This window comes from Mirounga leonina, unplaced genomic scaffold, assembly GCF_011800145.1.
Source record: "Mirounga leonina isolate KUSES-001 unplaced genomic scaffold, KU_Mleo_1.0 Mir_150, whole genome shotgun sequence".
Taxonomy (NCBI): domain Eukaryota; kingdom Metazoa; phylum Chordata; class Mammalia; order Carnivora; family Phocidae; genus Mirounga; species Mirounga leonina.
Genome location: NW_023270374.1, coordinates 710918 through 999275, shown reverse-complemented (window position 1 = coordinate 999275; position 288358 = coordinate 710918). Strand labels below are relative to the sequence as shown.

The 288358-nt window shown below is 46.7% G+C and overlaps 4 protein-coding genes, 1 long non-coding RNA gene, 1 other non-coding gene and 2 pseudogenes across 10 annotated transcripts; 4 read left to right on the top strand and 4 right to left on the bottom strand.

Annotated features, from left to right (window-relative positions):
* Positions 1–16003: 16003 nt before the first annotated feature.
* Positions 16004–116565, bottom strand: LOC118011171. 4 transcript variants are annotated; one of them, XR_004679417.1, is made up of 3 exons: positions 115799–116565; positions 37631–37862; positions 16004–16085 (listed from the first exon to the last, which is right to left on the bottom strand). It is a non-coding gene; the product is annotated as an uncharacterized LOC118011171 (long non-coding RNA). The 4 variants fall into 4 exon arrangements; XR_004679416.1 differs by lacking the exon at positions 16004–16085 and having other exon boundaries at positions 37495–37862; XR_004679418.1 differs by lacking the exons at positions 16004–16085; positions 115799–116565 and adding an exon at positions 115357–115781 and having other exon boundaries at positions 37495–37862.
* On the top strand, positions 104299–104966 carry LOC118011170 (annotated as a pseudogene).
* Positions 116566–139771: 23206 nt separating the features above from the next.
* CST7 (cystatin F) lies at positions 139772–149680 on the top strand. Its single transcript, XM_035005730.1, has 4 exons — positions 139772–139895; positions 146767–146939; positions 148299–148415; positions 148983–149680. The coding sequence occupies exons 1-4, from the start codon at positions 139826–139828 to the stop codon at positions 149058–149060; spliced, it is 438 nt and encodes a 145-aa protein (XP_034861621.1). The 5' UTR covers positions 139772–139825; the 3' UTR covers positions 149061–149680.
* A 3277-nt stretch (positions 149681–152957) lies between these two features.
* On the bottom strand, positions 152958–187738 carry APMAP (adipocyte plasma membrane associated protein). 2 transcript variants are annotated; one of them, XM_035005729.1, is made up of 10 exons: positions 187586–187673; positions 184809–184913; positions 176181–176297; positions 172136–172251; positions 164902–164994; positions 163338–163454; positions 162070–162244; positions 161330–161464; positions 160689–160881; positions 154000–155194 (listed from the first exon to the last, which is right to left on the bottom strand). In XM_035005729.1, exons 3-10 carry the CDS (start codon positions 176258–176260, stop codon positions 154976–154978), a joined length of 1128 nt encoding a protein of 375 aa, XP_034861620.1. In that variant the 5' UTR covers positions 176261–176297; positions 184809–184913; positions 187586–187673; the 3' UTR covers positions 154000–154975. The 2 variants fall into 2 exon arrangements, with proteins under 2 accessions (XP_034861619.1, XP_034861620.1); XM_035005728.1 differs by lacking the exon at positions 184809–184913 and having other exon boundaries at positions 152958–155194; positions 187586–187738.
* On the top strand, positions 165438–165541 carry LOC118011624. Its single transcript, XR_004679505.1, has one exon. It is a non-coding gene; the product is annotated as a U6 spliceosomal RNA (small nuclear RNA).
* A 7051-nt stretch (positions 187739–194789) lies between the features above and the next one.
* Positions 194790–255961, bottom strand: ACSS1 (acyl-CoA synthetase short chain family member 1). The gene is made up of 14 exons (XM_035005727.1): positions 255606–255961; positions 245302–245398; positions 227550–227749; positions 220849–221024; positions 220313–220465; positions 216835–216982; positions 215466–215603; positions 209845–209937; positions 208542–208654; positions 208014–208140; positions 207140–207267; positions 206967–207030; positions 204117–204235; positions 194790–196474 (listed from the first exon to the last, which is right to left on the bottom strand). The coding sequence occupies exons 1-14, from the start codon at positions 255898–255900 to the stop codon at positions 196295–196297; spliced, it is 2031 nt and encodes a 676-aa protein (XP_034861618.1). The 5' UTR covers positions 255901–255961; the 3' UTR covers positions 194790–196294.
* On the top strand, positions 200939–204098 carry LOC118011378 (annotated as a pseudogene).
* Positions 255962–271188: 15227 nt separating the features above from the next.
* On the bottom strand, positions 271189–277031 carry VSX1 (visual system homeobox 1). The gene is made up of 5 exons (XM_035005635.1): positions 276400–277031; positions 274449–274527; positions 273898–274021; positions 272720–272900; positions 271189–271475 (listed from the first exon to the last, which is right to left on the bottom strand). Exons 1-5 carry the CDS (start codon positions 276821–276823, stop codon positions 271189–271191), a joined length of 1095 nt encoding a protein of 364 aa, XP_034861526.1. The 5' UTR covers positions 276824–277031.
* Positions 277032–288358: the final 11327 nt, after the last annotated feature.

The following is a 288358-nucleotide window of genomic DNA, read 5'->3' as shown; positions in this document are numbered from 1 at the left end:
GGTCAGTACCCTGAGTGCTATCTTTTCTTTTTCATGCACAAAGAGATTGAAGGGTTCCTCTACATCTGGTAGGCCCAGGGCTGGAGCCTGCCCCAGGGCAGTCTCTATCTCTGTGAAGGCGGCTTCTGCTTCCTCAGTCCAGGCAGGTGGTTCTCGATCTGGCCCCCCTAAGAGATCATAGAGGGGTCTTGCTATTGCCGAGAACCCAGGGATCCAGATGTGGCAGAATCCTGCAGCCCCCAGGAATTCTCGTAGGCCCCTTTTTGTCTGGGGCTGTGGCAGGGAGAAGATGACCCTCTTCCTCTCTGGCCCTCATTCTCTTTTCCCTTGGGTGAGGAGAAAACCAAGGTATCGGACCCATTGTTGGCAGATTTGTGCCTTCTTCCATGAGGCTCGGTATCCCGAGTCTGACAGGAGCTGTAGGAGGGCCTTTGTGCCTTTTGTGCAGTCCTCTTGTGTGTCACTGGCGAGGAGGAGGTCATCCACATACTGGAGGAGGATGCATCATGTGGCCTCTCTTGGGAAGCTGGCGAGATCTGCAGCCAGTGCTTCCCCAAAGAGGGTTGGTGAGTTTTTAAACCCCTGTGGGAGGTGTGTCCAAGTCACTTGCATCTGGCGCCCTGTATCATGTTCAGACCATTCAAAGGCAAACAGTGGCTGGCTCTGGGGAGCTAAGTGGAGGCAGAAGAAGGCATCCTTCAAATCTAGGAAGTGAACCATCTGGCTGACCCTGGGATTTGGCCGAGGAGGGTGTATGGATTCGGGACCACTGGGTGCAGAGAAATAGTCATCTTTTTGATGGCCCACAGGTCTTGAACTGGTCGGTATCCCCCTCCTGGCTTCTTGACTGGCAGGAGTGGGGTATTCCAGGCCGACTGGCACTTGACTAGAATACCTGCATCTTTGAGTTTGGCCAGATGTTCTTGGATGCCAATCTTAGCTTCTTGTTGAAGGGGATATTGCCTTCGCCTCTGAGGTTGGGCTCCTGGGATCAGTTCAACAATGATAGGGGCCCGATTCTGGGCTAGGCCAGGTGGGTTGTTTTCAGCCCATACTAAAGGGAAAGTGAGTCTGAACTCCAGTGGGCTGCTCAGTTGGGCCTGGGCACAGAATAGCCTCCATTCTTCTTCCCTCGGCGTGGTAATTGCTAGTACCAGTGACCCCGTCTCCTCTTGCCTTGGGTTCAATCAGAGGCTAGTGTGTCCAGTGGGCTCAAAGGTTATCTGAGCCCTAAGCTTGGAAAGTATGTCTCGGCCCAGGAGAGGGATGGGGCAGTCAGGCAGATAAAGGAATTCATGTGGGACCTTGTGGCCCCTGAGTTTGCACTGGTGAGCCTGGCAAAAGGGCTGTTGTATCGCCCACGTCCCGGTGGCCCCAAGGATGGTCGCAGTCCTTTTGCTAAAAGGGGCCACTGGGGAGGTGACAACAGAGTGCTCGGCCCCAGTATCAACCATAAAAGTCACTTCTTGGCCCCTACCTTCATTCTGACTGTGGGCTCATGGGGGCCAAGGAGAAAAGAGCCCAGTCCCCCTCAGTCTGAGTCCATTCCCGCAAGGTCTGTGAGGTCCTCCTCTCAGGGTTCTTCCTGGGCTTCTGAGCCTTTCCCCGGATGGGACATTCATTTTTCCAATACCCTTTCTTCTTACAGTAGGCACATTGATCCTTTGCCAAGGGGGTTCTGGGCTTTCCCCCTTTCGGTGGCCAGGGTCTCCCTGCCTTTGTGTGGTCCTTTTCTTTCAGGGTGGCGGCAAGGAGGCTGACTTTCTTTTTCAACTTTTTGTCGGCTTCGCATTCAGCTGTGACCTCCCTGTTCATGTAGACCTTATTGGCAATCTCTATTAGCTGGGTGATGTTCATCCCAGTGAAACCCTCTAGTTTCTGAAGTTTTTTTCTGATGTCTGAGGCAGCCTGAGCCATGAAGGAGGTGTTTACCATCTGTTGGCTTTCCTGTGCCTCAGGATCAAATGGAGTGTATATCCTGTAGGCTTCACATAGTCTTTCATAGTAGTCCCCGGGGGACTCCCCTGGTTGTTGAGTGACCGAGGATACCTTAGTCATGTTCATGGGTTTTTTAGCTCCTGCCCGGATTCCCCAGAGGAAGGCCTCCTGGTACCAGTGGATGTGGGCCTGTCCCTCAGTTGTGGTGAAGTCCCATGCTGGGTGCTCTTCAGGTGCAGCCGTATTAGTCCAGGCAGCAGGGTTGATGACTCCTGCTGGTGCGTGCTCTTCTAGGTACTGTCATGGACTTTTCATTATTCTCCTCCTTTCCTCTGTGTTAAACAGGGTGCGGCGTAACTGTTGGCAGTCTTGCCAGGTTGGCTGATGAGTCTGGAAGAGGGATTCTATGAGGTCTACCATAGCCTGTGGTTTCTTAGAGTAGGATGGGGTGTTATATTTCCACTTGAGGAGGTCGGTGGTGGAGAAGGGCTGATAATACATCATGGAACAGCCGGATTGGACCGTCCCGTCTTTATCCCACCTCTCGGGTTCCTGCATCTCTCGTACTGGCATTTGGAGGGTGCTTGCGCTTGGCCTGGGGCACAGCCTGGCTGCTAGTCCTGGAGAAAGTGGATCTGGGCCTCAGGGCGCCAGTGGATCCTCTGAGCCTGGAGGTGCCGGTGGATCCTCTGGGCCTGGGGGCGCCGGTGAAACCAACGGCGGCAGAGTGTCTGGAGCTGAAAGGCCAGGTGTAGACGGTCTTGGGGTTACGTACCGTGGGGGCAGGATCGGTTCATCCTCGGGATCTCCGGCTAGGATTTGTGGAGACTGGGGCTTTTGCTGATTTTCTTTAGGTTGCTTGGATGAGGCGATTAAGACCCTGGCCTATCCCTGCTTATTGCAAGCGAATCGCACCGGGTGGGGGGGAAGGGTCTGAGCACTTCCTAGCCAGGAGTCAATGTACAGAAACTGGCCAGGGTGTCCTGGTTCTCCTGTTATGACTTGCCATACTCGACAAATCATTGGGACATCCAACGTCCCTTCTGAAGGCCACCAGACATTAAAGGTGGGCCATTCCAATTCACATAGAGTTCTCAACTTGCCGGGGTTCATCCTGACTCCATAGCCTCCCAAAAACCCCTTTTTGAAATTTTTGATCACGGTCTCTAGAACTGTAGGTTTACTCTGACCTGACCCCACGGTAATGTTCACATGTGCGGTGATGCAGAGACAGACAAGGGGAGGGTGCTTCATATGGTGAGGAGACCAATCAGATGCCCATCTGGCTGTCCCGAAGAAGCTTAGGTGAGGCTTAGCCATAGCAGTCTCAGCATTATGACTTACGATCGGATGCCTCCATAGACCATATGCCGTTCACCACGGAATCGCAGACAGGCCCACTCAGACTCCATAGGCTTCTGGGGACCTTAAGGGTGCCGCCCGTGGAGTCATAGAATCAGTCCGACTGAGCAAGCCGGGTCGGACTGCACATTCACACTCCAGAAGTTATTACATTCCCTCCCTGGGAATCCCTTCCTGTGAGACCTCTAAGAGGTCTCTGGGAGGTGATCAGGCTCCCCTTCCACCCCCGATGGGTGGGCCTATCTATGTCCTGGGGCCCCAGGCCTTACCGGAATCCAACATCAGGACCAGGTCCTCACCTGCCAAGTCTCCTTGAGTCCAGCGGGAACAGCGGAGCGGGGCCGGCCTGAGGCAACCGGGGCGGGAGAGTGGCGAAAATTAGGTGGGCACGCCTTCTCCATTAGGATCCCTCCTTCTGTCACCACCCTGCCATTGCCCCCAAACCAGTGGCAACAATGGGCCTGCGTGGTTGGGTTTCTCGGTCAGGGAACCAAATGTTACGGAACCTGAACTGGATCACCCGACGGAAGAACCAAGTGGCACCCGGAGATCTTGGAGGATAGGAGGTTTATTTAATGCTGGCAGGCTCAGAGGAGAGTGGTCTCCAAATGTCTGAGCCCCGAGCACAAACAAAGGGGCAATTTATACACTTCTACTTCCCCATACTTGGCACTTTTGGCAAGTGCGCGAAGCGGGGCAGGGAGAAGAACCCAGATTGGTGCGCGTGGGAAGCAGAGCAGGGAGAAGAACCCGGAAGAGCCCCGGAGCAGGGGCTGGGACTCCCTTGCTGGCTCCATCGGCCATCTTAGGACACAGGTTTTTCCTTATCAAAAGGATTTGGAAAATGTGAGAAGGCAAGAGTAGATGGGGGCAGACAGCCACATCTCATGGTAGGAAATGGGCCCCACTCTTCCTTGATGTTGTGCCATGCTGCTCAAGAAACCTGCCCGTTTCCTCCTCTTGGATCTCCTCATGCCAGCCAGATGTTCTTTCACCCCTGGTGGAGCCACCAGGACCTCCCCTAAGTCTGGGACCAGCCCCCTGGGGGTCTCTCTGCCCATGGGTCTGAGCCATCTCCAGCAGACAGGAGCAAGTCAGAGGCCAGGTCAGGGACAGGCAGCCAGGTGAGGGGGGCAAGGGGCCCTTCCCCAGCCTCAGAGACACGGGCTGCTCTCTATTGGATCCCCAGGCCTGGTGACCTGGATCTGCCCACAAAATAGCTGCTCTCACACCTCCCAGCTGATCCTCCACCCGCACCCACAAGGGAGAAGTGGACCAAAGCCAATTCCACCCTCCATCTCTTACACATCCAGCTAGTGACTCAGCATGCAAGAGTCTGACTCATGCCAGCTCCTCTGCATCCTGTCAGCTGCCACTTTTCATGGGCATTCTGATTGCATGAGATCCCCAGAATTTCTCTGCTAACTCCAGGCAAGTGGGAGCATGTGTACTTCTTGTGGCAGAGGCAATTCCTGGGGCCCACACCCAGAGATCCCAACTCCACTGGTCTAGGGTAGGGCCAAGGAATCTGCATTTCTACAGGTGCCCTCAGACAGCACTACCATAAAACATAACACCCACGGGATCATCCACACACCCACTCCAACGATGTGACTCCCATGAACATCTTACCACAGATGAGTGCTGCCCGGCATTGGACTTGGGAGTCATAAAAGACTCCAGAAGGTCCTGTTCTTAGTAGCCATGAGCAACTTTCAGCCTCTGCTGGGCGAGTAACTGACCTGACCCTCATTAGTAATTTACAAAAGCCTGTAAAATGCTCTGAACATCCTCCACTTTCATGGTTGTGAAGCACTCCAAGAACATGTTTGTATATGCTCATCACTAGCATGGGGGTCCCCAGAAAATGTCAACATTTGGGTCAAAGAACATTGATAATTGCACATGACACCCAAATGTCACTTCATTAGCTAACCTGGTGCAAAGCAAGTCAGTCACAACAACAAATTAATGAGTGAGTCTAATTAAAAGGCTTGCTTACCAATATCCCCACAGTGCGCATGGCTCAGACTGTGTTTCCCGCACACACAGGCTGCCACCCAGCCCTCCAGGGTCACCTGGTGGGGAGACCTTCCATTTACTACCTGTCTTTCAAATTCCCCAAGGTTGGTCCTAATTGTAGAAGAGCTTTGATTTCCCCCCATCTCATGACATTTGACATTTTTAACTTTACAAGTGTTAGAACCATAAAACGTGAGGCAGAATATAATTGATGTGTCCTGACACGTTATTGTCATCCAGTGAAGATTTCAAGAAAAATCTCTCCCAAATCTTAGCCTTGAAGGGATCAGCAAGAATCATCCAGATCCTCTCTCCCACTCTTATTATATTTAGGCAGGACAAGAGACCCTATTCCCAGGACCAAGTGGACAGTGCATTTGCCCTTGGGGTTGACAATCCTCATCTTCCATGCTTCCAGTTCCTTTTATTTTAACTTCCTCCAGAAGGTACCATGGATGACTCACTCCTGTGCATCCACATCACTTTAGAAGACCTTGGTCCAGGTTTCTTCTGTTGGCTTAAGGCAGTTTGGTTTGGTTTTGGTTTGGTGTGGTCTGGTTTTTGTTGGGTTGGGTTGGGTTGGGTTGAGTTGGCTTTTTTGCATCCAGGAAGAAAAGTGAGAGGATTGGGTCAGTCTTTGAAATCTCTCTACCTTCTGTTTTCCTTCCTACTTTGGCCTTAGTCTTTTGAAATTAAATATTATAAAAATTAACTAAGAATCTACACCAGAAGAAGGAGGAGGTGGGAGAAGGAGAAGGAGATGGGAGGAGGAGGAGGGAGGTGGAGGAAGGAAGAGGAGAAGAAGAGGAGGAGGAGGAGGTGGGGGGAGGATGAGGAGAAGGACAGGAGGAGCACTTTGTCCCCTCCCCCCTGCCCTGGGGCCTTCCCTGAACCCCAGGACTGCTCCAAAGCCCCAGACCTCTGCCCTGAAGTCCCCATCCCCTGACCCAGACATGAAGCCACTCTTCCTGGCTAGAAGGGTCCCTACCTTGTTCCCTGTGGCACCCCTAGACCCAGCAAAATGCCAGCTCAGGGTGGGGGAAACTCATCAGGGTTTTGATCCCCTCTAACTACCATCAAGCCCACTGCCTTTGTAAGGACAGTGGGAAAACACAAGAATAAAAATTAGACAGGGAGAAGTTATTCATATTAAAATAAATATATTCAACTCTGTGTGTCAAAGACCCTTTCTTTCCACAGACATTTTAACCATATGTATGTATTTGAACATATGAACTAGCCAACACGGGTGCCCTTGACCCACAAACCAGCACATCGCTGATCGGGCATCACCAAATCACTGCTACATGGGGCTGAGGCCCACCCGGTGCTTATCTGGAGTCAAAGCAGACAGAGAGAAGTGGGGATACCACGAAGGGCTGGGGAAGAATGTGACCACCCCAATAGAGGGTCTGAGAACAGGGGCCACCATCTGCTCTCACACTCCCCCTCACTGCAGCTGCACACCCTGAGAGCACAGGACTCTGCCAGGTGACCCCAAGATGGAGAGGGTCCCAGGTCCCATCCAGCAGGAGCTTTGTTATCCACTGTCATCTCCACACCGCTCACTCCTGTCCACCCACTGGGGCCTCATCCGCCGCAGCAAGAGGAATGCTCACCCTCCCTTAGTTCTCTGGGCCTGAGCAGACCCAGAGGGCTCTCCATGTGGCCAAAAATAGTGCTTCTGTCTTCAGGCTACCCTTGACCAAGGGAGGGCTGGGGAGGACTCCAGAAGTGTGGAGGGAGCAGCCCCAACTCCTGGGAGGCACCCTCCCTTTCACCTCTTCTGTGAGTTTGATACTTCTCATAAAGCAATGTAACAAAGTTACAAGGAGCAAAAGAAGAATGAGTATGCATCTCTCTGCCCTAGTCCTTGACTAAGGTAGACAAACCATCCTTGGCCCCAGCCAAGGAGGCCTGGACTGCCCTGTGCTCTGTCCATGTGGTTTGCCAGCTGTAAGGGAATCCTACCGCAATAACAGTCCTGAAGCCTAGCACTGATCCACCAAAGGTGCTTTATGTTACTTGGGCATACAGAAGGCCACTTGGCTATGAAACACAGCCACCGAAATCCTGGCTCTCCTGAGTGTTCTCACAGTTTAGCAAGTGGCTTTTCAGTAGATTCCTTCCTTCTGTGAACTCTTCCACAGATGTCCACTGTATGGAACAGGAGGAGCGAGTGTCCCGTGTCACCGTGAGGAGGGGTCTGGAATTCTCCTCGTGCCTTCCTCCCTCCAGAAGCCCTTCCGGCGGCACCACGGTGAAAGCCACTGGCACACAGGGCCTCTGTCCCGCAAAGCCAGGGACATGTTGTCACCCATGTCACCTGACAGGCGCCTGTTTTCCGGAGGCTGGAGGTGGACAACCCACCTGTGTTTCCTAACCCTGGCGAGGGCAGCACTTACCTGGCATCTGGAGTGACTCCAGAGGACTCTGACAGGAAGGCTCCTAGACCTAAAGTCATTGAAGGGCACAGCTGGGCCCTGGTTCCTCCACCATGAGGCTGCCTGTGGGCCCCAAATCCCCCACAGCTGGGGTTCATCTTCGTAGACACCTGGCATCTCCCCTCCACCGGCCCCACATGTATGAGGCACAGCAAACTTTTTACATGACACTGGGACCAAAAGCCTTGGTCCTTATGGCTTCAGTACATTAGTCAGAATAAACAAAGTTCACCGCATTTGCACTTCTCATAAGGAAGCCTACCTCTAGAATGAGGGCTTTTGCTTTTTTGCCAACTATCAGGGAATTGAAACAAGCCTTAAGTCTACAGGCTCAGCAGCCCTGGACACCCAGTGGATGAGGTCTACAAGGGAAGGATTTTCTCTCCCCAAAATATAAAAGCACACATCCAGGGGCTCCTGGGTGGCTCAGTCATTGGGCATCTGCCTTCAGTTCAGGTCAGGATCCTAGGGTCCTGGGATCGAGCCTGAATCGGGCTCCAGGCTCAGCGGGAAACCTGCTTCTCCCTCTCCCACTCCTGCTTGTGTTCCCTCTCTCACTGTGTCTCTCTCCATCAAATACATAGATAAAATCTTTAATAAAAAACAAAGGACACGTCCATGCATCTATTTGCTGAAAGATGGTGTCCCACTAACAACTCCTGCATCTGAAGGCATTTGCTAATGTGCATCCAATGAAGAAAGATTTCCCTTTCCTCGCTGTGTTCAGACTTTCAATGCATTCAATACAGGAACCCTAATTATGTGCATTTGATGAATGCCTGGGCCAGTCAACTCCATGGGTGCAGACTTGTAATCAATGGTGGCATTGAGACCAGGACGTGCAGTGACACAGGGACTGAGTCCGGCCCCTTGGCAACACTGGTGATGGAAGAACAGAGGGAAGGCTTGGCCTGCCGCACCTGACAGACCCCAGAGAGCCCTGCCCAGGCCAACCCGCCCTGGGTCTCAATGTGGACTTGCCTGCAGCCACATCAAGCAGGGGAAGAGCCACAGATCAGAAAATGGGGGCCCACGTGAGGATTCCTCTCCTTGGCTTGCTCATCTGCAAAATGGGACCAAAGGAGGAAGTCACCCACTCTGTTTATGGAGCACCTGCATTGTTCTGCTGGCTGGGGAATCAGCAGTAAAGAAGACAGGATCATCTCTAAGCCTACACTTCAGTGCTCTGTCCCCCAGGGACAACTGACCAGCCCTACACTTTTGAAAGCTCTTGTAAAATGATCTGTGACCAGAGGGATGATATCATTTTTGAGACCAGGACACTTTTGTGCGAAAGAAAACATTGCTGTTACTAATAACCCCAGAAGAGTGGGCATGTACAGGGGTTGTCTCAAGCAAACCCAATGTCCATCTGCTTGTTTTTAGGATGTCAGAAAGCCCTCCACAGCCCCAAAAGCCCTCCACTCCTTTTCTGCCTGACTTATGATATGGTGCAAAAGTTTTAATCCCACAATCTGAAGTGAGGCTTACAAAGCAAATACCCCAGGGAGAGGTAGGAAGTGGATCTCAATTCAAGCTGCTGCATCACATTGTGATTGGCAGGGTCTGGGGTCACAGGATGGGAAAAGGGGAGGGGTGAGACCAGAGGGAGAAATGCTGCACAGAGTTGAACCCAGGTCTGTTGACAAACCCAGGTCAGCACCCTGCACCCATCCGTGTACCCATGTGTGCAAGGAGGCCCCTCTTACCTCCCAAAGGGTTTGGCTCTCAAGCTCAGAGCAGCGTGGCCAGCCATCAAGCATGAGGAATTGGGGTCAGTCCCTCCTCCCAAATACACTGACATCTGAGCTCAGCGAGCAAGGCCTTGCTTCCCACCATCCTCAGGCCCCTGGAACTCGCAGCTCTTGGGGTGGCCTTTGGACCAGAGGCGAGCAGGAGAAGCCGAGAGGTCACTGGTAGCAGACAATGCTTCCCCAGCTGCCAGGTAAGCTTTGATCCCTGTAAGCTTTGAAAAATAGAAGTACACAATGAAGAAATAAGTCACATTAACGTCATGAGCAGGTACTCGTGCTATGCATCAAGTGAGGTTGAGCAGCGTCTAACAACACTCTTTCTTAGGACTAAGAACTACCTGGCCACCCAGACTCTGTCCTGTTGGCTATGCTATGGACATCCTCAGTGAGACAGAGCCCAAGGAATTGAAGTAAAGTAAAAGAGCCTTTCAGGTGACCTCCAGAATCCTCTGGCTCAGGAAAGGAAACATTACTATTACTGTTGCCATCGTTGTTGCTGTCATTGCCCTTGTGATCCTACATGTGCCTCACCCACGGTCATGGCCTGTGCCGGACATCACACCTCCAGTGGTTCATTTGGGTGGGAATAGGAAAGCCTAGCCATTCTGACCCAACCCAGGGCAACTGTGAGGGGCCCTTCCAGCTCCAGAGCTCCTGTGGGATTGGCCGTCACTGGGCTCCATCCCGGCTCTAGGCCACCTCCCTGCATTCTGTGGGTGCTGATCCTAAGAGCACGGCTCAGTACCACCCCTGCATCCCAACTGCCATCCTAGAGCCGACTTCCTGGGAACTGAATGTGCATCGGGCAGCACTCCATAAATTATTTGTTGACTAATTATACTCTCCATTGGAAGGGGGCATGGGGTGTGTGTGTGTGTGTGCATGTGTGCATGCATGTGTCTCTGTGTGCATGCGAGTGAGTACATTGTGCATGCATGTGCACATATATGTGTGTAGGAGTGTGTGCACGCTTGCTTTCTAATCCCCTTGTCTGGCCAAGTCGTGGGCTCCATACAGTAGGAATTGGTAAACACCTCATAGCGCAAGAACTTTCTCGTCTCATTTTTCCTGGAAATCCCATGGCTTCAGGAATGAATGTAAAGATTTTGAGTATGAAGAAGGTACCCACCTCCTAGGAATCATCAGTTGCAATAAACCTGCAGCCTCTTACATCTTGTCTCAAAATGGCTAATTCCTGCTGCAGCCAGCCTGACCTGAGACAGGCAATTTCACAACACACTCTGGCTGGAAATTGATGTGCAGATTGATCAAGGAACATCATTTCTTGAATTAAGCTTTGTGGAAATAAAAGTGGCCTGTCAAAGCCCAACTTATTACAAATTCCAGAGAAGTTACAGACACTAAGTGGTAGATTCATCTTGGGGCTCCAGGCAGATCTTAGGAAAAAGGGGATTTTCTTGGGCAGACTTCTTCCCAGCAAAGACAAGCTCATAGGTTCTCTGGGGAAGGCTGTTAGGGTCCTGAAAGAGGAGCTGACCCTGGAGAAACGGCTACCCTGCTTTCGCAGACACCGGACGACTCCAGCTGGGGAGAGTGGGAGCCTCACCTCCCCACAGGATCACCCCATCTCTAGAGAAGCTTCCCTCAGGGGCAGCCGTGGACCTCTCACAAGCAGACAGAGTCTTGTCTCAGGCGGTGCCCATTGCCCCAGCCAACCAATGCCATCAGTGTGGCCAATCAGCCTAGAGTGTCCTCAGGAAGTACAGGGTCCATCTGGGGAAACACACAGTGGGAAGCAAGGCAGGCAAGTTGGCTTGGGAGCGGTGGGGCTGGAGAGGAACATGTCTCAGATAGGATTCCTGCAAATGATGCCATCCAGTGAAGGGTAGGAGCAATGCAGTGCAGCCACGCAAAGGCACATGGTGGCTGGGGGGGTCGGCGGTGGGGGGTGGGCATCAAGGATGCTGTTTGGAATTTAGAAGTCTAGGGAGCATTTGTGGAAGAATCAGCCTACAGAGGGGACAGGCAGCAGAGGACCTGGGCCCTGGGCAGGCTCGTGGTCCTTCACTGGGTACTCCTCCATCCAATGCCTGCTTATCCTCACGTCACTCAGCAGGTGGAACAATGCAAGCCTCTGTTCCTCCCAGCCAATGAGCATCAGTCTGCTGCCTGTAACATGCTGTTACCTGTTGGGTGGCTTACTCCAAGTGGTCTCTCTGTCTACCACCAACATTTTATTTTCCTTGGGGAATGCTTTTATTTGCAGCAGATAGCACAATTGTTTAAAAAAGAAGCAAACAAGATGAATTTCATGGTTAAAATACACTCTGGGTGTTAAGCACAAGTTTTACCAAGGTAAAAGATTAGCCCTCCAGGTTATTCCTGCTAAAACCAATGACATCTATTTATCATTCTCAGGAACCTGCCATTTGGTCAGGGCATGGTAGGGTAGCTCATCTCTGCTCCATGCAGTGTCAGCCAGAGAAACTCAGTATGGGGGAAGAGATTACTTTCAAGGTGCTGCACTCACCATCCTCTGGGAGCCCATGCAGGGCTGAGGGGCCTCAGCTCTCTTCAGGGTGCTGGTGCTGGGCTTCCTCACAGCATGGCAGCTGGGATCCACAAGCAAATGTCCATGGAGGAATGCATGCCAATTGTATGATTTATCCTTAACTCATTGTATCCCTTCCTCCAGAGTCTATTTGTTACAGCCATCACAAAGGCCTTCAGAGACCAAAGGAAGGGGATATATATTCAACCTCCTGATGGGGATGTACAAGATTCTAGAAAAGTGTATGTGGTAAAAGATATCACTGTGGCCATATATGGAAAATACAACCTGCCACATGAGCATCAAGAGAGTGTACAAAGTTCTATCCACCAATGGAGCCATTCTAAAGACCCCAATAATCCTCCACACTTCATTATCATTCATATCTGTCCTCCCCACCATCCTGTGCCATCTGTGACCCTAAAACACTTCAATGTTGAGCTTAAGAAATACATGACAGTGTCAGTGATGCATTTCCATAGGGATGATGCTAAATGCACCCTGGAGTGTTACTGGATTCACACATGTCCAGAAATAACACTCCCACCTTCTTTGCCATAGGGTGGACCAACTAAACAGGGTGGAGCTCGTGTCGGGCAGGAATGCTTTGGCAGTCAGCACTTGAAAACTAGTCTAATAGATTAAAAATAGGAATGTATTGGCTCATGTAATAAGACATCTGGACATGGGCAGTTGCTGGTGTTGGTTCAGCTGCACAAGGATGTCTATCTTTTTCCCACTCTTCATGTGCTGTTTTGTCATCCTCCTATTCATTGCCTCATAGCCCCAAAATGGCTCTCACCACTCCAGGCATCATGGCCACATGAGCTAGCCAGGGCAGCAAGATTCCTTCTCTCAGCTTCTCTTACCTTTTATCAGGAAGCAAAAACATTTCCCAGCAGCCATCAGTACCAACTGATGAATATCTTAAGACTCATTGGCCAAGAGGACATGTGATATAATGAGCACTGGGTGTTATATTCAACTAATGAATCACTGAACATTGTATCAAAAAAAAAAAAAAACTTCTTTCCTCCAAAAAAAATTAAAAATAAAAAAGACTCATTGGCCAGAAATGGATCTCCCCGAGCTTTGAGGGAAGCTGGTAAAGTGAGGATTCAGGAAGATGATGTGGTACTGCCTTGGAGGGTCAGACCAGCCATGGTCACCCTTTGGGGCTAGGCACTTAGCTTCATGGCTCAAAAGTGGGGTTTGCTCAGCAAGGAAGAAATGGGGGCATGACTCCTGCAAAACCAACCACTGAAGTATTTGAGCTGTACAAAGAAAGTCCATGGAATTTAAGGAAGAGGAGAACATATATACCACTTTTGAGATTACAGAAAAAAGCATTTACTAAAATTTTTTAAAGATCCAAAATAAGCTGTTATCAAAAAGACCAGAGATAACCAAGTGCTAGTGAGGATGTGAAGAAAAGGAAACCCTTATGTGCTATCAGTACGAATGCACACTGGTATAGCCACTATGGAAACAGCATGGAGGAGCCTCAAAAAATTAAGAATAGAACTACCATATGATCCAGCAATTCCATTTCTGGGTATATATCCAAAGAAATTGAAATTAGGATCCCAAATGGATATCAGTACCCCCATGTTCATTGCAGCATTATTTACAACAGCCAAGACATAGACACAACCTAAGTGTCCATCAGTGAGTGGATGAATAGATAAAGATATGAGATAGATAGATAGATAATATTATTCAGTCATGAGAGAGAAGAAAATCCTGCCATTTACATATTATCTTGAGGGCATTATGCTAAGTGAGGTAAGTCAGGTAAATACTGCATGAAATCACTTATACATGGAGTCTAAAAAAGCTGAACTTGTAGAAACAGTAGAATGGTGTTCACCTGGGGCTGGGGGATGAGGGAAATAGGGAGATGTTGGTTGAAGGGTATAAACTTACAGTAACAATGCAAATAAGTTCTGAGGATGCAATGTACAACATGGTAACTATAGCTAATAATACTGTATTATATACTTGAATGTAACTAAGAAAAGAGATCTTAAATGTTCTCATCATAAAAAAAGAAATGGTAATTATGTAACAGGATGGAGATGATAACTAATGCTATGGTAGTAATAATTTTGCAATATATAAGTGTATCAAATCAACACATTGTACTCTTCGGACTTACACAATGTTACATGTCAATCATATCAATAAAGCTGGAAAAAATTAAAATTAAAAATACTTAAAACCTTGGGGAACCTGGGTGGTTCAGTCAGTTGAGCATCTGAGTTGATTTCAGTTCAGGTCATGATCTGGGGGTCATGAGATCAAGCTCCATGTAGGTCACCACACTCAGCAAGAAGTCTGCTTGAGATTCTCTCTCTCCCTCCCCCTCTGTCCTTCCCCCCTCCAACTAAATAAATAAATCTTTTTTAAAAAAATACTTAAAAACAAAAATAAAATTAAAAAGCAAAATGAATGAACATTATGCTTATTATACCTTTGAATCTTAAGCCTTCCAGGCTGCCTTGTATGTCCAATTAGGATCTGTTTCTCTTTCTTTTGAGCATTAAGTTATTCCCTGTGTTATACTTGGTACCCAATCTAAAGAAATGGATGTAAATATGAGCCTTCTCTTTTCCCACAAATGATATTTTTATTCATGTGTCCCTGGTGTGTGCACTGAAGGAACCACCAACATCCCCATTCATGGTACACTGTGATACAGTGAGCTCATGATGCAGGCAGGAGGAAGTGCTGCAGACCCATTGCCACCCCACTTGAATGGCCAATCCAGCAGAGCCCCCTGCAAACACAGATGACAGAAGTCCTAGGCTTTGGGAAATCCAGATCATTTAATGCTGCTACACCCCACCAGGGGTCCAGATGGAAAAAGCCTGAGAGGCATTCAGTAGGAAAGAAGCCCCTGGGAAGTTTGTCATGGTGTAATTGGGAGGAAATCCCAGTTTTAAAAAAAGGAAAGGAAAGAGGATGTCAGTAACCAATATCAAGGAGGTGTTGTGAACTTCATTTTCATAGAAAGTCTGAAAGTTAAGCCCATCTCTGACTAGCAGGGTGGCAAAGGAAACCAAGCCCTCAGTAGAAGGCCAGTGTTTGGTCACAGCACAAAAGAGGCAGGAGGATCCTATGAAAAGCTGGTGATGTAACAAAGCACGTTCACAATGTCACAGGGGCTCCCTAGGACTTGGAGATGTTTTAGGCTAGAATGCGGAAAGGTTTTATTTCATCTTAAATATATATATATATATATATATATATATATATATATACACACACACACACACACACACACATACACAACACACATATATACACAACACACATATATACACACACACACATATATACATACGTATGCACACACATATATATACACACACATATATACAAATATATATATACATACTTTATTTTTTCTGAGCAGTTTTAGGTTCACAGCAAAATTGAGCAGAAGGTACAGACATTTCCCATCTCTCCCTGTCCCCATAAATATATAGCCTCCCCATCATCATCATTATGCATCAGAATGGTATTATTTGCTACAACTGATGAACGTACATTGAAACATCATTATCATCCAAAGTCCATAGTTTACATTAGGGTTCACTCTTGGTGTTATACATTCTGTGGGTTTGGACAAATGTATAATGATATGTATCAATCATTATAGTATCATACAGAGTAGTTTCACTGCTCTATAAATCCCCTGTGTTCTGCCTATTCATTCCCATGCTTCTCCCTAACCCCTGGCAGTTTTACCGTCTCTACAGTTTCTCCCTTTCTGAAATGTCATATAGTTGGAATCATCAAGTATGTCACATTTTCAGACTGGCTTTTTTCACTTAGTAATATACACTTAAGTTTCCTCCAAGTCTTTTCGTGGCTTATTAGATCATATATTTTTAGCATCTAATAGTATTCCATTGTCTGGATGACCACAGCTTATTTATCCTTTCACCTTCTGAAGGACATCTCGGTTGCTTCCAAGTTTTGGCAATTATGAAGAAAGCTGCTATAAACATCTGTGTGCAGGTTTTTCTGTAGACATGTTTTCAGCTCCTTTTGGGTAAATAACAAGTAGTGTGATTACTGGATCTTATGAATAAAAGTATATTTAGTTTTGTAAGAAACTGCTAAACTGTCTTCCAAAGTAGCTGTTACCATTTTGTATTCTCTCCAGCAGTGAATAAGGGTTCCTCTTGCTCCACATAATCACCAGAATCTGGTGGTGTCGGTTTTCTGGGTTTTGGCCATTCAAATGTGTGTGTCACGGTACCATTATTTTAACTTGCATTCCCCTGCTGACATATGATGTGGAGCGTCTTCTCATATGTTATTTGCTATCTGTCTACCTTCTTTGGTGAGGTGTCTGTTAAGGTCTGGCTCATTTTCTAATCAGGTTTTTTTGTTTTCCTGCTGTTGAGTTTTAAGAGGTCTTTGTATATTTTGGACAACAGATCTTTACCAGATGTGTCTTTTGTAAATATTTTCTCCCAATACACGGCTCATCTTCTCATTCTCTTGACAGCGTCTCTCACAGAACAGAAATGTTTAATTTTATCATTAATTTAATTTTATCAAGTCTCTTCTATTGATCATGCCTTTTGGTGTTGTATCTTAAATGTCATCACCAAATCCAAAGTCATCTAGATTTTCTCCTGTGTTATTTTCAAGGAGTCTTATAATTTCACACTTTATGTTCAGGTCTGTGATCCTTTGAGTTAATTTTCAGAAGGGTGTAAGCTGTGTTTAAATTCTCTTTTTTGTTGTTTTTTGTTTGCTTGTGAATGTCCAGTTATTCTAGCACCATTTGTCAAATACACTATCTTTGTTCCATTGTATTTCTTTAACTACTTCGTGAAAGATCACTTGACTATATATGTGGGTCTGTTTCTGGGTGCTCTATTCTGTTCCATTGATCTCTTTGTCTATTTTTCACCAATACCACACATCTTGATTACTGTAGCTTTATAGTAATTCTTGAAGGTAAGTAGTGTCTGTCCTCTAAGTTTGTTCTTCTCACAGAAGCTATTAAACTGTCATCTGAGGAAGGGACCAAAACTGGCAGAATTGTGAGACAGTGAAGTGAAGTGGCCCCAAGATTCCAGCTGCACCCCAAGTAAGGAAAGCCAAGCAGTGTGTTTGCTCAGGGCTTTCTGATATTCAAACACTCCTGCTCATATGTGTATCTCACACACCAGCCTGCAAAGTGGGGAGGACAGACTGTGTCATCTTCATTTTATGACAAAGGAATGAAGACTAGCACAGGGAAATGTGGGCCCAGAGTCACAGCAAGTGACAGCAAGTCAATAACAAAGTCATAAATGGAAGTCTGGAGCAAGTACTATGACTCTTCCGCCTCTGGGAATCAGGACCCCTCATCCCTGCCCTGTTCCCAAAAGTCCCTGGGAGCAAATCTCATTGGTCATGCTAGAATTCTCCACCTCCCTGCTCCTCCATGATGGGCATCTATAACCTTCCATGTAAATGACCCTCTGCTGGTGCTGCAGAGCCAGGATCAACATAATGAGTGTTTAGCCCATGGTGTCACCCTGAAGGATACCACGCAAGAACACAGCCTCACTTCTGTGATATACCTGCCCAAGATGCACAACCTGGTCCTAGTAGGAAGCAACAACAGGCAAAGATTCCTAATCTGTAATCTTCAGAAATGTCAAGGTCATGAGTCAGCAAAGACTGAAGAACTACTCCAGATTGAAGGACACATGACAACAGAATGCAACATGTTGATTCTGAACCGGTTCCTTTTGCTCTAAAGGACATTACTGGAACAAGTGGAAAAATTTAAATGGGGCCTGAGAACTAGAAGTTATTAATGTGTCCATGATAATTCCCTGATTTTGATGATAGTTGTTTTGTGGTTACAGATGAGAATGTCCTTATTTGTAGGAATTACACAATTACACACTAAGCTATTTGGGAATGGTGGATCATCATACAGGCAATTTAATCTTAAAGGGTTTGGGAGGGAAGGTCTTTCTTTGTACTGTTCTTGCAATTTTTGTTTAACTTTGCGATTGTTTCAAAACTAAAGTGTTTTGTTGTTGATGATGTAAGTATAGTCAAAGAGAGAAACCCCGATTTCCCCAGTGGGAATGTGAATCGTGCCCCTGTCTATCCCAGGACACTGAGGCATTACTGATGGAAGTGGCGAAAACCAGGCACAAATTCAAGGCTTGCTTTATGCATCCATCAGCACGCTGACCATGTTCACCCAACCTTCACCCACCTCAACAGAGGAGGAAATGGACAGGAACTACAGGCCGTGAGAGATCTGTCCTGACTTTGGGAACCTGCCTCCTTGCTGCACCTCTGGGCTGGGAAGCTTTGCAGTAGCTGAATCTAGGTGGGCTCCCAGGTGCGAAGAAACACTTTCCCACAACCAGGACGGGGGCAGGGGGTGGAGGCACCTCTCCCTGCAATTCCCGCGAGGTTCCAGGAACTTCCTATTGGCCCACGGCTGAACCAATCCCTGTGGCTGGGCGTGGGGAAGGAGAGGGGTAGAGACATCTGATTGGGCAGGCTGGGTCACGTGCAATGGGATCAACCTATCCCAGCCCAGGTGGGCCAAGCCCTGGACCTGACGGGAACTAGCTGGGAGAGCAAAAGGGACAGGTGTGCGGGAGTTCGGCGTCTTCAAGCCAGCGTGGCCCCAGGCCATTTCTGTTCCGGACAACCCAGAGTACAAGCGAGGGAGATGAGTGGGCCCTCTGCCTTTTGCCACCTTCTGCCCCCACCCACCCCCCGCCATTACAGTGACCTTTGCTTGGGGCAGAGATCAAGACTGGGGGGCTGGCAAGTCCCAAGGACAAGTACAGTTATAGTTTATAAACAAATAATAATTCTCTGTGTTTGTTTGGTAGACTTAAGTTTTTGTGCTTTGGTTTTGCATTAAGTGGGACATGCCTATAACCCAGTGTGCCCAAACCACATGGTTGTAAAACAGGATTTGCATTTTTTTTCTTTGAGTCATCAGCCCGTTTAGATGGATGCGGCATAGAAATGTGCCAACCCATGGACAATCAGAAACATCTCTAAAATGTTTAACCAGAGGTCTGTGTAATGTGTGACCCGTCTATATCAGAACTATCTGGTTGCTTACTAAAAATGCAAATTCTGGACTAGTTGATTGACTCAAAATCTCTAGAGCAGAATCCATGAATCTTTTTAATAACCTCTCCTCCTGGTGGCAAGGGACTAGGGGGACAGGAGTGACAGACCATCAGTGGGAAATTGTGATGAGGGCAGAAATAGAGAAGCTGTGTCTGTGTGTGTGAGAAAGAGAGAGACAAGGAGAGATAGATGGGTCCTGGAAGATCTGACTACAAAGAAGCAAGTGAGGTGGTGGCATTCTGGTGTCACAGACTATGCTTTATCTTTGATCTAATGACAAATCAGAAATGCAAACTCTCTGTTCTTCTTTTTAAAATATGTTCTCTCGGGGGCACCTGGGTGGCTCAGTTGGTTAAGCGACTGCCTTCGGCTCAGGTCATGATCCTGAAGTCCCGGGATCGAGTCCCGCATCGGGCTCCCTGCTCGGCAGGGAGTCTGCTTCTCCCTCTGATCCTCCTCCCTCTCATGCTCTCTGTCTCTCATTCTCTCTGTCTCAAATAAATAAATAAAATCTTTAAAATAAATAAATTAATTAATTAAATAAAATATGTTATCTCGGGGGTGCCTGGGTGGCTCAGTCGGTTAAGCGTCTGCCTTCGGCGCAGGTCATGATCCCAGGGTGCTGGGATCGAGCCCTGCATTGGGCTCCCTGCTCAGTGGGAAGCCTGCTTCTCCCTCTCCCCCTGCTTGTGTTCCCTCTCTCGCTGTGTCTCTGTCAAATAAATAAAATCTTTAAAAAAAAATTTTTTTTAAATATGTTCTCTGCTTCTCCAGCCAGAGGAGGATCTGTCAATACAGGGGCTAGCCAAGCTGTTTAGAGAAGGCTGCCCACTATCATCCTGCCAGACAGCCAGCACCAGCTGGACCTTGCAGGTTGACCCACATCCCGATGTCCACCACCACCGCCATGGAAGATGTGATCACAGCACGAGGATCCCTTCATTGGACAAGTATATGAATTCTTCTTCCAGAGCAATTCTTTTCAAAAAGCTCTCATCCATTTTAACACTAAGATAAACACAAAGAACTTCCAGTAAGATTGGTTCTCTCACCAACTTGACATATCATTTGTTTTTAATATTCCTTGTGCAAAACAGAGCAATGTTTGATCTGAAAAGACAAAATCAAACCAATGAAGATCTTTTAATCTCTCTCTTCACTCTCTGCTGTTTGTACTGGGACTGAGGGCACACACTGGGCTGTCAAAGCTGCTCCAGCTTTGTCGGAAAAGCTTGCCAGGATGGCAGGAGGAGCCCAGGTCTGTCCTTGCTTTCTTTGAAGCCTGCGAGTCTCCCTTGGTTTAGCAGAACCACTGTGGTTGCCAACCTGTAGGTTGTAAATTATTGCAGGGAGATTGTGGGTCGATAAGTCCCAGGAATAACCCAGAGCAATGCCTCACACACACAAATAGTGCTATTTTTCAAAAGGATGTCGATAGTGCAGTGACTCATTAATGCAAACTCATTCTAAAACATACCCGAATCCAGGATAGCTTTTGATCACTATTTTCTGGAACCTCAAAACACTATCATGTTATATCTGTGATATTTTCTTGATGTTTAAAAAGGAATCCTCAGGAGGCAAAAAATGATAGGGACCGAGAACAGATCCGTGGTTTCCAGGTGAGGACTAGGGAGAGTTTAACAGCACAAAGGAATTTGGTGGAAAGGGGACTGATCTGTAGCTCAGTTGTGGTGATGGTTTCATGACTCTATGTATCAGTCTTAGAACCATATGCCAGAAAGGGTTTTATTTTTATCATATTTAAAATAATATTTTATTGAATTAACACATTTTGATAAATTGAACAAATAAAATTTTAAAAAAGAAAACCTCAAACAACAAAATGCTGGTATAGTGAGAGAAAGATGATTTAGACAGGGCCGCCTGGGTGGCTCAGAGGGAACCTGGGCCCTGCAGTGTCCCCTGAGACCAACCACTGTCTGGCTGGACTTGACCTCTCAGGCCAAGTTCTGCCTGCCCAAGACCCAGATCCCTGCCCCATCTCTGGCCACAGTTACTTCAACTCTTGTCCACCAAGTGACACTCTTCAAACTTATCACTAAGAGAAGAATCCAGATTACCTTGCAGCGGGCCCACCATGTGTGGTGGCTGAACGACTGTAATGTTATCTTCTGGGTTCTCTCCCTTCTCCTTCCTCTCCTAAGGCAGGTAGTGCTTGTGGTACCTTAGAGGGGGCTTGTGGCAGGGCAGACAGTAGACGTGGTTGTGGACACCTCCTGGCTTTCATTTTCTAGTATTCCAAGTCCGGTCTAGAGGGAAGAGGTAGGGGGCTCAGGAGGTGCAAGAGGCAGGGGCTTCCTTCAGATAAAAGAGACCATCCCCTGGCCTTAAAGGAGAGGAGAGGCTGAGACCCAAAGGCAGAGCCACCTCAGCTCCCCTGCCTGGGGAGAAGGTAGCCTACACTGGGAGGAGATTCTGTGGAGTTCCCAGCCTCCTCAGAGCACAGTACAGAGGAACTAGGAGGCTGCAGGACCCAGTGTGGACCACCTATGGTCAGAGGTCTCCTCTGTGCCTTGGCTGTGCCCAAGTCCTTGAGATGACCCTGAAGAGGCCGTGAGGAGGGGACAGGAAACAGAGCCCCTCTTACATCAAAAACTAATGATGTGGGGGGCGGAGCAAGATGGCGGAGGAGCAGGAGACCTGGATTTCGTCTCCTCTAAGGAATTCAGCTGGATAGGGATCAAACCATTCTGAACACCTACAAACTCAACAGGAGATTGAAGAAAAGAAGAGCAACAACTCTCTCATCAGAAAAGCGACCACTTTCTGGAAGGTAGGACGTGCGGAGAAGTGAATCCGAGGCGATATTCGGGAGGATAGACGGTGGGGGAGGGGCCTCCGTCGGCCGCTTCTGGCAAGTGATAGAGCCACGGAGCACAAAATCGGAACTTTTAAAAGTCTGCTCCGCTGAGGGACATCACTCTGGTGGCTAAGTGGGGGGTGGAACCCTCCGGGACAGTGTGGTCTCAGGACCCTTGGGGTCACAGAAAGACCGGGAGTGCCTGAGTGTGGCAGAGCTCCCAGGTATCGGAGCAGGGAAGCTGGCTGCAGAGACGGAGCCGAGGCACGGGCTCTCAGCTCGGGGTTGCCATAAACCATGATCCGCGGCACAGTCGGGCCCCTGCTCCTCCAGCAGGGACCCAACAAGCGGCAGATCCGGGGAGACTCCCCTTCCTCCCCCGGGAGGAGCCAAGCGGGAGTGCACCGCAGGGATCTGCTGGGTTTGGAGACTCCACCCGGGGTCGGGTGCCAGAGATAGAGGCGCGCGGTCGCAGGCCGGGTGAGCACGGAGTGCGGCCGGAGACCGGGGATCTGGGAGTGACTGACAGCTTTTCTCTGGGGGCTCACTGAGAAGTGGGGCCCCGAGTTCTCGGCTCTTCCGGGGCGGAGATTGGGAGGCCGCCATTTTCACTCTCTGCCTCCAAAGCTGTATGGAAAGCTCGCAGGGAACAAAAGCCGCGGAGAGCAAACCCGAGCAGATTACTTAGCCGGGAGGGGGCAAGGGCGGGGCAATTCCGCCTCCGGCAAAGACATTTGGAAACCCCGGCAATAGGCCCCTCCCCAGAAGATCAGCGAGAACAGCCAGCCAAGACCAAGTTTACCGATCAAGGAAAACGGCAGAAATCCAGCGCTAGGGGAATACTGCACATAGAATTCATGGCTTTTTTACCATGATTCTTTAGTTTTTCAAAGTTAATTTATTTTAACTGTCTTTTTTCTTTTTTTCTTTTTTTTTTTGAATTTTTCTTTTTCCCTATTTCAGCCATCATCTTATCAATCACTTTTTTAAAAAAAATTTTTATTTTTGATTTTTAGAGTCATATTCTATCACTTCAGAGTAGTTACCCGTATTTTTGGCTTATATATATAAGTTGTTCTCTCTTTAAAATTTTGAGATAGATTTTTCTAACAGATTAAAATATACCCTAAATCTCTAGTATATGGTGTTTTCTATTCCCCTGCCTGATCACATTCTCTCCCTTTTTTTTTCTTTTTTTTTTTAATCCTCTTCTTTCTTTTTTCAAACAACTTCCTATCAATTCCTTTTATAAAATTTTTTAAAATTTCCATCTTTACAGTCATATTCCATCCCTTCATCATATCAACCCTTATTTTTGTACATATATAAGTTTTTCTTTCTTTAAAATTTTGGGAGGCACTTTCTTCTAAAAGACCAAAATACACCCCAAATCTAGTGTGCGGCACTGATCTATATACCAGCCTGATCATATTTGATCACATTCTGGTTTTTTGTTGTTGTTGTTGCTGTTTTGTTTTGTTTGTTTTTGTTTTTATCTTTATCTTTTTCTTTTTTTTTTTTTTTCTTTTTCTTTTTTCTCTCTTTCCATTTCTTGTTCCACTGCTTCAGGTCTTTTCTGATTTGTTTAGAGTATATTTTCTGGGGACGTGGTTACTCTGCTAGCATTTTGTTCTCTCATTAATCTATTCTCCTCTACACAAAATGACAAGACGGAAAAAATCACCTCAACAAAAAGAACTAGAGGTAGTACCGACTGCCAGGGACCTACTCAATACGGACATTAGTACAATGTCAGATCTAGAGTTCAGAATCATCACTTTAAAGATACTAGCTGGGCTTGAAAAAAATATGGAAGTTATTAGAGAAACGCTTTCTGGAGAAGTAAAAGAACTAAAATCCAACCAAGTAGAAATCAAAAAGGCTATTAATGAGGTGCAATCAAAAATGGGGGCGCTAAGTGCTAGAATAAATGAGGCAGAAGAGAGAATCAGTAATATAGAAGATGAAATGATGGAAAATAAAGAAGCTGAGAAAAAGAGAGATAAACAACTACTGGATCACGAGGGCAGAATTCGAGAGATAAGCGATACCATAAGATGAAACAACATTAGAATAATTGGGATCCCAGAAGAAGAAGAAAGAGAGAGAGGGGCAGAAGGTATACTGGAGCAAATTATAGCAGAGAACTTCCCTAATTTGGGAAAGGAAACAGGCATGAAAATCCAGGAAGCACAGAGAACCCCTCTCAAAATCAATAAAAATAGGTCAACTCCCCGACATCTAATAGTAAAACTTACGAGTCTCATAGACAAAGAGAAAATCCTGAAAACAGCTCGAGAGAAGAGATATGTAACCTACAAGGGTAGAAACATTAGATTGGCAACAGACCTATCCACAGAGACCTGGCAGGCCAGAAAGGACTGGCAGGATATATTCAGAGCACTACATGAGAAAAATATGCAGCCAAGAATACTCTATCCAGCTAGGCTGTTATTGTAAATTGAAGGAGAGATAAAAAGCTTCCAGGACAAACAAAAACTAAAGGAATTTGCAAACACAAAACCAGCCCTACAGGAAATCTTGAAAGGGGTCCTCTACGCAAAAGAGAGCCTAAAAGCAACATAGACCAGAAAGGAACACAGACAATATATGGTAACAGTCACCTTACATGCAATACAATGGCACTAAATTCCTATCTTTCAATAGTTACCCTGAATGTAAATGGGCTCAATGCCCCAATCAAAAGACACAGGCTATCAGACTGGATTAAAAAACAAGACCCATCGATATGCTGTCTGCAAGAGACTCATTTTAGACCCAAAGACACCCCCAGATTGAAAGTGAGCTGGTGGAAAACCATTTACCATGCTAATGGACACCAAAAGAAAGCTGGGGTGGCAATCCTTATATCAGACAAATTAGATTTTAAACCAAAGACTGTAATAAGAGATGAGGAAGGACACTATATCCTACTTAAAGGATCTATCCAACAAGAAGATCTAACAATTGTAAATATCTATGCCCCTAACATGGGAGCAGCCAATTATATAAGGCAATCAATAACAAAAGCAAAGAAACACATCGACAACAATACAATAATAGTGGGGGACTTTAACACCCCCGTCACTGAAATGGACAGATCGTCTAAGCAAAAGATCAACAAGGAAATAAAGACTTTAAATGACACACTGGACCAAATGGACTTTACAGACATATTCAGAACATTCCATCCCAAAGCAACGGAATACACATTCTTCTCTAGTGCCCATGGAACATTCTCCAGAATAGATCACATCCTAGGTCATAAATCAGGTCTCAACTGGTACCAAAAGATTGGGATCATTCCCTGCCTATTTTCAGACCACAATGCTTTGAAACTAGAACTCAATCACAAGAGGAAAGTCGAAAAGAACTCAAATACATGGAGGCTAAAGAGCATCCTACTGAAGAATGAATGGGTCAACCAGGAAATTAAAGGAGAATTAAAAAAATACATGGAAACCAATGAAAATGAAAACACAACTATTCAAAATCTTTCGGATGCAGCAAAGGCAGTCCTAAGAGGAAAGTATATAGCAATACAAGCGTTTCTCAAGAAACAAGAAAGGTCTCAAGTACACAACCTAACCCTACACCTAAAGGAGCTGGAGAAAGAACAGCAAATAAAGCCTAAACCCAGCAGGAGAAGAGAAATAATAAAGATCAGAGCAGAAATCAATGAAATAGAAACTAAAAGAACAGTAGAACAGATCAACAAAACTAGGAGCTGGTTCTTTGAAAGAATTAACAAGATTGATAAACCCCTGGCCAGACTTATCAAAAAGAAAAGAGAAATGACCCAAATCCACAAAATCATGAATGAAAGAGGAGAGATCACAACCAACACCAAAGAAATACAAATAATTATAAGAACATATTATGAGCAACTCTATGACAGCAAATTAGATAACCTGGAAGAGATGGATGCATTCCTAGAGAGGTATCAACTACCAAAACTGAACCAGGATGAAATAGAAAACCTGAACAGACCTATAACCACTAAGGAAATTGAAGCAGTCATCAAAAATCTCCCAAAAAACAAAAGCCCAGGGCCAGATGGCTTCCCAGGGGAATTCTACCAAACATTTCAAGGAGAATTAATACCTATTCTTCTGAAACTTTTCCAAAAAATAGACATGGAAGGAAAACTTCCAAACTCATTTTATGAGGCCAGCATTACCTTGATCCCAAAACCAGACAAAGACCCCATCAAAAAGGAGAATTACAGACCAATATCCCTGATGAACATGGATGCAAAAATTCTCACCAAAATACTAGCCAATAGGATCCAACAGTACGTTAAAAGGATTATTCACCACGACCAAGTGGGATTTATCCCTGGGCTGCCAGGTTGGTTCAACATCCACAAATCAATCAATGTGATACAATACATTAACAAAAGAAAGAACAAGAATCATATGATCCTTTCAATAGATGCAGAAAAAGCTTTTGACAAAGTACAGCATCCTTTCTTGATCAAAACTCTTCAGAGTAGAGGGATCGAGGGTACATACCTCAATATCATAAAAGCCATCTATGAAAAACCTACAGCAAATATCATTCTCAATGGGGAAAAACTGAGAGCTTTCCCCCTAAGGTCAGGAACACGGCAGGGATGTCCACTATCACCACTGCTATTCAACATAGTATTGGAAGTCCTAGCCACAGCAATCAGACAACAAAAAGAAATCAAAGGCATCCAAATTGGCAAAGAAGAAGTCATACTCTCACTCTTTGCAAATGATATGATACTTTATGTGGAAAACCCAAAAGACTCCACCCCGAAACTGCTAGAACTCATACAGGAATTCAGTCAAGTGTCAGGATATAAAATCAATGCACAGAAATCAGTGGCATTCCTATACACCAACAACAAGACAGAAGAAAGAGAAATTAAGGAGTCGATCCCATTTACAATTGCACCCAAAACCATAAGATACCTAGGAATAAATCTATCCAAAGAGACAAAGGATCTGTACTCAGAAAACTCTAAAATACTCATGAAAGAAATTGAGGAAGGCACAAAGAAATGGAAAAACGTGCCATGCTCATGGATTGGAAGAACAAATATTGTGAAGATGTCAATGCTACCTAGAGCAATCTACACATTCAATGCAATCCCCATCAAAATACCATCCACTTTTTTCAAAGAAATGGAACAAATCATCCTAAAATTTGTATGGAACCAGAAAAGACCCCGCATAGCCAGAGGAATGTTGAAAAAGAAAAGCAAAGCCGGCTTTGCTTCCAGACTTCCAGACTTCAAGCTCTATTACAGAGCTTCAAGCTCTATTACAAAGCTGTCATCATCAAGACAGCATGGCACTGGCACAAAAACAGACACATAGATCAATGGAACAGAATAGAGAGCCCAGAAATGGACCCTCAACTCTATGGTCAACTCATCTTTGACAAAGCAGGAAAAAATGTCCAATGGAACAAAGACGGTCTCTTCAAAAAATGGTGTTGGGAAAATTGGATAGCCACATGCAGAAGAATGAAACTGGACCATTTCCTTACACCACACACAAAAATAGACTCCAAATGGTTGAAAGACCTCAATGTGAGACAGGAGTGCATCAAAATCCAAATGGAGAACACAGGCAGCAACCTCTTTGACCTCAGCCGAAGCAACTTCTTCCTAGAAACATCGCCAAAGGCAAGGGAAGCAAGGGCAAAAATGAACTATTGGGACTTCATCAAGATAAAAAGCTTTTGCAAAGCCAAGGAAACAGTCAACAAAACCAAAAGACAACCAACAGAATGGGAGAAGATATTTGCAAATGACATATCACATAAAGGGCTAGTATCCAAAATCTATAAAGAACTCATCAAACTCAACACCCAAAGAACAAAGAATCCAACCAAGAAATGGGCAGAAGACATGAACAGACATTTTTCCAAAGAAGACATCCAAATGGCCACCAGACACATGAAAAAGTGCTCAATATCGCTCAGCATCAGGGAAATCCAAATCAAAACCTCAACGAGATACCACCTCACACCAGTCAGAATGGCTAAAATTAACAAGTCAGGAAACAACAGATGTTGGCGGGGATGCGGAGAAAGGGGAACCCTCCTACACTGTTGGTGGGAATGCAAGCTGGTGCAGCCACTCTGGAAAACTGTATGGAGGTTCCTCAAAAAGTTGAAAATAGAGCTACCATATGATCCAGCAATTGCACTACTGGGTATTTACCCCAAAGATACAAAAGTAGGGATCCGAAGGGGTACGTGCACCCCGATGTTTATAGCAGCAATGTCCACAATAGCCAAACTGTGGAAAGAGCCAAGATGTCCATCGACAGATGAATGGATAAAGAAGAGGTGGTATATATATACAATGGAATATTATGCAGCCATCAAAAGGAATGAGATCTTGCCATTTGCAATGACGTGGATGGAACTGGAGGGTATTATGTTGAGTGAAATAAGTCAAACAGAGAAAGACATGTATCATATGATCTCACTGATATGAGGAATTCTTTTTTTTTTTTTTTTTTTATTTGAGAGAGAGAGAATGAAAGACAGAGAGCATGAGAGGGAGGAGGGTCAGAGGGAGAAGCAGACTCCCTGCCGAGCAGGGAGCTTGATGCGGGACTCAATCCCGGGACTCCAGGATCATGATCTGAGCCGAAGGCCGTTGCTTAACCAACTGAGCCACCCAGGCGCCCCGATATGAGGAATTCTTAATCGCAGGAAACAAACTGAGTGTTGTTGGAGTGGGGGGTGGGGTGGGAGCTTTGGGGTGACTGGGTGATAGACACTGGGGAGGGTATGTGCTCTGGTAAGCGCTGTGAATTGTGCAAGACTGTTGAATCTCAGATCTGTACCTCTGAAACAAATAATGCAATATATGTTAAGAAAAAAAAAAGAAGAAGAAGAAGGTAGCGGGAGGGGAAGAATGAAGCGGGGGAACTCGGAGGGGTAGACGAACCATGAGAGACGATGGACTCTGAAAAACAAACAGGGTTCTAGAGGGGAGGGGGGTGGGAGGATGGGTTAGCCTGGTGGTGGGTATTGAGGAGGGCACATTCTTCATGGAGCACTGGGTGTTATGCACAAACAATGAATCATGGAACACTTCATCTAAAACTAATGATGTAATGTATGGGGATTAACATAAGAATAAAAAATAAAAAAAATTAAAAAATAAAAAAATAAAATAAACCCTAATGGTGTAATGTATGGTGATTAACATAATAAAAACAAACAAACAAACAAAAAGAACCCCTCTTACAAACCAGAATCCAGGGAGGTGGGTGTGAAACTTTAGTTCACTTACAAAAAATAAATGCAGTATTTCTCATGGACTCTTACTGTGACCTAAGGTTCTTACTTCTCCATCCTCTGCCTTTGTGTCTGTCTATCCTGTGCATTGAGAGGTGGCATGTTCACGTTGCCACCACCCTCATGCCCTGACAGCCACACGCCGGCTCTGCTCAGTGGAGGGCCGTCCTCCCAACAGGTTGTATCCTGACAGGAGCCTGCGATTCCTTCCCTCATCAGAGGTCACACGGCAAGGTTAAGGGGCAACTTCCACTTCTTTGTCCACCTCTGCTCTCAGGATAAAGGGCTCCAGGCCGACGTGTTTGTCTCACCAGACCCCAAAGAAGCACTTGTGCTCATCACAGACTGTCCCTGGGACAAGGGCAGCTAGCTTCTCCACTGTCCTGAAGTCCCACAAACCCCAAAGAGCTTGTCCCCAGATGGGCTGCTCAGGATCCACCCACATCATGCGTTACCACAGCAGAAGGCCACATGTTTAGTGGGAAATTCTTCAGTGCCTCTCAGGAAAAACAATCTCCCCTCTCCAATCTAAGGTGATTCTCAAAGTGGTTGTCATTGGTGCTGTCTTTCCCGGGCAGGAGGCAAGGACGAAAGCCTGAGACTGACTGTAAGTTCATCAGGATCATGCGGCGCACTCCCCCAGCCCCATGTGTGGCCTCAGAGGGACCCAGACTCGGACGCATGAGGTGGCCTCTGCCAGCACCCTCACCCAGGACTGGGGACACTACGCGGGCCCCATGGGGACAGAGCAGAATGGAGGAACTGCACAGCCAGCCCCAAGAGCAAAGCAGGACAGCACACTCCACAGCATCCCCCCAGGAGGACGTGTCACCCCCGGGCCCCATCCCTCTTCACGTCCTCCTCTGGCAGGGGTCGCAGGGTGCTGGGGCAAATGGCACTGACGTGAGGAGGAAGCCGTGAGGAATCCATCGGAACTGAGCCAAAGGGTGGGGGACTCTCCCTGAGGGTAGGACAAGAAAAGGACAGACCAGAGACCCTGTGCACATCCTGCAGCCAAGCTGAGAGCAGCAGAGCACGGGAGGAGGTCCTGGGCCGTGGGTTGGCTCGTCCACTGTCCCTGCACCTCAGGGACTTGGGTCCCAGGGACCACACGGGCCTGGTGGCTTTCAGAGCTCTTCCACTTGTTCCCCATCTACCTTCTGTGAGCCTGGAATGAAGTGAGCACACCCGGCCCGGGTTCAAGCAGGTCCTGCCTGACTCCACCTCATCTCACCATATGCCCACAAGGCCTTCCCTCCCAGGCAGCCAGGTGCTGGCAGATGAAGCGGTTCTAACTTGACCTAAGTCCCAAACTTGAACCTGGGGACAATTAATAAAAATGACTGGTAAAGTGACACCATAATGTCTCAGTGTTAAATACATCCAAACTGCCAAATCTATCCATGATTACATTTCAACACAGTCATCCAACCTCAGCCGTTCTTTTCCCTGTGGACATCTTTCTCCAATAAATAATCCAACTTATTGATCATTTACTCATCCAGAACAGCATGCAGCCCCTGAGAAGCAGGCTCTGTGACAGAGGTATGCTGTCTGATTGCTCCCCACCACCTTCCCAGAGCCCACCAAGCACCTGCCTCCACTGACAAACCAGAGAACCCGAGGGTCCCCAAACCTGGCTCTAGTCAGCACCCCTGCAGATCCGTAACCCCAGTGCCCAGGCTACACCCCAGGCCAGTTAAGTCCCCCACTGGGAGGGAGCACCTGGCCCCAGTGCTCCCTGCAGGTTCCAGTGATTCCAGTGAGTGGCCAAGCCTGAGAACTTCCATTCAGGCATTCAAGATGTGCACACGGTCAGACTTTATCCTGTGTACCCCACATTCTCCAATTAAGAATTAGGGCAGCCCCTGGGTGCATGATAAGATCATTAAAGTCATAATAACCCTCACCACATAGCCCAGATGTCACGGAGGCAAACAGAGAGACATGGGCAGAAGTTCATCTCTGCAGGAAGTGAGAGACAGAGAGACCCGAGGAAGACAGGATCACGGAAATGAGAATCACACAGGCAACCCCACCCATCCAGCAGACATCTGGAAGTTCCAAAGCCAGGCTCTAGAGTATACACCAAACAAGAAAACTAAGAACTTTCATACTGAATGGTGCATAGCAAACCTAAATTTTTATGTTTAAAATAAAACAAAGCCAATAATTTCCAGGTTCCAGTAATTAATCCAGAACCCTATAAACTACTCAGATGGATGCTCTCAACTCAAGTTACAAGAAGGAAAACTAACAAACGTTCAAAACCATGTTTACACAAAATAAAGAGGAGTCTGTCTTCTCTCTTTTGTTCTGAGAATTGCACTGGGTGGAGCAGCAAGAAGTCGTCTCTACTGGAGTCAGCATGGACCATCCCACCTTGTGACTGAGGGCTGAGGGCGAGGGTGAGGGTGACCCAGCAGTGGTCTGAGAAGTTAGTGGACTCCAAGTAACTCTGCCAGGAGTCATGGGTTCCAGGAGGGAGGAAAGTGGACTCAGGGCAAAGCCAGAGCTGGGGACAGCTACAAATTGACCAAGCACTTTGAGTGTCCATATTAAGACCCGCCCAACATAGACATGAACAGACATTTTTCCAAAGAAGACATCCAAATGGCCAACAGACACATGAAAAAGTGCTCAACATCACTTGGCATCAGGGAAATACAAATCAAAACCTCAACGAGATACCACCTCACACCAGTCAGAATGGCTAAAATTAACCAGTCAGGAAACGACAGATGTTGGCAGGGATGCGGAGAAAGGGGAACCCTCCTACACTGTTGGTGGGAATGCAAGCTGGTGCAGCCACTCTGGAAAACTGTATGGAGGTTCCTCAAAAAGTTGAAAATAGAGCTACCATATGATCCAGCAATTGCACTACTGGGTATTTACCCCAAAGATACAAATGTAGGGATCTGAAAGGGTACGTGCACCCGGATGTTTATAGCAGCAATGTCCACAATAGCCAAACTGTGGAAAGAGCCAAGATGTCCATCGACAGATGAATGGATAAAGAAGATGTGGTGTATATATATACAATGGAATATTATGCAGCCATCAAAAGGAATGAAATCTTGCCATTTGCAACAACATGGATGGAACTGGAGTGTATGATGCTGAGCAAAATAAGTTAATCAGAGAAAGACATGTGTCATATGATCTCACTGATATGAGGAATTCTTAATCTCAGGAAACAAACTGAGGGTTGCTGGAGTGGTGGGGGTGGGAAGGATGAGGTGGCTGGGTGATAGACACTGGGGAGGGTATGTGCTATGGTGAGTGCTGTGAACTGTGTAAGACTGATGAATCACAGGCTGTACCTCAAAACAAGTAATACATTATACATTAAAAAAAGAAGACAGTAGGAAGGGAAAAATGAAGGGGGTGAAATCAGAGGGGGAGACAAACCATGAAAGACTATGGACTCTGAAAAACAAACTGAGGGTTCTAGAGGGGAGGGGGGGTGGGGGGATGGGTTAGCCTGGTGATGGGTATTAAAGAGGGCATGTTCTGCATGGAGTACTTATATGCAAACAATGAATCATGGAACACTACATCAAAAACTAATGATGTAATATATGGTGATTAACATAACCTAATTAAAAATTTTTTTAAAAGACCTGCCCAAAAAATATTTCCATTCAAAATTAAGTTGCCGTTGGGAAGATATAGTTTTATTTTTATTATGAATGGATTTTACCTAAATATAGTAAGACTGAATGGATGTCATTGAGATTTTTTTCAGTGCTTAAAAGGGAAGTAAATCCTAGTCCGGTATAGGATGCAGCTCTCCTCTCCAACAGGTTTCTGAAATCAGCATGAAGTCAGTCTCTTTTCCCCTTCCCTCCCCCTTCCACGGCCCAGTTCTAGGCACTGAGGACACAGCAGGAAACATGACAGACTGAAATCTGGCACTCATGGAGCTCACATCCTGGTCTAAGAGAAGCAAGTAGCTATGAACAAAATGAAACAGGATGCCGTGGGGACAAGGACGGCTCCCATGGGGGACGGTCAGAGATGGCACTCTGAGATGGTGGGGTAAGCTGAGAAGACAGACCCAGCCGAAGACCCCAGAGGGAACAAGAGTCATGGGGGGCTGTGTCCCTGCAAACATCAAGGCCACGGAAGGAGCAAATACTGAGCTTGTGCCAATTGTGTTCTGTTCACCAAGTGCTACAGAAAATGCAAGGCAGAAGTGACTAAGATGCAGAGCTGTCCTGGCAGGACCTCTACCACATTGCAGGAGAAAACAGTCGTGGCCATTCATCAAGGAAGCACCTTGCACCAGGCTATGTTCTAAGTCTTTGCATGAATTTACTCTCTGGTCCTCAGGGATAGGAGCTACCTTTCTCTCTCTCTTTTTTTTTGAAGATTTTATTTATATATTTATTTTGTGAGAGAGAAAGAAGGAGAGACAGAGTGCGAGCAGGGTGGGGACAGAGGGAGAAGCAGACTCCCCACTGAGCAGGGAGCCCGATGCAGGACTCAATCCCAGGACCCAGGGATCATGACCTGAGCCGAAGGCAGACGCTTAACCGACTGAGGCACCCAGGTGCCTGGGGCTAATATTCTTATTGCATAAGGGAGAATATTTCGATCCAGCTCCTAAGTCCACAGTCCTAACCGGGACACTCCAGGACAAGTACACAGAAGACTACTAGAGGGCGAAATGTGGTCGTGGCCTTGAGGAACAGAGAAGAGGTAGGTAGGAGATCAAAGGATTCGGTGTGGCAGAGCTGGGCCACAGGTGATACCACCTGCTCGCCGCTGTCTGGGACACTCCTGCCTGGAGCCTAAAGCGGGCCACTCAGTGGGGTAGACATCGCCCTGCACTGAGGCAGCCATGCTGTGAGGAAGCCCGGCTATGCAGAGGCCACATGTGGTGATGCAGGTGCAGACACCAAACACATGAGAGAAGAAACCCTCCAGTGACTCCCCAGTCTTCCAGCAGAAGCTCTGCACTTTGTGCCTTTTCCAGATTCTTGGCCCACTCAATGACAAATAACAATAGTAAATAGGCGCTGCTATGTGGGGGTGGTCAGTTCTGCAACAGTAATTGAAAACTAAGGGTGTGCCAAACATTTACTCTAAAAAGTAAAAATATTAATGCCTCTGAAGCGCTACAGTAATTTCAAAGAGTGGGACGATAGAAACTGCCCCAGTTTCCCCTGAAGATCTGGCTCAAGGGCATGACTTTTTCGAAAGCCACCAGAGAGCCAGAACTACAAAGCTGCCCCCTCTCCCATTCCTTCTCACCCCAGTGCCCTCTGCTATGCCACATTGCCTGCAAATAAAAGCCCTATAAACATGAAACAAATGTACCGTGAACGCTGATGGAACATGGAGAATGCACCATGGAAAGGTATGTATGGACCATAAAATCTCAGCTCACCTGAGTGACACATTTAGCTGATCTCATATAATATGCTAACTATGACAAATGTAAAGCATTTAATTAACCACAGTTTCGCTTGCCTTCACATTTCAAAGGCTTTGCAGGACATGCACTAGGTTACTTGCATCTCTTTAAAAAGTTGTTGGAGAAAAGTGTGAGCTAATGCCTTCTTTATCTGTTAGGGACTTCCCTGTAACAAAAAGAAGCTCACAGAGAGTGGGGTCTCCTAGTTATACTTTTGATGTCAATCTCTTTGCCTTTCTCTTCCCTCTCCTTTTTCTACTATTTTCAGAGAAGTCTTGAAACAAATAAGGAAATAAGCAAACACACGTATACACATGCATGTATATATATGTGTGTGTGCATGTGTACTGATACAAAGAGAGGTTTGCAAAGGTCAGGATTGCTCCCCATCATGAGACTGTCCTGATTCCTGGGCCTCTTGGAGCTCAGCTAATGAAACCAACCAATGAGCAGGGAAAGGGGCTGAGAATTACAATGGTCTATGTGTCTGGATAAGCCAGCAGAGGGATGGCAGCAAAAACCTTGGGGTTGCCAAAATAGCAAGAGTCTCTGCTTCATGTCTCTGGAACTGCAGACGCTCTGAGGGATCAGGGCTCTGGACTACACTACCCCTCAGAGAGCTGGGAGATCCCATCCTAAGTACAGTTTACGCACCCAAGTTCAATGATTTGCATTGGTCAAAATTTTTAAAAAGTAGGACCCAGAAAAAATACCATGTCATAAGGGCAGTCATTGTCATCAAAATCTCTACCCAGCAAACTCATACCCCCAGAAAAGCCTGAGACACAAATTTTGTGGTTCCCTGGATCAGACACAGCAGTTCTGTGCTTTCGGTAGCGAGGTTGTTTTGCTGAGCTCTAATTGCCAAGCTGTAATTCCAGTGTTTGCAGATATGTGATTTGGGAGCAACTGGACACAGAGCCGGCCAGGGACGCCCTCCGCTGCTCAGGCTGTGTGGTGCGCTCCCCAGTGTGGAGCTTGGTACAGAGAGTCAAGCATGGGAGCCCTTGAGCAGAAGGGACTTTGTGAGAGGTGTGGAGCATTTGTCCCACACGTGGACTCCGTGCCTAACCTCCAGCTCTTAGTCTTCCTCAGACCCTCACACTTCCAGCAATGCAGCTCAAAAACCTCTCAGCCTAAATCCATCTTAGTGAGAGCAAATGCACCCCCAAATGGCTGGACTTACACTTCATGATATGACAGGAGGCCGTGGGGTTTGTTCCCGTGTTTTCTGGCATATCCCTCTCTCTCAGAAATCATGATTACTAAAGAGTTCTCAGCAAAGGGGCCTGACATCTTTAATTCAATCTCCAAGACATTAGATTTAATAAGACAGAGAACAGGGGATGGGTCTGGAGGAAATGAAGAGAGTAGTAGAATTCAGAAAATATCAGAGAATCCATACCCACATGGGAGGATTCTTGGCCAAGACAAAACATGGGAAGACTTTCAGGCAGTGTAGGGTGGGCATTGCGGTATTAGGCCCTTAAAGAACACCTTTTCAGTAATCCATTGCATTTAACAAAATACAGTCTTCTCTGAAGCAAAACAAAGCTCTGGGCAACCAATCAATGAATTAAAGTCTTACTAATAGGCACTCACCAAGGGAACAACACTATTTTCAAATGAGACCCAATCATTAGCTCATACCAAAAATTCTGCAGGGGCTTGCTTAAAGTAAAACTTATACACAGATATTCATAGCAGCATTACTCATCATAGCCCCAAAGTAGACAACCCAAACGTCCATCAACAGATGGATGGATACAGAAATGTGGTATATCCATAGGATGGAATATTATTCTACTATAAAAAAGAGTGAAGTGTTGATACCTGCTACAGCATGCATGAATCTTGAAAACATGCTAAGTGAAATAAGCCAGTCACAAAAGGCAAGGAAAAGGTTAAGGTCTAGGCAGGGAGAGGTAAGGGGCCCCCAGCTGGGCTCTGAGACTATTCCTGGCAGGCAGAAGCTAAGACAGAGTGAACAAGAGATAAGGAAACAGACCACCTGGCCTCGGAAGGAATGTCCAGAGTACTTTTTTCTGGTGGCTACAGTGTATCACAGAAAATGACCGAACCTCAAAGACCTGAGTCATTAAGGGGTTATCAGAAGTCCGCACTCAAACCAAGATGGCACAAGAAACTCAAGGCCACAAGCTTCCCAATCAGTTCTGAATAAAAGACTGCCACTAGAAGCCCTCAGTGGCAACCCATTCGGGTCCCCTCTCATTCTAGAGAGCTGCTTCTTTCCTTTCTGCTTTCACCTCCACTTAATAAACTTTCACTTCATTTCACCCTTTTGTGTCCGGGAGATTCATCCTTCGACTCCGTGAGACAAGAACCCTGCGATCCTATAACAGTATGATTCCATGTATATGAAATGTCCAGAAGAAGCAGATCCATATCCATCCAGAGAGTGATGCTTAATGGATACAGAGTTTGTTTTCTGGTGAAAATGCTCCAAATTTAGATAGTGGTGATGTTTGCAGAATATTGTAAATGTACTAAAAGCCACGAGATGGTACACTTGAAAACAGTTAACATGGTGAATTTTGTGTTGTATGAATTTTGCCTTAATTTTTTAAAAACTCTATTTGGTTAATTTTTTTAAAAGTTCTGCAGGGCCAGCATCTGGCCAGGGCTCCTTCGTCCAAACAAGACCGCTGAGGTTAGGGAAGTGAACTTACTGCCTCTGCACAGGTGGGAGGGAAAAGGTGTCGAATCGACTCTGGAAGCCAGTGGGATCCAGTGGGAATTCATATATAAATCTTTAGCTTGCTTTTTTTTTTTTTTTTAAAGTGAGTTAGTATTTATTGTTCCAGGTGATTTATATCTATCATCTATTAAACCCCAATCAACAACTCTGCAAAGAATATATTATTCTATTTTATAAATAAGGTAGCCAGGAATCAAAGGGACTAAGACACTTACCAAATAATTCTATCCATAAAGTCACCTGTCTCCATTATCTAGCTTGCTTTTTAAATATGTCACAGTAAGGATCTTAAATCCAAGGATACAGGAGAATCCTTCCAGGGACGGAGAGGACACGAGATGGGCTAATGCTTTGCTTGTTCTTCATTTTTAATCAACTTCAATCACTGTTGGCGAGCTCTGGGTGGCAGGACCCAACACTGTCCCATGGCCCTTGTTCTTGAGGCTTCTGTAAGGAAAAAGAGAAAGCAAATTCCATTCAATCGCCATAACATGTCCCTGCAAGAACATAAAAATAAGTGATTGCTTATTTTCAACACCTGAACTATCTCCTGCTGCAGCAACTCAGGAAATCTGATAAGATGATAATGGAAAATGTGTCATGCATGAATATCCATTTTAAAAACACACTTCTCTCACACTTTACGTAAAGGTCGAAATTAATGTTATGTTGAAAACATTTTTCAAAGTACAATTATCTTGATTCGTGAAGCGAACCAAATTCCTATTAGGTTTACAGTCTTGGGTTTAAGCTGCACACATTTCACCAGAAGGGCGTCACTGATCAAATTGAAAGCTGAATTAAAGCAATGCTATAAGGACCTTATATCCCTCCAGCTGGCTGTCTTTATCCAGGCTCATCTGTCACATCTCATCCTCCTGGGAGAAACCAGAGCACCTTCTCCCGGGGCATCCCACAGTCACATCTCCTTATGCTCTTGACCTCCCAGGCACAGACGTGTGCCTTCCCTGCGGGGTGGCATCTGCATCCAGGGCACCCATGGCATCGCTGGTTCACAGCACAGCCATGGACAGCGCTCCGGGCTGCGAAGACTGTCTCCCAGAGGTGGACAAGAAGCCATCTCGTGGTGCATCCCCCTGCCCAGCAGCAACTCTGGTGGTGGCTGTAAGGTAGACAGCTCCATGCGCAAGGGACCCAGTGTGGTAGATAACCTTTGCTGTGTAACAAACGCCGCAGGCTTGGCAGCCTTGCACAGTTCCCATTTATTATCGTACACTTCTGAAGCTCAGAAGTCTTGGAGGGTGTGACTGGGCTCTCACAGACCGAAATCAAGTGTCAGCCATACTGTGCTTTATCTGGAGGGCCTGGGGAAGGCCTGCTTCTAGGGTCAGTCTGGTTGTTGGCAGAATTCAGTTCCTTGCTGTCGTAGGACTGACAACCCCCGTTTCCTGGACAGCCATCAGTTAGAGACTGTGCTGAGCTCCTGGAGGGTGCTCTCAGTCCCTACCCATGACCCCTGTATGTGAAGGCTGGGAACGAGAGCCTTCCTAGAGTCAATCCCCCCTCACCTTTACATCTCTCAGACTTCCACCATCAGCAAGAGACTGTTCTCTGCTTAGGCCCACCTGGATCACCTCTTAATTTTAATGTCAAAGGATTAGTAACCCTAATCACATCTGCATATGTATGTCATCTAAAGCACCATCATTCAGGACTAATATCTGCCATAGTCACAGTCTTGGAATTAGGGTGGGAAATTTGGTTTGGGGACATCTTTGAATCTGCATCCCCCAACCCAGGGAATAAGCAACATTTACTGGAAGCTCAAAAGTCAAAAAATGAAGCACATCACTTTTCCAGCATTCCCCAACACACAATTTCTGGACCTTCTGATTGCAGTAATAATAATAATCATGACAGCTAGTCCCTAATGCCAGGCTCTCTGCTCAGCACCTGACAAACTGATCTCACTTCAGACTCACTATCTTTCATGAAGCTGACTCTGTTACTGATCCCATTCTGCAGAGAAGAAAACTGAGGCTCAGAGAGGTTAGGCAACGTGCCCCAGGGAGCAGAGCCAGTACATGAAACCAGCTGGGAAGAGGTGGGGTCAGAACCGGCAATTCATGCTCCTAACTCAGGAACTGAGCAGGCATGGTTAGTTTCACCTCTCTGTGGGCCCCCCCAAGTGCCTGGGTGCCTTTCCCAGGCTCCTGACCCCAAGCTGCAACCCTCCATCGCCCCATCTGTGCACAGCCCAGCCTCACCTTAGTACTCTATCCGTGTCCTCCTCCGGGTGGAGGGGGGTGTCTGCAGCCCACTGGCCTATTAGTAAATATCACAGGGTGGTTTTTGTTTTTGTTTTTGTTTTTAATGTTTATCATTTGCAGTTGACTTGTTCCACTAAGGATTTGATAGAGCTCACTAGCACACAAAAATGGGAAAAATGTAAATAAATGTTCTCAAACTCTAGATTAGCATAGAAAATCAAGTCTAAGGGAAGGTTAGAAGTCCATGCTCTACTGTCTAACCCAGTTCCTAAACTTGAACATAAATTTTACTCTCAGCTCCCGGCTGAACAAAGCAAAAAGAGAAACACAATCAGTTACACAGTTAACGCTGTGCAGAAGTAGAGCCGGCTCCTTAGAAAAATCAACTCTTCTCCCAACTCACACAGCCAGAAGCCAGAGAAAAATTTGTCTTGTGAGCCCTGATTGCTGTGATAAAACCCCCTCAGCGCCCCTGCAGCACAGGCGGACTCGGGGTGTCTCCGTTATTTCCTGCCCCGCCCCACCCTCAGTGTGAGTACAGCCAGCACCAAACACAGATCAGGGAATAGGGACCTGCAGGAGTCTAGGAACTGCACACTCAACCAACACACTCCCAGGAGTGGAGGCTCTGTGTCCCGCAAACACCTTCCAGAGACCCTTTCTCTCACCCACAGTGGATGACTGACAGTCCAGGCTCTCACCTCCAAGGATCTTGCAGACAGGTATTCTCTATAGCCCTCCCCTAAAATTTTTATTTTTTTATTTTTTTAAGATTTATTTATTTATTTGGGGGGTGCACAGGGAGATGGAGAGAATCTTAAGCAGACTTTCCGTTGAGCACGATGTAGGGCTCGATCTCACGATCCTGAGATCAGACCTGAGCCAAAACCAAGAGTCAGGCACTTAACCAACTGTGCCACCCAGGCACCCCCTCACCCCTAAACTTTCTAAATGAGCATGGTTCGATAGACAGACTATTATGAAAATTGACAAGACTACCCAAAGCCCTTACCAGGCCAACCACCCTTAACCGAGGTGGGACCTTTACCAGACCCTCAACCCCAGGTTCTTGAACCTCAATGTCATAGAAATGAACACTGAGCTGGAGAGAAGGAAAGCAGGTGGAGTTTGAGGTAGCTTGCACACAAGGAAGCCAACAAGAAAGGACTGTCTCTCTCAGGGTGTAGTGTGCAGGCTTATAAAGGCACTTCTCCCAAGGAGGAGGGGCTGGGAGTAGGGAAGCATCCTTCAGTCCTACCGTTGTTATCTTGTGGCTGTCACTTGCTAGTGGACACAGACATCACAGGATGCCTTTCTTCTTTTTAGGGCTCCCGGAAAACAGAAATATTTGTACAAGGAGGCTTTAAATTGTTACTTCTAATTTTCCCCAGACAACCAGTACTCCCTGACGGCTGTTACCTCTCATTTGTTCTTGTTCCCGGAAGGAGACACTTGTCCCCAAGCATACGGAAACTTTTAACCCCTGCCTCAGACCAGTGGCTTTATAGCAGTTAAGCTCCTCTCGCTTTCCCTAGACTGTCTCAGGACAAGGAAGAACATACAGATGGGACCAGGTTTACACACACGCATACACACACACATACATGCACACAGTCATACACACAAAAATATACACATATGTGCACACATTCACAGAGTACACACACAATTGTGATTTCAGCATAGGAACGCTCATGTTTATGATTTCTCCACTTCCTAACAGCCAAAAATATTTTAGCCCAGAAATTTTCCAAAGCAAAACAGGTAGTCCTGAATACAGGTATAGAAGAGTCTCAGGAATGAAGCCACATAAATCTCTAGTTTTGACCCAAATAGCTGCTTATGAAGCCAGCAGAAGTTGCTGGAAAAATCTGAAGCTCTCAATAAAATTCCAGGGAGCCCCAAAATCCTGAACAGTCCAAGTGAATTTAGGAGGAAAAGTTCATTATGTGGGAAAGACAGGAGCAGTTAGGATGGCCACAGGGCCCTGTTCAAGGCCTCACTCCGCATTCCTGCTTCTCCTGCTGCTCCCCAACTCCTTCTGTCTGTGGGGTTAGCCAAAGCTGGTCAAGGGAGTGCCTTCATGGCCTCCCCCAAAGTGCCGTGTCATGTCCATCCACAAAGATGACGTTCCCTGCACCTTGGAAACCAGTGGGCATCGTGCTCCACCTGCCTCGGGACAGTCGCTCAACTTGAATGCTCCCCATTGATTCACCTGAACGTTCCCCATCATTAAAGACATTTAATTTGCTTTCACAGTAAAGGATCCATCCCATTCTATAAACTTATAACACTTTTCGGCTGCATCTTGAGCGCGATGTAGGGCTCGATCTCACGATCCTCAGAACTTGTAGGAGATGCCCTGTGTGGTAAAGACAATAATCATCTGTACTTTACCCATAGGGAAACTGAGCCACAAAGCTGTTACTAGCTTGCCCACCATCACACAGCTAGAAATGCTACAGTGACTATTTCGAGGAATGGGTAAAATGTACACTATGGAATGGCTTTTGAGAGCCCTCACTTCCAACCCCAGATTCCACAGACATGTTCTAAGAGGATTCACAGTCTTCTGGAACCATCCTTTGAAACCATCCTTGTGTCCAAGAAACCACCTCTTAACCCCACAGCCCATCGGAGTCTTTTCCATATTCGGACATTTTCCTGCCTGCACCCTCCCCTGGGGCCAGCACAGGAAGTCTGTGCTTCTCTCTCAATTACCTGTACACCCCCCACACCTCCCAGCCAGGTGCTAAGCCTTGTGAAGGGGCAAGGTCCCAGTGCAGGGAACTGAGATGGGGTGCAGTAGAGGGGATGGGGTCTGGATATGCTGACAAGCCCCTGTGGAAGGCAGAATTCTGAGGTGGCTTCCAGGGACCCCTCCCTCACGCTTATGATGAGATACCACCCCTGTGATGATGTTAGTTTCAATGACAAAAGGGAGAATATCCACGTGGGCCTGACCCAGTCACATGAACGCTTTCAAAGCAGACAATTTTCTCCAGCTGGTGGAAGAAACAGAAGTCCAAGCATTAAACATCCACATGCTTTTACAAACCGTGACAATGGAGTGTTGCGGATGGTGTTCAGGAGCTGAGGACACCCCCTGCTGACAGCCAGCAAATAAAATGGGGACCTGAGTTGCCAGGAACTGAGTTCTGCCAACCTGCTTAAAGGAGCCCAGGAGCAGATTCTTTCTGCAGAACCCCCACCCAGCTGACACTCAATTTCAGCCTCATGAGACCTGGGTGGGGGAACCCCACTAAACCCAGATTCTGACCCACAGTGACAGGCTGTTGCTTCAGGTGCTAGGCTTGTGGTCATCTGTTATGCAGCATGGGCAACTGAGGAGTTGCAGCTGGCCCTGGGCAGTGAGGCACCCCAGAGGTGACAGGACAGAGGCTCAGCCTGAGAGGGGACCTTCTGGGAATGCTGGCTGGCCATGGGCTGCAGCATGGTTTTGGGGGTGGGGGGGTTGGCTAGAGCCTGTGGTTCAGAAAAGAAGCTCTTAAAACAGACCACAGGGTGTCTGATCTCCGACCTCACCCCTGCATGAAGCGGACCTCCCTAAGCCTCAACTCCTATATCAGCGTATTGGGAGTAAGAACATGCCCACCCTGTGGGACCCTTGTCAGGATTAAAGGATTAATGTGCAGCCCTGGACAGAGCCTGACACACAGCACCAACGGCTTGCCGTTGTGACAATGGCAGGACTGAACGGTAGGACTGAAGAGACACCACCGTGCCCCCTAAAGTTGTCCACGTCCTAACCCCCAGAACCTGTGACTCTGTAGCCTTACATGATGGCAAGAGGACTTCGCAGGCATTAACCTTAAAAATGAAACGGCCAGTTATTTTACCAGCAAAAAGTGGGTTTACTCAAGAATAGCAGAGAACAGCAATCCAGGACAAGCAAGAAAAACCACAGGCGAGTCCGACAAACAAAACACAGGAACATTATTTTATGGAGAAGGAGGAGGAAGCTGGGAGGGGTTATTTGAACCAAAGTCCCTGGGAGAAAAGCAGGAGCTCTGGGTGATGAGGGCTTCTCATTGGCTGAGTGGTAGGAGTGGTCAACAACTTGTAGGAGATGCCATGTCCATCTGACCCCATTGGGGCCTGTCATTGATGAGTCTTTCCTGTTGAGATTCTTCTGTTGGGGCCTATGACTGACAATTTTTCCCATAAAATTTCCTATAAAATTGACACTTTTTCTTCAGTGGCACAGCTCACCATACCAGTCCCCTTTGTAGCATCCCAAGTCCACTCTAGCGAGGTTTCCCTTCATGGACTTTGACACAGGTGGGGTTAAATTAAGGATTTGAGGATGAGGAGATTGTCCTGGGTTATATGGGTGGGCTCAATGTAACCACAAGGGTCTTTATACTTTAAAGGGAGGTGGGAGGGTCAGAGTGAGAGGAGCTACGACCATGGAGGCAGAGAAGAGAGCGAGGAAGGTAGCCTCCTCCTGGCTGTGACGGTGGGGAGGGGTCCATGAGCCAAGCAACACAGGCGGCCTTCAAAAGCTGAGAAAGACAACAAAGCAGATCCTTCTCTATAGCCTCCAGAAGGAGTCAGCCTTGCTTTTAGCCCCCTGAGACTGATTGTGAACTTCTGACCTCCAGAATTGTAAGATGATAAATTTGCATTGTTTTATTTATTTATTTTTTATTCTTATGTTAATCTCCATACATTACATCATTAGTTTTAGATGAAGTGTTCCATGATTCATTGTTTGTGCATAACACCCAGTGCTCCATGCAGAATGTGCCCTCCTCAACACCCACCACCAGGCTAACCCATCCTCCCACCCCCCTCCCCTCTAGAACCCTGTTTGTTTTTCAGAGTCCATCGTCTCTCATGGTTCGTCTACCCCTCCGAGTTCCCCTGCTTCATTCTTCCCCTCCCGCTACCTTCTTCTTCTTTTTTTTTTTTCTTAACATATATTGCATTATTTGTTTCAGAGGTACAGGTCTGAGATTCAACAGTCTTGCACAATTCACAGTGCTTACCAGAGCACATACCCTCCCCAGTGTCTATCACCCAGTCACCCCATCCCTCCCACCCCACACCTTACTCCAGACACCCTCAGTTTGTTTCCTGCGATTAAGAATTCCTCATATCGGGGCGCCTGGGTGGCTCAGTCGTTAAGTGGCTGCCTTCGGCTCGGGTCGTGATCCCAGAGTCCTGGGATCGAGTCCCACATCGGGCTCCCTGCTCAGCGGGAAGCCTGCTTCTCCCACTCCCCCTGCTGTGTTCCTGCTCTCGCTGTCTCTGTCTCTGTCAAATAAATAAATAAAATCTTTTAAAAAAGAATTCCTCATATCAGTGAGGTCGTATGATACATGTCTTTCTCTGTTTGACTTATTTCGCTCAACATAATACCCTCCAGTTCCATCCACGTCGTTGCAAATGGCAAGATCTCCTTCCTTTTGATGGCTGCATAATATTCCATTGTATATATATACCACCTCTTCTTTATCCATTCATCTGTCGATGGACATCTTGGCTCTTTCCACAGTTTGGCTATTGTGGACATTGCTGCTATAAACATCGGGGTGCACGTACCCCTTCGGATCCCTACTTTTGTATCTTTGGGGTAAATACCCAGTAGTGCAATTGCTGGATCATATGGTAGCTCTATTTTCAACTTTTTGAGGAACCTCCATACAGTCTTCCACAGTGGCTGCACCAGCTTGCATTCCCACCAACAGTGTAGGAGGGTTCCCCTTTCTCCACATCCCCGCCAACATCTGTCGTTTCCTGACTTGTTAATTTTAGCCATTCTGACTGGTGTGAGGTGGTATCTCGTTGAGGTTTTGATTTGGATTTCCCTGATGCCGAGCGATATTGAGCACTTTTTCATGTGTCTGTTGGCCATTTGGATGTCTTCTTTGGAAAAATGTCTGTTCATGACTTCTGCCCATTTCTTGATTGGATTCTTTGTTCTTTGGGTATTGAGTTTGATGAGTTCTTTATAGATTTTGGATACTAGCCCTTTATCTGATATGTCATTTGCAAATATCTTCTCCCATTCTGTCAGTTGTCTTTTGGTTTTGTGGACTGTTTCCTTTGCTTTGCAAAAGCTTTTTATCTTGATGAAGTCCCAATAGTTCATTTTTGCCCTTGCTTCCCTTGCCTTTGGCGATGTTTCTAGGAAGAAGTTGCTTCGACTGAGGTCAAAGAGGTTGCTGCCTGTGTTCTCCTTTAGGATGTTGATGCACTCCTGTCTCACATTGAGGTCTTTCAACCATTTGGAGTCTATTTTTGTGTGTGGTGTAAGGAAATGGTCCAGTTTCATTCTTCTGCATGTGGCTATCCAATTTTCCCAACACCATTTGTTGAAGAGACCGTCTTTGTTCCATTGGACATTCTTTCCTGCTTTGTCAAAGATGAGTTGACCATAGAGTTGAGGGTCCATTTCTGGGCTCTCTATTCTGTTCCATTGATCTATGTGTCTCTTTTTGTGCCAGTACCATGCTGTCTTGATGATGACAGCTTTGTAATAGAGCCGGAAGTCCGGAATTGTGATGCCGCCGACTTTGCTTTTCTTTTTCAACATTCCTCTGGCTATGCGGGGTCTTTTCTGGTTCTATACAAATTTTAGGATGATTTGTTCCATTTCTTTGAAAAAAGTGGATGGTATTTTGATGGGGATTGCATTGAATGTGTAGATTGCTCTAGGTAGCATTGACATCTTCACAATATTTGTTCTTCCAATCCATGAGCATGGCACGTTTTTCCATTTCTTTGTGCCTTCCTCAATTTCTTTCATGAGTATTTTAGAGTTTTCTGAGTACAGATCCTTTGTCTCTTTGGATAGATTTATTCCTAGGTATCTTATGGTTTTGGGTGCAATTGTAAATGGGATCGACTCCTTAATTTCTCTTTCTTCTGTCTTGTTGTTGGTGTATAGGAATGCCACTGATTTCTGTGCATTGATTTTATATCCTGACACTTGACTGAATTCCTGTATGAGTTCTAGCAGTTTCGGGGTGGAGTCTTTTGGGTTTTCCACATAAAGTATCATATCATTTGCAAAGAGTGAGAGTATGACTTCTTCTTTGCCAATTTGGATGCCTTTGATTTCTTTTTGTTGTCTGATTGCTGTGGCTAGGACTTCCAATACTATGTTGAATAGCAGTGGTGATAGTGGACATCCCTGCCGTGTTCCTGACCTTAGGGGGAAAGCTCTCAGTTTTTCCCCATTGAGAATGATATTTGCTGTAGGTTTTTCATAGATGGCTTTTATGATATTGAGGTATGTACCCTCGATCCCTCTACTCTGAAGAGTTTTGATCAAGAAAGGATGCTGTACTTTGTCAAAAGCTTTTTCTGCATCTATTGAAAGGATCATATGATTCTTGTTCTTTCTTTTGTTAATGTATTGTATCACATTGATTGATTTGTGGATGTTGAACCAACCTGGCAGCCCAGGGATAAATCCCACTTGGTCGTGGTGAATAATCCTTTTAATGTACTGTTGGATCCTATTGGCTAGTATTTTGGTGAGAATTTTTGCATCCATGTTCATCAGGGATATTGGTCTGTAATTCTCCTTTTTGATGGGGTCTTTGTCTGGTTTTGGGATCAAGGTAATGCTGGCCTCATAAAATGAGTTTGGAAGTTTTCCTTCCGTTTCTATTTTTTGGAACAGTTTCAGAGGAATCGGTATTAATTCTTCTTGAAATGTTTGGTAGAATTCCCCTGGGAAGCCATCTGGCCCTGGGCTTTTGTTTGTTGGGAGATTTTTGATGACTGCTTCAATTTCCTTAGTGGTTATAGGTCTGTTCAGGTTTTCTATTTCATCCTGGTTCAGTTTTGGTAGTGGATACATCTCTAGGAATGCATCCATCTCTTCCAGGTTATCTAATTTGCTGGCATAGAGTTGCTCATAATATGTTCTTAGAATTGTTTGTATTTCTTTGGTGTTGGTTGTGATCTCTCCTCTTTCATTCATGATTTTGTGGATTTGGGTCATTTCTCTTTTCTTTTTGATAAGTCTGGCCAGGGGTTTATGAATCTTGTTAATTCTTTCAAAGAACCAGCTCCTAGTTTTGTTGATCTGTTCTACTGTTCTTTTAGTTTCTATTTCATTGATTTCTGCTCTGATCTTTATTATTTCTCTTCTCCTGCTGGGTTTAGACTTTATTTGCTGTTCTTTCTCCAGCTCCTTTAGGTGTAGGGTTAGGTTGTGTACTTGAGACCTTTCTTGTTTCTTAAGAAACGCTTGTATTGCTATATACTTTCCTCTTAGGACTGCCTTTGCTGCATCCGAAAGATTTTGAATAGTTGTGTTTTCATTTTCATTGGTTTCCATGTATTTTTTTAATTCTCCTTTAATTTCCTGGTTGACCCATTCATTCTTCAGTAGGATGCTCTTTAGCCTCCATGTATTTGAGTTCTTTTCGACTTTCCTCTTGTGATTGAGTTCTAGTTTCAAAGCATTGTGGTCTGAAAATAGGCAGGGAATGATCCCAATCTTTTGGTACCAGTTGAGACCTGATTTATGACCTAGGATGTGATCTATTCTGGAGAATGTTCCATGGGCACTAGAGAAGAATGTGTATTCCGTTGCTTTGGGGTGGAATGTTCTGAATATGTCTGTGAAGTCCATTTGGTGCAGTGTGTCATTTAAAGTCTTTATTTCCTTGTTGATCTTTTGCTTAGACGATCTGTCCATTTCAGTGACGGGGGTGTTAAAGTCCCCCACTATTATTGTATTGTTGTCGATGTGTTTCTTTGCTTTTGTTATTGATTGCCTTATATAATTGGCTGCTCCCATGTTAGGGGCATAGATATTTACAATTGTTAGATCTTCTTGTTGGATAGATCCTTTAAGTAGGATATAGTGTCCTTCCTCATCTCTTATTACAGTCTTTGGTTTAAAATCTAATTTGTCTGATATAAGGATTGCCACCCCAGCTTTCTTTTGGTGTCCATTAGCATGGTAAATGGTTTTCCACCAGCTCACTTTCAATCTGGGGGTGTCTTTGGGTCTAAAATGAGTCTCTTGCAGACAGCATATCGATGGGTCTTGTTTTTTAATCCAGTCTGATAGCCTGTGTCTTTTGATTGGGGCATTGAGCCCATTTACATTCAGGGTAACTATTGAAAGATAGGAATTTAGTGCCATTGTATTGCCTGTAAGGTGACTGTTACCGTATATTGTCTGTGTTCCTTTCTGGTCTATGTTGCTTTTAGGCTCTCTTTTGCGTAGAGGACCCCTTTCAAGATTTCCTGTAGGGCTGGTTTTGTGTTTGCAAATTCCTTTAGTTTTTGTTTGTCCTGGAAGCTTTTTATCTCTCCTTCAATTTTCAATGACAGCCTAGCTGGATAGAGTATTCTTGGCTGCATATTTTTCTCATTTAGTGCTCTGAATATATCCTGCCAGTCCTTTCTGGCCTGCCAGGTCTCTGTGGATAGGTCTGTTGCCAATCTAATGTTTCTACCCTTGTAGGTTACAGATCTCTTGTCCCGAGCTGCTTTCAGGATTTTCTCTTTGTCTATGAGACTCGTAAGTTTTACTATTAGATGTCGGGGAGTTGACCTATTTTTATTGATTTTGAGAGGGGTTCTCTGTGCTTCCTGGATTTTCATGCCTGTTTCCTTTCCCAAATTAGGGAAGTTCTCTGCTATAATTTGCTCCAGTATACCTTCTGCCCCTCTCTCTCTTTCTTCTTCTTCTGGGATCCCAATTATTCTAATGTTGTTTCATCTTATGGTATCGCTTATCTCTCGAATTCTGCCCTCATGATCCAGTAGTTGTTTATCTCTCTTTTTCTCAGCTTCTTTATTTTCCATCATTTCATCTTCTATATTACTGATTCTCTCTTCTGCCTCATTTATTCTAGCACTTAGCACCCCCATTTTTGATTGCACCTCATTAATAGCCTTTTTGATTTCTACTTGGTTGGATTTTAGTTCTTTTACTTCTCCAGAAAGGGTTTCTCTAATAACTTCCATATTTTTTTCAAGCCCAGCTAGTATCTTTAAAGTGATGATTCTGAACTCTAGATCTGACATCATACTAATGTCCGTATTCAGTAGGTCCCTGGCAGTCAGTACTACCTCTTGTTCTTTTTGTTGAGGTGATTTTTTCCGTCTTGTCATTTTGTGCAGAGGAGAATAGATTAATGAGAGAACAACTGCTAGCAGAGTAACAACGTCCCCAGAAAATATACTCTAAAAAAATCAGAAAAGACCTGAAGCAGTGGGAAAAGAAAGGGAGAGAAAAAAGAAAAAGAAAAAAAGGAAAAAGATAAAGATGAAAACAAAAACAAACAAAACAAAACAACAACAACAAAAAAAAAAAACCCAGAATGTGATCAAATATGATCAGGCTGGTATATAGATCAGTGCCACATACTAGATTTGGGGTGTATTTGGTCTTTTAGAAGAAAGTGCCTCCCAAAATTTTAAAGAATGAAAAACTTATATATGTACAAAAATAAGGGTTGATATGATGAAGGGATGGAATATGACTGTAAAGATGGAAATTATAAAAAATTTTATAAAAGGAATTGATAAGAAGTTGTTTGAAAAAGGAAAGAAGAGGATTTCAAAAAAGAAAAAAAAAGGGAGAGGATGTGATCAGGCAGGGGAATAGAAAACACCATATACTAGAGATTTAGGGTATATTTTAATCTGTTAGAAGAAACTATCTCAAAATTTTAAAGGGAGAACAACATATATATAAGCCAAAAATATGGGTAACTACTATGAAGGGATAGAATATGACTCTAAAAATGAAAAATAAAAATGTTTTTTTTTTAAAAAGGGATTGATAAGATGTTGGTTGAAAAAGGGAAAAAGAAAAATTCAAAAAGAAAAAAAAAAGAAAAAAGTTAAAAAAAATTAACTTTGAAAGACTAAAGAATCATGGTAAAAAAGCCATGAATTCTATGTGCAGTATTCCCCTAGCGCTGGAGTTCTGCCGTTCTCTTTGATCGGTAAACTTGGTCTTGGCTGGCTGTTCTCGCTGATCTTCTGGGGAGGGGCCTGTTGCCATGGTTTCCAAATGTCTTTGCCGGAGGCAGAATTGCCCCGCCCTTGCCCCCTCCTGGCTAAGTAATCTGCTCGGGTTTGCTCTCCGGGGCTTTTGTTCCCTGTGAGCTTTCCCTACAGCTTTGGAGGCAGAGAGTGAAAATGGCGGCCTCCCAAGCTCCGCCCCGGAGGAGCCGAGAACTCGGGGCCCCACTCCTCAGTGAGCCCCCAGAGAAAAGCCGCCAGTCACTCCCGGCTCCCCGGTCTCCGGCCGCACTCCGTGCTCACCCGGCCTGTGACCGCGCGTTTCTATCTCTGGCACCCGACCCCAGGTGGAGTCTCCAAACCCAGCAGATCCCTGCGGTGCACTCCCGCACGGCTCCTCCCGGGGGAGGAAGGTGAGTCTCCCCGGATCTGCCGCTTGTTGGGTCCCTGCTGGAGGAGCAGGGGCCCGACTGTGCCGTGGATCATGGTTTATGGCAACCCCGAGCTGAGAGCCCGCGCCTGGGCTCTGCCTCTGCAGCCGGCTTCCCTGCTCCATTACCTGGGAGCTCTGCCACACTCAGGCACCCCCGGTCTTTCTGTGACCCCAAGGGTCCTGAGACCACACTGTCCCGGAGGGTTCCACCCCCCACTTAGCCACCAGAGTGATGTCCCTCAGCGGAGCAGACTTTTAAAAGTTCTGATTTTGTGCTCCGTGGCTCTATCACTTGCCAGAAGCGGCCGACGGAGGCCCCTCCCCCGCCGTCTATCCTCCCGGATATCGCCTCGGATTCACTTCTCCGCACGTCCTACCTTCCAGAAAGTGGTCGCTTTTCTGATGAGAGAGTTGTTGCTCTTCTTTTCTTCGATCCCCTGTTGAGTTAGTAGGTGTTCAGAATGGTTTGATCCCTATCCAGCTGAATTCCTGAGAGGAGACGAAATCCAGGTCTCCTACTCCTCTGCCATCTTGCTCCGCCCCCCAAATTTGCATTGTTTTAAGCCACTAAACTTGTGGTAATTTGTTGCAGAAGCCACGGGAATCTAATACACTGTTCCCTGAAAATCACACCCTCCTTAAGGCTTTCATGGGTATGAGCAGGGGGCAGGGGCTATCACAGTGACAAAGGGACCAGTAGGCATTGGTCCCAATTTATTCGAGGGAAGTCACCTACAGGACCATGTTCCCTGCAGTTCCTGTGATGCAAAAATTTGTGTAAAATATAGAACTATCAGAAGTAATAGGATGCCAGTTGTTGAGAAAATGCACACTGAGCATTGCAGGGAGGAGACTGTGGTGCTTAGTATCTTGGCCCTGAGGCTCAGGACCACCAGACCAGTGTTGGACACAGACGTGGGCATCACAGGTCAAATACCAGACAACCCACAGCCAAGAAGGTAAGGAGAGGGGAGCAGATCCAAGCATCAGGTAAACCTTTCCCTTGCCCCCCGCCCCAGGATGAGGCCTTCTCCAGCAGCCTGGCAGGTGGGGGCAAGGCCCACAGCATGGTTCCATGCAGGCTTATTTGGCGAGGTGTGTGTATAAGCAGGCGCGCACACACACACACACACAGATGTGTTTCACTGTTAACAAACTGTGCATCCTCCATGAAAAAAATAATAGGGCTTGACTTGCAGACAGGTCTTTATATTGCCAAGGTAAGAGCTGAGAGCGTCCTGTCCTGGCGCCCTGGCTTCTAGGCATGAAGGGTTACCAGTGCCAGAGTTCCTGCCTTCCTGAAGAAAGGAAGAAGATAAAGGCCAGGTTGGCTCAGAGCATCTTACGGAAGTTTATTGACTGTGAAAACCTATGTGAGTAAATGTTATGGTTTATCTAATAGAGCCTCATTTGGCATTTACTATTTATTTCAATGTAGGAAATTTTTTTACCGTCCTCACTTTACAGATGGGGAAACTAAGGCCTAGAGAGATTTAAAAATTTGTCGAGGGTCCTGCTGCATGCAAGGGACAGAGGCAGGATTTGAACCTCAGGCAGTCTGGCTCCAAAGGATGTAGACATTACATCCACACCACAGCATCATGACTACTACGGACTGAATGTTTGTGTCCCTCCAAAGTTCCTATGTTGAAGCCCTACCCCCTAGTTTTGGAGATGGAGCCTTCAGAGGGTGATTAGGGTTAAATGAGGGCATAATGGGAATCGGTGCCCTTGAAAGAAGTGACACAAAAGAGCCCCCCGCCCCTGCCATGCGAGAACACAGAGAGAAGGCAGCTGTCTACAAACCAGAAAGAGGGTCCTCTCCAGGAATCAAATCAGCCAGCATCATGACCTTGGACTTCCCAGCCTCCAGACCACGAGAAATAGACTTCTGTTGGTTAAGGTACCCACTGCAGCAGTGGAAATTCGTTACAGAGGCCCAAGCTAATGCAGATTTCAGGCTAACACAGCAACCTACTTTATAGAAGATAATGATAAAGGACATTTTCAGCTTTTAATGTTTGTGGGCCCTGCTCCTGGGCTCCCAGGGAAGCTAGACTTTAACTTTTACCAAGGTCAGAATGACTTCACCAAAGTTCAAAGCATGGGCTCTATTTCTGCCCCAAGCACACATTGTACATCTGCTTCATTAGCAAATAACCTGAAAGAAACATTTCAGACTAAAGATAAGAGTAAAAATCTCTCTAAATTCCATCCCATACCTCGGAAGCCCGCAAATTTGTACATTCTAAAAGCCTAAGATGAAGTTTGTAATTTTCTGAAATGTCCTTCATTATGATGATTTGTAGCTCTTGGTGTAACAATAACATATGTAACCCTGTATTAAACATCCTTCCCCAGAGCACTCTCTTCTGTGTGAAGATTATGTATCCTGGGCACCTGTCCTCACTTGGGCTCAAATAAAATTCTCTTCCTTTTTTCCTAAAATTTCTTTAACACATTTTGTGTCAAAAGTAATTTCCATGAAATGGCCCACTGTGACTTACCACCTCTGAACATCCACATCCTACAACAAGCAAGAAGATGCCCCAACTGGCTCATCATCTCCTCAGATCCCCCTGAGGACTCCTATTGTTCTCACAGGCAGCTGGGAGCTGTGACACCTAGCTGCCATGCATTTGCGCCTGGGAAGCCAAAATGCTCCCCAAAACTGAGCCCCAACCGCAGGAATCTTCGATCCTCCCATCCTGCCCAGCGTCCCACAACAGTGCACCCAGGACAACCTGGACAACCTGAACAACCTGCAACTGGAGCCGGCAAAATCCTTAGCTTTGCTTAGAAGGAGGAGGAGGACAAGGATGAAGAGGAGAAGGAAACGAGGTGGAGGAGGGGAGGAGGAAGAAAGGCAGCTAGCTGGTGGATGTCTGTCATCCGCACATGTATGACTCCCCAAGTCACTCACCCCCCTCCTTATTTGCATTGCTTCTCTCTGGGTAGATTTTTGCCTTTGAACATGGAATCCAAAGTCCAACATGTCCCTGCCTCGTCATAGACAAGGAAGCAGGGCGTTATGGGCCAGCCCTCTAAATGCACCAAAGCAGGACTGTGATTTGGGACTGTCATGTGGGAAGAGGCCCCATGGGGAAGCCATGGTGTTGTCATGGCAACTGGGCACCCTCAGCTGTGTGATCAATGCCCCAAGGACAGGAAGGGGGGCTGACCCAGGACCTGGGACTCTTAGAGTTTCCCAGGGATGGCTGCCTCCCCTGAGCATGAGGACCCCATAAACACATCCTAAAACCAAGCTTTTTGCAGCTCCAAGGATGTTCTTGAGAACAGGAGGTGCTCACTCACCTGACTCCATACTCTTCTTCAGGGTGTGTTGGAAACCCAATTAGTGCTGGTGGCATTATAGTGAGCCCACCTGAAAGCACAGAACCCAGGGTCAAAGAGCAGGTGTAAGCCAACCGAGCCAGAGGACAATGCAAAGGCCACTCAGCACCACAGACCAGGTGCCTTCAGATGCCAGTTCAACTCCCAGCTGTCCCCAACCCCATGATGCACACATGGAAGTCACTGGATACTCTGGGACTGTTTCTCCCTCTGTAGCAGGGAATCCACCTCCTTGCAGGGTGGCTTATAAGCTTCAATGAAAGAATTAAGTTCACTTCAGCAAACATCTCTTGAAGTACAAGGGAGCTCATAGTATAGTGAGGACAATCAGCAAACAGAAAAATAATGGCCAGACAATGTGATCAACCTCCCAAACAGGCAAAGGCATGGAAGTGTGAGGGCGAAGAGGCGGTGCTGGCCTCTACCCGGGTAGGCTGGAGGACAAATACAAATCCCACAGAAGGGAAGAAGGTGGAAGACATTCACAAATATATGTCAAGTAAATCTGATGTCTAAGTTAAGGACACAGGAAAGAAGAGTAGAGAACAAACTCTGTGAGCTGGGGAAGACTGGGAGGAGGCTGCCATGGGGACATCCCTAGAGAGGTACCATCAATTGTCAGGAGATGCCCCAGCCTCACCGGGGCCATGGCATGACCAGACTGACAGGGACATTTCTTCACTGCTTGTTCAAGTAAAACACCCTATTCTGCAAAGAAACCAAGTTACCCTGAAGACAAAAGGTAAATGAATTCAGACTATAACCTTGCCAATCCCTCTGCTACCCCAAGGCTCTTCCCGACTGTGACCAGTGCTTTCACTCCCATCAGAGACTAGACTGGACAGAGGGTCTGCAAAGGTGGAAGTGTCTGCTATGGTGGGATCAGAACCCGTACTTCAGCCCTGTGCTTGTGCAGCAAACAGGTGATGGTCCAGAATCCCGATGGTCCAGCGGGTGCACCATTGTCCTTTTATGATCTAAGCTGCAAAATACATTGAGTCTGCAACTTCTGTTCTGTTTAAGAATGTATAATGAAAAGTAAGGCCAAATGGTCTAGACACCCTTCACCATGGCCCTGGATTCCAATCTTCCTGGAAGTTTTCCCCAAATGCAACCAGGGAACTTGGCACTGATGTCCCAGATTCTGAAGTCACCATTTCAGAGAGCATCACCGTTAGGTGTCACCTGGGGCTCTACCAGGAAGCACAAGGTGGAAAGGATGCTCTTAGTTCATGTTAAGATTCAAATGGAGGCACTGAAACTGTCTCAGTGCACTGGTCTGCAACAGTGAAGCTGCTTAAGAAAGTAAAGTCTGTTTCACCCTCTGCAGTTTCTAAAATTCAAGTAAAATAAAAGGGTAATGAGCCAAAAAAGCATAATTGTGAGATTCCCAACTTGAGGGAAGACCAGCCAGAGATAAATCAGGGAGACAGAAAGTGGAACACAGTCCAGATATTTAGGCCCCAGGGATCTTACAACCAAGGTAAGTGGATTGGAAAAGATTGCACACAACCCCCTTTGGGGAGCTGTGGCAATCAGCGGTTAAACCTAGGGCTGGCTATCACAGTGCCCAGGGTTCAAATCCCAGATCTGACACTTGCTCGTATGTGACAACACTGTATGCCAGTTTCTTTGTCGTGTAATCATGGATAGGATGAGGTGAGGAAACTGGTGTAAACACTCGGTACAATACCTGTCACTTAAATGTTAGTGATTACTCTACAACAAACCACCACCAGTCAGCACATTTCTCCCTCCTGGGGCAATAATACATCCATTTATTTCAGTAAATATACCTGATGTAGGGAGTACTGCTTAGATTATAGAAAACCATCACATTTTATTTGAGCTCGTTAATGGAGGTAATCATGATGAGTCTCTTTTTGAAATTAAGAAGACTTTGGGGATGTGTTTCTATCACAACACTTTGGACATATTTTTATATCCTTTGGCATTTTCCAGCTTGTGCACCCGTTCTGTAGAAAATAGATGGAAATCTCTTCTTGTGATTTCACTGAAGTTTATGGGCTGTTAAATTCTTATCTAGATGAAAATTTTAGTCTATGGGACTTGTCTTAATTTTAGTTGTAGATGCATAGAAAAGAGACTCTTTTATGGTAGATTTTGCACTCTGCTTGTGTTTCGGTAAAACATGGCAGGTGAAGCTTGTCTTAAGAAAAGAGAAGGAGAGGGAGAATTCCTTCATTCTCCTGTTCTTGCTTGTTAAGATCAGGTGCACATATCAGAAACCTTCTTCAGGAGGGAGGGAAGGAGGGATGAGGGTGGAGAGGTCCAGGAGGTATGGTAAGGGCAAGGGATTGGTGTGGGAAGGACATTTTCCCTGGGAAAATGGGACTGGTGTTGGAAAGGAGCAATGTTTCTGGTTGGATTCCTTGTAATGCAAGGAACTTTAAAATACTCAGTACTCATTTCTGTTCATAGTGTTTTCCCTCTTTGGCCATTTCTTAACTAAATATTAGGTTGAACTCCACAAAATCGTCACTTTCGTAAGTCAAACAGGAGAGAACTATGGCAATTTCCTACAGTTTGTCTCCAATATCATTCCCTGCCCAGGGAAGGGAGGGATCCCAGTCCCACCGAGGCACCTGTGCCCTCTCCACCCTGCCCCCTCCCACGCTCCTTGATTCTTCTCCCTGAGATGCATCGTGAAGTCTCCTGTCCCTGCTGACAACTAGACCTCAAGCTTTATTTTCCAGAGAAGTCTGTTAAAGTGCTGTTTCCGGGGCGCCTGGGTGGCTCAGTCGTTAAGCGACTGCCTTCGGCTCAGGTCATGGTCCCAGGGTCCTGGGATCGAGCCCCGCACCGGGCTCCCTGCTCGGCGGGAAGCCTGCTTCTCTCTCTCCCACTCCCCCTGCTTGTGTTCCCTCTCTCACTGTGTCTCTCTCTGTCAAATAAATAAAATCTTTAAAAAAAAAAAAAAAAAAAAGCGCTGTTTCCTCCTGCTTTTCCTAATGCCTTAATTTAATCTCTTCTAAGTTTTCTTAAGAACAAAATGCCACCTGAATGACTTTCCAGTATGAAAAATGATGACATTAACCTTTGCTTGGCAGGTTGGCTTTATCTGTGCTTGTCCCTTTGCCACCGTCCAGTTGGGCTCAAATGGCCAAGGGGTCAGAACGTGCATCAGAACAGAGAGGCGTCCTCACCACATGCCTTACTCCAAGACTGCAAACTGACAGGTACATGTTACCTGTTAGGACCCCTTATGTCTGCAAGTGACCTTGAAAAGCCCCTGAGGTGGACACTGTTTAGAAAACAATCTTTCTCCTTTCTGGTAAAAGCCACAGTTTTACTTAGGTCCACACTTCATCCCCAGCTGCAACAGTAATGGCTGATGGACAACATCGATGTTCAGGCCCCAATTCCCTGGCTTTAGTCTGTTTCTGACCAATGAAATGCAAGAGGAAGTCTACAGGGAGTCCAGGAATGGTCCCTTCTCCTAAATTGTTAACAGTGGGAAAGAATATTCCTTTCCTTCCTCTGGGCATTTTCATGAGTGGACTGCAGCCCCCAGGAGCCCTGAGACAGTCTGCTCAGAGGTCAATACCAGGTCAGAGACTTGGGTCCTTGAATGGTCTGGTCAAGCCCCAGGGCAAGGAAGGGTTAACATAGTCACTTTCCTTTCTAATAAAAAGACACAGTAAATGCTTTTTGTCTTACCTGAGGAGAAATTAAGACAGTTTAATTAGAGCTAATCAAAAAAGCAAAAGGAAACTCAACAGATTGATGAGGATTTCTGGGATCCAACTACTGACTTCCCTTTATGTGAGATAATAAATTATCTTCCTCCTTAAGCCAATTTGAATTTGCATTTTCAGTGACTTGCAGCCAAAGTCAATACAACTGAAAGTCCACTAATCCACACTTCTGTTGTTAGGCAGATGTTCTTACAACCTCCCAGACCATGGAGAATCACCTCACTTTTAGAAGACACTTTAAAACAGAACTCCACAATCAATTTCTACACCTCATTTCAATATTTAGTAAAACAACACAAAGGGACTTTTTATGTGTAGCCCAAATCTGCCGTGCTCCAATTCCAGCCTAGCTCAGTTCCCAATATTAGGATCCTGGAGACAAGCTTATGTGCCCTCTGGCCAATTTTCCCATACTTCTGAAACCCATTTGCTTCAAGCCATGAAACCTATCCTGGCTGCCAGGCTAGTCTGTTCTACCATATTATTTGCTTTCTTTTTTTCAAAGAAATGTGCCTCTGCAACGTCCCATTTCAAAGAATTTAAAACACCACTGATGCGTAAGACCACTATTTTACGTACCGCTAAGTAAGAAATCCCCTACCAGGAAAGCTATGATATGCCATCAACTCTAAAGACTATCTTAATTCTGGAGATGCTAAAATATGTTTTTAAAACAAACTGAGGGTTGCTGGAGAGGAGAGGGTTGGGGGGGAAGGGGTAACTGGGTGATGGGCATTTGATGTAATGAGCACTGGGTGTTATAGGCAACTGATGAGTCATAGAATTCTACTTCTGAAACTAATAAAAATGAAATAAATAAAATAAGATAAAGTTAAAAATAGAACTACCCAGGGGCACCTGGGTGGCTCAGTTGTTAAGCATCTGCCTTCAGCTCAGGTCATGATCCCAGGGTCCTGGGATCGAGCCCCGCATCAGGCTCCCTGCTTGCAGGGAGCCTGCTTCTCCCTCTCCCTCTGCCTGCCGCTACCCCTGCTTGTGCTCTCTCACTTTCTCTGTCAAATAAATAAATAAAATCTTAAAAAAAAAAAAATAGAACTACCCTATGATCCAGCAATTGCACTACTAGGTATTTACTCACAGAACCCAAAAACACTAATTCAAAGGGGCACATGCACCCTGATGATTATAGTAGCATTATCTATAATAGCCAAATTATGGAAACAGCCCAAGTGTCCATCACCTGATGAGTGGATGAAGAAGATGTGGTATATATATATACAATGGAATATTACTCAGTCATAAAAAGAATGAAATCTTGCCATTTGCAATAACATGGATGGAGCTAGAGCATATTATGCTAAGTGAAATAAGTCAGTCACAAAAAGACAAATATCATATTTCACTCAGGTGGAATTTAAGAAACAAAGTAAACAAGCAAAGGGACAAAAAGAGAGAAAGAGAGAAGCAAACCAAGAAACAGACTCTTACCTACAGAGAACAAGCTGCTGGTTACCAGACGGGAGGTGGGTGGGGGATGGGTGAAATAGGTGATGGAGATGAAGGAGGGCACCTGTCACGATGAGCACTGGGTGTTGTATGTAAGTGTTGAATTACTATATTGTACACCTGAAGCTAGTATCACACTGTATATTTAACTGGACTTTAAATTAAAACTTTTAGGGCGCCTGGGTGGCTCAGTTGGTTAAGCGACTGCCTTCAGCTCAGGTCATGATCCCAGGGTCCTGGGATCGAGTCCCGCATCGGGCTCCCTGCTCTGCGGGGAGCCTGCTTCTCCCTCTCCCACTCCCCCTGCTTGTGTTCCCTCTCTCGCTGTGTCTCTCTCTGTCAAATAAATAAATAAATAAAATCTTTTTTTAAAAATTAATTAATTAAAACTTTTAAAAATTAAAAAAGTTAAAAAAATATGTGCATCTCAGAATCATGAGAAAAAATAGTATTTCATCTTTGCACAGTTCCCCCCCCCCAAAAAAAATCACAAAGGAGGTGGAGGAGTGATTGGCACCACATTGCTTCCTGCATCTTCCAGAGAAGCCCAATCCAGTAAAACAGCACTGTGTTGGGCGATGTGACATCTTTTTACCCAGGGTCACGGTCCTGAAGTTGAGCACCCACTGAGCCTTTGCCTGGGCCCACCGGGGCCTATGGCCACTGGATGCCTCTTTGGAGCATCATGATCCTGAGCATGAGGACATTCAAGAGCCAATGTGGAACATCCAGGATAAGCTTTATGAGGTAGCTAAGTAGTTTCATGTTCCCAGCACCTTCCCTCCTCTGAAACTTTGCCTGTGCCTCTAACCTACCCCCTTTATCCATGTGTGTACACGCGTGTGTGCACATGTGTTATAGGTGTGTGTGTTCATGGGGGAGGGGCATACAAGTCCAAAGCGGTCAGCAGCCCCTGCCCCCAAAATGGTTGGGCTCTCTGGGTGACTGAAGCCACAGGATGTAAAATGTGCAGCACTCAGTGTTCAGTTTTCTGGCCACGTGCAGAAAACCGGCTTCAGTAAGACAGAAGAAGGAAGCCAACATTCAAATAAAACAAGAAGATACATGGACACAAAGGACCGATGGAGTCTCTGTCTCCAGTTCCATTTCTGTTTCATTTAGTTTGAAGCCCAGCCACATTCCTATACTCGGGTCCTGTGATTCATTCCAGGATCCTTAAAATAAAACCTGTGCTTTATTTTTATTTCATTGGCTTCAGTGAGGATACACAAGTATCTAAAGAGCATATCAACCATGTCCCAGGCCAGTGACCTGATGGGACAGTGTTATATTAAGACTCATAGATCCAACCTTGCAGAATTAGTCTGTGAACTTAATGCACCACACTTGGAATTTTGAAGACCAACAGACTGGGTTACACCCTTGAGCTCAGGGACTCTGTTTCTGTGCTGTATCCTCAGTGTCTGGAACAGTGCCCAACACAGAGCAGACACTCCACAGCCATGGTGGAAGCAGCCACTCATCTGCCTGCTCTAAGTATGCAACATCGGGGAAGAAGCTGAGCATGCATCCCAGCTCTTCCACCCACCAGTGGAGAAAAGTAAGACAAGTCATCTCAGCCCCCACGTGAAGGAGCTGATGATAATGATACCAGCTCTAGGACCACATGGAAACGTCACAGCAGGTATTTCGAGAATTAGAAACCAAGAATAAATGCCCAAAAGACAGATATAGGACAGATTTTGGTTTTGGGAAAGTTTTGGGAAAAGGCATGATTCTGCCATTAAGAAGCATCTTGAAAGGCTGTGTTTTAATCAAATAATTGATCTAGGTAGAGTAAAGGCCTGATTGGTGTTGAGAAGGCCGTGGTGTCTGTCACCATCTCACTGGGTAACCTATGAGTACTTTACCAAGATTCTTTCTACCACTGCTTCCCCAATGTCAATGCAGAGGTTAAATGAGTTCAGTGGTTTTCTAAAGTTTTTAATAGCAGAACTATTCTTTCAAACAAATCCGTGAACATATAAATGTTGAAATAGCTGAGTACCTTTCCTATATGAACAGTCTACAGGAAATGCTCTTGTTGGGGCGAGGCTGGGGGCCCAGGACAAACTGTCCCCCCAACCCACCCTCAGCCCAGCCTCTTTGGGGTTTCCTTCAGCACTTCTGCAAAACATCAGACCCAGAGAACACATGTGAAGTGGCTGAGCAAAACCATCTCCCCAGGGGCGGCTTTCTGCTGCAGAAAAGCAGCAAGTCTGATCCTGACCAGCAGCTTCTCCATCTGCTCTTCTGTCCTGTACCCCAGACACAGTCCTCCATTTCTTCAAAAATGTGCCTTTTACTGCCCTTGTTTGAATGAAACAACTTGTATGTGTAAAATCAAAAGTTAATAATTAAATCCTCTCCAGAAACCATCCTGCTTAGTAGGCAACAAGCCTTGGCTCAATGACTACATAGATAATTGTTGGGTTTTCCTTTCTCAAATCACATATGGTGCAGCCACGGGAGCCCAAGGTGAGCCACTTCCCTATTCAGAAACTAGTCCAGCCATCTGCTAACAGCATCTGGCCATGAGGGCTTCCCAGAACACAAGGATGCTCCAGGCCATTATCAACGTGCAATAATGCACTTCTTTTGGACAAGCCACCCCGCCAGTTCTCAGAGCGTGTGTATTTGTCAGTGTGGGTTGGCTTCGGAGGGATGGAGGATCCCTGCTTCTTTATTATTATTATTAAAGCTGCATCCATCTAAATCTTCATGCCTACTATTGGTTTCTTTCCCAAGATTCAAAATGTAAGTGTTAATCAACTCAACCTTGGGGATCATTCTCATAGTTGGCCATTAACTTGTGTCACTGTGGCAGGGGAGGAGGATGGGCAGTAGTTAGAAAAGAGATGACCAGTCTCTTCCAGAAGAAGACTGAACCAGAGTCCATTTTTTTACTGTGTTTCTGTGGCCAGAGACAGATATGACCCAAGCATGATGGCATGGGACAAAACAGGTGACAGGCAGCTCAGTGGGCCAGGACCCCACTTTCCTGCACCAGCTTTTATCTCCCAGAATTGGTCAATTCAGAGCCAGAAGGAACCTGGAAGGATAGTTGGGAAACTGAGGCTCAGAGAGGAGGCTTCTTGCCCCAGGTCACACAGCCCAATCAGGCAGGACAGAAACAAGCCAGGACCCCTGGCCCCCAGGTTAGGTCTTCTATGGCCTTCTCTGTTCTCGGAAAACAAGCTACTATAGTAGGTTCAGAGCTTGACTCAGGCCAGTGGTGTGATCCTGAAGGTATTTCAACTGAAGATCCCTGGGATTTCCAGCACGGTAAGATCCTTGACCAAACATGGGACTCACTCTGCCCTCTACTGCCCGGCACCCTCCCCACCCCAGCCCACAGTTCAACACATTACGGCTGACTCTTATTTTCCCTGGATCTGCAGTCATGGATTTTGGAGTCCAAAGGTCCTAGTTCAGATGCACACTCCTTCACTAACTAGCTACCCAGGTAACTCTGGGCTCTTTATCTACCTTTGCTGAGTCTGTTTCTTCATCTGTGAATTGGAAACAACGCGACCATCTCACAGGCCAGGACTAGTTGAGGAGCACACGATGCAGCAGCCTGTTTCCATGCCTGATGGACTGGCCTAAGCTCTTCCCCAGGGCTCCCCGTGGGGTCAGCCACATGCTGGCCAGCCTCTCCCCTCCCCGCCGCCTCCTCCCCTCCCTGCTGGCTTCACCTGGCTGTTCTGCCTTAGAAATCACCTGTGTGTGACTCTTCATCTCAGGGTCCGTTCCCTAGGACTCCTCCATCATATCAACTACTGAGGGTCAGCTTCAGCGGGCTAAGCTTATGGAGAGTCCCTGACATTGTATCTGCCTTAGAGGGATTGTGCCCATGGGCAGCCACAGCTGTAATTCTCCTCCTGGCTCAGCCCTGTGGCCCTGCTGGCCGTGGGCATGAGCTCTGCTGTCCAGCAGCACCAGAGCTGTGGTGTCGTGTCATTGGCCCCATGAAATTCCCCCACTCTCCCTCCAGGGAGGGAGCTCCCCCATTCCCTCCAGGCCTCTGGAGAGAACAAAGGAGCACCCCCTGGCATTCAGAGGTGTGGGGAGCAAGGCCCTGCGTGCTGGGATGTTTTGGTTAAAAACACTGCAGAGAGAAGAAAACTGAATGTGGATGGGGATTTATGGGGCTCTCCCCCCACCTCACCCCACCCCTCTGTCCTCTGGGAGCTCCTTTTAGTGCCACTTTCATTGCTAAAGTGTAAAATTAGAAATGACTGTGCTGGAAAATTCTGCCCTGCCTCCCCCTGGCTTCCCGCAAGGCCCGCCAAGAGCCTCAGCCACATCTCTCTCCCCCCACAGGGTGCATCGTTCCTTATTTTAATCAGATGGCTCTGACTTTTGCATCATTTGTACACCTCCATGGGCCACCCAAGACTCTGTGAAGCGCAGACACATGAAAAGTCTGGTTCTGCAGGATGCAAACAGGAAACAGAACCAGAACAGATGCCTCCTTGGTAAGAGGAGTAGGTGGGAGAAGTCCCTCGTTCATACCACACAAGTTCATTCCTGGATGTGCTAGGCCTTGTGGTCACTCTGGTCTCAGAATGAAGACATGGGGCAGAGGCCTTAGAGAGCAGACAGAGTATCTAATACAGCTGAAGAGATATGAAAAGTCAACGGCCATCTCCAAGAGTGAGGGCAGAAATCAGGGTGCCTGCAGGGCAAGAAACTTGGTTTACCAAGCAAGTGATGCCTTACCTTATCTGGGTCTCTAGGGCAACCGTGCCACACCAGGAGGTCTCACTGTCATCAACCCCCCCTGGAGGGATGGTTACAAGTTTCCTGGACCTCAGCCCAGAGCCTAAGATCCAGCAGGTCTGGGATGGGCTCCCAAAATCTGTGTTTCTAACAAGTGTCTAGGTGTTGCTGATGCTGCTGTCCCAGGGCCCCCAGTTTGAGAACTGCTGGACTACAGTAGACATGCCCATAGACCACACCTGGCCCACCCACCAGTCTGTCAGGCTTATCACAGCTTGTGATTGCTACTGTTTGTTTAATCATCAGTCTTCCCGACCAGAGTGAAAACTCCATGCATGTTTACACAGGTCTTGATCCTTAGGAGGTGACTCCACACCCTGTTGCATGAATGACCTCAACATCTGGGCACTGGGAGTCGCATTCCAGCAGACAAACTCAGCACATAAAAAGAATGAATATTTACTGAGTGGTTATCAAGTGCCTAGCATGCCACATGAGCCAACTCTGTAAGTCCTCACAGCTATCCTATGCAGAACATATTACCAATACTCTGTTTTCACAGAGGAAGGAACTGTGGCTCAGAAAGATTAAGTAATTTGACTAAGGTCACGCAGTCATGAGGAAGCAGAACTAGAACTGAATCTCAGTCTGACATCCAAGCCGGTGTCCATAACTCCCACATCTCTGCAGACAAAAATCAAGAGACTCTCTAAGCATCCTATCCTCTCAATCCAAGTATCCTTCTCCTGAGAAGACTTCTCCAAGCTCCATGCCACACACAGCCCAGGTAGAATTCCCTGCCATCCCCTTTGATGGGAGTTTTGGACTCTGTAAAAGGAGCAGAGTGATGGTGGAGGGAGTGAGGGGTGATGATGGAAAGAGGCAGAGGTGATGATGGAGGGAGGGTGATAATGGAGGGAGGCAGAATGATGGTGGAGTGATTCAGGAGTCATGATGAAGGGAGGTAGAGATGATGATGGAGGGAAACGGGTGATGATGGGGGAGGGGTGATGGTGGGGGGGGTGAGAGTGGAGGGAGGGGTGATGGTTAGGCGAGGGCTGATAGTGGAGGGAGGGGAGATGGTGGAGGGAGTGGTGATAGTGGAGGGATGGGTGATGGTGGAGGGAGGGGTGATGGTGGAAGAGGCAGGAGGTGATGGAGGGAGGCAGTGGTGATGATGGAGGTAGGGGTGATGATGGAGGGAGGCAGAATGATGGTGGGGTGATTCAGGGGTCATGAGGAAGGGAGATATAGGTGCTGATGGAGGGAAACAGGGGTGATGATGGGGGGAGACAGCAGGGGTGATGGTGGAGAGAGGGTTTATGATAGAGCAAAGCATGGGTAATCATGGTGGAGGGGGCAGACATTGGCAATGTTGGAAGCAGACAAAGGCTGAAGATGGGCAGACAGGTAAGAGCAATGATGGAGAGAAGCAGGCAGTGGGTGGGCCTGAAAGAACTTGGTAGTTTATGTTATAATGCTGGCACATTGTTCTGAATATCAGGTCTGTCATTGTAAGGCTTTCAACATGGAAGCAGTTTCAGACACATGCTTTCAAGAGTGTCTGAGCCTGAATCCTCCAAACACAGAGTCTAAGTCAAGGCCATGTGGAGCTGTGACCCCAGGAGCAAGTGTGAGGGATGGGGAGTGAGACAGGGAAGGGAAATATCCACTCAAGGATGCCTTACTGAGGTGGTCTCAGCTAATGCCCACGGTCACTCAATCTGGGGGCACTGAGTGAGAAACACATGACACTCTTCAGGACACACTCAGGAGGAACAAAGGAAGTATTTACCCATTGGCTCCTTTGAAGGGTGACTCTCCTCTACATCCAGGTGGGATGTGTAGGTGCCACATGGGATCCAGTTGTCCCACACCAAGACATCAGAGAAGGACCAAGCAAGAAACAAGAGAGGCAAGGCCATTTCAGGTTTTGTAAGGCTGGTTGAAGCTGGGACTGGTCATCACAGCTACAGCTGTAGTAAAAGAGGGAACCTAGAGGATCTGAGGGGCACCCAAGACTGTCTGATACAGAAACCAGCAGGGACATGGAGAGTGGACACAAAGGAAGAAAGGAAGGAGAAAGCCCTGGCACCACCTCTCACCTGGAAGGACAATGAGTGGGTGGATGGATGGGTAGTGGATAGACTGATGCACTGGATGGATGGGTGGATGGATGGATGGATGGATGTCCCACAAGGCATTTTAGAAGCATCTAAGTACAGCCATAGGTCAAAGTGGAGAGAATAATGGTCCCAACTGCAAATAGGTCTTTAAAAAACAAAAATAACTGAAGAGAAGGTACAGAGAGCACTAAGACTAAAATTTCTCCAAATCCTGGTACTAACATATTTATCCAAACTTCTTGCTGTCCATACAAATTTGCCACTAATTTCTGTGCCCTATCTACTTCATTTGATTAGGAGTATAACCCAGACTAGGATTAAATGTGAAAAATGGCCAAGGAGCACCAGGGGAGCGTCAATGTCATTAGTGATCAGGAAATGCAAATTAAAACCACAGTGAAATACCACCACACACCACCAGAGCAGCAAAGAAAATGAAACCTGACATTGGCAAATGCTAGCAAAGGTACAGATCAAGGACTCTTGTGTGAGTGGGCGTGCATGATGACAGAACTGTGCTGGAAACTATTTGGCACTTTCTCATAAAGTCAAACCTATGTCTCAGCTATGACCTAATGATTCCACACTTGGAGAAGTAAAAACATGTCCACAAACAGACTGGAACAAAGGTTCAGAGTGCTCACCCACAACCATGAAAGTTGGAAATAACCCAACCATACAACAAGATGAGTAAACAGATGGTGATCTATTCAGACCTTGGAATATTACTCAGTCTCAGAAATAAGGGGATTCTGAGACAGGTCCAAGCATGGATGAGTCAACAAAACATTATATGGAGCAAAAGGGGCCAGACACACAGAAAAAGTACATGCTGTATGTGAAGTTAAACAGCAGGCAATAGAAATCTGTGCTGAAAGATCAGAACAGGTTACCTACGTAGAGAGCAGGTCTGGGGGATTGAGTGCGAAGGGTCACAAGGGAAACTCCTAGAATGATGACAATGTCCTAAATTTGTCTAGATGATGGTTACACAGAGGTATATAGAATTACCAGAATTCATCAAATGGAAACTTAAGATCTGTGTATTTTCTTCTGTGTAACTTATATCTAAATAAAAAACAATATAAATGTGGACATCTGATTATAAAAATCACTCCCCTCCAGAGGCACAGACATTCCCAAAGGTCTTTGAATGTGTCCTTCTGACAAGGGAGATGCAGGTAGGGAATTTTGCTTTGGTGTTCACTGAGCTATCCCAGATCCTAGAACAGCACCTTGATTTGTTGTGTGAATAAATGAAGTCATGATCAACTACATTGCGCAGATTCGGTCATGGAATATTTGCTGTGAGCTCAGATGAGAGATTTTCCCACATCCCAAAGCTCGAGGGTCGGGGACAAGCCTGACCCCACCACCCTGCCCTGAGCATCCTCCTTGCCAGGCTTCAGTTGCCAGAAGGCTGCAGACAGCAGAAAAATCTTGGTCCCCTTAGTGATGACTTTCCAAAAATCCTGGACCCTCTGCAATTGTTCTGGCAGTGTCCCCAGCAAATCTTCCTATCCCTGGTGATGAATTTCATCCAAATGCTAAACTGGGTTCCTAGGGACAACTGGCAGCTAAAATAGTCAAGCCTCTCCCCCATCCCAGGGCTGCATAAAATCCAGGGTCCTGGGACCTGGGAGTCAGTATCTCTGTTAGGAGAGAAGGGGCACAAACCAGGGGTTTAGGTGTCCCTGTTACCTCTGAGCTCCACCCACCTCCCAGCTTGCCTCCTCCAGCATCCATGGAAGGTAGAAGGCACAGGTGATGCAAGGAAACCACCCTGCAGATGCAAACCGACCAAGCCAGAGAGGACTGCACAGCCACCTCTCCTGTGTGTCCAACCAAGTCCCATGCCGGCCCACAGACACACTCTTGAAGCCCAGGTCTCTGCCGGATCCCAGGTGCCATGCTTTCTGGACCCTCCCGCCCAGCTGCTTGGAGCATCATGGGTGCTGTCAACCCCTCTCAGGTGCTTTGAGACCCCTCACCAACCAGATGGACCAGAACTAGCCACATTCCCTTCATCACACCCTTCTGAAGGCAGACATTGGCCAGGCCCAGACCCAATCAGACTTATGACCCTGGCTTCTGGTCTGGGGAGGCTTGGAAGTCCCACAGAGCCTCATTCACCTCCCCAAGTAGGTCACAGCAGAGCAGTGCTGAGCATCTTGCCCTATTAGATGACACTTGAAGACAGATTTTCAATAAGCCAACTGCATTTTACAGAATTCATAGACATGAGCACCATCATCTTTGTTTTGTTCTCCAGATCCTGAATGAGGCTGCTGCCCACAGGATTGCATCAGAAAATCAACCACACAGGCACAAGCACATCTATGAGTCTGGGAAGAACCCGTCATCAGTGCTTTGCCCCAAAGTTGCCCCTACACACCCTATTAGCAGTGACCTGTGTCCTGAATACTCCAGGGAGCTGGAGCTGCATCTGGGACACTGGGGTGGCATCTCCACTGTGCTGAAAAAGAACAAAAGGCAGCACTCACTCATCTGTTCATCTGTCCAAAGAACATTTGCTGAGCCCCTACTATGTGGTCTATTTAATCCATAGGCCCAGGCAGGGCACCCAGTGTCTGCTAAGAAGGCCTCTCCAAGGGGGTGGCATGGGAGTGGACACTGGAGTTAGAAAGAGGACTCAGCCATACAGAGAAAGAGGGAAGAAGCGGTGGGAGGAAGCAGTACTACTGCCCCCAGTGTGAACACGCTCAGCACGTGAAGAAACAGCCAGGCCTGTGTGGCTGAGATTGTAATCGGGATGGGAGGGAGATGGGATGGGGCTGCAGGTGGGCAGACACTGGATCATACAGGACTTGATGCTGTCAATGAAACTAGGGTTGATCTGAGTGTGATGGGAGGCCATAGGGGGTGGGAACATAACAGGATAGTGAATCAACAGATCGGTGGTTTTATTAACTCAGTCTTGGCTGCAGAGGGAGGATTGGGAGCAAGGACAGAAATGTGGGTGGTATTACAGCACCTTCAGGAGAGACTCAATGGCTTGGTGGCTGTGAAGGCACCGGCAGGAACCAGAGGAAGGTCAGGTGCATGAGGAATTCTGAAAGCAGCATTCAGGGAGATGCTTGTGGATTGAGGGAGTGGTGAGGACAACGTGAAAAAATCAAGGCTAACTCCCAGGCTTTTGATATGAAGTACTGGATAATCAGTAGTATCTCATATTGAGATGAGGAAGCCGATGGCAGGAGTGGGGCCGGGGGCTCTGGGGGAGGGGGTGAGGTGTGGCAAAGCAGAGGTTCTGTGTTGGCCAAGTTAGGTTCAAGAAGCTGGTCAGACATCAAGCAAGATGCTGAGCAAGCAGCAGATGCAGGCTGACTCCAGGAATGGGGCCAACATGATGTGAGATCCAACAACATTCCAAGAATGTTTACAACAATGAAGCAGTTAGACCACCTGGAGGGTGAAGGAGGGTAGGAGAGTTGAGGAATGAGTCTCAGGCAGGAGCCAGCAGAGGAGAGCAGCAAGAAGAGGCTGGGGAGGGAAGAGGGAACCCAACATTTCCAGAAAAGAGGGGAGGGACAACCACTGCCTTCAGGAATTGGGTAACGAATCTTGGAGTGAGGACTGCCTGGAAGATTTGGAAATGGAGGCAGTGGGTGACTTGACCTGAGTGGTTTCTGCAGGGTGGGGAGGGAAGCAAACCCTGATTGCATGGTTCTAGGTAGGTTGGGAAGAAGTGAGGAAGTGGACATGGGCAGAACAGACAAGTGGTTGATGGAATTTTCCTTGGAAAACAGAAAAATGGAGTCGTGGGGGACTCCATTTTTCTGTTTTCCAAGGAAAATTCCATCTACCTGCCACACTCACACCCACACCCATCCTGCCTGCAGCCCATTTTCTAGGTCTCCCAGTGGCCCCAGCATTAGACACTAGGACCTTGTCTTACACCCTTCCCGTGTCTCTCCCTCACCTTCTGCCAAAGGCACTTCCCAGAGAGCATCCTCTGCTGAAACAAGCCCGCCTCCTAACAAGCTGCTTCTGGAAGCTACAGCACCAGCTGCCAGAAGGAAAAGGGAGCTTTTCAGGATGGATAACTGAGCCACATACGAATTCCTGAAAGAAGTCCTCAGGCTCAGACAGAAGCCATCATATCATCATCTCTTACAGGAAAAAAATGCCTTGGGGGAAAATGGGAGAGGAGACTGCCATCCAGAAGAGGAGTGGCAAACAAACTTCTCTGAACTTTTCATAGCCTGTGACCGGCAAGTAACCACTGACATTTTAAACCATGCTGAATAATGAGGAGGTAGCAGTAACAGCTTGCAAATCCATTACAGTGAAAAATGGGAGGGAATTTTATTGACTTCTAATTAAAATCTTATCCCCTTTTAGAGAATCTAGCAATAGAAGCAAAGGCATCCACTACATGTACAGGACTCAAGATATATGGGCAATCAGTGTATTTTATCTTTTGAGGAACATTCAAAGGACATGACACTTCAGTCTTGGGAAGATTCCAGTGATCTGAAGACATTCTAGCAGTGTTTAAATGCCAACATTCAGAACACCTTCAAAGGGCTGCATTTGTGTGGGTTGTCATTTTGTGCCATGCTATTTACTTATCTCTCATAATGACTCAAAGGCAAGAGTTACTTGAATTCTGTTTGAAGATTTATTACATCAGCTATCAAGAGACATTTTTATGTTGAGGCTTTTTGTTTTGTTGTCTGCCCTCTTAGCAAATCAGACAGGTAATAAGACAACAGCAGACCAGATCAAAAGGTGAAATATTTTCAAAGAAACCATTATTATATTATAAGGAGATCTTTGATCTGATTTAATACATACTTCAAGATTTCCAATGGCCTTAGCATAATAGTCACTCTAAGTGAGGGGAAAATTGATATAAAAGAAGAGAGAAAGGGAGAGGCAAGACATATTTACTGACATTAGGGTACTGATATGTGACTATTTTACAGATGAGGAAACTGAGGTTTAAAGAACTTTTTAAAACTATATCTCAAGGTCACACAGGTATGGAGCCATGAAGCAAGAATGCAAGCCTGTACTTAGTGCATGTCAGAGAAGAGTTAAGTTGCAAGAGGAGAATCAGCTGCAAAGTCCCTGAGGTGAGAGGACAGGACTATGGGGTCTGGCTGAGGTGGAAGGCTATCCACAGGCAGTTGTGGGGAAGGCAAAGGGCCCATCTAATACCAGAACGTACCCAACAACAAGGTCAGAGGCTCCACCTCATAGCAGGTGGAACTGAGGCATCTCTGATGCTGGAGAGAGACCTTAGGGCTTTGAAAAATAAAGGAACCTCCCTTAAGAAGACAACATACTCAGTGATTTGGGGCCAGAAGTCACGTCTCTGTTATAGGAAAATAAAAGCTGAAAATCCAGGTAAAAGTAGACCTAGATTTGCAATTTCCAGGCCCCTGACAGAAGCAAACTTGTATCTTTTCTGGAGGTTATTTTAAACTCAGGTGACAAAGAATTCCCCACAGATAAACTTGAATCTTTAAAAAGCCACTAAATATATGAGAAAACAAGCCATTCCAGTCTAGAGTCAATGAAAACAAAACAATACAGTGAGGGGAGAAAGCAAGGGTGAGGTGGTGGAGAAGGAAGACCCTGAGCTCATTCACCTTCTTCCCTAGACACACCAAGTCTGCAGATACATATAGAGCAGCATTCTCTGAGTATACCCCGAAGATTAGTAGCACAGCCTTCCACAGCTATATATGTAAATAAAAGCCACATCAAGAAGGGTAGGAGGGGCAGAGGTGTAGTCTGTTCAGGAACCAAACCCCCAGTGCAGTGACCCATAAGCAGGAGGGATTGTCACAGACATGAAAGTCCTCCCTGAGGAGCAAGGGGATCAGGCTTCACATCAAGCACCCTGGTCCTGGGGAACTGCACCAGGAAGATGTGTCCCTGTAATGTCTGCTTTGACAATCAGAGGGGCACAACTCCAGGAGGGCCACACGCATCTGCTCTTAAAGGGCCAGCACATAGCATCACGCACTCTGAGACCCCACGCAGAGGCAGCGGTTCAAAAAGCACCTGGCCATACACGAAAAAGGCTTATTCACTAATTTTAGGGTGTGTGTTGGGGGGGTGGGCAGGGATCTGGAAGAACTTTTTTCCAGGAATGGAAGTGCTGGTGGACACCATCTTTCTTCCCTCCATTAGCCTAGGTGGGCTGACGCCAGTGGGCACCTATTCTGACAATCTCCATCTACTTTGCTAGCACTTCTTGTGCTGACATTGCCCTATGAACACACTCTGCACAATCTGCCTGCCCCATCAGGCACCCCCCAAATCAGTTCCTGCCCCATGACACCCAGTGAGCAGCCTCTTCCCAGACCAGCACTCCTCCAAAGCAACTCCTACTGTGGTGGGGGAGGGGAGTCAGCCCAGCCCACCAGGATGCCTGACATAGTACCACAACTGTCCAAAGCCTCACAACTAGCCCCAGCAGGGGCCACCCACCCACCAGTAGTTGTGACTGGGCATCACAGCCAACCAGGCTGGGGACCAACACTGTCCAGCAGCATGCCCAGAGCAGTCACAGCCCACTCACAGCAGGAGGGCGCATGCAGCCCACACAGAGAAAACCCCTGAAATATCTGGTTCGGGTGACCAGGCGAGATTGGGCTTTTGGGCCGCATGGGCACCTTCTACACAATACAACTACCTAACACATATAAACAAACACAGAGAGTCAACGAAATGAGGACCCAGAAGAATGTGTTTCAAATGAAAGACAAGATAAAACCTCAGAAAAAGAACTACATGAAATGGAAATAACCAATTTACCTGATAAGCAGTTCAAAGTAATAGTCATAAAGATGCTCACCAAACTTGGGAGAAGAGTGGATGAAATCAGGTGAAAACTTCAACAAAAGAATAGAAAACATATTGCATGGAGCACTGGGTGTTACACGCAAACAATGAATCATGGAACACTACATCAAAAACTAATGATATACTGTATGGTGACTAACATAACATAATAAAAAAAATTTTAAAAAGAATAGAAAACATAAAAAAGAAGAACTCAGAGCTAAAGAATACAATAACTGAAATAGGAAATATACCAAAGGGAATCAACAGCAGATTAGATGATAAAGAAAAATGGATCAGCAATCTGGAAGACAGTAATGGAAATCATCCATGCCTAACAGCAAAAATAAAAAAGAATTTTTTAAAATGAGTATAGGTCAAGGGACCTCTGGGACATCAAGTATACTAAATGTGCATTACAGGGGTCCCAGAAAAAGAGAAAAAGGCACAGAAAATGTATTTGAAGAAATAAGCTTCAACTGAAAACTACCCTAAGCTGGGAAAGGAAACAGACATCCAGGTCTAAGAAGCACAGAAAGCCCCAAACAAAATGAACCCAAAGAGTTTCACACCAAGCACATAATAATTAGAATGTCAAAAATTAAAAATAACATCATATTAAAATTAGCAAGAGAAAAGCCACTAGTTACATAAGAGAATACCCATAAGACTATGAGCTGATTTTTCAGCAGAAAATTTACAAGCCAGAAGGAGTAGCATGATACATTCAAAGTGCTGAAAAGAAAAAACCTACAATCAAAAACACTCTACCCAGAAAAGCAATCATTCAGAATTGAACGAAAGATAAAGAGTTTCCCAGACAAATAAAAGATAAATATGTTAAGGCCAGTTTAGTGGTGATGAACTTACAAGACATTGAAAGACTTTTTACAGACTTTGTAAGTTCACCACCACTAAAAAAGTTATGACTATTTCTTTTTTGCTTAGGCAAAAAAGAAGTAGTCATAACTAAAAGTAAGAAAATTTCATAGCTAGAAGTAAAAAAATTATGAAAAAAGATTTTACTGGTAAAAGCAAACACATAGAACACCTACAAACTCAACAGGAAATCGAAGAAAAGAATAGCAACAACTCTCTGAACAGAAAAGCGACCACTTTCTGGAAGGTAGGACATGCGGAGAAGTGAATCCGAGGCGATATTCAGGAGGATAGACGGCGGGGGAGGGAGCCTCCCATGGCTGCTTCTGGCAAATGATAGAGCCGCGGAGCACAAAATCGGAACTTTTAGAAGTCGGCTCCGCTGAGGGATGTCACTCCAGTGGCTAAGCGGGGGGTGGAACCCTCATGGGACGGTGTGGTCTCAGGACCCTCAGGGTCACAGAAAGACCGGGGGTGCCTGAGTGTGGCAGAGCTCCCAGGTATCAGAGCAGGGAAGCTGGATGCAGAGGCGGAGCCCAGGCGCAGGCTCTCAGCTCGGGGTTGCCATAAACTGTGATCCGTGGCACAGTCGGGCCCCTGCTCCTCCAGCAGGGACCCAACAAGCGGCAGATCCAGGGAGACTCACCTTCCTCCCCCGGGAGGAGCCGCGCGGGAGTGCACCGCAGGGATCTGCTGGGTTTGGAGACTCCACCCGCGGTCGGGTGCCAGAGATAGAGGCGCGCGGTCACAGGCCGGGCGAGCACGGAGTGTGGCCGGAGACCGGGGAGACGGGAGTGACTGACGGCTTTTCTCTGGGGGCTCACTGAGGAGCAAGGCCCTGAGTTCTCGGCTCCTCCCGGGCGGAGATTGGGAGGCCGCCATTTTCACTCTCCGCCTCCAAAGCTGCACGGAAAGCTCGCAGGGAACAAAAGCCCGGAGAGCAAACCCGAGCAGATTACTTAGCCGGGAGGGGGAAAGGGCGGGGCAATTCCGCCTCCGGCAGAGACATTTGGAAACCACGGCAACAGGCCCCTCCCCAGAAGATCAGCGAGAACAGCCAGCCAAGACCAAGTTTACCGATCAATGAGAACGGCAGAACTCCAGCGCTAGGGGAATACTGCACATAGAATTCACGGCTTTTTTACCATGATTCTTTAGTCTTTTAAAGTTAATTTTTTTTAACTGTCTTTTTTGTCTTTTTATTTATTTTTGAATTTTTCTTTTTCCCTTTTTCAACCAACATCTTATCAATCCCTTTTTTTAAAAAAAAAAACATTTTTATTTTTCATTTTTAGAGTCATATTCTATCCCTTCATAGTAGTTACCCATATTTTTGGCTTATATATATAAGTTCTTCTCTCTTTAAATTTTGAGATAGTTTCTTCTAACAGATTAAAATATACCCTAAATCTCTAGTATATGGTGTTTTCTATTCCCCTGCCTGATCACATCCTCTCCCTTTTTTTTTCTCTTTTTCTTTTTTCTTTTTTTAAATCCTCCTCTTTCTTTTTTCAAACAACTTCTTATCAATTCCTTTTATAAAATTTTTTATAATTTCCATTTTTACAGTCATATTCCATCCCTTCATCATATCAACCCTTATTTTTGTACATATATAAGTTTTTCTTTCTTTAAAATTTTGGGAGGCACTTTCTTCTGAAAGACCAAAATACACCCCAAATCTAGTGTGTGGAACTGATCTATATACCATATAGATCATATTTGATCACATTCTGGTTTTTCTTTTGTTGCTGTTGTTTTGTTTTGTTTGTTTTTGTTTTCATCTTTATCTTTTTCTTCTTCCTTTTTTTCTTTTTCTTTTTTCTCTCTTTCCCTTTCTTATCCCACTGCTTCAGGTCTTTTCTGATTTGTTTAAAGTATATTTTCTGGGGACGTGGTTACTCTGCTAGCATTTTGTTCTCTCATTAATCTATTCTCCTCTGCACAAAATGACGAGACGGAAAAAATCACCTCAACAAAAAGAACAAGAGGTAGTACCGACTGCCAGGGACCTACTCAATACGGACATTAGTACAATGTCAGATCTAGAGTTCAGAATCATCACTTTAAAGATACTAGCTGGGCTTGAAAAAAATATGGACGTTATTAGAGAAACCCTTTCTGGAGAAGTAAAAGAGCTAAAATCCAACCAAGTAGAAATCAAAAAGGCTATTAATGAGGTGCAATGAAAATGGGGGCGCTAAGTGCTAGAATAAATGAGGCAGAAGAGAGAATCAGTAATATAGAAGATGAAATGATAGAAAATAAAGAAGCTGAGAAAAAGAGAGATAAACAACTACTGGATCACGAGGGCAGAATTCGAGAGATAAGCGATACCATGAGACGAAACAACATTAGAATAATTGGGATCCCAGAAGAAGAAGAAAGAGAGAGAGGGCCAGAAGGTATAATGGAGCAAATTATAGCAGAGAACTTCCCTAATTTGGGGAAAGAAACAGGCATGAAAATCCAGGAAGCACAGAGAACCCCTCTCAAAATCAATAAAAATAGGTCAACTTCCCGACATCTAATAGTAAAACCTACGAGTCTCATAGACAAAGAGAAAATCCTGAAAGCAGCTCGGGAGAAGAGATATGTAACCTACAAGGGTAGAAACATTAGATTGGCAACAGACCTATCCACAGAGACCTGGCGGCCAGAAAGGACTGGCAGGATATATTCAGAGCACTAAATGAGAAAAATATGCAGCCAAGAATACTCTATCCAGCTAGGCTGTCATTGAAAATTGAAGGAGAGATAAAAAGTTCCAGGACAAACAAAAACTAAAGGAATTTGCAAACACAAAACCAGCCCTACAGGAAATCTTGAAAGGGGTCCTCTAAGCAAAGAGAGACCCTAAAAGCAACATAGACCAGAAAGGAACACAGACAATATACGGTAACAGTCACCTCACAGGCAATACAATGGCACTAAATTCCTATCTTTCAATAGTTACCCTGAATGTAAATGGGCTCAATGCCCCAATCAAAAGACACAGGCTATCAGACTGGATTAAAAAAACAAGACCCATCGATATGCTGTCTGCAAGACACTCATTTTAGAACCAAAGACACCCGCAGATTGAAAGTGAGGGGGTGGAAAACCATTTACCATGCTAATGGACACCAAAAGAAAGCTGGGGTGGCAATCCTTTTATCAGACAAATTACATTTTAAACCAAAGACTGTAATAAGAGATGAGGAAGGACACTATATCATACTTAAAGGGTCTATCCAACAAGAAGATTTAACAATTGTAAATATCTATGCCCCTAACATGGGAGCAGCCAATTATATAAGGCAATTAATAACAAAAGCAAAGAAAGACATCGACAACAAACAATAATAGTGGGCGACTTTAACATCCCCCTCACTGAAATGGACAGATCGTCTAAGCAAAAGATTAACAAGGAAATAAAGACTTTAAATGACACACTGGACCAAATGGACTTTACAGACATATTCAGAACATTCCACCCCAAAGCAACGGAATAGACATTCTTCTCTAGTGCCCATGGAACATTCTCCAGAATAGATCACATCCTAGGTCATAAATCAGGTCTCAACCGGTACCAAAAGATTGGGATCATTCCCTGCCTATTTTCAGACCACAATGCTTTAAAACTAGAACTCAATCACAAGAGGAAAGTCAGAAAGAACTCAAATACATGGAGGCTAAAGAGCATCCTACTGAAAAATGAATGGGTCAACCAGGAAATTAAAGAAGAATTAAAAAAATACATGGAAACCAATGAAAATGAAAACACAACTATTCAAAATCTTTGGGATGCAGCAAAGGCAGTCCTAAGAGGAAAGTATATAGCAATACAAGCCTTTCTCAAGAAGCAAGAAAGGTCTCAAGTACACAACCTAACCCTACACCTAAAGGAGCTGGAGAAAGAACAGCAAATAAAGCCTAAACCCAGCAGGAGAAGAGAAATCATAAAGATCAGAGCAGAAATCAATGAAATAGAAACTAAAAGAACAGTAGAACAGATCAACGAAACTAGGAGCTGGTTCTTTGAAAGAATTAACAAGATTGATAAACCCCTGGCCAGACTTATCAATAAGAGAAGAGAAATGACCCAAATCAACAAAATCATGAATGAAAGAGGAGAGATCACAACCAACACCAAAGAAATACAAACAATTATAAGAACATATTATGAGCAACTCTATGCCAGCAAATTAGATAACCTGGAAGAGATGGATGCATTCCTAGAGATGTATCCACTACCAAAACTGAACCAGGATGAAATAGAAAACCTGAACAGACCTATAACCACTAAGGAAATTGAAGCAGTCATCAAAAATCTCCCAACAAACAAAAGCCCAGGGCCAGATGGCTTCCCAGGGGAATTCTACCAAACATTTCAAGAAGAATTAATACCGATTCCTCTGAAACTGTTCCAAAAAATAGAAACGGAAGGAAAACTTCCAAACTCATTTTATGAGGCCAGCATTACCTTGATCCCAAAACCAGACAAAGACCCCATCAAAAAGGAGAATTACAGACCAATATCCCTGATGAACATGGATGCAAAAATTCTCACCAAAATACTAGCCAATAGGATCCAACAGTACGTTAAAAGGATTATTCACCACAACCAAGTGGGATTTATCCCTGGGCTGCAAGGTTGGTTCAACATCCGCAAATCAATCAATGTGGTACAATACATTAACAAAAGAAAGAACAAGAATCATATGATCCTCTCAATAGATGCAGAAAAAGCTTTTGACAAAGTACAGCATCCTTTCTTGATCAAAACTCTTCAGAGTATAGGGATAGAGGGCACATACCTCAATATCATAAAAGCCATCTATGAAAAAACTACAGCGAATATTATTCTCAATGGGGAAAAACTGAGAGCTTTCCCGCTAAGGTCAGGAACGCGGCAGGGATGTCCACTATCACCACTGCTATTCAACATAGTATTGGAAGTCCTAGCCACAGCAATCAGACAACAAAAAGAAATCAAAGGCATCCAAATTGGCAAAGAAGAAGTCAAACTGTCACTGTTTGCAGATGATATGATACTTTATGTGGAAAACTGAAAAGACTCCACCCCAAAACTGCTAGAACTCATACAGGAATTCAGTCAAGTGTCAGGATATAAAATCAATGCACAGAAGTCAGTGGCATTCCTATACACCAACAACAAGTGAGAAGAAAGAGAAATTAAGGAGTCAATCCCATTTACAGTGGCACCCAAAACCATAAGATACCTAGGAATAAATCTAACCAAAGAGACAAAGGATCTGTACTCAGAAAACTATAAAATACTCATGAAAGAAATTGAGGAAGACATAAAGAAATAGAAAAACGTTCCATGCTCATGGATTGGAAGAACAAATATTGTGAAGATGTCAATGTTACCTAGAGCAATCTACACATTCAATGCAATCCCCATCAAAATACCATCCACTTTTTTCAAAGAAATGGAACAAATCATCCTAAAATTTGTATAGAACCAGAAAAGACCCCACATAGCCAGAGGAATGTTGAAAAAGAAAAGCAAAGCCGGCGGCATCACAATTCTGGACTTCCGGCTCTATTACAAAGCTGTCATCATCAAGACAGCATGGTACTGGCACAAAAACAGACACATAGATCAATGGAACAGAATAGAGAGCCCAGAAATGGACCCTCAACTCTATGGTCAACTCATCTTTGACAAAGCAGGAAAGAATGTCCAATGGAACAAAGACGGTCTCTTCAACAAGTGGTGTTGGGATAATTGGATAGCCACATGCAGAAGAATGAAACTGGACCATTTCCTTACACCACACACAAAAATAGACTCCAAATGGTTGAAAGACCTCAATGTGAGACAGGAGTCCATTAAAATCCTAAAGGAGAACACAGTCAGCAACCTCTTTGACCTCAGTCGGAGCAACTTCTTCCTAGAAACATCACCAAAGGCAAGGGAAGCAAGGGCAAAAATGAACTATTGGGACTTCATCAAGATAAAAAGCTTTTGCAAAGGAAACAGTCAACAAAACCAAAAGACAACCGACAGAATGGGAGAAGATATTTGCAAATGACATATCAGATAAAGGGCTAGTATCCAAAATCTATAAAGAACTCATCAAACTCAACACCCAAAGAACAAAGAATCCAATCAAGAAATGGGCAGAAGTCATGAACAGACATTTTTACAAAGAAGACATCCAAATGGCCAACAGACACATGAAAAAGTGCTCAATATCGCTCAGCATCAGGGAAATCCAAATCAAAACCTCAACGAGATACCACCTCACACCAGTCAGAATGGCTAAAATTAACAAGTCAGGAAACAACAGATGTTGGCGGGGATGCGGAGAAAGGGGAACCCTCCTACACTGTTGGTGGGAATGCAAGCTGGTGCAGCCACTCTGGAAAACTGTATGGAGGTTCCTCAAAAAGTTGAAAATAGAGCTACCATATGATCCAGCAATTGCACTACTGGGTATTTACCCCAAAGATACAAAAGTAGGGATCCGAAGGGGTACGTGCACCCCGATGTTTATAGCAGCAATGTCCACAATAGCCAAACTGTGGAAAGAGCCAAGATGTCCATCGACAGATGAATGGATAAAGAAGAGGTGGTATATATATACAATGTAATATTATGCAGCCATCAAAAGGAATGAGATCTTGCCATTTGCAACGACGTGGATGGAACTGGAGGGTATTATGTTGAGTGAAATAAGTCAAACAGAGAAAGACATGTATCATATGATCTCACTGATATGAGGAATTCTTAATTGCAGGAAACAAACTGAGGGTTGCTGGAGTGGGAGGTGGGGTGGGAGGGATGGGGTGACTTGGTGATAGACACTGGGGAGGGTATGTGCTCTGGTAAGCGCTGTGAATTGTGCAAGACTGTTGAATCTCAGATCTGTACCTCTGAAACAACTAATGCAATATATGTTAAGAAAAAAAAAAGAAGAAGAAGAAGGTAGCGGGAGGGGAAGAATGAAGCGGGGGAAATCGGAGGGGTAGACGAACCATGAGAGACGATGGACTCTGAAAAACTAACAGGGTTCTAGAGGGGAGGGGGGTGGGAGGATGGGTTAGCCTGGTGGTGGGTATTGAGGAGGGCACATTCTGCATGGAGCACTGCGTGTTATGCACAATGAATCATGGAACACTTCATCTAAAACTAATGATGTAATGTATGGGGATTAACATAAGAATAAAAAAAAATTTTGTTCAAAGGATAAATGGATGGATAGATGGATGGGTGGGATGAATGGATAGATGTGTGGGTAGATCCAACACTAAACATTTCTGGAGATGTCAAGATCTCTTCACTTTGCCTCACAGTTCCAAGGAGGGAAGTAAGAAATGAGGGGCATAGGGCTGCTCCAGATCCAGCAGGGGCTGCTCCCTCCCCATGAGGTCATTGGTCATTTCCAGGGGATTTGTCCTATAGAGCTTTGCACAACACAATTAAAGTAATCATCATAATAAAATAATAATTTAAAAAAAATGGGCAGAAGACATGAACAGACATTTTTCCAAAGAAGACATCCAAATGGCCAACAGACACATGAAAAAGTGCTCAACATCACTCGGCATCGGGGAAATCCAAATCAAAACCTCAATGAGATACCACCTCACACTAGTCAGAATGGCTAAAATTAACAAGTCAGGAAATGACAGATGTTGGCGGGGATGCGGAGAAAGGGGAGCCCTCCTACACTGTTGGTGGGAATGCAAGCTGGTGCAGCCACTCTGGAAAACTGTATGGAGGTTCCTCAAAAAGTTGAAAATAGAGCTACCATATGATCCAGCAATTGCACTACTGGGTATTTACCCCAAAGATACAAATGTAGGGATCCAAAGGGGTACATGTACCCCGATGTTTATAGCAGCAATGTCCACAATAGCCAAACTGTGGAAAAAGCCAAGATGTCCATCAAAAGATGATGGATAAAGAAGATGTGGTATATATATACAATGGAATATTATGCAGCCTTCAAAAGGAATGAGGTCTTGCCATTTGCAATGACGTGGATGAATCTGGAGGGTATTATGCTGAGTGAAATAAGTGAAACAGAGAAAGACATGTATCATATGACCTCACTGATATGAGGAATTCTTAATCTCAGGAAACAAACTGAGGGTTGCTGGATTGGGGGTGGGTGGAGGGATGGGGTGACTGGGTGATAGATACTGTGGAGGGTATATGCTCTGGTAAGCGCTGTGTATTGTGCAAGACTGTTGAATCTCAGATCTGTACCTCTGAAACAAATAATGCAATATATGTTAAGAAAAAAAGAAGAAGAAGATAGCAGGAGGGGAAGAATGAAGGGGTGGAACCGGAGGGGGGACGAACCATGAGAGACGATGGACTCTGAAAAACAAACTGAGGGTTCTAGAGGGGAGGGGAGTGGGAGGATGGGTTAGCCTGGTGATGGGTATTAAGGAGGGCACGTTCTGCATGGAGCACTGGGTGTTACACACAAACAAGGAATCATGGAACACTACATCTAAAACTAATGATGTAATGTATGGTGATTAATATAACAAGAAAAAAATTTTAAAAAACCACACACACACACACACAAAAAAGATATCTATCACTAAAAAAAAAAAAAAAAAAGGCAAACACATAGTAAAAGTCACATAAAGCCAGTAGGAAAGTTAAAAAATAAAAATAGTAAAATAAACTGTATTTATAGAAATTAGTTAAGGATACACAAAATAAAAAGATGTAAAATATAACATCAAATACATAAAACATGGGTAAGGGAAGTAAAAATGTAGTACTTTTAAAATGTGTTCCAACCCTCAAATTAGAAGGACTACTATTTACATAACGTGTTATATATGAAATTCATGGTAACCACAAACCAAAACTTATAATAAATACACAAAAAAAAGAGAGAAAGGAATATGAGCACAACACTAAAGGAGATAATCAAATCACAAGAGAAGAGAGCAAGAGAAAAAAAAAGGAACAGAAAGAAACTACTAGAAATCAGAGAGGGAGACAAACCATGAGAGACTCTTGACTCCAGGAAACAATCTGAGGGTTGCAGGAAGGAAGGTGTGTGGGGGGATGGGATAACTGGGTGATGGGCATTAAGGAGGGCACGTGATTTGATGAGTACTGGGTCTTATACGCAACTAATGAATTATTGAACACTACATCAAAAACTAATGATGTACTATATGTTAGCTAATTGAATTTAAATTTAAAAAAACTACAAAAATAACCAGAAAACAAATAACGAATTGGGAATAAGTACATACCTATCAATAATTATTTTAAATATAAATGACCTGAATGCTCCACTCAAAAGACATAGGGTAACTGAATGGATAAAAAACACAAGAGCCATATATATGCTGACTACCAGAGATTCATCTCAGACACACACAGACTGAAAGTGAAGGGATAGAAAAAATACTCTATGTATATGTAAATGTAGAAAAAGGTAGCGATACTTATATCAGACAAAATAGACTTTAAAAAAAGACTGTAATGAGACAATGAAGGGCATTACATAATGATAAAGGGATCAATCCAACAAGAGACTATAAAAATTATAACTATCTATGCACCCAACATAGGAGCACCTAAATAAATGAAACAAATATTAATAGACATAAAGGGAGAAATTGACAGTAATACAATAATAGTAGGGGAATTTAATGCTCCACCACCATCAATGGATAAATCATCTCTACAGGGAAAAAAAAAAAAACAGTGGCTTTGAATGGCACATTAGACCAGATGGACTTAACAAATACATACAGAACAGTCCATCCAAAAACAGCAGAATACACATGCTTTTCAAATGCACATGAAATAGTCTCTAGGACAGATCACATGTTAGGCCACAAAATAAGTCTCAATAAATTCAAAAAGATTGAAATCATACCAAGCATGATCTTTTCTGGCTATGATGGTATGAATCTAGAAATCAATTACAAGCAGAAAAAATCTGGAAAAAAACAGAAACATTGGGAGGCTAAACAACAGGATACTAAACAACCAATAGGTAAATGAAGAAATCAAAGAGGAAACGAAAAAATACCTGGACACTAATGAAAATGAAGCACAACATCTCAAAATATGAGGATTCAGCAAAAGCAGTTCTAAGAGGGAACTTTATAATGATACAGGCCTACATCAAGAAAAACAAAACAAAACAAAAAAATCCAAAATAAACAATCTAACCTTATGCCTAAAGGAACTAGGAAAAAAAGAACAAACAAAACTCAAAGTTGGTAGAAGGAAGAAAATAATAAAGGCCAGTGTGGAAATAAATGAAACAAAGAGGAAGAAAAAAATGATAGAGACGATCAATGAAACTAAGAAGTGGTTCTTTAAAAAGATAAACACAATTGATAAACTTTTATCCAGATTGAACAAAGAAAAAAAAAAGATGACTCAAATAAATAAAATCAGAAATGAAAGAGAAGATACAACTGACACCACAGAAATACAAACAATTGTAAGAGACTATTAAGAAAAATTATACATTAAAAAATTGGACAACTTAGAAAAATAGATAAATTCCTAGAAACATAAACCTTCCAAAACCAAATTAGGAAGAAATAGAAAATCTGAACAGACTGATTACTAGTAATGAAATTAAATCAGTGATCAAAAAACTCCCAACAAACAAAGTCCAGGACCAGATGGCTTCACAGGTGAAATCTACCAAACATTTAAAGAATTAATACCTATTCTTGTAAAACTATTCCAAAAGAATTGAAAAGGAAGGAACACTTCCAAACTCATTTTATGAGGCCAGCATTACCCTGACACTAAAACCAGAAAAAGACACTACCAAAAAAAAAAAAAAATTATAGGCCAATATCCCCTAGTAACATACATGTAAAGATTCTCAACAAAATCTTAGCAAAATGAATTCATATATTAAAAGGATCATGCACCAGGGCACCTGGGTGGCTCAGTCAGCTGGGCATTTGCCTTTGGCTTGGGTCATGATCTCAGGGTCCTGGGATCAAACCCCACATCAGGCTCCCTGCTCAGTGGGGAGTCTGCTTCTCCCTCTGCCCCTCCCTTCACTCATGCTCTCTCTCTGTCTTAAATAAATAATAAAATAAAATCTTTTTTAAAAAAGGATCATGAACCACATCAAGTAGGATTTATTCTGGACAAATCAATCAACATGATATAGTACATTAACAAAATGAAAGATAAAAACCATATGATCCTCTCAATAGATGTAGAAAAAACATGTAACAAAATTCAACATTCATTAATGATAAAAACTCTCAAGAAAGTGGGTATAAAGGGAATATACCTCAACATAATAAGGGCCATATATGACAACTCCACAGCTAACATCATACTCAGTGGTGAAAAGGTGAAAGCATTTCCTCTAAGATCAGGAACAAGGCAAGGATGCCCACTTTTGCCACTTTTATTTAACATAGTACTAGAAGTTCTGGCCACAGTAATCAGATAAGAAAAAGAAATAAAAGGTATACAAATTGATAAGGAAAATTAAAACTGTCTCTATTTGCAGATGACATGATACTACATATAGAAAACCCTAAAGACTCCACACAAAAAAACCTATTAGAAGTAATTAATAAATTCAGTAAAGTTGCAGGATACAAAATTAATATACAGAAATCTATTACATTTCTATACATTAACAATGAATTATCAGAAAAAAAGAATTTAAGAAAACAATCTCACAATTGCATCAAGAAGAAAAAAACACATAGCAATAAATTTTACAAAGGTGAAAGATTTGTCCTCTGAAAACTGTAAGACATTGATGAAAGAAATTGAAGACAACACAAAGACATGGGAAGATATGCCATAGACTGGAAGAATTAATATTGTTAAAATGTCTATACTACCCAAAGCAATCTACAGATTCAATGCAATCCCTATCAAAATACCAACATTTTTCACAGAACTAGAACAAAAAATCCTAAAATTTGTATAATTGTACAAATGACCTCAAATAGCCAAAGCAATCTTGAAAAAAAAAAAAACAAAGCTGGAGGTATCACAATCCCAGATTTCAAACTGTACTGCAAAATATCAAAACAGTATTATACTGGCACAAAATAGACACATAGATCAATGGAAAAGAACAGACAGCCCAGAAATAAAACCATTCATATATGGTCAATTAATCTATGACAAAAGAGGCAAGAATATACAATGGATAAGATGCAGTGTCTTCAATATATGGTTAAGAGAACTGGACAGCTGCATGCAATAGAATGAAACTGGATTGTTTTCTTACACTGAATACAAAAATAAACTCAAAATGGATTAGAGACCTAAATATAAGACCTGAAACCATAAGACACCTAAAAGAAAACAGGCAATAAACTCTTGGATATCAGTCTTAGCAATATTTTTTGGATCTGTTTCCTCAGGCAAAAGCAACAAAAGCAAAAATAAACAATTGGAACTACATCAAACTAAAAAGCTTTTGCACAGTAAAGGAAATCATCAAAAAAAAAAAATGAAAAGGCAACCTACAGAATAGGAGAAATATATTTGCAAATGATATATTCAGTAAGGGGTTAATATCCAAAATATATAAAGAACTTACACAACTCAACACCAAAAAATAATATTATTATTATTATAATCCAATTTTAACATGGGCAGAAGACCTAAATAGACTTTTTTCCAAAGAAAACATACAGATGGCAAACAGACACATGAAAATATCCTCAACATCACTAAACACCAGAGAACTGCAAATCAAACTCATAATAAGCTACCACTTCACACCTGTCAGAGTGGCTAGTGTCAAAAAAGGTAAGAAATAACAAGTGTTGACAAGGATGTGCAGAAAAAGGAACCCTCATGCCCTCTTAATGGGAATGTAAATTGTTGTGGTCACTGTGGAAAACAGTACCAAGTTTCCTCAAAAAATTCAAAATGGAAATACCACATAACCCAGCAATTCCACCTTTGGGTATTTCCCTGAAGAAAACAAAAACACTAATTTAAAAGGATATATTCACCTCTATGCTCATTGCAGCATTATTTACAACAGCCAAGATATGAAAGCAACCTAAGTTTCCATCAGTAGATGAATAAAGAAGATGTGTATACCCACACGTGCACACACGCACACACTTAACTCAGCCATTTGCAACACCATGGATGAACCTCGAGGGTATTTTGCTAACTGAAATAAGTCAGCCTAAGAAAGACAAATACCATATGATTTCACTTATATGTGGAATCTTAACAACAAAACAATAAACAAAACAAAATAATAAAAGACTTGTAAATCCAGAGACTAAATGGTGGTTGCCAGAGAGGACAGTGGTGGAAGGATGGGCAAAATAGGTGATGGGAATTAAGAGATTCCAGCTTCCAGTTATAAAATAAATAAATCACAGTGATGTAAAGTACAGCATAGGGAATATAGTCAATAATATTGCAATAACTTTGTAAGGTGACAGATGGTAACTACTCTTGTGGTGAACATTTCATAATGTATATAAGTTTGGAATCACTTTGTTGTACACCTGAAACTAACTTACATTGTATGTCAACTATACTTCAGGTTTAAAAATAATAATATTAAGGAGGGCCCATGTTGTAATGAGCACTGGGTATTATATGCAAATAATGGATCATGGAACACTACATCAAAAACTAATGATGTACTCTATGGTGACTAACATAACATAATTAAAAAAAAACCCTAATGATATACTGTATGGTGACTAACATAACATAATAAAAAATTAAATAAAAATAAAATAAAATTAATAACAATAAAGTGAGGAGAGAGAATTGCACTGCACACACTGAAGAGGTAAGAATTATCAAATTCAAAAATATAAATATGCTTAATATGCTTACAAAAATAAAAAATGAAGGAATAGCAGATGATCAAACTTGACCATATAGTTTTATTAAAGTATTGAATGGAATTTCTGAAAATGAAACTAATAATATTGAAATTTAATACTCAATGGACAGGTTAAATAGCAGAATAGACTTCACTGAAGGAAAATTAGCCGGCTGGAAGGCAGAACTAGCAAAATTACACAGAGTTCACACCTGAAAGAAACAGAAATTCAAAATAAGAAAGCACTAAAAGTGGAAATTGATACATTAAGTAAAAAGATAAGGAAAAACATTCCTCTGGAATAGTAGTGCGAGGAGCCCTGCAGAACTGTTTCCCAGTGAAACAACCATAATTGATGAAAACAGTACCAAGTTTTAATTTTTTTAAATAATAACCATTTTGAAGTCTCTGGAAATTTCCCCTAAGGGCATAGAGCAACTGACGGAATATTTGCTCAAGAAAATTTACTAAATCTCAGTGAGAATTGCCATAACCTGTGGAACTGAAGCTACAACCAACTCTCTCCCTCCCCCACCCTGCCTCAGCTTGATGGAAGCTCCACTCCAGAGGGTGTGGCCATGGAGATGGGGTTCCCTATCACTTCATTTCCAATCAATGGATATGATAGCATATCAAAGAATATGGTATCACTGGGAGGGGCAGAAAACCAGCCTATCTCACCCCATCCAACTCTGAGTTGCGGAGGCTAAATTCCTGGTGAGTGTGGCTGAGAGTTCAAGAGCTCCCTTCCTCCACTTATCCTCCATTCATAAGGTAAAGATCCTAACTTCAGAGCGGGAGGGTTAGAATACTGGGACCTGACCACCCTCCCTGCAGCTAACTCATAGGATAGAGGTTTCCTGCTGGGAGAGGTAAGCCAAGACCAGACACTAAGGTTCTCACCCAACCTCCAGAATAGTGACTCAGAGACTATGCCCAGAAGGAGAGAGGAGCCACAAGGACAGAAAGCTTCACATCAATTCCCAAAGGAAGTGACTGAATGTGAAACAAGCACCAAGTCTAAAGGTGCTCTAGAAAACAATGGAGATTTTGGGTGCAAGTAATTAAGAGCAATTTGGTAGCACTCTGAAATCAATAAGCTAAACCGTAGGCCAGCTAGGTTACCAGACAGAGCTTGGAAAGAGATCACCAAAGAGAATCTGCTCAACCACTGTCATCCGAGGGTGATTTGCACGTGCCCAAAGCTGAGCCCTGTGAGAAACAGCACCAAAGGCTTCACACTGAAGGAGAAATAGACTTCCAGATAGACTGAAAGAGTCTAGCTGAATTACTAAACAAACAAACAACAATAACAAAACAAACTCCAGAGAGGTAGAGGGGTATCAGTGTTGAAGGTTGCTACATTTACCTAATGCCCAGTTTTCAACAACAACAAAAATATAATGTGCAAAGAAAAGGAAAGTGTGGTCCCTACATGGGGGCAAAATTAAGAAACAGGAACTGGCTAAGACAGAGCCCAGATACCAAATATAACAGACAAATACTTCCAAGCAGCTATTATAAATGTGTTTAAAGAACTGAAGAGGGGCGCCTGGGTGGTCCAGTCGGTTAAGCGTCTGCCTTCGGCTCAGGTCATGATCCCAGGGTCCTGGGATCGAGCCCCACATCGGGCTCCCTGCTCCGCAGGAAGCCTGCTTCTCCCTCTCCCACTCCCCCTGCTTGTGTTCCCCCTCTCTCTGTGTCTCTCTCTGTCAAATAAATAAATCTTAAAAAAAAAAGAACTGAAGAAAATCATGCTTTAAAAATGAAGGAAGATATGGTGACAGTGCTCATTAAATAGAGAATATGAATAGACAGAGATTTTTAAAAAAGAACCAAATAGTAATTCTAGAGTAGGAAAAATACACAAACCAAAATGAGAAATTACTCCAGGGGCTCAAGTGTAGATGGGAACTGTCAGAAGAAAGAATGAGTGAACTTACAAAATGATAGGAATTATGCAACCCAAAGATCAGAAAAGGAAAAAAATGAAGAGAGCCTTCAAGAAATGTGGAACACCATCAAGCACACCAACATGTGTTTAACAGGTGTACCTGAAGGAAAGGGAAGAGATGAAGGAGAAGAAAAAATATCCAAAGAAACAACGGCTAAAAACTTCTCTGATGAAAAACATTAATCTCAAGAAGCTCAATAACTCCATAGGATAAATACAAAGAGAGTCACACCAAAACACATCATATTAAACATGCTGAAAGAAAAACTTTAAAGCAGTGAGAGAAAAATGACTCATCATATACAAGGGCATCTCAGTAAGATTGAAGGCAGACTTCACATTGGAAAGAGTGGAGGCCGGAAGCACTGGAACAATATATTCAAGGTGCTGAAAGAAAGGGGAAAAAAATGACCCACTAAGACTATTATATCCAGCAAAATTATCTTTCAAAACTGCAGGTGAAATAAAGACATTTCCAGATAAGCAAAAACATATGTTGCTAGCAAAGTCACTTGCAAGAAATACAAAAGGAAGTTCTTCAGGATAAAAGCAAGTGACTACAGACAGTCATTTTGATACAAACACACAAATAAATAGACAAACAAGGAGCCTCAATAAAAACCCAATCAGCTTCAGCAGAGTGACCTTTAAGGCTGCTATGCAAGAAGAAAAGAATGAGGGATTGAAAGCAGCATGTACTGAAAGGTATGGTGAAGATGATGATGATGATGGTGATGATGATGCTGACACAGGTCACGTCACACAGCGCTTGTGGTCAGGCACAAACCCTTGACCTTCACAGCTCTGCCAGCATTCCATCTATCTGCAGGATCACTGGACCAATCCCAGCTCTAGGTTAACCAAACCATTTGCTCCCCAGAGCTGCCAACATAGCAAAGTATTATCAAAGTCAGTAACATTATACTTCTATTATTTGTAACAGTGGGTCTCAAATTCTCATGCCTCGGAACCACCCAGAGGGCTTTTTAAACTCAAATTGCCAGGCCCCACCCCCGGAGATTATAGTTCGGTAGGCCTGGGGTAGACCCAAGAATGTGCATCTATAACAGTTCCCAGGTGATGCTGATGCTACTGGTCAGGAACCACGCTTGGAAACCCACTGGCTGACAACAGGGACAGCTGTCATCCTTTCCTGACAGTCTATTGTCAGCCACTGTGCTGAATGATTTTCACAAAGGCTCTCACTTAATGCAGCCCTTACATAAACTTTGAGGTATATAATACTTTCCCCATTAAGAGGTGATGTGCTTAGAGACAGCAACACACTGTGTCATAGAAGTAGTGCAAGGAGCACCTGGGTGGCTCAGTCGGTTAAGTGTCTCTTGGTTTCAGCTCAGGTCGTGATCTCAGGGTTGTGAAATCGAGCCCTGCTCAGGGCAAAGTCCTCCTTCTCCCTCCCCCTCTGCCCCTCTTCCCCACTCCCAGCTCGCTGGTACACGCATGCTCTCTCTCTCTCTAAAACAAACAAATAAAATCTTTAAAAAAAAATTTTTTTTTTAAAGTTGTGCAAGCCTTGGCCAGAAGTCCCATGCCTGTGTGTCAGCCACACATCAAGCAAGGGAGCTGCATGCCTGCTTTCTCCAGTCTCCCAAGGACGTATTTGCCATGGCAGTCATCAGCAAATATTTAGTGATGGAAACTAGTCAAATAATTAATGCAAGAATAAAATACAACGGACACATTAAAATAGAAGACTGCAGAAAAGTTGAAACTGAGATTATAGAAGAAACTCATTAGGCAAATACTAACAGAAAGAAAGCTGGTACAGAAGTACTAATATCAGACCGGAAGCAGTAGTGCAGATGAGAGACATTCCAGAATGATCAAAGGTGCCAACCAAATGGAAAGTACAACAGTCCTAAACTTGCAGCACATAATAACATGGCCTCAAGACACACAAAGTAAAAATTGATGGTACTGAAGAATAGACAAATCCATAATCATAGAGAGAGATTTTAACTTATCTCACTCAATAACTGGTAGAACAAGCAGCACCCCCCCAAAAAAGTATTGACTTAGAAGACACTACACAATAAACAAACTTGACCTGACTCTCAATAACTGTGATGTATGCATTGTTTCCAACTGCACATAGAGCATTTATAAAAACAAACCATACAGGGGCAACAAAGTTCAAAGGACTGAAATCAAACAGGGTACATCTACTGTGAAAGTAAGCTAGAAAAAAATCATTTAAAAAAAAAATCATTTAAAAATAAATAGAAAGGGGAGCCTGAGTGGCTCAGTCGTTAAGCGTCTGCCTTTGGCTCAGGTCACGATCCCAGGGTCCTGGGATAGAGCCCCCCATCTGACTCTCTGCTTAGCAGGAAGCCTGCTTCTCCCTCTCCCACTCCCCCTGCTTGTGTTCCCTCTCTCGCTGTGTCTCTCTCTGTCAAATAAATAAATAAAATCTTTAAAAAAAAATAATTAGAAAATTTCCATATGTTTGGAAATTAATACACTTTTAAATAACACAAGTCAATGAGTTAGTTCAGATTGCCAAATTGCTCTTCTAAGCATTTGTACTAACCTCAACAAATCATGTGTAAGAACTTCCATTTGCCTACATCCCTATCAATACTTTGTATTAACTGCTTATTTCTGCAAATCAAATGGGATGAATGTGTTTCTTGAGAGTTTATTTGCATTACCTGATGACTCACAAAGTCAACTACCTGTCCACATGTGTACTGGCTTCCTCTTCCAGGAGTCATCACCTCAAACGCACTGTCCTTGTCTCTACTGGATTGCCAGTCTATTTCTTTTTAGCTTGTAGAAGATTTTTGTATGTTCAGAATGTACATCCTTATTGCTATATGAATTGAAAAAATATATATATCCAAAACAACACCATACGTTTGAAAATTTTAAAACATCTTCTAAATGACTCGTGGAAAAAGGAAGTAATAAATCAGTGCAAGAAGACATCACCACGGACCTAACAAATCACTTCGCATTGAATAATAACAAAAATACTGCACAGCAAGTCCTGCAGCATGCAGGCAAAGTGACACTTATGAAAAAGCTTATGCCTTCAATGTTTAGAGGAGTATTAGCTAAGCATCCTACTTAGGAAGTTGAGAACAAAGGATAAATTCAAAAAAAATGGAAGGAAATAATAAAAATGAAGGAATAAGTTAATAAAATAAGAATAAATGGACTAGATACAGTCAGTAATGCCAAAGTACTTACCCGTACACTTTTAAATGGTTGAGATTATTTTTAAAAAGGAGATCGTATATCTCAAATATGTACATCTTATTTTATGACAGTTATATTTCAGTAAAGCTGTTTTTTAAAAAAGGATGGGGTGGGTGCTTGGGTGGCTCAGAGGGTTAAACGTCTGACTCTCGATTTCGACTCAGGTCACGATCTCAGGGTCATGAGATCGAGCCCCACGTTGGGCTCTGCACCAGGCATGCGGCCTGCTTGAGATTCTCTCTGGTCTCCCTCTGCCCTTCCCTCCCCCCTTAAAAAAAAAAGACAGGATTGACCCTTATACAAACATGGAAAGATTTAGACAGTGTGTTGTGAAGTGGAAAAAGGCAAATTGCAGAACAGTATAATCTCATTTTTGTTTCTCAAAAAGGGGAGTTGGAGAGAAGGCAGGTTGAAAGTTGTCTTTTCAGACAGAGGTCACCTCTGGGAAGGGGACAGGCCATGTGGTTAGGACAGAGGAGGATGTGGAGACATGGGGCTGGGTGCAAAATCAGGAAGGAGAAAGACAGCCCTGACCTCTGTCACCTCTGTCTCCTTCTGCAGTGGTTCTGTCTTCCATCTTGGAAAGTGCAGTGACTTGTGCAAGGCCCCAGACTGCTCCATTCATCGGTGAAGTGGTGGTCCTCACTCACCTTTGGTCCCAGTAGGTTCTGTCCTTCCTTCTGGGGCAGATGCCCATAACTGCAGCAGCTGCTAGCCCTGTCGGACCAGGGCATTTGCGAAATGACCTCACCGGCTGGCTTCCCCATGCTTTCCTAGAGTACCCTTGGCCCCGTGTTGATGGGCAGCACAGAATATGTGGGATCAAGAGCTGTTCTTGAAATGGGGTAAAGGACAACTTGTTAACAGCAAAGGGGCCCTGATCATCTTTTCTGCTAAGTTTCTTAAAAGGTCTAAGACCCCACAAACCAAAGAATTGGGGTTTTGTTTCTGCAGGGACACCCTCGGGTGGAAAAGCTGCTCATTTCCTCTCCCTGGCAGCTTGCTGGCTCCAGGAGACACATTTGTGGCTTCATCAGAACAACTCCAAGAGACTTTCCTAGCAAATGAGAAAGCACTTGATCTGTTTCTCCCAGAGTCTTCTGCCCCCAAAGCTCTTTGATCCCATATCCTGAAAGACTCCAGGTGTGGAATGTCATCTCTCCCACCCATGGCACGGGCAACCTATAGCACCAACACTATGTACAGACTTGGATGAGCCCATGGAGGCCAGGTGTGGAAGCACATTCAGATGTGAGTGAGGATAAAACGACACCCTGCAGGGGACAAGTCAGCCATAGAATCACAAACACTCGAGTTGCTGACCCAGATCCTGCCCACGGGCGTCACAGAGCAGTAGGGAGGGCAAAATCACACATGAAAGCTGATACAGGGGGAAGAGGGATGTCTTTGAAAGGTATGCAGAGAGGGCTATACGGTTCAGATAAAGGAAAAATTCTTCCATCAAAGGGAATCAAGGGGCATTTTGTAGAGAAGCTGAGCCTTGAATGGCGGTTGAATTGGCACATGGAAATAGAAGGGAACGGGAAGCATAGATGGAGGGAACAGTGTGTGCAAAGGCTTAGAGGAGGGTATGCATTAAGTGTATGTATAGGTTATCGAGTGCTGTGTAACGAGTTTGCCCCAACATTGATGGCTTAAAACATCACACATGTAATATGTCACACAGTTTCTGGGAGGCAGGAATCGCAAGTGGCTTAGTTGGGTATTCCGTTTCTGGAGTTTCTTTGTTAATAGTGATGTATCAGTGGACATTATGGTCTTAGTTTGGACCAATGTACCATGGTAACTTAAGATATTAACATTAGAGATAACTGAGTGGGGGGCATAGATACTCTCTGAACTATCTTTGCAATTCTTCCATAATCTAAAATTGTTCCAAAATAAAAGTTGTTCATGCACACATGTGTGAAACAAGGGAAAAATAGGATGAGATATATGAAATAACTATTTTTAAAACTTGAGCATCAAGCAGCAAAGACACAGTGGCTGAGATAGGAAAGAAGCTCGGTGCCAGGGGAGCGTGGTGCAGCCGCAGTGCAGGGGAGCCTGCGGACCAAAGCTCAGTGAGGAGAGAGCAGTGCGGAGGCCAGTGGAGATCTGCAGAGTCCCCAGTCCTCACCTGAGAGAGGCTGAGTAAATGTGTGTGGGAAAACTACCCAAAGCCAGGTGGAGAGGGTGTCGCAGGTGCCCACACAGGGCCAGGAGTGGTGCGTGCTCCCACTAGCCACCCTGGCAACTTCATAATTCACAGGGCACTGGACGGAGTGCTCAGAAGAACCTGGCCTCATTCACAGGGAGCCCTAGCCCGAGAGTAAAGGCACTCTTGTTCCCTCCAACAATGTTTGAAAGTGAAACCCAAATGCATCAAACTCTTTCTGAATAACTTAATTGTATCCAGAGAAAAGCTCAAAAGCATTTACAGAAATACAAAAATAGGGGCGCCTGGGTGGCTCAGTCGTTAAGCGTCTGCCTTCGGCTCAGGTCATGATCCCAGGGTCCTGGGATCGAACCCCGCATCGGGCTCCCTGCTCCACGGGAAGCCTGCTTCTCCCTCTCCCACTCCTCCTGCTTGTGTTCCCTCTCTTGCTGTCTCTCTATCTGTCAGATAAATAAATAAAATCTTTAAAAAAAAAAAAAAGAAATACAAAAATATCTAGCACTCAATAAGGTAAAATTTGCAACCTACGACACCCAATCAAGAATACCAAGCATGTAAAGAAGCAGGAAAACAGACCCATACAGGTATCAAAAAATATGAAATATTGAGTGTTAAGTCTGGGGGTGGAAGGAAAGGTGGCAATGACCCAGACTCCACTCCTGGTATCCTTGAGTGGATACCAGGAGCCCTGAGACCAGATAGGTTCTCTTCCAACAATGGAGCAGGGAGGGAGGAGGAGAGGACTGTGTGGACAGATCAGTGATGACCTCGTGCCAGAAGAAGGGCTTTATGGGGTGTGGAGACCACACTGCCGAGTTCATTCTACTCCAAGTTCACAGCTTTTTGTCATCGGTGGTCCTTGACCTCCACCTGCTCTGCCTCCCCCTTCACTGTGAGAATCTAGCTTGAGAGCTGTGTTACCTTTTGCTTTCTTGAATAAAGGGCTTGGGTGAAAACTTTACTGGCTGACATTTGCTTGTTAGAGTTCTAAACGTTTTATTTTTCATCTCATAGAATCGATTTATGCATCAGCTGGGGGCCTGGCAAGGAGAAAAAGAAAATGCCTTGATACCCGGCCAAAAGTTCCCCTAGAACACCCCCGAACACCGTCTCAACAGCCCCACCACAGAGCTGCCCCCAAAGGTCCCACAGAGAATGAAGCAAGTTCCAAGACTCATTTACAAGGTAATCCGAGGTCTCATCCGCTGCTCCTGCACTGGGCACCACCCACACCTCCCAGTGTTCCCAGTGTTCTCCTCACTGCCCTCACACTGGCTCCTGCCTTCCTGTTCTGACACAGCTGGCCCTCTCTAGCTCTCCACGCTCCAAAATGCACTCTCAAGGACACTCTGAGCAGCACCATTCATGCTAGGATGTCATGACTGCTCAGCTTCCTGACTCCCATGTATATTTGCCTTCTAAAAGGGGACTACTCTGGCCCCAGGCTTACCACACAAGCTTGTTTCTCCTCCCTTCCAAGCCAGAAAATAAATTTAAAAGGGAATAAACCTGTTACCACAAAAAGAATTGGAAGCAGACCATCAGCAAGCAGGCACAAGATTTCAATCAATTTCTGGGAGACAGAAAGCAGATGGAAATGCGTTGGTAGATGCAACAGAGGGTGGGGAGCTGCATCCCAAAATACAGGCGGATGGGGGCGAGCGTGCCTGGAAGGACCCAGAGAGGCCTGGGCCCAACCATGTGGTGGGGGGGGTCAATCTGAGAAGAGGCAACTGGAAAGAACACCGCAGTCACACCCACAGGTGGTGGGGGGGGGGGGTCTGGCTCCCTGCCCCTTAACCAGGAAGACCCATAAGGAACAGCTCCTATCTGGCCAGAACACATTGTATTTTCTTTCCTTGGACAGAGAAGCCCCTGGAATAACAGAAAGCAGAGGGAAGTTTTTCCAAGTTGAGGTGACCACTCTCACCTCCTTTGCCTCGTTCTCTCTTCCTTGGGACCAATGACCAGCTAAAGAGGTTACACTATAAAGAAAGCAGCACTGACATCCAGAAACAGTCCCACCTAACTGGGGCCATGGGGCTGAGGCCCCCAAGGGCTGGGGGTCAGGGCTGAAGTCATCCGAGGCCACCTGCCACCACTGGGGCTCAGGAGGGACAGCCCAGCCCTGCCCAGCTGCTTCCTCAGGTCACGTGCCCAGGCCATGAGAGATGCCACGGGCGACACAGAGCATCCCACTCAAACATGGCTGTAGTACTACAGTGTGACGTGAACGAATAAAACCAAGTGACAACAGAGTACTTCACAAGGACCAGAAACTTTCACCCCATCAGCTTCTTCCCCCACCACCATGGACACACACACCCCCCTGGGGCCTGAAGATGCCTGTGATGATAGCGACCCCTTACATGGCACACCAACCTGTCCCACGAGGTCTGCATGGCCACATAAATTCAATCCTCATTCCGGCTCCATGCAATAATGACCACCACTCTCCTCTTACAGAAAGGGAGACCTAAACACTCCGTGGTTGCCAAAGTCACAAAGCTGGGAGGTGCGGGAGCCTGGACTTGAACCCAGACAGTCTGCCTCCAGAGGCTGTCCTCACCCTTGCTCTGCTGCCTCTCAAGAGCACATTGTTCACTCTTTAATGTCCATGTTTTATACTAACACAGTAAAAGTCATTGTTTTGGATTACAATTCTATGAGTTTGGGCAACTGTACACAGTCATGGAACCACCTCAACAGTCAAGACTTAGAATAGTCCCATCACCCAAAAAACTCCCTCATGCAGCCATTTTGGGGTCAGCCCCAACCCCAGCCCCCACCCCTGGAAGCCACTGATTAGTTCTCTCTGTTTCACCATCAATACATTTTTAAGGACAAGCATGTTGGTAGCTGGGACTCTATCCCTTCCCACAGCCATGAGCCCTGGAGTCTGGGAGGTAACTTGAGTAGAGACAGAGAACATGTGGGTGACAAAACCTTGGAATAGTTTTGGACATATGACCACACAATGGAGTCAAACAAGGTGCTAGCCAAGCCCTGACTGAATAGAAAAACTACACAAAGATTCACTAAGCCCCAGAGCATATGATTCCCCACATCTTCTTCCTTCCTTCCTGTCAAACGTGAACAGTGGTATCCACATGCAGAATGAAGTGGGACCCTCACACATCTACAGAAATTAACTCAAAATGGATTCTGGACCCAAATGCAAAGCTTAAAGCTATAAAATCCTTAGAAGAAAACATAAGGAAAAATCTTCATCACATGGATTTCATGACAATTTCTTAGATATGACATCAAAAACACAAGCAACGCTAAGAACAACAAATAGCTAGGTTGGACTTAATAAAAAATAAAAGCTTTTGTGCATCAAAAGGCCCAATCAACAAAATAAAAGGACAACTCACAGAATGGGAGAAATATTTGCAAATTATATGCCTGATAAGAGATTAATATCCAAAATATATAAAGAACTCCTATAACTCAACAAGAAAAATTTTTTTTTAAGATTTTACTTATTCATTTTAGAGAGAGAGCACAGGAGAGAGCATGAGTGGAGGAGGGGCAGAGGGAGAGGAAGAGAGAGAGAATCTCAAGCAGACTCTGCGCTGAGCACAGAGCCAGAGGCAGGGCTGGATCTCAGGACTCTGAGATCTATGACCTGAGCCAAGATCAAGAGTTAGATGCTCAACCTACTGAGCCACCCAGGCGCCCCAGGGGAAAAAAAAAAATTTAATGAACAAAGGACTTGAATAGACATTGTTCTGAAGAAATTACACAGAGTCAATAAACAGAAAAGATGAAACGATGCTCAACAATGCTAATCATTAGAGAAATGGAAATCAAAACCACAATGAGATATCACTTCATACCCATTGGGATGGCTATTATTAAACAATTAATTTAAAGAAACAGAAAATAACAAGTGTCAGTGAGAACATGGGGAAACTGAGACCTTTGTGCATTGCTGGTGGGAATGTAAGATGGTGCAGCTGCTGTGGAAAACAGTCTGGCAGTTCCTCAAAAAATCAAAAATACGTAATCCAGGAATTCCACTTGTAAATGCATGTGGATTCCATGTAATCTAGGAATTCCACTTGTAAGTGTATGTGGAAAAGAACTGAAAACCTGGATTCAAGCAGATATTTGTACCTTCATGTTTATAGCAGCATTATTTACAATAACTGAAAAATGGAAACACCCCATCAATAGAACAAAATGTGGTATTTACATGCAATGTAATATTATTAAGCCACAAAAAGGAACAAGGTTCTGATCCATCCTACAACATGTATGTACCTCAAAAACACTATGCTAAGTGAAATAAACCAGACACAAAGGGACTAATATCTTATAGACTCCACTTATACCATGGATCTGGAGTAGGCAGGTTTGTAGAGACAGAAAGCAGAGGACAAGTTGCCAGGGGCTGGGGGAGGAGAGTGGAGAGTCACTGCTGAGTGGTTACAGAGTTTCTGTTTGGGATGATGAAAGAATTGTAGCAATGGTGTAGAACTGTGAATGTGATTAATGCTGAATTGTACACTTAAAATGGTTAAAATGGCAAATTTTTAAAAAATATGTATTTATTTGACAGAGAAAGAAGAGAGCAGCAGGAGAGGGAGAAGCAGGCTTCCCACTGAGCAGGGAGCCCCACGTGGAACTCAATCCCAGGACCCTGGGATCATTACCCGAGCCGAAGGCAGACACTCAACTGACTGAGCCACCCCGGTGCCCCAAAATGGAAAATTTTATGTTATATATATTTTTAGTAACTTTTTAAAATAATGTAATATACCAAAAAATAATTGAATTGTAAATAAGTGAATTGTATGGTGTGTAAATTGTATCTCAATAAAGCTATTTTAAAGGAGAGGAGGGGAGGGGAAAGGAGAGGAGAGCAAAACCAGGTAACCACCACCTGACTTGAGACATGGAGAAGGCTGATGCCCTTGGCCTTTGGTGCTGGACACTTAGCATTTTGAAGCCATCAACATCTATTTTGTAACCAAATATAAAAATGGACAGTCCCCACCTTTCCGGCCCACAGCCTTGTTTACATGAGAACCAGGATCTGCACAAGTGTGAAGCCATGTTTGTGCAGCAGAGTCAAAGACCTAGGAAGGACAGGGGCTAAGGGAACTGCTCAGGCACCCGTAGGGTGCTGCAAAGCCTCACCTGTAGGAAGTGCTAAAAGGGTGGCAGCCAGTCTAAAGTTCTGTCCCACTCCTTGCCAGCTCTGTTTCATAATCAATCGCAATACATGTGGTCAACATTATAAATCAAAGTACATATGTAAACTATCAACTTCATTATATTGTTACCAATCTACTTAAGGCATTCTGTATGATGTATTGATTTTTTGAAGAACAAAAGGGCCTCATTTCTTTACATGCACATTCTCTTCTGGACATTATCAACATTGCTTATGCACAAAGTCAAACTGAATAAAAAATCTGGACCTGATATAATAAGCAATAAGGTCCATCGTGGGCTCTTGATTGGAATTGTCAGAGGAGAGAAGCAGAACCAGGAGATTATTCTGGTGGTCCTGTGCAACACTGGACAACAGAGGCTGACCCAGCCAGAGCCCGATGTGGAAGCAAAACTGTGCCCCATAGGATTAATGAAGTTCACTAGCAGAAATATTAAAGCTTATTTTTCAGACAACTGTGTCTCCCTAATCAGCTCTTGTTCTTTTTGGACCCCACTAACAAGCTCACTTGCTGTGTCTGCAGAAGCCTGGACTCAAGGTCAACTGATATGATTCCAGCCTAGGAATAAGCAAGAACCTGCATTCCTTACCCTTACCTGAGATAACAAGCCCAAGACCCTATCCAGTTTATACAGGCTCTCAGAGCTTGCCCATGGCCCCTTCTCCTCGTCCTAAAATAACCTGCTGACATCAAGCGCTGAATTTTGCCTCATTCTGATGTTGTCTCCTCCCCAAGTGAATACGGGATGTATGTTACATACATGTTTGCTCAATGTGTATGTTCCATCTTATGAATGTAAGTTCAATGCCAATGATCATAAAAAAAATGGACTCTCTCCCCCTTCAGGGAGGCAGACTCAAAGCTTGCCTCCTGTCTCCTCACTTAGCTGCCTCTCAAATAAACTCTTTCCTTGCTGCAAACCTGATGTCTCAGTGATTGGCACTGTTGCACATCGGGCAGATGGACTTGGTTTGGGTTACGGAATCGTTATTGCTGTATCCAGGGCTCATGTCCACCATAGGCCCTGGAGGTCTCCGGAGGGACCTCATGGAAGCAACAGTGGCTGTAAATCATTAACTGGACCATTTCTACATGCCACACCCAGCTCCCTCTCAGGTCAAACTGGGAAAACTGAGCCTTGGAGAAACTGAAACTCCTGAAGTCATCCAGTAGAGGCTGCAAAGCCCAGATGCTAAAACTAAGCCCCTCTGACCTGAAGCCAGCACCTTTAACCACTGAGCTGCACTACCTCCCCTGTGTACCCATTCCCTTACTCCCTTAGTGTCTGCCATTGGTGTCAAACATCTCCAAATAGAAGTGATGAGGAGCAACAGACGAGTGACTGGAACACAGAACCCCTAGAACTCCATTACAGCTCAACAATATTTGTTAACATCCTTCCCAACTTGTGTATAAACAGGTGACTATTCCTCTCTTCTGCTGACTAGCACTTCTGACATTGGAACTATCCAATCCATCATACTACCTCCCTCTCAGTAGCAAGAAGGTACAACCATGACCTCACCTACAACTTGAAGTTCCCCCACTAAAATGGTGGGGGGTATTTCCCTGCCCCTTGCCTCTAGTGTGGCCAAGAGAATAAGGCAGAAGTGATGATATTCCAACTCCCAGCCAGGTCCCAAGAGGCCTTATGTGTTTCCACCTGCCCTCCTGTGGTGCTGCCAGGGCCATGGGACCAAGGCATCGGGCTCCCTGCTTGGCAGGGAGTCTGCTTCTCCCTCTGACTCTCCCCCCTCTCATGCTCTCTCTCTCTCATTCTCTCTCTCTCAAATAAATAAATAAATAAAATCTTTAAAAAAAAATTGTACTCTCTGCATTAATAGGTCTTCATGGGCATCTAGTTACTTGTGGTCTCCAGCTTCCTGCCTAAGCCTTGTTAACAAATATGTGAAAAATAGAGCTAACCCTTTTAAGATTTAACACCAGCTGTGAACTCAATTCAAAACCCATGATGAAGACATGTAGGACATTCTAAAAAGAAATGTTGTTTGACAGCTTGCTTCAGCTTAGGGACAGAATCCTCTGTTATTTGTTTTTTTATACAGGACAGGTTTAACTTCTATACTGCTAATAGCACTAAACAGTATCATGTGCCTTCACTTCTGAGAACTCAGGTCATTTTTAGGAGCCCAGTTCACAGGCACAAATCAGGTCTTGAAACATGGGCCAGTTCTCCCCTATGGACAGTTACCAACCTACTAAATTTCTGGATACAAGTGTGGCAAATAATGTCAGTCAATAGACATTTCTCCTTTTCATGTCCAACAAATCTCACTGGTGTTTAGACAACAGTGGCCAACCCTAACGTGGAGCAGGGAGGGTTGGCAACAGAGGGTGGAGGGATCATAACTGTTCCAAGCAGACTTTGGAGCCCAATTCCTTTTGTAGTGCTTGGTTCATGTATGGACATATGACCTAGTCCTTCTGGCCATTAAGACAGTAGGAGAAATTTTCTCTGGATTTTAAGGGAAGACATTTTCCCTCTGTGATGGAAAGAGAAGAGAGGCCAAGATTATCTATCATCTATCTATCTATCATCTATCTATCTATCTATCTCTCTATCTCACCTCCCAGGTTTTCCACTTGCTCTTTGACTTTGAACGTGATAATGTGGGGAGATAGTATGGGAAAACAAAGCCTGGAGCTTTGACAGCCATCTTGCAACCATGAGGCAACAAGGCTGAAGACAAAAAGTCAACAGGATGTGGGTGGCAGAGAGGAAAGATGGAAAGAGCCTGAGTCCTAGATAACAATAACGACCCTCTGAATCAGCCCTGGAACCATCTCCCTCCCTATTCCTTCTAATGAGAAATAATTATGTCACATTATTAAGACACTACTAAACTGATGATCATCAATTCCTTGCAGTTGAAAGCAAACTGATACATAGATACAGCACCTTGTTTTATGAAGCTACCATAATCTTGATTCCCAAACCTGAAAAGGACATTTTGATAATGGAAAAAAAATTCAGCAATATATCTGAAGGGTAATAGAATGTCCAAATTGGGTTTATGAAATGCAAAGTTAACCAATCATTTTAAAATCACTTATAGTATTTCACCACATTAACAGGATAAAAGAGAAAATGGAACCATTTCAATAGGTGTAGACAAGCATTTGATAAAACACCCACATGAGTGTCTATGGTGGGACTGATCTGGATGAATGTTACATGGATGTGTTTACCACAAAAATTCATCAAGTTGTAACATGAACTAGACGTTTTTTATGTATGTTACACTCAATATGAAAAGCTTACCAAAGATTGATGGCCAAATTTTTCTCATAACAATCAAAGAAATTGAATAAGAAGTTAAAATCTTCCTACATATAAAGCACCAGGCCCAGATGGTTTTGCAGTCAGGTGACAGATCAGATGACAGAATCAGATGACAGATCTCTGCAATTACATTACCTCTCCAGAGCATGTAAGAAGAGCTTGCTTCATGAAGGTGGTAAAACTTTGATACCAAACCCAAAGGACTTATAAGATAAGTTCACTCACAAACATAAATTCAAAATCCTATGCAAATTTTAGGAACTTGAATATAGCACTTAAAAACTGATAGCTTGGCAGTACACACCACAGTCCCACAGATCTGTCTGTTGCTTCAACAGTGTTTGGACAGAACAGACCCAGGGATGCCCCTTCTACCAACCTCCAACCACCCTCCAACCTTGTTTCCAGTTGCAACCTTTGGATCCATTTTTTGGCCACCTTCTGCCTCCAGGACCAGCCAACACCCTATTTTGAGCTTAGCTCCTTATTACCAATCAACCATGAGCTCCCAGATTCATCAGAATTATTCCACCAAGGTAGAGGCTGCCATCAACTACCTGGTCAACATGCACAGGCAAGCCTCCTATATCTACCTCTCCCTGGGCTTCTATTTCGGCCATGACAATGTGGCTCTGGAGGGCATGGGCCACTTCTTCCATGAGTTGGCTGAGGAGAAGTGCTAGGGTGCTGAGTGTCTCTTAAAGATTCAAAACCAGCTCAGCAAGCTGCCCCACCCTCTTCCAGGGTGTGCAGAAGACATCCCAAGATGAATGGGGTAAAACCCTAGATGCCACAGAAGCTACCCTGGTTCAGGAGAAGAATCTGAACCAGGCTCTTTTGTATCTGCATGCCCTGGGTTCTGGCTGTGCAGACTCCCGTGTCTGTGACTTCCTGGAGAACGAATTCCTAGATGAGGAGGTAAAACTCATCAAGAAGATGGGCAACCACCTGACTAACCTCTGCAGGCTGACTGAGGAAGTATTTCTTCAAAAGGCTTACCCTCAAGCATGACTAGGAGCGTCTGAAGCCCAGCAGCCTTTGAGGGGCCCCTCTGGCATCCCCCTGGTGTCAGGTCTTGTGCCTGAGCCTCTCCCTACAGCCACTAGGCAGCTTTTTAACTACTCTGGAGCCCTCTCCCAAGCCATGGACCAAATGGAAACATAAAGCTTTTTGCAGAAAAAAAACAAAACTGATAACTTGATCAAGTAGGGTCTATCTCAGAGATGCAAAGTTGGCTTAAAATTGTAGAATGTGGTTTATCACATAATATATAAAAAAAAGACATATCAAGATCATCAATAGATGCAGAAAAGGCATTTGATAAAATTCAATACCTCATACAAGTTTAAACCTCTTAACAAACATTCGGGGAAGATGGCCGACTAGAAAGCACCAGGAATTTATATCCCCACAGAGACAGCAATTGCACTGGCAGAATCCTCCGATGTAGCTATTTTGGAACTCTGGAGTCTATTGAAGGCTTGAAACTTCCAGGGGAAGGCTTGAGCAGTAAACTATGGTTAATTTTAGTCAATTTCAGCTTTTAGCGCAGTAGCAGCTACCCATCCCCCACTCCCAGCCACATGGCAAACAAGATGTGCTCCTGGCACAGCTTGCACACACCTTGTGGGAGCAAGAGTGGGCAAAAAGAACCTTGTCCTCCAAATATTGGGGATTGTGCTCTGATCACTGCTGCTTCTGTTCTCAGAAGTGCAAAGAGGTAGGCCATCATTGCTGTACCTCCCCCACATTACTGCAAGTCCTCCCCCATCTGGCAGAAGTAACTTCTAGGAATTTTAAAGGGCCGACACCTTTTCCCTGCCTTCATCTTTCTCTTTTTCCATTTTTGGGAGTCACACATTAAAAACTAGGACGTTCAAAAGCAACTGCTTATACAGGGGAAATTAGAAAGTCACCGCACATGCCTAGGGAGAAGGGAAGGCTCAGAAAAGACCTGAGAATACCTTAAGTTTATACCTCAGTCTGATCTTAAGCACAGTCAGGTGACAGATTGGGCAACAGATCAAAACTAAATAAATAAACAAAAACAAAACCCAGCAAACTCTGGGGCAGGGAGAGAATCAGATTTCTGGAGTTGCCACGTTATTAGATTCAAATGTCCAGTTTTCAACAAAAAAAAATCACAAGGCATAGAAAGAAACAAAAAAGTATGGATCATTCAAAGGAAAAAAAGTAAACTAATTGTCCCTGAAGAAGACCCGCTGGCAGATATACTTGACAAAGACAACTATCTTAAAGATGCTCAAAGAACTAAAAAAAGATGTGGGCAAGGTCAAGAAAATAATGTCTTAACAAAGTGGAAATACCAATAAAGAAATAGAAAACCTAAAAAAATACCAAAAAAGAAATTCCAGTGCTGAAAAATACAAAACTTGAAACGAAAAATTTACTAGAGGAATTCGAAGGCAGATTTGAGCAGGCAGAAGAAAGAATCAGTGAATGGGACTTACTGAATCTGAGAAAAAGAAGAAAGGTGAACAGAGCCTAAAGGACTTGTGGGCACCAGCAAGCAGACCAGCATATGCAACTGTGGGAGTCCCAGAAGGAGAAGAGAGAAAGTGGCAGAGAGAATATTTGAAGAATTAATAGCCAAAAACTTAACAACTCTGATGAAAGACATAAATATAAACACCCAAGAAGTTCAACAAATTTTGATAGGATGAACTCAAAGAGACCCACACCTAGATATTATAGTCAAACTTTCAAAAGTCAACAAGAATATTTTGAAAGCAGGAAGAGAACTGTGACTCATCACAGAGTCTTCAGTAAGATTACCAGCAGATTTCTTGTCAAATCTTTGGAGACCAGAAGGTAGTGAACTGATATATTCAGAGTGCTAAAAGAAAAATGTGGTCAACCAAGGATCCTATATCTGGCAAAACTGTCTTAAACCTGCCCTGCGAGAAACATTAAAGAAATCCTGCAAATTAAAATGAAAACACACTGAACAGTAACTCAAAGTCATATGAAGAAACAAAGATCTGTGTAAAGGTATACCTGGGCAATATAAAAGCCCGTATTATTGTACAATGGTGTATAATTCCAGTTTTTGTTTACTACACAAAAAAATTCTTAATCTAAAAACTAATATCATTTTACCTTTGTAACTGCACATTTTGTTTACATAAGAAACTAATATATTAAAAATGTATAACTTTACATTTTGGAAATACAATGTATAAAGATGCAATTTGGGGAAATCAACAACTGAAAGAGTGAGGATGGAAATGTTAAAGGAACTGAGTTTTGTTGAAGTTTAGCTGGTGTAAATTCAAGTTAAATTGTTATAACTTTAGGATATTAGATATAATCCCCATGGAAACCCCCAAGAAAGTAGCTGAAGAATATACACAAAGGAAATTGAAAAAGATATTTCTATGTGTCCCTACAAAAAAATCAGTGAAACACAAAAGAAAATAGTAATACAGGAAATGAGAGATAAGCAAGCTATAAGGCATATAGAAGACAAATAACAAGGGGCAGAGCAAGATGGCAGAGGAGTAGGAGACCTGGATTTAGTCCGGTCTCAGGAATTCAGCTGGATAGGGATGAAACCATTCTGAACAGCTACAAACTCAACAGGAGATCAAAGAAAAGAATAGCAACAACTCTCTGAACAGAAAAGCGACCACTTCCTCGAAGGTAGGACGTGCAGAGAAGTGAATCTGAGGTGATATTCGGGAGGATAGACGGCAGGGGAGGGGCCTTCGTTGGCCACTTCTGGCAAGTGATAGAGCCGCGGAGCACAAAATCGGAACTTTTAGAAGTCGGCTCCGCTGAGGGACGTCGCTCCAGTGGCTAAGCGGGGGGTGGAACCCTTGTGGGACAGTGTGGTCTCAGGACCCTCTTTCTAGACCGGGGGTGCCTGAGTGCAGCAGAGCTCCCAGGTATCAGAGCGGGGAAGCCGGCTGCAGAGACGGAGCCCAGGCGCGGACTCTCAGTTCGGGGTTGCCATAAACCATGATCCACGGCACAGTCAGGCCACTGCTCCTCCAGCAGGGACCCAATAAGTGGCAGATCCGGGGAGACTCACCTTCCTCCCCCGGGAGGAGTGGCGCGGGAGTGCACCGCAGGGATCTGCTGGGTTTGGAGACTCCACACGGGGTCGGGTGCCAGCGATAGAAACACACGGTCACAGGCCGGGTGAGAACGGAGTGCGCCTGGAGACCGGGGAGACGGGAGTGACTGACTGCTTTTCTCTGGGGGTGCACTGAGGAGTGGGGTCCTGAGTTCTCGGCTCCTCGGGGGCGGAGATTGGGAGGCCGCTATTTTCACTCTCAGCCTCCAAAGCTGTACGGAAAGCTTGCAGGGAACAAAAGCTCCCAAGAGCAAACCCGAGCGGATTACTTAGCGCAGACCGGCAAGGGCGGGGCAATTCTGCCTCCAGCAAAGACATTTGGGAACCACGGCAACAGGCCGCTCCCCCAGATCAGCGAGAACAGCCAGCCAAGGCCAAGTTTACGATCAATGAGAACGGCAGAACTCCAGCGCTAGGGGAATATTGCACATAGAATCCATGGCTTTTTTGTCGTGATTCTTTAGTCTTTCAAACTTAATTTTTTTTAACTGTTTTTTTTTTTAATTTTTCTTTTTCCCTTTTTCAACCAACATCTTATCAATCCCTTTTTTTTTTTTTAGATTTTTTTTATTTATTTGCGAGAGAGAGAATGAGAGACAGAGAGCATGAGAGGGAGGAGGGTCAGAGGGAGAAGCAGACTCCCTGCTGAGCAGGGAGTCCGATGTAGGACTTGATCCCGGGACTCCAGGATCATGACCTGAGCCGACGGCAGTCGCCTAACCAACTGAGCCACCCAGGCGCCCTCAATCCCTTTTTTAAAAAACATTTTTATTTTTCATTTTTAGAGTCATATTCTGTCCCTTCACAGTAGTTACCCTTATTTTTGGCATATATATATAAGTTGTTCTCTCTTTAAAATTTTGAGATACAGTTTCTTCTAACAGATCAAAATATACCCTACGTCTCTAGTGTATGGCTTTGTTCTAGTCTCCTGCCTGATCACATTCTCTCCCTTTTTTTTTAAATCCTCTTTTTTCTTTTTTCAAACAACTTCTTATCAATTCCTTTTATAAAATTTTTTATAGTTTTCATCTTTACATTCATATTCCATCCCTTTATCGTATCAACCCTTATTTTTGTACATATATAAGTTTTTCTTTCTTTAAAATTTTGGGAGGCACTTTCTTCTAACAGACCAAAATACACCCAAAATCTAGTGTGTGGCACTGATCTATGCACCAGCCTGATTATATTTGATCATATTCTGTTTTTTTTCTTTTGTTCTGTTTTTGTTTGTTTTTATCTTTTTCTTTTTCTTTTTTCTTTCTTTCCCTTTCTTTTCCCCCAGCTTCAGGTCTTTTCTGATTTGTTTAGAGTATATTTTCTGGGGACGTTGTTACCCTGTTAGCATTTTGTTCTCTCATTCATCTATTCTCCTTTGGACAAAATGACAAGATGGAAAAAATCACCTCAACAAAAAGAACAAGAGGTAGCACCGACTGCCAGGGACCTACTCAATAGGGACATTAGTACAATGTCAGATCTAGAGTTCAGAATCATCCCTTTAAAGATACCAGCTGGGCTTGAAAAAAGCATGGAAGTTATTAGAGAAACCCTTTCTGAAGAAATAAAAGAACTAAAATCTAACCAAGTCAAAATCAAAAAGGCTATTAATGAGGTACAATCAAAAATAGGGGCGCTAACTGCTAGGATAAATGAGGCAGAAGAGTGAATCAGTGATATAGAAGACCAAATGATGGAAAAGAAAGAAGCTGAGAAAAAGAGAGATAAACAACTACTGGATCATGAGGGCGGAATTCGAGAGATAAGCGATACCATAAGATGAAACAACATTAGAATAATTGGGATCCCAGAAGAAGAAGAAAGAGAGAGGGGGGCAGAAGCTATATTGGAGCAAATTATAGCAGAGAACTTCCCTAATTTGGGGAAGGAAACAGGCATCAAAATCCAGGAGGCACAGAGAACCCCCCTCAAAATCAATAAAAATAGGTCAACACTCCAACATCTAATAGTAAAACTTACGAGTCTCAGAGAAAATCCTGAAAGCAGCTCGGGACGAGAGATCTGTAACCTACAATGGTAGAAACATTAGATTGGCAACAGACCTATCCACAGAGACCTGGCAGGCCAGAAAGTACTGGCATGATATATTCAGAGCACTAACTGAGAAAAATATGCAGCCAAGAATACTCTATCCAGCTAGGCTGTCATTGAAAATAGAAGGAGAGATAAAAAGCTTATATATATATATGTGTGTGTGTGTGTGTGTGTGTTTGTGTGTGTGTGTGTATATATATATCTACACACACACACATCACATCTTCTTTATATATATACACACACCACATCTTCTTTATTCATCAATCAGTGATCACTTGGGTAGCTTTCATACCTTGGCTATTGTAAATAATGCTGAAATAAACGTTGGGGTGCATATCTTTTCAAATTAGTATTTTAGTTTATTTTGAATAAATACCTAGTAGTGGAATTACTGAATCATATGGTAGTTCTATTTTTATTTTTTTGAGAAACCTCCATAGTGGCTGCACCAGTCTGCATTCCCACCAACAGTGCACCAGGGTTCCTTTTTCTCCACAGCCTCAGCAACACTTGTTACTTCTTGTCTTTTTTATTCTAGCCATTCTGACAAGTGTAAGGTGCTGGTTTTTGTGGTTAGCATCTTCATATGTCTGTTGGCCAACTGTATGTCTTCTTTGGAAAAAAAATGTTTGTGTCTTCTGCCCATTTTTTAATTGGCTTATTTGTTTTTTCATATTAAGTTGTAGAAGCTCATTCCATATTTTGGATATTAACCTCTTATTAACATATTATTTGCAAATATCTCCTACAATTCTTTAGGTTGACATTTAGTCTTGTTGATGGTTTCTTTGACTATGATATTTTCTTTCTTTAAAAAATAAGTAATCTGTGGGGCGCCTGGGTGGCTCAGCCATTAAGCGTCTGCCTTCAGCTCAGGTCATGATCCCAGGGTCCTGGGATCGAGCCCCACATCAGGCTCTCTGCTCAGCAGGAGGCCTGCTTCTCCCTCTCCCACTCCCCCTGCTTGTTTCTGCTCTCACTAACTCTCTCTCTCTGTCAAATAAATAAAAATCTTTTTAAAAAAAAAAAATAATAATAATAAATAAGTAATCTGAAACAAGTAAGGTAAATGATGTCCATTGGTTGAATCTGGGTAGCAGATACACAGATTCTACTTCTTTTCTATACATTTGAAGTATTTCATAATCTTAAAAATTTGTACCAGTTGTAAAGAATAAAATCTCGGGGGGCGCCTGGGTGGCTCAGTCGTTAAGCGTCTGCCTTCGGCTCAGGTCATGATCCCAGGGTCCTGGGATCGAGCCCCACATCGGGCTCTCTGCTCGACGGGAAGCCTGCTTCTCCCTCTCCCACTCCCCCTGCTTGCGTTCCCTCTCTCGCTGTCTCTCTGTCAGATAAATAAATAAAATCTTTAAAAAAAAAAAAAAGAATAAAATCTCGGTTAGTTTTGTAATCCCTCCAGAGTGGCTGATCCCTCTTCCCTAGAGCCAAAGACTGTCCTAAAAGTTATGAGCAAGAAACAAAATCCCCCAAAAGAAGGTGCCGTGTTAGGAGTAGGAAAAGCGGAAGTCAGCAGTGTAAAGCGGAATGACAGGAGGCAGGGGGGCACCTTCAGGCCCAACTCCCAGCAGACTTGCCAATTTTCACTCAGCTCTGAGAGTTTTAGGAACATGGTCAACCCTCCTAAATATAATGGTATAAAAGCAGAAAGGGCGTCCATGCAAGGAAAACCAGAGGGGTGCACTCATGAGTTTGTTTATTGAAAGCACTGATAAAATGATGAACATGGGGGGTGTATACCTGTTACAAACTGATGAGCAAAAACACAATAGGCTCCAGAAGGATCCCTGCACTATGCCATCCTCTGAGGATGAGGAAAACACGGGGCTTGGCTCAGTCAGACTCTGAAGTAAAGTAAATTGCTGCCCCCTCTTCCCTGGCCTCCCACACTATATTCACTCAAGTCCCTGTTCAGTGGCCCCAGCCGCAGCTCAGCAAGTCCTCACCTAGAGGGGTCACATAGGCTGTCCAAGGTCACCGGGTCAGAAAATGAAGAGTCCTGTGTTCAAATCCAGATACAGCTGATTCCAAAACCCATTTGTCTTCCACACTAAGCCTCTTTCTCCTGGCAGAGGCCCGGAGTCTGGACCGGCCAGGAGGACCCTCAGTGACACAGGGTCCTTGGGGAACAGAACCTGCCCCCCCAGATTGGGGAGCAACGTCTTGGGGGCAAATTCCCTCCGGGGGAAGCTGCTGCATAAACCCAGGCAGTCAGGAGTCACGCTCCCCCACACCAGGCTGAAAATGGTCACCATCGAGCTACAGGAGAGAAGGCAGCCAAACCTCACGGCTGCCGCCTGCAATGAGGAAGGGGGCTCAGCGCGCTGAAAGGAAATATTAACAACAAAACAGCTCTAACTTCCCAGATTTAGGAGCTGTTTAATAGCTGTGCAATTAGGCCATTTTGAATTCTCCAGATTTTTTTTTAAATAAAACCAACTGCCTCATTCCATTTTGTGGTGCTCTTATCCTCAAGCTGCCTGGAGTAGTTTTGGCAGCGTAATTATGTTTTCTGGGAAAATGTATTTTGCTGGAGGAAAAGACGTTTTCAGCCCTGTTTATGAAGCCGTCCTGCACTTCACCTCCCGAGCTCATTCTCCCACAGGGGCAACCAAAAGGGTCCCCCTCGCCTGCGACTGGAAGCTGCTGGGGGTGCTGCACAGTGAGTGCCCCTCGCTGGGGGTGAGGCCTTTTGCTCTGGCAGCCAACTCAGCCTGCCTATTCTCCCCTCCTGCTTGTTCAACTCTGAAAACCACAGCTTCTCTTTTGCAAGCTCATTCCTTGCTCCTCTTTCGAGATCAGGGGCTATGTGAAGGCCTCTGGGGAGCTAAAGCAGATCTGCCTGCCTAGCCAAGGGCACAGGTCTCCCCCCAACCCAGAAGTGGGAAAACAGGCATCCTAGAAGCTGAGAAGAGGCTTTAGAGTAAGCAGCCTGATATATTTATCCTTGACAAGGACAAGATTTTCCCAGAGAGCCAGTATTCTAGTTGAAAATAGTTAAATTCTTCCATGGAACATTTTTCCTAATAAAACATAGTTTTGCAAGTTCTAGAGCAGACATTTAAGTAGACATGAACTCCCTCCCCATCTCACACCTTAGCACCACGAGAGCCTGTAGCACAGTTCAGCTGGATTTTCTCGATTCTTCTCTAGTCCCTGGTACTCAAATGTGGTCAACAGACCAGCAGTGCGGGCCCCTTCCAGGAGCTGGTTAGAAATGTACATTCTCAGGCCCAGCCCAGAGGCCAGAATCTGCATGTTAGCAAGTCCCCAGGGCAGTTAGATCAAGATGAGTGATTTTTATATCTCCCAAAGTTGAACATCCACATAGCCACATAACCACCTACCTTCAATTTACCCTCAGGGCTGACTCTCCTCTTCCACCTGCTACATTGTCTACTCCCACCGACCTCATGGAGTTGTTGCAAAGTAACTGAATTTTGTACAGTGCTCAGTTTTGAAATGAGGACTAGGAGGATACATACCAACATCTTAACACGGATTTTCTCTGGGTGGTGAATGATTTCTCCTTTCTTATTTGATCTAAATTTTAGTTTTTAAATTTCGTGCACTGAACTCTTTTCTTCTGTCACCACAATAAGAAGGATAGTTTATTTTAAAAGCAAGTAAGTGTGAACATCAACTAACAGAGTATGAGAAATGGTAAATTCCTTGTGGATAACCTGTTGCATTCAGCACCTGTGTAAACAGCTGGGCCTGGAGCCGCCTGCCCAGTTTCCCCAGCTGGTAAATGGTGACCTGCTCCCAGCTCCAGGGCCTCCTGGCCTCTGGCGCACTGCTGTTCCCTGTGCACCGGAACCCTTGAGCAGAAGCACGTCCAGGTACCTGCTTCCATCAGCACCAGCGCTGCGGTCAAGCCAGCCCCTCCATCCCTTAGAAAGACACACTTGGCCCAAGCCACAGGCTGGCAGCTGCCGCGGTGGCCCTTCCCGCAGGAGAGCTACTCAGATGTCTTCACGAGTGCATCCTGCGGGGTGTGGAGCCCAAGAGCTCACCACATTTAAGCGCAGGAGCAACTCTGAGAAGGAAAGGAACCCCCGTCCCCCAGCCTGTGTCGGAAGAGCGAGCTGGCTGGGGATGGGATGTGAGCAAAGCTGGCTGAGAAAGACTGAGCAGATTGCAAACCTCGAAAACAAACGCTGGTCTAAAGCCATGGGTCTCACAAGCATAGCTGCACATTAAATCAGCTGGGAGCTGTTCAAAGTCCTAGCAGCCAGGGCACCCCCCCAAACCAATCAAACCAGGGTCTCTGGGCTGGGGCCCTGGCTTCAGTGGTTTTCTCACTGCCCAGGTGATCCGGTGTGCAGCTTAGGCTGAGAACCAGGGTTGGCCACGTTTTTTCTGTAAAGGACCAGATAGTAAAGATTTTAGTGTTTGTGAGCCACATGGGCTCTGTCACAACCAGTCTACAGTTGAAGAGTGAAAGTGGCAGCAGATGACCATGAATGAGCGGGTATGGCCATGACCCAATAAAACTTTATTTACAAAACAGCCTCAGCCTGGGCTCCTGTGGGGTGTCAGTCAGTTAAGCGTCTGACTCTTGATTTCAGCTCAGGTCATGATCTCACAGCTGTGAGGTAGAGCCCCACCCCATGTAGGGCTCCATGCTGGGCATGAGCCTGCTTAGGAGCCTCTTTCTCCCTCTCTCTATGCCCCTCCCCCTCCCCACTTTCTCTCTCCCTCTCTCTAAAAAAAAAAAAAAAAGGCAGCCTCAGCCAGATTTGGCCCCAAGGGCCCAGCCCACCACTGGTTTACAGCAGAGGTTTTCAAACTTGAGCAGGGATCATCAGCATCCCCAGGAGAGCTGGGCCCACTCTCATCCTGTCTGATTCAGTTGGCCTGGGGTAGGCCCAGAATTCACATTTCTGACCCATTCCCCCAAGCTGCTGATGCTGGTCTGAGAAGCACTGGTCAACGGCCACTGTAAAGTGTATTTGACCCCAGAACCCATTCTATGATGGCAGAATGCCGACCACTTCCATAATGCTTGCCTTCAGGGAGCCACTTGGCAGGTGCTGGAGGATGGGCTGCCCTACATGATCCATTCCAGCTACCCCTCCATCCAGCCGCCTGTCTCCACAAGTGCTCCACCGGGCCAGCGAGGGGCTTGGCAAAAGAAGGAAGCCCTGGCGGCTCCCCTCAGCTGATGCCCGTAGCCTGTCCTGGGCCAGCCCCAGAAAGAACTTGTTCCATCTGAAATGAGTCTGCTTTCCCCATTCAACTCAAACCAGCCCGTTTCCGTCCTGTCTGCTGGAAGGTCCACAGGGCAGCCCTCGCCAGCCGGCAGCTCCCCTTCCTGAACTGCCTGCCAACCGGACACCCCGAGACGCCCGTCCCCCCACCCTTCACTCTTCAATACCTCCAGACGTTTTCAGAAAACAGCTTCATCCTCACGGGCGAGAGTGAGAGGAAAGACCCCGTGACGAGCTCACACAACATCAGCAACAGCCAAATTCAACAGGAACGATACCCGGGGGCTAGTGAGCCAACAAAAGCTTTTAAAGACTCTATTTAAAGTTATTTAAAGACATTATTTCTTTAAAGCAACAAAATTGAAAGAAAGTACAGAGATTTTCCAAATACACCCTGCACCCACATGTACAAAGCCTCCCCCACAAAGGGTTTGCCTCATGGTTCACCTGCAGCATTGTCCATTCTCTAGTTTTGGACAAAGGGAAAATGACACACAGCCATCATTAGAGCATCATACGGAGAGTTACACTGCCTTAAAAGTCCTCCGTGCTCCTCCTATTCGTCCCTCCTTCCCCCACCCCACCCTTGGCAACCACTGATCCTCTTACCGTCTCTGTAGTTTTGCCTTTCCCAGAATGTCATATAGGTGGAGTCACACAGCATGTAGCCTTTCAGATTGATTTCTTTCACTGAATAATATGCATCTGAGCTTCCTCCATGTCTTTTCATGGCTTGATAGCTCATTTCTTTTTATTGCTGAATAATATTCCATCGTCTGAACGCACCACAGTTTATTTATCCATTCACCTACTGAAGGACATCCTGGCTCCTTCTAAGTTTTGACAATGATGAATAAAGTTGCTCTAAACATCCACATGCAAGTTTTTGTGCAGACATCAGTTTTTCACTTCTTTGGGTAAATACCAAGAAGCACAACTGATCATATGGTAGAAATATTTCTAGTTTTGTAAGAAACTGCCAAACTGTCTTCCAAGGTGGCTGCAGCATTTTGCATTCCCACCAGCAGTGAGTGAGAGTTCCTGTTGCTCCATGTCCTCACCAGCACTTGGTGCTGTCTGTCTATTGGGTTTTGACCATTCTAATAGGAGAGTAGTAGCATCCCATTGTTGTTTTCATTTGCATTTCCTTGATGAGTATAATGTGGTGCATTTTTTCATATGCTTGTTTGGCATCAGTACATCTTCTTCAGTGAGGTATCTGTTGGCCCATTTTTTAATTGGGCTATTTGTTGTCTTGAGTTGGAAGAGCTCTTTCAATATTTGGGATAACATCTTATTATCAGATGTGTTGTTTGCAAATATTTTCTCCTAGTCTGTGGCTTCTCTTCTCATTCTCTTGATGGGGTCTTCCACAGAGCAGAATTTTCTAATTTTAATGAAATCTACCTTATCAATTCTTTCTTTCATGGATCATGTCTTTGGTGTTGTATCTAGGAAGTCATCACCACACCCAAGGTCATCTGGGTTTTCTATGGTAACTTCTAGGATTTTTATAGTTTTTATTTTATATTTGGGTCTGTGATCCATTTTCAGTTAACTTTTGTGAAGGGCATAAGGTCTGTGTCTAGATTTATTTATTTGCATATTGATGTTCCGTTATTCCAACACTGGTTGCTAAAGAGACTGTCTTTGCCTCATTGCATTGCCTTTGCCCCTTTGTCAAAGACCTGCTGACTATATTTATGAGGGTCCATTTCTGGGGTCTCTATTCTGTTGCATTGATCTATTTGTCTTATCCTTCTCCAAGCCAGTGAATGTTTGTCCTCAGTAGTCCTACTTCTGAGCAGCCCTGATTCAAGGAGCCAGATCAGCCCCCTCCCACCCACTTCCACGACTGTGGCAGAGGCAGCCTCCCCTGCACAGTTGGTTCTCACAGGTGTAACATGGAGTCTGGGATGTCCAACGGGGGATGGCCCCGTTGCCATCTCAAATGGATACAGGAACATCTTCGCTCAAAATCTGGGAACATTTACGTGAACTCTGAGCTCTAAAAGCCCCCTCCTTTCAGTCAGTAACTCCTCTGATGTAGAGAAGCTCTTGCCTGTTAAAACAAGTTGGTCCCTCGGAAGGAAGGCATTCCCAGGGAGTCCAGCTATCAGAAACCGCATTCTGGCTGCTCTGAGGGCAGGGAGCTTCTGGCACATTCTCATCCACCTGCAGGTCAGCCACCCCCAGGTCCTGTGGGTTCCTTGAGAACAGACCCTTGCACAGATAAGCCCTAGAGGAGTTACTGATAGGATCTCAATGGCCTCCTACATTGTTACGACATAGGGGCTGGCTTTACAGACAAGGAAACTGAGGTTGAAGCACATCCTGAGTAGGTGGCAGGCCTGGGTTTCACCCATGCCTCCTGTGAGACTCTAGGCCCACAGATGCCCATCGCTTTTTGGAGCACTCGGTAGGTGCTCAGTAAACAGTGGTAGAGCAGACGGCCAAGGAATGGACGAAGCATGCTTGGCTTCACCGCAAAACCCATTTTTTGCCAGTGAACTTTGCTTCCAGCCAGCCCAACAGGAGAGCTTCAGATCCTTGGGAGAGTGGACTCCCTGCTCGCCTCCCTGCGTTGTGGTCTGTTTCTTCCTTGTGTGTGGGAGCCAGTCCTCCGTGCGCAGGCTGCCAGGCCCTGGACATGATGGCTCTCAGCAGACAGCTATGTGGCCCCAGTGCATCAACACGAGGCAGGTGCTGGGTCACACCAACCCCCACGTTCCCGAAGAGGCTCTGCAACAAGACAGAAGGGTCAGAACAATCTGAAATGCACAAGTCTCCAAGACTTGTGGCAGCAATTAGGAACACCTGTCCTCTCGCATGACTTCAGCTGATCCATAATGACTCCAGGGCAGCTGGTCCAGCAAGGTAATGAAGGGCCACCAAAGTGTCACCTCCCCTCCTTGCAGAAGTATTTTCCCTTCTGACAGCCAGGCCTTTGCTGTCTCAGGCCCAGCTCAGACCCTGGGGACATCTCCTGCCTTGCGTGGAAAAGACTCCCTTTTCCACTCTCATTAAGTTCTCAGTTTGCCAGGGCCTTGCCCTGAAAAGGGTCCCCTGGAAGACAGAGCAGTTCCTCATTTTATGGAGCCCTTCTCCAGATCCCTGATGCCCCCACGGCCCAGCAACAGCTTTCTGAGCTTGAGAAAAGCTGAGCTAGCTGGGGCAGAGGGCAGAGGGGGAGGGGAGTGAGCAGCCACACAGAGAACAAAAGGGAGAAAGGGCAGCAGCCCCAGACATGTGGCCCGCCCTGGCCCGTTCGTGGGATGTCCCACAGGTCAGAGTGGGGGCTGGGGCGACCTCAGGGGTCTCTGCACAGTTGGGATGGAGCACGCAGGAAGTAACACCCCCAAGCAGCCATTTTGGACAAAACACTGTGTTTTTTTTACCTAGAAGCATCAAAAGCAGGTGTCCTGCAGACTTCTTCCTCCTAGCAGTGGTTCTCGGCCTCGAGGCCAAGAAATTACACAGTGGGATCACCTGGCCAGCCCAGGCCCACCCAGGGAGCCTGCTGTGGCCGCTTGGGATGTAGCCCAGACTTGAAAGCCACTGGTGCAGGGCCCTCCCCCCATGCCTGTGGGAATGCGCACCCAAGTGTAAGGGGTGGTGAAGGTGCACTAGGGAAGGCTTTGTGGGGAGACGGTGAGGGGTGAGGTGAGGGAGTGAAGATGTGTGCTGGAAGGTGGGCCAGAAACAGGGACTGGAAAGGCCGGGGTGCTGGATGATACCCACTCGTGTGGAAAGTAACAGTGTATCTTAGGCTGTGTAGACAAGTCCTCTGCATCCAAGACCCCACGTGTGGAGATGGCCAGGCAAGCACCCACCAGCCGGACCTTCCCACGGATTTTACAATAACCTCAAGATAAAATGCAACATCAACCACCGGAGGCGCTAGGAAGCCACCCGGCGCAGGCAGAAGCCAGCCAGGCACTGACGCTTGGAGGAGGAGAGGTGCACGGCAACCTTCCATGCCCACAGCTCCCAACGGGCCAGGCCCCCCTGCCCGCCCCAGGAGTGACCACAACTCCACAGCACGTGCACAGAAGGCTGGCGGACAGCGTCAGTGCGTCCACAACCCCAGGAGACTCAGAAAGGAGAGGGCCAGAAGGCAGAGCCCGGTTCCATGCATGCCACCGGATCCCCCCGAGCCTAACCCTCAGCCCCCATCTCTGCTTCTTGGGTCTTCCTTGCAAAGCCCGCCATCTTTGTTCTCATTCACAGGCACCCACATTCACACTGTACACAAAACATGCACCGATGCAAACATGCTACCTGCATTCACACGCGCCGCGTGCACCGGACACGCCGCGCACAAGCAGATACAGATAGACCTACTCCCCGAGGCCCCCGTGTCTATAGCCGACTCTACTAAAGGTGTAGAGAAAAGGAGAGGACTTACATTTCAGAGCAAGGTGACTTGGCACCTCATGTCAGGAAAGCACTCGGTGCTTCATCCAGCTCTGCCTCCTGCCTCACTCAGTTGGCACCACCCTCTCTCAACCCCCCTGCCCCTTCCAAGGTCATGGCTGTTCCTTGTGCAGTGTGGTTTAGAACCTCTCCATCTTCCCTTTCCAACCCACATGTTGGAGGCTTCACTTCCACCTCAAAGTCCTCCCCACCCTCGCCCCCGGGAAAGGAACCGCATCGAGCCAGCGCTGGGAAGAGGCGCAGCACCTCTGCAAGCCCTTCTCAGAGTGCTCGGGGGCCATACTGGGTATGCTGCATGAGGGAGCCCACAGAGAGGCCACAGAGGGAAAGAGGCGGCTGCTGGCCAGCCCCGCTGCTCCCTCCAGCCCTGTCCCACTGGGTCGCAGAGTGGGTGGCAGACCCCCAGAGCCCACCCAGGGCCTGAGAGGGAAGCGCAGTGGGTGATGCTCGCTGTTTGGGCCACCACACTCAGGATGGTGGGTTACACTGCAATAGGCCATCTCAACACCTGAAGCCTGTTCCAGGTCTCCACAGCACCGCACGGATGTCTCTGGGAGCACAGGTAATGCTTCCTTTGACCTCATATTTCCAGGAAACAGTCAACAGATGAAAGAAAGGGAGAAAGGGAGGGCGGGAGGGACAAAGGCAACCAGGCAGTCGGGTAAAAAGAGAAGAGAAAGTTCACTGAACTGGAGAAACTCCCAGCCACTTGCATTTGGGAAGACCTTGTCCAAAAGCCAGCCACATCATAAGCCCATCTCTCCTTCAGGTACCCAAAGGCCTCGAGGGCCCAATGGAGTCCAGGTACCCCTCCTCCTCACCCATTTTGGAGCAGGACCATTCTGGGGAAGTGAAGGTCAGCTGGAGGTCAGGGTCCTGCTCAGGTCCCACACTCACCACCCCAGGCTGATGGTAATGTCCCCCTTGACCACCAGGGCAGGACATCACTGCCCAGATATCCATAGCAGACCTTCCCAGTCACCTGTAGCACCAGCCCCTGCATCTGCTGACCATCTCTGCTTCCTGGGTCTTCCCGCCCAAGGCCCACCATCTTTGTTCTCATTCACAAGCACACACAGCAGAGGGGTGGTTGCTGCCTGAGATACGGGTCACTGCTCCGGAGTCTTTATCCATGTGTCCCCTTCACAAATGATGTAAACCAAATCCTGCACAACTGGCACATGAACGTGGCCCCTTGTGTAAAGGTCCCAGGTCCCGAGTCCCCAGAGCAAAAGCACAGTGGTGCCTATTCTCATCTATAATGTATATTTGATTAAAACTCACTCACCCGGGATGCACCCAAAGATTTGTGCACAGAGATGTTCATCACAGAGCTATTTATCTGTATGAAAACTTATAAACAATGGGCTATACAAATGAGTTACATGCAAGAAATTACTCTGTAGTATAAAAATGACACTTTCACATGAAAACTCATTGAAGCTACATGTTTATGGTATGTGCATTCTTCTGTGTACATTATACTTCAATAAAAATTAAACTTTTAAAGAATATTTAATGACATGGATAAATAGAAACAATATAATGATAAATAAGAGACAATTGAATATACAATGTGAGCTACATTTTAAATATATATAAAATGCTTAAATATACATATAAACAAGGGTGTGTGTTTATTACTGAAAGAAAACCACAGAAATATTATGAGAGATCTGTGGATAGTGAGACTATACACAAGTTTTCTTATATTCATTATACTCTGTGGTATAACAATTCAGATTTTCTACATAAAATATTATCACTCACCTAGATGGATAGGTGATAGAGAGAGGGAGAGAGAGATAGCAGATAGATGATATACACAGGATGGAATACTATTCAACCTTAAAAGGAAGGGAATGCTGCCATTTGTAACAGAGTGGGTGATCTTGGGACACCTGGGTGGCTCAATCAGTTAAGCATCTGCCTTCGGCTCAGGTCATGATCCCAGGGTCCTGGGATCGAGTCCCGCATCGGGCTCGTTGCTCAGCGGGGAGCCTGCTTCTCCCTCTCCCTCTGCCTGCTGCTCCCCCCGCTTGTGCTCTCTCTCTCTGACAAATAAATAAAATCTTAAAAAAACAAAAGAGTGGGTGGATGTTGAGTGTTCTAAGCCAAATGAAATAAGTCAGAGAAAGACAAATACTGTATGATTTCACTTGCATATGGAGTTTAAAAAAAAAAAAAACAACTCTCATACAAAAAGAGATCAGACATGTGGTTGCCGGAGGTGGGGGCAGTGGGGAAACAGATGAAGGGGGTCAAAGGTACAAATTTCCAGTAATAAGATATGTAAGTAGTGTGGATGTAACGTACAACATGAAGACTATAGTTAACACTGCTGTTGGTGTATTTCAAAGTGACTAAGGTCGCAAATCCTAAAAGTTCTCATCACAAGGAAAATATATTTTTTTCTTGTTTTTTTTTTCTTTTTCTTTTCTTTCTTTCTTTCTTTCTTTTTTTTTTTTTTTTGCATCCGCATAAGGTGATAGGTGTTAACTGAACTTATCGTGGTCCTCACTCCACGACACACATAAGTTGGGTCACTTCATGATACACGTACACCTTACATTTACACAGTGCTGCGTGTCAACTACATCTCAGTAACACTGAAAGAAAAAAAAATTCTGTGGTTTGGTTTTCTCTGCAGTTCTTCAACAGTTCTCCAAAGTCGAGGAGGAGGAGAAAGGTGCTCAAAGAGCTGGGCCTCCTGCCCCCAGACCTCCACTTGCCTTTGGCCAGCCCATGCTAGCTCAGTCTGCTTGCTTCTCTCTCTGTGACCGGGGCGGCATGGCCCTGCCCTGCACACCTGCCCGCTGTCTTCTAAGGCCCGTCCCCTCCGCAGGGCTCGGACACCCTGCTGGTAGCTGGCTGGAATAGCCCGGCACTGGGGTGGGCCATGTGCTACCATAGAGGCCAGGAGCCCAGCTCTCCAGCAACTAATCCAGCGATGAGGACAAAGGCTCAGCAACCAGCTCAGCCTCCACACAGGGAGTTTCAGATTCAATCAAGACGCATTTGATCCCTGCCAGGATCAGTTCTCAAAAAAGAAAATGCATTCAGAACACTTGGACCCAATTCCTACAAAGCAGGCCGCGGTAACAATTTTATCTAGAAACTATGACACTGAATCCCCAGGGAGCTCGCCCTCGGGCATGCTGCACGGCAAGCAGGGCTCGAGGCCTGGAGGAAATCACACATGAAAAATAAGTAATCGAGAACCAAGGATCTCCTGGGAGTTGTTTGAAACACGTCTGAAACATATCATTTGAGAAATGACAAGATGAAGAGCAAGAGAGAACACTGGAGAGAAAAGGGGAAGAATTTAAAAAAACATTCCTGAACAGAAAAAAAAGTCATGCAGATAAATTTTAAAAATTAGTTTTTAAAATGAGTTAGTAGAAAAGCATGGTTGGGCTGAGGTGAGATAAGAGTTTTATTACACACGAGGCTGCAAAATGAGTTAAGCATCAGCACCCAGAGCTTTGCAGACACAGGGACACAGACCCTCACCTGCAGCTTGTGAATTCCTACAGCTTTTTGGGAAAGAAATCTGCAGTTGCTGTTAAGTTTCAAAATACACGCACTCCATGACCCAACGATCTCACTGTTGGAATTTATCCCACAGGAAACAGCAACAGGCTTTGCAGAGCTGTACCCTCGGCGTGTTCATTGGCTTGCTTGTGTGCTTGTTTCGAGCGTTGTTTGAGGCAGCCAGATGCTGAAACAACCCGAAGGTCCAGCGGAAGACAGAATCGAAACTCATTAAAAAGAGAAGTGGTTAAATCAGCAGTGGCATATTCATTCTCTGGAATATTAATTAAGTAGCAACCAAAGAGAATGGTTCAGATCTCTTCCTATGGCCTCCGTGGATCAACTCACGTACAGTTTTGTCTTTGTTGCAGCACTTTTTTTTGTCCTTAATTTCCATTTCCTATGTGTGTTGTAATATAAATATTTCTAAAGAGGCACAGTTTTGAATATAATTTAAAATGACATAACAAAATGGTCTGAGAAAAAAAAAGTGTTTTTGTTTTTGATGTTTTTGCATAGGGGCCATCCCTGGAGCGGATCCGACATGCAGAGGCCCACCGGGGTCCTGGCCGCGTCCATTCTCAGCCATTCTCAGTCAGTCTTGGTTGCGTAAGTGCTGACTGTGGTTTCACGCTTCATGCAGTGCACATGTTTTAGATGTGCTTCAGGGTGCATGTCAAATTTCACAATAAATGAATTTTAGCACTGCATGTGAAATCGGTTTCCGAAATCATAAATTGTAAGTCATAATTCGGTTTTTCCTGGCACAGTGTAAAAAAAATGGCAAAATCTTCATCAAAATAGGGAAAAATAAAACAAAGTGCATTATCTGGTGGAGAAATCTACCAAACATTTGGGCCCCCAGCAACCCTTTCAGTTCTGTGATACCTGTGCTAGCCTTAGCCTTTCTTTTTTTAATTTTTGACCCCTTTTACCCATTTCTCTCACCCATCCCTCACCTCTGGCAACCACCAATCTGTTCTCTGCATCTATGAGCTTGGTTTTCCTTTCTTTTTCCTTTTAGATTTTACATATAAGTGAAATCAGACAGCATTTGTTTCTCGGCCTTATTTCACTTAGCATTAGGGTCCATCTGTGTTGTTGCCAATGGCAAGATTTCCTTCTTCGTGGCTGAGTAATATTCCATTGTATATCTATGCCATATCTTCTTTATCCACTCATCTATCAATGCACACTTCGGTTGCTCCCATGTCTTGGCTATTGTGAATAATGCTACAGTGAGCATGGGAGGACCGATAGCTCTTTGAGTTAGTGTTTTCATTTTCTTCAGGTAAGTACCCAGAAGTGGAATTACGGGGTCATATGGTAGTTCTATTTTTAATCTTTTGAGGAACCTCAACAGTGGCACACCAATTTACAGTCCCACCAACAGTGCATGGGGGTCCCCTTTTCTCCACATCCTCGCCAACACTTGTTATATCTTGTCCTTTTTATAATAGCCATTCTGACAGGTCTTTTCATGTACCTCTTGGTACTGTTGTACTGTTAAATGAAAATAGTTTCCTGGGTCCATAGTGTGCTCCCATTTAAGTAAAAAAAAAAAATCTCATGCATATGTATATGTTTGTAGGAGCACGGGAAGATGCATAGGAAGCTGCCAACACAGGTTACTTGGGGTGAGGACTGTGTGTGTGTGTGTGTGTGCACATGCGCACACTAGTGATGAGAATAATTGAAAATCCTAAAGTTACAATCCCAGCTCCAAGAGTCTAATTACACCTCAATCACAAAAGTAGAATGCGCTCATCAAAATTAAAAATTTTAGCTTATGAAGACAGCATTTAGATAATGAAAAGACAAGCCACAGACTAGGAGAAACTATGTACTATGCATATGTGATAAATGATTTATATCCAGAATATATAAAGAAATACAAATCAATAATAAAAAGACAATCCAATTTTAAAATGAGCAAAAAACATGAACAAATGCTTCACAAAGTAAGATGCATGGAATAATAAGTATATGGAAAGATGCTCAACACCATTAGTTATCAGAAAAATGCAAATTATAACCACAGTGAGATGCTGTTCTGCACCCACCAAGATGGCTAAAATTAAAAAGACTGACAGTATCAAGTGCTAGCAAGGATGTGGAGCACCAGGAACCCATGCACCCTTCTTAGGAGTGAACAATGGTACAGCCACTTTGGAAAACGGTCTGGCAGTTTTTTATGAATCTAAACATATACCTACACAATGATTCAACAATGCTCCCTCCAAGGGAAATGAAAACATAAGCCCACATAATGAACAAATTATACAAGTACATCTATAGTAGCATTTTTCATGACAGCAAAACCTGGAAAAAATGTCTTCATACATCAACAAGTAAATGAACAAACAAAACGTGGTCTGCGGGCACCTGGGTAGCTCAGTTGGTTAAGCGTCTGCCTTTGGCTCAGGTCATGATCCCAGGGTCCTGGGTAGGGCTCCCCGCTCCTACCCCAGAGGCCAGGCCTGCACAAACTCCAGTCCACCAAACCAATGGAAGTCAGCTGCTCCACATCCACTGTGGCCACAAAGATGCCCCCCACACCTGGTCTTCTGAGGGGCAAGATTCCTGCCCACACTTTCAAATGGAGGAAAGGGGCCATCCTGAAGAAGGGGTGACTTATGCTGCACCCAGCTTCCAAGTGGTGGTTGGGACCTGAACTCAAGTCCTGGACACCACATCTGTGCTCTCAAAGGCCACCACCAAGGTCATATGTCCAAGCTCAGACCCTCACATTTCTGATGCAGCAAAACTGATTAAAACTTCAGGGGCCCCTCCTGTATGGAACATGCTGGATCACTATTTGGTGCGAACACACCCTGAATGCGCATGTTAATCACTATCTTGAGAACATAGAGGTCCTGTCCTCCTTCTATATTCCCATCAAGCAGAATGTGCAGAAAAATGGTTTTTTTCAGCATTCAAGGTTACGGGCTCCCAAGGATGGCCAACCCGGAGTGTCTCCCTTGTAACGAAGAGTGTCCAGGCGTCAGGCTTGGATCTCCTTGGAGGGCTGGCCCTGTAAGGAGGGAGGGGCTGCAGAGAGTCACTAGGCTCAGTTGCTGTACTATACAAGCTGGCTGTATATAGGTGCTTTGTCCAGCTGTCCACTCCCGGGCTCTCTGTATGTAAGCTCCCCCACTAGACCTATGTCTCAATTACTGTCTCCAGGACTTTTCTCTGGCCTCATGGAAGCATTACCCACCCACCCTAGTCTGCTAGGGTGCACACCCCCACCCAGAGAAGAACAACCCTCTATTATCACCTCTGATGGAGAAGCACTGCCCTCCAGCTGGAGCCCATAACGTGATTTAATCCACTCCAGCGTCTACACAGAGCTCCTGCCTTCATTACCTCGGCCCCAAACATCCGAGTAAATTAGTCACGGGGGAAGGCTGCAGGCTGCAGAAGGTAATAAAACATATTGACACTGGCAAGAGTTAATTAAAGCTTTCACAAGAGTTCGCTCAAGAAGGGCTTTTGAGTTCAAACCAAACCCCAAAAGCATGGGGAAATTAATGAAATTCACACCTATCCCCAGCCTGGCCATCTAGGTGGGTACTAATAAGCCATTGACAATTAACGCAAGTTTACTCCTTCTTAAATAACTAAATTTGCAAAAGTGTACTGTGAAAGACAGCATCCCCAGTCTGCAGACAGAGGCAAAGGCAATCTTAGAGATACACACTTGTTTTTTTTACAGAATATTTTAGCTTTGGGCAGAGAGGAAATAAATAAAAGCAAAGTAAGTTCATCGGGTGCACCGGTTCATTCAGGTCTAATGATGATGCCTCTCCCTGGGGACACGGCCAGACCCCATCTCAGACAGTCAGTGGAGCCAATGGACACCGAGGTAGAGAGGAGAGCCAGGGAAGCCACTAGGAGGACCTGAGCCAGCAGCTGCAGACACACAACCTTCCCTGGGGGACCACACACAGGACAGGAGCAAGTTGCCACAGGGAAGGCGCCTGCCCAACCCCCTGCAACCAGCTGTATTTGGGGCCACCAGGAGAGGGGTGGGGTGGCCTCCCTTGGGGTAAAGACTGGGGCACCCTCAGACCAGAAGCATGTTTCCAGACCCAAGACTTTCCCTAAAGGGACACCCAAGACTTTCTACACAGTTATTTTAGGATTAACTGTACCCCCAAGTGGCTGTGTAAGCTTAGACCAGCAATTCTCAAAGTGGGGGCCTAGGCGAGCTGTGTCAGGCATACTTGGGAGCTTGCTAGAAATGCACACGCACGGACCCTGCCAGCCACCTCCTGAACGGGAAGCCCTGAAGGAGTGCCCAGCCTCCGGGTTCTAACAACTCCAGGGAGTTCTGACTCTCTGTTCTCAGTGCCTTTCATTTGAATAGTCACACCTGGGAGGGCCTGCCATTGGGACCTGGGCACAGAAGGGGGCTTGGTGACAGCCAGAATAGTTGTAATGGGGAATTGTAACAGGTAGTGAGTTTCCCATCTCCAGGGGAATTTAAACAGAGGCCAAACAGTCATTGGGCAGAGTGGAGTCCCCAGGATTCAACATCCACTGAAGCATGGCTTACTTTGTGCTGCACAAAAACAGTAAGACAGACTGATGGATGGACAGATCATAAAGCAAATGTAGAAAAAGTTAATTGTGGAATGAATTAGGGGGTGGGCTTTCATTCAACATTTCTGAAAATTTTTATAATAAAATGTTGTGTGAAGAAATCAAGTGAAGGGCGCCTGGGTGGCTCAGATGGTTAAGCGTCTGCCTTCAGCTCAGGTCATGATCCCAGGGTCCTGGGATCAAGTCCCGCATCGGGCTTCCCGCTCCTTGGGAGCCTGCTTCTCCCTCTGTTTCTCTCTGTCTCTCATGAATAAATAAATAAAATCTTTAAAAAAAAAAAAAGAAATCAAGTGAAGAACTTCATGTAATAACCATCCTTTGATCCTGGCCTATGGTTCTCTGACACAGTGTCATGTGTGTGTGGTAGGACTCAGCCAGCCGGAGGGTCGGATCAGTACCAGAGGCAGATTCCCCTGCAAGAGCAGAGATCACTAAAGATGGGATGAAGGTGAGGGAAGGGGTAAAACCAACCCCTAAATTCTCCCACACGAAGGGGGCTTGTTCAAGAAGGACCAAATTAGAGTCCGGGAATTGCGATCTGGAGACTTTTTACAAGAACTACAGAAACTAATGGTAGGAGGAAAGCCACTGATATGTTATCCGTGGTTCCATGTCAGCATCAAGCCAAATGAATGACACCCAAGAGTTACAGACGCCCGAGGGAAGATACATCCAGAGCACATAATTAATGCAGTAATACATGAGTCACCAGACGCAGAGGGTGACTGAGGCAGAGATGCCATCTCCATCATTTAAGTCAACAAACATTCCATGAAAAATGCCGAGAGTAAACACGGAGGCCGACCAGGGCCATGGGGCAGGTGTGTCCAGGGAGTGGTCAGCCTGAGAACCATGTGGAGACACAGCTGTGCATGAGGGTCTACCTGGATCCCCAGGAGCTTTTAAAATGCTTATCCTCTTGGGACGCCTGGGTGGCTCAGTCGGTTAAGCGTCTGACTTTGGCTCAGGTCATGATCCGGGGTCCCGGGATCAAGCCCCGCAATAGGCTCCCTGCTTAGCAGGGAGCCTACTTCTCCCTCTCCCTCTGCTGCTCCCCCTGCTTGTTCTGTCTCTCATAAATAAATTTTAAAAATCTTAAAAAATAAAATAAAATAAAATGCTCATTCGCAGCTCCACACCCAGGTCCACAGAATGGGGGTTCACTGAGAAGCAAATAGGTTGCATTTTCACCAAGTTTGCAGGGCTACTCTGATGAGCAGCCACCATAAGAACGAAGACTCACCCTGAAAGTTACCTGTGCCAGAAGCAGGTGCTCTTGGGGTCCCACCCACATCCCAGTGCCTCAGTGGGGACAGAAGGGGACTGCAGGCACCAAATCTGCCTGAGTACTCTCTTACCAGTCCCAAGACAGCCCTCAGCCCATGACCCTGCAGCTTCCTGTCCCTCCAGAACACTGGCTCAGAGACCCCCAGATGCCCCACGAGAACCTGCTCATTAGCCCACCCTGAATGCTGTGTCCCCGCCCCACTCTTCCGGCCATGTCTCCTGCTGTGAAAATAGGACCACCCAAATGAGAACAAGCAAAATCTACTTTTTCAGAACTTGTGATGGCAAGGGAGGTGAGCCACCATCTCCTGCATGTGGCAGGGACATAAGCCAGGGAGTGGGAGAGCTTTATGACGGGAAAAAGGGAAGGTTTCAGGTTGGTCTGGGGACGCTGCAGGGCAGGCAGACGATTAGATAGGGCATCCCATGGGACTAGTTAGGGAAGCATATTTGCTTTCTTCTCTGGTTGATGGTAAGTCGGATACAGGGTAGCTGGCAGTTATTGACCAAGCCTGACCGTTGGGCCAATTGCTACAGAGGTTGTGGTCTGGCTTCCTGGGCTGGTGTTGCAAGCTGTGGGTCAGAATCCTATTGTCACTGACAGTCTGGCCGCTGTCTGTCCTGTGCACGTGTCTCTCCCTGCGATCGCCTCCCTGCTATGCTGGGTACACCCCAACCTCTGTCTTCGCGTCTGTTCCAGGGACTTAGCATGGGACCTTCCCTGAAAGAGAAGGATGAAGGCTGATTGGCTTGTGAGACAGCTGAGCTGGGGGCATGCCCCCGAGGCCTCCCCAGCTCGTGGCCACCTTGCAGGCTATGAGAGTGCTCATCTAGTCAGGGGTCAGCCCTAAGCTTGGCAGCAACGCACAGAGGTCTTGCTCTTCCTGACATACAGGGCTCACAGGTCAATGCCCCCAGAGATGCCCAGGCCCTGACCATGAGACCAGTTTGCAGATGTGATTAAGGACAGTGGGGTGGGGGTGCGGGGGTTGTCCTGGTCAGCCAGGTGATCCGTCAGTGTAATCACACGAATCCCTAAAGGGCAGAGAACCTGCCTTTGGTCAGAGAGATGTAAAGAGGGAAGACATGTCAGAGAGATGCCTTCCCCCGGCAGTCAGCAGTCCCCATGTCCCTGGGATGGCACTGGGCTCTGGACACCGAGGCATCCTGCCTTGTGCCTTTTCTTCTTCATCCTCTCTGGTGCCAGCCTCGTCCAGGCATCGCCCAGCATCCCAGCTCCAAACCCCTGGAGTGGGGAGGCTTCCCTGGCAGTCCTTGCACATTCAAGGGGCTGCAGGTCATGGGGGCATCTCAGCAGGGCAGGTGGGGGACGATTTAGGGTGAACACACCGTCAATTTCCACACGGCCCTTGGCTCTCCCAGTGCCAGGTCATAGGTCACACTGCTGTCACTGTTCTGCAGGGTGAGACTTAAAGGGCCTTGCCAGGGACTATAAAACAAGGTTCACTCTCAACGCCACCACTCGTTCCCCTGGGCTCAGGCAGCTCCAAGAATGACCCAAAGGTCCAAGACCGCATGATGATGCCTGGACCGGCCTGCACTGTCCCTAGCTGGAGCCACAGGGAAGCGGCATGACTGCCCTAACAAGGAGCACCCCAACACCTGCATGCCATGCCCTTGCTGGTGCTCCTCCTTTCCTTCCACGAGAGCTCCTACCTAATCATCAGAACCCGACTTCAATATCCCTTCTACGGAGACAGTGCATCCCACCTGTTATGGATGAGTTCCCTGGGGATCAAATGAGATGGCGCTGGGTGAGCAGGAGACTGGTGGGGAGTGAGGGCAGCTGGAACTCAGGAGCAGCGACGGGCGTGCAGAGATGTCCTGCCATGAACCAAGGGGATGCAGGCTGCCCCTGGGAAAGGGTGCGACTCCGGCAAGGTGGCTCTCTTCGGCCAAGGACGACCCTCCCAGGGCTGGGGAAGTAAGTACCCAGCAGTGGCCTGTGCCCATGGAGCAGCCCAAGCAGAGCGAGCATCCCCCTGCTTGCTGGGCAGCACCGCCTATCCCAGCGACACATTCTCCCCTGCAGGTGAGTTCCTTAGCACCAAGCCCGGGCCTCGGACACCTTTAGGACAGGCACGGATGGCGCGGCAGACAGAGCTCTGGTCTCCAGACCTCCACCTGGATCTGACTGAGGGCGTGCTGCCTGCTTCAGAATGCTCACACCTAGTCACCGTCAGAGCAACACAGCCCGGTGAAGAGTCCAGTCCCCACACGGTGAGCATGTAGCAGGGCTTCTGGGGACACTTAGCCATAAAACGTAAGGGTGAGAGGAGTGAAGGAAACACCTCCCGTCCTGTCAGTACCAGGTTCTGTTCCTGCTCTGGTGACCAAACCAGAGCCCTGCGGCTGGCCAGTGTGCACAGCTGATGAGGCTGACCCACCAGGGCTCTGAGCTCCGGAACCCCAAGCTGAGAGCACCCCCATTCCACACAGGAGAACCATGTGGAAAGAGCTAGCAACTCTGTCCGACGAAGTTCACCAGGCTACAGACAGGTAAGTAAAATACAAAACGCCCAGTTAAATTTGAATTTCAGATAATGAATAATTTTTAGTCCAAGCATGTCCCACGCCATATTTAGGATATACTTTTACAAATAATTCACTTGTTGTTCAAATTTAGCTTGGTGCCTCGTATTTTAACTGGCAACCTTAGGTGATGGGACACGCCAGGCCTTTAAGTCACCTCCATGCAGAGGCCACAGCACTGGCCACAGGGAAGACAGGGTTGTGTCCAGCCTCCAAGAACTAAGTCCACTTCAGTGTGCTAAAAACTGACCATGCTTGTGCACCTGAATTCAGTTTCCACCCTTTGATCTGGGCTTCCGTCCCCACTAGAAAGTTCCTCCGTTCTCCTGGTAAAAACCAGCTCTGCACACCCCCAGACTGGCTGGCCCCTGGCAAGCACATACCCTTGGTCCTGACCCAGACACAAACCCGCTTCCCATCTGTGTCAGCTGGGGCCCTTCCATGTTGAGGGGGGAAAAAAACTTGAAAATCCAACATGAATGGTCTTACATGGTAAGGGATTTTTATAAGAACTCATAACTGGAAGATCTAGCAGTATGTGATCTTCGGGGTGGGTTGATTCAGGGGTCGCCATGGCTGAATCTCTACAATCCTCCCCTCTTGAGGCTTCCTCCTCAGCCTGCCCTCTTGTACCAAGACACCTTCTAGCTCTGGGGGCTACATACTGCTTTATTCATCCCAGGGAGAAGGAGGGAAGGAAGGAGAGGGAGCAGGATGGAGGAATGAGAGATAGCTATTCCTCCCTCAATTATAAAGGGAGTCCTTCAGTGAACTCTAATTGAGGTACCTTCAGTCACTTGCCCACCTGAACCAACTGAGTTGACGACATGGGCCAATCAGAACCCACTCCGTGAGCTGGGGTGGTGTTAGTCCGAACCCCTTGTCTACAAGGCCAGCATGCTGACTTCCTCACTGCCCGGCCCTGGCCGCGTCTACCATGATGGCAACAGGCGGCACCTTCACTGGGTAGATAAAGTCAGGGAGACAGGGTCCCTTTCCAAGAGGTTTAGACCTGAATCTTTTCTGGACCCACCTGCGGCAGACAACTCGCCCACATCGATGCACCCCCTCCCACGTGCTTTTCTTATGAAGTGACAGTGACACTGTCCTGCTGAGACTCGGGTTTGTTTCCTATCCTCTGAACCTAGATGGTCTGTGGTGACGGCGGAAGGAACGCCGCGCTCATTTCTTGGATCACAGCGCCAGCATGTGGATAAAATGCTCCTCACACTCCCAACAGCCCTGGAGAAGAGGGTAAACTGCATTCTCTGTGAACGGAGAGATACAAAGACAAAAACCCGTCTGGTGGCCTCACCACTCAGATAACCACCAATGACTCTAAAGAAGGAAAGTACCAGCAGAACATGAGGGTATCAGAAACAAACAAACAAACAAAAAGAAAAAAACAACAAAAAAGAACTTAAAGGTACCGGAAGTCCATCAGCTAGCAACCCTCTCCAGGGGCACCCGGTTTTCGTTTCTGCCATACAAAACGGTCTCACACGTGCCCTACGCACCGAGACTCCTGAGGCCACCACTCCCTGCTCTTCGAGGCCTTGTGACTCTCCGGCTGACCGTCACCCGGAACGGTGTAGCAGCCCCAGCAGGCCCGCATCCTCAGTGCGCTGGGCCGCCATCAGACACCCGCACTGCCAAACTGGCGTCTGTAGGCTGGCCGGGGCTCAGGAGTCACCCCCGCCCCTCCCAGCGGGGCTGGTGCCACCGTGGCCGGCACAGGTGCCCCAGGGCCGGGCCCTGGGCCCAGCAGGGAAACGGTAGAGGACAGCAGCAAGGACCCAGAAGCCAGAGCCCCACTGCCAGGGCCTGGGCCGCGGCTCCGTAGAACTTCCGGCAACTTGCCACCCTCCCTGGGCCTCAGTTTCCTCTCTCCACAGTGACGGGACAGGGATGAAGGGAAGAAGCAGTCATAACATGCTGGGAAAGTACCTAGCACATAGTGAATGCTGGCAACACGCTCCCTCTCACTGTTACCATTTCTATCACTAACTAATGGAGCCCTGGGACCCGCTGTGCCCGAGACAGGCAGCGCGTAAGGCAAGGAAGCTCAGGATTTGGAAACAGCAGGGTGGTTCAAATGTCCCTTTGGCTTCTCAGCTGTGTGGCCAGGCAGCTGAGGACAGCACAGTGTTAGAACTGGATGGTTCCGGTCACCTGAGCCCCTGGGCACAAACGCAACCTGGGTCCAGGACAGGCAATCAGCCATGAAGCCAATGCCTCCCACCACCACCCCCCAGGGTCCCCTACCCAGCCCCTCAGGGCTCCACTCTGGAGCCAGGTCTGCCCTCCCAGGATCCTGGCCTGCACCGTGGGACTCTCCCTCTCCCACCTCGCTACTGACCCCCCAAGCTGCTGCATCCCCCTCACCTTCGGCCTCTCCTCCACGAGGCTGGGCCTCCCAGGATCCCAGCCCCCAGGGGAAGGCCGTGGACTGGCAGAGGGCACTGGGTGCAAGAACAGAAAGTTGTCTTTTCCAGGATTAAATGCACTTGCTCAGGTCACAGGGTGTAAAAATCTGAGCCCAGAATCCACCCAAACTGGCCTTCTGACCCCTCCGTGGAAACAAACAGATGTGCCAAGGAACATCAGATGTCAGATCTTGAAAGTACCCCAAAGGGGCCTGCCAGCTCTTCCTTCTGGACAAGGCTGTGGCCTTCATCTGTGTCCTCTAGAATGCCAGGACTCTGGAATGTTCCCAGAACCCAGTGTAGTGCCCCTGTGTTGCTGAGCAGGTGAATCTGCAAGTAGCCTCCTCTTCTGGGAAGGGCCTGCTAACCTTAAAAATAAAAGCCACTTACCTTAACAGCAAAACTAAGTTTATTCAGGAATAGCAGAGAATTACAACTTGGGACATGCAAGCTACTGCAAGACCATAGACAAGTCCAATGAAGCAGAGGAGCATTATTTTATGAAGAAGAAGGAGGAAGTCAGGAGTGGTTATTTGGAACCAAAGTCTCCTGGAGAGAAGCAAGAGTTCAGGGTGATGACAATTTCTCACTGGCTGACTTGTAGGGGTAGTAGATTTCTTGCAGGAGATGCAGTGAATATCTTTTCCCTACTGGGGCCTGTAACTGATGATTTTTTGCTGCTGAAGACTCTTCTGTTGGGGGTCTGTAACCGACAACTTTTCCTGTAATGGGTGTTGAGTGGTAGGGCTCCCCCTTCCAGACTCCCCACCCCACTTTAGTGAGGTTTCCTTTATTGATTTTCATAGTCCAGACCTCAGGTTGAGCCTCAGAGCTGGTGCCAAGCCCAGCACTGGAATAAGCATGCTGTGTGACCCTAGGGAAGTGACTTTCCCTCTCTGAACCTCAGTCTTCTCATCTGTAAAGTGGGGACACAGATACCCATCTTAAAGACAATACCCATCTTATGATGGCAATTCACAGAGCCAATTTGCTAATGTGCATGCAGGAAGTGATCAACAAACAGAAGCTCTTTTGATTATTTCCATCCACTCAACACACCAACCCCAGGCACTCTCAGACCTTTCCTGCCTCTGCCTGGCACCCCTGCTCTCCATAGCTCTGGATCAGCTGACCTCCCAGAGTGTAGGGAGAAGGCCACTCGGCTTCCGGTCTGGCAGCTATGGGCAAACAAACCTTTGCCATGTTTTTCAAGGGATGTGGCTTTTACGACCTTGTAAGTGCCAGGAGCCATTGTCTCCTTATCCTCCCACAGATTCTGCGAGGTGTGTGTTGCATTGCCGCTGGTCTATAGGTGAGACACAGGCCTCGGGGGCTCCCTTCACACCTGCTGAGGTTGGACCTTCACAAACCACAAAGAGCCCAGCTTGTGCCTTTTGTGCACATGAGATTCCCAAGCCTCAGAGAGCCTGAAGTCATTTTTTTTTAGGACATTCTCCCTCCCTTAAAGAGGCCAGCAGCCAGGCTGGGAAGCCCACATAGCTAGGAACTGAGGATGGCCAACAAGCACATGAGCTTACAAGGGGATCCTTCCCCAGTTGAGCCCTCAAATGGGACTCAGCCCCAGTTGGCACCTGCATTGTAGCCTGGGGATGCCCTGAAGCAGAGAACTCAGCTAAGCTGTGCCCAATCCTGACCCGCAATTATCGTGAGACAGTTGATGTGTGTTTCAAGCTGCAAAGTTTGTCGTTGTTTGTTTGTTTTTAAGATATTATTTATTTATTTGACAGAAAGATCGCAAACACAAGCAGGGGGAGTGGGAGAGGGTGCTAAGCAGGGAACCCAATGCGAGGCTCGATCCCAGGACCCTGGGATCATGACCTGAGCCGAAGGCAGACTCCTAACGACTGAGCCACCCAGGCGTCCCTGTTGTTTGTTTTAGATAACTAACCCAATAACTAGAGGCATGTCATAGGATTTTGCTTGCAAACTGCAAAGGGAGCCACAGTGGAGGTAACAAGCCACACACCCTGAGAGCAGGGTTCACACTGTCTGTGCCGAGATGTACCTTCTGCAGTAAATTCAATGTGTTTGAATTGGCCGTGAGGCTGCCAGCTGTGTCCCACATGGCAGGAAGGACGGACGTCAGAGAGTCAGGGAAACCCGGCCACCCAGGGGCCATGCCACCTAAGCTCCCCCTCCCTCTTTTTATCCCAATGGGAGGCAAGGAAGAGCTCCCAAGAGATCCTGGGAGAGAGGGACCCAAACCTAGGTCCTCCACCAATGTCTGTACTTCCTCACATTAGACAGACACACACTTCCTGCCCACCCAAAGATCCGAGGCTCCCCAGCTGTGCAGGCTGGGCCTGAGAAGTCCTGGCTCAGAGGTTCTAGCAAAACTAGATTCCACTTCTGCTTCATGCCCAGCAGAGGGATGGATCTGGGGCCGTGGCCACATCTGCTTGGGAGGAAGAGCACACGGCCTGGCTTTCACCAAGTCAGGCTTCCCTGGCCAGCCCCATGTCGCTCCCACATCCATTCACCCCAGGGAACTCATGTAGGAGCTCTGCTTATGAGCAGTTGGTGGGCAAAGCTGTGTTCTTCACATGGCGGGATGATGCGTGGCCAAGGCCAGCAGTGGATGTCATATGGAGGCCAGAGGACGTCATGTGTGCCACTGAGACAAGAAGACAGGAGAGGGGACAAAATGGGTTCAATCAGTGCTTTCCAGACTTTAGGGGCCAAAAATTCTCCTTGAGAGCTTGTAAAAACAGATTCCTGGGCCCCACTCACAGGGAATCTGATTCAGAAGGTCTGGGGTGGGGCCTGAGCATTCCCTCAGGTTCCCAGGGACTCCAGTTCCAGGGACCACACTTCCAGCAGCAAGGAGCGGAAGGATGGATGAATGATGAATCACCCCTGCATCAGCTCTGGCAGGCCTTGGATGGGACAGAAATAGTGCAGGTAACACACAAACGGCCACACACAAGCACGTGAGCACAGAGACACATCTGTACAAAAGCCTCTCATCCAGACTCACAGAAACACTCACAGACACACACATATGAACATACAGACACATAAGCACAGAGACACAGGCATACGAATGATATACACTTACACACACAAACAGACACCTGTAGGCACAGACGGGTACACAATGGATCAGTCAGGGTTCTCCAGAGAAAGAGAACCAATAGGGTGTGTGTGTGGGGCTGGGGGTCGTGTCCATGTGTGTAAAGAGATTTATTATAAGGAATTGGCCCATATGATTATGGAGGCTGGAAAATGCAGACCCAGAAAAGCTGGTGGTATAAGTTCCAGTCAAAATCTGAGTCCTAAGGCAGGAGAAGAAGACTAATGCCCCAGCTTGAAGACAGTCACACAAACAGAAAATTCTTTCTTCCTCAGCCTTCCTTCCTACTCAAGCCTTCAACTGTTTAGACAAGACCCACCACATTGTGGAGGGCAATCTGCTTTACTCAGTCTACCAGTTCAAAAGCTAATCACATCCAGAAACACCCTCACAGGCACACGCAGAAATAATGTTTAACTAAATATCTGGGCCAATATCTGTGACCCAGTCAACACATAAAATTAACCATCACAACATATACACACAAGCACACACTCAAACAGACTTATACACAAATGCACATAAGCACATGCATACTCTCCTTTTGTGCACAATCAGAACAACACACTTATGTGCATTCCTACTCCAACATATGCAAAAACTGAAACAAAGGCAGGCTCGTGGATGCACACACATACGTATACACAGTGAATAAATGCAGACATACACATTTACACACATGCACAAATACACAGGCACAATTTTCCCCCAGACAACCCTGAAACGATGCTGCTGTAAAACAGCTCCTTCCTGCTGTGGCACTTTGTGATTTAACAGGGCCCCCTTGTGCTTTGCCTGAGGCACCAGGCTGGTGACCATCACCCACATTCACAAACAACAGGTCCGAAGCCCAGAGAAGATGTAGTGAACGGAGCAAGTCTTCCAACCACTCTGAGCTTCCCCCCGTGCTTCTGAAAGGGAGAATAACCCACAACACTACCAATAAGCAGTTGTGGTAACCTGGCACTTGAGCTGAGCAAAGACACCGATGCCATGACACCCGCCTCTCCTCTAGCCCGGTCCCCTGCTGGGGGTGAACACTGAACAGGCACGTGTGGTCAGGGCACAGAGCCTGGCGAGGAGATGCCACCCTGGGGCCCTTGTGGTGTGGCCACTGACAATCAGAGGGTGAGTGTCCGGGACCAACACAGCAGGCCCAGCAGAACGTGGGGGCGCGTACAGCAGCCCCTACTTACTGAATGCTACCAGCTATGCACTGTACCAAACGTGCTTTGCTAATTTCAGTTCTCATGACAAATCTCTGAGTAGCCAGGAACCTGGGAGGTCCCAAGAGTTTACATGGCTTGTCCAAGTCACACAAACCCAGATCTCCCTACCTGAAAGCCGCTATGCCCCAGCAGGACCCATCTGGGTAAGGCTCAGGCGTCTCCTTCCTCCTGCCAGGGTAGTCCTGAAGTCTGCGGGGGTTGCCCCTGCAGCTAAGACCATACAATGTGCTTGAGCCTTTACACTGAGGAAGTCCCCAAACCCTCACCACAACCATCAGGGGGAAACTGAGGCACAGAGAGGCCGTCCCTCACCCAAGGTCACCAGGTGTTAAAAGGTAGAGCCAAATTCAAACAAATTCAAGCCATGAGCTCCAGAGACCCCACTCTAACTGCTGGCCTGCGCATGTAGAGGGAAGCAAACCTCTGGGTCACTGTCTGTTCTGGAACATCTCTGTTTTTTCTTCACCTTTGCCAGTGTGGAGCCAAAGCTGGGAAGTGATCACTTAGCCAGCAAACACTGCTGTCTGCCAATTTCCAGGTGCAGAAATCACCCAGAGGGAGCATGTGTCCTGGCGATGTCCATTCTCTGAAATTGCAGTGTGCACCCGATTTTCCTGCCCACTTCCTAAGGGGAGATGCCCACTTACACAAACAGAGGACAGTCTCCTTCAGGGGGCCCACTCAGAACGCTGGAATCATGGGCCTGAGAAGCGTGTCCTTTGGAGAAGGAAACCCAGATGATTCTGCTTTCGAAAATCCCTGCTGATTTTTTTTAAGATTTTATTTACTTATTTATTTACTTACTTATTTGAGAGAGAGTGAGCGAGACAGAGAGCACAAAAGGGGGGGAGGGGCAGAGGGAGAGGGAGAAACAGACTTCCGGCAGAGCAGGGAGCCCTATGCAAGCTCATCCCAGGATGGGGGATCATGACACCAGGCGAAGGCAGACTCTTTTTTGTTGTTGTTGTTCAGTTAGCCACTGTATAGTACATAATTAGTTTTTTTATGTAGTGTTCAATGATTCATTAGTTAAGTGTAACACCCAATGCTCATCGCAGCAGGAAGGCAGACTCTTATCTGATTGAGCCACACAGGCGCCTCCCTGCTAATTTTTTTAATGCACTGTCTCTTCATGTATATTTCGAGGGTAGAAAATCGCAAAGGTTTTGTTACAGCTCTCATTTCTGCCTCCTCCCCTTGCAAATAATCGCTGTTTGGAAACTTTTATAAAGGAAGCGGTTGACTTTGTAGCCCATAAGTACACAGGTGGGGAGCTTCTGGTCAAAATGATTCAGCAAGAAACCATCACGGCCCCCCGCCCCCCCCCACCCACCTCCCCACCCGAGGCAAGCAGCCCCCACCCCCGCCCCGGGGGTGGTTTGCGGGGCGGGGCCCCCTCTCAGCTCCGGAGCACTGCCCTCAGCCCGGCCGGCTCCCGCAGCGCACGCTGCCCTCCGCGCAGGCAGCCATGCGGCCCGTCGGGGTGCTGCTCGCCTTCTGCTGCCTGGTTCCGTGCACTACCGGGGGCCCTTCGCGAGGTAAGAGCAGGGTCTCCCTGGGGCCGCTTCATTCCGGGGCTCCGGAGCTCTGGCCGCTCCCCGAGGCGAGGTCCCCTGATAGCCCGTCGGCGGCGGGCGCGCCCTGAGCTTCCCGCCCGGGTCCCCAAGGCACACTGCTGGCTTGGCAGCCTGGGGGACCGCGCGGCGGCAGAGGCAGGCGACTCCCATCCCGGCTGCAGCGGCCTTTGCGGGGTTCGGGGGTAGGGGGTCTGGGGCCTGCCTGGGGGGCGAGAGAAGCGCCCTCTGTCGTCCGCCCCCTCCCTGTCCAGGGACTGAGAACTGTGGGCCCAAGGGAGGCTCCCCTGTGGCCCCTGCACGGGGACCAAGCTCCGGGATGCCCCGTGGTAGTTAAGCAGTTTCCATGTGATGCCTGCCCTTCCTGCCTGCCGCCTGCTGCCCTGTGACTTGGCCCCCGGGAGCCTAAGGATCAGACCCTTTCTGCCAGGCCAGCACTGGGGGAGAAGGGGAGGGAGGGTGCCGCTGCTGTCCAGAAACTAAGGCACAAGGATATTGGGTTACTTGCCCGTTACACAGCCAGTGAGCACCTGTCCCCGCCAGAGCACAGAGGAGCAGACCATGCCCTACCATCACTGGACTCACAGGCCATGGCTGCTGGGGGAGACTTAGAGGTGGGCCACTGCAAGCTTGGCTGGAGGCAGGGGAGGGGGCAGAGTGTGACATGGCAACCCCGTGGAGCTTCCCAGGAGAGATAACAGGTTGAGAAAGAAGGACTTTTGGGTTGCAACGGAACATAAAAGGGCTGAAGACACTGATGTGGCGATTTCCTAAGTCCTGAAGGGCTTAGGGAGGGAAGATGCCATGGGGCTCCGCATTTAGGTCAGTGCAGTTTAGTGTCTGGGCATGGGAAGGTCATGTGCCCAGAGGGCACCAGCATCAGGGGCCCTGCTGCCCCCCACTCCCTCCCAGGAAGGTACTGGAATCTGTTCTCAGGGGAGGGAAGGAAAAGGCTGTGGGAGCCATGGAGGCAGAGTCAGGGCTGGGCTGAGTTCCCGTCTCTGTTCAACCACCAGGGGTAGGGGGTCTGGGGCCTGCCTGGGGGGTGAGAGAAGCGCCCCTCCTCCTTTAACCCCTCAGCTGGTGGAGGGGTCCCCTGCCCTCACTTCTTGCCCCTGGACGGTCTCGGGTGGGGCTGCACATGGGGACCACAGGAATAGGACACCCTTCCTCCTCTCTCCCCCAACCCTCATTCTTAGCTCTCATGCTGAGGACACCCTTTCCCGGCCTCCTCTTGTCGGGATATCGCTGTCTTCCTGTGCCCCCCACTTAGTACCAATCCCAGGGGGACAAGTCAGGGGAAGAAGCTGCATGTTCAGAACAGAGACGCACACTCCTTCTCAAAACCTTAGTGAAGGGTCCCCTGGAAAGATGTGGAGCCTGCCGTCATAACTACCCTGGGATTTAATTACTGACACTCACTGTCAAATGTTTTGCCAAGTTCCTTCCGCTTGCCTCCATTTCCTCATGGAACAGAGCAGGGACAGGAACAGGACTGCATGGGGAGTTCAGAGACAGGTGGCACTGGACGACCGTTCATGTCCTCACGGGCCACGCCCACATGAGAGCCACGCGCCCCTCCCCTGTCGGACCTGGTCTCTGCCCCTGCGTGCCAGCCGGCAAGTCCAGAGCCCACACTTACGTGCAGAGAGTGGGGTACCACAGACTCCCCAAACCTACTAGCTGTGGAACCTGCAGCCTCCCTAAGCCTGGGCTCATCAGCCAGGAGATGCGTAAAGAACTTGAGCACCCTTGGGCCTTGAAGGGGCCTGACTGCGGCGGCGCATGGAAAGCATTCTCACTGGGCCCGGGGTGCTTGGCAGCCACCTGCCCACATACCCGCTCCGAGTCTCTGCCACGCCGGTAGCCTTCCCAGCCCACCCCACCACCCCTCCGAAGCAATCTCTTCTGGTGCTTCCTTCATTTGACAGATGAGGGCCCGAGCAAGGGCCTCAGAAAGAGGGGCTTGGAGGCGCCTCTGTCTGGCGGTTGAACAGAGACGGGAACTCAGCCCAGCCCTGACTCTGCCTCCATGGCTCCCACAGCCTTTTCCTTCCCTCCCCTGAGAACAGATTCCAGTGCCTTCCTGGGAGGGAGTGGGGGGCAGCAGGGCCCCTGATGCTGGTGCCCTCTGGGCACATGACTTCCCCATGCCCAGACACTAAACTGCACTGACCTAAATGCGGAGCCCCATGGCATCTTCCCTCCCTAAGCCTTCCAGGACTTAGGAAATTGCCACATCAGTGTCTTCAGCCCTTTTATGTTCCGTTGCAACCCAAAAGTCCTTTTTTCTCAACCTGTTATCTCTCCTGGGAAGCTCCACGGGGTTGCCATGTCACACTCTGCCCCCCTCCCCTGCCCCCAGCCAAGCTTGCAGTGGCCCATCTTCTCATTACAGGGCTTTACGATTAGTTGAACCTGGTTTAAATCCACCCTGCACTCCTCTGGGGCCTCAGTCTCTCCCCTGTAGAATGGGGACCCACACGCTGCCCGCAGAGTGGTAACAAGAAAGCAACAGCTCCAACTCTCTTGCTCCCCAGACTTTGGCTGCACAGCACACACCCCAGAACCCCCATCCCTGAGGACAGCCCAGACCCCCTTTAGTGGGGGAGGGACTGACCCCCTGGCCGGGGCCCCAGGCCACCCAGCCTGCACTGTCACCATCTGCTCAGCACCCACCTGGTGGCTTCCGTTCTTCCCTGAAGGAGAGCTCTTTGGAATGTTTATTCTCCATGAGAAGCCTTAGAATTCTCTTAAAGAATCCTAAAAATAGATTTGACTTTCAACCTTTTTTTTAATTAAAAATGGAGCTTTTATTGTTTGTTTAAACAACTGCATTGATGAAGCTTTACTGACTTGAAGCCTACATTTTAGGAAAACATGTAGTTAGATAAAAATAAACCAACTTCAGTATTTTTCCTAAACTTTTTGTAACATTACTGAAATTGCTTAGGAACTGACATCATGTGTTCCAAAAGGACAAGGCATCTGAGGTTCAGCCTCACCTACTTTCACTTCCTTTTTTTTTTTTTTTTTGAGAGAAAGAGAGCGGGGTGGGGGGGTGGTGGAGGTGAGGGAGAGGAAGAGAATCTCAAGCAGAATCCCCCCTCAGCGCAGAGCCCAATTCAGGGCTCGATCTCATGACCCTGAGATCATGGCCTGAGCTGAAACCAAGAGTCAGATGTTTAACCAACTAAGCCACGCAGACGCCCCTCTTTCACTTCATTTTTCATTCTGTTCAATTCAAGTTAAATTGTATTTAATACATTTTATTTAAAAAACCATTAACACTGGTTACTAAGAGTGATTTCTAATTTGAGGTACTAAGAGTGATAACTTTTTTTGTTATACTTCTCTGTATTTTTCAAATTTCCTACCCAAAATAGGTAGGCTTATAACCAGAAAAAGCATTAAATGTAATTTATGCAAAGCAAAGAATAGAAGCCATTATCGATCCACAGTGGGGAAGGGGGGACCCTCTCCTCTCCGACGGCAGGAGTACATTGAGCTTCGGTGCCTTCCTCTTCCTCTGCCGGCTAGACTACAGTGAGGAGCAGAAATCAAGCTGGCAGTTGTTTGCCCCACTGGTTTTTGGTTTAAACTACAAAGCACCCTTGACTTCGTGTGGCACACAGGTGCTGGGGGGGGCGGCCCTCGGCCCGGCCCCGCCCCCTCGTGTTAGGGTGTCTGTGTGCAGAGCCCACGAGGCCCCCCAGCACCACCACCTGAGTCACAGCCACGTGGGGAGCTTGGGGAAATGCGGGTTCCAGGGCCGACCCAGCCCCACCAGCCCAGCTGCTGGCACTCCAGGAACGCAAGCGGCTTCCCTTATTTCCATCTTTGGAGACTTTAAGCAAAGACCATCCTAGGAGGGCTGGATTCTTACAAAGGAGAATCCCAGTGCGGGTCGGGGACAGAGCTCGGAGGGAAACTCGGACCGGCAGATGGCCATAATCCTGTGCTGGGAAGGGTCCCAGCGGTATGCTGCTTTCATCGGAGCCAGGGAGCCAGGTCCGTGGGGCTGCTAAAGCTTAGGGGGCTTAGTCTTGACGCTTCAGCGTTGCGCCCAAGGAACCAGCTGGGGGAGACCCATTTGCCAGGTGGGCCCCTGCTTGGTCAGGCAGTGCTGGCCCTCCCCAGACTGCAAGATGCTGCCCCCGCCCCGCCCCAGGGTCACAGAACGCACAGAGACTCACGCCTTCTCTGTCCACTCTCAGGGCTCCTTCCGCTGCACCACACACAGGGGAGGGGAGACCACCCAGCCAGATGCCCCCCAACCCCGCCCTAGGTCTCGCATTCGGCAGGGGTCTCACGTACACAAGAGGCCATAGCAGACGCGCAGCACCCAAGGCACCAACCTGCCAGGCAGTTCCCAGCCTAGCCAGCCCACTGGCCCTATCTAACCCGACCCCTCGTACAAGGTAGTGGGTATTTCCCTCAGCCCCCTTCTGTCAGTCTCCATGCATGGGGGACTCCTTGTCCCCAGTGGGACATCCCAGTGCAGCTTCTATTAAAGCTCCCATGCTCTGTTGAATTCATACTGCCAGCTTCCTCCCCTAAAGTTGTGATTTCTTCACGGGGGAACCAGATGGTATCTTGCTCCCCACAAAGCCTGCGTGCCTTGTCGCCGTTATCTTCTACCACCCAAATATACTTGGGTGTCTCGGGTCTGAGCTGGAGTTTGTCGCTCAGGAGCAGACGGGCTGGGGTGGGGTGGGCACAGGTCAGCACCCATCTTCCCACCTTTCATGTGCTCAGCCCGGAAGCTTGGTTACCACTGCCGCTACCCACACACCCCGAGTCTCCACTTCCTGCTGCCTCGGCACCTCTGCCTCGTGCCAAACTCAGTCTCCCCAGACTGAACAGAGATGCCTGCGCCACAGGTGCTCCCCGAGGTCATGGCAGAGGGAAGCGAGTGAAGTCTCAGGGCAGTGCAGTCCCCTGGGGTCCTCTGCAAGGACACGGTGTCCCTATCGGCACCCACCGCCACGACCACGTGGGGCTACTGAGCACCTGAAACGGGGCCATGACACTGAGGAGCTGAACTTCACACTCTGTTTAATTTAGTTAATGAACTAAAACAGCTCAGCTCTGAATCGTCTTTAGCAGGCTAACATTTCAGGAAAATCTGGGAGAACGTTTTCCTAAAGAGAAGCAGTTTACAAATCTAAAAACCCTCTTCCCCTTCTCCCTCCCAGTTTAGATTTTTCCCCCAAAACTTTTTATTTTTTTAAGACTTTATTTATTTGAGAGAGAGAGACAGAGCACAAGCAGGGGAGGGGCAGAGGGAGCGAGAGAAGCAGACTCCCCACTGAGTGGGGAGCCCAATGCGGGACTCAGTCCCAGGACCCTGAGATCATGACCTGAGCTGAAGTCAGACACGTAACTGAGCCACCCAGGCACCCCAACTTTTTATTTTTAGACATCAGTTGTCCACTGTAGAAATGGACAGAAACCTAAATTCATCATGAGCCACCAACCAGGAAAGGCCACCATTCACTTGTTACCATACGGAGCCTGTGGGGCTTTTTATGTTCCTTTTTTCTTTATAATAAAATCCAAAGTTTGTGACCCAAATGAGCACACAGCTGTGCCGGGCCCGGCCTTGCCTCTCAACCCTTCCCCACATGCCCTCCTTGCTTCAGCCACGCTGGGGCCCTGAGCCATCAGACACTCTGCCCTCTGGCCCCCTCACTTGCTCTCGGCCCCTCCATCTAGATTTGTGCAGATGGCACAGCCTGGTGTTGCATCTGCTGTGGACAGACCCCCGCACAGCTCCTGCCTTGCTTCACCTGCTGCTCTGATGTTTGTCTTGCCTGTTTATTGACGGGACGTGAGCTGCAGTGAACATAAGCTTCTGTACCCCCAGAGCCTGCAGGATGAGGAGGGCTCCAGAGGGGCTATTGAGCTAGCCGGACGAAGGAATGAAGTCCAGTCCTTCTTCAGCGAGGGTCCTTGGGGTGTGGCCAGGCTCTGCTTCTGTGGCGCCTGGGAGCAGAGGACGCGGAGAGGAGAGGAGCAGCATGGGGGTCCCTGGTTCTGTCAGACACTGGGGGACCCAAGTGCCGGGGGAGAAGCCCCTCCTGTTGCTTACCCCATCTTTAATCCAAATATGGGCCTCCTCGGAATAGGAAGAGCATGGAAGGATGAAAGAAAGCCAGTCGTCCCTGCCTCCGCCACGTGCCAGCTCTGCGGGCCTGACCCCTGTCTTCGGACTTGTACCCAGAAGGGCATGGCAGGAGGCAGCACATGAGGGGCATCAGGTGCGGACGGGCCAACCCAGGGCCTGGAAGCTGGGTGGATTCTGACAAGAATCACTGAGAGAGAGGACAGCAGCTGCATCCGAGCAAGTGAGAAGGCAGGACACGCCTTTGGGCACTTCTCCGTGGTCTACTTGTTGGGGACACACTGAGGGGCAGGGTCCAGATGGCAGTGGCTTCCAAAGCCAACTGAGGCACCTTCTTCTAACCTCTGGGACTGCATCCTATCCAGAGGCTCCGCCCCCAGAAGACGCGGTCGGGTTTTCTTTAACACATGCTAGAAACCACCCTGGGTCCCGAGAAAGCCTGTGCGGGCAGGCGCCGCGGGCCAGGACTACCTTCCATTCCTCACGGTACCACCCACCGCGCCTGGTCCTCAGCTCTGAGGAGGGAGCAACCGCGAGAAGCACAACAAATGCTCTGTGGGGTGTGGGGTGGCTGGCTGAGGGGGTAGGTAGACGGCCAGGGGCCACACTGGGCGCAGACAGCAGAACCAAGGTGTGAGGTGCAACACTGGGCCCAAGGACCCTGCTCACAGCAATGTTCTTGTCTGGTTCTGTGCTTCTCTGTTTCAGATTTTTGTTCCCAGATCCTTAACCCAGATGTGAAGCCAGGATTTCCCAAAACAATAAACCCCCACGACCCAGGAGTCCTCCAAGCAGCCAGACACAGCGTTGAAAGGTTCAACAACTGTACAAATGACATCTTCTTGTTCAAGGAGTCCCACATCAGCAAAGCCCTGGTCCAGGTGAGGGTTGGGGACACCCCTACGCGGCCAGGCTGCAGTGGCTTCTGCCTTACCAGGGGCTGGCCGGCTAGTGCCCGTCCATGTAGAGTGTGGCCCCCGGCCAGGAGGCTGACAGCAGCGCCACAGGCAGCCCACGAGCAGCCACGGCCAGAGGCACCAGGGCACAGCAAGAAGGCCCTGCGCCACCTCCCGTGAAGGCAAGCTCCTCCTGGGGGGCCCACAGCATATCTGCAGCGGAACCCAGGAGGGCAGGGGTGGAACAGGCCACTGCAGCCGAGCATGAAGGCCGTCGCCGGGAGAAGCAGAAGGCCGGCCTGCAGGAACCACTATACTGCCCGTCAGAGCCCCCGCCCTGCCTCGCCCCACCCCGCCCCTCGCCCGCACCGCAGCCCCAAGGGACCTCTTGCCGTTCTCCATCTGGGCCATGTCACTCGGAGAGCTTTGCCCAAACCACTGCCCCTTCCCCACACACAAACCCCAGGGAAAGATGGTGAGGTGGTCCCACTCGGACACTAACAGTTTTTACGCATACTGGTAATGGTTACCCCTGTGTCATAGGATTGTTGGAAATTCTTATAATCCTTATTCTTTTCGAAAATTGCGAACTTTTTTAAGAGCAGGATATTTTTATGATTAGAAAGCATGTGGCAGAAAGGCAAGCTAGTGTGGGGTGGGCTTTAAAAGCCTACTTCCCATGGAAATAGCCCAAGTGTCATCTCTCTGGGGACTCCACCCCAGGGGCCGTGGGGTCTTCCCAAGCCAGGCTTTCGCCTCCTGCGGAACACGGCAAGTTCCTGGTGCTCCTGCCAGTGCTCGAGGGCCTGTGGGAGGGGACAGATGACACTGGGGATGACTTTACTTCACGTGGTACTTGGCGGGGCTGAGGCTTCATTGAGAGACCACAAGTGAGGAGGAACTGGTTGCTGCCGCATTCGTGCGGAAAAGGGTCTATTTTGAAACGGGGGGGGGGAAGCAACCACTGTTGGCATGCAGGGCGGGTCGGCACAGCCCGCAGGTGGGTGTTGGGCATGGAGGTGAGGCGCAGAGTTCTGGGCAGTAAGGAAATGTCCTCCGACAGACCCAGAGCCCCAGTCTCACCTGGGGACCGAGAACTGGCACCATGAGCAGGAATGACATGAGTGGGTAAGAAAGGGAGAGGCCTGGGTGCAAGCGGCAGCTTCCCCCCCCCCTCCCCCGCCACACCGGAGTTCTCTGATGGGTACCAGACACTCAGCCCCTTTCCGGGAGCGAATCTGGGCATCCTTCCCCCTGGTCTCCATGCCGCCTCCTGCTGGTGAAGGAGCAGCCACCCTTCTGTCCTGGACCGAGTAACACCGACCCAGCCCTTCTTCCCCGTAGATCGTGAAGGGCCTGAAGTACATGCTGCACATGAAGATTGGCAGAACTTCTTGCAAGAAGACCCAGCACCCTATTCTAGACAACTGTGACTTCCAGACCAACCATACCTTAAAAAGGGTAAAAACAAAGGGGTCTCACCTCCTCACACCTACTCACTGCCGTCCCAGCCCTCGCGCACTCCCCAGGGCTTTGGGAACCCATCCCCTTCATCACCTCTCTACCTGCAAGTTTCCAACTCTCACTCCCAGCATCCGTGCAGTACCCACAGACCTGGGAGAACACAGAGGGAGGACTCGCAAGAGAGCACCTCAAACCACCCCCGAGGGGCACAGCTCCAGGAAATAAACACCCTGGGCTTGGGGCAGGGGAGGTTAGAGCAAAAGGAGCTTTCAAACAGTTCAGAAATCATATACACACATACACATGCAGGAGAGAGCAAATGTGACAACATCTAATTAATTTGCAAAAAAAAATGAAAAGATTTTTTTTTCTTGAATCTCTCAACTTCTCTGTAGATGTGAAATTTTTCAAAATAAAAACTTGGGGCAGGGGAGAAACGTCCAAAGGAAGATGCGCACGCACTGCCCACCGCTGCAGGGAACCTAACCCCTGCAGAGCGTGTCGGGAGCACAGCCTCTGCAACGGGGGAGGGAGGGGGTCTCAGTGTGCCCTTCTTTGTTTCAGACTTTCAGTTGCTACACGGAAGTTTGGGTCATCCCCTGGCTCCAGAGGTTCAAGGTGCCCGTTCTCCGCTGTCGCTGACCTCCGCCTCTCAGCAACACTGCACTCCTGCTCTTTACTGCATGCGGTCACAGCCCCGCCCTGGCTGTCACAGGCCCTGGGACCTTCCGACGCAGTGGCTCACCAGTGAGCCGAAACGGAAGTGCCCATGGGCTCATCACAGAGTAGCCAGGGTGGAAGAATGATACTGCCCGTGGTTAGAGTATGTATTTCGCATTTTCTTCTAACCTAACTAATTTTACCGATGCTCTGATGGTAATTATTCAGGTTCTGGACCTCTGAGCGAGCCCCCTCCGTCCCCTCCCACCTGATTACCTGGTGGTCCCACATCCAGCAGTGAAAGCCCAGAGATCCGTCCCTTTGGCCAAATAAATAATGGTTACAGCCCTGGGCAGGGGGACAAGTCAGCTACTGTGCATCTTGACCTTTTGTGCATGAATAAAACTATGAATAAATATGAATAAAGAACTGGCCATCTCAAAGCAACACCTGTTGCTTTACCTGTTAAAGGGACAGTCAGGAAGGTGAGGTGAACGTTGTGAGAGGTCCCTCTCACTGAGTGGTCTGATGAGTCTAGTGACTTCCATAAAGCCCCTTGGAGGCTTCTCTGGCCTTTCACTGCCAGCTAAACTATACTGAAGACCAGAGGAGCTGGAAACAGGCCAGCCTGTGTCCACATCATGAACTGGCAGGGCAGACAGCACCCCACTTTGGAGGGCGCTCACCCTCCAGCTGGGCTTTCTTCTGACCAGGAGTCATACACCCAAGTTCTTGGTGGACTCGATAATTCATAGGAAACAAAATCTGCATTAAAAACGTATGACAATTTAGTATGCAGTTGTAAACTTGATCACTATGTACAACCAAAATGAATTACCCTTTGGCTTCCTTCAGTGAGGGGAGAGCTTTAATTTCCAAATCCTCATTCATTTTTGCTGGCTCGCCTCCTTCTGGTCATTTAATTCAGGGACAGTGGTGGCACCTATGCCACAAGATAATTTATTTGATGATTCTAAAGGCCACGTTTTCATCAAGCGTGATTCTGAAGGCCACCCTTTTCATCAAGCCTTACAGTGCTTGGCCACGGACATGCCCAGGAGCTTGCAGACAGAGATGGGCATCACTCAGAGAAGACAGGCCCCCGGCCGCCCTGCTCCAGTAGGCCTGGCTTGAAATGCAGAGCCCTCGCTTTGGATTTCCTCCTCTCCAGGCCTCTTCAAACTATAGATTAGTAAAAAATACACTGTTGCCTTTAAAAAAAATATGGACTTGGGGCACCTGGGTGGCTCAGTCGTTTTAGCCTGACTCTTGATTTCAGCTCAGGTCATGATCTCAGGGTCATGAGATGGAGCCCCAGGTAGGACTCCAAGCTCAGCAGGGAGTCTGCTTGAGATTCGATCTCTCCCTCTCCCTCTGCTCCTCCTCCCCTGCTCTCTTTCTAAAATAAATAAATCTAAAAAATATGGACTTGATAATTCACAGGAAACAAAATCTGCATTAAAAACGTATGACAATTTGGTACGCAGTTGTAAACTTGATCACTGTGTACAACCAAAATGAATTACCCTTTGGTTTCCTTCAGTGAGGGGAGAGCTTTAATTTCTAAATCCTCACTCATTTTTGCTGGCTCGCCTCCTTCTGGTCATTTAATCCAGGGACAGTGATGGCAACTATGCCACAAGACAATTTATTTGATGATTCTGAAGGCCACCCTTTCATCAAGATAAATGAGTCCACCCAGCATTGTTGACCCCATATATAAACAAGGTGGCAGTAACACCAGGAGTCAGAGCTTCAGACTCAGATGGGCCTCGGGACACAGCTGAACGGGCAGGATGTTGCAGCAAATAAAGGTAGGAACCCATGCGAACTCCCAGTTGGTCCTCATGAACATTTAAATACGGCCCAGAGCACATGAAGGCCAGGCCTCTCCTGAAAATTATCACTTAGGCTTCCAGGCCTGTGGGCCCACCTGGCGTCACCTGGCCTCACGGTCAGAAATGAGAATGCACACACAGGTGTGGGGGAGAGCAGCCTCACAGTACCTCTGCTCCGAGCTGAGCTGCATTTGAACCCCCTTCTGCCTAGCCAGGAGCCAGGGCTGACCTTCCCTCTGGGGACAGAGGAGGAGGCCTCAAATCTGAATCTCAAAACTCTCAGGTTTCAACACTAACCTATGCCCACAATTTTCAAAACATCATTTGGGGCCAGGTATTTAAAATCTCTTCCTATAAAGTAAACAGAAGTCTTATAACTAAGACAAACCAGCTCCTGCAGAAGCCAGTTGACTGTGGGTCCCCCAATCTCAGGCTTCTGCAAACCTTCTCTACATGGGGACCTTCGGGCCTGAACTCTAGGCGACCTGAACTCTCTAATACGTCAGCTGTTTTATTATCCCCAATCTGCTTTATGTACTATACCTCACAGAAGACAATGCTTGACTTTAAATAACTCTTACACCAGCCACAGTGGCACCAGAAGGAAAGGGCCTGAGCCAGTGAGCCAGCGTGAGGCTACTCTGATTTCTGGAAGCCAACAGCTCATGTGCCTTTGTCCTCCACAGAGACACATCTGCCAACCACACTACTGCAGACGTCTGGCTACAGCTGCCTGTAGAGCAGGTCCTGTGGGCATGCTGCTTGTTCTAGCAACCTAACTCTGCCCCTCACCCCCACCCCATGAAAGACTTCGCTCTAGACCGAGCACAGCAAAGCCCGACCTGGGAGGGGACTGGCCAGAGAGCCATTTGGTAGGATTCAAACAGATGAAACAAAACACCCACATGGAGTTGGTGTGACTTACCATAGGTGGTGGACATCAACCAGCGATGACCTGAAGTCTCGTACTGCCGCCATTTTTTTTTTAAGATTTTATTTATTTATTTGACAAAGATAGAGAACACAAGTAGGCAGGGCAGCAGGCAGAGGGAGAGGGAGAAGCAGGCTCCCCACTGAGGAAGGAGCCAGATGCGGGGCTCGATCCCAGGACACTGGGATCATGATCTGAGCCGAAGGCAGACACTTAACCGACTGAGCCACCCAGGCGCCCCTTGCCAACCCAATTTTACCTGCGTTTTTAGACTTAGAGCTTTACTCTGCCTCGGAGAGAATGACTCTGACACAGAGGGAAGCTGTGACATCATCTAATGTTATTCTCACTGAGAAAATGTAAAGTTAAGTACCCAGGATTCTAAGACATATCAGAATTAGGACCGAAGAGAAAAAATACTTACTGTTCAAGGTCTCAAAACCTGAGCAAAACCAGTCAAAATTCTGAAAGTCTTGCCCTGAGTGTTCTAGAGCTTTTTCCCTGGCCATGCCCCACACCTCTTCACTAGCTATACACAGACTCTCAGGGATTCAGCTCTACTGGCCCTGCTCCAGGTGTCCGCCCAGCCCAGCCCCTTTAGGGTACAGGTGGGCCCTGGCAGTGATGAGTGCCCCACCACTGTCATGGGGACCACCTGTGAAACTTGAAACCATGATGATACCAGGCCATTCCGAAAGACTGGGAAGCCCAGAGGACTCTGATGTGCAGCCTAGGTCCAGCTCCTGGGCTGGGCGGTGACCACCACAGAGCCAGGTCCTGGGAACACCACCCTGCCTCACCTCCCAGCTTCCCCAGCAGATTCCAAAGTCAGACCACGGGTCCTGACTCAGCGGTGTGCTGGCATGGTGTGCCAGTGAGTCTGGGCAAGTCCTCTCCACCCGCCCCCGCAAGCCTGAGTTCCCCCCGTAAAATGACTATATCTCCTTCCATCAGTAAAACGTCAGTGTTCATGAAAACACTTTCTAAACTACAGACCACCCTGCAAATGCATGTTGATGATAAAAATCTCAAAACAGGGCTTCTGTCCTATGAAAGGCAGTACCTGAGTCCCAGCGGAGTTTTTGTAATAGATAATAAGGAAGCACACAATGAATGAATCGCTTGATTTAATTTTAAGAGCATGTTAGTAATTCACATTAGAGTAAATCTGCTTTATGTTTACCACAGAAGCATACCACGTATTTAAACCTAATAAGGCTATATCTTGCACCTCACCATGGCAAATTACCAGATAAAACAGGAAGTGACACGTTGAGACAGAAAATCAACATCTAAGTCAAAATCAAGACTCCTTTGCTGAAAACTGTGAAAAGCAATTTACCGGCTTCTTTGCATTGGTAAAAAGCAAGCACTAAAAAGTAAAGCCCTCTGTTCTCAATCAAGAAGTCAACTTCTATGCGCTCCACACATTTAAATTGTTTTTTATGGCAGAATGTACTCCCGTACAGCTGATATATGGGGTGAACCACCATCTATTAAAAAGCATTTAGAATCTATACTCAATTTTCTTTCCCTAAAGTAACATAAGTAACATTGAGTCATTCACCTAATACATTCTGGCTCACACCAACTGGACTGAAGCCAGTCTCTGACTCTGTCCTACTGCCGCACATGAAGGCATCCCTGAGCACGCAACACAACAGATGAGCCAACCTCCAGATCCTGACTCTTTCCCCTAAAGCGAGGCCAGGCCAGCGCGGGGGAGGGGGCCACGGTTGGGAAAGGGAGCAAAGGGCTCGTCGCCAACCAGTGCGACACAACACAAACGGTTCATGTTTTACCACAGCTGTCGTTGCCTATTTAAAATCTTTCCTTGTCAAGTTACTGAAAACGATTCCAGAAACGCAAGGTCTTCTGTACTCTCACGAACAGCCAGGACGGAGAGGAACAGGTATCAACCCCATTCTGCAGGCTGGGGACAAGAGCGACTTGCCCAAGGATGAAGCACTGCCGGGAGGTGGTAGCCGGAGGCGGCCGCCCTGGGAGGGGTGCGGAGCGAGCCAGATGGACTGCCGGTCCCTAAACAAGGTCCTGGCCAAAAGGATCCTCCTCTCAGCCCACGATGGAATCAAACTCCAGTCACCGTTAACCTAATTCTATCAGAGAAGAAATCCCAGGCAACACCATCAGAAAAGGTTAATGAGCAGAAAGTCAATTTAATTATCATTACTACATGGGTCCCTCTGACAAAATTAGGACCAGTGTGTACACACTTGTCGGGATATACAGCAATTTCGGGCTTGTGACACCCTAGCAAATGATATTAACATATGCACTCTTCGTCTGCTAGTCTAGAGGTAAGGAACAAAAGGGTGTCAACAGGACTCCCCTAGATTCTGCCCTGTAGTACCCAGCTGCTGGATCATTCCATCGATGCAGTCTGTTCACAGAGAGAAGCCCCGCAGGTCCTCTCTGAGCTGCTGGGATCAACATGCTTCTGTGCACTTTCTCAGGTCCTTGCCTTTAAATGGTTGATGAGGACTCAGGAGTCTTGAAAAGCCTCTGGTTCAGAGTGGGGCTGAACTGGCGTAGGCTGGGGGGTGTGAGCTATGGAAGGGACCGCACAGGATCCAGGGCCCATGGCCCACACAGCTCTGGAGAACACAGCTCTACCATTTACACAGCTCCACTCACTGGCCTCAACATACTTTTGCACTGAGCTCCCCTTGCCCCTCCTGTGCCCCACCCCCAGAGACCGGTATTACCACATTTTATAGTAAAGATACTGAGGCTGGCAAGACAGCCAGTAGCAAAAACAAGATCCCTGGACATCTCATCTACTGCTCTATCCACCAAACCCTGAGGCCTATTATAAGTGTATGAAGACTCCTAAGTCCTAGAGAATAGAATCACTGTACTTAGAAAGGTTTTTTAAGAGGAAATGGTATAACATGGACTTATCTTCCCTGTGGCATGTTATGCTTCCCTCTAGATGTCAAACCCAGGTGAGGGGTATCCCACAGGGCCCCAGACATCCACAGGGTCTCACTGTCCACTTCCAATGTCCATGTCCAAGGACCGGCAGGCGCAGGTGAAAAAGGCTGTGTGCACGGAATCTCCTGGACCAGCGGTGGTGCCCAGTGTGAGGACTCCTGGCACAGCCACGGTCAAGGCTGCTGAACAGACTGGAGGCTGAGTCTGCAGAGGAAGGGGGCCCTGAAGGAGCCCAGGTACAGGTGCCCGTCGTGCTCATGCACTTCGCTGATGTAGGAGGCCACCTGCCCATCAGGATCGTGCAAGCTTCTCCGGAAGGCTCCGCTGTCGCTGAGTTCTAGAACGAGGCTGTACCGTGGTACAAACTTCATCACAGTCTCCTGACTAAACAGCTGGGAGGGAAGCACAGTGTGAGCAGAGGTTAGCTTCTGACCAAGATAGTGGTGTGAGCAGATCCAGCCTGCTAAAAACAAGACCACGGGCCCAAAATGGGAGTCAATTATGCTCAGCTCCAAGTCACCAAACTGAGACCTAACTTACTTACAATTTGGGTTCTCCCAGAAATGGAATCTTAAGCCAGTCGATCAGGAATCACCTGATCAGCACTAATGAGGTAATTTGCCTGCCATCCCCTAAAGGAAAGTAGCCTGGTGATAACCAACCCGGTTTTTTGTCCAGTGTAACCACCTTGTTCCCGCTCCCTCCTGCCTATAAAAATTTTTCATTTTGTACTGCTCCTCCAAGCTCATTTGTATCTGCTGGATTGGATGGTGTCTGACTCATGAGTCACTGAACGAAGCCAATAAGCTCTTTGACATTTATTCAGATGAATGTTGTTTTTCACAGATGCCATATCCCCTCCCCATCTTGTAAGGGCCCAGCTCTTCCAATGACAGGGAAGCTGCATAGAGCAGAGGCAGATTAAACCAGCTCCCTGCCCCTGGCATAGGGCCTGCCACCTCGCAGGCCTCCCCCACTTCTGCCCCTGGGCAGAGCAGGCCAAGGAGCCTGTCACCTGCATCCAGGCAAGGCCAGCCTGGCACAAGGATGGCAGCCTTCCAACAGTCCTCGCCACAGTACCCACCAGACCCAATGCAGGCGCCACTCTGAATGAGCTAGCTGAACCAAGAGAAGGGTTCATGGCTCCTCACACCTGAGGAAGACAAGATACTGAAGCCAAGCCCACACTGACATGGACCCCAGGACACCAGGTTAAAACCAGCACAGCCTAACCAGAATAAACGCCAAGCCCTCAGACTAGGTTTAAAATATTTCAGATGTGCAAGGTGCAAATGATGGAGATTTGAGAGCAGTTCATGTTAGAGGAAAGACCTGGACTGGTTAAATGAACGTGTCCCTGCCCCCTACGGCCCTGGCAGCTCTGTTTGAGGCCAGTGTAGAGATAACCTCCATGCTGAGCAAGGCACCCTTTAGGAGCCCTGTGGCTCAGCCAGGTCAGGGGCCACACAGGGCAACTGAAGGGTTTTAAGCAGAGAAACCAGAGAATGAGATATGCAATTTCTGGCAGAGCAGGACACCAGGGAGGAAATGATGACAGTATGCTACTGCATAAAACCAGTGAGTGAAAATAGGCAGATGTCTACCTTTTCACGTAAGGGGAAACAGCCAAACAACTGTAAATGTCCAATGAATAATGTCTCCTAGTCACTGGAAGGGTCCAAGCAGCCATACAAGTTGACTGTGTTCTAGAAAGTTGTATGGCAAAGTTGATTAAAACTTAAAATACTTCATAAGGCTTCCCACGGCCTATGAAATGCCACCTCACCTCAGTGCCAGGTCCCCCCTTCTCTGCTCTCTCCGTCTTATCCCTAAGGCCTCTCACCCCTTCTGCTGGGTTTAAGTTGCTTTCCCAGAAAGCTCTCAAATCTACCCCCCAATTTCCAACCCCCAGTGCTGACCCTTCTCCACCCAGACTTTCTAACAGTTCTTCAAACTTGACAGACACCCTGGCTAAGGAGACAGGGCCGTGGACACCAGCTGCTGATCCTGAGACCCCTGCCCTCATGCCTAATCCCTTCTCTCCAGACCCTGCAAGCCCAGCACCACAGGGTCTTATCACGTGCTACGGACGTACCACCCCCACCCCAGGCTCTGCCCCACCACCTTTCCTGGCTGCTGCAGCCTCCTCCATGCCAGGCTCTTCACAGCCCGTGGAGCCAAGCTACAGGCTGCCCCCCACACAGCAGCTATGCTTGTCTCTTTAAAACTTTCTTTGTACTACATCACGCCCCTCCTGAACAATTCATCAGGAAGTGGCTTGTAGGGCCCAGCAAGGTAGGTGTGTGCAGAGGCTGGAGCCACAGTGGCCCAGACCACGAGTCAGTCCAAGCAGGGTGAGGCAGAGTCCATACTGGGGGGAGCGCAGTGGCACAGAATAGGGCATCGGAGCCCAAGCAGGGCCTGGCACAGGCTGGAAGAGCCCAGGCAGAGTGAGGACAGTGTTTACCTGGGGACAGCTTGGCACAGGCATCCGAGCCTTTGAGGGAAAAGGCAGGAGCCTCCCATGGTTGGGAGGAGGGAGAAGGCCCAGCGTGGGATGCCAGAACCCTAGCAGGGGCCGTGTGATGGGGGACACGGCCACATATTGGTGACATCCAGGGAATCTGATCAAACAGGTATGAAGGGTAATAGGATCCAGGTGTTTCACTATTAGAAAAGGGAAGTACTATTATGGAAGTGGAGAAAATTAGAATAAATCCTGTGGTATGGGACTGGAAGCCAAAATACCAGCATTACTTAGAGTTTTCAACTTAAATAAACAGATGATGAATAAATGAACATGTGTGTAAACACGTATACATACACCGCATATACATTTGACTTTGAACAACACCGGTCTGAACTGCAGCAGGTGTAGCTTTTTTTTTTTTTATAAATACAGTGCTGTAAATGTATTTTCTCATTCTTGTAATTTTGTTAATATTCTCTAGCTTACTTTATTGTAAGAATATAGTATACAACACACATAACATACAAATTATGTGTTAATGAACTGTTTGTTACTGGTGAGGCTTCTGGTCAACAGTAGGCTGTTAGTAGTTAAGTCTTTGGGGACTCAAAGGTTATATGCAGATTTCTTTTTTTTTTTTATATGCAGATTTCTGACTGCACAGAGGCCAATGCCCCTAACCCCCGCGTTGTTCAAGGGTCAAATGTGTTTATCTACGTATGAATACACATGCACATGTTCTCTGGCCTTGTCTGTTGAGGGGGACTAGGGCAGTCACCTGCCAAAAGCCATTAGCACATGTAGCAGCAGATCCCTTCTAGAAGGAACCCGGGTTCCTGGAGAAGTGGTCCATTACAGAGCTGGGGCATGATGAGCCTGAACAACGTGGGTTGCCAGAAAGCCAGGAACCACTCCAAAAGCGGTAGGGACATGGGCAAAGGTCAAGGAGCCACACTAAAGGGGCTCCCACTGGTCACAGTCGGACGATTTGAGCCTCAAAATAAATAATGGCAGTAAGAGACTATAAACCACTGAAAAAACTGGCAACCATGAGATCACACTGATGTTTACTTATTTAGAAAGTACCTTCCCACAAAATACTTGTTAATTACAAATGGAAAAAGAGTGGCTTCACCATAGAGAAGCCCGGCATTCACCACTGAACCAGGTGGCCAGTGCTGCCACCACCCATATGGGACAAGCTGATATCACGTGCCTCCTGACAGGACACACTGAGAACACAACTTCCGTGGTCTTCCTGCCAGAGATGTATAACCTAAATCTAATCATGAGAAATGCAGGATGACCCACACAGAGGAACATTCTACAACATAACTGACCCGTAATTCTCAAAAAGATCAAAACTGAGGAGCTGTTCCAGACCGAAGGAGAATAAAGAGACATGACAGCTGAAGGCCACACCTCAGCCTGGGTCGAATCCACGAGGGCAACTGCCCAAACCCTGATGATGACAGGGCATCAGGTCAGCAATTTACTAGCAAATAGTTCAGGGAAAGGAATTCTTTGTTACCCTCTTGCTACTTTTCTAAGTTTGACACTGTCTCAAAACTAAAAACAAACAAAAATCCTCCACGACTTCAATTATAGTTAGAATAAGATCTAGGCCCTGTGGCGTCTGCAAGGCCTATGGTCCTCTCCCACTGCTCTCAATCTGCCTCAGGAAGGTGCGGAGCTCTCCTGTGCCAGGAACCATGTCACTGCTCCAGCCCCTGCTCACACTTGTGGCCTCAGCTCTCTGAGCACACATTGCTTCCACAGTAATTTCCGAGCACCCACCATGTGCCAGACGCTGTTCTAGGTGCTGGGAACAAAGGAGTGAATGAAACAGAAGAACACCTGCTCTGATGGAGCATGCGTTGGGGGGGGGGGGGGGGGGGGCGCCGCAGACACACCACTACCACCACCGCTTCACTGTGGGAAAACGGACATGTACAGAAAGAGAACACCTACTGAAGTCAGCTAAGGGCATTGTACGCATATTCCTGTTACACTTTTTCAGTACCTAATGAAAACAGAACCATGCTGTTATTCTTCCCACTTGAAAGATGGAGGAATTGAGGCAGAGAGATCACATCATTTGCCCAGGGTCCCACAACTGGCCTAGCCTTCTTCAAAACCCCTGCACAAAACAAAAACAAAACAAAATAAAAAACAAAACCCTGTCCTTCCTCCCACCTCACCATTCTGCCTCCTCCTAGGTCACAGTGGGAACAAATGCTGGCTCTGGAGCCAATGAGGCAAAGAGGAGGAATGTATTATTTTTGAACAGACCAGGATTTTCCACAGTGACCCACAGAACTTGCAACAAAACTGAAGGCCATGGGCCAGCCTGACAGAGCAGGTGCCTACAGCCCCTCAGCAGGGCCCAGACACAGGGCCCAGCACTGTACAGACTCAGTAATTGCTGCCTGGTACCTTCCAGGGCCTTAAGTTCAATTATTTGACTATTATCTATTCACTATTCAATATCCAATCTCAGTTTCCAACATCTCTTCAGCCTGTGAAATGGGGCTTGTTGGAAATGAAGATTTCTGCATGATGGAAGCACCCGTATCAGCAGGTTCCTCATCCACAGTGCTAAACATGGGGAGCTACACTGAGGGCATTTCACGGAAGTCACTGGAGGAAAGGCTGTGTTAAGAGGTCTGTGGCTGGCCCTTGGTGAGGGTGGGTGATTTTTTTTGTAACGAAAGAGTTTGGTGTGCTAAGAGGTCAAAGGTCAGGATCCTATGGGGATGGAGTATGACAGGAAGGTTTCAGAAGGCAGGAGGAGCCAGGGCGGGATGGGGTCCAAGGAAAGTGCGTCTTGACGTGTGGCTGCAGGAAGGCGTGCCTGATAACCATTTGAGGAGGAGCAGCACTGTGGTCTGCAGGGGCCCCATTTGAAGGCCAAGTTGCAGGGTCTGTGGAGAGGGGAGAAGGCCTGAAACAGCCATCACAAAGGGGCAGGTGTGACTGATAGGACATGATGGTGAGGGTGATGGTAAAAATACCCAGACAAGGAAGCCAGAAGGGTAACATCAAAGGGTTCAACTGTTTCAATCTACATTTCAGGCCGAGGCAGAAAACATGTATTAAAGAAGTCACTAAAAGTGGGGTGCCTGGGTGGCTCAGCCGGTTAAGTGTCCAACTCTTGACTCTCGATTTCAGGTCGGGTCATGATCTCAGGGTCATGAGATTGAGCCCTGCGTCAGGCTCCACGCTGAGTGTGGAGTCTGCTTAAGATTCTCTCTCCCTCTGCCCCTCCCCTCTGCTCACTCACACTTAAAAAAAAGTCACTAGAAGTAGTAAATATTATAAGCAGCACGAGAATTTTTAGAGCTCCAAAGGTCAAAAACGATCGTAATTAGATGCATTTTCATTTTGTTTTTTGGAATTACAGTTTTCATAGTTACCTTAAAAATCATTCTTTTAATATAGGGTCTCTCAGATAAGAAATCCAACATAGAAAACCCAGGGTTGGAGCGAATGGTTGCCATGCCGACCCAGTACCCTCCAGAGCTGCTGGGTCGGATGTTGTCTGGAAATCCAGGCAGGTTCTCCACGAACAGATCAGCCCCTCCCTTCATCAGGCCCGACAGGTAGAATCTGAAAAATTCACCCAAGCAAGTGGTGAGCAGAGGTCCCCAAATGTAAGGAAAACTTTTAGCCAAGCACCAAAATGGTCCTAATCCCAACTGATTTACAACTGTAAACGCGCCCACCGCAAAGGAAGACACCAGATGGTGAAAGGGGCCCTCACCAGCCCAGGGCACAGCCAGGAGCAGTAGCAGGGAGCCCAGCACTCCGGGGAGGAAAAGGGACCCAGGATGTGTGGTCAGCATTAAATCAAGACCCTCCCAGACCGCAACTTTCAGCAGGCTGAGATGGAGGAGAAAGAAAAGGCACCCCTGAATTTTACTGCTTCCATTATCACACAAAGGAGAAGGTGCCCTTCCCCATCTCCAATCATGTAGCTCGACATCTCCCAGCAAGCTGGGCTGGGCCACAGCGAGTTCTGGCGCACCCCCAAAAGCTCGGCAGGGGCCACACGCACCTTCTTATCCTTGCCATTGTCGTCTCGGCCACCAGGACAAAGTCCTCCGCGGGAGAAAGCTGCACTCCATTAGGGAACCGCAACTGGTCCAGTAAAACCTTCACTTCCTTGGTCTCCGTGTCATACTCTAGTAGGCTGTGGGGCGCCAACAGCAAACGCTCACACGGGAGAGTCCATGGCCCATGCCACATTGGAGCCTCACTCCCTTCTGAGCCTCAGGCAGGGGGCCTGCAGAAGGGGATCCACCTCATGCTGCAGTGACAAGGCCCCTGGTGGTCCTCCGCCCAGACCTGACTCCAGGCTGGCCCCTGGGGGCCTTCCCATCCAGAGCAGACCCCAGGCATCCTCTTCCAGAGAACCCCCCACTCAGTTCTCTCACCAAGCCGGGAACTGGCTCAGCACCAGGGAGGGCCCCCATGGCTCCAGCCTCAAAGGAGTCCCCCTTGGGAGGGATGACCTGAAACGGAGGCCAGCCTGGGAGGTGTCCACCCAGAGTGCCTAGACCACATGCTCAGATAGACTGGCCTGTTTTAATTTCATTTTTTCAAAGAGAAAGTGAGAACATCTTGTTCTGTTGTGTTGCATCCATCACCCGTTTCCAGAAGTCATGAAAGTCCTATCTCAAAAGCTGCAATATTATGCTCAGAAACACTCCAATGACTCCCACAAATAAGCTCTGCCGAAGTCACCCTGCCTGACTGATGATCTCACTGAGCAGAAGATCTGAAATGAACACTCACCGCCCATCATCCGTTCCCTCCATAACCAGAAGCAGATAATCTCGTCTCTGCCATTTGCTGCTAGAATCCGTAAAATAAATCTTCCTCCCATCCTGAGTTATTGTAAGATCATTCACAAAGGACATTTTCCTCCCCTCAATGGGTGTCTCAGAGGAGATCAGCAGTTTCACTTCACCTGAGGTAGAAGAAAGAAAAGGAGAGAGGGAGGAAAGGAGGAAGGGGCAAAGAAGGAAAGAAAGAAGGAAATAATAATGAAAGAAAGAAGGAAAGGAGGGAGGAAGAGAAGACCTGTTTTCCTTCTAAGAACTTGTATGTCAATAATTTCAAAGTCTCCATCAGCCTACCTGATTTCAAAGGGAAAACTAAAATGAGCTTCTCCATGTCATACGCTAGTAGATTTATTCCCTCTTCCAGTAAAAAACAGTGTTTTCCTTTCTTTTAGCTGTTAGGTGATTAATGTTTTTACACTGACTTCATTAACGGCAAAATCCTTCCTCTAAGGATAAGGACCTCTTCCTTTCACCAAGACCAAATGACTTTTAAAAATCTATCAAGAATCTTAGGTGAAAGGCAACTGTCTTTCGGGTTGCTTGAGAGAAATACAAAATGCTCCATTCATCCGGTGTTAAATATGGGAACAGTGACAGTGGTAAACTTTAAAAACAGGAGAATAACCATTTATGGAGTACTAACCTGTCTCCATGTACAATCTCATTTAAACCCTCCCACAATCCCACAAGGCAGGCACTACCATTAGCCCGGTTTCATGGGTGAGTAACCTGTGCACAGAGAGGCTAAGGCACCCACACAGTCACACAGCCAGCCATCAGCAGAGGGGACCACCCAGAGCCCCAGCCCCCTCCCCCATGATAACAGATTCCTGCATCGTACAAACTCCTCTGCTGAAGCACGTACTGGGAGAAAAACACGGGAGGAAGCAGACAAAGAGCAAAGGGACAGACAGAGAACAAACAGGAAGATAAGACAGAGACACAGGAAAATAAACACAGAAAGAGGAGTTCTGACATTTTGAGGAATAGACCCTGTGGCTAAAACACAAACAGGAAATTAGGGGATTGACCAAATGGGGTCATGAGTTACATGACAGCTGATATAGGTAGGCAATACTTCCAGGACGATTCAATGAATAAGAAAATATTAGAGTCTCCAGTAGATTGTACTGAACAAATTCTATTAAATCCACTTATGCACATATTGTTTAAAACATCTGAAATCATCAGAGAAGGAAATAAGGCATTGTTACGTACGTTTCCAGGGATTTACTTCAAATAGTCCCTTATACGCATCAGCCACAAAAAGGGTTCCATTGGGCCCCACCCGGATGCCCAGGGGCCTCCCACAAGCAGGCTCATCATCTCGAGTTTCTAGGGAAACAAACGGATAGGAAGCAGTGGCTGGTCCCAGATTCTACCTGTACCTCCAGTACCTCATCCATCCCTTCCTAAATATACATCATGCTGTTCAGAACAAAAAAGGATATGGCATTAGAAACGGACCCATCCCCTAGTATTCCAGCCCCCTCAGAACTTATGACAACTGTCTGGTGTATCCAGAGGGACCACCTGAGAATATGGATCTGAACATATGAATAGCAATTGGTATCCAAGAATTGTGTTCATATTAGCATCCTGAGACTTGAACAGTTAACTCAGGGACATCATCAGGACCCAGGCCCCAACTCTAGAATTCCCTCAGGACCTCAGTAATTGTGAGTTTAATCCCAACTGCCTGACCTGAATACTCTGCGCATCTAGGGCCTTGGCAGTTTTCCCTCCATCTGGCTTAAAGGAAGAGCTACTATTTTATTCCTCAGATTAATACCTGTACCCTTTTTAAACCTATGGCAATGCATATTTATTGCAGGTGTGTTTAACTGCCGAGCTTTATATGCAGGGATGCTTCTGTAAGCTGCTAACTGCAGAGGTGTTTACAGCAGGGGTGCTTACTGCAGGGTGCTCAGTGCAGGGTGCTTTCTGCAAGGTGCTCAGTGCAGGGTGCTTTCTGTGGGGTGCTTACTGCAGGGTGCTTACTATAGGGCACTTACTATAGGGCTACTTACTGCCAAAATACAGTGGAAAAGGCAGGTTAAAAAAACGAATGTAGAGTATGATTCCATCACAAAACCAGAGTACCCATGAACAGAAAGAGATCTGAAAATCTATGCCCTAAAATGTTAAGTTGTATCTGTGAAGACTCTGAGGTGACTTTTACTTTCTCCTTTGTACCTTTGTACAATGAAAATGCATCATTTTTACAAAAGCATTCTAGCTATTAAAAAACCATAACTACTAAGAAACCTGTGGGCTACCAGGTTTTAAACAGTGAGATTCTTCTACTCTAATTTCCCCAAACCTGAGTGACATAAGGGTGTTTTCACTCTGAATGACGCTGCTGAAATGCCTGAGCAGGAACGATATTTCAGCGTGCAAGTAAACGAGAGCCAACTGCTCTTCCACAGCAGCACTCTGACAATGGCTATTAATCTTCTTCAAAGTGACCTCAAGAGTGAACACGGGCCCCTATGGAATGGCAGGGGTGCAAGGCCCGTAAGGTAACTGGCAGGTGCAGGGGCTACTGCCTAGTTGGCAAGCTACACCTGCACGGTGACAATCAGGTACCATGAGGTCCAGGGACCACATGGCAAATGAAGAGCTGGTGGCAGCACTCAGGTCAGGCTCTGTCTGCCAGGTGGTTGGGGCTCTTCTTCTGCAAGGATGAACCTGACTTCTAGGAAAAGTAAGCTCCACACAGCCATTCAGCACCTTTCTCAATAACCACAGACATATATCGGGGGTGCTGTCACTGACTTACTGCATGGGCCTGAACCAAACTGGGCGATGGTCTCTATTTCACCATTTTCAAGTTTTACGATCCGGCCATCTGCCGTACCAGTAAACATCACATCTGTTTAAAAAAATAAAAAGGAATAAGAGAGTTACTAGATTAGCCTAAGAACTGTGATCATGCTGCCTTCTACAACAGAGGTGGCTTGTTTGTATTTTTCATCTCTAGAAAGAAAATGACAGCTTTGAAGATGAAGGAGAAGTGATGTCTGAGTCCTTAAAAAGTCCTTAAAGCATGCAGTCATAAAACCATGGGGGCCTGGGGCACTGGCACATGGGCTTGAACCTGACATTGGAGCAAGAGTACAGAAGACACCAGTTAGTGAAAAAACTGTGAGGATTTTCCACCCTCAAAAGAGCGCGGACTCTCGGGCTAACACTCAGCACTCAAGGACATGTGTTCATGTTTGCCTCAGGTCGATGTCTGCTGCTGACACTGATTATACCCAACTAAAGGGGAAGAACGGCTAAGAAGCCCCTTGGGATAAAACTAAAGCACATTAAGTGCTCAGTTCATCAGCACATGTACTACACTCAGAACAACACAGAGATTAGTATGGCCCCTGCACAAAGATGACATGCAAATTCGTGAAACATTCCACAGTTTTTGAACGTATATGGGCAAACTCTAGGGCAACCACTAAAACAACTTTTTTAGAAAAAGTATAATTGATATGCTAAGCAAGAAGACAAAATGGAATCATATAAAATGGTCAATTAAAACTATAAAAGCTATACTTGTGGTGAATATAGCATAATGTATAAACTTGTCAAATCACTAAGTTGTACACCTGAAACTAACACTGTGTGTCAACTATACTAAAAAACAAAACAACACAAAATAAAAACTATAAAAGGCAGAGAGTGAAGACAAAAATAGGAACAAAAAACCAAAGGAACAAGTAGAAAACAGTAACAATTATGGTAAATATTAACCTATATCAATTATCACTTTAAACATCAATGGTCTAAATATACCATTAAAAAACAGAGACTCTCAGAGTAAATCAAAAAACAAGACCCAACTACATGTTGTCCATAGGAAACCCACTTTAAATATAAAGACACACATAGATTAAAAATAAAGGGATAGAAGATATACCATGCCAACACTAATCAAAAGAAAGGGAGTAGCTATATTAATCTCAGAGCCAACTTCAGAGAAAAGAACATTATCAGAGATAAAGAAGAACATTACATATAATAAGTGGTCAATCTTCCAAGAAGACATAATAAGCTTTAATGTGTATGTGCCTGATAACAAATCATCAAACTCCATGAAGCAACGCTGATAGAAATGCAAGAAGAAATAGATAAATATAAGAGTTGAAGACTTAAGCATCTCTCTATCAGAAATGGACAAGTTCTAAAGACAGAAAATCAATAAGGACATAGTTGAACACAACAGCACCATTGATCAACTGGATACAACTGACATCTATCAATTGCTCAACCAAATACAGCAAAATACATATTTTTCTCAGGCTCACATGGAATATTCTAAGCAAGACAGACCACAATCTGGGCCATAAAACATACCTTGACAAATTTAAAAGAATAGAAATCATATATTGCTCTCAGACCACAATGGAATTAAAATACAAATCAATACAGAAAGATGGCTGGAAAATCCTGAAATACTTAAAGATTAACATACTTCTAAATAACTCACAGGTCAAAGAAGAAATCTCAAGAGAAACTGAAGAACATCTTGAACTAAATAAAAATGAAAATACAACTTCTCAAAATCTGTAGGATGCAGTGAAAGCGCTGCTTAGGGAGAAATTTATAGCATTGAATGCATATATTAGGAAAGAAGAAAGATCTAAAATCAATTATCTAAGTTCCCATCTTAGGAAACTAGAAAAAGAAGAGCAAAGTAAACCCAAGGTAAACAGAAGAAAGAAATAATAAATAAAAATTAGAGCAGATATCAATGAAATTGAAAAGAGGAATCAAAAGAGAAAAATCAACAAAACCAAAATATGGTTCTTTGAAAAGATCAATAAATGATAATCTATTAACCAGGCTAACTAAGTTAAAAAGAGAGGAGATACAAACTACCAATATCAGAAATGAAAAACAGAACATCCCTACAGACCCCATGGACATAAAAGGATAATAAAAGGAATATCATAAACAGCTCTATGTTCACAAATTTGATAACCTAGATGAAATAAACCAATATTTTGAAAAACACAATCAGCCAAAACTCACACAAGAAGAAATAGACTATTTGAATAGGCCTGTATCTATTGAAGAAATGAATCAATAACCAATAACCTTCCAAAACAGAAAAACCATAAAGCTTTCGCCAATGGGTTCAGTGATGAATTCTACCAAAAAATTAAGGAAGAAATGACACCAATTCCCTACAATCTCTTCCAGAAAATAAAAGAAGAGGGAATATTTCCTAACTTATTCTATGAAGCCAGCATTAGTCTAATGCCAAAACCAGACAGTCATTACAAAAAACTATAGATCAAGATCTCTCATGAACACAAATGCAAAAATCTGGCTCAGTTGGTTAAGCATCTGCCTTCAGCTCAGGTCATGATCCCAGGGTCCTAGAATTAATAAGTGATTATGGCAATCATGCTCCTCCCTCCTGCCTGCTTCTCCATCTCCCTCTGCTCCTCCCCACCCCACCCCACACCCTTGCTCGTGCTCTCTCTCTCAAATATATAAAATCTTTTTAAAAAAATTATTAAAAAAAAAAGAAAAATGAAATTATCAGAACAGTCCAGATGAGGAATTTGAATAGGCCAATGTTAAGGGAGGATATTGTATACATTGTCAAAGATTAGAAAAGGCACAAGCAAGCACAAAATAGAAATTATAGTCCAATATCACTTATGAATTTAGATACAAAAATTCCAAATAAAACATTAACAAAGTAAAAAAAAAAAAAAAGAAAAGAAAATAGGTAGTAATCCATAGTATCAACAGGTTAGAGAAAAATCACATGATCACATCTACAGATGCAGAAAAGCCCTTGACAAACTCCAACACCCATTCATGATAAAAACTTTCAGCAAATTAGGAATAGAAAGGCACTTGCTCAACTTGAAAATACCTACAACTAACATCATAATTATTGGTGACAAACTTGGAAGCTGTCCCACTAAGATGAGGAAAAAAGCAAGAATGTCCCCCCTCACCACTCCTTCACAATACTGTACTAGAAATCCTGGCTAATGCAGTAAGAGAAGGAAATAAAAGGTATACTGACTGAGAAGGAAGAAATAAATCTTTGTTCACAGATGATATGACTGTCTATGTAGAAAATCCCAAAGAATCAACAACAACAAAAAAACTTCTAGAATTAATAAGTGATTATGGCAAGGTTTCAGGATACAAGGATAATATACAAAAGTCAATTACTTCCCTGTATACCAGCAATGAACAATTTAATTTAAAATTTAATTTACAATTTGAGCAGCTGATTTAAATTAAAATTTAATTTAAAATTAAAAAGAGAACAGCATTTACATTAGCACCCAAAAGAATAAAATATTTAGGTCTAAATATAGCAAAATATGTACAAGATCTATATGAGGAAAACTATAAAACTCTGATGAAAGAAATTAAAAAACTAAATGGAAAGATATTCCAGGTTCATGGATAGGAAGATTCAATATTGTGAAAAGGTCAGTTCTTCCCAACTTGATTCATAGATTCAAAGTAATCACAATCAAAATCCCAGCATTTTGTACATATCCTAAAACTGATTCTAATGTTCATATGGAGAAGCAAAAGAAGAAGAACAAAGCCAGAGGTATGACACTACTTGACTTCCAGACTTACCGTAATGCTACAGTAACCAAGACATTGTGGTAATGGCGAAAAAATTAAGACAAATAGTTCCATGTAACAGAATAGAGTCCAGAAACAGACCCACATAAATTAGTCAACTGATGTTTCACAATACAATCTTACATAATATATTGTAATACAATGGAGCAAAGATTGTATTTTCCCCAAATGGTGCTGAAACAATTGGACATCCACATGTAAAAATTAATCTAGACACAGACATTGCACCTTTCCACAGCAGTTAACTCAAAATAGACCATAGACCTGAATATAAAACACGAAAGTATAAAACTCCTAGAGGAGAACATAAGAGAAAATGTAGGTGACTTTGGGTGTGGTGATGACTTTTTAGATACAACAATAAAGGCATAATTGATGAACAAATAACTGTTAAGTTGGACTTTATTAAAACAAACTTCTGCTCTGTGAAAGACACTGTCAAGAGAATAGAAAACAAGCCTCAGACTGGGAGAAAATATTTGTAAAATATACATCTGATAAGGACTGTTATGCAAAATATACAAAGAACTCTTAAAATCAACAATAAGAAAATGAACCCAATTTTTGGGAGATGAACCATGAGAGACTATGGACTCTGAGAAACAAACTGAGGGTTCTAGAGGGGAGGGGGCTGTGGGGATGGGTTAGCCTGGTGATGGGTATTAAAGAGGCATGTACTGCATGGAGCACTGGGTGTTATACGCAAACACTGAATCATGGAACACTACACCAAAAACTAATGATGTAATGTATGGTGATTAACATAACATAAAAAAAAAACCCTGAAAAAATGAAAAAAAAAAAAAAGAAGAAAATGAACCCAATTTTTAAAATGGCCAAAAGCCTTAGATACCTTACCACAAAAGATAAGCAAATAGAAAATAAGCATATGAAAAGATGCTCAACATTATATGTCCATTAGGGAATTGCAAATTGAAACAATGAAATACCACTAGACACCTCTTAGAATGGCCAAAAATCTAAGACACAGACAACACCAAATGTTGATGAAGATGTAGAGCAAAAGGAACTCTCATTCATTGCCGGTCAGAATGCAAAATGGTGCAGCCATTTTGGAACACAGTCTGATGGTTTCTTACAAAACTAAATATATTCTTAAAATCCAGCAACTGTGTTCCTTGGTATTTACCCAAATGAGTTGAAAACATAAGTCCACACAAAAACCTGCATGTGGATGTGTATAGCAGCCTTATTCATAATTGCCAAAATTTGGAAGTAACCAAGATGTCCTTCAGTAGGTAAATGGATAAACTGGTACATTCACACATGGAGTATTACCCATCAACAAAAAGGAATGAGCTATGAATCCATGAAAAGACATGGAGGAACCGTAAGTGCATATTACTAGGGAAGGAAGCCAATCTGAAAAGACTACATGCTACGTGCTACATGATTCCAATTATATGACATTCTGGAAAAGGCAAAACTATGGAGACAGTAGAAAGATCAGTGCTGCCGCAGGTTGCAGGGTGGGTAGGGATAAACAGGTGGAGCACAGAGGATTTGGGGGGATTTTTAGGGCAATGAAACTACTCTGTATGATATGATAATGGTGGATACACATCATTCGTACGTTTGTCCAAACCTACAGAATATACAACACCAAAAGTAAGCCTTAAGGTAAACCATGGCCTCCAGGTCATAATGACATGTCAGGGTAGGTTCATCTACCATGTTCCATGCCGTTGCTGAGTGTTGATAACAGAAGAGCCTGTGTATATGTGCTGGTGGGGGGCAGGGTATGAGATAAATCTCTTCCTTCCCCTCAATTTTGCTATGAATCTAAAATGCTCTAAGAATCGTGGAACACTACATCAAAAACTAATGATGTACTATATGTTGGCTAATTGAACATAATAAAAAAATGCTCTAAGAAATAAATTTTATTTAAAAAAATTAAAGTATGTTAATTGGTGATTACTCTCCCCCGCACCCTCCTGAGGCTAGTGCCTCCAGCCCCCAGGACAACTTCCAAATGAAGCTGGGAAGCAGCGGCTCCCTGGGGGCCTCCCTGTGGTTCACACCTGCAGGGGGGTAACGGACCCCCACTGTGCCTAACCAGAAACGTCAGAGAGAGAACCACCAACTCCTTTAAGGGAAAAAGGCAAACCCCGGTGCCATGGAGCAATAGGGTGTCAGCCCAAGAGGAAAAGGGAGGGGACAAGAGAAATATTCTCTTTGAAAGATAACAGAAAAGATCACTTAACTCCTAGGAGTTCCAGTTTTAAATATCAATTTTTATTTTTCACCAAAAAAACAAAATTTGTTACATTAATAAATGTCAATGTCTTTTGAAGAGAAACTCGAGGTTCTACCATGAAAGGCCTATCCCTCTTACAAATTTGACTGCCAGCCAAACAAACCAATGGTTGCAGAAATGCACCAGATTTGGGTCCCACATCCAACAGCAGGGGAAAGAGAAGCGGTCCGTGCCACTGGGAGACCACCCCGCCCTGCCCATAGCAAAGCAGCACAGGAGGCAGGAATCTACACCGCTCCATGGAAGCACACCACACGCAGAATGAGGGCAGCCTGCCACAGGAAGCTGCTCAGAAATCCTCATGCCATTTTCAGCTCTTCAGCTGCTCATTAACTGTGTCTTTTGATTCCTGAGCTTAAGCTTCATTCTCAAAGGCAGAAAATGCCTAGTGGCTAGAGACTCAAGAATTAGAACCAGACCCATGTCTAGTTTTTAGGTTTGGGCAAGTCTGAAGCAGATAGTTAAGTTACCCTTAAACATACCCACCAAAGTCAGCTTCAAACAAAACAAACAAAACAAAACAACAGTGGAAATACTGAGAATCATTTGTATTTTTTTTTTTTTAAAGATTTTATTTATTTGAGAGAGAGTGAGCAAGCATGAGCAGGGGGAGCAGCAGAGAGAGAGAGAAAGGGAGAAGCAGACTCTCCGCTGAGCAGGGAGCCCCACGCGGGGCTCGATCCCAGACCCCTGGGATCATGACCATAGCTGAAGGCAGATGCCCAACCCCCAACCGACTGAGCCACCCAGGTGCCCCTCATTTGTATGCTTTTCAAAAATGGAATCTAGGCAAAGACAAACTGAATGAAGAAACAATGTCCTATCAAGTAATACCTACCTTTGATAAATGAGCTAAACATCAGTATATTTTTCCTTTTTCCTTTCAATTTAATGGGCCCAACACTTTGACAGAATAAAGTGTTCCACACACATGAACTCAAAACCACCCAGCACTGAAATGATCTGTAACTCAGAGAGCTGAGGGGTCGCGTCTGCAGCTGAGGAGAACAGCCAGGGCCCCCCACCCAGGAGGAGCAGGGTGCATCAAGGCTGCTCTGGCAGAATCCCCCTTCAGGGAGTCTTGAAGTTCCAGGGCTTTACTCACCCCCAATATTTGCTATGGACTCTGGCCCATTAAGTTGATTTTCAAACAACCTTTCCGCCTGTTGTAACTTCGTATTTGGTTGCAGAACGCCAAGCAAGAGAGGGGGTTCTTTGAAGCTGTAAAATAATGCAATTACAGGGATTGGTCTATAAGAAATACATGAAGAAAGTGTTTATTGAGGACCTTCATGCATAACTCCCCATTCTTTGATAAAGAGGGCATGTTGCAACAACATCCTTAGTTGCCAGAAACACAAAGGTTAAAGAAAACACCATTCTAGGATATTAGAAAAGGTCATAGTATAAAAAAAAAAATTAAATATGATTATGGCTAATGCAAGAACTTTGGTAATCATCTGAGAGCATCTGGGGCCTCCATTTACCTGAGCTCCAGTCACAGTCCAATGCCCTCGGGACAGGTTAGACCTCCTCCCACCCTCTGATTCACACGCCCCGGCATTTATTTTTCCAGTGCCTGCCCCGTCATTAAAATCCAATTGAGACAGAGGGGAGTGGTGCTGACATTTCACAGCTGATAGCCTTGCTTCCTACTTCACAGAGAAGACAGAAGGAACGAGAGGAGTTTGTCCTGGGGCTGGCGCCACCAGCCCATCATCCAGCACAGGTGCACCCTGACTCCCACCTGTCCCTCTCAGGGCCCAGCCTGGTTTCTCTCTGAAGCCAGCTTCCACTGGGCCGGGGACCCTTCCCCTGACAACAGACTCAGCTCCAGGGATCTTCCCTCTCTGCTGGTCCTTCACAGCCTTCAAATCCTGCTGGTGGCACCCTCAGAAGACAGACATGGTTGAAGCCCTTCTCCCCATGTCCTCAGCTACCACCCTGGTCCAGGCCACCATCTTCTGGCCCCCACTTCCTCCCTTGTTCCCTACAGTGTATACCCTCAACCCAGCACCTTGTGAAATACAGTCAGATCACAGTGTTCGGCTCTCACAGCCCTACAACCGCCCCATCTCAGCCAGAGCCTATGGCCTTGCAGGGGCGCCCTTCCCCCAGCAGTCTGGCCAGTCACCTCTCTCAGGTCCTCTCCCCCTTGTTCACTCTGCCCTCCCCAGGACCCTTCCTGCTGGTTCATGACCTAACAGGCACCTCCCACCTAAATCCTCGGCCCCAGCTCCTCTGTGCTTTGCCCTCTCCCTGAAGAGGACACCTGTTCTGACCACCCAGTACAATACTCCAGACCTCCCCTCAAAAGCCCAGCCCCTTACCCCACTCTATTTTTTCTATAGCACTTAGCAGCTTCTCACTTCTCTGTTACATATATTGTCTGTCTATCCCCACTAGAACACATGGCCCATGAGATCCGGGGGTTGTCTGTGTTTTTCACTGCTGTATCTCAAGCACCTGACATACAGGAGGCTCCCAGTGAACACTGTGGGAGGGAGGAAGAAGCAAAGGAGGGAGCGGAGCAGGAGACTATCTCCCAATTCCCTCCCTACCTTGCCCTGAAGCAAGGCAGTTTCCTAGCCAGCCCACTGGAGGGGGAGAACCAAGAGGGAAGGGGTGGTGAGGCTGTGGAATGATGAAGAAGCTTCCCGGTCTTACCCAACCCCTCTCTTCCCTGCAGAGCACTTCACTTCCTACTGCCTCCTCTGAGTCAGGCATGTACTCAGGACACAGCACAATTTCCTCTGAATAAACTCCCCCAACCCACCCTTTCACTCTACCCTGCCTCCCAATTATGGCTTTCACCTGCTTTAAAAAAAAAAACTCATGATTTAACTAAGTTAATAAAGTTATTAACAAAGTTATTAAGTTAATAAAGTTATTAGATAGGTAACTTACCTAATAAAACTAGGAGTTTTATTTCCAAAGGAAGAGAGCAGGGCTGCAACCCCTGCATACTTTGGTGAGAAAAGCCTGGGTTATGGAGATGGACACAGCTGGGTTCGAATTCTGACCTTGGAAAGGTCAGCCCTCCCAAGATGTATGTGAAGACTGAACAACACAAACATGTACAGCCCAGGGATAGAGGACAGCACACCTGATACTCAGCCACCCCCTTCTGTCCAGTCCTTGACCTTGCCTAATTCCCTATACAAAGGAAGTCCTCAAGAAATACTTGTAGCATCAACCTAATCAGTACTTCATGCACCATCCCTGCCAACAAACAGCCTGAGTATTATCTCAATAGGGAGGCAAGAAGAAAACTTATATGAGAAAATGCAAAGAACGGGCAAGAAAGGGCCCTGACTTCTGCAGCCTGAGCAGCAGGAGCATCAAGGAAGAACGGCCTCAGGAAGGCCAGCAAGGCCACATGGACCCTTGTTAAAGCCCATGAACTCATAAACCCTTATCAACTCCCTGTTAACTCCCAAGTCCTGCTAACTCATATTAAGTCCCATTAACTCCATGTATCAAATGTATCCTGAAAGAACTGACCAACATCCTCCAGAAATCAGGATGTCATATATGTCCTACCTGCCACAGTCCACCAGTCTTCCAAACAAGGAAGAAAGAAGGCTGCCTTGCATGGCAGGTTTTTGACAAAGCCCTGCAACCTTCCCAGTGACTGCTCCCTAGAACTGAAATCAACTGCATAATAATCCATTCTGGAGGGTCTGCACCCATCTTTATTTTTCTCTGTGACATCCTGGCCATTGCTAAGTGTGGTCTCAGCCCTCCCGGGAGGTCATGTACACCAGAGGCAGACTCTCTGAGGCACTTCCGTCAGCCGTCCTCCCACCCGGCCAGTTGGCCTGATCCTGTTCCCCACCGCACCAGCTGGTGGAGAGAACAGAGGTGCAGCAGAAGCTGGGAGCTCTGCTTTCCCGTCATTGTCAATACCGCAACCACTTACTTGCCCCAGACAGTGCATTTCCCTCCCTTGCTCTTTTTGCTCTGAACAGAGTTTGAAAGAAGCCCTTTTTGCTGTTGTCATTAGCCAACTAGATTATCCAGAAAGCCCCAGGTCAGTTTCTATTTGGGGTGGGTTGAGCCACATCCTTCTACCTGTTGACAGGGGTTAGCAAGAGAGAACCCGTATCCCCCACAATGTGTCCTGGGAGCCGCCCCCCAAGAAAGGACACCCAGTATGCCCTTGGGCCTAGCTCGGGCCAGAAAGACACATGGAAGGGTCCACCGACACATCAGGAATTAGAAGCCAACATTGTCATGGGTCTAGAATGCCCAGGCCTTCACCCAATCTCAATGTTATGCTAGCTAATTATGTTTTAACAGCACCTTGTACCTTCACTAATTCTAAATCCAATAACAAAAAGTTGTTCTTGTATACAAATGGCAATCTAAGGTCAGAACTGTGTCCTCTTTGTATCTTTGTATTCAGCTGGGTACCTACCTTAAGCATTCTAGATGCTGAATACATTCTCAGTGAATTGAGTCCAATATAAACTTGAGCCTGAAGTTTTTAAACTTACTTAAAATAAACTTCCAAAAGCTTCACCTCTCTAGAAAGTTTCAAGAGGAAAGGGGAATTTACTTATCAAACAGGATTGCACAACCCTTTTGGCATAAGCTCAACATCGATGTCATAAATCATCACACCATTAAGAGCCTGGCTCTGCATTACTATAATTACAAACGTGAATATATTTCACAGAGTCCCTAGGTATACACTATTTTTTTCAAGTTATAATGGACTGCATTCCTCATAGATGCCCACCAATGAGAGGTAACTTAGGAAAAGTAGAATACTAATTACAAGGCTTTTGAAAAATCAGTACTTATAAAATTTAAACAAGGTAACTTAAACTTAACCTTTGTGTGTGCTTTTGCCACTTCAAATGAATTCAGGTGAATTAACACATAAGCTTCTCTTATTTGGGGTTTTTCTGGGTTTTATATGTGGTTTGTACAGTTTTGTTTTTGAAACCAGATCATCAACAATACCATTCACATATGGTGTAACATCTGATTCCACACAAAACTCAGACACTAAAGAAATCACAAATCTCTCTCCCTCTCTCCTAGTAGCTTACCTTTCAGATCAAATTGGTTTGTTACCCTAGACACTATCCCACCCTACCCTTGCCAAGCAAGCCCTCCCAAGAATGGCCATGACAGCTCACCTGAGAGGCTGTGGGTCTATGGGAGAATCCAGCAGCAGCATGGCTCCAAGCAGGGGAACGGTGAGGGAGACAGCCAGCATCACGAAGGTCACTCGGAACACACGGCCACTAAAGGAGCTGCGAGAGATGAAATATACAAAGGCGATCAGCAGAGGCTCAGCTGGGACGAGCTCAGCTGGTCTCAAAGCCTGTCAAGCCGGAGCAGGCCTCTAGCCTGGTGTCACCGTGAGACCATTGACCTCTGTGGCTTGTGATGAAACTTTAGGGCTGTTTGCTACGATTGGCAAACATGCCTCTGTTCTTTTTTTTAATCTTCCAGCTGTGTGGGAAACACTTATCAGTTATTTGCCAGACAGTCTGATAAGCTGTACCTTCAACCCTCTAAGCGGAGTCTCAAAGAGGGCAAATCAAAGAATTGATAAACACAAAAATGGAAGAAAAGAGGTGCAATGAAGTAATGCAAACACACTTGTCTACAGAGAAGACGTGTTTTCCAAAAGCCACTATTTCCTGGTACTTGGATTCACAGCAGCAACACTCAGTACTGTGGGTCCCTAAGATTCACAGCTTTGGTAGATAAAAGAGACAGAGACAAATTCATGAAGCAAAGAGAACAAAAAACAACCTCCTGAGCATCCAATTCTCCAATCATTTTGCCAATCACACCACACCTTCAAGAATTCAAAGCAAATCCCAGCTCTCTACCTGGTAGAGGTCTGACAGATACTGACAGTTACTTACAAAGAATCTATACAATCACAATTCCAAGTCACCACTACTAAAGCCTTGGGAAGATCTAAAAGCTGCCTTGGGAATCTTGTGTGATGTTTTTGGACAAATGACCAATGGTAACTAAAATATCTCTCAAACAATCCTCACATACACCATTACTCATCTGGTAAACAAGCACATTTAGCCTCTTGCTACTTCACAGGATTATTATTTGCTTTAAGTGCATTCAGATTTATTATACACTTACATCAAGATTAACTTTAAGCAAATAAAATCATGAGCTCCTAAGGTGGAGAATCTTTTTCTATCCAAAAAAAAGGTGACTTAAAGAAAAAATATCAAGACTCACACTTAACAAATACTTCATTGAAGGGCAGTGTTTTGTTTGACTTTTGACAGGCTAGTCTTCCGCTGTATAAACCTGATTCCAGGTACAGTACATAAATGTGGGGGCCTAAGGGCCAGTCCTAACTTTCCCAACAGCCAGCTATGCCACTTCACGCAGGTTTCTTCACACGAAGCCCACGGGCTCCCCACTATGAAACAGGGCTTTGTAACCTCAAAGTCCTGCCCAATTTGAACATGCATGATTTTAATAAATGAATATGGCAGAAAATGAAGCATCTGTTTCTACTGGGTTGAAATAAAAGGTAAGGGGAAAGAAAAAGAGGAGGAGGGAGAAGATTCTCCCCTAGTGCCCCCACAAAGGAGCGCGGTCCTGCCGACACCTTGATTTCAGCACAGTGAGAACTGTCCGGGACTGCTGACAGTCAGAACTGCAAGTTCATCCAATGGTGTTGTTTAAGCCATGAAGTATGTGGTCACTTGCCATGGCAGCCATGGAAAACTAAGGCAGTTTTCTAATTAAACTATTTTTGTGGCCTGGAAGTGGGGTGCTGGTGCAACAAATACCTCAACACTTGGAAGTGGCTTTGGAATCAAGCAGCAGGCAGAGGAAGGAAAAACGCTGAGAAGCAGGACAGAAAATCTTGTCCAGATTTCCTTAAACAGACTTCGTAGGAAAACGGATGTTAAAGACTCTGCTCGCAAGGGCTCAGAAAGCAGTGAGGAGCGTGGTAGAGAAAACGTACGTTCATCTCAGGGGATGCCGAAATCATTGCGAACAGACAGACACTGAAGGTGCCGCTGGTAAGGGCTCTGAAGGGTGTCAGGAACAGGTTATTGGAAACTGGAGGAGAGCAGATCCTTATTATACTGTGTCCTGCAGCAATGTGGAAAGCAGAACTTGTATATGATGAACCAGGATGCCGAGCTAAGGCCCTTTCCAAGCAGAGTGGAAGGTGCAGCCTGGTTTCTTCTTCTCCTTTCTCTTCCAGAGCAGGACAGCATAGGGAGCAGCAGTGAGCACTTCCTTTTGCCTTTGACACTTCCCCCTTTGGTAACGAGAACCCTATTCTGTGTCTGTCTACCTTCTAATAATCTTCCAAAAACGAATTTTGTTCCTAATTTCCTTCTCTTCACTCACACAGGGCTCAGAGCCCAAACTCTACCCAGGCAAAACGCCAGGTCACCAGTCTTTCCCTCTTCTGCTACCTGGGAAAGGAGGTGGTCCATCCCACAGACCCGGCTGTGAGAGGCCAAGGGTGCCCAGGCTCCTGGAAGGGGATCGGCAGCCAGGAAGGGAAAATTCAGGCCAACCTCTACCTCCCAGCCCTGTCTCCAAACTCCAGGGCCACAGAGTCTTCTAATGCGACTGACCAATGACAGTCAAGGGTGCAAGAGCACAGTGCATGAAAATGCACGTATGACATAGATCAGCTATGAACCCGACATGACAGCAGGCTGATGCAACCTGCTGAGAGGTCTGCAGCAGGGGAAGGAGTAAGGGCCATAAAAAGAGGAATGATAAAGACAGTGACAATAAGAACATGCCATGCAACATGCTTTATGTGGGTAGCTAGCTAGGTGGAACTAGGTCTCTCTCTAGTTTCCGAAGAGAAAAGTGGTCAGAGGAAGACAAGTGGGCCTGCTGCCCACTGCCAGAACTGGAAGAGCACAACGAAGGGCCAGGTCTGGCTCTAAGGCTGCAGTTACCATTACCACCACCACCTGCCAGGGACAAACGGACGGGGAGAGGGTGCCCAGACCTAGAGCCCTCAGAGCCGGGGTTGGAAAAACTTGGCACACCTTGATCATGACATCATTCTGGACATTTTGTATATGTGGGATCATACAATATGTGACCGCCATGAATGGCTCCTTTCACTCAACATATGTTTTGAGGATCATCCAGGCTGCAGTAAGTATCAGTACGTCATTCCTTTTCACAGCTCAATACCATTCCATTGTAAGTATATACAGGCATACCTCATTTTACTGGGCTTCACAGACACTGCATATTTTTTTTTTTTTTACAATTTGAAGGCTCAAGACTTCAGTGGAGGAGGTAATTGCTGATGTGGTGGAAACAGCAAGAGAACTAGAATCAGAAGCGGAGCCTGAAGATGTGGCTGAGTTGCTGCAACCTCGTGATAAAACTTTCACAGATGAAGAGTTACTTCTTATAGATGAGCCAAGAAAGTGATTTCTTGAGATGGGATCTACTCCTGGTGAAGAGGCTGTGAAGATTCTTGGAATGACAACAGAAGAATGAGAATAGCACATAAACTTAGTTGATAAAGCAGTGGCAGATTTTGAGGGGATTGATTACAATTTTGAAAGAAGTTCTATCAATGCTATCAGCAGCATCACCTGCTACAGAGAAACTGCTTGTGAAAGGAAGAACCAATCGATATGTCAAATTTGTCTTACTTTAAGAAACTGCCACAGCCACCCTAGCCTTCAGCAACCACCACCTGATCAGTCAGCAGCCACCAACATCGAGGCAAGACCAGCAGAAAGATGATTACTTGCTAAAAACTCAGATGATGGTTAGCATTTTTAGACAATAAAGTATTTTTAACTTAACGTAAAGGTATGTACATTGTTTTTCTAGACATAATGCTATTGTACACTTAATAGATTACAGTATAGTATAAACACAACTTTTCTATGCACTGGGAAACCAAAAACTTCATCTGACTCATATTATTGAGATAAAACTGGTCTGAAACTGAACACACAATTTCTCAGAGGTATGCCTGTATCACAATTGGTTTATCCACTCATCCACTGATAGACATTCGGGTGAGAAGGGGAAATAAGGAGTTGATGCAGTTTTGGAATACAGGTGAGGTTCAGAGGGGTGCAGTCCAGACCTGACAACCAAGAAAGAATTTTTGAGGCGTCTTCGGTGCAAAATGGTGGTTTATTAAAGCACGGGGACAGGACCTGTGGGCAGAAAGAGCTGCTGCCCCGTGGTCTTGAGGAGTGGCTGATTATATACTCAGGAGTTGGGGAGGTGAGGACAAAGGGGGTGTCCAGAAGGACTGTCATATGCTAAAGACTCTCAGGGTACTGGAGGCCTGGTTATTGTCAAGCCAAGGTTGTTTTTCCCTCTAATGAGGCACTAACATGAAGACAGTTGGGAGTTCCCTGGAGGAATGTTACATTCCTCCTATCACACATCCTTGTCAATGGGCTTCAGGTTCAAAAGAAATTTAATTTTATTTATATTTCCTTCCGCCTCAGCCTCCCTTAATTTTATGGAGGGGAGGGTGATGTTAGGGCTTCAGGAAACTGAGTTATGGGTTTCTTGGAAGTTAGGCTATTGATAAGAAAGCTTCTTCCTTGAAAATCACTAGGACATTGGTAAAGTGAGGGAGACTCCTGTCCTGCAGGACTGTGATCTCTATCAGTTCACCATCTGTTTTTCCTTTAGGGCAGCCAGGAGTGTCTGAGGAATGTCACATATATCCCAAAGTGGGGGGGGGGGGTGCGTAGGGTACCAGGTTCTGCTTTGTCCTCAGCTTGCCTTCTGTTCCCTCATCAGAGTGATTACTTAATAGGTACAAGATGTTTTTATGGGGTGATGAAAAGGTTTTGAAACTAGAAAGTGTTGCCCAACACTAAATATCACTAAACTGTATACACTCTAAAGCAGTTAATTTTATGTTATGTGAATTTTACCTCAATTTTTAAAAATGTTTAACAGTGATGAAAATGTTCTAAACTTAGATTGTGGTGATCCTTCCAAACTTTGTGAATATACTGAAAACCACTGAATTGGACATTTTAAAATGGGTGAATTTATGGTATGTGAATTTTACCTTGTTAAAAAAAAAAAGTCAATGACCCAACTGCCACTCTGAGGCTGGGACACTCAAGTGATTTCAAGTGGCCTAAAGTCTTTTAACATAACAGAAATAACAAAGTATCTATATGGTAAAGCAGGGCTGTTTACAAGTACAATTGACAGAAATGGCTGATTGCGTGGTTCTTTTAAAAGCAGAATCCCAAGAGAGACAAATGCAAAGGTGCATGGTGCAGCTGCATTGCACACATCATTCGGGTAAGGTCCAACAAGGAAGTCCATGTCCTTGAAAGGGGGCTGATGTAATCACCCTTCCCCCAGCCCAGCAGAGGTGCAGTCCCTTAGGGGAAACTGCATTGTAAAATCTTTCACCACTGAGCTGTTCTTAACAAAGGTGGTGACACTCTGGCCAAAGTGCTACTTTACCTTTTCCTTACCTAACACATCCTTCTCATTTGTCTAAGGCTCCTATACTGTAAAGTCTCCTATACCACACTGTAGCTTACATCTTTTTAAATCTTAATTTAGTAATCCAACTCACAGATTGTGACACCCTGCTTGAATATCTGGCTACCCTTTCACACAATAGCAAAAGGCTCACTGATCCCCAGAAGAAAAAGTCCAGCCAGGCCTGAAAGCAGGTGCTTCCAGCTAGAAAGGCAGCCAGAAATTGGGAGCCAATCCTTGCCAGAGTTTTAGTGAATGCGCTCTTACAATCCAGTCTAAAAAGCTGAAGAAAAATTCAGAGGCCATCCAGGCAGTGCTCCCAAAGGTGGCCCGTCCCTGGACTGCCTACACCAGATGACTGGGGCAACTTTAAACAAGGCCCAGGAATTCTGATTGTGCAGGCCAGTGTGGGCCTGGGGACCCTTTTTCTCGTGCTCCCCAGTTGTTTTCGATGTGCTAGATACTCCCAACCTCATCCAACTCCCCACCTGGTGGCAGATGTCTGTCATCCCCCTGGCTGATCATGAGACACAGCCTCCACTGGAAAGTTCTGTGGTCAAGTTTTACAAACAAGCACTTAAACTCCTTGAGCAGTGCTGTCCAACAGAACTCTCGGCAACGACAGAAACGCAGCAACCACTAGCTGTGTGTGGCAGCTGAGCACCTGGAATGGGGCTAGCACGTTATCTAAATGAGCCAAAGATGGCCACTGTGTATTGGCCCTACGTTATTTATTTCTTCACTGCAGGCTAAGACCCATTAGCTCAAAAGGCCCACCAGCACCAAACTCAAACTTTTACACACCTGGTTATTTTAAAAATAGCCAAACAGACAAATTTTTAGCCATTTAGAGTCTGCCTGCTTTACATACTCTGTAAACCTCGCCACCAGCAGTTACCCATTGATAAGACAGGGCCTGGAACTTTTAAGGCCCTGAGCTGCTGCCGCTGCTGCCCCTAGAGCTCTCTGACCCAGAGACTCACCTAGATAGAGGAGGCCCCTCTCCTCCCTCCCTCACTCCCCTCCCCTTCTGGACTGTGGCCCGGGCTCCTGCCATGAGAGACTGCTCCCACATGCAAACCTGTCCAAGTGTCGCCCAATAAAGCTCATGTGTGCCACTGCCACCTCATAGTCATTTTTTTCCTTGATCAGCCCCCAAATCCCTCAAACTCCCTACACAGTGCAAATGAGGAACTGAATTTTTAATATTAGTCCAATTAATTTAAATAGCTACATATGGCAAATGGCTAGCACATCAGACAGAACAGCTTCGGCTCATTTAATATTCCTTCACACACAGCATTTAATAATCAACTACACACATATGCCAGGTACTATCCAAGGCCCTGAGAGGACAGCAATAAATAAAGTTTCCTGCCCTCTGCATATTCTATTAAATAAGCAGATACCAGATAGTGACAAATACAATGAAGAAAAATACAGCAGGATCAGGATACAGGAGGAAGGGGAGGCTGGCCACACACACAGGGGTCAAAGCAGATGACCTCTGAACAGAGACTTCAGTGAAGGTGGGGAAAAAAATACCTGGGGCAGAGCAATGCAAGCAGAGGTAACACAGTAGGACTCAACAAGAACTCGGCATGAGTGAAGAATACATACTTTAAGGGTTGTTTAACTTTAAGCCCCCATTCCCAAACCTTGGCCACAGAGACAGAATGGCCATGGCAGGCGGGCAGGCAGGCTGAGACACGGTGAGCGAGGGGAAGCTGCTGGAACAGGTCTGGCCCACAGCCAGAGGCAGATCCCACAGGCCCTGAAAGCCAGGGAAGTGCTTGCCAGTGTGCAGGGGGGGATGTATATGAAGGCTACAGTATAAAGCAGTTCCCTAATTCTTTTACTTGGGGGACGATGGCTGCTCAGGTCACCTCATGCAACACATTCTAAGAAAGACACTTTCCCTTTGCTTGCACTGACTGGGCCCAGATAGATGTGTGCCCTCGGGAGGAGCAAACCTTTGACCTCCCAGATGCATGCAATCACACCACCCTTCATGGGCAAAGCATCCCCAGTCCTGCAGGAGTCCCTCAGACTGCGGGGCTTGCAGAACTTTCCTGGTTGTCTCAGAGTTTGTCAAAATTCCCCATAAGATGTGGTGCCCAGAGCTCAAAGCAAAGCTCTAGTCTAAACCATAACTGTCACTCCACAAAAATGGCTTTAATTGCCATAACTGAAAAACAAGGAGATTTCACATAAAAATCTGGGTTTCCAGCCTCTCTTGAAGAAGCAGAGATCTATGAAACCTGTGAAAAGGCTACAGGGCAGGTGCACAGGGCTTTCCACTCTTCAGACAGACACACACGCTCCTCTTCTCCTGGCCCCACACCTGCTCCAGACCTTACCACATCAGGATTTTATAAGAACTAAACCAAATGACGGATGCACGTGCAGTGCTAAGACCAGGGTCTGGAACAAGAAAAGTGCTCCATAAATGACAGGTAGCAGGAGTGCTGCTCTCCTGGAGGCATCTGAGTCTGTGACTGTCTGGCAGTGGGACTTCTGCACCCAAGCCCTGGGCACATTTATTTTGGCCCAAGGTTCATTCCTGCAAACTCACAGTCACCTGTAATTCTGCCTTTCCTCCAGGTTTGCCCCCTGCCTCTGTACGCCTGCCTCACATTAACTTAAACAAAGGACACTCCATTTATCCCTATCCATTTTCACTGACAAAGTACTGCACATTCCCATCATATTCTCTTTCCCAATCTGTGCTGACACATCCAGGAAGGCCAGCAACTTCCCTTCCAGATGCAGTTTGGGAAATCAACTTGTTTGCTCCAATCCCTTGGAAGAGCCCAAAGTGATGCTCACCTCCTTGAGGACATCTGCACCCTGAAATCTCCTACATTTCTAAGGCCAAGAGAGCAATCATGTTGATACAACAGGAGTTGGCAATAACTGTTGGCTCAGCCATGTTGTGCAAAATCCTCTGTAACTTCACCAGGCAAACTAAAAGGTGTGCTCCACCCCCTTCTGCATATAGGACACCAGGGCCTTGAGTCATAAACTAATGACTCCATGAGATCAAAAACAACCTGTGATTTTGTGGAAAACTTATTAGCCACAGATCCATGGACCAGAGCCCCAGGTGTCAAGGTGACCCCTGAAACCTGAGAAAGTCAAATAGCAGTAAGCCCAGTCTTTAACTGACTGCACCCTGAATTTGTTGGTTTCTCACATTCTTTTAAACTGGGGCTCCTTGACTGTAGATGTCTTCATTCATTTTAGCATTGAAAATAAGTTAGAAACGAGTTAAAAGAGCCATCTGAAACACACACCCAAGGGGAGGGATGAGAAGAAAATGCTGATTCCTGACTCCTCATGACCACAACTTTATGATGGCCCCATCTGTCTCTCCACCTTGCCTTCCTTACTCTTCAGTCCTAAAAAGGGAAAAGGAAAATGAATGTAGTAGAGATTCTTATTTAGCTTAAAATCCTTTAGAAGTTTATTGAAAAAGCAGCAGCTAAATTTTCAATATATTCACTCTTCAATCCTTAACAGTTAACACAGAGACATTAAACAGCTATTCTCTCTTCCCAGACTGAACTATGTTCCAAAAGAGAAGGAATAGTATCAGTGTTACAATCCTTCTAATAGCTTTTGTAAAGCATTTGGAGAAGTTGATGCCAAATAATAATGTTTGCACTAGTATGTTAAAAGTGCATAGCCCATCTATATTCCACACTGAATAAAAGGACTTAATGACCACATTCCCCATTATAGCTTAAATACAAAAATTCAAGAGCTTTGGCATAAAACCTTATTTCCAAAGCATAATTTTAAAAATATTTCTCAATCACTGTCCAGCTGCCAATGCTATCCTTATTCATTCATTTCTGCTTCTCTTTTGTCTCCATTACTCTAACTTTATATAAACCACTTCACTCACACAGACCTCAGTGACCTCAGCAGTCAAACAGAGCTAACAACACATTTCATGTCAAGAGTCAGGAGACTAGCTAAGGTATCACTGGGTGTCCCTTCCACTAAAATCTACTGTCCTACTTCTGTTCTCTTGACTGAATAACATATCATTCAAGGTCTTCTTTTTCCTGCTTAGCTCATCTAAAATTTATTCTATAGTTGTCAGATTTCTACTTCCTTCAGATTCCTTTACTTCACCCACTATATACAATGCTTTCTGCCTTACAGTGAACCCTCAACTTTTAAGGTAAATCAAGAAGACAGTGAGGTACTGGAAATGATCACAAAAGAAATGAAAAATAGAACTGCATCAGAAAAATAAGAAAAACAACTACAGAGTTACAATAATAAATGTAGAAAAAGTGAAAACTCACTTTGAAAAAAGAGACCATTACAGATATATAGAAATGGGATCAAATACATAAGAAGAGAAAGAGAGAAACACAGGAAAATAAGAACAATGTTCATGGACAGGGAAGTCAAGAAAATGTCTTAAATACACACAGGTTTGTAAAAGGCACAGTGGAAAAGAACAGCAGCAGATGATGATTCTGTAATATCCGATTCATCCTGCCATTAAGTCAGAGATCCCACAGAGAAACTGAAAAACAGTGTAATTAAATCTGCCCGTCTGCTGTGCACTCAGGAGTGTCAGAGAAGACCAGCTGAGAGTTGGGCCCAACCAACAAGTGCCCTCAGGTGCTATATGCCCTGGTTTTCAACACACTGCCCCTCAAGGCAAACTCAGAGCCAACTGTTCTTTCACTTCCCATGTAGAAGTGTGTGAGCAAGCCTTGTTTTCGTGGTTTCTGTAGTAAAGCACCGCCAGTCTTTGCATGTCCATTCTAAAAGGCTCCTCAGTCATCAGCAGACTATGACTTCACAATATCCACAATCACTTGTCCTGGTTTGCCCAGGGTTTGCACTGAAAGTCCTACGTCCTTGGAAACCTCTGAGTTTATTCAGCATATTACTGACCTTTCCACCAGCCCCAGGAGTCAAATATTACCAAAAATCTCTTCTCTGCAAATTGCCTTTCTAAAACCAAAACACTCCTCTCTGCTACAGCCCTCCGTCAAGTGTGGTCCTCTTATTATCATCAGTGAATATCCAGTCTGTTCCCACAAAAACTAGCCCTCATTATGTACCACACCCCTAGGCACACCGATAAATCCTTCCAATATTTCTATCAACTTATAAGTCAATCAGTTCCACAACTTTGAGGTTGGTCTGCATGGGGCCTCTTGGTTCTCCCTAAAAATTCACAGTTAGGTGACTCAGGAGACAAAATTAAAGAGAGAAGAAGTTTAAGTATTATATTTTTTTAAATGTATGTTTAAGGACCCTGCTTCAGTTTTTAGCTAACAAAACATAGTATACGTAAATTCTGTAAGGTTCAGAGAAGCGAAGGCCAAAAATCTGAGATTTTTTTATTAGGTAGGCATCAACTAGTTTCCTAGGCTTCTCCGTCCCAATCAGGAAAAATGTGCAAGCCTAAATTCTCACAAAAGTTGATTAACAATGTCACTTCTGTTCTCTACTTTTTCCCGAAAACCACAATGAAACTGACCACGCAGCGAGAGGTGGGAAGGTGCAGAAGAGCAGGTGCAGAGAGGCCAGCTCTTCGCTGGAACACGAGGTGCGACCCGAGCATGCTTTCGGACTTCCTTTCAGGACAATGAGAGCGGGGGACTGGGAAGGCCTAGGACCGTGGCGAGGCGGCAAGGTGGTCCTCCCTCGGGGGATCGGGTACGCCAGCAGACAAGAAAGGGGGGAGGGGACGAGGGAGCTGGGAAAGGCGAGAAAGCAACAGCTCCCTAAGCTGGGGAAGGAGTGAGGGGCAGAAAGGGGCAGATGCGGAGCGAGGCGGTCTTGGGACCCCAAAAGCCAGGGAACAATGCTGAAATTGGGCGCAGGGTGCACCCAAGCCTCAAGGACCTGGCAGGTGCATCCGCTTGGTCGGAGCCTGTTTCCTCCCCTATAAAATGAGTTTTGCCCGGGGAATTAAATGGGATGGCGCCTGCAGCGCGCTTGGCAACGCATTTACCCAACTGCTGTTACTGCCGTCCCAATGGTTAGGGAGGGTCGACCCGGCCATTCGCGGCCCACCGCCAGGGCCCCGGCCTACCTGCCGTCCTTGGCCTCGGGGGCCTGGCCATCGTCCGTGACGACCTGCGGCCGCAGCGGCCGGCGCTGCCGCAGCCCGTCCGCCTCGCTCATGGTGCGAGCGCCACAGCCCCTAACCCCGTCACTAACCGGGAAGGAGCAGTTCAGGCTCTGCGCCCGCCCGCCCCGACCCGCCCCGGCCCGCCCAGATCCGGGCCCCGCGCCGCCCTCGGCCCCGCCCCGACCGCGCGCGGAAGTGACGTCGCTGGCCCGCCCCTACTGGCAACTGGCACGGCGGCCCCTAGAGCGTGTCAGGGCGGCACTTCTCGGCGAGTGCGAGTGGGCGGGCGCTCGGGGGGCCCCGAGCCAGTGCGGCCGCTTGCGAGGGCCCGGAACTCGCGTGGTCTAACCCCGGGCTCGTCCAGCCCAGCGCCTGCGCTTCCTGCGTTCCTTTGTTGCTGGCGGTGGGACCGCAGCAATGGTTAGGCGCGTAGTGGTGCAAATGGGCGGTGCTGGGCTGAGGTGTTGGCCGTTTGTGTGGGTAGAAGATGGCCCTGCTTGTTAAATGACAAAGACCCGGTTCGTAGAGGCGGGGTAAAAAAAATACGAGTTCGTACTGGAGGCCTACGAGGGCAGTAATGCCCACCTGAAAATCGTGACCTTTTACGAAACAGATCCTGTTAAGGGGAAAATTTGGGACAAATATGCTGCTCTTTGGATTAAGGCCATTGAGTATTAAATCTTTTTGCTACAACCGAATATTTGACAAGGTTTGTGAAAGGGTTACCCTTAGAAGTAGAAGGGGGGTATATAGAAATCATTAATTACAACAAATAAGGTCTAAGAAAGCACGAAGTAATCATTTAACAGTATTTTAGTCAGTTAGGTATATTTCTAAGTGCTGGGAGGTGATGGTGAGCAAACCACAGACAAGCTCGCTCCCTTACTGAAATTAAACTAGTGAGAGATGACTTTAATCAGGTCATCATAAAGATAAATGTGAAATGTAAAAATTGCATTAAAGGTGAGTAACATGATCTTGTGAGAGCATTTGATGGATTAAGGTCCTAAGAAATGACTAGGATTTTGAGAAGAAACAGGATTTCCAGGCAGAGGAAACCAAATCCCTTTACTGTGTGTGCATCATCTCTAGAAAAGGCATGTTCAAAATGAAGTATTAAGAATTAATTTCCTTATTGCACTTAAAGGCTTCCCTGATCAAACATGCCATTGCCTTTCTTAGTGTTAGGTGGCACTAGAATCCCATATGACTGTTTAATAAGAGATGAAGAACCAGCATGAGGGAAGTGAAGAGTTCTCATATAAATCCAGTTCTGCAGGGATTACCATGCCTGGCAGGGATGTAAATAAGGCCTTGGCAATATTTTACTTCATTTCCTATCCAATACAACCAATATAGCTGTTAGATCCAGGATAGTTTAAACAGCACTGCATGATCTGGCCCCTTTCTTCCTGTCTGGATTATCCCTCCTGCTGTGTTTCAGACACTCAGCATTGCTTGCTATTTCTAATTCTATGCCTCCCTGCCTTTGTCCATATTATTCCTTCTTGTGAAAATGCTTTCCTTCACCCCTTGGCCAAAACAACTTTTGTCATTTAGGATTCACTTCAAGTAACATTGCTGAAAACTCTTCCCCTAATTTCTTAAGCAGAACATCTTTGTGCCTAAGCCACTTTGAACATGTCCCAAGTATAAGACTTAGCTCATTGCATTGGAATTATTTGTATTCCATGCCCAGCATTAAAGCCCACCAACTAAAAACAGCCAGGAACATACCTGTCAAAAGTAAGTAATAGTAATAAGTTAGGTTTATTGAACTTGTTGCAGCAAAGAAATTCGCCAGAAGGACCTGTGAGGCTCCTCAAAAATGGGGGAGTTACAGAAGGTCCTTGAGGGGTTAGGGCCAGTGTTTGTAAAAGATGGTCTTGGCAGTGATGGGCCAGAATTTGTAAAGAGGGGAGACTCATTGGGGGAGTCAGTGGTCTTACCTGGAACACATGAGTCCAAGTGGAGTTATTGGGAGATCAGCTTGTCTTATCTCGGAACAAGTGGTCTGAATGAGCTAAATTAAAAGGTTTGAGTGGCACAGTTTAGTACCGTTTTTCATGGTGAGATCCACATTGCTGGTTGTGGTTTGTTTCAGTTCTCTCCCCAGGCTCTAGCCTAGCTGCCACCCAGTTATCAGCAGGGAGATAGGATCAATGTAATTGGTTAGAATAGGTTTCTCAACCTCAGCACCACTGATATTATGGGCCAGATAATTCTTTGCTGGGGATGGCAGGAAGAAGCTCTCCTGTGCATTGCAGGATGTTTAGCTGCATCCCTGGCCTCCACCCACTAGATGCCAATAGCATCCCACCTAGTCATGATAATCAGTAATGTCTCCGGACACTGCCAAGTGTCCCCTGGGAGACAAAATAGCCCCTGATTGCGAACCACTGGGTTAGACCAACCAGAAGCTACCCCCATGCACCCTGAGAGTGGGGATGAGGCCCATTTGCATTGAAACTCTGGCCCATGTGGAAGGCATTTATCTCAACAAATCAGGGTTCTGCCAGCAGGGAAGGAGAGGCAGTGATGCTGAGCAAGGAGCCAGTACTGTACCTCACAGCTTAGACTGGAAATACTCCCTATTTCCAGGCCACTGCTTTTTCCCAATCCCATACTGTTCCCATTTCTTTTGTAGATACTTCCCAAAAGCCTTTCAGGCACTTAGCCAAGTGCTGTGACAAAACAAAGGTGAAATAAGGTGAGCCAACTTGCAGACATGTTATGATCTCAGAAGGGAGATAAGCATGATAACCAATCCAAAATGGTACCACGGAGGAACCACACAGTGTGTTGGGGGCCACAGGGAACAAGTCCCATCAGGTAGCAGTGCCCAGAGAAGGTTTCATGGAGGAAGTAGAATTATGATGGCAGGTTGAAGGGATGGAAGAGGACAAAAAACAGGCTTAAAAGGGAAGCGTGGGGTGTCCATGGATTGGTCAACAAGGGGGTGACAATCAGGGTAGACTTCAAAGTTATGAGTAATCAAAGAAGAAGAATCATCTAAAAGATGCTCTAAAGGGGTGAAGAAGAGCAGCAATAGACAGAGCCCTTCTCCCTGCCCCGAATCCAGGAGAGCAGGAGTGACCTGCTCCAAACAGGACTTCAAGCTAAGTTGTTGTGTTGTGATGGGAAGCTCTGACGTCAGCTCAGGTGGGACAGTGGAGAGTGTCAAGTTAGAGAATGTAGAATAGCTTGTTCAGAGTAGAAGAAGTATCCTAGAGATCATCCAGTTGCCAGACACAGGCATTCACAAAAGCCCACTTAAGGTATGGGAGGGATTTATTAGAAGGATATGGGGATAGCTTATGGAAGTCCAACACAGAAAGTGCAGCCTGGCCTCACAGGGACCGGTACGAGTACCTGGGAAAACAGGACCAGTACTCCTCTCAGCCTCCCTCGTACCTCACTGTGTCTTGTCTCTTCATCCCTGGTGATTCGGTGGCAAGCCTTGTTACGGGACTGTCCGTCTTCGTCTTTGCTGCCCTCTATTAGAGCTGGGTACAGTGACGCAGGCTAGAATCTGGCCTTGAGTTAAAGGCAGCAATCTGGGGTTTCTTTTGGCCTCTAGGAAAAGTTCCTGCTTTTCCAATAAAAAGGAGAGGTAGTATCCTGCCCTTTCTTACCCTCCTCTGACCCCCAAGGTTATGCTTAGAAGGGCAGCAGCATCTTGTGACGGTGGAAAATCACCCTGAGGTCTAAAAGACAACACGCCAAGAAGAGAAAACCTAGGCTGCTAACTCCTGCCAGCAACCATGTACCCCTGGGCTTCTGGGTTACATGAGGAAAGCCACCCCTTGTGCATCCAAGGCCTAGTCAGGTGAGCAGTTTGTGCTTGCACCTAAATACGTCCTATCTAATATTGCCAGTGTTCTCTGCTTGAACATGCCCGTGGGAGAAAATTATTGCCTCAAGCCCAGCTCTCCATGACCTCCCATTTCATGTATTCCACCAGCTAACTACAGTCTCTTTGTCCACAGTCCAGATTCCTGGACTGAGACTCTGATGCTCCCAACTTTGGTGAGGTGCCCAAGTCTGATTGCCGTGTTAGAGGACAGGGTCCCATGTTCCACTGAGCATTCAGGGCAGGGAGGACTGAGAGAGGAGACTAGGTGGCATAGGCATGAGCAGGGCAGGGCTGGCACACTGAATGATGTCTGCCCCAATGAGAAGCAGGCAAGGGGAGAGGTGAGGATTAGAAATAAGCTGACTGGACAGAACTGCCTTAATTACCCTAATGAGGAAGATTCATAAGGTCAACCCTGACTTGGTAGGAAAAGGTGCTCGTAGGAAAGACATTCACGAGTCGGCATCTGCATAGACCTGGACATTCATTATCGTTACCTCTGTTGAGAAGTGAGCTCATCTGCTCCATCGGTTCCTTGGGTCACTCGTTCATCACATTTCATTACATCCAGAAGCCATTTCTTGAAAGCAACTAGTTATTTCCCTTTGGACGATTTCTGCTCTGCCTTTTTGAGCAAACGTTTGCATACGTGTAAGAGTTAAGTGTTTCCTTGGCTCAGGAATAAAGAGATGTGTGGTTGGCTGAGGTGACATCTTCTTTGGGGAAGACTCAGCCCAAAATGAGGCTGTGCATCCAGAAGGCTGCTCAGCATAAGTTTGGTCTACAGGAGCAAGGAGACTAGACACAGTTACCCAGTTGGTGGCTCTTACCAAGAAAATCCCACCCTGCTGCAAAAGAAGTTGGCAGGCCATCTATTCCAACAGACTCTAAACTCCTTGGTACTTACCAGTCTGTTGATGATGTCCTAGGCCAGCCAGCCCCAGCCTTCTTCCTCTTTGCTCTTTCTAGGTTTATTTAGACTTGGATTTTTGCCCTCTGGTTTCTCACCTTCTTGGCCATGGTTGGTACCCTTTGGTGCAGGCACCAGGGGCACTAACCAGCTCCTTCTCTACTATTTGGAATAAAGACTGGTGCAGGCAGGAACTTCAACTTCACATTTAGCAAAGGCCACTGGTGAGGGAACTCCCTGGGGGTGCGCTTGGAGGGTCACAGCTTGCCTCTGGCATGGCTGATTAGGAACAAATTTGGGGGCATCCCCCTGTCTCCCCATATCCTTAAGATAGGGAGAAGAAGAATCTGAGCAACTGAACAAAAGAGTGTGGAAACAGAGGCTTCTTTTTTCTTAACCCCTCTTTTCGTTCCAGAGAGCAAGGCAAGTGAGAACAAAAATGATACTCCAATACTTATAAACCAGGACAGCAGGCAGGAGGGCTTTTTTGGAGACAGAAGCTCAGGGAGATGAGCCCAGTGCAGGGAGCCACTTTTTCCTGAGTGCATCTGCAGGCTCCAGAGGGGAAAGTTGAGAGGCCGTGCAACATCTCAGACAGCTCATTCTGAGTTGGGTCAGAGACACGCTGGTTAAGACCCCCCTGAGGCCCGGGACACAGAGCAGCGGCTGATGGTGCTGGCTGTCCCAGCACCGCACCTGCTTGCACTGGTTTCCCTCCTTCCCTGTTTCACACCCCCATTCCTCACGCCTGTCCCGAGGGTCCCATTCCTAAGCAAATCACCTGCATGCAGGCCCTCATCTCAGGCTCTGCTTCCAGGACACTGGAGACTAAAGCAGTAAGAGATCTAGGAAATAGAAGGTGAGAAGTTCCTCAAGAAAAGGAGACCAAATAGGCAAACACTATATTTGAGGAGATAATGATTGAGACACTTCCAAAACTTCCAAGAAGCACCTCAGAGCCCACACAGGGTGAATAAAAACAAGTCAACAAAAGATAATACTGCAAAAACCAAAGACAGTTGGTATTCACAGACCTAGAAATTATGTATTTATTTGGTTTAATCCTGTTATGCAACAAATTCCCAAACTGATGAAGGGAAAACTTACATAGCCCCAATTAGAGGTTCACTGAAAGTCAAGTTGGCATCACCACCCCTTCCAAAAGCGCTGTCTCCAGGAAAGCTTCCTCTTGGCCTGGATTTAGGCTTCCTACCTCTATCCAAGAGTTCATAGAGCTACCCAGATGTCAACAGTAAAGCACCTTAAAAAATAATAATAAAATAATAAAAATAAAATGCGGTTGATATTCTTCAAAGCTCTTGCAGGAAGGGGCCACACGTTTGGTCTGAGCTTGGGGATCAAGGGTAGAGCCAGACAATCTCCATCCACATCCCAGCTCTGCCTCTCCCCACCTCTTCTGTGAAGCTGGGGTAACAGTGTCTGCCTCAGAGGGCCACACGAGGAAGAGATGGGGGGATGGAATCTAGAACCTTCTCAGGGCCTCCTTGAACACAATGCCCAGCAGTGTAGTGTGACCATTACTGCTGTTGTTCCTGATGTTGGGTATCCTGAGGGTGGTTGGTGCAGTGGGTGCAAGTCAGCTCTGCAACAACCAAGAGCTCATGTTAATTCCACAGCCAAATCCCCTCTTTCCAGTCAGGCTGGGGAAACTGGGTGAGAATTCACACTCCCTTTTCTTCACCATGAACTCATTGCAGTGGGTAAACCAGGGGTCCAGGCTTTGTAGGAGCCGCCCAGACTGGGGTCTCTCACATCCCAGCTCCTGTGGCACCAGTTCAGTGTATTCTCTAAAATCAGCTTCTCTGTTCGGTGAAGGACACAGAAACCGATGTTCTCTCACGTCTAGAGAAAGGATAACCCTGGGTCAGGGAATGTCTCTCAGGCAAGCCTCTGCTGCTCACAGATGCAGTCTGTGACCCTGACATCGTTTTTGCTTCCTCGTTCTAATGGGTGTTCCAGACCAGCGCCCATCACCAGAACTCTGTGTGATGGTGGGAATGTTGTTGTCCATGCTGTCCAATCTGGTAACTACTGGCCATGTGGCTACTGAGCATGTGAACTGTGGGTACTGCCGCTGTGGAATGGAATATTTTATTTTATTCCATTCTATTCTATATATTTTTTTTTACTTACACCTAAAGAGCTACATAGAACTAGTGTATTGGATAGCACAGCAATCTAGACACAGGTTTACCAAGCAACAGTGTGAGATGGATGAGCTCTTAGTCTAGATTTCCTCCCTGTAATGGGTTTCCTCCCCAATGGACTATTAAGTGTTCTCTTTTGAATGAATAGGCCCCTTCCAGTTTTGTCCTTAGGATTATATTCAGCAACAACAGCATTATTTGATAAAAAATATCACCACAGAGAGAAGAGGATGAACAAAATAAAGCTTTATTTGAACTGCCCTGGTCACTGTCCAAGTTTATATTCAAGCCATTTCATAAATAGTGCCATAACTACAAGCCACCAGGTCCGCCACACATGCCACAGGTCTCTGTTGCTAAGCACGGCTTGTTGCTTAGTGACAGAGAACAGACCATCACTCAGTGTATCTGTGGGACACAGCTAATGGCCACCCCATTGGTGTCACAGGCATACTCGCCAAATCAGAGAGAAGCAAGCATAGTTATGACCCACAGTAGGTGTTCAGTACCCCAGACACCACTTGAACACCTACACAGCTGCAAGGCACCATATAACATGGAGTATGGATAAGGACAAATTTTCCCTGTTCCCGAAGACCCAGCTCAGCAGGCTGCCTTCACCTGTACTCCATGCCATCGGCCCCTGAATGCTTAGCTAATAAACACTTTGCAACCTAATGATTTATGTCATCTTGCTAATGTTCAGATGACTTAAGGCATACTTAGAGAGAGAGACTTGATTCAGAGTTCCAAGTCTCATCCTTGGACCTCTGTGGTTCTTCCCACACCAACCACAGAATGAAGGGCAGGCAGTTTTCAAGGACCCATTTCTAGCCAAATTAGGGCCCTAACGAGGAGTCACCTGAGTTTCCATGGGCTTCCCTCCCTGAACATCCCCACGTATTTGGAGCATGTTGACCTCCTACCAAGAGGCATCCAAGGTGGAGAGGGAAGTCTGTCCACATTACAGCTTGGAGAAACAGAATACATGAGTGGTTCTAAAACTAAAATCAGAGCACATTCGTACCACCACTTCTTAAGAGTTAGGTTTCATTATACATAAACCAAGGGAAATAGAAATATATTTCAAAAAAAGATGCTACAAGCTTGAAAGTTCTCAAGATAGCTATATTTAGACAAAGGTACAAACATTTCCAATACAGATTCCCCAATATGCCAAACATTAAAAACGCACCCTCTGACCCTCTCCACATTTCCCCATGAGCAGAGGCACAAAAGATTTTCATAACTCTAAATGTTACAAAGAGCATGTACATGTAAATCCACATACTACATGTGTGTATTTGTACATTCTTCCAAAATATAAAAGTATAAAAATAAAATATCTGCCTTTTGTATCTAGAAACATCTGGGAAAATCATAGAAGAACTATGATTGCTTCTAGTTCTCAGTCATCTGAGCAGGCACATGTTACCAGGCTTTTCACCTTCCTGTGCTGTCAGGAGGTAACACAGAAATGGAGATGACAGTGACTTTTCATTCCAGGAAACCAAATTCAGGACAAGGGGAAGCAAATGCTAAGCATGTCTTTTAGTACTTCTTCATGGGTTCTCAGCAGCAAGAAGGCAGGGTTTAGCACAGACTTCACACTGGGGCAGTATGGGTTATGCTCTGGGAGAGGACTGCTTCTGAGAGAGCAGAAAATGAGCACATCTGAGAGCTACATTCTAGAACGACGGTTAGGGGTGTGGGGACTGGGTCTTGACCACAGCCCATCACTGAGAGGCAGCTTGCTTGGATTTGTACTTCTGGTAGGCACTCAGGATTTCCGTGATGACACTGGGGTCCTCCAGGGTGGTGGTGTCCCCCAGATCCTGAGCTCTGCCCGTGATTATCTTCCTCAGGAGCCTCCGCATGACTTTTCCAGACCGAGTTTTTGGAAGACGCTTCACTACCTGGCAAGGAAGGGGTGCAGCATTCAAGTTTGTGTGGTGCCCAGACTCCCAGCGGCATCCAATTTTGTTGGCATAAGAAGGGCTCTGCCCAGGGTTTGACAGCCTCACTGGGGACTCAGGAATGAACACGACTGAGGTGCCAGGCCCACCCTAGAGAACATGGGGGCCTGTGGTCTCTGGTTTTATCTTCCCACAATCTAGACATAAGCTGAAATCAACCCAAAGGATCAACCATACGTCAGGGGTTTTGCTGAAGCCCTTCTTCAGGCAGGGTTTGCCGGCACCCTGGTCTGCCTCACTGCTGATACCTCTGTCTCCCATTTGCTACATTTCTGAGAGCTCCCCAGTAGCAACAGAACCAAGCATATGCCATGGCAACTCATCTCCACTGACTGGCTTGGCCCAAGGTTGTTTTTTGCTGACATAAAAGGTAAGAGCTACTACTTTAGAGAAAAATGTTGTTTGTTTAGTGTTTGAAAATTTAGCATTTAACATTTTCAAACAACCATGATCCCCTTAATGTCAACAGCAATATGTTAAGAGCCGTGTTTGGGGCTTATTTAACAGTTACCCATCTTTTGAAAGGGTTCAGTTCACCTAGGGAAGTTCAGGTTTCCCTGAAACTCTGGTCCAGGCCAACAGCTTGACTTTGTATAAGACCAGGTGAGCCTGGGGCCGGGCCTCCCTCAGAGGACCTCCTCTGAACCAAGGAAGGCTGTGGGGAAAATGTTAACAAAGAAAGGAGTAGAAACCTAATGGGGCTGGAAAGGTGGCCCCATTATTCCCCAGACCTGACTCCAACACAGACTCCCTCAGATAGGGGTCTGGCAGTGTCTCCCGCACTGACACCAGGTGATGTGTTCAGAAACCACACAGGGGCTAGGGAAAGCTGTAGTTTCCACATGTTTCTCTATTTAAACTCTCTAATTTTTAGAAGAAGGTAGAGACTTAGACAAAATGAGAGGATGGAAGAATTTATCCCAAATGAAAGAACAAGATAAAGTCACAGCCAGAGATCTAAGTGAGACAGATATAAGTAACATGCATGATGGAGAATTTAAAGTAACAATCATAAGGATACTCACTGGACTTGAAAGAAGAATAGAAGACTTCAATGAGAACCTTACCACAGAGATAAAAGAGTTAAAAAAGAATCAATCAGAGATGAAGAATGCAATATATGAAATTGGAAACAGGCCTGATACAATTAACAGCAGACTGGAAGAAGCAAAGGAACAAATTAGTGACCTAGAAGATAAAATAATAGAAAATAATGAAGCTGAACAAAAGAGAAAGAATTAGGAAACATGAGAATAGACTTCAAGAACTCAGTGACTCCAACAAATGTAAAAACATTTGTATTATAGGAGCCCCAGAAGAAGAGAGATGAAAGGAGGCAGAAAATTTGTTTGAAGAAATAATAGCTGAAAACGTCCCTAATCTGGGGAAGGAAACAGACATCCAGATCTAGGGGGAACAGAGAACTCCCATCAAAATCAACAAAAGCAGGCCAACACTAACATGTGGTAGTTAAACTTGCAAAATACAGTGACAGAGAAAAAATCTTAAAAGCATCAGGAAAAAAGTCCTTAACTTACAAGGGAAGACCCGTAAGGCTAGCTGGAGATTTCTCCATAGAAACTTGGCAAGCCAAAAGGGAGTAGCATGGTATATATATATATATATATTCATTCAAAGTGCTGAATGGGAACAATCTGCAGCCAAGAATACTCTATCCAGCAAGGCTGTCATTCAGAACAGAATAAGAGATAAAGAGTTTCCCAGACAAACAAAAACTAAAGGAGTTTGTGACCACTAACCCAGCCCTGCAGGAAATATTAAAAGGGACTCTTTTTTTAATTATTTAAATTCAATTTAGTTAATATATACTGTATTATTAGTTACACCAGGGTAGAATTTAGTGATTCCTCAGTTGCATATAACACCCAGTGCTCATTACATCTCATGCCCTCCTTAATGCCCATCACCCAGTTACCCCATCCCCCACCCACATCCCCTCCAGCAACCGTCGGTTTGTTTCCTAGAGTTCAGTGTTTCTTACAGTTTGCCTCCCTATCCTCATCTTATATTTTTTCCTTCCTTTCCCCTAAGTTCATCTGTTTTGTTTCTTAAATTGCACATATGAGTGAAATCATATGGTATTTGTCTTTATCTGACTGACTTATTCGCATAGCATAATACCCTCCAGTTCCATCCACATCATTGCAAATGGCAAGATTTCATTCTTTTTGATGGCTGAGTAATATTGCATTGTGTATATATACCATTTCTTTATCCATTCATCTACAGATGGACACCTGGGCTCTTTCCATAATTTGGCTATTGTGGACATTGCTGCTATAAACATTGGGGTGCACGTGCCCCTTCAAATCAGCTTGTATCCTTTAGATAAATACATAGTAGTGCAATTGCTGGGTCATAGGGTAGTTCTATTTTTAACTTTAAAAGAGACTAAGTGCAAAGAAGAGACCAAATGTGACAAAGACAAAAAATGATCAGAGAAAATCTCCAGACACAATGACAAAACAGGTCATGATCTCAGGGTCTTGGGATCAAGCCCAGCTTTGGGCTCCCTGCTCAGTGGGGAGTCTGCTTCTCCTTCTCCCTCTGCCTCTGACCCTCCCCCAACTCGTGCGTGTTCTCTCTCTCTCTCTCTCAAATAAATAAATAAAATCTTTAAAAAACAATAATAATTACTCTGAATTTAAATAGACTAAACACGCCAATCAAAAGGCATATGGTGCCAGAATGGATAAAAAACAAGACCCATCTATATGCTGCCAACAAGAGACTCATTTTAGACCTAAAGACACCTGTAAATTGAAAGTGAGCGGTTGGAGAAACATCTGTCGTGCAAATGGATGTCAAAAGAAAGTTGGAGTAGCAATATTTATTTTGGACAAAATGTATTTTAAAACAAAGACTGTAACAAGAGACAAAGAAGGACACTATATAATCATAAAGGGGATAATCCAACAAGAAGATATAACAATCATAAATATTTATGCCCACAGCATGGGAACACCCAAATACATATTAAAAAAATAACAAACATAAAGGACCTAATTGATAATAATACAATAATAATAGGTGACTTTAACATCCCACTACACCAATAGACAGATCGTCTAAACAGAAAATCAATAAGGAAACAATGGCTTTGAATGACACACTGGACCAGAGGGACTTAACAGATATATTCAGAACACTCCATCCTAAAACAGCAGAATACACCTTCTTTTCAAGTGCACATGAAACATTCTCCAGAATAGATCACATATTAGGTCACAAAACAGGCCTCAACAAGTATAAAAGACTGAAATCATACCATGCACATTTTTCGACCATAACACTATGAAACTAGAGATCAACCACAAGAAAAACTTTGGAAAGACCACTAATACATGGAGGTTAAACAGCATGCTATGAAACAATGAATGGGTCAACCAGGAAATCAAAGAAAAAAAAAATGAAAATGAAAACACAACAGTACAAACCTTTGGGATACAACAAAGGCAGTCCTAAGAGGGAAGTATCTAGCAATACAGACCTACCTTAAGAAACAAAAATCTCAAATAAACAACCTAACCTTAAACCCAAAGAAGCTAGAAAAAGAACAACAAATGAAGCCTAAAGCCAGCAAAAGGAAGGAAATAATAAAGATTAGAGCAGAAATAAATGATATAGAAAGTAAAAAAATACTAGAACACAAACTGAGGGTTACAGAAGGAAGTGGAATTGGGGGATGAGGTAACCTGGTGATGGGTATTAAGGAGGGCACGTGTTGTGATGAGCACTGGGTGTTGTATGCAACTAATGAATCACTGAACACTATATCAAAAACTAATGATGTACTACTATATGTTGGCTAACTGAACATAATAATTAAAAAAAAAATACTAGGATAGGTCAATGAAACCAGGAGCTGGCTCTTTGAAAAAAATGAAATTGATAAACCTCTAGCCAACCGAAAAGAAAAGAGAAAAGACCCAAATAAATAAGATCACAAATGAGGAGAAATAACAACAAACACCAGAGAAAGACAAACAAGATTATAAGACAATATCATGAAAAACTATATGCCAACAAACTGGACAACCTAGAAGAAATGGATAAATTCCTAGAAACCTATAAATTATCAAAATTGAAACAGGAAAAAATAGAAAACTTGAACAGACCAATAACCAGCAAAGAAATTGAGTCTGTAATCAAAAATCTCCCAACAAACTTCAGTCCAGGCCCAGATGGCTTCACAGGCAAATTCTACCAAACACCTATTCTTCTCAAATCATTCCATAAAATAGAAAAGGAAAGAAAACTTCCAAATTAAGTCTATGGGGCGAGCATTACCATGATACCAAAACCAGAGAAAGACTCCACTAACCTTATTGTCCTACATCTTAGCCAGGCTGCGGGGGTGACCGCTGTCCTCTGAGCTTCACCATGCCGCCCAAGGACAACAAGAAGAAAGATGCTGGAAAGTCAGCCAAAAACGATAAAGACCCAGTGAACAAATCCAGGAGTATGGCCAGAAAGAAGGGTCCAAAGGCAAAGTTTGGGACAAGCTCAGTAAACTGGTCTTGTTTGACAAAGTGACATATGACAGACTCTGTAAGGAAGTTCCCAACTATAAGCTTATGACTCCAGGTGTTGTCTCTGGGAGACTAAAGATTCGAGGTTCCCTGGCCAGGGCAGTCCTTCAGGAGCTCCTTAGTAAAGGACTCATTAAAAACTGGTTTCAACACACAGAGCTCAAGTAATTTACACCAGAAACACCAAGGGTGGAGATGCCCCTGCTGCTGGTAAAATGCATGAACAGATCCCATCAACTGTACATTTGGGAAAATAAAACTTTATTAAATCCAAAAAGAAAAAAAGACTCCACTAAAAAAGAGAACTAAAGGCGAATATCCCTGATGAACACAGATGCAAAAATTCTCAATAAAATACTAGCAAACAATACATTTAAAAAATCATTCACCACAATCAAGTGGGATTTATTCCTGGGTTGCAAGGGTGGTACAATATTTGCAGATCAATGTGATATACCATATTAATAAAGAAAGGATAAAAACCATATGATTTCAATAGGTGTAGAAAAAGCATCTGACAAAGTACAGTGATAAAAAACCCTCAACAAAGTAGATTTAGAGGGAACATACCTCAACATTATAAAGACCATAAACAAAAAACTCACAGCTAATATCATCCTCAATGGGGAAAACTGAGAGCTTTTCTTCTACAGTCAAGAACAAGACAGGGATGTCCATTCTCACCAGTGTTATTTAAGATAGAACCAGAAGTCCTAAGCATAGCAATCAAACAAAAAGAAGTAAAAGGCATCCAAATCAGCAAGGAAGAAGTAATATTTTCACTATTCGCAGATGACATGATACTCTGTGTAAAAAAACAAAGACTCCAACAAAAAACTGCTAGAACTGATACACAAATTCAGTAAAGTCACAGGATACAAAATTAACATGCAGAAATCTGTTGCATTTCTAGACACCATAATGAAGCAGCAGAAAGAGAAAATAAGGAATCAATCCCATTTACAATTGCACCAAAAACAGTAAGATACCTAGGAATAAACCTAACCAAAGAGGTAAAAGATCTGTACTGTGAAAACTATAAAACACTGATGAAAGAAACTGAAGATGACACAAAGAAATGTAAAGACATTCCATGCTCATGGATTGGAAGAACAAATATTATTAAAATGTCTATACTACCCAAGCACTACACATTTAATGCAATTCCTATCAAATACCATTGGCATTTTTCACAAGAACTAGAACAAACAATTCTAAAATTTGTATGGAAACACAAAAGACCCCCAAATATCCAAAGAAACCTTGAAAAAGAAAAGCAAAGCTGGAAGCATCACAATTCCAGGCTTCAAGTTATATTATAAAGCTGTAGTGATCAAAACAGTATGGTACTGGCACAAAAATAAACACATAGATGATTGGAACAGAATTGAAAACCCAGAAATGACCCACAACTATATGGTCAATTAATCTTCGACAGAGCAGGAAAGAATATCCAATGGGAAAAGACCATCTCTGCAACAAATGAAATTGGACCACTTTCTTATACTACACACAAAAATAAATTCAAAATGGATTAAAAACCTAAATGTGAGACCTGAGACCATAAAAATCCACGAGGAGAACACAGAGTGTAGCCTCTTTGACATCAGCCATAGAACTTCTTTCTAGATAGGTCTCCTGAGGCAAGGGGAACAAAAGCAAAAATAAACTATTGGGTCTTCATCAAAATAAAAAGCTTCTGCACAGTGGAGGAAACAATCAACAAAACTAAAAGGCAACCTACAGAATGAGAGAAGATGTTTTGCAAATGACATATCTGATAAAGGGTTAGTATCCAAAATCTATAAAGAGCTTATCAAACTCAACACCCAAAAAACAATCCAACTAAAAACTGGGCAGAAGACATGAATAGACATTTTTGCAAAGAAGACAATACAGATGGCCAGCAGAAACATGAAAAGATGCTCAACATCACTCATCATCAGGGAAATACAAATCAACACTACAATGAGGTATCACCTGACACCTGTCAGAATGGCTAAACTCAACAACACAGAAAACAACAGATGTTGGCAAGGATGTGGAGAAAGGGGAACCCTCTTACACTGTTGGTGGCAATGCAAACTGGTGCAGCCACTCTAGAAAACTGTATGAAGGTTCCTCAAAAGTTAAAAATAGAACTACCCTCTGATCCAGCAGTCACACTACTAGGTATTTACCCAAAGAATCCAAAAACGCTAATTCAAAGGGGTACATGCACTCCAATATTTATAGCAGCATTATCTACAATAGCCAAATTATGGAAGGAGCCCAAGTGTCCACTGACTGATGAATGAATAAAGATGTGGTGTGTATATAGATATGTGTGTGTGTGTGTATCCAATGGAGTATTACCCAGCCATAAAAAAAAGAATGAAATCTTACCACTGACAATGACATGGATGGAGCCAGAGAGTACAGTGCTAACACTCATATGTGGAATTTAAGAAACAAAATATATGAGCAAAAGGGGAAAGAGAGAGAGAGATGCAAACCAAGAAACAGACTCTTAATTACAGAGAACAAACTAATGGTTACTAGAGGGGAGGTGGGGAAGGGATGGGTTAAGTAGGTGATGGAGATTAAGGAGTGCCCTGGTTATGATGAGCACCAGGTGATGTATAGAAGGGTTGAATCACTCCATTGTACATCTAAAACTAATATTACACTGTATGTTAACTAACTGGAATTTAAATAAAAACTTTTAAAAAATAAGTAAAATCTCTAAATTTTCTTCACTGCCCAGCGCTGCTCCTGTAACTGGCCTCCACATGCCAAAGTAAGAGAGCACCTAATCCTGCCCAGCATGATCCTCTGAGTTGTGAAAACGTTTGCTGTGAGGTCTTCTGGCCTCCCCCTCTCTCTGAGGATGCAGCAACTCACCTTCCCCACCTACATCCCAGGCAACCAAACAGCTAACATCCATGTTGCTGCCGATGGAAGGGATCACTTTTGCTCATTACTTGTGGGAAGTAGAGAAGGCTTACAACAAGCAGCGCCATCACATCTGAGGGCCAGGTGCCACTCACCAGAATCTGATCGGGCACGGCGTACTTGGCAATCTTGGTGGCCACTGCTGATCTGAGCTCCTTCACGACAGCATCTGTGTCACTTGTGTTGTCCTTCAACACGATGAAGGCAAATGCAGCTGAAAGGAGTCAAAGGTTTGGGGTGTGTTCAACCACGAATCATCTCCAAGGCAGAGCATTGTACACAGTTATCATATATCTTAAGGATCTTTAAATCATACATTGGTGACCTGTAACAGCTGCTTCCTTTAGTTGCAGCCCTAAAGATGCATTCCCATTTCATCCAAAGTGGGAAGTGACTTTTTTTTCTCTAAGTGGAAGCGATTCTAACAGCTCCCATGAACATCCTAGCGAAGCCGACATGTAGATGAGAGCTCCCTTTGGCTCTTGTGTTGACTGGATGGGGATGTCACCTTGGAGGCATGACTTAATCTCTCCTACCATCCTTGTACTTGTGAAGTAGCCCATAATGTGGGCTCAAAGGAGACGTACTGTCCACCCTTGTGACGTGGTGATGGGAACATAACAGGTGACACTAATCTTGTAGGTACGTGTCCAACACAGTGCGCACTAGCCACAGTAGCTATTTAAATGTAAATGAAATTAATGTTAACATGTAGTTCCTGGGTGGCATGAGCCCCCTGTAGCTTGTGGCTACTGTCCTGGACAGCACAGATGAAGAGGAAGCTCCGGCTTGGCTGGAAGCCCTGTTGGGCAGGGCTGGCCAACCAATATTTTAGCATAAACACTAAGTTTTGTTTGTCAATATCCTACCATGTTCCAGAAAGGATTAACAGTGGTTCCCACAGGTTTCTACATTTCTTTTCAATCCACCTGGGATAATCTTGCATGTGTGGGACACAGATCCAATTCCATTGTTTCTCCACACGAGCCATCCCAGCAGCCCTGCAGACAGTCTAGCTTCCCTCATGGACCTGCAGTGTCCCCTCGCATACATGAAGTGCCTATATACGTTCAGCCTGTGTATACTTGCACCAATCCCACCCCATCTTAATTAATTCTCTTCATGGCACATGCCGCCTAGCCTACTATGTAGTTTTGTCATTGCTTGTGTTTATTGCTTATTGTCTGTCTCTCCCCTTTACTCCCCGATCCTCCAGCACGTTAAGCTCTATGAAGGAAGGAGTTTTGTTCCTCGCCAAGTCTGGGTCCTAATCAGACCAGACCAGACCAGAGGCTCCCCTCAGTCAGACCATGTGCAAACCCAGGGAGTGGGAATACACAGGTATCCAACAGCTTTTGCTGTTGCTCATGTGTTACCAACACACAGATGCTCAGCTATGTTAGAAATCAGAAAAACAGCTGTGCCTGGGTGGCTCAGTCGTTAGCCATCTGCCTTCGGCTCAGGTCATGATCCCAGGGTCCTGGGATCAAGCCCCATATTGGGCTCCCTGCTCCGCGGGAAGCCTGCTTCTCCCTCTCCCACTCCCCCGCTTGTGTTCCCTCTCTCGCTGTCTGTCAAAAAATAAATTAAAAATCCTTAAAAAAAAAAAAAATCAGAAAAATGTCTATCACCATACCCATGATATGTACATTCCCCCCAGCTGCCTGACAGGCACTGAAAGGCCTACTGATCCCAGAGTTACTTGGGCTGCAGCTTCTGCTAACAGGGACACAAGCTGACCCAAGGCCTCTGAATGTCACACGAGAGGACCTGACCCATCTCCGTCCCTTTCCTATCCCTGACTGCTCTCGTGCATTTTCCAGTCTCCTGCTAAGGAAGGGGCAGCAGCCTCATGGACACATGCTTCTCACGGCAACTGAAAATGCTTTTTCAAGTGTCTAAATAGGACGCCTCAGTGACTCAGTTGGTTAAGCGTCTGCCTTCGGCTCAGGTCACGGTCCCAGGGTCCTGGGATCGAGCCCTGCATCGGCTCCCTGCTCTGCGGGAAGCCTGCTCCTCCCCCTGCTTGTGCTCTCTAGCTCTGTATCTCTGACAAATAAATAAATAAAATCTTTAAAAAATAGTGTTTAAATAAATGTTAAATTTTACAATGGGTTGATTTAGATAAGGTGTTTGAGTAAATAATGGAACTGTGGCACACAAATGTGACAGGAAGGCAGATGACACTGGGGCACGCAGAGACAGAGGATGGCCCTGACAGCAAGAGGCCAAGTGTCCTTCCCAAGCTGCTTGGCCGGGCAGTGGAGGATGGCCTGCCCAGCAATGCAGCATAGAGTCAGCGAGTGTGCAGGTCACACCAGGCCAAGTGAGTATGGCCACCGTGCACTGGGCACTACAATACTCAGGGGACCCTGTCCCTTCCCAGATCCACCCACTTAGAAACTGGCAGACTTTGGAACAATGGGTGTCTTCAAATAAAGACTATTCTGATTATCATTCAGCATCTGCAGTGAGAACCACAGGTCAAACGCCTCCAAAAAGAATGCCAGAGCTGCACAAGGGCCCGTGCCAGGGCCTGTCGGGCAGCCCCTGTGGCAGCTGCGTGGGGCACTGTGACCGAGCACGTGCAAGGAGATGCTGTGAGCAGGACAGGGCATTTCGTGGGCACCCTCCATAACCAAGCTGCCACACGCACAGGAACAGAGGAGGAAACTCCCAAGCTCAGCAGGGGCCAAACAGGTCCTGGCTGCTTGTGGATGTGTGTCCTTAAGGGATGGCAGAGCTAGGACATTTCAAAAATCTGACCCTTGTCTAACATACATGCTATTGAGTCTCCTCACCCAAAACCTCCACATAGGACAGAAGAAAGCAACAGCTTGACCCATACAAAACCCCTACCACCCACTCCCAGAGTCCATTCCTGTTACAAAGTGCCACAATGTGCATGAAACCAGGAATGAGGAGCACCTTTTGTGGGCGCTCACCTTCTCCTTTGATGTCATGGGGATAGCCAATGACAGCGGTCTCTGGCACGGCGGGGTGGTTAGCCTGGGCAGAACACAAGACAAAACATGCAGATGAACCGCCTGAGTCAGCACACAAGTAAATCCAAGGCCTTGTGGACGTACCCCGGCAAAGGAGGCCCAACCGTGCTCACCATCGCGTCCTCGATCTCTGCAGTCCCCAGCCTGTGACCGCTGATGTTGATGACGTCGTCCATCCGCCCTGTGATCTGGTAGTAGCCGCCCTCTGTCCGGTATGCCCCATCACCGGTGAAGTAGTGGCCTGCACCACAGCGGGGGAATTCAGTACCAAAACCTCTGCACCAGGACCTGGCGGGGCTCCCATCCCTCCAGGAGGGACACAGCAAGACACACACCCTGACCTCGCTCTACGGAAGAAATCTCTGAAGCCCCAGGCTGCTGACTTCCTGCCTACCTGCCCTCCTGCCAACCCCTCACAGAGACACTTCTCTAGATGGTGCCATCTGGCTGTGTGCTAGAGAAAGGGCAATGGCTCCAAAACAGCAGAATTCTGACCACGTCACGACTGCAAATGTCTGGGGAGTAGATGGTATACAAAGAGCACGTCCAAGCAGTCCCCAAAGTGAGGCTCATTCACAAGCTTGAAATGAAGATGATGGGTTCCAATAGGCACACTGTGTATATCATCTTCCAACCCAATGACATAAAGCAAACCAGGAAAAAAAAAAGTAAGCCAGAAGAAAACTCACAGCCAGCCATCATGCCAGTTTTCCAGAGTGGTTTCTTCACTCTTCCTTCCTAATAGCCTAAGGCATGCACACCAAGGGCCAGGTGCTTTAGTCTCTGCTTGCAGCCCCACTTAAACCCCAGGGACTCTTCCCATTCTGAGCCCAGGAGGGTCAGGAAGGTGAGGGGGAGAGGGTAGGACTCCAACTCCAAAGTGTCACCACACTACACTCAGTCATCATTACCTTAAAAACATTTTCTGAGCTTATGCTTCCCAGTGTGTACAAAAACGCATGACACAATCCACTTTAGACAGCTCACCTGGGTAAGGCTTGAAGTAGGCCTCCATGAATCTCTGGTGGTCTCCGTAGATGGTCCTGGCCATGCCCGGCCAGGCCTGGGACAGGCACAGAGCCCCAGAGACGTTATTGCCCTCCACGACATTTCCCTATGGACCCAGAGACACACGTGTGAGAGAACGCACAGATTCTGCTTTAGAAGCAAAGAACTAATGTTCTTCTAAGAAATGACAGAGGGGGGTGCCAGAGAAATACGTAAAAACAGAAATGTGAAAAATGACAAGCATGCCCCAAAAGGAACTGCCTTTCTCCTCTGCAAGGAACCAGCCTAAGAGGGCTTCCCGGAGGACCCTGCACTTACTCCACGCACGGATTTCAACTGTGTGTCCTTGAGGAGACGCTGCAGTGAACGCTCACCCTTCTGCCACCTACTAGAGCCGGGCCCGTGTGATGTGAGACAGGGGCAGAGGAGGCCAGGAAGGTAGACAGGAGCGCCAGGAGCTCCGCAGGGCATGAGTGCAGGAAAGGGATGCCTCCACAAGGCCCTTACCTTCTCGTCCATGAGCACCGGGACAATGCCAAAAAAGGGCCGCATCGCCATGCCAGGGAGGACCTCTGCCCCTTCCTCTGAGGGCCGTGGCGCGATGCAGATGCCACCCGTTTCTGCAGGGAGAATAGGGAAGAAATGCAGGCTGGGCCCAGGGGCTACTGAGATGTTTATCTAGACATGCCATCAAAGAGTCCGTGATGGACACACAAGTGCTCTCCCAGAGTGGGAGATGGGTGTTTGTCCCTGCTTGGCCCCCAATGACACAAAGATATCTTTCTGAGGCAAGACCAGACCTGGGTTCTGGTCCTCTCATCTGCAGAAACAAGATGTGGGCCCAAGACAGAGGGGTCAGTCCCAGGAGCTGGGGCACTTCACAGGGACAGGGGCTGCCTCCCCTCGTCCTTGGCTCTGTGGGACAGGACAGAGCCCACCCACTTGCACAGGAAAACAGAGGAAATGAATTGCTTCTGGGCCAGTGCCCCTCCCCCCCACACACAAACCCCAAACAATGAAAAGCAATGCCCACAATTCTGTTCTCAAGTATTTCTTTGGCACTTCTCTCTCTCAGCCTGCATGGAAATGCCTCAGGAGACTCAGCTGTAGAGAGTCTCCATCCTGAGGCTTCCCAAATGGAGAACAGAGCTATTTGCAATGCCTCACTTTCTGGCTTCTTGAAGAATGAGACCCCAGCTGGCTACATTCATTACATCAGTGGTGGTCTCTTGCCCTAACATCCTAATAAGTCAGATACCCCGGAGGAGAAAGGGCAAAGCAAAACAAAATGGCACAGAAAAAAAAAAAATGCCTTTCCCTCTGAAATCTAAATTTAGACTCTGGTCCCTGCAGTGGGGCCCATCTGCATCAGTTGTACTTATGTTGGGCACGTGGCCCCTACAGGGAAAATGAACATTTAGCTAAGCACCTACTACCTGTCAGGCCTTGGACAACATACAGCAGTTGCATCACCTCTCTCCATCCTCGTTGGGGCCTGTAGTGGAGTACCTCCACTTCACAAATAAGAACCCCAAGGCTCAGAGAAGTCATACACATCCCGAGACTTCCAGCTGCAAGCCGGCAGCCCGGCTCGGCCTCTCACTCCAGACGCCGGGTTTTCCAGCCACCACGCGTGCCGAGGGGCTGAGGCCTCAGTGCTGTTGGATGGCAATCACAGAGCCTCACTCACACTTGAGCCTCCAAGACTCAGGCTCGGCCACAGGTTCCCATGTGCTGTCGTGCACCGCGAGCGAGCCTGGTGCCAGGTTCCAAAGGCGTGCCTGGACCCCTTCTCCTCGGGGACTCTCACCTGTCTGCCACCACGTGTCCACCAGCGTGCATCTGCTGTCCCCCACCACCTTGTGGAGCCACTCCCAAGCCTCGAAGTTGATCGGTTCTCCCACTGAAACCACACGCAAAAGGAAAAACAATATAATAGACCTCAAGAAACCTGAAACCAAAAAGGATAGGTTTCTACAGGGAAAACAGCTCTGTAAGTTTCCTAAAGGACATAAGAGGAAACTTGAAAAAAACAGTGAGATTCATCACATTTATGGCTGCCAAAGAATACAAATTACAACAAGGCATTTTCACCATCAGGGCAAGAATTAAAAAGTTGGCAAGAATGTGGGAGAGAAAACCTTAAATAGGCTTAACCAACTGAGCCTACCAGGTAACCCATTTAAAAAAAATTTTTTTTTACTTCTTTTTTTCCAATTTTGCTCAGTAGCTTTCTATTTTTTTATTATGTTCAATTAGCCAACATATAATACATCATTAGTTTTTGATGTAATGTTCAACAATTCATTAGTTGCGTATAACACCCATACATATAATTCCATGTATATGAACTGTCCAGAATAAGCAAATCGATACAGACAGAAAGCAGATTCGCGGCTGCCTTAGAGCTGAAGTAGGGGTAGAGGGAAGTTAGAGGAGATGGGGAGTGACTGCTAATGGGTTCGGGGTTTCTTTTAGGAGTGCTGTAAACACTAAAAATAAGTAAGGGACAGGCAGGGCCAGGTAGGGAGAGATAGGTACGGGGTTACATGATCAGGCTCACCAAAAATCCCAGAAATGCTGAGGCGTAAGGAAACCAGAAATAAGGGAACAGAACCAGACCATCTCGTTTGTCTTAAACATCAGAGATGAGATATTCAAAGGGGAGGTAATCATGGTGCTATCAGCAGTGATGTCAAGATTTCAGTTCCCTGGTCAGTTTTCTATAAAACACCGACCATAAAAGACCTCAGTGGCAACCCATTCGGGATCCCTCTCACTCTAGAGAGCTTTTTTCTTTCCTTCCTGTTCTCACCTTCACTTAATAAACTTTCAACTTCACTTCAAAAAATAAAAATAAAAAATTAAAGAATGTGGGAGAAACAACACACTACAGGAATGTAATTTGATATGCAATTGGGAGCAATGGATGTGTCTCTTAATATTTAGTGTGCATACACCTGATAGGACTACTCTGGAAACCGTCTGTGGTGGGATCTACTAAAGCTAAACCTGTTTCTCTTATTATCAAGAACATCACTCCTGGCATATAACCTACAGATAAGAATGCAGAGGTGCTCACATACGAGGATGACCACAGCAGTTAAAAACCAAAACTGCCATCAAGAGTGGGATGGAGAAATAAACTGTGGTACATCGATGTGATACACAGCATGAGAGCAAAAGCAAACCGCCGCCACACTCGGCAGGGCTGGCCCTACAGGTGCAAGTTCAACAAGCGTATCAATCCATGCTGGGAGCAGTCGAACGGTGGCTGGGGCTGGGGATTACTGACTCGGAGGGGTTGTAAGGGAACCTTCTGGGGCCTGGAAATTTCTATGGCTTGATCTGGGTGGTGGTTTTAGATACATGTACACAGTTGGTGGTTGAAAAACACGGGGGTTAGGGGTGCGGGCGTCCCATGCCATCAAAAATCTGAGTATAGCTTCGACTCCTTAAAACTTTACTAACAGCCTGCTGTTGACCAGAAGCCTCACCGATAACATAAACAGTCAATGACCCCATATTTTGTATGTTGTATATATTATATACTGTATTCTTACAATAAAGTAAGCTAAAGATAATATACTGGGGCACCTGGGTGGCTCAGCTGTTCAGCTTCTGCCTTCGGCTAGAGTCATGATCCCAGAGTCCTGGGATCGAGCCCCACATCGGTCTCCCTGCTCAGCGGGAAGCCTGCTTCTCCCTCTCCCACTCCCCCTGCTTGTGTTCCCATTCTTGCTGTCTCCCTCTCTGTCAAATAAATAAAATCTTTTTTAAAAAAAAGATAATAGGGCACCTGGGTGGCTCAGTTGGTTGAGCGACTGCCTTCGGCTCAGGTCATGATCCTGGAGTCCCTGGATCAAGTCCCGCACCGGGCTCCCTACTCAGCAGGGAGTCTGCTTCTCCCTCTGATCCTACCCCCTCTTAGGCTCTCTCTCTCTCTCTCATTCTCTCTGTCTCAAATAAACAAAATCTTAAAAAAAAAAAAAAAAGACCACAAATTTATAAAAAAAAAAAAAGATAAGAAAATCATAAAGAAAATACATTTACAGTCCTGTACTGCATTTATTGAAAAAAATCCATGTATAAGTAGGGCCCACGCAGTTCAAACCCATGTTGTTCAAAGGCCAACCATATGTATATGTAACGACTGCTACGTACATGCATATATATGTACACACACACACACACAAATGTGCTTGTGCCCTATGACTCTAACAGCCCAACTTCTCAGTGTCTACCTACCATGACTTCAATTTTGTGCACCCCCCCCCCAAGATTTCGTATGTTGAAATCTTAACCTCCAAAGATGATAGTATTGGGAGGTCATGAAGCCCTCAGGAATGGGATTAGTGCTCTTATTAAACAGACCCCACAGAGCTCCCTCCTCCCTTCAACCATGTGAGGACCCAGGGAAAAGGCACCATCTATGAACCCAGGAAGAGGGCCCTCACCAGAAGACAATCGTGCTAGCACCTTGAACTTGGGACTTCCCAGCCCCCACAACTGTGAGAAATAAATTCGTGTTGTTTATAAGCCACCCAGTCAGTGGTGCAGCCCCAATGGCTAAGCTACTACCCTAATGAACCAGCCATACAAGACTAGCACTCAGCCAGAATTGGCCAGCTTAGCCATACTGCTGCTGAAACAGTGAAATACCCTCATGCTGGTTGCCTCTTGCTCAGGACCACCCACGATGCAGCAACAAACCAAGGCCTGACCTGGCCAGGGGCTCCCATGCTGGTCACGTGGGTGCTGGCTGTTGTGTGCACTGACCCTGCGCTCCCCCACACCCACGAGGAGGTAAGCTACCATGGGATACACTGAGAAACTGCCCACAGCCCGGATCTCCAACCACAGGGGCAAGACTACCGGACCACACCCACAGCAACCCCCACTCGAGGGTAAATCAACTTCTCAAACACAGAGCAGAGCCGTATGGAAACCTGCATGCTGCTGAGTTAAAATACACACTAGGCGGATAGCACAGTGTGATCATGGTCACATTAAAGCAGACATCTTGGAATCACGCTGCGTCTCTCACAGGAACCATGCAGACGGCCTCAGAAGGGACACAAGCAGCAGGGTCACCTGGAGCAGTGCTCACGGAGGACGTCAGCTTGCATGACCATGTTGTGTTTTTTTTCCCCAACAGGAGGAGAGCTAGGTGTCACTTGCGAAATTAAAAGTTAAAAAAAAACTGTAATGGAAACCTTGGGGTTAAAGTCCTGAGGAAGCTGGATTCTGCTGACTGGCAGGATTAAATCAAGTCAATGCACCCCCAGCCTGGTGCTGCGAGGGCTAATCCAGCCGTCTGGAAGCAGCCCGAGCGGCCGGGACCACAGTCGGGGACAGCACCACTTGGGCCCTGGCCGAGCACGCAGCTTACCGGTCCATGCTTCCCCCATGCGAGGAGATGCCTGGTGCTGTTTACCTGCCTGCTGGCACTGCTTATTGACAACCAGGTCCCAGGGAAACCCCTGTAGGACTCTGCTGTCGGTGCTGGTTACATGGCAGGAATGTGCCCACAAGACCAGTAAAATACACAGAGCCCGGAGAAGGCTCCATGCGTGCTCCCTGGTGCAGCCTGGTCCAGGAGAGGAAGTGGGTCTGGTCACTTATGGAGTGAGGACCCCAGAAGCCTGTCTGGCCGAGGGGATGCCTGGCTAAGGCAGCTCTGAGTTAGGGCATGCTCCCTCACTCTAATGCAGTGGCTGGCACCTCCTTCTAAAGCACTCAGAGCATATGCCTTGTCACTGGGGTCCCTGTGAGTCTTCCTTAGCAGCTGAATCCCTTGAACGCATCTGGAAAATCAAACCTCCCATCACCACTAACCTAACTCCTGAGCCCACTTAGGTGGCCTGCAGATGGCACCTGGAGGATCTGAGCTTCTGTGGCCCTCCACTTGCCCTCGGTCCCCAAGCCCTGCCTGGCCCAGAGTGCAGGAGCGCCTCACGGCCCCTGGGCTGGAGGGCAGGTCTTCTCCAACCACGTGGCTCCCTTCAGGACATGCTGGCTTCACCCTCCACAGCTGAAACATGCCAAGAGAGGCATCTCAGACTTACCACCACCTAGAAAGGAGCCAAAACTCTTTCTGCTGACCCCATCTGGAAAATTCAAAGTACTTGGTCATCCAGACACCAAATGACCCCACGCATAAGGCAGGTCCTGAGCAGGGAAGAGCTGGGCACATAAGAACACGTCTCCCAGGCAAGGACACAGGTCGTCCTAGGCGGGAAGCAGCACTGCTGGGTAGCATCTGCCCTGGAGATGCTAGCATCCGGGTACTGAGCCCTCAGCGCAGCATCTGGGCCTTCTGCTCCTGGGCCTGCCACTCAGCTTCACAGTGAGCAGTCAACCCTCACTCACCCTCACTGACCACACCAGGGTGCTGAGGACACAGATGGCTGTGACTTTGGGGAGCCCACCACCCAGTGAAACAGTCAGCATGAGAACAGATATCCAAGAATAGAATACAGAGCTGTCTGAGAGCAGAGAGCCTGAGATCCAGAGCTGCCAGGGAACTCTATGGGAGAAGGTGCACAGAGAAAGGCCTTAAAGAAGGATGGAATCCTCAGAGGTGGGGAGGGGCAGCAAGGCATCGCAGGCAAGGGGAACAGAGTGAACCAGGGCCTAGGACCCGTAACAGTGCTGCACAAGTACGTCACTGATGAGTGACATGCACGTCTGAGCTCTCTTCCCCATGGTCTGAGCTCTCTTCCCCATGGACGCATTTGGCAGCAAGCCACATCCCTGGTGGTACCTGCCCCACATGCTTCCACTGTGAGAAACTACCAAGCAGATCCAAGTATTCACCCAAGGAGCACAGAGGGCTTCCCCGCCCTTGTTTTCCCCACTGACATGTGTAGGGGCAGAAATGAAATGAATCAGAAAAAGGAGACAGAAAGGGCATGGGTACCTTCCACCCGACCCGTATCACCTGAACTAACCCCACATCACCTTTCCAAAGTGCTTTCATATGACTTGGCAACATCTATCAAAGTCGTAAGTGGAGATAGTCTTTGATCTCGCAACCCTCTGCCCTGGAAATATCTACGGCAAGAACAGCACGCAGGTACAGTGTGTTTATCACAGTCTTTGGGGCTCGTCGGCACCCAGCAGGGGGGGCACCTTCATGAACCACGGTCAACTCCCCCCGCACCGCAATCCCATGCAGCCACTAAAGAAGGGCTCAAGCCACTTTACCCGGTTTTCATAATAAAGATGAAGCACAGAACTCAGGCACAGAAATATATGGATGTTGTGCCCCAGAACACGATCAGCCGGGGCCTCCAGGAAGCTGCTTACGGGCAGGGACATCTGCTTCCTTTTCAGCCTGGCACTGTTTGAATTCACTACAGACACAGCTTTCAGGATTAAACCCATCCTGAAGCCTGCGCTGGCTCTGCCCCATGGCGGGCCACTCACCTGACCCCAGGGTCCTCAGGGAAGAACGGTCATACTTCTTCACCCAGGAGTCACCGTATTTCAACAGCAGCCGGACAGCCGTCGGGGCCCCATAGAACTGACTGATTTTTAACCTCTGCACCGTCTCCCAGTATCGACCTACAGAAGGGCCCAAGTTCGGTGTCAGTCTGAGCCCATCAGACATTATCTAACTTATTTAGAAATCAGTCAACAGTTACTGTGCACTGGATACATGCAAACACCTGTGTTCACAGAAATGGAATCCCAACACCCATCGATGGGATGGGAAGGGGGCAATCACCTCCCCGCACACCCCACATCCAGGGCTGGTGCATCTGGCAATAGCCTTCACCTGGCTCCGGACAGCTGCATTCACTTGGCATATCCCAGAGGATACAGCAAGGATATCAAAGGGATATCACTGAATTTTAAAAATACCCCATGTCGCACTAACATAGAACTTCTGTTCAGCCGCACTTAAATGATCTTTAAGGGGGTGACCGGTGCTTCCCCTGGGACAGTGCGGCTGCCAGTGAGGGAGCCCTTGGGAGCAGGGCAATTTTCCAGCACACACCCACCTGGTTCCCCACAAACCCCCACAAACGGCCACGACGGCTCTACACACGGAGTGAGCGGAGCTTCGAGGGCTGATGGGCCGTGCCTGAGATCACACCTAAGATGCCCTACACTTTCTCCCTAGAGTGCATCTAGCCCTTCAGGAGGCTGGAGAGGAGCAGGGGAGGTGACAAGAAGTTCCACACCCATCACTGTTAGCGCCGGAGGTTTGGCAAGAGCCTCCTGGCAGAGCCACCACCATTCGGCTGCATTACAACAAATACTTGGGGTTTTGTGGTGCCTTGGAGGAAGATGCCAAGGTGAGCAAGATGTGGGTCCTCAAAGCGATCTCCATTCATGGAGGTGGCTCCAGGCCACAGGCAATGCTCTCTGATAGAGAGCCCCAAAGGCACAGGCGCAGAGCTGGAGAAAGTTCCCTCCGTCTGGGGTAACAAGAGGTTGGCAGTTGGCCTGGGTGGTTGAGGAAGGGCTGGATCTGGTCAGGTGGCCAGAGAGGAGGGAGGGACAATGCTGAGGGGATGGCCCAAGGCACCCAGTTTGCTAGGGGGAAAGGAACACTGGAGTGGGTTGTCCTGAGATGGCTTCCAGTGACAAATCTATTGCTTATCTGATCCTACTGCAGACACCACCCCTGGCCCCAGCCCACCTGGCAGGCAAAGGCTCGGCAGCTACGCCACAGGACCACAAGGACCACAGCCAGCCCAGAGCAAGGGCCTCTACTCCACCCTCCTGTGAACCTCTCCTCCTCCTCAAGCTCCCTCCTGGGGACCCTGTATGCGTCCCCAGTCCTCACCAGCATCGGGGTAAACTGGGGTGCTCTCAAAAAGGACGCTGGTTGCTCCATTGCACAAGGGTCCGTACACCACATAGCTGTGTCCTGTGATCCAGCCGATGTCGGCCACACAGCCAAAGACGTCACCTGGCCGGTAGTCAAACACAAGCTGCAGAAACAGAAGAGGCCGTCAGGAGCCTGTCACCCCACGTTCCCACAGGTCACTAACAGTGTTCTGTAAATGCAAAACACAGCTGCTCCTAAGGCCACCAAGAGCAGGAAGAACAAGAGCATTGCCGGGGCTCTGTGCAGCTACGGCAGTGACAAGACAGAGTTACTGCTACACACAAGGTGCAGGCTCTCACAGGTGACAGTGCAAGAAGCCGGACCCCAGGCTTGTACCACGTGCGCCCCAACCAGCTAAAGCTGGTCTGTGTGCTGGAGCTCGCGCAAGGGCCTGCCCGCTAGGGGGCTTTCTGCTGGGGGTGTGTCAGGGCCCCCAGGAGCTGGAGACACCCCACGTCTGATGCAGGTGGGGGCCACATGCGCACCCAGAGGTCAAACCTCATCTAGTTGTATGTCTAAAATAAGGGCACCCTTCTGCATTAAGTCATACCACAATCTTTTTAGATCCCTTAAAAATTGCACAGAAATGAAAGCCAAAAAGACCAAGAAACATCTCACGCATCATCAGCTTCCGCAAGCCTCAGCAGAAAAACATAGGTCAGGACATGTGTCTCCTGCATTCTCACCACAGGGTCCAACCTGAGCCTGACCTGCCTCTGGATCCAAATGCCCCTTTGCAGGAAACACAGAGGACGGAGGGAAAAACTGCCAAGTGCCACAACGAAGTGGAAGGAAATGGAAGGGACAGAGGAGAACCAACAGGTTAAAACAGATTTAAAAGACATCTCAAAGAAACATCAGTGGGCAAGAGTAAGCTACAGGATCAGGGGATGCATGCTGGGTGGGACAAAGCTAGAAGAGGGGAAACACGGGACAGTGACACTATCAAAGTCAGGATACAGGGAGGGGCTGTGGTCGGACAGGCAGGAAGGACTTCTCTGACCCAAGTGGGGTTCGCCTTTTAATAATTCATCAAGCCACACACTTGATTTGGGTGCTTTTCTGGATCCTACTCTGTATTCTGTTTTTCAATAAGATTTTCTTTTAAATCTTTGGGTGAATGGCCCAGTTTCTTGCTGCCCTAGATGAACGCTGAGACTCTTCAGGAGTCCGCATATAGCACAGTGGTCTGGAGACAGCCAGGGCCCTGTGAGGCTGTGACCCAATGGAGAGGGAGGACTCTTTCAAGGAGGACTGCACTTTTGCTGCACTGGAGAATCAGGACGCTGACACCTGAGGTCCCACAGCATTCCGGGACTGAAAGGATTTTTAGTACAACTTTGGACCCAAACTGCCAACGCTTCAATGCGGCTGCAGATTTCTCTCCCTGAAGTTCTGGGAACGGGAGCAAGTGCGGGGGTCCAGCCATGCTCCAAAGGGCCCAGGAGGCAGCCAGCACCCTGAGCCCACTGCACACCTCCAAAATCTGCTCACACCCCAGTCATCCGTTCTGAGCCAACTGTCCTTTTCCCTGAAGAGCCCACGGTCCTAATGTCCTCTACATGGGTGCATGCTTTCATCTACAGAAGGCTGGAAGCTTCTATTCCTAATGCTTCAAAAAAAAAAAAAAATCTCTTATTGAAGAAAAATTCAAAAGATACCTATACCCTGATTTCTTTTGCTCATGTAGACTGGGTCCTGGTAACACTCTGAAAACACAAAAAAGAATCTCTCACCACATTTACAGCTTCCCTAAGGTTAGCTTTATTGTAAACTGGTGAAAACAATTTGAGCCACTCTGTGAAGTTCTTGGTATTTGGTCTTAGTAGTTATATTCTCCAAAGTATTTTTATTTACATAATGTGTCAATCTTTGCAACACCCCCACCGAGAGCTAAGGAAGAGTGGGGTTTTCCAGAGGAGAACACTGAGGTCAAGAAAGGTTCTGTGGCATGCTCAAGGTCACCCAGCAAGCAGCAGACAACTGTTTTAATATGGATTTGGGCTCAAGTAATACCTTGTCTGCTCAGCCTGGTTCTGTACCACATCCGTCTTGCTGGCTCACTTTCAACATTGTTAGTCCTGGGTGTGTGGCTGCCAGTGGGACTGGCACATTACCACTCAGAGATTGCGTCCTGTGCAGCGTGCATGCCTGCTACCCACCTCCCAGCACCTGCTGCTCGCCACACTCGTGTCATGAGATTCGCCACCCGTGTGACCAAGCCAGCTCTGGACTTCGTGGGGACTGGAAGGTTCTCTCCAGCCTCTGGGGAGGAATGTGGTCAGCATTCCTGAGGAAGGGGGCCAAGGCAGGCAAGACACCACCGCCCAGGACCAATGTCCAAGCCCTTCTTGGATGAGCCTGGGCTTGTTGGTCACCTAGCCAGCCACTTCCCTTTGCTGCCGGTACCAGCGAGAGCAGAGTTTCACCTGTTACAACAGTCAGGTCCATAAACACTATCTTGAAACCAAATCCTACCTGGGAAGTGTCAACCATTCCTCAAGTGACCAGGGATGCCAATTAAACCACAACCCCCCCCAACCCACCCACATTCAAATAAGTCCTGATTTTTAAGTGCATTTATTAAAATAAAAACATGCCATACCATCTGCTTCATAGGCCCTAAAGGGTGGTCCACTGTAATACAATTTCCATATACTGAACTTAGGTTTCCTTAGAAAAGTAAATCTTTGGGGCACGTGGGTGGCTCAGTCGTTAAGCATCTGCCTTCAGCTCGGGTCATGATCCCAGGGTTCTGGGATCAAGCCCCACATCAGGCTCCCTGCTCTGCGGGAAGCCTGCTTCTCCCTCTCCCACTCCCCCTGCTTGTGTTCCCTCTCTTGCTGTGTCTCTCTCTGTCAAATAAATAAAATCTTTAAAAAAAAAAAAAAAGAAAGAAAAGTAAATCTTTTTCTAATTTTACTTTTAAAATGGGGCCCCAGTGAGCAGAGCCCACAATACCTTTAGGGGCATTTGAAAATGTTTTACTTTCTTTCAACACCAAGGAAAAAAAAAAAGATCTATTAAGTAGAAGTAGACATTTTAATATGTAAGGCCTAAGCACCTGGGCCCCTGAGCATCAGAACGCAGCTGTGCCAGGGAGCACGTAGGACCTGGGGAGAACCTGACTCCTCCAGAGCAAACAGATGGCATGGATGCAGGGGCAAAGGGGCTAAAGGCCAGCAGTGAGCCTCAGATTAGAGACCCGGACTCTCCCGACGAACACAGAAACTTGGCCCCCACACCCACCCACTCACGGAGTCAGCACCCCGCCCCTGAACGCACTAGGAGAAACATTAGCCCCTCATGCATACGGGCACTAGGTTACAGCAGGAGTTCTAGCCCTACTCCGGCTCTGCGGGCCCCCTGCCCAGAGCCCAGCCACGGACGCATGGCACCTCACACCCTCAGCCGCCCCCACCGAGGCACATACCCTGTGTGTCAGGGCGGCATATAGCAGGTAGCCCGCCTGGGTGTGGACAAGTCCCTTGGGGGTCCCAGTGCTCCCCGAAGTGTACAGCAAGAAGAGCATGTCCTCGCTGCCCATGCTCTCTGGGGTGCACGCAGGGTCTTCCTTGGCCATTTCCTGTAAGGGGGAAGACATAAACAGCCCCATCCAGGGCAATTACCCTCTGCCTCCATTCACCCTTCCTGAGAACACCTCTCACCCAACGGCTACAGGACTTAGCAGACTGGGTCCAGTTCGCCTTCTCTACCCTACCCTAGTTCCACTCCAGATGCAGAGAGAACAACAAAAAAAATCATTTCTGTTACACTAAGTGTTTCAGTATGTTTATGGTATTTGAGTTCCATCTTCCCAACCACGATATAAGTCCATCAGATACCACAGGGGAACTGTGAGCACCTCCAGGGGACCCAGGTTGAGAACCACAGTCTGATAAGACTCAGTCCCAGTTAACCCAATAATTACCCCTCTTTCTCCAACTGTACAAAGTGAGGCAAATGCACCTGCTCGAGGGGGATGTCCCGATGCCCCATGTGGACCTTGTTGTCCGTCCTGTGAGCCACCAGGACATGCTGGATGGTCGGACAGTGCTTCACGGCTTCATCCACGATCTTCTTCAGCTCCACCACGCGCCCTCCCCGGAGTCCTTGGTTGAAGGTGATGACAACCTTGCACTTGGCTAATGGAGACAAACAGAGATTTCTGGTCAGTTTCCTTCCCACACTGACCCTCACGGCCCAGGCTGACAGCCACACAGTCCAGGCCTGAACATGTGATTGACAAAAATCTGTTCTTAGCAAAAGAGTCCACAAAATGTGGGGGCTCTGCCTGCTTTGCAATCTTTGTGCTCAGTGCAGAAGTGTCAGACCTTTTCTCAGCCCTAAAGGGGAGACTTCCACCAGTCCCTGCCACCTGCCCTGGGAGCTTTCCCAGGTGAGAGGCCGTCACACCGTCCTCAGCCACAGCCACCGTGGTGGCAAAGCAACACCAAGATGCAGAGACCAAGAAAGCTGGGCAGCCAGAGATCAAGCCCCAACATGTCCTGTGTGGCCCCTGCCCTGTCCAGGCTCAAGAAGCTTCACTGCCCCGAAAACAAAGGACACACCCCCAGTGGGTGCCAGAAACTACAGGCCCCCACCCTTGTCTTTAGCAGATGGCCCTCCAGGCTCCACACCTGCTCCTCAACAACCTGGCTAGGCTCAACCAAGCCCAGGGCAATGCTGGGAAGACCCAAGCTTCCACAGCAGACTGAGAGTGAGGCCCTCAGCAGGGAACTGGATACAGACACAAACTGGGCCTCAGAACCATAGGCAAAGGAATGAGCCCCCACATCGTGCCCCAACCTGGGATGACCCAGAGGAATCAAGGCTGCAGTGGGCTATTCTCTTAACTGGCCCCTAAGGAAGAGCCCAGAACAAATACCCAGTTGTAGTACTGACCGGCAGGATCCCACACATCCTCAGACCTTTTATCACTCTACACCAAGGACTTCTTCCAAAGCCACAGGCAGAAGCACTAAGGGATTGCCCCAACCCTAGCAGCCCTCCACCAATGACTCAAGGGTTGGAGTATAAATACCCCAACTCCCTCACCACCCAGAGGCCAATCCCCATATGGGACTGAGTTCCAGGCATCCGCTGTGGAAGCTGGTCTAGTGGATTCCTCTTTCCAGCCCCATTCCCCAGCACCCTACAGCAGTTCCCAGGATCACCTCCCAAATGAACTGGCTACCCCTGAACTTTCATCTCAGGGTCTACTTCTGTGGGAGCCCTGACAGAGGCATCCATCTCCTTCAGCTTCGCAGTCTAAAAAGTGCCTTCTAGCAACACACTCATTCTTTCTTCATCCCAAGGGCCCTAGAGATGGCATGACCTTGAGAGCCATCTAAGAATTCTCTCAGCCCTTGGCTGGGTCACCCTAGGGTCAGAGAGGTACTCTAAAGGGCTTGAGGCACCCAGGGCAGTATCATCCAACTCTGCACACCAGGGGACCCCAGCTGCCCACTCTTTGTTCCTCAGCCCTGGCCATCGGTCACCCTGGGGAAACGAAATCAGTTGAGTGGAGTCTGTCAGAGACCACCCTGGCCTACATCCCAGGTGCTGGGATTGGTCCAGGTAAACTCCCTGTGGGGCAGGAAGGGAGATGATCCAGCAGGTAGAAAGAGCCTGGCTTCAAGGGGATGAGAGACAAAGAAAGCTTAGGACACCACCCGCGCCCCTGGGGGAAAGCAGTGGCCCCAGTCCATACCCGGTGTTCGAACTCCTTTATGTGGATTATAGCCGTCCACAACCTCCCATGGCACATGCCTTGCTCCTGGCTCTCATTTGTCCGAGTCTTCCCATCCAAGCAGTTCTCTAGGGCAGGAACCTGCATGCACATGCCCAGTCCCTAGGAGGTGCTTGGAGAGCATGTCTCACTCTGTGGCTCTCCCCATAGCTGGGTGGACGGGTACAGGGTATGTGCACAACATTGGGGCACAGGCCAGATCAGCATGACACTTTACTGGGAAGCTTTGATTTTACCTCCCTGGTTTTTGAGCAGGTATTAGCATCTGTCTTCATTTTTTATTGTTCCCATAGCCAATTACCACAAACGTAGTGGTTCAGAAAACCCATATTTTAGCTCACAGTTCTCTAGTCCAGGTGAGCATGGTAGGGTTCTTTTCTTGAAGTCTCATGCCCAAAATCAAGGTAGGAGGGAGCAGAGCTCTTATCTGGAGGATCTGGAGGAGAGTCTGCTTCTGGGCTATTCACGGTGTTGGCAGAACTCAGCTCCATATAACTTCAAGACTGAGGACCCCATTTCCCCATTTCCCTTGCTGTCAGCCAAGGGTCGTTCTCAGCCTTTCGAGCCACCTACAACGTCCCCTGGCTTGTGACCTCCTTTATCATCAAAGCCAGCCAACACAGATCAAGTCCTTCTCATACTCTGACCTCCCATTCTGCACATGTCCTCTGCCTCCAGCCAGAGAAAGTTCTCTGCTTTCCAGGGCTTATGTGAGTACATTGGGCCCACCTGGATAATCTCCCCATTGTAATGCTCATCCCATTTGCCAAGCCCTTTTGATGTGTAAAGTAACATATTACCAGGTTTTGGGGATTAGGGTGTGTCCACCCTAATGTCCCCCGCCATTATTTGCCCCCCACCCACAATCTCTCAGAATCATTCTCCTGCCCTCCACCCTCTGCACCACACTACCCTCTCCCTCCACTCCTCACACAGCCTAAAGCAAGAGGGAAGGTAAAAGGAAGAGCAGTGGTCAGAGCCTGGAGGCCAGACCAGGGGACAGAAATTCTAGAATAGAACATATTGACTGAGGTGGCCGCCTAGCTCATGATGAGACCCTGGTGGCCATGCTCACAATCCCACCCTCTCCCTCCCAGTGATGGATTAAAGAGAGTTGCAAATTCTTTCACCTGGTCTCATACTACTTCTTAAGGAGAAATAGGGTCTTGGTGTCCCCCCTCCACCTTGAATTCGGAATGGCCAGACTGGCTGGACGAATGGAGTACGGTAAAAATGATGCTATATGTATTCTTGACCTGGCCTTTAGGGCAAACTGGCACTTTCTACTTCCATCTTCTTGGAACCATGAGCCACCATGTAACAAGTCTGACTGCCTAAGGTTGCCCGAGCTGGTTACGCAAACAGGCACATGAAAGAGATGCTTCAAAGCCCCCAACCATGCAAGTGAACCCAGCTTGTATCCCAGATATCATGGAGTAGATAAGCCCATGATAGCCCACTAAGATAACCCACTAAGCCCATCTGATCCCTGCCCCCACAGGATCATGAAATATAATAATAAAATTTATTGTTTTAAGCACTAAGTTTCTGAGCAGTTTGTTATAAAGCAATAAATAACCAAAACACCCCCCTCATTGACCAAAGAGGATGCAAACACCCGTCCCAACAGAGTCTTGCCCGTGGAAACTGACACATGAATAGCTGGACATGGAGGTTATAGGTGTTGGGTAAGAACCTCTTAATAGCGGAAGTTTTAGAGAAAATTATAGCAGTTTCCTCTGCTGAGGGCCTCAGAGCTGACCCTGCCCCTGCCCTTCTGTAGCCTTGTTGTTTAGGATTCCTGAAGTTCTGGGACCTACTCCAACACCCACCTACTAAATCTCCAAGGCTTTTGCTTATTTTAAAGAACGTTAACAGAAACAGAAACTTGGCAACCATGACCATATCATCAAGAGAGGAAAGGAGCAACCTAGTGTAATGTTTTTTTGGGTTTTTTTTTTTAAGATTTTATTTATTTATTTGAGGGAGAGAGACAGAGATAGTGAGAGCTAGCAAGTGAGAGCAGGAGCAGGGAGGAGAGGGAGAAGCAGGCCCCCCGCTAAGCAGGGAGCTTGACGCAGGGCTTGATCCCAGGACCCTGAGATCATGACCTGAGCCGAAGGCAGACACTTAGCCGACTGAGCCACCTAGGCACCCCAGCCGAGTATAATGTTAAAAACATGAACTCTGGTGGCAGAATGTCTGGGTTCAAATCCTGGCTCTGTCACTAACCAGCAATGTGACCTTAGGCAAGTCATTTAACCTCTCTGTGCCTCAGTTTCCTCATCTTTCCTCATTTTCAAAAACAGTAGCCTCCCAACAAAGAAAAGTCCAGGACAAGATGGTATCACTGGTGAATTCTACCAAACATTCAAAGACAAATTAATATCAATCTTCCTCAAACTTTGCCCAAATACTATAGAGGAGGAAACACTTTCTAACTAATTATATGTGGCCAGCATTACCCTGATACCAAAGCCAGACAAACACATCACAGGAAAAATAACAAAACTGCAGACCAATACCCTTTATGAATACTGATGCAAAAATTCTCAACAAAATGCTAACAAACTATATCCAGCAGCATATTAACAGGATTACAAATCATGACCAAGTGGGATTTATTCCTGGAATGCAGGAGTGGTTTGACACATGAAAATCAAAGACAGATATACAGATCATTGGAACAGAATACAGAACTCAGAAATAAGCCCTCACATAGATGGCAAATTAGTTTCGACAAAGTGCCAAGGCCCTTCAATGAGGGGAAAAAAAAAGTCTCTTCAACAAATGGTGCTGGTAGCACTGGATAACCCCAGCAAAAGAATGAAGTTGAACCTCACACCATATACAAAAATTAACTCAAAATGGATCAAAGACCTAAACATAAAAGCAAAGACTATAAAACTCTTAGAAGAAAACATAGAGGCAAATCTTCATGACACTGGAGTTGGCAATGGATTCTTAAATACTACACCAAAACCACAAGCAACAGAAGACAAAATGGATGACCCAGACTTCATCACGATTAAAAACTTTTGTGCATCAAAGGACACTATTGAGAGAGTGAAAAGACACTCCACAGAATGGGAGAAAATAATTGCAAATGATAAATCTAATAAAGGTCCAGCCTCCAGAACATAGAGATAACTCTTACAACTCCACCAACAAAAAGACCAACAACCAATTAAAAAATGGACAAAGGGCTTATACAGACATTTCTCCAAAGAAGACACACACACAGAGAAGCACACGAAAAGATGCTCAATGATGTTAGTCATTAGAAGGGCAAATCAAACCCACAATGAAATACCACTTCATACCCACTAGGATGGCTATCATTTTTTTTAAGTGAAATAACAAGTATTGATGAGGATTCAGAGAAACTGGGACCCTCAAACATTGCTGGCGGGAATGTAAAACAGAGCGGCAACTTTGGAAAATAGCCTGCAGTTCTCACGAAGTTCAATATAGATTTACCACATGTGCTGGCAATGCCATGCCGAGGTATATGCATGAGAAATTGAAAGCAGGTGTTCTCGTGAACATTCAGAGCAACGCTATTCAAAACAGCCAAGAAGCGTTAACAAGTCAAATGTCCATCAACAGACAGACAAAACATGGTGTACCCGCACAGTAAAATTTTTATTTATAGAAAATGAAATGAAGCAATGATACATGCTACAACATGGATGAACCTTGAAAACACTGTGAAGTGGTCAAAGAAGTCATGTACAAAAGGCCACATATCTTATGGATTCATTTTTATGAAATATCCAGAAGAGGCAAATCATTGACACAGAAAGCAGATTAGTGGTTGCCAGACGGTGGGTGGAGTGGGCAATAGGGAGCGCCTGCTGAATGGGTATGAGATGTCCATTTGGGTGATGACAAAGGTCTGGAATAGACAGTGATGATGGTTGCACAACATTGTGAATGTGCTTAATGCCACTGAACTGTACACTTTAAGATGGTCATAATAGTAATAAAAAATGGGGGAAGGGAGAAATAGTGAGAGTATTATCACCTATCATATTTATGAAGACTAGCTTATTAAATTAAAGGAGACGACTTTTGCAAAGTGCTTAGAACAGTGCCTGGCACATAGTAGGTGCTACATGGTTTAGAGAGAGGAGAAATGAGTGACAGCGCCAACCCTTGAAAGTGGAGAGAGAGACATACAAAGGGAGTGGGAAGGTTTCTCAGCCCTTCCTAAAGAAGGTGGTCAGCCAGGGTTTGAGAACTCTGCTCTTTAGCTCTGTTCACTACACAAAGGCAAGTCTTTGGTGAGACACAAAGAACTCCCAGTGGCCCCCATAAGCATCTTTCTTGGTGAGCCAGCTCAGGGGACTCTCTAGGATCTCACTGAGTACGTGTCAGACCTTGAAGACATGGGGTCATTATCTAGACACTCAGCCCTCCCACACCAGAAAAAGGAGGGAGTCAGTATTGTTCTGGACACTGTTCAGGAGACTCTGACCTATCTGCAGACAGAAATCCTTAAAGATGCACCACAAGCCCCCACAGCCTGGAAGGCTTCTAGCTGTTGACCTGTGAGACATTCCCTATACATCCCCAGCCTCATCTCACCCTACAGGTTTCTTCCCTCCACCACAGCCATGCCAGCCCCCTCCAAGCCCTCACACGTGCTGGGCTCCTCCCACCAAGCAGCTGGGACCTACACTGTTCCCTCCACCTGGAATATTTCTTTCCTTCTTCACCTGGTTAATCCAATGCCATCAGATCTCAGCTCACAGGACAAATGCTCATTCAGTCATGTCCTTGTCCCTGGCGGTATCTGTCATTTGTCTCTGTGATTTTTATTAATGTCTGTCTCCATTCCAAGTCCCTGATGGCCAGGCCCCAAGGAACAAAGGCCAGGGGCCTCCAGGTTTCTCCCTCCCTCCCATATGCTCACCATCATTGATCCTCCCAGCCAAGGACTCCGCACTGAAGCCAGCAAAGACAACGGTGTGGACGGCTCCAATCCTGGCACAGGCCAGCATTGCAGCCACAGCCAGTGGGGAAACAGGCATGTAGATGGCCACCCGGTCCCCTCGTCGGATCCCATGTCTCTTCAGCGTGTTGGCCAGGCGGCACGTGGTCTCCAGCAGTTCCCTAAAGTACAAGGAAGAGAAGGCCATCAGAGATGGGGAGGGCCAAAACACAGAGTTTTTGGGATGGCATAATTCTGCAAACAGCAAGTACCGTATACCCAGCCAGGGAACAGAAGATAGTAGGTACTCAAGTGCTTGTTGCCCTGCAAATTCTTTTCCAGAAAATAATGTTTTCATAGTAGGCTGGTACTGACAGAGATTCATGGCCACGTAACTGTGGTAAAATGGCTGTCCTTGTGTCCATTTACAGCAGGGCTTCTCAGACAGCACAGGTGTCCAAAGCCTAAATCATCATATCCCTGAGACTTCTGGAAATGTCCGTCCTCAAAGGTGATCTCCTAAGACCTTATTGGGTAAAGTAAGGCCTCAGTTTTCTGAATCAACACAGCCCAGAGACCCCGGCTCATGCAACAGATTCCCAACTCTGTGTAGCCACAGTAAGTGGGAGGGAAGGCTGGCCGCAGGACGACCCCCCACCCTGCAGCTCCGAGACAGGGAGGGCAGGCACTGAGAGCACCCCGTTCTTCTGTGTGCAAGGCACTGAATGCACGTGACGCATTGAAGACCCAGGGGCAGCCAGACCCCCACCCCCTCCCACCTCTCCTGTCCACGTGACTCTCCTTCCACTCCAGGACTAACCACGAGGTTCCGCCTGCCAATCAGAATGCAGCATCTCCCTGGAGAAGCGGACTGGTTTAAGGATTGGCACGTGACCCAATCCAGCCCAGTCAGAGTCAATGACTATCAACTCCGGAAAATCCAGAGTACTCCCTGCAGGCGCCCACCTGTCTGGAGTGGAGCAGGAAGTAGAGAAAAGCAACCTGGGGAACTTGACGTTCCATTCCGTGTTGTTCCAGCAGCTGGTCCAGCTGACCCTGGGCTATGCAAATAGCCAATCATTTTACCATTTTTGCTGTGACTTGATTTTAATTTGTTATTTAATCACAGAACTAACAGGGAAAGACAGAATAAAGGGCAGCCAACCAACCAAACCACACCTGCGCTCTGCATCGCTCCAACAGGTCTGAGCGGGGCAGCGCCGACTTCTGCAGGCCCTGCCAGCCAGAGACCAGACCTCCTAGCTCTGCAAGAACCCCTTACAAGCGTGTGTGCCTACTTCTCCTCTGTTCAAAGGGTCGTCAAGGAAAGGGCTCTGAAGAAAGGACAAGCTCAGCAAGAGGCCGCCTAGAAACACCAGGGGAATGAAAATGAACACTCCCCATTTCAGACAGAGACTTCAAGGGGGCCTTTGTTTCTTCCCAAAGCCATCCAGCAAGAAGACCTGATGAGAACCAGATCATAATTCCTTCGCCTCGCAACCAGTGACTCATGCCCAGGCTGGCTCTGGCATGCCTCTTCTGCAAGATTTCATCTCCTCCTTAAAGCTTTCAGGAGGACAAAGACATCATTCAGTGGTGCCCCACCCGTACCTTGCCTAAGTTTATGATGAAAGAAAGAGCACTTCCCAACAATCCCCAACACCAAACTCCCCAGAATCCAGAACCTGTAAACATCCATACTAATCCAGGGAAGGAGGCTGGGACAGCCTGTGACTACTGAAGAGGCAGCTATGATCAGCGATGCAGGAGAGTAAACTCAAGTCCAGTGGAGGCACCATTTTTATAGCTAAGGATTTAAGCCCCTGGGCAGTGCTCAGGGATGTGCAGGCTTGAATGTGTGTTATACATCAATGGCGATGAAAATCTGTAGACCAAAGGCAGCAGTTAGAAGTCAAGAAACAAATGTGAACTGTCTAGACAGAGCAGCCTGGGTTAGTTTTCTATAGTAGCTGCATTAAACATGGCAGCTTACCTTTCTCAACTGCCATGTGATCATCTGAGAAACAGCAGGTGCCATGCACCTTGTGTACCTGTCACAAATGTTAGTGAGAAGGATCACCCATCCAGGACCCTGCCAAACATTCAGAAGGTATTATCTTTCCCATCAGATCTCTTTGTCATCATTTCCTAAAATTCTTTTTTTTAAAAAGATTTTATTTATTTATTTGAGAGAGAATGAGAGAGAGCATATGAGGGGGGGAGGGTCAGAGGGAGAAGCAGACTCCCCGCCGAGCGGGGAGCCCGATGCGGGACTCGATCCCGGGACTCCAGGATCATGACCTGAGCCGAAGGCAGTTGCTTAACCAACTGAGCCACCCAGGTGCCCCATTTTCTAAAATTCTAAAAATCTAAATTCTAAAAATCATTTCTAAAATCGCATAATGGGTGAATTCCTAAGATGTTAAAAATTCCATCCAGACACTGTGGGGATGAGATGTGGGGATCACAGCTCTGACTAGAAAGATGAAGGCACATGCATGAGAGTGTGAAGGGCATTTATCACCTCAGCTTGGTGCTACAGTCTCTGAGGGCAGCAGGTAGAACTTTCTGGACAGGTTGGCTGTGGTGAGAAGGAGCAAGGGAGCAGTGGCAGGAGTCACCCCCCTATTGCAGGACAGTTGAACTACGGCCCTGGAGGAGGGTCTGGAGACCAAGCTGAGGCAGCCCGTGGGTTCCCTGGAGGATCCAGAGGCATCAACATGGGCTGCATCTGGAGCTGTGTCCAGTGGGTCACAGATTCCTGCTGCTACATCCAGAGGAGTGGTTTCTGATAAAGAATTTGATCTGGGTAAATTTCCAAGCACATTCCTCTTCTTATCCACTCTACCAAGGCCATAAACCTCAAAATCAAAGGGCTCCTTGAAGGTCAGATGGTACAGTCTCCCTTGGGGTCCAGAAATCTTGTTGCCACATTCTTGCCCACAGTGGTCCAGCCTCTGCTTAAGTATCATACTGCTGGAAGTCACACCTCACAGGGTTCTCTCTTGCTTTGTCATTTTAGTAGAGAAACAGTCATCCTAAAATTGGACCAAGTTCTGCAGCTATACAAATTCCACACATTGGTCCTAGCTCAGCTCTTTAAAGCTGAATAAATGTCATTCAATGATAGCTCTTCAAATTTCTCAATACCCTCCCATACCCCAGGAAGCCTTTCTTCTCCCAGTTCTGTCGTCCAGCCATCCATGACCCCACTTACTCTCTAGGTTACCAAATGGACCCCCACGTTCTCATGGTTTCTGTCTAGAGCAGAATGTGGGTACCGAGACCCTTGACCTCAACTCTACATTTAATAATGTAAATTAAGAACATGTTGATTTCCTCCACACTTTTGCCATTGGAAAATACGGTCAGCAAACCTAGGTCTTCAAATCATTGAAAAATAAACATATTCGAGTGATCCTATCACTCCACATATTCAGAAACTGCTCAAAAGCATGTTCTTGGATATTTGTCACTTCTCAAAGACTCCCACAAACTGAAATGCTACTATTTCTGTATCAAAAAGATAATGCTGCCACTCGGAGGCTGGTGCTTTGGGCTGTCACTGCAGGAAATACTGGCTTCCTTGTGCTGGACAGGGCCTTCCCAAGGGATGGCAGCTTGCAGCTTTCTGAGAAAAGATCTCACTGAGGTGAGTTAGAGTTACTTTTTCAAGTGCAAAGAGAAAAGTAACATTTGTTATTCCAGTACTGAGCAAGATATCTAAGTTTGTCTGCAATGTAGACTCTTCAGGGCCAAACCTTCAATATGAACATATACAAATAATGTGCACAAATAACATAAATTTGGCATGGTGTCAGTGGTGCTTAATACCAGTAAAATGCTGCCTGGCCTTGGGGGAAGGGAGAAGACTTTCTATAGCCAACTATTAGGCATCAGCAGGGAATAATGTTTATCCAATGCTAAAGACATAATCTGACCTCAAGTATTTGTAACCAACATGACACTTGCCAATGTCTCAGCCAGTAAAAAGGCCCCTGGCCCAGCTCAGTCCAAAATAGGACACAGCTGGAAATAGAGTTCAGAAGAAAGACAAGAATAAATACACTGGTATTTATTTATTTATCTATATTCTAATTAAAGTTATTTTTTCATGGTTATTGTTTGAAAGTATTTTTACCTTCTAGCCATTTCCCAGTGACAGCCCAGGGAAGTAAGATAAGCCGTGTGTGTGTGTGTGTGTGTGTGTGTTGTATTTAAGAAATAAACAAATTGGGAATGCATGATTCGTTCACTTCCTACAATTATTCTGGCTCTTAGTGTTCATTAAATAACTTACCACCTTCATTGTCCATCTACCCCACTAAGTACAAGCTCTACTTGGGCAGGGATTTGGGGGTTATTGCCTTCTTCCTAGGGCCTACAACTGAGCCTAGTTCATAGAAGGCTTGATAAATATTTGTTGAATGAATGGGAACAGCAGATAAGTGAGAAATGACAAGAACTCTGGCAGGCGCAGGACTCCTCAGGCCTGTGCTCTCACCATGAGCGCCTGTCCACTCTGCAGACACCTTCCATCTCCCTGCACGGAGAGAGGGCAAGGCTGGCCGTCACATCAGCATCACACAGGCAGGAAAATGTCCTCCCCCTTTGGCAGCAAATGAGAGGGACCACTCCCACTGATAAAGCACCCACAGCTACCTTCCTCTTCAGTTTCTTCTGCCAATAAGGGAAATGAACCCAGGTGATCATGTCGGTATTGTGTACATAAGGCCTGTGACAGACACAAAGTCCTTCAGAGCCCCTGCTCTCCTGCAAGCCTAGGTGCTGCAGAACCTGAAAGGGCACTCAGCTTGCTTCTCTGCAGTTCAGTATTTTCTTCAGCAAGCCACTTTTGGAAGATGAGGTGGTGAGAGAAGAAAAAGAAGCAGAACAAAGCAGGAGGGTCCCTTTCTCACACAGGGCTTACATGGAGGGCCAGGCAGGGCACATCAACAGCTCATGAATTGTGTCTCAGAACCAGGCCTAGGGACAAACTCCTTCCCTCCGGACAGACTCCTCTGACCCTGACACTACTGTAGCCACTAAATCTGATTTAATGGTGATAAAATTTGCTCACTCTGCTACTCACAACCACTGGGAATAGAAGTCCAGGAAATTCAGCTGAATGGGTTCATAAATCAAGTGTGAAATTCCTTATACATCATTATTTGATTTCATGACCATGACCTTTAGCGAAGAGAAGCTGCAATGGAATATAAAGCAGTAGCCTCACTTAAAGGTGAACAATTCCCGAAGTTGATGTTTGCCAAGGAAGGCCCCCAACACGGGCTTTTCAAGAAACAACAGCTGAATTGTCACTGGTGACACGAAGTCAGCCCGTGAAACTGCAGTCACTACAGCTGCAGGTTTGCTACCTTCCTCACAGAAGGTACGTGGGTCTTCAGGGCGCCCAGCTGGCTCAGTTAAGCGTCTGACTCTTGATTCCGGCTCGGGTCGTGATCTCAGGGTGGTGAGATGGAGCCCCATATCAGGGTCTGCGTCCAGCGGGGAATATGCTTGAGGATTCTCTCTCTCCCTTTCCCTCTGGCTCCTCCCCCACCCCAAATAAATAAATAAATAAATAAATAAATAAATAAATAAATAAATAAAATGAAGGTAAGTGTATTTTCCTTGAGTCTATGCTATAGTTTATGGAAAGTACTGGACCTGGAAAGTTTATCTCAGGAGATAACCATTGGAAGCCAAACTACATCTGATCAGAGACAGGTTCCCACCCGTTTCCCACATACCTGGGGCCTTGACAGTCCCATCTGCAGCAGCCGAGTAACAGGGCCCACTACCAAGGCGTTTGTGAGACTGCTATAGTCTGAGTTCCCAAGTTCCTACATGGATATCCTACCCCCAAAGATGATGGTTTAGGAGCTGGGGCATTTGGGAGGTGATTAGGTCATGAGGGTGGCACCCTCAGGAATGGGGTCAGTGCTCTTATAGAAGAGATCTCACAGAGCCCCCTTGCCCTTCCCACCAGGTGAGGACAGAGCAAGAGGGCAGTGGCTATAACCTAGGAAGGGGGTCCTCAGCAGAATGTGACCATGCTGCTGCCTTGATCTTGGACTACTTGGACTGTGAGAAATAAGTTTCTGTTGTTTATAAGGTACCCAGGATATGATGTTTTGTTACAGCAGCCCCAACAGACTAAGACAAGGACCATATATGAAGTCAAGGCATCCTATAAACAGTAGCTATAATTATGGTGGAAAAAGGAAATCAGCATCAATCAGTGGTTCTTCAAGTGCCTCTTCACAGGAGGAAGAATGAAAATGCCAGTTTGCTTTGGTGTAAGTCGCTGTCATTGGCTCAGGGTGAATGGGCCCCAAGTGTATTCCAATGCCTTGTGTGAAGCCTTCACCTACACAGCCCACCTGCTGCATGCTCCCACAGCAGGTGCTGATGGGAAAGCCTCACCCTGAGGGGGTCAGAGGATCTGAGAAGGATGCATCATGCACAGCAGGCGTTGCCTCTGGCCTGCAGGTTGCAGGCACTTAGCCCATGGCCATTGGTTCCTAGAGGCTGGACATGCCACGCTCTGAGCACCCCACCTGTCTGTCACCCACCGTGTCTCCACCATATCCACCAGCCATCCCACCTTCTCCAGCCACACTTGCCACCCACTGTGAGTACAGGGAACCTCCTCTCCATGACCAGCCATGACCACTTTCTTGTTCCTTCTCCAACCCCCTCATATTGGCATCCTCCTGCCTACCCATCCCCCCATTCACATTTCCTTCCCATGGAACAACAGTAACAGCTATTCAGCAAATGTCCTGTGCCCAGGACTACTCTGACTGCACACACACATTTACCCCTCACAAAAGCTCGTGGTATGAGCTGCCATCCCCCCTGCCCCACCTCCATTTCTCAGATAAGGAAGCTAAGGCAAACAGAACTTAACCGACTTCCAAAAAGGTCAGGGCAGGATTCAAACCCCGGCCTGGCTCCGAGGGTCCTGCTCTTAAGCAGTTCCCCCCAAAGCCCTCAACATCAGGACAGCTGGTTTTCCATGGCAAAGCTTCCCAAATTTCATGATTTCTGCCACCCACCAACTCTGTTGTTATTTATGTAACATTTGGGGGAGGGTAGTTTCTTTTTTAATGCACATTCATTTTTAAAAAAAAAAATTTTTTTTTTAAGATTTTATTTATTTGTGAGAGAGAGAATGAGAGACAGAGAGCATGAGAGGGAGGAGGGTCAGAGGGAGAAGCAGACTCCCTGCTGAGCAGGGAGCCTGATGTGGGACTCGATCCCAGGACTCCAGGATCATGACCTGAGCCGAAGGCAGTCGCTTAACCAACTGAGCCACCCAGGCGCCCAATGCACATTCATTTTTAAGAATAAACTAAAAGCTCCAAACTTGAGGCTGACCTTGTTCAAAAGGAAAATTAGCAAGAGAAGTGTTCAAAGCTGGCCCACCATAGTTACATGGAGCCTTTCTTGTAATCAGGATGGAGGAGAACAGGAGAGAGGAGGGGGTGGGGGTGGCCTTTTCCTTCATGAGTCCATGTTTGACTGCACGTTCAGGACCACCTGCCCAAGGATACACCTCACTAGACATATCCGGGTCGAAGCACTCACCCTACGTCTTTCTCTCCTACTCTGACAAAACCCTACATGCTGTCAGCCTCTAGAAAAACCCCTGTGGAATGGAGGTAATGGTCAGACTTGAAAAAAGCTCTGTCCTCATTAATGCCTGATTTCCCCTCAGACCTCAGCATTTGGCCTCCAGAAAAGAAGTTCTTCCTTTCCAGACCCAGAGCCCAGCTCCTGACACTGAGGAAGCTGGTGGCCCCAGACAAGAGCGTGCTGGTAGACTCCGGTCCTGGACACCAGCCCAGAAAACAGCTGGTGCCCAGGCAGGACACCCACCCACTGGCGGGCCAGGCTTATTTACTTCCCAGAGAAAGCCACAGAAGTGATGTCCTTTCCCTGGTGGAATCTGGAACAGGATGTAGATTTTAACTTTCTAAAAACATTCCCTTTTCCCTGGTTTAAAAAAAAAAAGCCACTAGATGTTTTTTAGGTCCCACCACAGGTTGACCTGTCCCAGTGTAGCCTGGTGAGTCTTCCCACAGTGCTCCACGCAACTCCACCGGGCAGCAGGGGCAACAACAGTGCACAGGGCGGCCAGCTTCAGACCAGACACGAGTTGCTGGGTGTTGCTCTACTTCCAGGCTTCACTGTGAGTCCACAGAACGTTCCAAACTAGCATGCAGAGGAAAGTAAGCAAGGAGACATGGCCACCCCGGCGGGAACCCAGGGGCTACAAGAATTTGGTACAACTGCCTTGGGCCCAAGTTGATTTCCTGGCCTCTGGTAGCAGCTTGGAGAAACGGTTAAAAAGAACAGGGGGCTCATGAAACGCACTACTGCCAAATGTTTAACAACCAATTTTCCCACAGGGAAAAAAGCCCTGATTTATAGCATTTGCCAATCATTGTGATGTATGAATATTCCCCCTGTGGAGGATTTCCAGCTACCAACATGACTCACTGACCAACTGAGCAAGGGACTGGAATGAGGAGCCCCTGTAACAGCAGAACCAAACTCATGAGCCCTCTGCACCCCAAAAGCTGCCCGTGACCCCCCTTGAGGCTGTCCTTAAAGGTTACTTCAACTGTTTCCTTCATAAAAACAATGATTTTTATTTACTTAACTCATTTTACTTAATAAATCATGCATTTAATAAACAAATAATTGCTAATAGAAATTTAAATTGTTCATTTGGAAGGAAGGAGAGGAGCAAAATGCACACCCTTTTCATTCCACTCAAGCTATCTCCTTTTCCAGGCCACAGGACCCCCCCTCCCCCAGGTTTAAGGTGCTGCGTTCTGTATGAGTTCAGAAATTGGGTTTCCTGTGGCTCTCCCCCCACCCCCAAGCACACACACTCCATGGCAGCCCTATCACCAGAGCCACTGCAGGTGGCTGTGCAGCTCAGCTCTACTCGAAGTCACCTGCCCCAGGACGCTGGAGTACACACCAGGCCTCGTACCCCTGCTGAGGGGCGCCCTTTCGCCGTTCCACAAAAGCACCCCCATTTGCACCAGCTGGTAACATGCCAAAGACCTCCTCATGTAGAACCTTAGACTGGAAAACTGTCCCACAATTTAGTCATAGGAGACTACTCTTTTGGAAAACGGTCTGGCCTACAGTGAATCCACATCTAGACCAGCCTACGTTGGTGGACCGACTGAGTGAGTGACAGAGTAATGATAAGAGCCTATTAGTTAGAGCAGAACTTGAACAGCTGTGGTGCACACAGGAGTGACTCTGAGGGTTTGGTCACCTGCACTAGGAGGAAGGACCACCAGGACCCACCTGAGCGGCCTGGGATCTGGGCAGTTAGAGGCCTGGTCTTCATACTGTTACAGTCAACCACCCAGGAATCAAGCAGAATCTGGGTCCACAAACCCACCCTGGATAGGCCTGCCTGCAGTCACCATGCCATTCTCTCAGTCGGAATGCACCCCAGAATGCACCTGCCACCTCAGACACCTCACATCTGGGCTTCTGCATGCAACTCAGGTTGCACCAGGCAGCTGCACATGGGGAGCAGTTGCAAGGTGGGTTGTGCTTTGCTGCAGCTCAGGAGGAACCGGGGTTTTCCTGTAGAGATTCCACTCGCTGCAAAGATGTCGAGAGAAAGCTGAGCAGCTGAGCTGGCAAAACAGTGGTTTCCTGGCACAGTGTTGTGTTTTGAGAACTCAGCAGTGCCTGTGGTACCTCCATTCTGATTGTGCCAGAGTGGGTGCTGGGAGTCCGCCCAAAGGCTCTGTAAGCACTCTGTGTCAGCTCCCTTTCTGCTTAAAAGAGTGGCACTGCCTTCCCTTTTCTACAGCTGAATCCTGACAGATCCACTCCCTCTGACGGGGGCAGCAGCTCTATTACTGGAGATGTGTTTTCAAATAAAGTTCCCCAATCCCCTGAGGAGATCCTGACTCAGCAGGGCTGAGTTTATTGTTGGAAACCTCCCCAGGGGACTCAGGCACACCTTCAGATGCTACCAGAGTGACATATCACGGATGTGTGGAGACCACACAAAATTCAAATTCCATGTCCTTGTTGCTTCATTAACTCAGTCAAGCAGAACCAGCAGGGAGAATGGGGATGTGTTGGTCCAAATGAGTCACCTTACCTGCCAAAGGCTCGAAAACCTCAGTCCAGGCTTTCGGAGGAAGTTTATCTGGATTTGTTGATGGGAAATTGTCAAGCCTCTCACCCAACCACACCCGCTGCTATTACCACATTCAGATGAGGTGCAAAACAGTCTTGGAGAGCGCCAGCACAAAGGATGAAGGATGAGGGAGTGCCAGGCCAGGCAGCCCCTCTTTGAGAAGTTGCCAGCACCCACCTGTCACCCCTTCCTCTGGCACCCACGGCGTCCCCGACCCTGGCCTCGAAGGTGCTCCAAGGCCCAGAGCGCCCATTTAGCACTCTGCTTCCTGCTCCTCACTGTCCCACAGTCACAGCAGGACTCCACAGCCCTTGGCCCCATCTTCTGCAGCTGACCCTTGTCCCTCTTCAAGGCCACCTAGAGCCTGCTGGCACTGATAAGCCTCCTCCTCCCCAACTGATATTAGCACTTAATGTGTGTCTGCTTAAGCAGGAAGTGGGGACAGACAACGAGCACACAGGGTCCCAGTCAGTAAAGGGCTATTGTCTGCACACAGCAGAGTTTACCCTCTGCACACAGCACCAGGAACCACCAGGAACCACCAGGCGTCTGGCCTGTCACCAAGTTAGTGCTGCCAAGCAGCAGGGGTCCCATTCACACTGTCACCTCCTCCCTCTCAGATTCCTCAGCGCATTGGCAAGACAAAGCTGAACTCAAACCCCATTTCTGACCTTTCCAGCTGGGTAAGCTTGAGGACCCCAGAAGCTCGCTGGGCATCAGGTCCTGGGCTTTAAAACCAAGTATGACCATGAATGTGAGCTACGAGCAGCAGAGTCAGCTCCTGCCCAGTCAGCCAGGGACTGCCCCCAGACAGCAGGGTAGGTATGACTTCTGTAGGACAGAGGGCTGGGACACCCCATTCCCAGCCTGGTACGCAGGATGGTCACCAGGAACCTTCCCAGGAGTTGTTGCTGGTGCCCTCTGTTCCAGGTAGGCAGGGGACAGAAGTGTCCAGCCTGGCCAGCACTGGAGGCTGGATGCGGGCTGAGCACAGGAAGGGGTCACCCAGGGCACACCCACATGCCACCCACCCCCTGGGCCCTCTTCCCAGCCCCGCCCCAGACTGGGTGCCCGGACGCCAGCACCGCGTGGGCCGCCCTGCTGAGGACTGTCACGTGCCGTGGCACGCGTGCCTGTCAGCCAGGAGGGCTGTGCATCCTCACCCTCCCCAGGGACCCAGCCTGCCGGGGGCGCACTCCCTTCTAGCTGTGCAAAGATTTTCAACTCGGCATCAGACAGCATGTCTAACCTCATAGTGACACTTTCCTTTGGTGTCCACCTGGCATAAGAGGAGGAAATGGGCACTTGCGGGGAGAGGGGGCAGGAACAAAGATGCGTCCCTCCCCCCCGCCCCCGAGCCCGGGCCTGGTGTGCACTTCTGGACAGGTGAGAAGGTTCAACCACAGCCGTCTGTGCCCACAGTGCTGCCCTGATGGGAACCAACATGGGGCAGGGCCGCGTGACACCACAGCGCTACCCACAGTGAAGCTATGAGTCAGGCTTATCCCACTGTCTGGAGCCTCCAGAAGCAGAAAGGGAAAAAACAGGAACAACAACACCTAGTCCTAGAAGGCTCCGCTCCAAGCTGTGGCAGGGAGCTTGTCCCCACTCCTCAGAAGCAGGCATTGAGCCCCTCCCCGGCCCCACACTTCAGGCACCTGCTCCCCTTCCCCACTCTCACCCCAGGGCCTGCACTGTGCCCTCACCAGGCTGTGCCCCTCCACCCCCCACAACCCAGCCATCCCCCAATAGCCCCTGCATGCAGAAGAGGGTCCACAAAAACGGGGATCCAGCTCCAAGGGAGGTGTTTGCTTCTGTGTGCTCCTAAAGTAAACCTCTGCCACTGTTTGCCCCCAGAAAATTCTCACAGGGGTCCCCATCCAGGAGGTTTCTCTGGCCATAGACACTCTCGGAGTGGATCATTCCTGCTGCAGTCCCAAGATTTGGCCATTCTAAAATACGAAATTCCAAGAGACTTAGCTGATCCAAAAGATCACACACACATTTACCGCTCACGACAGTTCGTGGTATGAGCTACCATCCCACCCCACCCCCCACCTCCATTTCTCAGATAAGGAAGCTAAGGCAAACAGAACTTAACTGACTTCCCGAAAGGGTCAAGGCAGGATTCAAACCCCGGCCTGGCTCCGAGGGTCCTGCTCTTAAGCAGTTCCCTGCAAAGCCCTCAACATCTGGAGCCAAAGTCTTAAGGAAAGGTAAGTGCACAATCCAAGTGACCCAGGGTTCCCAGCCAGTTCCTGGCAGTCGGCATGCAGATTCCCAACCAAGTGTTGCAATCAGAGTTACTCAGAGGTCAGCAGGGGAAAGAGTGTGCCCAGGGCACCTCCCTCCTCTTAGTCAGGGAAGTCAGGACACTGCACATGAGCCCAGGGCCTCTGGCCTCTCCTCCCCCCACCCAGGGGAGCCCACGGAGCAAACTGACTTTGCCCTGTGTGAGAGATGGCTCTTGCCATGGGAAAGCTCACGGATCATGGGGCTGTTTTACTCCAAAGCACCCCGCCCATCAACTTCATTAGGCCCGTTAAGGATCCTTCTTTCAGTTGCCCTGTTTATTTTAATAAAGGAGTTTGCTCATTAAAGTAATTAATTTGGGGCCGAGGAGAAGAGCAAGGAACAAGGGTCAGACCCACAAGAAGGGGGAGGGGCTGCTTTTTAGCTGACTAGAGATTGCTCTCCGGAGGTGAAGTCCCTGCTCTGAAAACACCACCCCACCAGCTCCCGGCCCTGGCAGCCACATGCCCTTCCCTCATCAGATCCCAAAGCCTCGTCTTCCCAGACCCTGTTCTGGGCTTTCATCCCCCAGGTGCTGCTCCACACTTGGCCATCCAGCAAAGGAGAGGCATGTTTCCATTTTGCAAATGAGGAAACAGAAAGGCGGAATGACTTGCTCAGGGTCACGCACAGCCAGAAGCCAGAGCAGACATGGAGCACAGCCCTCCACTTCCCCCATCCCTGGCCCCTCTCCCCTCTCCCTACAGCGCACCCACCTGCCATTGCTTCTCTGTCTTCCTCATCACACACCCCCCACCGTGCCTCTCAAAAGCCAACCCTCCTCAGAACTGCCCCAGAGCCTTCTCCAACTGGGTGTCCATGTTGAGACTCCCCAGTTCCTACTGCTGGTGCCCACAGGGGCCCTCCTTTCTGGGGCACCCAGGGCCAAGGAAACAAAGAAGCTTCTTCGGGAGGTGCCTCTAGGCTGTAGGCCTGCCCCAGCTCCAGGTGTGTTGGTCAAGCTGCCCCAGAGAGAGGGGTACCCCAAAGGGCAAGACCCCATTTTCTATTTTCTGTGGGCCCTCTACATGAGGCACCGGTCGCATAGAGGCTCGATAACACCCAGTGCCTGGCCCCAGCATGCCCAGGAAGGAAGCCAGCCCCTCTACGCCCACCCAGGGCTTCTGAGGCAGGCAGGGTGAAGGAGGCCTGACAGCCCCTCTGCTCCTCTGGACAGGGGTTCCTCACGGTGCACACCTCCTGCCAGAAAGAAAATGGAACAGCCACGGAAATCACCCCCTCCAGGGGCTTGACCCACAGTGAGAACCATACTCAGTTCATGCTGGAAGTACATCTAAGACAACAGCTGCCCATCACGGTGCGGCCTGTGTCGGGCTCGATTGCACCATGCTGGGTGTGACTACTGCATGGAGCCAGGCCTGCTAGGGCTGGAGTAGTGCTGGTCTTATCTGGGCCCTCATTTTACAGCTGGGGACAGTGAGGACCTCGAGGTCATAGAGCTGGCCAGGGCTTAAATTTGGTCTTTGGCTTAAGTTCTCAGTTCAAGTTCAAGTTCAGACGTCTGTTTGGAGTACTCAGACAAAAGATGAGCTGAGCCTTGGTAAATACTCTAAGAAAGACACCCACAGCCTGCTGTCACCTGTTTCAGGGCACCCACATATACCCCAGAGGCTGAGACCAGCCACGGGGCCTCCGTCTGCTCCACTCCACGTCCTGTGTCCATCCCCAGCTTGGAAATCCTTAGCTCAGACCTCCAGGTTCCAGGCAGACAGCAGTCTAGGAGCCTCAGAATCTACCCAGCACCCCACCACCAACTTCTGAGGACAAGGATTTGTGTTTTTCCACATCTTCATCCCCAAGGGCCTCTAGAATCTGTCTACTTGAACTAGAGGTGAAGGACAATCTTCTAGAAAGGCACTGTGCTGGAAAAGCACATGTGGACAGTTGGAAGGAGCAGCGCCCAGGGTGCAATCTGGCCGCACAGCCTCAGGGAGCCACCCAGGTTATCTGTGCCCTGCCTGGCCTTGGCAGCCCCCGCACTCGCAGGCCTCAGGGAACGCAGAAGGGGCCCGGGGCTTGCGGTCTGCTCGCTCCCTAGGATAGAACAGCTTCCTCAGGCCGGCTCTGAACATAAACTCTCTGGGCAGAGGTAGGCTAGAAATTGGGCTGGGGCAGCCCTCTGACCCTGGTTCCAGCCTAAGGTCACAGGTGCCCTCTGCTTGACAGAGCCACGGCTGTTGAGCTCTCCTCCCCCCAGAGCCCCATGGCCAGCACAGGGCCCACCTGCACTGCTCCTTGGGACCGGTGCCAACTGATGTCACAGAGGGAAGGAACTGGTGGGGCAGGCGAGGACATGGGGCTTCCCCAGGGTTCCCAAAGCCAATCCTGCCCAGCCTCCCGCACCCAAGGGAGGTGAGGTTAGAAATATGTGCCAGTATTCAGAACAGTGGAGTCTAGCCATCGGCAACACAGGGCACATCTCCCAGAACAGGTGGCAGGGCCCTCACTGCCACCCGAGAGAACATTTCCAGGCTGGATCCCAAACGCAAAGAGCAAGTTGTAGAAACGTGCCTTGAAAACGAGCACACTTAAAATGTATGTGTGTGAGCACACAACCATGTGTGCACCACGTGTGTGTGTGTGTGTGTGTGTGCACGGGTGTCCGCCCAGACATGGGGCGAGCAGTGGAGATTCTGCTGAGCAGGATGGAGGCGTCACTAGGGTCACTAGGCAGGAGTTGTTGGGCCCCATTACAAGCTCTACAATGATTCTCCAGGAACGTGCCTCCTCAAAAACATTCAGCAGCCCCAGGAGGGAGAGATCTGCTCCTCTCTCTGAGCCCCCTCCTTATCTCTAAGATAAAGCTTTGACAACCTATTTGGGAAAAAATCAGAAGGGTGGTTGCTTGGGGAGGGTAGGGATAGTGACTGAGAAGGGGCACGGGAACCCTCTGGGACAGTGGTCATTATTCTGTATCTCGATAAGGATTTGAGTTACACAGGTGTACACATTGATCAAAACTCAGCAAATGTACACTTGTGCATTTCATGGCATGGGTACAGATAAACCTCTTGCCTCTGGGTAGCCCACATGGCAAATTTATATGCCATGCATTTCATGGCATATAAATTTCACATCAAAAGAGAGAAAATAAGCACACAATGAACTCTAGTTAATGCTATGCTGCTGAAATGCATCCAACACATAAGATGGACCGACCCATGGAGGGATGGAAACATAAATCACATGGGATAAAAACCAGCATTGTGAAATGTTAAGGGTAGAATCTAGGTGTCTATGTCCCTTGCCTGGGGCTGTTCTGGTACCATAGAACTAAAGCAGTTCTGAGCTTTTAACACAATGGTGCATTCCTGACAGTTCCCCTGTGGCTTACATTCAACCACACATCTCAGCAGGCCAGTTCAAGCCCAGCCCTCAGACCACCTAACGCTGCTGACCACTAACTCGGTGTGCACATGGGGGATGTGCAGCCAAGGGAGACCTGGGGTCCAGGCACATCTGAGGCAGTGACGGAAGGAAAATGGTCCATCGCTGGACCAGCTTACGTCCAGCATCCAGGCAGTAAGCCCATCTACCCCCTCACCCACAGAGTCTTAATCTTTTACTAAAGAATTAAACATAAATCCAGTTGGGTCGATAATAGTAATGACCGGTGAAGCCAGTTTGTTTGTTAGAGCCGTGCTCCCCAAACTCAAGTGTGCCCAGGGACCTGAAGATCTGCCTCAGTTGTTGGGGTGGGGCCCAAGGCTCCCAGGGCCAATGCTGCTGGTCGGTGGGCTACCCAGAGGCAAGAGGTTTATCTGTACGGGCTGGTGGGGAGACAGGTCAGCAAACAATGCAGACACTGGTAAAGGGCATGACAGCCAAGGGTTGTTGATGGGGGATGGGTAAGGTGGTGCCCACAGGGAGCTGCAGCAGATTAACATCATTTTGCTGCATCCAAAAGTCAACTTGAGTAAAATTTCACCAGGTTTAGTAAATTTAGTCTGTGATAAAACCTAAGTCTGAGAAACAAATCAACCTAGGGGTGCCCAATAGCCCCCAAGTCACCCAAGTGACAGGTCACCAACAGTCACTGTTGCTCTCAGGCCCCCTGCTTCCCTGAACAGTCCTCCTACCATGCCCCCCTCATTCCCACTGCCCCAGCCACATGCACCTTCTCTCTGTTCCCAGGACACCTACACTTATTCACGGTCCTGGAAGGGCCTGGGAATTCTTCCTCCAATCTTGGCTGTTCCTTCTTGGCAACAAGACCTCAGCTCTGATGTCACCTCCTCAGAGAGGACTTCCCTGACTATTCAGTCTAAAGTGACCAGCCAGCCACACCCTACCATGCATCTGTGGACTGTTGGTTACTACGACATACCCCAGCCTGTCCTGACTGATAATGGTGGCACTCAGTGAAACTTGTTTAATGATGGGACAAGAAGAGTCGCAAGCTGCCCACTAGGAGAATGAGCATTACTTGATGGCAGAGAGGGGTGGTGTTGGTGATAAAGGACATACAACTCAGGTTCACTGTGGGTCTGAGAGAGCATAGTAAAGTCAAGTTTAGGCTTAACCAAAGGAGGTTTTACCCCCGGGGAAGGGGAAACCACTGGCCTGCAGGGACAAACGACAGAGATCCCTGAGCAAGGCAGTCCCAGCAAGAGGCAGGGCCTTAGAAAGCCGGGTTACTATTCCCAGATGCCGGGCTCCTTCAAACCCTGACATGCACACAACAACCAGAAAGGTGCTTGACACATGGAATGTGTAAAGAACTTACCTAAAGAATCAAAGAACACAAATGTCAGGAAGACCCCCTTTAAATGGCTTGATCTTATTTATGGTCCCCCTCTCAGAGCACTGGAAGAAAGAGGCTGAGCAGGCTCATTTGTTTATTCCAGCATGTATTTTATTCACTTTGCACTCATGTTTACTCTTCTGGGACCACAGAACATTTCCAAAACTGAAACATGCCCTTTGATACAAAGATGACCTCCACCTAGAACCAGACAGAAGCATACAGGACTGTGCCAAAAGCCTCCTCATGCCTTGAACATTCATCACATTTGTGTCCAAAGACCCAGATCCTTCCTTGGGAACCTAAAGGCACCAAGTATTGCCAGGGTGAACAAGAAGGGCAGCCCTCCTCCAAGCTGGGCAGTCTTGCTCCTGCTAATAGCCCAGCAGAGGTGTTTGGTGCTGGGGTCTACCACAAACAGAGACGTAAAGGCCCAGGAGACCCTGCTGGGCACTGAGATGTTGTTAGGGGACACACTTTACCTGTACGTGATCCTCACTTCAGTTCCAGGTTCATCCCGCTCCCAGATCAAAGCAACGCTCTCCGGGGACTTCTGAACATGCTGATCCAAGCAGTTGACTGCACAAAAACAGTTTTACAGATGTTACACTTGGTGCTTTTAAAGTTAGATAAGAGAAGGGTTTGATTTGCCATGGCTTGTGCTACTCTCCACTGAGGTGGACCCTACCCTCCTCAAAGGCAAGGCTTTACCTCCTTGCAAGGACAGTGATTGCTAGAGCTGGCAAAACAAGACAAGCTGTACACAAATAGTATCTCACAGGTGCAGGGTGATCCCTTGTGAATACTCTGAAGCAGGTGCTTCACACCTGTGGTCCCAAACCTGGCCACATGTGGGCGTCACCCAGGACACCCCCAGGGACCCTGACCCAATTGGCCCTGTGGTTTTCAAGGCTCCCTGGGTTGTTCTAACATGCAGCTGGGACTGAGCACTATAACCTGAGATGTTGGAAAGAATGCTTAATGCAAACGGCCTGCCCCTGATTCAGTACACAGTACATTCGGCAGTCTCTGGAGTCCGCTGGAGGTGCAATCCAGGGCAAGGACTCATATCCCCTCTCAGATGTCCAGCCAGCACCCTACAAACCAGCCTCTGCTCCAACAAGTGATGAAATGATGGGGAAATGCCATGCTGGTTTTCCAGAAGACTCTGCTTCCCGCCCCCTCTGTTACCCAAGCTCAGATCACATGACTACCTGCAAAAACAGGTCAGTTCCGACAATTTACTGTAAACCTGAAGAATAGTAGGATCAGGTAATTTGCTAACATTCTGTTCATTACTCTTGATTTCAAGGTGAGCTTCGATCTGGTAGGTTCATGCTGGTGCTCCTTTCTATCAGCCCTCACAGCCAGATCTCATTACTAACTTCCCTTCAGCCGGAGAAACAATGACCACAAATAGCTTTTGGAGCCAGCAGCCATCTGCCCACCTGGTCTTCAGGGTCACCCCCAATGTCCAAGTATATAAATTTTTTCTTTCTTTTTTTTTTTTTGAATGCAGTTACTTATCTTCTCCAATCTCCTCCCATATAAATGGGACAAGCATTATCTACCATGTTTAATCACAGGACTATGATAGAAATCAAAGACCAAAGCTGAAGTGCTATTGTATGAATGCAAGGTACTGTTATCAACTGGTAACACCAGGCAATGAGCTAGAGGAACTTCAGTAATATTTCCTGATGGAGTAACTGTCCTGACTGTCATAACTGACAAAAGTTATGAGAGACCATATCCATAAAAGATCATGTGATTCTCATAATTCTTGAGAGGGTGAGGCCACGTGAAAATATTTATATACTTTAGCTGTTGTGTGTGAATTACATTTTTCCCCTCGGGTTATTTTATCTATCATTTACTCTTTTTTTTTTAAAGATTTTATTTATTTATTTGACAGAGAGAGACAGCAAGAGAGGGAACACAAGCAGGGGGAGTGGGAGAGGGAGAAGCAGGCCTCCCGCCAAGCAGGGAGCCCGATGCGGGGCCCGATCCCAGGACTCCGGGACCATGACCCGAGCTGAAGGCAGAGACCCAACGACTGAGCCACCCAGGCGCCCCTATCATTTACTCTTATAATAAAAAATTTCATTTGGGGGCACCTAGGTGGCTCAGTCAGTTAAAGCATCTGCTTTCAGCTCAGGTTATGATCTCAGGGTCCTGACATCCAGCCCCACATTGGGCTCCCTGCTCAGCAGGGAGCCTGCTTCTCCCTCTGCCTCTGCCTCTGCTCCTACCCTTGCTTGTGCTGTCTCTCTCTCTCTCAAATAAACAAATAAAATCTTAAAAAAATTTTATTTGAACTTTCTGGCTCCTAACAGACATAGAAGTTATACCTCCAAAAATTTAATAAATAAAGATAGATGTCATCAGGAAGAATTATTAATACTAATACTACTTACTGATACCGGAAAGTTCTTTGAATTACTAGAAAAACAGAAGAAAAGAAATGCCATAAAAATAGAGGATAGAAAATACAAGAAGTCAAATTGAGAAGGAGGTTGGTGGCAAAACCTGGATTTACACAATAAACCTGGTGTGTGTGTGTGTGAATCAGTCCAAAATTTAGAAATCAAGAGTTTTCATACTAAAACCACAGATTTCTGGCTTCTCTTGAGCAACCAGCAGATGAGGCCACACCCTGCCTGGAAGCTGAAGCAGTGACCACCCCCCAGTAGGGCCAGGCCCTTTCTCCCTCCCACCCCTGACTTCCCCACTCCCAACACCAGCCCACCACCCCCAACACCCCACCCACTCCTGCTGCCTGGCCCTGGAGGACCTAAGTGATGGATTGGGAAGAGGTGACCCTGGGCAGGTCACAACAAGCCTGGAAGTGCCCAGTTGAGAACCCACAGACTGAGTTACAGGTGTGCACTGCGTGGGGTGGGTGGGCCAGCTGGAGGAGGGTGCTGCTCCCACCTGCGCACGAATGTTCACTGGCCCCTGGCTGCTTCAGGCATCACAGGTGAGCTGGTTAGAGGAGTAAACCCTCAGCTTCACCCTAAACCTGCTTCTATCCAAGAAGCCTGCTCTACCTTCTCCCACTCTGAGTTTGACCCTTGGAGTCACCCTGAAAAGTAGGAAGCCCAGGGGTAGCCTGGGAAACAGTTTCCAGGTGCTCTGGGTGGTCCAGTGACCTGCCTAAGGCCACAGCCAGAAAGCAGCGGGAAGGGCCTCAAATCACACATGACACCTCACCCAGGGTTCATCTCCCCACATTGTCTGTTCCACAGCAGCCAGGGCACCCCCTGAATGATTGCCCAGCTTCGAGCCAAGACCCTCACAGCCTCGGACCCCAGCAGGGCATCCTGCACCTGGTTTATGCCAAGCAGGAAGGCAGAGCTGCAGAAAGTAATAGAGGAACACCGGCCACAGGCTGGACCTGGGTATCCAGGGTGTGGATGGGTGGCCAGTGCGACCAGCCATGTGTCTCTGTCTTTCTGGGGCTGAAGGGTGGCAGGAATCCAGGCAGGTCAGCACAGAGCCCCAGGTACAGTGTCCCCTACGTGCCTCCCCCCGCACATAGGAAGTGCTCAACAAGCAGCTGCTAAGGCTCCATGTGATTTAACCTCCCCCCCACCAATCATGTTGAGTCTAGTGAGCTCCTTCCTGCCTCAGGGCCTTTGCACTGTTTCTCCTTGCCTGGGGGACACTGTCCTACTGTCCACACTGCTGCCCTTCACCTGGTGCCCACACCCCTGCAGGTCTGACCTGCACATTGCCACCCTCACTGAGCACTTCCCATCCCATGGACCTCATGCCTCCCTCTCACTGTTCCTGAGTTGTTACACTTGCTGCCCTCTGCAGACAGGGACCCAATGTCCTGTCCATACTTGTGCGTGTGCGTGTGCACATGCGTGTGCGCGTGCAGCCTAACACAGAGCAGAGGGCAGAGAAGCACCACAGCTCTGAATGGTGCACGGACCATTCACGTCCTCGAGCTGGAGGGGGACACTGGAGTCTAAATGACACCAGGTTGGCTCTGTGCCTGGGGAGGGAACAGATCTCTTCTTGTCTTAGTGGCTTCCTCTCTCAAGGTCTCTTTCTAGTCTAAATTAGTGCTTCTGAATCCCCCAGAACCCCCAGAGGGCTTGTTAGCACAGAGAGGGTGGGCCTCCCACCCCGAGTCTCTGACCAAGCAGGTCTGGGTGGGCATGCGCATCTTCGCCTCTAGTAAGATCCCACGTACTGCGAGTGCTGCTGGTCCAGGACCCCGCTCCAGCAGACGGACGCATGTGCTTACAACTACACACATTCTATCCCAGATTTGGGGTGGGGGGGGCTTGCTTCTGCCTTGGGGGACAGGAGTAATTAAAGACTTTCTGTAAGACATCTGGCCAGACCTTTGCTGGATGGCAGCCTGGATTGTAGGGAAAAACCACACGCTCAAGTCTGGACCCTGTCCAACCACCTGCTAACCACAGACAGTGCACTGCTTATCTCATTTAAATCTCACTTTCCTCATCCGTCGTGGGAGTGATGGCTCCTGACTCAGAGACTTGGTAGGAATGAGATGCTTTGTGGGTTTCCTGCATGAGGTCAGATGGTGCTACTGTGTTCCCAAGGGAAACAGCTTCTACAGCTGCCACGGACAACATTCAGATGACACAAGCATGTACACAAAGCACAGTGCAGGGCCTAGGGTGACAGTGGCCCTAAAATGCCATGTATGTGTTGGCTTTTAACACATGGGCATGGTTCCTGCTATTGCCTCAACTGCAGGGAGGAAAAGAAAGAAAGGAGGGAGGGCGGACGGAAGGAAATTCTTCCTTCTCCACATTTGAAAACAAAGCCTCCACCCAAAGAACTGGGCAGTGGGACAAGAAAATTCCATTTCTAAGAATAAGCAGTTAAGGACCTAGTACGATTTAAGGCTCAGCTCAAACCCCACCTCCCACTGCAAGCCTTTTCCAATTTCCCAACACACAGTGACCTCTTGCTCCCTGTCACTTGGTGGCTCACACCATTTAGTGCTTAATTACCTGCCCAGTGGTCCCCACTCTGGGACACAATGCTAGCTTTGCTAAATCCTCCCCTATCCAGGTCACAAGTCCCTGAGGACAGGGACCATGTCCCTAAGATTCCTTTATCATGGGGTTGGGGTGGAGGGGATGATATCGGAATTCTCCCCTTAGCAGCTATAAAAAAACCTTGAGCAAGTGCCCCAGCGTGGATTTGCTTGCTCACTGATTTGTGGTTCATCTCTTGGAAGAATGCAGGCTCTGTGGCATTTCCGCACTGTTCATCACTATACATGAATTGGAGCCTTCATTTCCACATCTGTACAATGGACCACCAATCACTTCACATCCGTGTCATGAGGATGAGGTGAGATGAGGCTCCATCATATTCCTAAGAACACGTCTGCACCCTGGGCCTAACACAAATCTGCAAACAGTTAAGCAAATGCCTGCTGATGGTTCATGGGTTTTGAGGGTTTTTTTTTTTTAAGATTTTATTTATTTTATTTGAGAGAGAGCACGAGTGGGTGGAGGGGCAGAGGGAGAAGCAGACTCCCTGCTGAGTGCGGAGCCAGATGCATGTGCAGCGCTTGATCCCAGGACCCTGAGATTAGGACCTGAGCTGAAATCAAGAGTCGGATGCTTAATTGACTGAGCCAGCCAGGTGCCCCTGAGTTTTGTTTTTTAAAAAAGACTACAATAAGGGGTGCCTCGGTGGCTCCGTCGTTAAGCGTCTGCCTTCGGCTCAGGTCATGATCCCAGGGTCCTGGGATCTAGCCCCACATCGGGCTCCCTGCTCGGCGGGAAGCCTGCTTCTCCCTCTCCCACTCCCCCTGCTTGTGTTCCCTCTCTCACTGTGTCTCTCTCTGTCAAATAAATAAATAAAATCTTTAAAAAAAAAGATTACAATAAGATTATCATTTCCATTATAAAGATGACATACACTTATGTAGGAATTTTCAAGAACTCTTGTCAGTTGTTTAAATACATCTCTTCCCCTCCCCAACTTTAAGTGAACCCACACAGGGAAATTCAATTTTAATCAAAAGAAATGAGGGAGTTAATATTCACCAAAGGATTCACAATGGGCTTTCTTTAAATAGAAAATCTCCCTGGCACATTTTAAGAAATTACTTCAGTCACAAATTGTATTTGCCAACTTTCCAGAAGCATCTGCTATTTAAAGTAAGTCGTGCATCTTACAACTGGGAAGAATTCAGTCTCTTCAGGAGGACCCTCCTAAGACCAAGGGTTACACTTTCATTTAGACTACCTTGAAAGACTTTAGAAAAATTATTTCAATCACTGAGAGAAACATGAAGCACAGAAATGCAGCATCTTGCCACTCTCAGTGTGTCTGCCTTCTGAATTATGGGAGGTGCAATCAGAAAGGAGGAAAGTACAGCAAAATGGTTTCCATAGCTTCAATTCATGCTCCAAAAAGTATCCAGAAATCTCTGCCCTCAATGGTCAATTAAAAATAGTTTTTCTAGGGGCACCTGGGTGGCTCAGTCGTTAAAGCGTCTGCCTTCGGCTCAGGTCATGATCCCAGGGTCCTGGGATCGAGCCCCGCATTGGGCTCCCTGCTCAGAGGGAAGTCTGCTTCTCCCTCTCCCACTCCCCCTGCTTGTGTTCCCTCTCTTGCTGTGTCTCTCTGTCAAATAAATAAATAAAATCTTTAAAAAAAAAAAGTTTTTCTACACACTTGCTTAAAAGTAAGAAAACCTTTTTTTTTTTTTAATCTCAGAATTTGGTCTTTGAAAATAGAATTTGGGGGCGCCTGAGTGGCTCAGTTAGTTAATCGTCTGCCTTGGCTCAGATCATGATCCTAGTGTCCTGGGATCGACAGGAGTCATGCTCCCTGCTCAATGGGGAGTCTGCTTCTCCCTCTGCCCCTCCCCCCCAAATAAATAAATAAAAATTTTTTTTTAAAAAGAAAGAAAACAAAATTTAGTTGTGAGTTTTGAAAGCGACACACGTCATTAACGTCCAGTTCTGCATTCTCAACTTCCTGACATCCTGAGCTTATGTGCAACAAAGCACAAACTTTTACCCACTGAGCCCTGCAAAAGACAGCCAAATTTCAAAGACTGGTAAGAACCCTTTTTAGACACTAACACTTTATCAGCTATGTGATTTGCAAATACCAGAGGGGAGGGGGTGGGGGGATGAGTGAAATAGGTGGAGGGGATTAAGAGTACATTTATCTGGATGAGCACTGAGTAACGTATAGAATTGTTGAATCACACTATATTGTACATCTGAAACTAATATAACACCGTATGCTAACTATACAGGAATTAAAATAAAAAACCTAATTTTAAAAAAAGTATCCTTTTTAGATCTTGGTTTTCCAAAGAACCTTCTGCAAAGCCGTTTTACATAAATGTAATAGAAGCAACTGGAGGCTCTACCTACCCTGCCCAGGGGGCCTCTGATACCATGACTCCACCTGGTGACCTGGCTATCCCAGAGCTCCAGGATGGACTTTGAGAGCCATGTTGGCCATCTGCATGCCTTCCTAGCCTGCTTCCCACTTATCCAAGACTGATCATATGCAAACCCATGTGGTCCTATTCAGAGGAAACAGAGTTCTAGTAACACTGCTGAAGGCCAAGTTCAAGGTCACAGCCTTCCCCATGATTCATTAATAAATAACAAAAGCCAGTGACTGGGTGCAAGTAATGCTTTACAAGCGTTTTCTCATTTGACGCTAGCAACAGCCCCAGATGTCCCCAGGTCATACACTGCTGGTCAGAAGAAGCCGAGCAGGTTGGCTCTGAGTCTTGGTCTGAGTATTGGTCTCTGAGACCTCTGGTTGCCCATGTTCCCTGGCCCAGTGACATGCTGTGACAAGCCCTGTGTAGGTGCTTCAGACACAGTTCCAGCTGAGCCCAGTCTACAGTCATCCCAGCCCAGGCCTCAGACTTTGGAGTGAGAAGCAGGGCAGATGCAACAGCCCCAGATAGCCTTCAGGAGCAGAAACAAGCCATCCCCTAGGGCTTGCCCATCAGGCCCTGTCCAAAGTCCTGACCCACAGAATCCCAGAGATTAATAAAATGGTTGCTGCTTTATGCCACTAAGCTTGGGGTGGTTGGATATGCAACACTAGGAACTAGAACAGAGTTTGGTTACACACTATCCTTACTTTACAGATGAGGAGATGCATGCAAAGAGAAGTAAGGGGAAAGCAAGGATTCAAACCTAGGTGTGATTCTAGACACATCCTAGACCACTAACTGTACTGCATCACCCATGTACCATTTTTGTTGGCTTAAAGGAGTCATCTGTATGACCCTCCAGGATGCTAATCCCAATCCTACCCATCTTAGAAGTGCCTTCATCTGCACTGGTCTGGGATTTATAAGTCAGTTGTTCTCCACCTTGAACATGCATCAGGAGCACCAGGAGGACTTGTTAAAAACACAGATGTGGGGCATGGATGGCTCAGTCAGTTGAGCATCCAACTTTTGATTTTGGCTCAGGGTCGTAAGATCAAGCCCCGTGTCGAGCTCCACACTCACTGTGGAGTCTGCTTGTACCTCTCCCTCTCCCTCTCATGCTCTCTCTCAAATAAATAAAATCTTTAAAACACACACACACACACACACACACACAGAGATGGCAGGGCCCCACTCCCAGGGTTTCTGATATTGACAGTCTAGGATGGGGTCTGAAAACTTGTGTTTCTAAAAAGTTCCCAGATGATGCTAGTGCTGCTAGTGTAGGGACCTCACCTTGAGAACTGCTAGTGCAGATCTTCTTGAAGGAGTAATGGCAGTTTTGAGAGCAATACTTCTTTGGAACAAGCCATCATTGTGCTGATTACAGATCAGGCCAAAACACCCCCCACCCATCCCACAACTTTTTCAGTGGCTCCCAGGGCAGCTCTGGCCTGGCCTGGCCCTTTTCCATACCGGCACCTCTGTGGTTTGCAGACACTGGCAAAGGACAGAGATATTCCTAACAGATGAGTGGGTGGGCATATGCACTAGAGGTAGGAAGCTGCGAAAAGCTGTCTTTCTACACAACAGTTTTCTGAAGCTCAGCTGCTGGCTACGTAGCCATAAAGAAGAAATAAGCAAAGGAAGAAGAAGCAGAAGAATTGCTTGCTGACCACACCCAGCCTTGACTGAGTGAGGTTCACCAGGCCCCTGGTGCCTGCCCCATGAAGTCCGTCCCCACTGTCTTATCAAAGAATGAGAGGTGGCAAGTGCACACAAGCCAGCCAGGAATGTTCATGGTGGCCTCAGGCTTCCCACATCCAGAAGCAGCCTCAAGGAGCTGCACTTTCTATGTGCCTTCCTGCTGTGAGTTGCTCTCCTCCCCTTCAAAGGTACATTCCATCAACTCCGCAAAACTAAGGGTTTGGTTTTCTTCCCGCTAGTTCAAGGACACATGCTGCTGACTCAATTTTAGAGAAAACACTTATCTAGTAAGTGACTCACTTTGATTAAACCAGCAAAGTAATATACGATATGAAAAAAACATATATCTGGTCCAAAGTTCCCTTAAGTTTCTCTGTTTGAAAGTTAAAACTGCAACACACTATCCATAATTTTATGGCTATTTCTGAATATAATAAATTAAATTCACTACTACTTACTGATCACTGATAAATGCTGGGCTGGTCCATACCTTCTGGCACTGTGTCCTCACAACCAGACTAGCAGGTGGGCATTATTGCCCGCAGTTTATATGGGGGGAGACTGGAATTGAGAGGAGTAGAAAAACTGGGCCAGTACGTGGTGGAGATGTGCCAGACAGCAGATCCTACCTAGAAGTTCAGCCATGAAGATGTGCAGGTCCTTTCCTTAAACACCTCCTAGACCCCATCCAACTCCATAGTCCGGCACAGCAGGCAGCCCCTCTGACTAGGCACCTGACTGCAAGTCCCATCCTGCCCTGGGAGACCAACCCCAGGCCTTCACTGCCAGGCTGCTACTGCCTCCAGTCTCCAGTCCCTGGACCTTCTCCCCTTGTGGCGTGGGGGTACAGTGTACCCACCCCCATGCCAAATCTTAAGGAAACACTAGTGGATTCAATCTCAGCAGATACCAGAGGACTGACTGGCTGGTGGAGCTGGTTTCTGGGATCTCAACTGCCACCGTCTAAAGCAAGCCCTGGGTCTTCAGAGGCGGGACACAGCTTAAACTGTCGATTGGGAGACACCCATTCCTTCTTTCCCGTCCACAAGCCCAGAGCAAGGAGATAACTGATTCCTACTGATGGCGGGTTTTTTTCCCTCCCCCTCTGCCTGCCACTCGGTTTGTTTACATGGGCAGTATCTCCCCACGCAAGTCTCTGGGCACGGCAACTGAGGTAACAAGTCAGCCGCTTTTCGTTTTTGCCTCTCCCAGGGACAGAAGTGGGGGAGTCCCGGCCGACACTTGCGAGCCCAACGCCCTCCACCCCAGCCTGGCCCAGGGGTAGCCCGCAGCAGCGCGGGCGCACTTCGCAGTGCAGTGGAACCCCGCAGCTGAACTCGAGACAGTCGATTGAGGAGCCGCGCTGGGGCAAGGCCAACGGCTGGGCGACTCCAGCTGACGCCGGGCCGGGTCTCCGCAGGCGGGGGCCGCAGCGGGGAAGGTGGGGTCTGGGCGCGGGGTGGCAGCGGCCGGGGCTGGAGCCTCTGGGGCCGCATGGGATGGGGGCGGGGGCGGCGAGTCGCCACGGTTGAGAGCGCGACAAGCAGAAGCCTGGAGGAGGGGCCTCCCGGGGGGCCGTGACCCGCCGGGCCGGGAAGGGCTGTTAGGTGCCCTCGGGACTCGTGAGCTGGGGGCGCCCTGGATCCCCCGCAGAGCACTCACCAGACACATTTAACTGGCCTCCCAGAAACCAGCCGATCTTGCCGCTGCTGAAGTCACAGTCCCAGACAGTGTGGTAGGGGGTGTCCCACACGAGCGTGTCCCGCGCCAGCGGCCCCCAGAAAGCGACCGGATCCCGGGCCGCCTGTGCGCTCTGCGCCTGGTACGAGCCCGGCTGCGCGGCGGCGGCGGCGGGGGCGCTCACCCCGCGCAGCTGCCGCACCGGCTGCCCCGAGCGCCTGCACAGGCTGCCCAGGAGCCGCCCCGCGCTGCTGCCCAGGCCATGCGCCGCCGCCATCTCGCCAGACGCCGGGAGGCACTCGGAGCCCCAAGCGGGTGCCGCAAGCCCGGGGCGCCCCTTAATGTCTCCGCGGGCCCCGCCCCGTCTCCTCCCTCTGGCCACCACCCACTCCTCCCGGCGCCTGTGCCGTAGGAAGCTGCCTCCCGCAGCCTGCCGCGAACCCCACCCCTTCTTCTCCTGCCCTAGAGAAGAGGTCCGCGGAGGAAGAGAGGGCGTCGGGGAGCGCGGCCGGAAGGTTCCCGCGGAGTTGCGATGCGCCCCCCTTGTCTTTGCTTTCCGGTCCTGACGCTGGGCGTCGGGCTGTTTTGGTTTCAGTTTGTGGGTCTTCAGGACCCAACAGCTGCGCCAAGCAAAAACAAAACAAAAACAAAAACCAGCGACACGTGCGTCGCGGGACGCAGGCTCCGGGCCCCTGGCGCCCGAACCGTCTGCTATGGGAAGGAGGCAGCGCAGAATGTAAGCGACTGGTGGAGGGAAGCGCTCAGGTGGGTCTGAAGACCACCAAAGTTAGGTCCTTTCAGCATTTCAGAGGCTGAAGTCAAAGTATCAATCCTTTTGTACGCCCTTGAGAGTGAGCCCGTCACCTTGCCAGGCCGACCTGTACCCCCACCCTCCAACACACACATAAGTGGCCCCCGTGGGCCAAATGGGCTGGTTAGTGGTCCTCAGGCCACGATGTTGGTCTGGGCTCTGATGCTCAAACCCTGGCCCAAGGTCTGATGCTCTTAGCAGCCAGCTGCCAGCCTCAGGCCCCTTGGGAGTCACCTCCGGGGGAGGGGGGGCGCGCATGGGGGAGTATAAGCGAAGCAAATGCTCTACTAACCTTGGCTGATTTGGAAACATAGGTGTTTCTCCCATTGCTCCAGCATCTGTGGCCTGGGCTCAAACCCTGGCTTTTCTAGCTCTGTGACCTTGGGTAAGTTTCTTAAACTCTCTCTGCCTCATTTTCCTTTCCTAGAAAACAGGAGTAATATCTCTTTCCCCAGAGCGGAAGTCAAGATTAAATGCACTAATATCTGTGGAAAGTCTAGCCTGGAATGGGCACACGGGAAGCTCAGTAGTGGAGGCTGTATTGTTGGGAAACTCATGGAATCTTGTCTCAACCAGATTCTTAAATATTTCAACACCCAAGATGTAAAAGCATAATGAAGAAGGCAAACAGAGAAGAAAGAGGATTTAGAAAACTGGTTGGTTGAGTTCTTTGGGTTTGGGAAAGAGTCCTTCCTGTTAGCTGTAAGATCTGCAGTGGGAAAGACCCGGCAGAGGAGAATATTTCCGAGGAGCTTCCACTGGAAGTCAGCTCCGGGCCCTGCTCTGTGTGTGTGTGTGTGTGTGTGTGTGTGTGTGTGTGTGAGATATGCCCGCCTCCTGCCAGAGAACAGAGGGTCTGAAGGCCGCTGAAGACTGAAATAGCTGGCAGTACACATGTGCCTTGCTCTGTGCCAAGCACATTTTTTACTTAGTTTAAAAATTATCTACAGCTATCAACTCCCACCAATGACCAACCCCCTAGTGGAACAGATGAGGAAACTGAGGCCGAGGAAACAAACAGGCTTACTGAAGAGCACCCAGTGTGCCCGTGGAAGAGCAGCACTGATACCCAGCACTCCCGCTCCCATCTCAGTAGCTGCTTCACCATGTGGCCTGAATCTTCATTTTTTTAGAAAATATAAAATTGTCAATGAAGATTATAACTGTGGTAGAGGGTCCCAAGACTGCCACTGACACTTCATCCCCTGTGTATAAGGGATGGTGTGCTGCCCCGTCGAGAGAGGAGCCTGTCCCCCACCTCTTGAATGCAGGCTGGTGGATGGCTCTGATGCTGGACCACAGGAGGCATCCGGCTCGGACAGACCCAGATCTAGGCCCCAGCTGCAGCTCAGCTTTCTTGGAACTCAGCTGTGGTGCTGTAAGGGAGCCGATGTAGCCTTCCAGAGGAAGAAGCCTCACGAGAACAATGAGAAAAGTGCATAGAATGGACTCAACTTTAAAATAAAGAAGTACAGGGGCACATGGGTGGCGCAGTTGGTTAAGCATCGGACTCTTAGTTTCAGCTCAGGTTGTGATCTCAGGGTCATGAGATTGAGCCCCGTATTGGGCTTCCAGCTCAGCGTAGAGTCTTCTTAGGCCTCTCTCTTCTTTGCCCTCTGCCCCTCCCCCCCCAAATAAACAAATATATAAATAAACCTTTAAAAAATAAAGAAGTCACATAGTTCTTGTTTCCTTCAAGTTGGGTAAAGAGAAGTGATTATGTGTACATAAAGCATTTCAGAATTCAGGTGGTACAGAATTGCACTTCCTGTAGCCCATTACCCAAGAGATGACCTGGGAACCTTCCTCCTGAGTGTCACAGCCCTGGGGTCCCCGAGGCCAAGGCCATCATTTCTGCCTCCAGGAAGCATATCACCCAAAACTAGAATAAAGTGGAGCCACTGTCCACCTGCCCCAGCCATATCCACAGGGCTGCTTCCATGGGGCCCCAGTGGTGCTGAGAGAGCAGCAGACCATCCAGGCAGTGCTGGTCACATTTTCTTCCCAACAGGCCCCTGGGCAAAGCCCTTAGCTTTGAAAGCTGTACATTGGCAGGTGCAGAAGTAGGGAGGCCTGGAAGGTTTCCCATGGGAAGCTGGGGTTTCCTTTACATCTTAGGTCTGATGTTCTCGTTGGAGGGTATAGCCCTTTGCCGTTTGCCTTCTTAGGTCCTGAGGTCCAACCACCTACATTACTCAGAGCACTTGGGTGCTCCTAGAAACAGTTTTGTTGATAATGGACCTGGGAGAATTGCCTGCCCCAGTCAGCAAGACCTAGCATTGACTCACCAAATCTGTAAAGTCACGTGCCTCCACAAAAACCTTCAAAGCTCTCTGCTTACCCACTCTGCATCGCTTCTTTTCCTGTTCTCTTCATTTTGCACTTCTCTTCAATGACATGCAAAGGTTATCTGTGGAGCCACTCCTGTGTGCACAACCCAGTGCAAAGGGCCGACAGCTTGACAAGGATGAACCAAACACAGCCCCTGAGCTCAAGGTTACCACGGGGGCGGGGTGGGGGGAGTGCACGGAGGCAGAGAGACAGCGGCTCAAATGACTTGAAATGCAAAACAAAACCAAAACCAAAATTCCATAATAGGAGCCTTGAAGCAGGTCAGAAGGAAGACAACACTTGGTTGGCTGGGAGTCTGGGAGCACTTTCAGAAGGGTGTCGGGGAAACCTTCCCCCCAGGTTCCCATTTCCCAGTGTTGCCATGACCTCAGCGGTAATGACCCATGGGGAGGTTTGTATCCATCCACTTTGGCAGTGGGGGCTCAATGATTCCCATTCAGCCACAGGACAACCTTTGTCTCCCATCTTATAACACTGTGCACCAAATCCCTGTGGATGAGTTGCCCCACCCCATGCCCTGCGGGGTTAACCCAGCAATGCACAGCAACCACAGGGTGGGAGGGCTCACCACCAAAGAGCAAGACAGGAGGTGAAAACCAAGACCAACTCCAGGATGTCTCCAACAGAGACATCCCATCTGCTCCAGCTCACACTCTGACTGATGCAGTCAGGAGCACTGTTTGTGGTTTTCTTTAAAGCTGGCCCAACTAGAACTGGCTTTATCCTGGACAGAAGTGCAACCAGGGATTGATGGTCTGATGGGTTTCTGGTCTAGCAGCTTCTGAGAATGGCAGCCAGTTCTGCCTGGGAAGGTTTGTATTTCAACTGGGATGAAACAAAAAATGGAGGGGGTGGAAAACTAGAGAGGGTTCTCAGCTCACCCTTAGAGTTCCCTTTGAGATCAAATGGTGACTCAGCGGTGAGGTAAAAGGAGGAGGAAGAGGCTTATACTCCAGAGGGCAAAGTGGATGAGACAGCCAAGTCCAACACTGTTCAGAGAAGCCAACTCCCAACTAGGACAGTCATCCTAATCAGTGTGTGGATTTCCTGCATGTGCCAGAAAGGCCCAATGGCCACTTGTCCTCATGGTTCATCTGGTGGGTTCATCCTCTGGCAGAGACCTGCAGAATCCACTCACTCCTAGTCAAAGATCCTAATGCCCATCAGCAGCCCACCCTGTCCCCTTCATAGTCCCAGTGCTGTGGGTATCCTTGCTGAGACACTTGTTCATGCAGTGATCACCCTAGATGCTTGGGTCCTCCATCACAAGAGTCTACAGAGGAGGAAGGGAAACCAGGGAGCAGTCTTTGGGCAGGTCTGAGCTATCAGGCCCCTTTTCCTGCCCCAAGAAGGCAAAAGAAGCTGAAACCATTCTTGCTATCTTTGCCTGTGGCCTCAGGAATGCTTCCATGGGCTCCCCAGCCTCTCAACTCAATCAACCCAAATGTGAGGGTTTACATACAGGCACAACTTTGAGACAAAGACCGAAGACCGTGGCAGGAAAGGGGTCAGCCAGCAAACATGTGCTGGCCACCTGGGGTGGACACTGCTTTCTCTGGGGCCAGTCCCTGCTGGTCCCAAAGACAGATTAAACAGGGTCCCAACCCTGAAAGCACCAGCTGAGAATCCAGGAAGATGTGTACTATTCGACTGGATCAGAAAATCAGTGATAGAAAATATAAATATAGTATCACCAAATTTCTGACAACAGTTTTGAGAAATTTAAAGCTGGCCAATACTGCCACCTGGTGATGGATTCTACATTTAACTTTTTTTTTCCCATGATATTGTCTTTAATCCCCCTCCCCCATCTCACCCATTCCCTCCACCCACCTCCCTCCCCTCTGGTAACCTCTCAGTTTGTTCTCTATAATTAAAGAGTCTGTTTCTTGGCTTTTCTCTCTCTCTCTCCTTTGCTCATTTGTTTTGTTTCTTAAATTCCACATATGAAAAAGAAAGTCCACATATGAGTGAAATTATATGGTATTTGTCTTTCTCTGATTGACATCATTCATTTAGCATAATACTCTCTGGATCCATCTATGTTGTTGCAAATGGCAATATTTCATTCTTTTTTCTGGGAAGTTTACATTTAATGTTAAAGTTACTTCCTATCCTGTCTGGGAAACCTAATGTTTGTACTACAGGACAGGTCAACCAGAAGAACACAATACATTCCTTGAAATCATGTCACCATCAAAGGAAGTCCAAGAGCATTTCCTGAATAATGAGATCCTTTGAAATAGTCTTTGTCTTTTTAGTGAGTTCATGAACAAAGATTGATTGTGTCCAAGGCAATGTGGCAGTCCTGAACTCAAGGGACAGACACTCTGGTGAAGGAGATGAGACATCTGTTATATATGGCAGGGAGAGAGAGAAAGAGAGAGAGAGAGATCAAGGTGATGGACGGGGTATATGAAATAATTTATTTAAAATTCTGATAAAATGGGAAAAGATAGGCTTCATGTCTTGGTCCATTTGGGCTGCTATAACAAGTAAGACCCAACTGGATGACTTCAACACAGAAGTTAATTTCTTCTTGTTCTGAAGGCACTGGCAGATCCAGTGTCTGGTGGGGAGAACCCTCGTCCTGGCTCTTAGACAGCCATCATTTTACTATGTCCTCACATGGTGGGAGGGGCAAGCAAACTCTCAGGGGTCTCTTTTACAAGGGCACTAAACCCAATCATGGGGGCTTCACCCTCATGACCTCAGCATCTCCCAAGTCACCACCTCTTAATGCCAGCACACCAGGGTTGGGATCTCAACACATGAGTTTTGGAGGCACACAAACATTTGGTCCATAACACCATGGTTGAAGAAAATCCTGAGGAGCCCCTAGCAGATGGGAGACTGGAGGGTGGAATTTGGAGAAGAAACTACAGCCCAAACACACACAGACTATGTTTTTAGAAATCAGAAATAATTCTAGAAAACTAGAAATAGAGAATGTAACTATAAATCATTGGTGAAGGAAATGGAACAAAATTTGGTCAATCAAAAAAAAAGCTGAAATGAGTAAGATGGGAAAGGAACAAGCAAGAATTGTAAGTTAGAAAATATAAAACAAGGGGCGCCTGGGTGGCTCAGTCGGTTAAGCGACTGCCTTCGGCTCGGGTCATGATCCCAGGGTCCTGGGATCAAGCCCCGCATCGGGCTCCCTGCTCGGCGGGAAGCCTGCTTCTCCCTCTCCCGCTCCCCCTGCTTGTGTTCCTGCTCTCACTGTGACTCTCTCTGTCAAATAAATAAATAAAATCTTTAAAAAAAAAAAAAGAAAATATAAAACAAGATCAAGGGATTTATGTCCAAACATCATAACAGTAATAGCTATAATTAATCTAATTTCCCCCATTAAATAGAAACTGTAGCATAGAGTCAAAGGGATAGAAAATTTGGAAAAGAAGGTGTAAGACATGGGGTGTGGAACACACACACACACACACACACACATTTGAAGCTCCAGAGGAGACGATGAGAAGAGGCAATATTCAGTGAGTTAAAAGCTGCACATTTTCCAGAATTAATGAAAAACACACTCAGCCTCTAAAATGCACAAAGTCTAAGCCAGTTAAATAAAATGAAATCAACACCTACACACATCATAGTAAAACTGTCAGAAACCAAAGAGAAGACAAGCAGTAGGTCATAAAAACAGAAAGAAAAGGTGGATCACCCACCCAGGAAGGTGATTAGACGGACAGCGGCACAGGTGGTATATCTTTAAACTATTATAGGAAAATGTCAACTGTGAATAGTGTAGCTAGTGAAATAATTTTTCAAGAACAAGTGCAAAGTACAAAACAAAAACTAATAGAATTCTCTACTCTACTCCCTCACTAAATTCCTTCAGGAGGAAAAGAAATTAGCCCCAAATGAAGTTCTGAAAGGCAAGAGGAGGGTAAGCAAGAAAATTGTTGCACTTGTGGGTAAACCAAAACAAACATTAGCAATATAATTTTAACAGCAATGTGTACTTGGTGGAGTTAATCAGAGATGGAAACAAAATCCTGAACAACAAGGAGTGTAGAAGTGGACAGGAGTAGCATCCTATAATCCTTCCAGTGGTTGGGAGAGTTTTAAATTTAAATAAATATGACTGTTACAATTTCTAGATTAACCACAAATAGAAACATAACTTCTAATCTAGTAGCAGGGAAAATAAAATAAGAAAATCTGAGCAATCTGAGATATGGATAGAAAAGAGAAACAAATTTAAAAGAAAGAAAAGGTGGAAAATGTTTTTAAACATACATAAAAATAAGTTAGTGAAAATAAATTCCAAAAGGTCAATAATTATATTCTATGTAAATGGAGTAAATTATCTTGTTAAAGACAAAGATTGTTGGAATGGATAAAAAAATTCCAACTAGATATTTTTTCAAGCCATATACCTCAACCTAAAAATGTAAATATATAGAAATATTGATACTGAAAGCATGGAAAATATTTACCAAATAAATATGAATTAAATATCAGACAAAATGAACTATAATTCAAAATAGGAGGGGAGATAAAGAGGGAAATGACATACAGTAAGTGATCACCAGGAAAATCCAGGAATTCTTAACTTGTGTACACCTAAAAATACAATTCCAAAAGCATAAAGTAAAAACTGACAGAAATACAAGGAGAAACTAACAAATTGACCCTCATAATTTTCAGGCCATGTATGCACAATCCCAAAAACCATCTCATAAAAATTGGGACAGTGACTGGATATCATTTAGATTCACAAAAATGGTTGTTTGATTGGATTCAAGCTTTATTTACAAAACTGAATTCAGTAAAGCCAGTCTGTGTGCATGGAATTTTAGATCATAAAAGTTCCTTCAGATTCCACTATACTTCTGTCATGGCTAGGATGTGGCCCCATCCCACCCCACTTGAGACCCTTGAGGACTTGTGAGCACATGGCTTGGCTTGGGAGGACATCCAGGGAAAGGAGACGAGTGGTGGCAGAGGAGCAGGAGAGAGAGAAAGAAGGAGGGAATGCCACAGCAAGGGTCCATTCTCCAGCTGGTCACCCCTGTGGGCCACTGGGGCTGGGCTCCACCAAGACGTTCAGTTGTTTTGTGGAATGCACGTGAGTTTTGCCCATCACAGGGGTGGAAAAGGGAACATTCCTTCACAAGAATTCCACCCCCCACCGGTCATGAGTTGTGACTCTTTGCACTTTCAAGTCTCACAGGTGAAAGTACCAGGTGAACTCCCAGAAGGATCCATACCTCAATGTCCAAGAAGCCCAGGTGGAAAGCAAGAGACATTCCATGTAACGGCCAGACTTGCAAAGCCAGTTGATGCAGCCAGAGTAAGAGATGTTCAAGAAGATGTGATGTGGATCACAGGAGTATCTCAATCAGAAATTTCTTGAAGGACTCTTCATTGTATTACTTGGTAAAAGAAATGGATTTCTTCCCCCACCCCACCCCACCCCTCCACACACACATGAACACACTTCCTTGCAACATTCATTTTTATGGAATTCCAACCCCTCCACATGCTCCCTACACGTCATATTTAAAGAGATCCCAGAATCTCCCCACCTCCCACACTCAGCTACATCCCTAGTGCCTTCGTTCAGGATTTAATGCAACTTTAGTCATTGTACAAAACTGACAGTGTGTTGAAGAGGGAAAGAGAAAAAGAGGTAGTGCTGGTGGCCTTGGGTGGAAGGCAGTGAAAGAGAAGTCCTAAAATGGTAAATGAGGCTGAACCACAGACCAGCAAGGTGGCTAACAGGACAATTATGTGAACAGAGACATTTCACAGATCAGCAGTCAATGAGAAGACTGCCACAGCTGGTGATTTAGGGGGCGAGTTGGAAAGATGAGGGTAGAACAAAAGAAATTCCTTCACGTAAAAATATTCAAGCTGTGAATTTAGATTGGTACTAAGCTAAAAGCAAGGCAAAAGCATATCAGTGTGTTTGCCAACAGGTGGCACCAGTGTGTAAACTTGTGATGTCTCTGTGTTTTTTATGCCTGCCTTCCTTCCTTCCTTCCTTCCTTCCTTCCTTCCTTCCTTCCTTCCTTCTTTCCTTCTTTCTATCCTTCCTTCCTTCTTTCCATCCTTCCTTTTGATGGAAGGAAGAGACAAAAGGCAGCCAGCCTTGGATGAACTTTTAAGGAGAGAGGGTGTCCAAAAAAGTGAGAATAGTGCTGTGGGTATCCACAGTTCCCTCCTAATAGATAACTGGTGTAGAAGTACTTCAGAGTGATGGACAAAGCCCTTTAATATGGAGAGATGTTTCTGAAAGAGCAGCTTTCTACATCTGTACATTGGACCTAGACGTCATGGATACCATTTTACCTTCATCAACCAGGTGCCAGATGTGGGAAAGAATACAACAAACCTGGAAGATCTTTACCTTCATTCTAAGCTTGTTGAACATTTGCATATCTGGGAGGCCTGCAAGTGGGGAGTCTGGAAGAGGGATCATCAGTGATAATAAAGGGAAATTGGCATGCTTATTTAGGCAGAATAAAGCTGCATGAGAAATTGCCCAAAGGAGGAAAATTCAGCAGCATTAAAGGGTGTAGCTAAAGGTGATCATACACCAAAACAGGGTTTGAAGCAGCTTGTGTGCTATCTGATAAAATCCCTTAAATAGGGGCCCAGATGAACCAAAGTTAAAATTGGGAAATAGAGTATTTCACAACAATTCTTGGAGAGACATGTCTTCTTAGACCTGCTAGGGAAATCGCTACACCCATTACAGACCCTTGTTCTCATTCCCAGAATTCTGAAAAACTTTGCAGCCCCTACTCAGTGTCCAAAGTGAGGCCAAAGAATCTCAAAAGCAATATCAAAACAAATGGCCTAGAGTTCATTAGCTGCCATTATCTGCCCAGCATGAGCTCAGCAATATGGAAATGCAGAGCAGAAAGTCTGAATCTCTCAACCTTCAAAGTACTTAAAATTTGAATTCCTAGGACACCACCTGCAAGAGTTTCTAAATGCCTGAGTAGATGGGAAGTGATTTATTCTTCTAGACAGGAAAGGATTCTTCCCCAGATCATACATAGCCTTGTCCACCAATTTGACCTCCTCAAAGGACTTGAAAAACAATTAGCATGCCCACCTACCTCCAAAATATGTGCCTTCCAACATAAGTTTCCCTTATTTTAAAAAATTGTTGGGGACCTAGCCAGGTGGCTCACTGGCTCAGTCAGTGGAGCATGCGGCTCTTGATCTCAGGGTTGTGAGTTCGAGCCCCATGTGGGGTATAGAGATTACTTAAAAATAAAATCTTTTAAAAATTATTAATCAAATAATTATATGTCCCTGTTAAAAACTCAAATAATGCAGGAGGTTGTATAACAGGTAACAGGAGTCCCTGCCCTATCTCCCACACTCAGCCTTTCTACTCAGCCACCCTTCTAATCCTTTCAGCTGCTCACATCAGGGATATTCCTGTATAACCTTATCCTTAGGAAATACACACAGCTTTAAGAGATAAAGAAGCAGGTATAGCCACAATGGAAAAGAGTATGGAAGTTCTTTTAAAAATTAAAAAAAGAACTACCATATGATCCAGCAATCCAACTTCTGGGGATAGATCCAAAGGAGATGAAATCAGTACCTTGTGGAGATATCTGCACCCCCATGGTTCACTGCAGTATTATTTACAATAGCCAAGACATGGAAACAACCTAAGTGTCTACTGACAGATGAATGGCTAAAGAAAGTGAGATATATACATATAATTGATATATATATGCAATAAATATATATAACATATATATAATTTATGAATATATAATGGAATATTATTCAGCCACAAAAAGAAGGAAATCCTGCCATTTGCAACAATATGGATGGACTTTGAGGATTTTATGCTAAGTGAAATAAGTCAGATAGACTGTTGGGGGAGGTCATCCAGAAGATATGACTGCCAGTTCGCCCATGAGCTGGACCCTGATAATCAGAAGATCCTCACCCCCTCCTCTGTTCCTAGAACGTGCATTCCACTTTCCTTTCCCACTTCCAGAGGCTTCCCTAGGAACACAAACTTGAGAAAGTGAATGTGGTCCTGAAACCATCTGGACAGTATATGTGACTGAACCCACTTAAGACCTCTGTAAAAACTTTTAAGATCTGGCAGGCAGGTGCAGAAATCTACTTATCTTGCTGCCACCCAAGAAAAGCCTCTTATGTATAAGTTTCTTTTGCATATTAGAACTGTCCCTACCAACCTGGAGTGCCTGCCTCTTTCTTCCATCTCTCCCTACCCTCCGCATACAGTTGCATACAGGTTTCGGATTTCACCTAGGAAGCTCCTGAGGAGCTTGCAAACCAACACAGAGAAAGACAAATACTATACGATCTCACTTATATGTGGAATGTGAAAACATGAAACCCACAGAAACAGAGTAGAATGGTGATTGCCAGGGCAGAGGAGTGGAGGAAATGGGTAGATATTGGTCAAAAGGTACAAATTTTAGTTACAAGATAAATTCTGGGGGATCTAAGGTACAGCATGGTGACCATAAGTTGTCAATACCACACTGCATACTTGAAAGTAGTTATGAGAGTAGCATTTTAATGTTCTCACCATAACAACAACAAATGGTAATGCTGTGAGGTGAAGGATGTGTTAACTCACCTATTGCAGTAAACATTTTGCAATATATATATATATGTATCAAATCATCAGATTGTACACAATGGTCTATGTCAATTATATCTCAATAAGGCCGGAAAAAAAGAGATAAAGGGGCAGATGATGTAAGCAACTTCCTCTTAAATGGTTCAGAAATATATATATTGTGTGCGGATAGTTTATAATATTTATACTGCTAAACCAAAGGAAACAATAGTGATTTCCACATCTTGTTCAGGTGTCATTTCTGAAAATATCTCCTGAGTTCATGAACACTTCTCATGCACTGATGCGCCACATCCTGCTGCTGAAGGCTAGCTGGGAGTGTGACATACTAAGAATCTCTCCAAATGGGCCTTGCTAAAATTGTGATTTTTTTAAATCTCCTTTTGAGCTTTTACAGTCACATTTCAGCCAGGAAACAATTTTGAGAGCTGGAAATGATTCAGTCCTGTTGTCAGCCTGTGGTCAGACCTCACTTTGACCTGCTGCATGATTTCAGTAAGGGTTTGAGAAGACTATGTGTAAAATGCCTGCTTATTTCTTCATTATCAAACTGGCACTTTTGAGAACCAGACAGGAGACGTGGGCAGAGTACAGACTTTTCATCATAAAAAGTTTTCGCACTGTATTTTTAAGAGTTGTTGTCCAGTGTGAACTTAGCTCTAAATTGAAAACAGGTATTACTATTTTAATATTAACAAGTTTATTTTATTTTTACATACTAATTTTATGAAACTGAGAAAGTATGAAAGAAGACCGAAAGTCTATCCTACTTTGTTCCTGGAACTCTTCCTAAATGTTGCTTACACAGAACATTCCAATAGGTTGCTATTCCATTCTGTACTTAGTTGATCCCATGTTGTTAAATAATGGTGATAAGTATTCTCATTTGAGTCTTAATATTAATAGGAATGCCAATAATAGTCATATAACAGCTAATATTTATTTTGCTTTTTCTCTGCCATGCCAGAACTGAGCTAAGTACATTACTCATGTCCTCTTATCTAATCTTCTGGGGAAATGAGAATGTTCTATTACTATCCCCATTTTAGGATTGAAAAAACTGAGAGATCAGAAAGGTCATGTTATGAAGGTAACACAGCCACCTCAAAGACTGCTTTTAGATATATGTGTGTGTGTACATATGCATTATAAAATATTAAGATGCTATTTTTGAAATAAGCATCCTTCTATTCTTACTTTTTAAGTTTTTTAAAAGAAATAGGTATTTCTTGAATGAATGTTAAGATTCATTCAGTTGTTTGAGTTGTTAATAAAATGTTTAAATACTTTTCTTTCACGATATTAAATTCTCTTTGCATTCCTGGGGGGAGGACCTTCTGTCTATAGTACAACTGTTTATGACTTTCTTGGTTAGTGATTTTTCAAATTTCATGCTTATTCTGGAGTCATTGTTAGTAATATGTATTTTTCCAGAAAATGTGTCCATTTGTGGGAGATCTTTAAAACATATCAATATATTTTCCAGTCATGAATAGTATTTTCTTATATATTGAAATGGTCTACATTACTGGTTCTGGTCCCTTTCTCTTTTGCCTCTTCCTGTTTTCTTTTCCTTTATAATATTGCAGAGAAATTTGTCCACTATTTGTATATTTTTATATAAAATGTTTATTTCATTTTCATTCTGCTTTACATATTTGTTTATTTCTACTTATATCTTTATTTCCATTTATTTAGGGTTTTTTTACTCACCAACATTTCATTAATACCTTACTACATAAGTAAATATTCCCAGTTACCATTTTTAGCAGCTGCATAATATTTTATTCTATGAGTGCAATATATGTAAGTTGCACAAGTTACCAGCTCCGTCCCCCAAACTCAACCCTGGAGATGGAAGAGAGATGGAAGCAAGAATCTTAAAAACAGCTGTGAGGCAGAAGATGGTCCAGAACAAGCATGGCCACTTGGCTCAGAGCCTGGTCTGCTGCCTCTAGACATGAAAGAGAACACAATTGCTAGAGTTCTTCACCAATACCTGCTCTTTCGCCCTTTAGTCTCAGGATTCCGCAATGATCTCTATGAGCCAGAATGAATAAAAAAAGGTAGTGCTCATGGTTCTCTGTTTCTACAGTAAGAATAGGTAACACTTACTTCTCACAATAGTAAGGAACTAGCTAGGATGGGAAAGATAGACCAGAGGAAGGAAGCCTCTCTTTTCTCATCTGGAGAGATGAGAAAAGCAGGCCCAGTCTGACTGCACCACTTTCCAGAGAAGGCCTCTCAAATGGGGGATCCCCACTTTCCTTCCCCACTCTGACTTCTTCATGAAGTTTCACATTTCTGTCTCATGAATCTAAGCTCTCTCTGTACTTGAACTCTAAAAGGTGAATTAGGGGGGTGCCTGGGTGGCTCAGTCGTTAAGTGTCTGCCTTTGGCTCAGGTCATGATCCCAGGGTCCTGGGATCGAGACCCACATCGGGTTCCCTGCTCTGTGGGAAGCCTGCTTCTCCCTCTCCTACTCCCCCTGCTTATGTTTCTTCTTTCACTGTGCTCTCTCTGTCAAATAAATAAATAAAATCTTTAAAATATAAATAAATAAATAAATAAAAGGTGAATTGGGGCACCTGGGTGGCTCAGTCAGTTAAGCATCCAACTCTTGATTTCCACTCAGGTCATGATCTCCCTCTCCTTTTGCCCCTCCCCGCCCCCATTCTTGCATGCCAACTCACTCTCACACATGTGCATTCTCTCTCTGTCAAATAAAATAAAATAAAATATAAAATAAAATAAAATATAAAATAAAATAAAATAAAATAAAATAAATAATAAAAGGTTCATTAGACCTGGCTGCCACCCAGTGGGAGTTTACAAAGCTACACATGATACATGCTACAGCCTGAAGATGTCCTGAGATTAAAAAGGGCCAAAGGGGCTGCAGGGGGAGGAGCTTTGTTAGGGGATCAGTGATAGTGGAGTTGTATACACCTGTAACAGAAGGAGCACCCTGAGAAGCAAACAAACCACACAACATTTATTCTTAAATAATAAATAAGTGGCAAAAGAAATACAGGAAAGGAAACATTCATGAAATCCAAGTCACTAAAGTGCTTTCAAACATAAATTTTAGAAGACCAAGAAGCCTCATCTGACTTTAAAACACTTATAGGTATTAAACAATTATTTAAACACGGTCCCATAATATTTCAGAAGGGAAGGGAAAGTATGTCTTTCTTTCTTGTTTATGAGTTCTGATATATACAGCCTATCAAATGACACTCAGGATAATACAAGAGTATTGCCTAACAAGAAAACTGAAATGTCCAAAGCCAAGTTTAAGGTAAAGATACTATAATTCATTCATAGAATGAATGAATTATATGGGGTATAGGGTCTTTGCTATTTATAAAGACATCTGATTCTCTGGAGGTTAAATGAATTTATATTTTCAAATTCAGAGTAAGAACATCAGACTTCACCTATTAATCTACACAGTATATTGAACCAAATCTCAAAATGAGGCCCAGCAGTAAATATGTTTTTTTGAACTTTAAATCCTCCCTCCTCAAGTTCTACAAAAGAGAAATAAAATCTTACATGAAATTAACTGGTTCAAGTGCCTTTAAGGAATGGTTTCCATTCTAGAGTGAAATGGGATTTTCCCTAAATCATCCCTTTGTCTTCTTAAAGCAAGTGGCTTTACATTGTATCCTGACCCTGGAAGAAGAAAATCCAGCTGAGAGTACTGGTTTTAGACAACTTTTGTCTTGTGGAAAATGCCATGAGGGATGAGCACATTGCCCAGCCTTTGAGGGTCGGGCCTGTGGGCCTCATCAGGCTCCCACCTTTCCTGGCTGGAGCCCCTCCAGCCCCGAGGAGTCTGAGCATCCTCGGGCACTGGCACCCTGGTGTGTTTTCTTGGTCTCCTGCCGGGCAGAGCTGGAGAGATCAATGGCCACATCTTCCAAGCCGTTCTCAGGGCTGGCTTCATCTGAGCCTCTCTGGGGTCCTGCCTGTCTTGGGCTAGAACCTTCCTGGAGGTGGTCTGAGTCCCAGAGTCCTGCCAGCTTTTCTTCATTTCCTGGTCTCCTTATCATCCCTGTGGATTTTTTATGCATCCCTTGCAAAAAAAGGAAAAGAGAAAAAATAAAAATAGATATCTCCAAATTCAGCAGTTTTGTAAATCTCTTCCTTGTCTTTGTTCTTTAAATCCCATTAAAAGTGCCCTCATCAGTGCCTGTCTCTGGGGCCTCTAGGGGAGCCAGGTAGGTAACTACCCCCATGAAGGGTAGAAGTCTGATGTCGGCCTGTGGAGTGCAGCCAGCAAAGGTATCCAAGTGATTTTTTTTTTTAATTTAATTGTTGCCAATGTTTTAAAATCAGGAGATTGCACATCTAAAGCCAGACTTCCAGCTTCTCTGAAAGTAAGAATGTCTGGCAGCACTGGGCCCACTTTCTTATGTGGCCACAGGTCTGCAGATGCTAGTAAGCACCATTGCCCCACACCTGGCTTGCTTGTGGAAGTTCAGAGGGGTGGACTTGGTTCCCTGCCCAAAATTCTCTTTGTTTCTTCAGTCTTTGAGGGCAAAATCAAGGCCATATTTACAATTGTTATCTCTAGTCTCAGCATAGTGAATGATGGGTAGGGGCTAAAAAAGTGTTTGCAAAACAAAAAATCTCCCCACACCAACCTAGAATTCCACACACACACACACACACACACACACACACACACACACACACCTAACTCTAATCTCCTACCCCGCCCTGGGTGCTATCTTGTGACTCATTCCTCCAAGGTGTGATCCCTGCCCATTAGTCTCTGGTAACAGCAAACAGAAAACAACCAGAATGCCCAGCCCCAAAGCTTGGACCTCACCCATGTAGACTGTTCTAGCACCAAAAGTCTAAGAGACAGAAAAGCAGGTTGTTAATGGCAGAACTAGGACCCAGACCCCGGACCTCCTGGCTCTGGTATGCAGGGGGTTAATCACCTGCAGGTTTCACTGCTTAGCACTGTCCTCATTCCTATTACCATGAGCTCTAAATTGTATGGTTTCCAAACACTGTAATAGCACATGACATTTTGGAAACATATTTCACATATTACAAGTATATCATTCTACTCTTAGAACCAAAGCCTGATGTGACCTTTCCACACACTGTCTACACAGTTCTGATGAAAAATAATTCTACTGACCATAGTTCAAGCCTTTGAATTAATTAAAATTGATGTAATATTCTGGGCCCAAATCTGAGTAAATGTACATTGACTGGCTTTGCAAATGGCTGCTCTTCAGGGAACCCTGCCCCTTCCCCCAGCATCTCTGGCCCTCTTGCTGGCTGTAGGGCCGTCTTCCTTACCCAAGAGCCAGGGTGCACAGGAACCAACCAGGCCACCCTCGGTGGAGTTGAGGAGGGAGTCTGGCAGTGGGATGCAGTGTCGCACCATGGCCCCATAAAGCCCGTACTCGGCCATCACGCTGCTGCCACCCCAGCGCTTCTCCCGTTTCCGCCACTTGGCCCTCCGGTTTTGAAACCAGACCTAATGTGAGGCAGGACAGGAAGCAGAAGAGCATACAGGAGGAGACACGGTAAAGAGGATGCTCCTAGGTATCCCTGAGCAGGGGGTTCTAAAAACAGCCAACTAGTCGTTCAAGTCCCAGGCTTACAGGAGCTATGTCTACTATTCACTCAAAGCTCACAGGGACTCATCCTATTGTGAGGATAATGTTCAATCAGTTTCCACTAAGGTTTTTCAGAGAGCCAGGGATGACAAAAATAAAATTAAAGTATTCTTTCCCACATCATGTAAAGAAGTGAACTACTATGTCTCCTGATTTTTCTCATTGATTGGAAACAGTTCATGCTTGCAATGGTCCCTTTTAATATCAGGTTTTTGGTTTGTTGGTGCTATTTCTCCTCGAAAATATTATCTTAATAAAGAAACAATATGGAATATTAATTAGCTGTTAAAGAGTTAATGGCATATCTTCTGACCTGGAGAAATGTCTAAGATGTGTTGTCAAGCAAAGAGGCTAAGAAGTATAACACAATACCTTTTTGTTAAAACAAAGAGCAAAATTCCATGTGTATAAGTATACATATATCTACAGGTACATACATATAAACATTCAGTGCCAAATATATATGACACAGAGATGGTGTGCAGAAATGTTACAATAGGCTATTTATATTCGTTTCTCTCAGGGAATGATAGTCAAAGAGATGATTGATAGATAAATGACAGATAGATAGTTATAGATAGATATAACTATATATATAGTTTTTAGTTGTAGCACACATTATTATGTAATTTTAAGGAATTAATTAATAAAAGGAAAAAATCATTCAGGTTACAGAGGATGTCTTCTTGGAATAAGCATACAGAATGGCTCTAGCATTGTGGTACCTGCAGCTAAGTGAGCCTCAGTTTGTGTGTCAAGGGAAATGTGTTGGGTTGTTTAGAGGTGGCTGTGTGTATATGAGAAAAACATGTTCTCTGTGATGTCTTTGGGAAAGAGAAAGGGGACCCCAGACACCTGTATTCGGTCTTCCGGGAGCTCAGTTTTCACAGCCAGCATTTCCCGGGCATACACATCAGGGTAGTGGGCCTCGCTGAATGCCTTCTCCAACTCTTCCAGCTGGTGGGCAGTGAAAACAGTCCTGTAGGAAGACCCAAAGCACACGCATGAGTGCATGTCCACAGGAGACTGCCAGGCTTCCCAGATGTAGAAGACCCCGTGCCCGCCTTTCCACACCCTAAAAGGCCACCTCATGGTAACTGGATATCCCACCTCTGAATGATTAGCCTCTGGAAAGTCCAGAAGTTTGGTTCAAACAAAACAGAGTTCTTTAGTATATTTTTCCTCCTCAATGAATTCAAGAAGATCTACTTTAAAGATCCACAAAAATGTGTCTTTAAAATGTTACAAAGATTATCCTGCAGCCTCCTGTGAATAGCAGAATTATGTTCTCAAATGGCTACTGTGTGTCAACCAGGAGGCCACAGGGCCTGCCATAATGCAGCCCCATAGATTCTCAGATTCTGTGTCCTGAGTAAAGGGCCAGGGAAGACAGCCTGGTTGTATACCTGTGCCGCCTCTTCTTCCTCTTGCCAGGGGTGGGGGACACTTTCAGTCCACTCCTGTCTTCAGGTGGGCTGTCCTCATCTGTTAGCACAGGAGAAAGAGATTTTAAAGGTGAGCACATTACCTTTTATTTAAAAAAAAAACTGTTTTTAAAGGTGAGCATATTTTTCAGGGCACCTGGGTGGCACAGTCGGTCAAGTCCCCCATTCTTGGTTTCAGCTCAGGTCATGATCTCAGGGTTATGAGACTGAGCCCCAAGTTAGGCTCCACGCTGAACATGGAGTCTGCTTGAGATTCTCTCTCCTTCATCCCCCACTTGTGCATGCGCGCTCTTGCTCAAATAAATAAATAAATCTTTTTAAAAAAAAGGCGAGCATATTTTTCACTTTCTCCTCCAGATTCTAATATGAGGACTGAAGTTATGATTCTGCTAGGGTATGTGAGTATTTAATAATACACTTTAGCATTGTTAGCACTTACTATATTCTAGGCACTCTGCTTAGCACTGTCCATGCATTATCGCAGTTATTCTTCACAAAATAAAAGAACTCCAAGGTAGCTGCTATTATTGTCCTATTTTTACAGATGAGGAAGCTGAGATGCGGGGAGATTAAGTAACTTGCCCAAGATCACACAGGTTGTAATTGGTGAAGTTGGGATTCAAACCCCAGACTGTGTGAAACTACTTGGCTGTTAATGGCACTCTCTACCCCCACTTAGCTCCCAGCTCCCAAATTCATCCACTTCCTTCCACCTCTAATCCCTCTTCTTAATCCATACACCACCATTTCTCTAAGCAGGGGCGGGGGCTGAGGTTTGACATCAGAACCCTTGTCAGGACTTCACTCCCTGCCTTGCTATACCAATTCTGAATCTCTGGAAGTGGGGTCCAGGAAACCCACTCTTGACAAAATTTAGCCATATTTTGCCTTTCATTTTATCAGTGTCCACAGAGGAAAGAACTCATCCTATGAAGGCAGTTTCTGGATTTTTAGTGAAATTACTAATAGAAGGGTTTGTTTTATCTTACAGAGAGACTTATGAATAGATTTTTAAAAGCAGAATGAAAGTTTGCTTGCCTGCTGATCTGGCATGTTTACTTTTATTATTTTGTCTTTTATTATCAGTGGATACTCAATGTACGCTTTTTGCCTTGGCTGCCTGGATGCTCAACTCTAGGTTCTACTATATAGTTTCTCTCAGTCCACATTTTCTTGTATAATTCTCCGTTTTCTTCCACCCACACCCCAGACCTCTCAATTTTTTTGCCTCTGCTCTTTATAGAATTTCATGGCCTCCTTGTCTTTCCCCATATTCCGCCTCAACTTCTTTGAGGGAATAGCTGGGCTCGGAACAAAATGCTGAGCATAGAACAACGAAATTGACGAGGTTACTTCCTTTCTCACGTGTGGGGAGAAGGGAAGGCTGCGCGAGGTGAAAAGCGCGGTACCTAGACTCCCTTTTCAGCACCCCAGAGGCGGACAGTTCCAGGCCTCCAGGCCTCGAGCTCTTCCATCTTTCAATCCAGCAAACCTTTGAGCGCCTGCAGGGTACTGGGTTCTGTGCTGGTGATGAACAAGCACACCCAGGCCTCACTGACCTCTGCCGTTCGCAGAGGCCGAGACTCGCGCCGGGCGCTGGGGAAAAACCCTCAGGAGACCGCTGCTTGGTTGCCGAGACCCCCAGGGTAGGTCCAGAACCTGGTGGTGGTGATAGCTGCTGTGCTGCGGGACCAAATCCCGGAGAAGAGGCAGGGATTTGGGGAGAGCCAAGGGGCAGGGAGCGAGGCTGCGAGAATACGCCTCCCCCGACGGGGCCACGCTCTGGGGTCCCGACTCCCCTTAGATCCAGGATGCTGGGAATAGGGGCTCAGTGAGGCGATGGTGAGTTACCCCAGCATGGCCCCAAGCCGGAGGAAACAGGGGCAAGACCCTGATGGCCTGGCCTGATTACCGGACGTCGGGACGCTCTCGCTGCTCTTCTGGCTGCTGAGCTGGGGCGGTGGACGACCTGGGGCTTGCTGGGCAGCAGGTTCAGGCGCTCCGGGTGGCAGGAAAGGCACGTCGGCTAGGAGCAGGCAGGGCGCCCGAGCAGCCACAGGAGGCTGCGCGCCGAAGCCGCAGAGAAGGCCGAGCCCCAGTGGGAGGGCCCCGCGCGCGAAGCAGGAGCCCCCGAGACCCGGACCTGTGCAGGGTGCGGCCGGGGAGGCCTCACAACCAGATCCTGGCCCGGGGCCGGCAGGCACAGGCACCTCAGCCTCCAGGCCCAGCAGGTCGGTGATGGCGAAGCCGCGGGGGCGCGAGCCACTAGGGGAGCCGCCAGGCACCAGCGCCCTGCTCCTGGAGCGCCCGTCGTAAAGTGCGTCCCGGTAGGTCATTGCTTCTCAGTCGCCGAGGCTTGACCTTCTCTAGGTCACGTTTGCAGAGTGGGCGCAGCTCAGAGGACGCTTTATACCACCCGACCGCCCGTCGGGCGCGGAAGGCCAGGAGGGCTCCAATCAGTGGGGCGCGGACGCGTCATCGCCTCGGACCCCGCGAGATGGGGACGCCACTAGTTTCCCTCCCCTCGGTCGCCGCCCTCCCAGCTGCAGTCCCCTCAATCACCTCCTTCTCTCTCTTCTACAGCTGTCCTCCTGCCCACTCCCCAGCCGATCCCCTCATCCACCGCCCCCCCCCCCCCTTCTCAGGGAGAAGAAAGTAGGAAGGGGACGATCCGGCTATCTGCCTGTTCCTCTAAAAGCCGCATATTCAGGCCCCGGTGTGGTCTTCCTTTCTCTACGTGGAGGTCCCGCTCACAGCTGCCCCAAAGCCTCCTCCCAAGACCCAGTTGCCCATTAAGACCTAGGGCCTCGGGGTACCTGGCTGGCTCAGTCAGAGGAATATGCGACTCTGACTCTCGGGTTGTGAGTTTGAGTCCCACGTAGGGTGTAGAGATTACTTAAATAAATAAAACTTTTAAAAATTATTTTTTAAAAAGACCTAGGACCTCATTCCCAGCCACACTACCACCAATACAACACACGCCAGCCCTCCAACTCCACCGCCAGAGCCTTCCCCGAAAATCTCAAGGGGAAGGGAGTGGAAAGCGTTTATTTAATCCACTCCCACTTCACCTCCAGCCAAAGCCACTCCCAGCTCCCTAAATGGCTTTAGCCGGGGCAAAACTCACACGAACTGGGGGAAGAAGTAGAGAGAGACAGATGTAGAGTGGACCGAAGAAGAGTGACCGGTTTAGTAAACAAAAGTACTAGAGGTCCAATGAAATTTGAATTTCAGATAAACAACGAATATTTGTGTGTGTGTGTAAGAATATATCAGTATTTTATCTGGCAACTCTAAATTGGGTGTGGGGGGGTAAATCGGAACATAAGACCTGTCTGCTAGGAGGCACCCCTCTTCAAGGAGGCAAACAAATTACTGTCAGATTTTAGGATTATTCAAAGAAAGCCCGATTGTCCTGTGAAACGTCCTGATTTGTTAAAGTTGGCGCCAAACAAAGCACGTGAGTAAACCACTCCTGGCTCACACGCCAAAAATTTGAGTCCACCCAACCCCAATAGTTCGAAACCTTGAGCCCATCCTTCCCAAACATAGAATCCTGGAAACAGAATCTCTTCAGTGTCTCCCCTGAGGGCCCAGCAGTCTGAGGTATCTAGCGAGAGAGGTGAAAACTCTCAGCCCACCGGGACGCGGCGCGGTTCCCTGCGCGCGCCGGAGAGGAGACCGAGCCCTGAAAAGTGGGTCTACGGCTGGCTGCACCTTCGAGTGGGTCCTCTGTTAAACATGCAGATTAGAGGAGCTTCCGATAAAGATAATTACAACAGGCTGGGCATTAACTTTCCATTATTAAAGGAAGACCCAAATCTCCCCCCTCGCAAGCTGTTCCTGGTATTAGCAAAACAATAACTTTCCTTTGGGATAATTGTCTTTTGAATCGCTGGGGGTCAGGGGCGGCTTTAGACGCCAGCGTCATTTTCGGCTCCGCCAGGAATTTCTCCCCAAATTTATCTCTGGTTTTAAAGGAAGGTGTTATTGACACAGGACCCAGCCAAGTGCTGTAGCTCTTTGCCCAGCAGAATAGTCGTTTGTAATTAAGAATTTGGGCCCACAGTTTAGTAAGACACCTAACGATCCACACATTTTGAGACCAAGTCCGGGGTGTAGACAGGCGGGACCATCCGCCCCAAGGTGGCTCAACCGGGGTCAGCGCCTGCAGCCTGGAGTGCCAACCCCCCCCCCCCCCCCCCCCCCCCCCCCGCCTCGGCTAGGGTCTTAAAGTCTCTCTCCCCTAATCCTTTCCCCGGGGAGGCAGGTGATTACCGAGAGGACAGACCTCAAGTGGATGGCCTGGAACCCAGAGGTATCAAAAGGCCGGCGGTAGGAGCCCAACTTCGGTCACCCCACACAGTGACCTCCGCATAGATCAAAGAGCACACTGGTTAACAATCCTTTCGTAAGGATCTTACAAAACCTCTTTTGCAGATGAGAAAAACTGAGGCTTATTAACCAGGTCATACCAGACACGGATAGAGAAACCGGGAAAGCGAAGCTGAAAGAAAGCCGAAGAAGGAGCCGGAATTGCAACTCCAAGGGGACCTTGCAATTCCTGCGCAGGAGCGTCCCTAGAGCCTCCTCCCGCTCCCACTGCAGGAAGGGGCCCTCTGGACCAGGTTGGAGAGATAGATGAACCCGGGGTGTCTTCCTTTTTTGCAGAGTGGCAGTGGCGGAAGCGCAGCGCCTGAGGACACTTTCACTGTCTCCTCCCCAGGGAGAAGCGCCTCCCCTACCCCCTTGCGGCTTTAATTCACGTCCCCACTCCCACGCCCAGCTGCTGCGGCGGACCATTGACTTGCTCGCGGAACTCTGCGGGATCCTCTCAAGAGGCCCGGCGCGGGGGGATGGGAACGCAGCCAAGCGAGCCGGACTAAGCGCCTGGCTCAACGTCCGCCAAGGTGCGAGAGCGCTTCCAGTCGTTTAGGAGACTGGAAAGGAGAGTGCGAGCTGGTACCACCCCGAGCCCACCCACGTTCCGCGAGTCCCCTGGCGCCCTGGCAGGTGCGGAGTCCATGGGTGGGTGCAAGGGTTTGGTGAGCTTTTCCGCGCCCTGGCTGGGTGGAGGGTAGGCTCCTCCCAGCCCCCTCTCGACAAACAAATCTGCGGCCAGGAGAAGAGCCCTCTGGAGCATCCCCGCCTTAGCTTACCCCCAGAGTCGTTTTGGAACCCTAAATCCGTTAAAGGGTCCGAATCTGTCTTCATCAGCCAGGATTATCTGGGATTTAACTAATCAGTAAAGGTTTCTCTGCTCATTATTTTCCAAGAAAGGTTTCCATCCCCTCTCTGTGGCCAACCACAAATATGTGCTCCATTTACCCTGGCCACCCACGCGTTCTGGCTTGGCCCAGCGCGAGACTGACACTGGACCCGGTGTGAGTGGCTCAACTGAGACGCGTCCTCGGCTTTTAGGGAGCCGCCCCTGGCCAGGCTGGCAGCATTAAAATACAGTAGGAGTACGGGTGAATAAAATGCATCTCCATGTGAGTGCACAAACAAGCCCTATGGCTCTATTCCTCTTCTGATTTTCTTCCTGCCTCTCTGGCTACTCCTCGGTTGCTTTTGTGCCCCCCTCCCCCTTAAAGCCTGTGTAGATACTGTTCTGCCCTCTCTACCATCTCGTGCCCTGACCATTCTGCCTGCACACCTGTCCAACCTCAAGTGCCAAACCACCCACGTCTTCGCCTGGGGACTTTCTCTGGTCTCCAGAGGCCACTTTGCCCACTAAACAGAGATGCCAAGGATTAAAACACCCTGAGAAGCCCTGGACCACCTGCCCCAGGTCTAGAGTGGAATAACTCAGGAATGCATTCTATTCTGCTTCCCAGAGGTCCCCAGCAGGGTGTGCCCCAGTTACTTGCTAATTATCATATCCAAACTGCTTTCTTCCTAGGTGCTGTGGGTGCCCCACCCAGACTCCTATTCTTGGGCTCTGGCACCTCCCTCCAGCTGCTGTGAATGTAGGCTGCTAAGAGCTCACCATTGCCCATAATGAGAATTGCCCCCTGCTGACAAAAGACTTTAACCTACCCCCCCATCCGCGCATCCAGAATGTTTGACTGACTTATATTAGGCACGATACAAGGCTACCCCTTGCCTCCGGAGGGACAATTCCGTAGAGCTAGTTCTGCTTCAAACCTCTCTGCTCAAGGATCAGGCCAAGGCTCAGCTCGACCTATGAGCACACTCTTGCCCAGCTCCTCCCCCTTCTCTGACTTCCCTAATCCCTGAGACCTCTTCAGCCACTTCCCCAATAAAGCTCATACATCCACATTCTCTCTCCAGCTCTGCTTCTAGGAACCTGTTCCCACCTTATTTCCCTGCTTCCCTATGGTGTTGCCCAAAAGCATCTCCCAGATAAATGACTTATCCTGGAGTGCTTGACTCAGAGCCCACCTCTGGGGAAACCCAAACTCACACGTCCTATTTCTCAGGCTCCCCTGGGCACCATTCTCTCTCCCTCACATGAGATCCCATGATTCAGTCATCATCTGCCTGCCAAGAACTCCCAAATCTGTCTCCAGCCTGGGATGTGCTCCTGCAGTTCAGGTTCACATCAATGGCCTCCTGGACTTCTGTCCCAGTGTCCCAGGAGTACCACAGCACAGTCCCATCAGCACTGAATGCAACATCTGCCCCTCATGTCTGCATCTTCCCAAGACTTCTTCAGCTCCACCCCAGGGACCCAAACAGAGCGCTCCCCACCAGGTCTACCTCCAATTACCAAAAATAACATGAGTAACAACAAGGGCTGACATCTCTTGGGTTCTTACTATGGGCAGCTACTATTACATATGCCTTATCAAAAGGATCGCATTTCATCCTGACCACAACTCTAAGGGTGGATGCTATTGTTGTCTATATCTTTCAGGTAAAGAAACAAAGATTTGGGGAGAGGGTAAGTAATCACATAAATTACCCAAGGTCACCCCACTGCCAAGTGGCAGAGCCAGATTTGAACGCAAACACTGTGAGACTAATGCATAGTTCTGCACCACTAGCTAGCCTGGATCCGTCTTCAAGTTCTCTCCCTGCCCATTGCCACACAATGGGTCTGGCCAAGCTAGCACTTGCTAGAGGGAAATGTATTTGTCAGTCGATGGCTACTCAGTATCCAAACAACTCTTAAGGTGCCCTGCAAAAGGTGCTCTCTTCGTGTGGGGTAATGGGTGGATGCTTTCTCTTCCCACTCTCTGGCAGTTCAGTTATAACCTGGAGTCCTGGGGCCAGCGCAAAGGGCCAGGTATGTAGTCCTTCCCAGATTCCCCTCACCCCACTGGAAAAATCTCTTCTACGCTCTTGCAGTACTTGATGCTCCTTATGCCATCTTGTCTTACCCTTCAGTTCTTTTGTATCTGTCTTCATCCGTCCATCGGCTTCAGGTGCCCAGGACCAAGTCTTACTCATAATCACATCCCAGAGAAATGCTCTTTATCTTCCAAGACAATGCATTTCTTCATGTGGCTTCTGGATTGGTCTCCTCACATTGGACCAGTGGTTCTCAAAGTGTGGTCTTCAGACCAGCAGGACCAGCATCACCTGGGAACTGACTAGAAAGACAGACTCTGGACCCCACCCAGACTTACTGAATGGAAACTGGGGGTGGGACCCAGGAATCAGTGTTTACAAGCTCTCCAGGGGACTCCACTGCCCCTTCAAGTTTGAGAATCAGGGTCTTCTAGCAATGTTTCATGAACCATGTGTCCTTCTTTGTTTAACAAATATGGTCTGAGCATACAGACCTCATGCTCTGAGGAGCTATGGGGAATGCTTGAGTTCAAGTGTAGGATAACAGTTAACAGCCAGATGTGAACTAAAGGAACAAGTAAATCAGGGGCACCAAAAAAAGGAAGAGAAAAACTTTTATTTAAAACTTCTGTATGTTAAAAAATATATTAATAATAAAACTAATAAGCTCCATCAGTGGAGCACGGGCTGTGTGCCGGGTGCTATGCTAAGTGCTTTATATGTATCAATTCATTTAATACATGCAAAAACCCTAATGAGGGAAGTCTTATTATTATTCCCATTTTGTGGATGAGAAAACCAAGGTAGAGAGCTGTAACTAGTCTGGCAGGCAGTGGAGAAGTCAGGATCTACTGTCAGCCTTGAAGCAGCAAAGTCATGATGGGGAAAATGACAATGTTGGGGGGAGTAGGAAAGATGGCAGAGGACTAGGGGACCCTATTTCAACTGGTCCCCAGAATTGAGCTGGATATCTACCAGACCACTCTGAGCACCCACGAAACCAACCTGAGACGTACGAAGATCTGGATCTCTACAAGCAGAATATCACAGGCGGTTGGTTTTGAGGTATGAATCGGGGAGCCCTGAATCAGCGGGCAGATATCGGAGGATAAACGGCAGCGGGAGGGTGCCTGGCCACAGGGATCCTACACCGCCAGGATCCTACATCGCCGGTGAGCGACAGCCTCGCGCGCTGGGGACAGGCACAGACTCACAGACCGGTAGCGGTGGGGAAAGGACTTTAGGGCAGCCCCCAGGGTGGAAACCCAAAGTGGTGGGGTCATGCACGTGTGAACTGGGAGTGGCTAGAGGTTTTAGAAGCACAAAGGGCAGAGACATGCCCGACCTGGAGGCAGGACTGGGAGCGCTGCGGAGGGGCTCACAACCCAGGACGCTCCAGTTTATAGCAGCACGGACAGAAACGGAGACAGTGTGGCCTGGAGAGCTCACTGAAGAACAGACTGCGGTCTCTCTGCTCTGAAGCAGAGAGTTGAAAACTGTCTTTTCTGCTCTGACTCACGGAAGAGACACAGAAAGCCACCAGGGAAGGCCGCCAGAGAACAAAAGCCCCCAAAACTGATTCCCACTGAGCCCATCCCCCACCACAGGGGGGCAGGGCAACTCCGCCCAAACGGGGTTGCCTGAGTAACAGCACGGCAGGCCCCTCCCCCAGAAGACAGGCTGGGAAAACAAGAGGCCAGCAACCCTAAGGTCCCAAGAAAACAGGTGCATCTTGCTTGGGTTCTGATCAATAATTTGGACTCTATACATTCCCTCAAACACCCATCAACAGAATGACTAGGAGGAGGAGCCCCCAAAACAGAAAAGGTTCAGAGATTATGACTTATGCTTCAGATTTACAAATGGATGCAGATATAACCAAGATGTCAGAGATGGAATTCAAGCTAGCAATTGTGAAGACAATGGCTAGAATGGGGAAATCAATTAATGGCAACATAGAGCCTCTAAGGGCAGAAATGAAAGGTGAATTGGCAGAACTTAAAAATGCTATCAATGAGATCCAATCCAATCTAGATAATCTAACAGCTAGGGTAATTGAGGCAGAAGAACAAATAAGTGACCTGGAAGACAATATAATAGATAAAAAAGGAAAAGAGGAGGCCAGGGAAAAACAACTCAGAATCCATGAAAATAGAATCAGAGAAATAAGTGACACCATGAAGCATTCGAATATCAGAATAATTGGAATCCCGGAGGGAGTGGAGAGAGAGAGAGGACTAGAAGATGTATTTGAGCAAATCGTAGCTGAGAACTTCCCTAATCTGGGGAATGAAACAAACATTCGAGTCCTAGAGGCAGAGAGGACCCCTCCCAAGATCAAGGAAAACAGGCCAACACCCCAGCATGTAATAGTAAAACTTGCAAATCTTAGAACCAAGGAAACCATCTTAAGGGCAGCTAGGGGGAAGAGATTCCTTATGTACAGAGGGAGGAACATCAAAATAACATCAGACCTATCCACAGAGACCTGGCAAGCCAGAAAGGCCTGGCAAGACCTATTCAGGGTACTAAATGAGAAGAACATGCAGCCAAGAATACTTTATCCGGCAAGGCTGTCATTTAGAATGGATGGAGAGATGCAGACCTTCCACGACCGGCAGAAACTGAAAGAATATGTGACGACCAAGCCGGCCCTGCAAGAAATATTAAGGGGGGTTCTATAAAAGGAGAAAGACCCCAAGAGTGATATACAACAGAAATTTACAGGGACCATCTATAAAAACAACATCTTCACAGGCAACATGATGACAATTAATTCATATCTTTCAATAATTACTCTCAACGTGAATGGCCTAAACACTCCCATAAAATGGCACAAGGTTGCAGATTGGATAAAAAGACAGGACCCATCCATATGCTGCATACAAGAGACTCAATTTGAACCTAAAGATACATCCAGACTGAAAGTGAAGGGATGGAGTTCCATCTTCCATGCCAGCGGACCTCAAAAGAAAGCTGGGGTAGCAATTCTTATATCAGACAAATTAGATTTTAAACTAAAGTCTGTAATTAGAGACACAGGAGGACACTATATCATTCTTAAAGGGTCTATCCAACAAGAAGATCTAACAATTGTAAATATCTATGCCCCCAACATGGGAGCAGCCATCTACATAAGCCAACTGTTAACCAAAATAAAGAGTCATGTTGATAACAATACGTTAATTGTAGGAGACCTCAATACTCCACTCTCAGCAACAGACAGATCATCTAAGCAGAAAATCAACAAGGAAACAAGAGCTTTGAATGATACATTAGACCAGATGGACCTCATAGATATTTACAGAAATTCCACCCTAAAACAACAGAATACTCATTCTTCTCGAGCGTGCACGGAACTTTCTCCAGAATAGACCACATACTGGGTCACAAATCAGGTCTCAACTGATACCAAAAGATTGAGATTATTCCCTGCATATTCTCAGACCACAATGCTTTAAAGTTGGAACTCAATCACAAGAAAAAATTTGGCAGGGGCGCCTGGGTGGCTCAGCCGGTTAAGCATCTGCCTTCAGCTCAGGTCATGATCCCAGGGTCCTGGGATTGAGCCCCGCATCGGGCTCCCTGCTCCACAGGAAGCCTGCTTCTCCCTCTCCCACTCCACCTGCTCATGTTCCCTCTCTCGCTGTGTCTCTCTCTGTCAAATAAATAAATAAAATTTAAAAAGAAAAGAAAAAATTTGGCAAAAATTCAAATACTTGCAAGCTAAAGACCACCCTGCTCAAGAATGAGTGGGTCAACCAGGAAATCAAAGAAGAACTTAAACAATTCATGGAAATCAATGAGAATGAAAACACATCAGTCCAAAACCTATGGGGTAATGCAAAGGCGGTCCTAAGGGGGAAATACATAGCCATCCAAGCCTCACTCAAAAAAATAGAAAATCCCGAATTCACCAACTAACTCTACACCTTAAAGAACTGGAGAAAAAGCAACAAACGATGCCTAAGCCACGCATTAGAAGAGAAATAATTAAAATTAAAGCAGAGATCAATGAATTAGAAACCAGAAACACAGTAGATCAGATCAAGAAAACTAGAAGTTGGTTCTTTGAAAGAATTAATAAGATTGATAAACCACTGGTCAGACTTATCCAAAAGAAAAGAGAAAGGACCCAATTAATAAAATTATGAATGAAAGGGGAGAGATCATGACTAACACCAAGGAAATAGAAACAACTATTAGAAACTATTATCAACAACTATATGCCAATAAACTGAGCAATCTGGATGAAATGGAGGCCTTCCTGGAAACCTATAAGCTGCCAAGACTGAAACAGGAAGAAATTGACAACCTGAATAGGCCAATAACCAGTAATGAGATTGAAGCAGTGACCAAAAACCTCCCAAAAAACAAGAGTCCAGAGCCTGATGGATTCCCTGGGGAATTCTACCAAACATTCAAAGAAGAAATAAAACCTGTTCTACTGAAGCTGTTTCAAAAAATAGAAACAGAAGGAAAACTTCCAAACTCATTCTATGAGGCCAGCATTACCTTAATCCCCAAACCAAGCAAAGACCCCATCACAAAAGAGAATTTCAGACCAATATCCCTGATGAATATGGATTCCAAAATCCTCAACAAAATCCTAGCTAATAGGATCCAACAATACATTAAAAGGATCATCCACCAGAACCAAGTGGGATTTATCCCCGGGATGCAAGGGTGGTTCAACATTCGCAAATCAATCAATGTGATAGAACACATTAATAAGAAAAGGGAGAAGAACCATATGGGCCTCTCAATTGATGCAGAAAAGGCATTTGACAAAATACAACATCCTTTCCTGATTAAAACTCTTCAGAGTATAGGGATAGAGGGAACATTCCTCAAGTTCATAAAATCCATCTGTGAAAAACCCACAGTGAATATCATCCTCAATGGGGAAAAACTGAAAACCTTTCCCTTAAGATCAGGAACACGTCAAGGATGCCCACTCTCACCAGTATTGCTCAACATAGTACTAGAAGTCCTAGCAAGAGCAACCAGACAACAAAAAGAAATAAAAGGTATTCAAATTGGCAAAGAAGAAGTCAAACTCTCTCTTTTCGCAGATGACATGATACTTTATGTGGAAAACCCAAAGGACTCCACCCCCAAATTACTAGAACTCATACAGCAATTGAGTAATGTGGCAGGATACAAAATCAATGCACAGAAATCAGTTGCTTTCTTATACACTAACAACACAACTGTAGAAAGAGAAATTAGAGAAATGATTCCATTTACAATAGCACCAAAAACCATAAGATAACTCAGAATAAACCTAACCAAAGAGGTAAAGGATCTATACTCTAGGAACTACAGAACACTCATGAAAGAAATTGAAGAAGACACAAAAAGATAGAAAAATATTCCACGCTTATGGATCAGAAGAATATACATTGTTAAAATGTCTATGCTACCCAGAGCAATCTATACCTTCAATGCCATCCCGATCAAAATTCCAAAGACATTTTTCAAAGTGCTGGAACAAACAATCCTCAAATTTGTATGGAATCAGAAAAGACCCCAAATCGCCAAGGAAATGTTGAAAAAGAGAAACAAAGCTGGGGGCATCATGTTGCCCGATTTAAAGCTATATTGCAAAGCTGTGATCACCAAGACAGCATGGTACTGGCACAGAAACAGACATATAGACCAATGGAACAGAATAGAGAACCCAGATATGGACCCTCAACTCTATGGTCAAATAATCTTTGACAAAGCAGGAAAAAACATGCAATGGAAAAAAGACAGTCTCTTCAATAAATGGTGCTGGGAAAATTGGACAGCCACATGCAGAAGAATGAAACTCATCATTCACAAAGATAAACTCAAAGTGGATGAAAGACCTCAATGTGAGACAGGAATCCATCAAAATCCTAGAGGAGAACATAGGCAGTAACCTCTTTGACATCGCCCACAGCAACTTCTTTCAAGATACGTCTCCAAAAGCTAGTGAAACAAAAGCAAAAATGAACTTTTGGGACTTCATCAAGATAAAAACTTCTGCACAGCAAAGGAAACAGTCAACAAAACAAAGAGGCAACCCACAGAATGGGAGAAGATATTTGCAAATGACACTAGAGATAAAGGGCTGGTATCCAAGATGTATAAAGAACTTCTCAAACTCAACACCCAAAAAACAAATAATCAAGTCAAAAAGTGGGCAGAAGATATGAAAAGACACTTCTCTGAAGAAGACATACAAATGGCTAACAGACACATGAAAAAATGTTCATCATCACTAGCCATCAGGGAAATTCAAATCAAAACCACATTGAGATACCACCTTACACCAGTTAGAATGGCAAAAATGGACAGGGAAAGAAACAACAAATGTTGGAGAGGTTGTGGAGAAAGGAGAACCCTCTTACACTGTTGGTGGGAATGCAAGTTGGTACAGCCACTTCAGAAAACAGTGTGGAGGTTCCTCAAAAATTTAAAAATAGAGGTACCCTATGACCCAGCAATTGCACTACTGGGTATTTACCCCAAAGACACAGATGTACTGAAAAGAAGGGCCATATGCACCCCAGTGTTCACAGCAGCAATGTCTGCAATAGCCAAACTGTGGAAAGAGCCGAGATGCCCTTCGACAGATGGACGGA

Bases quoted from the DNA above. Each gene is read 5' to 3' on its own strand.
- APMAP (XM_035005728.1), bottom strand. From the start codon at position 187,677: ATGAGCGAGGCGGACGGGCTGCGGCAGCGCCGGCCGCTGCGGCCGCAG. The intron at 176,298-187,585 runs GTAGGCCGGGGC...CATCTCTCGCAG, and splicing joins CCCGAGGCCAAGGACGGCAG to CTCCTTTAGTGGCCGTGTGT. The intron at 161,465-162,069 runs GTGAGTGTTCAT...GGCGCCCCACAG, and splicing joins GAGGGAACGGATGATGGGCG to CCTACTAGAGTATGACACGG.
- VSX1 (XM_035005635.1), bottom strand. From the start codon at position 276,823: ATGACCTACCGGGACGCACTTTACGACGGGCGCTCCAGGAGCAGGGCG. The intron at 274,022-274,448 runs GTATACAACCAG...GTCTTCCTACAG, and splicing joins AGGAAGAAGAGGCGGCACAG to GACTGTTTTCACTGCCCACC. The intron at 271,476-272,719 runs GTAAGGAAGACG...TTTTTTTGCAAG, and splicing joins CTGTGCACCCTGGCTCTTGG to GGATGCATAAAAAATCCACA.
- CST7 (XM_035005730.1), top strand. From the start codon at position 139,826: ATGCGGCCCGTCGGGGTGCTGCTCGCCTTCTGCTGCCTGGTTCCGTGC. The intron at 139,896-146,766 runs GTAAGAGCAGGG...TCTCTGTTTCAG, and splicing joins TACCGGGGGCCCTTCGCGAG to ATTTTTGTTCCCAGATCCTT. The intron at 148,416-148,982 runs GTAAAAACAAAG...TCTTTGTTTCAG, and splicing joins CCAACCATACCTTAAAAAGG to ACTTTCAGTTGCTACACGGA.
- ACSS1 (XM_035005727.1), bottom strand. From the start codon at position 255,900: ATGGCGGCGGCGCATGGCCTGGGCAGCAGCGCGGGGCGGCTCCTGGGC. The intron at 227,750-245,301 runs GTAAAGTGTGTC...CTTGTACTTTAG, and splicing joins GAAGTGAGGATCACGTACAG to GGAACTGCTGGAGACCACGT. The intron at 220,466-220,848 runs GTGCATTTGCCT...TCCCCCTTACAG, and splicing joins GGGACATCCCCCTCGAGCAG to GAAATGGCCAAGGAAGACCC.